The sequence below is a fragment of the Anastrepha obliqua genome, chromosome 2 (genome assembly GCF_027943255.1).
Source record: "Anastrepha obliqua isolate idAnaObli1 chromosome 2, idAnaObli1_1.0, whole genome shotgun sequence".
Taxonomy (NCBI): Eukaryota; Metazoa; Arthropoda; class Insecta; order Diptera; family Tephritidae; genus Anastrepha; species Anastrepha obliqua.
The window spans coordinates 7,691,353-7,979,710 of NC_072893.1; the positions used below are offsets into that span (position 1 = coordinate 7,691,353).

General features: G+C 37.8%; 10 protein-coding genes across 16 annotated transcripts; 5 read left to right on the top strand and 5 right to left on the bottom strand.

Annotated features, from left to right (window-relative positions):
* Nucleotides 1-383: 383 nt before the first annotated feature.
* LOC129238865 (uncharacterized) lies at nt 384-4,352 on the top strand. Its single transcript, XM_054874087.1, has 3 exons — nt 384-745; nt 807-1,347; nt 3,205-4,352. Exons 1-3 carry the CDS (start codon nt 420-422, stop codon nt 4,216-4,218), a joined length of 1,881 nt encoding a protein of 626 aa, XP_054730062.1. The 5' UTR covers nt 384-419; the 3' UTR covers nt 4,219-4,352.
* Nucleotides 4,353-10,269: 5,917 nt separating this feature from the next.
* On the bottom strand, nt 10,270-29,371 carry LOC129237000 (uncharacterized). The gene is made up of 6 exons (XM_054871348.1): nt 29,019-29,371; nt 28,363-28,891; nt 23,005-23,831; nt 11,910-12,221; nt 11,339-11,837; nt 10,270-11,283 (listed from the first exon to the last, which is right to left on the bottom strand). Exons 1-6 carry the CDS (start codon nt 29,369-29,371, stop codon nt 10,270-10,272), a joined length of 3,534 nt encoding a protein of 1,177 aa, XP_054727323.1.
* Nucleotides 29,372-38,312: 8,941 nt separating this feature from the next.
* On the bottom strand, nt 38,313-39,840 carry LOC129237220 (acetyl-CoA acetyltransferase, mitochondrial). The gene has a single exon (XM_054871793.1). The coding sequence runs from the start codon at nt 39,733-39,735 to the stop codon at nt 38,503-38,505; it is 1,233 nt and encodes a 410-aa protein (XP_054727768.1). The 5' UTR covers nt 39,736-39,840; the 3' UTR covers nt 38,313-38,502.
* A 1,257-nt stretch (nt 39,841-41,097) lies between these two features.
* LOC129237221 (26S proteasome regulatory subunit 10B) lies at nt 41,098-42,765 on the top strand. The gene is made up of 5 exons (XM_054871794.1): nt 41,098-41,331; nt 41,393-41,512; nt 41,575-42,295; nt 42,358-42,498; nt 42,565-42,765. The coding sequence occupies exons 1-5, from the start codon at nt 41,226-41,228 to the stop codon at nt 42,665-42,667; spliced, it is 1,191 nt and encodes a 396-aa protein (XP_054727769.1). The 5' UTR covers nt 41,098-41,225; the 3' UTR covers nt 42,668-42,765.
* Nucleotides 42,715-44,074, bottom strand: LOC129237222 (tRNA (guanine-N(7)-)-methyltransferase non-catalytic subunit wuho). The gene has a single exon (XM_054871795.1). It carries the CDS (start codon nt 43,957-43,959, stop codon nt 42,799-42,801), a length of 1,161 nt encoding a protein of 386 aa, XP_054727770.1. The 5' UTR covers nt 43,960-44,074; the 3' UTR covers nt 42,715-42,798.
* A 2,061-nt stretch (nt 44,075-46,135) lies between these two features.
* Nucleotides 46,136-46,957, top strand: LOC129237892 (UDP-N-acetylglucosamine transferase subunit ALG14 homolog). Its single transcript, XM_054872868.1, has one exon. It carries the CDS (start codon nt 46,215-46,217, stop codon nt 46,806-46,808), a length of 594 nt encoding a protein of 197 aa, XP_054728843.1. The 5' UTR covers nt 46,136-46,214; the 3' UTR covers nt 46,809-46,957.
* On the bottom strand, nt 46,791-49,809 carry LOC129237891 (DNA-dependent metalloprotease SPRTN). Of its 3 annotated transcripts, XM_054872866.1 has the most exons (7): nt 49,682-49,808; nt 49,534-49,619; nt 49,120-49,479; nt 48,946-49,065; nt 48,527-48,893; nt 47,953-48,468; nt 46,791-47,897 (listed from the first exon to the last, which is right to left on the bottom strand). In XM_054872866.1, the coding sequence occupies exons 2-7, from the start codon at nt 49,609-49,611 to the stop codon at nt 46,942-46,944; spliced, it is 2,397 nt and encodes a 798-aa protein (XP_054728841.1). In that variant the 5' UTR covers nt 49,612-49,619; nt 49,682-49,808; the 3' UTR covers nt 46,791-46,941. The 3 variants fall into 3 exon arrangements, with proteins under 3 accessions (XP_054728841.1, XP_054728840.1, XP_054728842.1); XM_054872865.1 differs by having other exon boundaries at nt 49,534-49,808; XM_054872867.1 differs by lacking the exon at nt 47,953-48,468 and having other exon boundaries at nt 49,534-49,809.
* Nucleotides 49,810-52,609: 2,800 nt separating this feature from the next.
* Nucleotides 52,610-55,802, top strand: LOC129237749 (arginine/serine-rich coiled-coil protein 2). Of its 4 annotated transcripts, none has more exons than XM_054872671.1 (4): nt 52,610-52,768; nt 53,007-53,147; nt 54,380-54,571; nt 54,632-55,802. In XM_054872671.1, the coding sequence occupies exons 1-4, from the start codon at nt 52,706-52,708 to the stop codon at nt 55,676-55,678; spliced, it is 1,443 nt and encodes a 480-aa protein (XP_054728646.1). In that variant the 5' UTR covers nt 52,610-52,705; the 3' UTR covers nt 55,679-55,802. The 4 variants fall into 4 exon arrangements, with proteins under 4 accessions (XP_054728646.1, XP_054728647.1, XP_054728648.1 ...); XM_054872672.1 differs by having other exon boundaries at nt 52,646-52,768; nt 52,990-53,147; XM_054872673.1 differs by lacking the exon at nt 52,610-52,768 and adding an exon at nt 53,824-54,104 and having other exon boundaries at nt 53,037-53,147; nt 54,353-54,571.
* Nucleotides 55,803-57,189: 1,387 nt separating this feature from the next.
* On the top strand, nt 57,190-175,873 carry LOC129237750 (thyroid receptor-interacting protein 11). Of its 2 annotated transcripts, XM_054872675.1 has the most exons (7): nt 57,190-57,542; nt 61,948-62,031; nt 158,647-161,972; nt 167,100-167,263; nt 168,435-168,638; nt 174,684-174,950; nt 175,026-175,873. In XM_054872675.1, exons 1-7 carry the CDS (start codon nt 57,339-57,341, stop codon nt 175,322-175,324), a joined length of 4,548 nt encoding a protein of 1,515 aa, XP_054728650.1. In that variant the 5' UTR covers nt 57,190-57,338; the 3' UTR covers nt 175,325-175,873. The 2 variants fall into 2 exon arrangements, with proteins under 2 accessions (XP_054728650.1, XP_054728651.1); XM_054872676.1 differs by lacking the exons at nt 57,190-57,542; nt 61,948-62,031 and adding an exon at nt 117,934-118,639.
* Nucleotides 175,874-186,968: 11,095 nt separating this feature from the next.
* Nucleotides 186,969-218,892, bottom strand: LOC129237003 (adenylate cyclase type 9). Its single transcript, XM_054871355.1, has 4 exons — nt 218,618-218,892; nt 190,383-191,531; nt 190,221-190,321; nt 186,969-190,162 (listed from the first exon to the last, which is right to left on the bottom strand). The coding sequence occupies exons 1-4, from the start codon at nt 218,863-218,865 to the stop codon at nt 186,969-186,971; spliced, it is 4,692 nt and encodes a 1,563-aa protein (XP_054727330.1). The 5' UTR covers nt 218,866-218,892.
* Between the last annotated feature and the right edge of the window lie 69,466 nt (nt 218,893-288,358).

Sequence of the window (288,358 nt, forward strand, 5' to 3'; positions counted from 1 at the left end):
GTGTAAAACAAATATGCAAATTGTAAACAAGTTCACGCCATTAAGAAATGACATCACTAAATACCTCACCGATGCCTATCTAAAATTATAGGCCCATCTATGTTATTTCGCACCAAATTTTCTATCTGATAAATCTTAATGCACCCCAAACAATTCATGCGCCATCATCATGAACATTCCGCCAACAATGTCATATGCAAAACGGTGGCCGTTAATGGAATCGGAACATCGTCAGCGTGCCGCCAATTAGGCTAACTAAGAGCATTTCGTGTTCAACTCGCTAACGGATGCGCCAGACATGCAAATGGCAAACGAAATATTAGCGGCCTAAGGCGGTAACGTGAATTGTGATTTAAATAGTTTGCACATGACATTGGTGCAAATCGGTTCGACTGCTCGGAAATTCTGCAATAGTTAGCATGGATATTATATTGGGTGACCTTGGAAGAGGTGGCATCGAGAAGACTGGAAACTATACGCTGGTGCTGGCCATCGCTTGGACCATTTTGAATGTTTACGGCGAATTTCCTTCGATGCCATTGGTTATTTCACAGTATGCCAGCAAAAGCCAGACTTACGTTCATCAAGCGGAACTAATCGATGCGCTAATGACGTACTTGGAACAACGACAATATCGTATCTACATCATGGAGCAGGAGAAATTGTTCGGCCACGAGGAGAGAAGTGAGTGGGGCGACTTTTGTGAGGCTGCAATTTGGTTCATCGACAGTTGGAACTCCTTTAAGTAAGTTGAAAGTGCGCTAGCTTGCACTCTCTCACATTTTACATTCACATACCAAATTTAGTACGCTGGCAACCGATTTGGAGGATCCGAAAAGCTCATACAAGCGCACAGGATGGTTTCTAATCATCTACACCGGCACCGAACGAGAACGCTTAGACACAGTCAAGAAAATATTTAGTCGTTTATTTGAAATTTTCGTTATAAATGTGAATGTCTTCTTGCTGATCGACACAACGCCATTTGTCTATACGTATTTTCCATTTTCACCCAAGAAATGCCATTCAGCTCAGCCGGAATTGCTGCTGTCCTTTCGAAATAGGAAAGCAAAACAGAAATTCAAGGATTACAGAAAGTTTTTTCCCTTTAAAGTGGGCAATCTCTATGGATGTGAATTGGCGGTAATAACGTGGCATCATCCACCTTTCATGATTCTGAAAGAAGATCCAGAAACCGGTCGGATCGTATCAATCGAGGGTATGGAGGGTATGTTAATTAGTATTTTGTCCGAGGTCATGAATTTTGCTATACGAATTGTGATTCCACAACCAAAAGAACGTGGCGCTGTTTACAGCAATGGTACATTAACGGGTGTGGCAAAAATGGTAAGTTTCACTTTTGTAAATTTTGTATACAAAGGGTCTTTCGAAGTGACGCCTAGATGTCAGTAGGGCATAATTTGAAGGAGGTACCCTTTTTCATGTCATCTTTGAGATTTGTCTAGTAGAGAATTGCACAATTTTACATGACAGAAAAACGCGTTAGAAGTATTGCAACTTATTATGAAAATGGTCGGTCTTTAAGAGCAACATATTGCAAAATATTAATTTTTTGGTTAATCGTTCGAATGAATCGAAAATTTAAAGGTTGGTGAAGAAACTGGTTCTGTCGACGGTAAGAAAAGGATTGGCAGACCCGATTGGGACCGCATGAAAAGTAAAGTCTAGGTGAATAAGCCAACAGCGATTCCAGAGCTGAAATACAACATCCGGACCGAGATTGATGAACTCAGTGCGATAATGAGAGAGCGAGTACTTGGAAATTTTAATTCTCGTTTAACAGCCTGTGCACGTGCTCTTGGTGGGCATTTAAATGATGTCGTTTTTCACATATTAGGTGTGCAACTAAGTTCCCGCTGTTTGTCTATAGATGCCGCCAGCAGTGTGTGCTAGTCGATTCTAACATAACCTAAACGTCATCAACCAAGCTTAGACATATGGTAAACAAACTACTTCGACACATTAGTGATTTTGTTTTGGTATCATATACTTTTGGTTTTGTGAAAATGTCTGATTTTGTGCCGAATAATCGTCATTTGCGGGAAGTGTAGATTTTCCTCTTTCATTCGAAGAAAAAAACGGCGGCTGAAGCGCATCGAGAGCTACAAAAATTTTATGGAGATGCTGCTTTAAGTGAAACAACGTGCCGAGATTGCTTCCGTCACTTCAAAGACGGTGATTTTAATGTTGACGACCGTCCGCGTGAAGGAAGGCCAAAAACCTTCGAAGACGCTGAATTGGAGGCAATGCGCAATGAGGATCCGTGTCAAACGCAAGGAGAGCCTTCTTCAGCATTATGAGTTACCCGCCAATACATTTCCAAGCGATTTCATGCTTTGGGAATGAAACAGAACTTGGGTTCCTTATGAGTTAACTCCAAGGCATGTTGAACGTCGTTTTTTCGCCTGGCAACAACTGCTCCCCGTCATCGTATCGTGACGGGTGATGAAAAATGGATTTATTACAGCAATCCAAAGAAAAAAGTCATGGGGACTACCCGGTCATGCTTCTACGTCGTCGCCTCCAAGTCGGACCAAGTAGGTGTTATTAATTATGAACTGTTAAAATCTAACGAAGCTATCACTGGGGACCGGTATTAACTTCAATTTATGCGATTGAGCCGAGCACTGCGCGAGAAGCGGCTGCAATACGCGGAGAGGCATGAAAAAGTGATTATACAGCATGAAAACGCTCAGCCTCACGTTGCCAAACCCGTTAAAACCTACCTGGACACACTGAAATGGGGAATCCTACTCCACCCGCCAGATATTACGCCGTCCGATATTGCGATTATCACCTGTTCCCATCGATGGCACATGGCTTGACCCGTGGATAGCCTCAAAAGATGAGCAGTTTTACCGCGACGGTATACGAGATCTACCAGAAAGATGGGAGAAAGTAGTTGCCAGCGATGGGCAATACTTCCAATGATTCACTTGTAACCATGTTTTCAGAATAAAGTTGTATTTTCATCAAAAAAAACAGCGAGAGCTTAGTTGCGCAGCTAATATAATTGTTAAGAGCCGTATTTTGAATAAAAAGAATGAAACCTGAAAGAGTCTAAATTTTGAATTTTTTTTTTATTTTACAACAACATCTAGGTGCCTCTTCTGAAAGACCCTTTTCAAATATTTTTTTAACATTTTTTTTATATTTTTTAATAATTTCAAAATTGCCACACAGATAGCCCAAGGTGACGGAAATATTACAATAATATTCAATATGTACGAGAAGAAACGCGCTCAGGTTATGGGTGCCTCATTTTCATATATGAGTTTTCCTTTGACGGTCGCTACACCGCATGGACGTCCACTTTCTCCGCTTCAACGCCTATTAAGACCTTTTAAGCACATAATTTGGTCGCTCATCGGTTCCAATATCATTCTAGCTGTGCTAATCATATACGCACTCAAACTGCTTGGTAGCAAGCAGATCGTTTCATTTGTCTTTGGCAAAACCAACCGAATTCCATTCAGCAACCTCTGGGCTTCGCTTTACGGTGGCGTCATCCATAATCGTTTGCCATATCGAAACTTTTCTCGCTACCTGCTGGGTCTGTGGCTACTGTGCACATTGGTTTTACGCTCCGCTTACACAGGTCAACTTTTCATCATACTCCAAGATGGCCGCGCCTTAACACCTCTGAAATCATTCCAAGAAATAGTGGATAAAAACTACATCATCTATACGGTGGATGTGCTAGCCGAGTTGCTAGACTCAACTATAGAAAATGCGATTCTTGGCTTCGTAGATGGCGGTAACAACTCCATGCCTCTGATATTGAAACGGATCGCACGGGGCTCCAAAGAAGTATTGACCATAATTGAGCCAGCCTTACATTACTATAACTACGAACAGACCACGGATGCTGAACGGGTGGCAATTTTGCCACAAAAGTTGATAATGACACCGCTCACCATGTACATGCGCAAGCATTCTTACCTCATCACACCGATTAACCTGCATCTTTACAATTTTTTGGATTTGGGCATAATAAATAAGTTTGAGAAACGGTATCGGCTGCCCAAGGAGGCCGAGGAATCGGACGATCCTGTTAGACTGTCGCTATTTCTGCTACTTGGCATTTTCAGTATATATCTGGCGCTAATGGGGCTGTGCACGTTGATTTTCCTCTTGGAGCTTTGGACAACCAGATCTCCTTTGACCAAGATGGTCATTGATTTTTTCAACTACTAGTAAAATTTGGAAGTATTTGGTAGTACGACGTGGTTGATTGACAAGAAAAAGTAATTATTTGCCTGTGACGAGATGATAGTCTTAAGAAAAGTAAACGCATTGTTCCTAGCTTTTTATCCATTGCAATAAAGTAAAGTCAGAAAAAAATAATGGAATTCATAGTACCAGTAAACTTCTGCTTAGATAGGGAAGTGGAGTATAGAATTTAGAACCGCTTGGGGCATTATCATAACGCCCAAATAAAATAATAGTTTTTATCAACCGCCTGACCTTCTGACAATAAATCGTGGTGTACATACGATTGTAATCCATAAAAACCGTGATGTATTGTATTCTTTTTTGACTGAGAAAGACGTAATTTTTTTGGTTTTGGTTCTTTCGGAGCTCTCCACTCACTCATCTGAGATCTGGATTACGTGTCGCACGCATAAGCCCACGTCTCGTCTACAGTAATGGTACCCTTGATGAATATTGGGTCGGATTCAGCCTTGGAAATAATGTCTTTGCTTGCTATCAACGTAATCTCTTTTTGCATGAAATTAAACTATTTTGAGACCAACGTCCAATTTTGTAGCAACACCTCAGAAACCCAAATTATTAACTATAATATCCTGAATGGATTCTTAAGCAATATTCAAATCCTCTGCAAGCTTTCGGATGATTTATTTGAGATTATTGAGCAATTTGTGTTCTCTTTATTGATATTTTCATCGTAAACGCGGGACTCACGAGCTCTTCTGAAACGTGTCACACGTAAATGAATGTTTTCTTTATGATATCATTACCGAAATGGTTTCCCAACATTTCTGAAGTTTCCATCCATTTTTAAAACTGTAAAAAATCGAAAACACGCAGCGGTAGATTTACTCGTAGACAATAGATCTTTGGGAGGAATGTTAATCACAGATGTGGCAACCTTTTTTTTTTCTTGTTCACTCCACTCGGGATCATAGGGCCTCGACAAGACTCAGTCTTGCGTTGGTTTTGTTAATCTATTATTATTTCTGACAGGGTAGGTGATTAGCTGGCCGTTACCAGTCCTAAAAAGTGGAAATGCCCACCTGTCGTTGCTTAGGAACAACGCCTTCTTACTGCTTAGAGCGCCATCTGTGTGTCACATTTTTCAGCATGAAGGATCGCACAGATGGTTGAGGGCTTCGCTAAATTTGGTGTGTCTGCGCTATTACCGCGGTTGTCCGCTTCCTCTTTCTGGCGCCACTGATGCAATGTGTAACTGTGTATTTTTCTTTGTTTTTTTTTCCTTGATTTAACAGCCACAATGCAAATAATGCGCAGACTATTGGGCGGGAGTAAGGATGGAAAGGATAAGGTTTTGGGGTTGAGCAATGAGATTTCTTTTAGAAACTGGGAAGGTTTCTAAATCTGGAAAAGTGCGAGGACCGTGACTTACGTGGGATTCGAACCCACAACCGCTGGGATGGCAGGCTAGTGAACTTGCGATAGACTATCGGGGTAACCTAGCAAAAAAAAATGGAACTCAAATCAGTTTACGTATAGCGGTTGTTCCGGGAACTTTTTGATCAAGGTGGTATATCCGAAATTCAATTTATAATATACAAACACTAGACATATTATTGACACTGCATAAATAAAATAAAATGAATACAAAATTTTTGTATACTTTTTTAAAAGCAACAATTTAAGTATAACAACAACGAAACTTGAATTTTGTATGCAATCTAAATTTCCGTTAGTTTGAAAAACAATATAAGTTAGAAGTGGTTATGAGCAATGGATTGAGAAAAAGAGAGAAGGTTGTGAAAATAAAATAAGAAGTGCGTTTATACGAATGTGTGGTACTGTGTGTATCAACCTTATTGTGAACACCAAGAGAAAATCAAAGGCACGATATTTCTGTTTAATGCAATTCGCTTAATGGTTTCAACGTGCCTGACTTAATTTATAATAACAGTGGTCGTATATCTAAAGATTGAGACTATTTACTAACTATACATTGGCGTTGCCATATTTCAACAATCCTGAAACAACAAATATCAATTCCCTATAATTGAAATCAAATTATAATTATATATTTGGAAAAATACAGGATATCGTATTGGAAAATCGTCGAGTGACTGAAAGGGGTTTAGTAGAAGCCCTAGCCAGCTCATTGCCCAGTAAGCAATAATGTATTTTGACTGACGTTTTAGGTGTCAGAAAGCTGTGTGCACAAACAAAAACACATCGAATGCGACTTTCTCAACAACATTTAGAGCGTATTCAAGAATGGAGTTTGTGCATCGATTCATCACTATAGATGAGACTTGGGTCTATCACCACGATCCTCAAACAAAACAGGAGGCTAAGGAGTGATATGAACCTGATGTGAACTCCGAAACGAGTTCGTGCCCAGAGATCGGCCAAGAAGTTGTTGCCAACAGTCTTTTGGGATCTCGTTTTTAGATTACTTGCAAACTGATGAAGCAATAAATTCTGAATATTATTGTAACCTCTTAGACCAGCCGAAAGAAGAAATGTATGAAAAAATACCCAGTTTGCAAAAGAAAAAAAGACAAATGCACGGAATCACAATAGCAGTTTGTCAATGGCTAAAATCCATGAATCAAAGTTCGAATTGTTGGAGCATCCACCAGCTTTAGCCCCTGGCAACTCATATTTGTTTCTAATCCAGACTATGAAGTCATCTACCATAAATGTTGTTGTTATTATTATTATTATTATTAGAAGGCCATTACCCACTGCGACCAGAGCTGATCTATTGTGAAAGGTCTATTTTTGTAACCCTAGAGTTTTAGGCTTTTTAACAATTTTAGCACAATTTTGGGTTTGTTGTTCCAAAGATTGCATGGAGATACTACGATACCACCAAGGTGATGAAGTCTCTATCTGCCCAACGCAGGACATTCACAAAGCACATGTTCTGAGCTTTCTATGTCCATTTCGCAAAAGCGGCAGACATTGGTCTCAGATAGACCAATATTATTTAGATGATATCTCAGGCTGCAGTTACATGTAAGATATCCTGTTAAAAGACGCAGATCTACTTTAGTAAGAGAAGCTTGTCAGATATTCCTTTGTTGGGACTTAGGAATAGTTTGGCTTGACGCTGACCGGCACAGTTTAGCCAGTGTGCAGCAAATTTTCTTTCTCCCATTTCCTAAGGAATTCATTAATGTGGCCTTTTGTGAGTCCACAGAAAGGCTCAGGACCAGTAAATTGCATATTTGCTCCTTGTTTTGCAAGGTCATCAGCCATTTCATTTCCCTCATGTCCTTCATGTCCCGGAATCCAGCCTAGTGCTACTATGTTGAGGTTTCCTAACGTGCTGAGAAGGTTTAGGCAATCATTTACCAATTTAGAAGTGATAGTTGTTGATAGAAGGGCTTTTAGAGCCGCTTGGCTATCTGAAAGTATGTAGATGTGAGTACCTCTCATTTTCCTGCTAAGGCATTCTCTCACACATATTTCAATGGCATGTATTTCTGCCTGGAATATTGTTGGGTAGAGTCCCATCGGAATCGATTTTTTGAATTTAGGCCCATTGATTCCTGCCCGTGTTCTACCATGTTCCGATTTGGACCCATCAGTAAACCATAGCTGAGAGCCAGGTCTGAAAGTGATAGAATTAGTTCTCCAGTCAGTGCGTTCATTAATTATAACTTGGAAGTTCCTGAAGAGTATTGCTTTGGGTGATAGTATATCATCCCTATGAAGAATGGGACTATGTAGGAAGTCTTCTAAGATCTTTAAATGTCCTTTCATATCCCCACTTTTAAGTTCAGATATACGTTTTAATCTTAAGGCACTCGAGCGAGCTTCCCTTTCAATCAAGATTGGAAGCGGTGGTATGTTTAGAAGCACGCCCAATGCATCCGTGGAACATGTTTTCATAGCCACTGTAATACCAACACATATCAGACGATGCAGTTTGTTTAATTCGTTTACTGCTTTTCTTTGCTTGACCTTAGGCCACCATGCTAAGGATGCATAAGTGACTATGGCTTTCACAACTATGGTGAATGTCCAAAAGGTCACTCTAGGGTTTAGTCCCCATGTCTTACCTGAAAGACTTTTGCAGGCAAAGAATGCCCTTGTGGCTTTTGAAGTAACTCTCTCAATTCCACGTAAGCGTTTTGTCAAGACTAACGCCAAGATAGTTCGCTTCTGTCGAGAGTTGAAGTGTTGTTCCATTAAAGGTCGGACATTTGAGATTTATGTTCCTTCTCCTAGTAAATGCTACAAGTGCTGTTTTGGATGGGTTAATGGAAAGCACTTTTACCACCATTTGTTTATTATTGTAAGGGCTTAGCGCATGCGATCCGAAATGGTTTCCTCATGCCAGCCTAACACATAAACTCCATGTTGTTGTTAATTTTATTATAGTAGAAATTGGTTATTTTGAATATACAGGGTGGCTGATGAATTTTGCTACATTAAGAAACTCAAATAACTTTTTTTTTAGTGTATGGAATTCATTTATTTTTTTTTTCAAGTTGAAGGTCATTAAATTTTATTAAATGTAGCTTAACTAGTTTTAAAAATAATTGCTCGTTGACACAAGTGCGGCATCTTAGTAAAAAGTTGTTCATTGCTGCTTTGAGAGTTGCGACAGGAATAGCCGTAATTGTTGCCCGAATGGATTGTTTTAGTTCATCCAAATTTGTTGGCTTTGTTTTATAAACTTCTTATTTACAAAAACCCCACAAGAAAAAGTCAGGTGCAGTAAGGTCAGGCGACCTGGGGGGCCAACGAAATTCGGAGTTTCTTGAAATCAGTTTATTGGGAAATTTTCGTCGCAACTCTGTCATAACAGTCTGGGCTATGTGAGACGTTGCCCCAACTTGTTGAAACCACACAGAGTTGAAAGGAATTCTCTTTCGGCATAGTTCTGGATAGAAAAATTCTTTCAGCATTTTCAAATAACGGTCTCCAGTAACCGTAACGGTGTGACCATTTTCTTCAAAAAAATAAGGCCCGACAATACAGCGTGAAGAAACCGCACACCACACTGTCACGCGAAGAGGATGCAATTCCGTCTCGTGGAGTATCTGTGGGTTAGAAGTACTCCATATTCGACAATTTTGCTTTTTCACATTGCCGTTTAAATCGAAATGGGCCTCATCAGACATGAAAAGGCAGTTTAATATGTTTTGGTCTTCTTCCACCATTTGCAGGATCTTCTGGCAAAATTCCAAGCGGATCAGCACGTCTGCTGCATTCAGTTTGTTAACCATTTGAATTTTGTAGGGAAATAAGTCTAAATCTTTGTGCATTATTGTTTGCAAAGACTGTCGGCTGACACCAAGTTGAGCAGATAAGCTTCTTGTTGAAACCCTTGGATTGCTTTGTATAGCTGCAGCTACAGCAGCGATCGTTTCCTCCGTCCGAACTGGTGGGTTTCGATGATAAGGCCTTCTTGCGACTGTTCCTTGCTCAGCAAAATTATTCACCAGTCTCATTATGGTCCATCTGCTCGGGGGATCGCCGCCAAACATCCGCCTGTACTCTCTCTGTACCAAAACTACGGACTCCAGTGCGTGATAGCGGCGGACTATCCAAATTCTTGTTTGCGTGTCCCAGTTATCCATTTTAATATTGTAAATTTTAAAGATCAATCTGCAAATTAAAACAAAAATGGAACAGATAACTTAAAAAGAAAAAAAGTTATTCAATTTTTTTTTTGGTAGCGGCTTTCATCAGCCACCCTGTATTTATATTTATTCACCAACAATTACAAACAGTAAATGAAACGAAGTACAGCAAAAATATCTTAAGCCTACAAGGGACGCTGAAGTTATCCCCCGATTTGCTAAACTACACTTTTTTATTAATAAAAATTCTTTACTTGGGATTAAATAATTTTTTTTTTTTGTTTGGTTAAGAAAAATATAGCCGCCAAGTGGCCAAAGTGTGATAACAGATTACTTCATCCAAGTGCAAAAATAAGCGAATTCTCCAATGTGGTAATGACTTTTGCACCACCTGTAGCCATTATATGCCAATATTTGTATTTGTATTTGTATTCATATTTGTCATACAGTTTACTGTGTATGTGTAAACTCTCATTCATTACATTCTGTTGATTTCTCTATTTTGCCACCATTTACAAACCATTTCAATGAGTAGGACGAAAACACCCAGCGCATTTCCGATTAACCACACATACCAGGCCCCATACAACTGTTGCAAAGTGACCACCGTTACTCGTTCTTCGAATTCGCTGCTCGAAGGCGTTCGCATATCAAGCAACATTCTACTCCATTTCTCCCACAAACCCACATTAGTGTACTGAAGTATGATGTGATTGAAGCGATTTAAAAGCATTGAGTTGCTCGCCATATAGAAGCTCAGCTGTTGCGTGAATACCCTTTCATCCACAACATGAATGTGTTTGGTGATGTTAAGATGGTACCGCTTAAAATAATCGAAATATTCGTATGGGGTCAATACAGCAATACGTTGTTGAGGTTGTCCGACCAACTGGAAACTCTCGAAGCGCGTCATATTCAAAATTTTTGCACGCGAGGAAATCACCGGCAAGTCATGTACGGTATCAAGTACACCCTCGGTCATCAGCAGCTGATAGTTCTGACGCAACAAATCGGCAATGGTATTTGGCGGTGGTGGTCCAATGTTGGATTTGATTAGATTGAACAGGAAAGCCTGGTAAGAGCTGCACAACAGCATCGTCAATATGAGCCAAAGCATTAGGATGTAGCGCGCAAAATTTCGGCTTGGCACTTGTTGTTGAGGCAGTGCCACACCCAAGCACACGCTGAACATATTAAATGCGGGCCTGTTGTTTTTGGCGCCAAATATGAAGCGTCTTGTAGCTATGCCCAATAAAGTGGCAGTCCGTTTGAGCAAAAATCCAACGATGTAGATGATTAATAGGAGGATCCAAATGTCACTCTTAAAGGGTAGAAATAACTTTTTAAAGGGCGAATAAGGCGCCAAATTCGAGTTGACAATGAAGTTAAAACTACTTAAGAAATAGGGAAAAGTAGGCGTGTACGGATCGCCTTTGGCAGTTGATTTGTAGGGGAATGCGCCAACTATGAAATCGGTTCCGTTTGAAAAGAGCTTGAAGAGTTTAAAATAGTAAAATATCCATTTACGTTGTGAAACATGCGCTTACCTCTCTGAAAACACTCCCCTCCTTGTCCAAAGTACGCGACGCATCCTTCTTGTCAAGCCAGCGAAATTCCAAAGAGAAATTCATCGTTACGGCCAAATATTCGATGAGCTTTCCTTCAATACCTCCTAGTAAGCCAGCGTCCGAACTGAGGTAAGGCATTTCCTTCCAGGTAGCACAAATCAGCGCACATCCATGTAAGTCCAACAGTTTATTGGGAAAGAAGTTCGTATGTCGCCAGCGTGAATTGGTGAAGCGATTCTGTATGGTTGGCGCCAAACCTTTGCAATGAAACCGATTGAAGGGATGAATGTTGTAGAGTAATGACAAATTCGAGAGCGCATACACCAATACATTGGCATCTATTATGCCCAGATACCAATTGAGTTCAAATATCTCGAAGAGTACATCGTAATAGTGAGCCGAGTCGAAGGTGTGCAAGACGATAAGAAAGTAGCCATTGGCGTGTAAGTGATACTTGGCAAATTCGGCGTATGTAGAACTAAATGAAATAAAAGTAGAAGCAATGAATGTTTCTTAAAATTTTTCTTTTTCCATTTTCGCCTACACCTACTTCAGCGATGCAGCTGAATCCACAAGCAACACATTATAGTGGCGTTCATCATCACCAGGTACCGGCTCACCCATGCCAATACGTACGGTGGTATCTTTGCCAAGCGCGCTCAGTACCTTCTCCATTATGTCGCCGAAAAGCAATTGTCGCTCTGGACGCTGCGCAAAGGCATACAAATTGAATGTATGGCGATGACGATATTTTATGAAGCTCGTCCAAACAATTTCCACAATAGCAGCGGAGAGATTTTCCGCAATCTCAACATAGCCCGGACCATCCTGAAAGCCTTTGCGCTCCACAAACATTGCATGGCTATAAATTAGCAAGCAAACAAATGTGGCTACAAACAAGCCCTTGTACGTACCCATTTAAAGCAGCTCTTAAGATTTGACCTGCGTGAAACCAAAGCCAGACTACGCAGTGTACTCCAAAATTCCTGGCATTCTATTGAATTTGTGGTGCTACATTTACTGTCTTTGGTTATCTTCCTATAATTTAGCTAATGGCTTTATTAATGTAACTTAAATGAAATCGTCATAAAACAAAATATATACATAGACCACAAATATCGAATGGATGGCAGCCATTGCTGTAAATTTTACGCTTAAATTAATATTAATACCTGTGATACCCTGCAGAGAAAATTTGCGTAAATGAAATAAATTTCTAATACGCTGCTATTCTTGTTTCGTCAATTAGATAGGAACCACTGCGCTACTCATGGCAACAGAGCATGGCACCGTCTAAATTTTTACAAAATTGGTTAGACTGTCTAATGAAGCGTCATCAGATTGGAGATACTTTTTCCAATAAGGTTTCTTTGACAGATCACGCGTGACTACTGTCAAACTAAATACATAATTTTTTCCAGTATTCATTGACATTTCGTCATGGAAAGACTTACGCCTCCAATAACGTTTTACAAATCGTAAAATTGTAATAGAAAAACCGACGCTGTGTGAAAAGTGTTCATCGCACGCTCAGGCTCAGGCAACTTATGGTGTACATGACCGTCCTTCCGAACGCGCTATTCGGAGTTACGGTTCACTGACCCCGACATACCTTTTCACATGCCCCTTAAAACCTACTCATCTAACACCTCTCTTCCTCTGGACCCAACCTGTCGAATATTTCCTGGACCTACCTTTAGATGAGCTATACAAAGACGACCGGTGATATACCCTACACTGGCAGCGCTTGCATTACTGCTACAACAACATCAACAACAACAACGCACTGTTCAGCAAACTATCAGCAAAATTGGGAATAATTTTACATTATCGGATGATACTCGACCGATTCGACTACGCACCACTCAAATGAAGAGAATATTTCGGCTGTAAATGAGAATCGATTTGGCGTCGATCTGAACAACTTGGTCTGTCAGATGGCACTACTTGGGCGATTTTACGCAAAGATCTTGGTTTGAAAGGGTATAAAATAAAGGGTGATTTTTTAAGAGCTATAGGTAAGTTTTTCAAAAAAAAAACACACTTAAAATTCAGAAAAATGCATGATTTTTTTATTTAAATCGATAGTACAGCCCATATAATTTAATGTTTAAAGATTATTTCATGCAAATGTTGACCGCGACTGCACTTCAAATGGTCCATCCGCTTAGTCCAATTTCGGCATACTCTTTCAATGTTTCGGCCGGTATCTCACATATAAATGCTTTAATGTTGCCTTCCAATGCGTTAACTTGCCTGAATAGACACGAGCTTTAACATAGCCCCACAAAAAATAATCTAAAGGCGTTATATCGCACGAACTGGGTGGTCAATTGACAGGTGCCGTACGTGAAATAAAATGTTCACCGAACTCACCTCTCAACAAGTCCATTGTTACGCGTGCTGTGTGGCATGTGGCACCGTCTTGCTGAAACCACATGTCATGCAAGTCAAGCTCTTGCATTTTGGGCAAAAAAAAGTAAAAAAAAGTTGGATATCATTTCACAGTAGCGCTCACCATTCACAGTTACGTTACGATTCGCAGCATCTTTGAAGAAGTACGATGGTCCAATGATACCTCCAGCCCATAAACCGCCCCAAATTGTGACCTTTTCTGGATACATTGGTAGCTCTTGCAATTCTTCTGGCTGATCTTCTCTCCAAAATCGACCATTATGGACCAAACTGAAGATGTTTGACAGTGAAATAAGACACGAAACGTGCGTCAGCTGTTTAAACCAACTGTTTAAAAAGGTAATTAATAGCTAAAAAATCACCCGTTACATATAAAATCTTCCAGAGCCTCATAATTGCATTCGTTGGGCACTTAAAAAACTCGCCGAAGATCTGCATAGTGGGTCCCGAAATTTGTTCAGCGATGAGGCCCATTTTTGGATTAATGGCTACGTCAATAAGCAAATATTTCATGAAAGACGAGGTTGGCGCCAATATAACAGTGAATGGGGAACGCTACCGCGATATGATAAACGACCAACAACTTTTTGATGCCGGAAATTGAAGCCTGTGATCTGAACAACATTTGATTCCAACAAGCCCGTGAAACAATGGATTTACTGCGTCGTCACTTCAAAAATAATAAAGGTTGCCCAATCAAATTGAGTTTTCATTATTTTATTTCAATTTAAAACCCGATACCTCGCGGTACTTACGCTATATTACGCTGTTGAAAGCGTGCCTTTCATCTTAGGTGGCAAGGAGGACTATACTTCTGGATTGAGTACTGCACTGTTGCGCTGCTCCTACAGTTTCGATTGCCCCTATTGTAGACTTTCCGCGTCTAAGGCCATGCCGTCTTGCTGATAGTCCTCCGGCATTATCTAAGGCTGCGGCCAGTCGAAACTTAATCAGCCTTTCAAGGAGCTTTCCTGCTGTACCGAGCATGCTTAAGGGCCGATATGATGATAGGAATTTCGGGTTGCCTTTCCCCTTGATTATTAGCACAAGCTGCTGCTTTTTGCAAATTTCCGGGAAACTTCCATTTCTTATACAGACGTTGGATATGTCTAGTAAGCCTTTTGGTCGCACTTTTGCGATCTCCTTGAGGAGTTCTGTTGGCACTCCATCTGGTCCTGGCGCTTTGTTGTTTTGGAGTTGGACCGCAGATTTTAAACAAATAAGTCTTCTTCTTCTTTATTTAGGGTAATATCCTGTTTTATACAACATTTGATTGGGTACTTTGAACACAAATAACACAAGAATAAAAATATATTAAACAAATTTCACTACTTTTAAAGTAATACCACAGATTAAAGTTCAGTCTTCCATAGAAGTGGACGTCCAGCTTGAAATTTTGAAATTTGAACAGGTCAAGCCAAGGAGCACCAAGAGATTTGGAGGCTCCTAAAACACTCAGGCTAAACAGCCCATGGAATTTAGAGCTCTGGAAAGAGGATAGATAGTCAAGGAGGGAAGGAGAAAAGTGTCAGAGAAAGAAATAGGAAAGAATAGAGACAGAGATAGAGATAGTTAGTCCTGTGAGAATTTTCCAGATTCTTTGGCAAATCTGTAAATAACCCCCAGTTTTAGAGAACGAATATTACTCATTCTCACGACATCGGAACCCAAAACAAAGATTGGTCAAGAATGTAAGAAGAATTTTAATTCTGCCGCAAGGCAGAACAGGGTTGTACTTACAAGTATACTCGTATGGGTTCCAGTACACTCTGTTGTTCAAGAAATGAAATTGCCGATGAATTGGCCAAACGTGGATCAGCGGTTCCCTCACAAGGGCCAGCGTCAATAATCGTAATCAGTTCCGCATGAATCATGAATTGGATCAGCGATTATGTATGCAATTTATATACAGAGCGATGATCCGGTCTAGAACGCTGCAGAAATACAAGGTGTTTTGTGACAAGTACCAACACAAAGCTGTCGAACTTTTTTCTAAAACTTGGAAGGAAAGACGTTCGGTTGATGGTCGGTATTATTACAGGACACTACCCATGGGGTCAGCATATGACCACCAGTGGAATCATTGAGAACCCGATGGGCCTGTCTGGCTTGGAGGAAGCGGATAGCACTGAGCACTTCCTCTGCTAGAGCAAGGCCACGAGTTTTACCGAATACGTATAGTCATAGAACATAGACGGTCCTTTGGCAGTCCTATTTCTTGAGATAACTCAGGGAGTAAAATTTAGAGCCAAGAAATAATGATTTCACTCACTGCTAAGGTTGTTGTACCGCCTTGCTGAAAATATGTAGAATTTTTTTTTCGCTGGAAGCCAACAAGTCGCGAATCATTTGTCGGCAGTGCTCACCTTTGAGCGTTCAGTTTTAGAGGGTTATACACAAATGATGGCTAGTAAATGTTTCGTGATTTATGGAATATTCAGAAGCAAAGCTTTCGGGGATTTTTCCCTTGCAATTTTGCTTATTCATATACTGATTAAGTAAGTCTCAAAGTAATGTGACTTTGTAGACGTTTTTCAGTGTAAGCCTTGCATGGTAAATTTTCAGAGCATATATTGAGGTAAAATTAAAAAAAACACGTATTTATTTGAATTGATATCTTTCTCAAATTTATATATTGCGAAATAGCGAAAATGGATTGGAGCAGTGGGTTGTTGACGCATCCTAAGTCATTGCCATTAAAATTTGATGTGATCCTAAAATGGAAAAAAAGGAACGGAAGCTAGTTATGATTCTATATTCATTAGAATTGACTTTGTCTGGTATTAGTAAATTTTCCCACAGGGTTTGCATAAATACTTATATTAGCGCGAACAGATTCGTACATTCGTACAGCAATGCGTCAATTAAATGTATTCTCTCTTAATAGTTTGAATTTTAGTCGATGAATTAACTGCTGATAATCTTAAAACATTTTCAGATCAATTGCTGCTATTCACCATACGAAAAAATTATAAGGCCAACTAAATTTCGTATATTTTTATTTTGTGTTTTTTCAAAAATTATTTATTTATTTATCAATACCTATTTTGTCCCCTTCGACCGAACATGGCGCGCTTTTTTCGGTTTGGTTCGTGCGGCAGCTTTCATTGAGATGATTGAGCTTTGGTTTCCACGTCATAACCATAAACCCACGATTCGTCACCAGTTAAGACCCTCTGGAGCGAATTTGGGTCGTCGCGGCCAGAGTTCAGATGCCAACATCTCATTAGCAAAGTTCATGCGATGCTGCTTTTGGTCGAAATTGAGCAGTTTTGGTACGAATTTCGAGGCGACCCGTCTCCAAATGTCTAAATCATTGAAAAAAATCGAATGGCACGAGCCAGTTGATATGTCTAGGTCCTCAGCAACCTCTCTAACAGTGATTCGACGATTGGCCAATACCATTTTCTTCACTTCATCAATTTTTTCATCTGTTGTGTAAAAAATTAAATTATTAGGACTAGTTTATAATTTAGAGCATAGTAATTTGTGTTTGATCCATCTTTGATTATAATTTTTTAAAGTCGTCGAGAGCTTTGATTTGATTCAACTTTTCATAATATTTTGATCAATTTTTTATCACCCGACAATAATCGCACTTCTAAGGGTTTTAGGGCTATCAAACTGTCTTACATATTTGAAAGTCGATCCAGGGAGTATTGCTCATACACTTTCGATTGTGTTTCCAAACTAATTTTGTAAGCATTGAGCAAAATATTTCTACAAATTCAATGACAATTGGGAAGTAGGTAGGTTGGTGGCTGTCGCAATAACACATTTCGACCTTTCGTAGGTCCATTGGGTCTATGGGTTCCTTTAATAAGCGAGCAAAGCTTTCAAACTCACATAAAAGGTGTCTGACTGTTTCCTGTTCTCCTGTATTAAGACAGCTTCTAGAGAAATCGAAGTACAGGAATCCTAACATTCTAGCGTGCCTGCCTATTAAACAATGACCAGTTAATACCCCTATCATTTTTCTCATAGCTTCTCTGTTAAATCTTAACGAGATTTTTGATCGACCGCTGTTCCATTTCGGCATTGTTTATCTGCTTAGTTCGCATGTTGTAAGATTTTGCCAAATTGTATTTACCATGTTGATGGTTTCCCTATCTATAAGTAATTTACAAGTGGCTTTAGGCATGAAATTGAAATTGAAATTTGAAAAGGTCGAGCCAAGGAGCAACAGGAGATTTGGTGGCTCCTAAAAGACTCAGGCTAAAAAGCCCATTGTATTTAAAGCTCTAGAAAGGGGATAGATAGTCAAGGAGGGAAGGAAAAAAGTATCAGAGAAAGAGATAGGAAAGAATAGAGAGAGAGACAGAAATAGTTAGTCCTGTGATAATTTTCCAGATTCTTTGGCAAATCTGTAAATATCCTCCAGTTTTAGAGAACGAATATTACTCATTCTCAAGATATCGGAACCGAAAACTCGTAGCCGTGCTCTAGTAAAGGCAGGACACTCACAGAGAAAGTGCTCAGTGCGGCTATAGGCATAGGTATCAGCGTCTTATCCACTTGGAGGTCAAGTGTTGTACCGGTTCGAGCAAGTTCATCTGCTATATTCCTGTGGCGTGGCACCCAAATAAGGTGCACTTTGTCGCACTTAGATACGTCATTTAGAAGTTTAAAACTGTTTTTGACGAGTGTGTTTTAGATTCTAGCGCTTTTATTGCCGCTTGACTGTCCGAGTATATGAAGACTTCATTTGTTGATAACACTCTCGTTTTTATTACCGTAAGTCCCTCTTTTGTAACAATAAGCCCGCTATCCCAATCCTCTTTGGAAGGAAATACTGTGACGAAGGATTTATTTAAGTTGGTATTCTTGGTCTTACAGAAATCCGTTGTACCAGGAATGCAGGGGAATTTTTCTAAAATTGAAGAGTGCCCTCTCTGGTTTGCTCTGAGTAGGCCGATTTCTCTTAATCTGAAAGCCACCTTGGCAGCTGTTTGCTTGCCGAATTGCTCTATTAGTAATAGGTTATGTATAATGTTTAGTGCCTCTGTGGACGTGGTCCTCAGGGCCCCGCAGATGCAAAGACTGGCCATTCTTTCTATATGTACCATGGTTTTTTTTGATATATATATAACTTATCTAAAGCCAGCCACCATACTAGTATATATATATATATATAATTGGCGCGTACACTTCTGTTATGTGTTTTGCCGAGCTCCTCCTCCTATTTGTGGTGTGCGTCTTGATGTTGTTCCACAAATGGAGGGACCTACAGTTTCAAGCCGACTCCGAACGGCAGATATTTTTATGAGGGGCTTTTTCATGGCAGAAATACACTCGGAGGTTTGCCATTGCCTCCCGAGGGGCGACCGCTATTAGAAAAATGTTTTCATTAATTTTGCTTTCACCGAGATTCGAACCAACGACCTCTCTGTGAATTCCGAATGGTAATCACGCACCAACCCATTCGGCTACGGCGGCCGCCCACCATACTAGTATACCATATGTTAAAATTTGTCTTACAATTGCTGTTTAAAGCCAATATACGATAGATGAGGAAAGACCCCAACTTAGTCCTATTAGCTGTTCACAAAAGTAGAGTGCGCATTCTCGCTCTTTTTACTCTATCTTCGACATTTGGTTTACCTCTACTGACTCTTTTCCTGGTCTTTGAGGCCTCGAGTATTGCGATCACAAATCTGCTCATGGGCATGTTTTTGATGAACTCAACCAGAGCCCCGGAGATCCCGAAATCAGTCAATGCCTTTATTACGGTATCCGATATGTTGTTAAACGCGCCCTCGATATCAAAGAAGGCTAATAGTGCGTATTCTTGATTATACATTGACTTCTTAATTTCTATTACAAGTGAGTTAATTGCCGTAGATTTCCCTTTACAGTACGCGTGTTGTGAGATACTAAGCTTGTTAGGGTTGATATTAGCCTTAATATATTCTTCTCTTATTCTTTCTAATGTTTTTAGCAAAAAAGAGGATACCCCATTGGCCTACTTTTACTTCTTTCCATACTGACGGAACACTTTTAAGCTTCAGAGCAGCCTTGAATATAGCCGTTAACCCCTCCATAATATTATATTAGTTGAGTGAATGTTGTATCCATCTGGACCCGGTGGTTTAAATGGTTTAAAGATGTTGCTGCCCAGGTTATCCTAGTTTCAGTAATTAAGGCTTTTATGTAGAACAACATAGAAATGATATCAATATTTTTCCGAATATATTGCTTAATGGGCAAGAGCAACCCTGCTGATTATACATATGTCAAACAGAGCTTTATTAAAGACAAAAATAAATAGCTAGACACTTTAACAGTTGGAATATTCTTAAATAGAACGGTAAAAGTTATTGAATTTTACCAACAAAAATTACTTCTGTTTTCACATTTAACTCGTTTTACAATAATATTTTTACTGGCAAGTAAAGGGCCTTTCAAAAGTGACGCCTAGATGTCAGTAGTGAATAATTCCTAGACGGCACCTTTTTTATGCCATCTTTGACATTTAGTAAGCCCACGATAGAACAACACGTTGAAATTATAGAAACTTTTTATGGTCAATTTTTAGAGCAACATATTGCAAAATTCGTGATATTTTTGATGGAAATAATCGCATGAATGAGTCAACAATTCAAGGGTGGGTGAAAAATATTCAAGAAACTGGTTCTGTTGAGGATAACAAAAGGACTGACGGCCGAAAACTAGACATTCTGTTGAGAATATTGCTGCCGTAGGACTAAGTGTTGCTGAACAACCTTCAACAACGATATCTCACCGTCCTCAACAATAATATATATTGACGCTTTCACCTTTTTGGGTGTTTGCCCGAGCTGCTCCTCCTATTCGTCGCATGCGTCTTGATTTTGTTCCACAAATAGAGGAACCTACAGTTTTAAGCCGACTCCGCATTGCAGATTTTTTTTATGAGGAAATTTTTTGATGACAGAAATACACTCAGAGGTTTGCCATTGCCTGCCGAAAAGCGACCGCTATTAGAAAAAACTTTTACTAAAACAATTAAGCATTCATAAATCGACTATTTGGCGAATTTTACCTTTGGACCTGCTAATGGAGGACTTTTAAATGATGTAATTTTTCACATAGGTAGCATATAGGCAGTTATTAAGGGTCATATTGTGAAACAAAAAAGTGCGTGTAGCGTAGTACACATAACAGAAGTGAAACTTTCAAGGCAGACAAAGAAAGAGGGAGAGACCCTAGAGATAATGAGGGAGAGAGAGAGAGAGCGAAAGAATATGTATCTAAATAAATCCACAACATTTGCAGAGAATACAAATAGACAAAATTTACAAAAAACAGAGACGGGTCGACCGGTGTAGGTAAACGCCAGACACAAACCGTGGCAACAACGCGCATTACTCCGAGCTTTTATCACCCGCACAAACGCAGCGATTCCAGGACCGCAGCAACGGCATAAATTACCACAAGGCAATACCAATAAATCTAACGCCGGAATGGATAGCACTTTATACAGGGTGACAAAAAATAAAATCACACAACTTTTTTTAATGAAAAAAATTTATCATTTATAGTAGCTCAAAACAAATTGTGAAATTTTAATATACAATGTTTGAGTAACATGCGAAGTGGCCACCTTTAACACGAATACACAAGCTCAGTCGCTTCAAAAAATGTTGGGCTATAGGCTGTAGTTCGTCTACCGTTATGCGATCCCACTCTCGACGCAACGCTTGCTTCAGGGACTCCAAAGTTTTGTGGCCTTTTGCACAGTCCCTTGCTTCCAAACTGAACCATACGCTGTAATCTAACGAATTCAGATCCGGTGAGTAGGGTGGCATACTTGGGATGAATTAGGGGTAATGGCTTTGCACCACTCTTGGGCTATTTTAGCTCTATGGGCTGGTGCCGAGTCCTGTTGAAACGTCCACTCATCGTCACCGAAGTGCTGCTGGGACCAGGGAAGAACAATTGCTTCTAATATGTTTTGACGGTAAACTTCTTTATTGATTTTGACTCTTTGGTCTACGAAAATCAGAGGAGTCTTGCCACTGGCGCAAATTCCACCCCCCATACCATGACAGATCGCGGATTCTGACGATGTTCAACAATGGTCGGATGTCCAGGGGCTTCTGTAGACAAATTTCTGTCATTTTGAGGGTTGTGAGCTTGTTCAACGGTAAACAGCTTCTCATCCGTAAAGACGATTTTTTCCCAGCCCGTACATTTTCGAGTCTTACTTTCTTGTTTTCATCCGGTAGCAGCTGGTATTTTTGTAGTTTATAAGGCTTAAGTCCAAGTTCTTTTTTTGCTATAAGGCGAACTGATTCACGATTGATGCCTGTCTCACGAGCACTTTTCCTCATCGAGGCCAAAGAATTTCGTTGAACTCTTTTTTTTTGTTAACAGTTCGTTTTTTTCTCTTCCAGGGCGGTCACCTTCATTATCAAGCTCCTTAAATCGTTTGACTGCACGAGAAACCAATGAACAAGCAATTCCAAGCTTCCGTGCTATCTCGCAGTTGCGTGCTCCTAGCTGACACAGGGCTATAATAGCTGAGCGACTACTTGACATAGTTACACAAAGTATTTAAAAAGAGTTGGAACAGGAAGTAGGCAGCAAAAATATATTTCCTACAAGTTTGCACCAACAAACAAGCGCCAAAAAGTAGGCAGTGTTATTTCTCACTAGAAATTAGCAACCACAAGGAAAAACTCAGGAAAAATAGCCTAAAGTGTATCTAAGATATATAACTACTATAAGGTATAGCTCTCTCTCCTTTTCCTCTACGTTATATCTTCTTTCTCTCTCGCGGAACGAAAATGCCGAAAACGTTGCATGGGCTTGAAATTTTACTCTCCATTCTCACTCGTCCATCGACGCCTAAGAAGTTTCACTCCAGAAAAAACGGTGAAACCTGAAGAAATTTAAATTTTAGCATATTTTATTTTAAAACAACATCCAGCCGCATCTTTTGACGGGTCCTTTATTGTACATGCATACATTAGTAAATATGTGCACCAGTAAATATTTGAAAGTTTGAAAACAATGAAACTTTTTTATCTCACTGCGATTTAAATTTTGTATATATGTAAGTGAGGATATCATCTTTATATTCCACCACATATTTATTTCGTGTCAAACACTCTGCCAAGAATACCAGAAATGAAATGCCCAACATGCACAATTGGACCTGGAATATTCCCCGCAGCTGAGTCAGTGTTAGAGGGTGCAATTGGCGCTCTTCTTTAAACTTTTTAATTTTTCCAATACACACCCGCCACCAATATTCGATAATTCCACTATCGCGCAATTTATTTAATACACCATTCACCGAACTCAACAGAAACGAATGTTTCGTGTAATGAATGGAAATGGCCTGCACGAAGACGTCATCAGCCAAAACATGAAAACGACCAAATTTCTCGTTCTTAGTTATGTAATAGTTCACAAAATCTTTTGGTGTGGCTGTTGCTAAATTTTGCTGCGGATTTTCTTCCAGTACATCAAAAACACCCGTGTCATCTAAATCAAGCACCAACAACTCGATTTCATGATTTCGTACAGCCTTGACTTCGGACAAAGTTTGTGCCGTGGACTGAGTCACCACCAACTTGTAACCGCGTGCCACCATTTGTTCCAGCGTCGACGGTGGGGCAATGGTCTTTTGAGTATTGAAAAAATCGTATAGCAGGGCCTCGTAGGATGAGCGTAAAATGAGTGTAAGCATTAGCCACATAACGAATATGTAACGCGCAAAATTGAAAGACGGTATAGGCATTGCTACTTGTTGTAGAAGTGCACTCGTCCAAACCAAAACCATACGTCTAACACTTGAAAAGCCGTACACAAAATGCAGGGCTTGTATGCGTAATCGAGCGAGTATGCAAGCCAAGAATATTGGCAGCAAATAGAAGAGAATTAAAGAGCACCAAACGTAGACGTCGAATGGATACGTGAGTATTAGATGTGAAGGCCAATGCTCGTGCTTCGAGAGCACAGTCAGCACTTGTGTGGTCTGGTGAAAGCTGATCGATTGGCTGAGTACAAGTGATCGATCCAGCGTGCGGCGAAAACTGCCCAAACTGATGTCGCCTGACTTCTCAGTCAACTGGAATGAAAGTGAACAAGTAGTGATTAATTTAACATAAATATTTCATTAGATGCCCATTAAAGTGCTTATGCTTAAGAGATATTTTGAGTGTCTGTTAATTTAAATAGATATACAATTTTTCGTTAATTTTAATAGATACTCGTATACAAATACATTTGCAAATACATTTACAAATACAAATACAAATTCTTGAAACTAAAGAGCCTATCTATGACATTAAAAGCAGTTAACGCTTAACTACAGTTAAATATTGCATCGAAATGCTCAATGGCTTCTCTCTTTCAGAAGGAAGTTAACTCCACTTTGCATGATCATGAGAAAGTTTTATGCTAGCAATGATTGATATATGGCAAATTTAAATTTTTACCAGTATACTTTCAGCGGCAGTCAAAGTCTAAACTACAAACAAAAGAGAGATCATCTGTTATGTATCTTTAGGATTAAACGATTTTTGGTGAAAATTTTTACTATCGATTAATTGTAACTTTATGAGGATGAAATAGCTTTAACAATTCTTTGACAATTTCTAACCATTTCCTTTTCATTTGAGTAAACCACCACATTCCGTTAAACATAGCTCAACTAATTGTACATACAGCAAATACACATAGGTATATTGCGAAAATCACTTAATGCTTGCTGTTTTAAATAGCGGTAAATATTTTTGTGACATATGTACAGTTCCTAGACCTTTACTCATTTTGTTTAGTGCCTTTTTATAATTTTGATCGTAAACACTTCGACATGGAGAGTCAGGCACCAAAAAAGCATTTAGGAGTACCGGTTGATATTAAAAAATTAATTGTAAAGTTAAATCTAGAAGGAAAGAGCTACGGTGAGATATCAGCAACTGTTGACAGACCACGTGCTACCATTCAATCCGTCGTAAAAACGTTTGAAAAGAATAGAACGTTTATCATGGCAAAAGGGAGAGGACGGAAAAAATTTTTTAATCAGTATACGGAGCGAATAATAGACCGAAGTGTTAAAGCTGACCCGAAAATTGGAGCACCTAAGATTGCAGCGAACCTTGAGGAAACTGGGGGACCAGCTGTGAACCCACAAACTATAAGAAACTTCCTGAAATCTAAAGGTTACAAGGGGTGCGTCTCACGTAGAAAGCCATTTATATCAACGAAGAATGCAAAAAAGCGATTGGAGTACGCGAAAACCTATGTTGATAAGCCAGATGACTTTTGGAACGATGTTATATTTATGGACGAGAGTAAATACAACATATTTGGGTCAGATGGAAGAAGATTTGTATGGAGGAAAGCGAATACTGCTCTCAGAAAGGAAAACCTCACTCCTACCGTCAAGCACGGTGTCGGAAATGTAATGGTTTGGAGCACAATGGCGGTTAGCGGTGTTGGAAATCTTGCATTTGTAGAAAGCACTATGGATAGATTTAAATATTTATCTATTCTAAAGGACAATTTAAAGCAGAGCGCTGAAAAACTTGGTCTCGGCTCGGATTTCAGGGTGGTGCAAAACAATGACCCGAAGCATAGTTCGGAAGTTATAAGAACTTACTTGCTTTACAATTGTAAATATGTGCTCCCACACCCGCCCCAGCCTCCAGACTTAAATTCGATTGAGCATTTGTGGGATATTTTGGAAAAAAAAATTAGAAAGTACACCATAAAAAACAAAGAGCAATTGAAGCAAATTATCGAAGAGGAGTGGCAAAATATTTCGCCTGATGAAACCAAGCAGCTGGTATGTTCCATGAAAAGTCGACTGAAGGGTGTAATTGAAACAAATGGATACCAAAGGTCTTATTGAAACCTATACATTTTAAGTAAACTTTAAATTTCATTTACTGTATGTACAATTTTTTATGTAAAATTTTGAAGATTGAAGAGAGTAAACATTTTCACCAAAAATCGTTTAATCCTAAAGGTATTATCACTTTCTTCCGAAAGTCAGTGTTGTATCTACAATTTTTTGATGCAGTGTATTATATTAACAAACAAGGTGGCGCAAAATAATCACCCTATTGGAGGATTCATATTTTTTGTAAATGGCGTCATACGTTAATCATATTTGACAGCTGCAGTACACAAACAAACAAGCAATGGAGCACGTAGAGGTCAAAATAAAGATTTCCATCTCTGAAAATATTTCTTTTTTTGTAAAAAAATTAAGGAACAAAAATCGATGATTAATATGCGCCACCTTGTATAAAAACAATTGGTTTTAATTCTGGACTACCGATGGTGCATTGTATTTACCCATCAGTCATGAATGTTTGGCGCATAGCCAATGTGACCAACCGTATTTCTTTCAATAGTACAGTTCTTTATTTTGTGTGGTTTTTGACTCGGGTTTTACTTTTTTAAACTATTAGGCGCGCAACTAAGTTCTCGCTGTTTTTTTTTGATGAAAATACAACTCTATTCTGAAAAAATGGTTACAAGTGAATTATTTTAAGTATTGCCCGTCGTTGGCTACTACTTTTTCTCATCTTTCTGGTATATCTCATATACCGTCGCGGTAAAACTGTTCATCTTTTTAGGATATCCTCGGATCAAGCTTTTTTTTATGTCTTCATATGAATGGAACTGCTGGTCAGACCAGATCATGTGCCATCGATCGGAACAGGTGATAATCGAACGGCGCAATATCTGGAGACTATGACGGTTGGGGTAGGATTTCCCATTTCAGTGTTTCCAGGTAGGTTTTAACGGGTTTGGCAACGTGAGGCCGACCGTTGTCATGCTGTAGAATCACTTTCTCATCCCTCTCCGCGTATTGCGACCGCTTCTCGCCAACTTGGTCACAGGCGAAAAAACGACGTTCAACATCCCTTGGTTTTAACTCATAAGGAACCCAAGTCCCCTGTTTCTGAATCATTCCCAAAGCATGCAATCGCTTGGAAATGGATTGGCGGGTAACTCGTAATACTGATGCAAGCTCTTCTTTTCACGGATCCTCATTGAGCAATGCCTCCAATTCAGCGTTTTCGAAGGTGTTTGGCCTTCCTTCCCGCGGACGGTCGTCAACATTAAAATCACCATCTTTGAAGCGTGGTTCTGCCGCTTGGCATCTCGGCACGTTGTTCCACTTAGAGCAGTATCTCCATAAACTTTTTGTAGTTCTCGATGCGCCTCAGCCGCCGTGCTTTTCGAATGAAAATCAACACTTCCCGCAAATGACGATTATTCGGCACAAAATCAGACATTTTCACAAAACCAAAAGTATAGGTATGATACCAAAACAAAATCACTAATGTGTCGAAGCAGTTTGTTTGCCATATGTCTAAGCTTGGTCTATGACGTTTAGGTTATGTTAAAATCGACTAGCACACACTGCTGGCGGCATCTATTGACAAACAGCGGAAACTTAGTTGCGCACCTAATATATACCCTATTTGCTTTCGAAGGCGTATAGTAAAAGCTTTTTTACGACGTTATGCGAAAGACTTGGAAATCGCCGTAGCCGCGTGGCTTGGTGCGCGAAGAACCTAGGAAGGGCATGAAGCATCAAATGATAGAACAAGTTTTTTCTCACAGCGGTCGCCCCTCGGCAGGCAATGGCCAACCTCCGAGTGTATTTCTACCATGAAAAAGCTGCTCATAAAAAACAATATGCGGTTCGGAGTCGCCTAAAACTGTGGATCCCTCCATTTATGGAATAACATCACGACGCATATAAAAAATTGGAAAGCAGGCAAACACCTAATAAAGGGCTGAAGCGCTCGAAAGGTTTTAAGGACCGCTATTCGAGGAAAATTGTTTAAATTATCCACAAGCTTAAATATTTAATCTGGCCTTGAACAGTTTTAGGTTGCAGCCCTCACTAAAGCATTGATGACTGAAACTTGATGTTCATCTAAACGAACTGTACACTGCGATTGACTTGAGAGGAATCTCGGAAACCAATAGAAGGTGGTCTCTGACTACTAACTGCAAGGTATCCAAAGCCCTCTGGCCAAAACTGAATCTTAAAAGGGCAAAATGTCTGCTTGGATTCAATAGATCCACTACCAGCGCCTTCACAGGTGTTATAACGAGTCACTGCGCTATTGGCACCTTAGCCGGTAGAATTGGTGAACCTCGTAATGACTTCTGCAGGAGTTGTTGGGATGAAAAAGAAATTGAGTCGGTACGGAGATATCGTCTAGCATTTCAAAGAAGTCATGCCAAATATCTTCGCGATTATTTTTTTGAAGGCCTGCGAAATTAGCAATATATCTCACTGGAGAGGCTAGTTGTCTTCTTAAAAAGATCTAAGTGTGTTAAGCAAACTTAGTTAGGGGATGGAAATCGTATACAGGGGTCACAATGTGCCTTAGGGCCAACGAGTGTCTTGCCTTAAATAAGCAACCTGACTAACCTAACCTAACTCAACCTACTGAAACTATGATAGATAACTTAGAGTAATTTTGAAAGAGCGTATTCGACAGCTGAACTCCGTTTTATAATTTGATTTCATGAAAATCTAATTTTTTTTTTCAAAGCGAATCCTACCATACACCTGCTGATAGCGAAAATTCTTGTCTTTATTCCACTTTTTCTTTACTCACAATTTTAATAGCACCCGTCAGCGTCCCGTTTTCCAGCACGAATCCACGCTGCTCATTATGTGGCGGTACAATGTAATCCAAAGAGAAGTTTAAATGAGCAGCCAAAATGTGCAAGATTTTCCCCTCCATGCCGCCAAATTGTAGCTCAGCATCACCATCCTTAGGCAACACTACATAAGGGGGCACATCCCACAAAACCGCCATCAACTTGCATCCATAAAAGTTTTCTGCTTTCTCAGGAAACAGTGCCGAAGATCTTAATTGGACGATCGATTCGTCACGATTTAATTGTTGCAGCAAAACGCTTTTGCAATGATGACGTGAAAATGGAAAATAGGTATAGAGCTCAATATTGGTGGAATTCACTTCCACGAGCACACCAACATTTATAATATAATAACGCCAGAAGTAGTCGAAAATCTGTTTCAATTCCGTTAGTAAATACGAACGACTGGAAATCGGTTGCAATACGATCAAATAATATTCACTGAAATCATTCTTCTGTGTGTGCCAACCGGGGTCGAGGAGGCTGCAAGTGTAAAAGGTACATATGTATGTGTGTAATTAGACTAAAAAATTACGCAACGTTCGCTTAAATAAATTTAAATCATCGTTTGAAAAACTATTCCAACGCTCTCTCAGTTGCGTTCACTTACAGCAATGCTTTATAGGAATCGATCATTAGTACATTGTAGAAATCGAAATTCTGGGGCTTTCCTCTATCCCCAATCACTTGTATTTCCACCGCCAACTCCGATGTCGAGGCCAGCACCGACGTCAATAAATCGCTAAAATAATGCGAAATTCCAACATCGCTTGTTCGCACTGTAACCGACAGCATATCAGTATTTTTACTGAAAAATTCCGCATTGAAATGTAAAATCGCTGTAGTCATAGGCGAGAGGCGTGCTGTATCCCAGGCAAGTATATGGGCTCCCTTCCCACCTTGCACTCGGCAACATAGTATCAGGCAGACGACCGCAAATATGGCCACTTTCACGCACCGCATCTCGATTACAAATAAAAAGGATTATTTGGTTTATGTAAAAATTACAAAATTAGACATAATACCGTTAGTTGAGTTGGACAGTATATCTACAATTAAAGTACAATTAAAAGTATTTAATTATCTTCATAGTGAAGTCATGTACGACGCCCATCATAAATGGGCAAGTGCAAACCGCTGATGGAGGCGTGTTCTAAGGCAGAAATTAATCATTTGCCGCACTAGCTTTGATTTTAAGTAACCGAGTCATAGAACACGTGGACATAAAACATCTAATGAAATACATTTTTGGCATAAAAGAGCTTCTCACATAAGCTGGCTGTCCTTCGGGGGTAGGTAAAATTACCCATCACTTTATTTGTGCAACAACAATTGGAACCCAGGATGTGTGCGTGAATTTATTATCTATTTGAAGTCAGTCATTGATTCAATAATGAAAGGTTTTGCATTCAAGCCGCTTTCTCGCTCCCACAAAAAAATCGGCTTCTTAATTGATCAAGAATGTTTCTCACTCTTCAGTTTTCAGTTATTATAAAGGGTGATTTTTTAAGAGCTATAGGAAAGTTTTTCAAAAAAACACACGTAAAATTCAGAAAAATGCATGAACTTTTTATTTAAATCGATAGTACAGTCCATATAATTTAATGTTTGAAGATTATTTCATGCAAATGTTGACCGCGACTGCGTTTCAAAAGGTCCATCCGCTTAGTCCAATTTTGGCATTAGTGGAGCGCCCGGGGGTTTTGACCTCGGATCTCATAGGGACTGAATGAACTGTCATGTAACCAACAGGATTTTCTTTTGTATGCTCTAAATTGTAACTTCTACCAATATTATATTGTGCAATTAATTTTTTCATTGCTTAAACAAAAAAATATGAAAAATTAATATATTGGAGCATAATATTTAGTTGGAAATAATTTTTTTTTAGTTCTACGTTAAATTTTACATAAATATTGTAGAAAAAGACAAACATCTTCCCTATGTTCCATTTTATTTGAAGGGTCGAGTAGTCAAACTTGAAGAGGGGAACGGCAGCTGCGGCGTAGTATGAATTTGTTCTGGCTGGTTCAGTTATAAGTGACACGTATTGAGTGAATGTTGTGAATACGTAATAGTGAAAATTTTGTGATTTTATTTAAAACTTCTAAAATTTTGCAAAAGTGTTTAGTTATCGGAGCAACTTGAAAACCTCGCATATTTCTGACGCAAGTTTCATAAAAGAAGTTCTTTCTACCATTTATGCAGAAAATACGATTGATCACATAACGTCAGAGCGTGCCTATGCTAGAGCAGTACGTACTCATACCTTTTTGCAGCAAGCTTTATCACAATTAATTTTTGAAGATCTTAAGGAGAATAATGCGGATTTTTTAAATGTATTGAATGACGAAGAAATATCGATGATTTTTGAAATGTTCAATTTCAATGAAATTACAGAAAACCAAGGATTTCAAATGCTGAGTAGAATTTTTGAAGATAAGTTAGTTGAGCTTGAAAATAAAAATAAAACATCAAAGCTATGGATTACGTATTTTCGAATGGTAACAATATTGAAAGACTTCATTGCTGCCGACCGTATGGGGGCTTGGAATTTACATCTACATAGTATTGAGCTGATGATTCCACTATTCCACGCATCAGGACATTTTCCCTATGCGAAGGCTGCACAAATTTATCTGCAAGATATGAAGGAATTACAGTATAAAATGGATCCAGCAGAGTTCGAAAAATATATTGTACAACAGGATATTTCACATCTAGGCGATCAGATATTTTTTTTCTGGTATTGCAAGTGATCAGACTATTGAGCAGACTTTAATGAAAGGAATGAGCGTCGAGGTGCCACTGAAAGTGTAGTTTATAAATGGATCAGAGGAGTTATTTATAGTAAAGATATTATTGAAACCATAGACAATTTTTGTAACATATCATTCAATAAAAGTCATCAACACAATGATTCTACACATGCTAGAATAGAAAGGGATGGTATCGATGTAAAAAGATTGGTAGACTTTTTCAAAGAACACAGTCCTTTTCCTGATACAGATACAATTATGTCAATTGCCACTGGAATTACCGGTGATAAAAGTATAAATAAATGTTACAATGCTTTTGAAGAAGGTTTAAAAGTTATGAAGAAAATCGAAGGGAAAAATGTACGCGAATTGAAGTTATTAAGGAAAGATAAAATAAATTCTCTATTGGCTAAAAATAAAAATTCATGACAATGTTATTCCCGTTGATCTATTGTTGCTGTTTCAAAGTATTTGTGTGTTGAAAAAAAACACACAAATTATGAACTGGCACCATATTCACTTGCTCTGTTTGAAGATGGCCAACTGCGAAAGACAAAAAAATCAACTTTCTACGAATTATTCCCAGAAATTCAGATTAATTTGAAAAGCCTAGAAAATGTTCATTATGTTATTGATGGAGGCATGTTGTTATATCGTTGCAATTGGCAATTAAATGAAACATTCAAATGATATGCGAACATTACGTAAGATATTTGAGGAATAATTATAATAACGCATACGTGGTATTTGATGGATATAAGAAGGACGGTATTAAATCTGCTGAAAGGAATCGTCGCGCACTAAAAAATATAAGTACAGATATTGAATTTGATGAAAATATGCCGTTAAAAATCGCTCAAGATAAATTTCTAACGAATAAAAAAAAAAAAATCTCGCCTAATCGAAATGTTAAGAATAAAATTAGCTGATAACAATATTTTTACATGCCAAGCGGAAAGTGATGCAGATAAATTAATTGTTTGATACAGCAATTAGTTTAGAATCTCAAAATATTGTTGTAATTTCTGAAGACATTGAGGCTTGGTTGTGTTAACGGCATTGACGCCTACTGATCGTGAAATATATTTTTTAAAACCATCCCGAGGCAAAGTTAACCAACAAATATTTTCATCAAAAAGTTTAGAAAAATCTCTACCAGCATGCAAAGAACATGTTCTATTTTTACATGCTTTCACGGGCTGTGATACTACTTCTGCGTTTTACAAAAATTAAGTTTATCAAAAATTTTGAGAAGCGGAATTATCTACATGACTCAGCAGCAGTATTTAAAAATGTACATGAAGAGGCAAATAATATATTTCAAGCTGGTATTACATGTATTTTGGGACTGTATGGTGCTTCGGCAAAAATGATAGATTTGAATACATTCAAGTTCAATTCTTTCGTCAAAGCAACTGCCAAAGACACAAGTGTTCTTTTATCTTCGTTACCTCCCACATCTGATGCAGCATTTGAACACTTAAAACGGGTTTACCTACAAATCCAGATGTAGTTAGGGAATGATTTAATCATCCAAAAAATTGGGGATGGAACTATTCCAATAATATCTGTCATCCAATATTTACGAATCAATTACCTGCTCCGGAAAATTTATTAAAAATGTTACTTTACAATTGCAAAAAAGGATGTGGAGCTGCATGCGGATGCCGAAAAAGTGGATTATACTGCAGTGTAGCATGCCTACAGTGCAACGACGACAGCTGTCTAAATATAGCGCCTATGATTAACATCAGTGAAATTGAAGATGATATTTCAAAAATGTAAATTTTTGAATAGACAAATTTTTTTGTTAATTAATTTTTTTCTTTTAAATAGTCATAATTTTTTAGATTTTAATAATTAATTCGATTTTACTTTTATGCTATAATAACAGAAAACCATTTTTTATTTTTTTTGTATGCTAATTATTTAAATTAACAAATAGTTTACATAATATTTTTTTTTTCAAACATTTAATTATCCATAATCTATTTATTTTTTCAGTTGCTTCCACTTCTGTTACAAAAAAAAAAAATTCTACAACGTTATTTGCTATAAACATAAGTTATTGCAATCATACATTTTTGCTATTTAAAAATCAAATGCACAACTTTTAAATAGGTAGAGATTATTATTTATGTTATTCGCAACACATTTTCGCAAAGATAATTTAATTTCATCTAGTCCCTAAGACATCCTAGGTTTTAATGTTTTTAACGCTCCAGACGCTCCACTAATACTCTTTCGAATGTTTGGGCTAGTATCTCATATATAAATGCTTTAATGTTGTTTTCCAATGCGTTAATTGAAGCAGGCTTGTCTGAATAGACATGAGCTTTAACATAGCCCCACAAAAAATAATCTAAAGGCGTTATATCGCACGAACTGGGTGGTCAATTGACAGGTCCCGAACGTGAAATAAAATGTTCACCGAACTCGCCTCTCAACAAGTCCATTGTTACGCGTGCTGTGTGGCATGTGGCACCGTCTTGCTGAAACCACATGTCATGCAAGTCAAGCTCTTGCATTTTGGGCAAAAAAAGTTGGATATCATTTCACGCTAGCGCTCACCATTCACAGTCACGTTACGATTCGCAGCATCTTTGGAGAAGTACGATGGTCCAATGATACCTCCAGCCCATAAACCACACCAAACTGTGACCTTTTCTGTATACATACATTGCTGTCCAACCCAACGAAGCACAACGATAAGGTGGCAAACATCTTCAACGGTTGTATTATATTATACTTACCCGAAGAGATGCGCGAGCTATTTTAGCCGACTTTTTACACTGCATTCTCCGGTCGACAGAACCAAGCGTCGTGCCAGCAGACGGCCTCACAAACTGACGAACGATAGAGCGCCACTTACTTTCTCCAGCGATGAGGTTCAGGGGGCCAACAATGGGGAACCCGCCAGCCAAGGGGAACTCTATCGTCCGATTGCTCTCCTTTCCGCAGTAGTGAAGACACTTGAAACCCTCCTACTCCCACTCTGGCCCCAGCCCCACATCAGCATGGTTTCCGACGAGTAAATAGCACCACCATTGCACTCACCGTCACCGCCTTGAAGAAGGCTTTCGACACAGTCGGCCATTCCACGCTACTAGATGGCATTTATCAGTCGACACTCCCGCCAGGGCTGAAGACGTGGTCCGCCAACTATTTGAGCGGTCGTCACTCATCAGTGATTTTTCATGACGTTACATCTAAACAGAGGAATATTAAGCAAGGTGTTCCGCAGGGTGGTGCCCTTTCAACCTTGCTGTTCAACTTCTTCATCTCGAAACTCCCCCAGCCACCAGAGGGAGTCTCCCTAGTCTCATACGCTGACGATAATGGCGTCGGGCAATGACATCGATGGCCTGTGCTCCAAAGTGCACAACTACCTCACCGACCTTTCTCGCTTTTTCACTGCGAGGAATCTTCAACTCTCCCCCACTAAGTCCACGGCGACCCTCTTTACCACCTGGACAAAGAAGGCCAAACTGCCCCTGAAGGTAAAAGTGGATGACACACCAATTCCGACGGTAAACAACCCTAAAATTTTAGGTGTAACCTTCGACAGTTTGCTCTCCTTCTCTGCGCACACAACCGCAATTTCTACTAAAATCCAAAATTGCAACAAGGTCCTCAAATGGCTTGACGGCAGCACTTGGGGCAAAAACAAAGATTTCCTGCTATCGACATTTAAGGCAATTGGCCGGCCGGTTCTAAACTATGTTCCGCCTGTCTGGTCGCCTGGAACCAGTGACCCGCAGTGGATAAAGCTCCACACATGCCAAAACACTGCCATTCGGACAGCGGCAGGTTGCCTCCTGATGTCCCCAATACAACACCTTCACAACGAGGCCAATATGCTGCCTGTTAAGGAACATAGCAAACTGCTCAGCAAGCAGTTCCTGTTAGGCTGCTACCGTAGGTTTCACCCTTGCAGACACCTGCTTGAGCCAGAGCCGCATCCCAGGCACGTCAGGAGACACCTACTACACTACGCCGACGAGATTCAGGACAAAACAAACCGACATCTACTGGACCAGACAGTGTTTAGACAGACATTAAACGACATTCGCCGGGAGACTGTTACCACCTTCATAAGCTCCCATCTAGAGAATGCCGTAATCGGAGTCTAACCACCACCCATTGCAGATGAAGAGCTCCCGCTCCCCGTGAGATCCGCATAACACTGGCACAATTACGTTCTGGATCTGGTAGCAGGTTACCCTCCTACTTATCCAAAATGGACCCCAACATACCTAACATATGTCCGGCATGTGAAGGCACCCCCCACGACACTAACCACCTTTTCACATGCCCTTTAAAACCCACTCACTAAAACCCCTCTAGACCCAACCTGTGGAAACAGCATGTTTCCTGGACATACCTTTAGATCCTGTGATATACTCTACACTGACGGGGCTTCTTTTACTGCTACTACAACAACAGCAACAACAATGCGAGCCCTCGCATATCGGCTCACACAAGAGACCATTCAAACGATCGAATTAATGATTCATCTCTTTACAGCCCCGATTTGACAGCTAATGGTTGCTTTTTGTTACGGAACATCAAAAGTACAATACGACGCCTCAAGCAGCTGTTAAGCAGCCTTTAAATAGCTTGTTTTGAAGGTATCCACTTCTAAGTGGCAAAAGTGCTTTGAAAATTGATTCAAGCGAATGCAGAAGTGTATTGACTTCCAATAAGAATATTTTGAAAAACAATAAAGCCATTTTCATTATTATTTTACTGTGTTTTTATTACTTGGCGCAAAATATAAAAGGCAACCCTCGTATATAGTAAATTAAACATTCTACTGGAATCTTTGTTTACTTCACACCACTTAATTGGAGTATTCCCACTTTTGTCAGCGCAAACCGAAAAGTTGCTTTTTACAAGAAACACATTAAATCTAGGAAACGGTTGCGTTTATTGGATAGTCGGTTCCTCGACAGTCGGTTCTACATCACCGCAATGACCCGAATTTATATCCGGCTAATGCACATCACTCCAGCAATCTTGCCCATATATGTATTAAGCTAAATACACACCAGGCAACCGTTGCAGCAACTCGGCCATGTTGAAGCAACCGTTGCCTCGTGTGTAGCTGTGTTGCCAAATGATTTTTGTGTTGCTGCAACCGTTGCCTGAAATATCAAATAAATTTGATTTTTGGGATAGGTTGCTAGGATGATACACACGAAGCAACGGTTGTGTGTATCATTGTTTACTGCTTTTAATCGTTCAGTTCGTTGAACACAAGCAAAGAAGAAGGTTCGTGCGGAGTAAAATAAAGTGAAAAAGGAACAAATGGCAATTGAAAATAATGAAAATTATGTTAATTTTATTAACGAATATAAAAATTTGAGAGAGCTGTGGGATATAAGTAGTGAAAAATATAAAAATAAAAATTTTAGAAAAAAAGCATACGAACAATTAAAAAATGAATACAATAAAATTGATAAAAATTTCAAGTCCGCAAAAGCGTTTCCTGTTGCAAGATACCGCAAAGTTATTGCCAGTCTAATTTCTGCTGATATTGCCTCTCTCATTATGGTATCTTGTTTTGTTATTTTGGCCTTTACGAAGTCCAACAATTTTCTAAACAGGGCTTCGTCCATCCTCATATAATTTTTATTGTCCGCTGGCTCATTTTCTTTCAGTTCTTTCAGCAGCCTCTCTTTCGAAAATTCGATTTTTTTAAAAGCCAATTTGTGGACCAGATTTTTTTTCTCTTCTTTTGTTGCATCTCTTCTTCCTTATTTTGGTACAAAAGTACGTCAATTATAATAAGAGAAGTAATTTTACGCATTTCGTCGATCATTTAAAAAATTTAATTTTACGTATCTTCCACTTGTACCTTTCCTGCACCACAGTTATACACAATACTGAGATTGAAGCAACGGTCGCAACGTGTTTCTTAAACAAAGGCAACACGTTGCTGCAACCGTTGCTTCAACGGTTGCCTGGTGTGTATCAGAGACCTGCATGGCTCACTGTTTTCTTGAGTTGTTCATACGCTAAATTTCTTGCTCACATTCAGTCAATTGAACCAAAATATTTGGTCAAGTGTAGTCAGCTCATGCAGGCGAACGCGTAGTTCAGCTCAGTCAACACGTATGATCTAATGTCTTCGGCTCAAATCTAATCATTGAACAAAAAGCAGCATTGAATGAAATTAGCATCGGCCTTTGCGTTCAAACGATCAAACTTGTTCAAAGAAGTAATTGTCATTATTGTAAATAGCACATGTTCGAGCAAACGAGCGTTGGCGTACAATGTACGCTGTAAATTGCGTTTCGTATTTGAAAGGATTAGTTGGTTTCAGCAATGTTTCCTTATTTACATTATTTTCTTTCGTGTTTTATTATAAGTTTTAAGAAAAAAAAAACAAATATGAAAATATAGTGTTTTTGCTTTAAAATTTTGCTTTTACTTTGCTATCGTTAGTTACAAGCAAAAACTCATGCGGGATCGTACGTGTTCAAACCGGCTCATTTGGCTCTATAGCCCTTTTATTCTTGCTCAAAAAAATGAATGTCTAGCCGAACGAGCAAATACCCGAAACGGCTGCTATGAAGACGATTGGTGATAACATCGGAGAGCTAAAACGCAGCACATGATTTGATTGAGCTGAAATAAACAATGACAATAACTTATTTGAGCAAGTTCGATCGTTTGAACGCAAAGGCCTGTTTTTTTGTTCAAGTGAAGCGTATGAATGTTTTACACTGAGCCGGTGCAGTTCTCTGGTGTGTATTTAGCTTTAGGAATGTTTATGCTACTACAACAACATTGCATACTTGCGTGCCTTGATTCGTATGTTTACATTTGCTCCTGATTTTCACGTGATGCTTGGACCAAACGCAACACACAAATACATGTAGGGTTTTACTTATACATATGTGATTGCTGTCACCTATAATAAATTCGCTTTGCTTGCGTGTATTCGTTTGTTGCTTTTATACCAGAGTAAAGTAGTCCCAAAAAATTATTCGGCCACCTCGCTTCAATGTTGTAGGTGACCAGATTAACGAAATCAGTCGCACTGGACTTTGTACTTTGTGATTTGTTTTTTTCCGTTGCTTTGTTATTTCAAAGAGCTGCTTCAGCATGACAAAGCAAAAAACATAAAAGAAAAGCTGTTCATTGCTCTGCAAAATTTTTATTTAGCATATTTTAAACAATCATGATAATTTTCTTCCAGAATATAACACATTTTATATATGTATTACAATATTAATAGCTTTTCACTTAAAACGAATTTTCATAAAAAATGTATAAAAAATAAATGCACACTTGGTTTTTCGAATTTTCGCCACTTGACGATTCCATTTACAATTTCTGCACAAGAATGGAGGACGCACCGCCACCACCGTTACATATAGAGGCACATCCAAATTCGCCGGGCTTCAGCGCATGTGACAAGTGTGTCACCAAACGAGCGCCAGACATACCAATTGGATGGCCTATAGACACAGCACCGCCATGTATGTTCACCTTAGCTGGGTCGACGTCCAATTTTTTTATATTGGCCAAAACTACCAGCGAGAAAGCTTCGTTGATTTCCCACATTGAAACATCTTGCTTGTTCACGCCAGCTCGCTTCAATAAAAGCGGCACTGCAAACGCGGGAGCAATAGGAAAATCAATTGGATCCGTTTCGGCATCCTGGAAGGCAACAATACGTGCAAGAGGTTTCAGGTTTAATCGCTGTGCCGCTTCAGCAGTCATCAGCACAGTGGCAGCACCACCGTCGTTTAAGGTGGAAGCATTGCCAGCTGTAACAGTACCATTCTCTCTCTGAAACACCGTAGCCAGTTGACCAAATTTATCGAAATTAACGCGCTTATACTCCTCGTCTTCGGATATAACTACCTCAGGTTTACGTTTCAATTGTATTTTTACCGGCGCTATTTCAGCATCAAAAGCCTTTTCAGTCCATGCTTGTGCTGAGCGCTTATACGATTGGATGGCAAAGTCATCTTGTTCCTGACGACTTATTCCCATTTTCTTGGCTGTATTTTCGGCACAGTTACCCATATGAAACTTGTTGTAAACATCAGTGAGACCATCAAAGACAATGCCGTCGATCAATTGAATGCCCCCATAGGGTGTGGGTCCACGTTTCATATAATATGGCACATTCGACATTGACTCCATACCACCTGCAACAACTATTTCTGCCTGTCCGAGCATCAGCGACTGTGCTCCCAGCATGACCGCCTTCATGCCAGAGGAGCACACTTTGTTCACTGTTGTGCAACACACGTTCTTCGGTAGGCCGGCGAAAATTGCAGCTTGACGTGCCGGTGCCTGACCTAAGCCCGCAGACACGACATTGCCCATAATCACCTCATCCACTTGTTCCTTACTGATCCCAGCTCGCTGTACTGCAGCCTCGACTGCTACTGCTCCCAGTTGCGTTGCTGACAAAGGCGCTAATTGACTTTGAAAACTTCCGATTGGTGTGCGGGCAGCGGAGACAATTACAACATCTTGTATTTTGGAACTGTATTTACGCGAGTAAACGCACAGTGATCGCGTAGCTCGTAGAAAACTAGCCATTTCAAATATGCAGTAATAAAATAATTTTCAATCGGAAACTGCCAATAAAGCACTACAACTTATCAACTAGGAAGAATGGACCTGTTGAAAACTTGTCAAATATTGCATAACAAATCAAAAGCAGGGTTGTTTATTGAGCCAAAATTTGTTATTGTTTCACCAACTGGTAAATTTATTATTATTATTTATTTATTTATGTCAAACAACTATGCATTATTTTTATAATGATTGGCCTTAAGAATAGTTTACATAATTAAATTATAGACGAAATGATTAACAATAAAATCAAAATTAAAATTATAGCTAGTATTAAAGAATTTGAAGTTGGAGAAGGTATTAAAAAAGGAAAGTAGGATAGAAATAGTAGTAGTAGGAGTAGGGATTAATTGGAGTAGATTGAATTAATGGGAAATCAAGATAACGGCAAAGATTATGTTTGAAGCGCAAGCTCTTTTTTATACGTATAAATTTTTGGTGTAAGTTATTCCAATGACGGGCAGAAAACACAAAATATTGACGTTCAGTCATCAAACAACTGTATTTTATCGGCAAGATTTTGATAACATAAGTCGATCTCTGCGATATTTGGGTTCCTGAGTATTTATGATCTTTTGGAGTAACACTAAACATATAAACTTAAATTCCTTTACATGAATTTCAAATACATATATTTAACAAGAAAAAGATCATTGAAGAAAGATATACAAGCACACATCCTGAAAATAAATATTTATTTATTTATTTATTTATTTGTATTTACTGCATATTGTAAAAATATTGTTTGGGAAAAAGAAATCAATTATTTCTGCGTAAAAATTATTGCTTAAATCGTTTAAAACTGGTTCATGGTCGATCTTTAGCTCCTGGTTCATGCCACGACTACTAACTGGCCAGTCAACTTCGATTATTTCTGTGATTTTATCGACATATTCGACATTTGCTTTAACATCAAAAATGTCCAAGCAGAATCGACAGAACCAAAATTGCATGTAATGAGCTATTACAGTATCGGCACCATAAATACAATTCACAATTTAAGCGGCCGGGCTTGCAATTTTGCCTTTATCAAAGAAAAACTGTAAAATATACCAAATTTACTCTTTGTTGACTTCCATTATTAACAAAAACAAATATTTTTTGTAAAATATCATAATTATTGACAACGAGCATAAACTTTAAATTGCTTGACGCACTTTACGATCACTACAGCCAACTACCGAATTCTACTAGAATAATAGAGTTCTTTTCCTCCCAACTAATATAATGAATAATATCACTAGCCGACTACATATGTGGCAACGCCATTCATTCTCCTTAAAATGTCTACTTTCATTACGCTTCCTATCTGTCAACTTTGTATGACGGTTGGTAAACAGCAAATGACATTTCGAAGCAGAATCATCTCCGGAAAATTGCAAATTCACGCATCTAAATTCAGAACTCATTAAATATTTTTAAAAACTAACTGAAAGCTTATATTTTTCTGCAAAATGACTTCGGGAGGAGTGCCAGCAGAAGGAGTTCGTGAGAAAGCACTAGTGGAATATAGGAAAAAGCTACTGGAGCATAAGGAGGTGGAGTCGCGTCTCAAAGAGAGTAAGTGCCCTTACGATTTTACATAAACATCCTACCTATACCAAAAATGTTATTTCCTTAGAACGCGAGGAAATCAAAGAGCTCACAAAACAGTATGACAAATCTGAAAATGATCTTAAGGCACTCCAAAGTGTAGGGCAGATTGTGGGTGAAGTTCTTAAGCAATTGACAGAAGATAAGTGTAAGTAGTGAGTGAGCCACCTTGTATGATCAGATTTATATACGTCGATTTTTATTTCCCAGTCATTGTAAAAGCTACAAATGGGCCACGCTATGTGGTAGGATGCCGTCGGCAGTTGGATAAAAGTAAATTGAAATCCGGAACCCGTGTCGCTCTCGATATGACCACACTTACTATTATGCGATATTTGCCACGTGAAGTCGATCCCCTAGTATATAATATGTCGCACGAGGATCCTGGTGAAGTAAAGTATTCCGCTATTGGTGGACTTTCTGAACAGATACGTGAATTGCGTGAGGTGATTGAACTGCCATTGCTCAATCCAGAACTGTTTCTGCGTGTAGGTATCACACCACCCAAAGGTTGTCTATTATACGGACCACCTGGTACTGGAAAAACTTTGTTGGCCAGAGCAGTAGCTTCGCAATTAGATGCAAATTTTTTGAAAGTGGTTTCATCTGCTATTGTTGATAAATATATTGGCGAAAGTGCCCGTCTTATTCGTGAGATGTTCAACTATGCACGCGATCATCAACCGTGCATTATTTTTATGGATGAAATTGACGCCATCGGTGGTCGCAGATTCTCAGAAGGCACATCGGCAGATCGTGAAATTCAACGTACGCTTATGGAGCTGCTAAATCAAATGGATGGTTTCGATTCACTAGGCCAAGTAAAAATGATTATGGCAACCAACCGCCCCGACACTTTGGATCCTGCTCTTTTGCGTCCAGGACGTTTAGATCGTAAAATTGAAATACCACTGCCTAATGAACAAGCGCGGTAAGCATTAAATGAGTCAGACAAGGGAGTTTAATTGTAATAACTTTTCATATATATCGCAGTATGGAAATCTTAAAGATTCATGCAGCGATAATTGCAAAGCATGGGGAAATCGACTACGAAGCTATTGTGAAATTGTCAGACAACTTTAACGGTGCTGATTTGAGAAATGTTTGCACAGAAGCTGGTCTCTTCGCTATCAGGTAAATGTATATTTTGATTAACATCTAAATTGTGGTTTAAATACTTTTATTTTTCTATAACCTTAGGGCTGATCGTGAGTACGTTATCCATGAGGACTTCATGAAAGCTGTGCGTAAGGTAGCTGACAACAAGAAATTGGAAAGCAAATTAGATTACAAACCAGTTTAGGCTGGACATCTTATTCGCAAGAAAAACTAAGAAAATTTTCTATAAAATTACTCAAGTAACAAAATAAACTTTATTTACGTATTGCCGATAGAAATTAATTTCGCATATTTCATTCACTGCTTTCGAAAATACTATTTTTGTTTTTCTTCGATTCGTCGTTTTTTGCGTTCTAAGTACTCGCTGACGTTGTCATAGCGCTTCTTGAACCATGCCGACACGTCTTCAGGCTTCCACACCTCCGTTTTGAACTGCTCTTCAACCATCTTGACCCAATTTTCTGGTACATCTGACGCCTTCTCCGACAATTTAGATATTTTCAAACTGAAGTGTTCGTCAATAATACCAGTAGCATAAAGACTTTCATTTACAAAACATATATTGCTAACAATCACTTCCGGAAACTGCAGTACCGCGCTTACCGAAATAACCCACTTGTCTGCATCGTTCTTTCTAAGCTCATAAACACCAATGCATTCGTCAGGCTGATATAGCAACACAGCCGCTTGGAACGTATTTTCTCCAGTCGAACGCAAGCAAATCCGTAAAGCAGGTGCAGGTAAGTCTATCTTTGCCACTTCTTGGCCACTAACGAAATTCCATATACGCAATGTTTTGTCCCCAGATACAGAAACTATGGTATCCGTGTCTAGTAGAGCAATCCCGGACACAAATTCTTTATGTCCCAAACAGTAGCCGTGTATATCATGTGTTTCAGGATAGTTCGTTACGCGTATTTTATCGTCTCTGTCGCAAGTGATAATATATTCGGCATTTGGAGTCCATAAAGCATCATAAACTATACTAAGGTGTCCGAGTAGAAGACTGGGTTCATCTTCCAAGTTCACACAATCATACTTGTAGCAATCGCCCGATTTGTCAGTCACCAACAATGCAGTGGAGTCATTGCTAAACGTAAGAGCGCTGGAAGCACGTGCCAGTGGACGAACTGAAATAAGTTTTGCGTATTCCGGGTGGCACTGATACAGAAGAACGGCCTTCTGACCTGCTGTGGTTACTGCGCACAGTCGTCTATCGGGTGAAAGTTGCACATGTAGTATGCTGGGCGTTTCAATATTCACTTCTTTTAGTTTCTTCGACGCTTTACATTGTTCGTTACTCCCACCAGCTTCTGCGGCTCCGTCGACGTCTTTGAGTGTTTTCAACCCACATGCTTTTAAGTCTTCAGGCAACTCGATCTCCTTAAATATTTGCAAATCATTTGGATTTACGAAGATAACTTTTCTATTTAACGCTATTATCAATTCTGGATCAGCATAAAAAAGCGTCGTCATTATTAGTAATAAATGCTTCTTGAATAAAATCACAGAATACTGCAAACAAAATTTCGCCACAATTCACAATCTATACAACGAGCAAGTCACAATGGTTTATTAGTCATCGTTCAAACAGCTGATTGCCATATTTACTTTGCTTAAAGATGCAACATCGCTCATGAAAACATCGAAATGTTCAACATCGATGTTTTGTCGAAGCTTTTATATAATTACTAGCAAACCCGGCCCGCTTCGCTGGGCAAAGACACGGCGGGTCCACGTTTTGGCATATATTTCGAGACCCTAGTCATCAATAGGTATGAATATTACCCCGTATTAAAGCACTTATCAACAGCTTTCATTTGATACCCATATTGTACATACACAACCAAAGGTTACCCGCGTCCACGTTTTGACCTATATCTCGAGACCCCAGTCACGGAGCGGCATGAAAAATACTCTTTACTAAAGCATTCACCAACAGCTTCCATTTGATACCCATATTGTACATACACAACCAAAGGTTACCCGCGTCCACGTTTTGACCTATATCTCGAGGCCCCAGTCACGGAGCGGCATGAAAAATACTCTGTACTAAAGCATTCACCAACAGCTTCCAGTTGATATCCATATTGTACAAACACATTCTAGGGTCCACGTTTTGGTCTCTATCTCGAGACCCTAGTCACGGAGCGGCATGAAAAATACTCTGAACTACAGCATCCACCAACAGCTTCCATTTGATACCCATATTGTACATACACATCCGAAGGTTACCCGGGTCCACGTTTTGACCTATATCTCGAGACCTTTTTTTTAATAAGAAGTATCCTATGTTACTTCTAACACCTCCAATAACATGTGTACAAAGTTTCATAATAATCGGTTAAGTAGTTTTGGCGTGAAAGCGTAACAAACAAACTTACATTCACATTTATAATATTAGTAGGGATTGGTAGTGTTAATTTTTGATATAATAATAACTAGAACACATATAACATGCATTCAATTTATTTTTTAAAGTTATAAAACAATGATTTATGTGTTTTTTATACTAGAATTCAAAAACAAAAGCATATGAAATTCCAAGCGTGCCACTGTTATTGACTCCTCTTATCACATACTATATGTATCAAGAACTCTCCTCTCACGTGTAAGTGAAATTAAAGACTTGGATGTAATATTTGATTCGAAGCTTACTTTTACTAGTCATATAAATTTAATTATTGCCAAATCTTACGCCATATTTGCTTTTGTTAGGCGTCATAGCTCCGACCTTTATACGCTGAAGCTTTTGTATAAGGCTTTGGATCCTATCCCTACATATGAAGCTCGATGCCCGTTCCAAGCTATTGTCTTTCTTGGATTCCTCAGTGGATTCATTACCCGTAACCGTGTTTTCAATGTTCAAAACGCAATGGTTTTTATAAATGAATACTTCAGTTTTGGCAGTCGAATCTCTGAAATGAAGCATCTTAATATAAATGGCGGATCGAGTGCGGTTGCCATTGCTAAAAACGAGCATTGTTCAAATTTATCGCATCGTTTTATAACCTGCTTTTCAATTTCGTCTTCAGGGCAATACTACTATCTAATTTTGGTGACAAGTTTGCCAGAATCTCTCGTTAACAGCGTACAAGTGGAATTACTTTACTTATCGAGCCAGAGTTTTGTCCGGATATTTCCGTAGTCTAACTTTCAAAAGGCTTCAAAATTTCCGCAGGCATCCCACTTCGCTAGATGTTATCATCGATGGAGAGCCTGATGGTTGCTATCATAATCGGACAAGGCCTATTGAGCATCTTAGGTAGCGCCATTAAAAACAGTTACTTAATTTTCCTCGACCTTGACAAGTCTGACATCAGCATCTTTTGCAATACACAAGAACCGAATAAAAAAAACAAAAGTCGGAGAAATCACATGTTTGGGAAATTCAGTGAATGGCTTGGTAATATTGTGATTTATGGAATTTACTTTTGTTTTTTTTTGTTTATACATGAACTCTTACGACACAGCAAATTCGGAAGGCGCAATCTATTTCTCTGTCCGTCTTGATAATCGGACTACGAAAGGCTAATGCAACCCTGAAAGCTATATTGTCAGGTGCTTCTGTGTACCAAAAACATTGATGCATCGATCATCAATAATCGAGTATCGATTTTTTTCGGGTCTCAACATCGATGTTACAAACATCCTGCATACCTACTTTGTTTACAACAGTTGGCATTTTGATCAAAGTGCATGCAATTTGACTACAAAAACAAGCTGTGAAAATGCCTCCGACAAAAAGCCGCAGCAACACCAAATATCCGGTATATATCGTACTAGGATCTGGTGGTCATACTGCCGAAATGTGTACTATAAATATGGCGCTTTTGGGTACTGACAAGGGCAAACGAATTTACGAACCTTTGCGGTATGTTATCGCCAATGATGATACAACCTCACGAAGCAGAATAACAAGCGCCATGCAAAGGGTCGGTGTGGCTCTGGACGATACTTCATTTATTTATGTGCCTCGTAGTCGCAAAGTGGGACAGAGCTACTTTAGTAGCGTGTTTACAACACTTTGGGCACTATTGTGGAGCTTCTGGTTAGTTTGGTGTGATCAACCAAAACTATTACTATGTAATGGTCCAGGAACCTGTTTGCCATTTTGTATCGCGGTTTATGCGTGGAAGAAACTTGGGCGCTTGTCGTGCAATACCAAAATCGTCTATGTGGAGAGTTGGTGTCGGGTGCGTACACTATCGCTTAGCGCTAAATTACTTCGACCGTTTCTTGACTTGCTAGTTGTCCAATGGCCGGCGTTGGCCGAAAGCTATAAAAACAGCAACAACGTTAAATACTTCGGAAAAATTATGTGAATAAATGCCTTTTATTTCATGAAGAAGCCAAAGATGTTGTAATATTAAGATACATTGTGATGAACTTAGACATACCAAGCATGGAAAACATTTTGTAATTTTTTATAAATAAATATACTTAAAATTTATAAAACTATGGCGAGAGGCAATCATCCAGATGATCGTTAATTGTGTTCTGTTCAACCTCTTGGCCACAATTAGGGCACTGAATGGTGCTTTTCAAAATATTTCTTTGCCGATATAACCTAGTATCCATATTTTCTGGGCTCACCTCTGCAGATGTTGAATTAGCATTAGGTTGAGTTGGCGAGGTGAGGTTTATATTACCATTACTACTAGAAAATTCTTCATCACTAGTCGATGTAAGGTTGATTAAATCCTGTTCAGAGTAGCCGGCTTTGCGTAGAATCTCTTTACGAGAGGGGCGTGATTTGTTGGTCGGTTTCACAGGTCGGGATATAGCCGATAGCTTTTTCAGCGCATGCTTAGGGGGAGCAACTTTAATTGCAATACCAGTACATCCGTCCATATGGTCGGCGAATACACAACGCTTCATTTTATCTTGACATATGGGACATGTAATGATATCATCCTCTGGCATGGAGAAATGACGAGACCCGGACGGTTTAACATCGTTCTCACGATTGAACTCCTTCAACATTGTGTCGTCGCTAAAGAACTCATCTATCACAGAAGTGTCGGCCAATTCTGCAGCCGCCGATATAGTCGGCAAATCATTACTGGCAACTAGTGAATTATCGTCATACTCGTCATCTATAAGAATGATATCCTCATCCAACAAATCTGCAGTATCTTCGAGAATTTCTTGCTTAATCGCTTTTTGACGTTCATCAGCGGTAAGCGGTGTGGATTGTTTCGATGGTCGTACTTCATTATCACTTTCCTCCACATCATTGTCATATTCATCGCTCTCATCATCGGAGAGTATGGCAATAGTCTCTGTAGGTGCCTCTCTTAACATTATCTCATCATCTAACACAAGCCAATCGTCAGTTTTCGGTTTAGTATCTTCAGGTATGTTATGTGGTTGTGCATCATCGGTCGAAAGGCGTCTCCGTTTCACATCACCTTAAATGTGCAAATTTATTTTAAATTATATATTGCAAAATTTTTATTCCCTCACCTTGTGGCGCTTCTGCATCGCTTTCAAGGCCACGCGCTTGTTTTTTATTATTAACTAATTTCGAGTCAGAATTTCCGTTATTGCTACTGTTATCAAAACGCTTTAGCCACAAGTCACGCAAATGATTACGATCCACATCTCGCCCAGGACTGTTTTTCGAGCTCATGCTCGAGTTACTAGTGGCACCTACTTGGCACCCACTACCACTGAAAGCAGCATTTGTCTTGTTCCCATTTATACGACCTCCTGCAGACCAACTATCACCGCCATTACTGTCATTTAAATTTGCGAAACCAAAAACGTTTCCTAAGTTACCACTTGCCGAAGTGCGTCTTGTAGGTGTACTAATCGAGTTATGGCTTGTTTTTGTATTGAACGGATCAGTTGATAGGCCTGGGTAGGAGGAGGGGGGAAATGCAGATGCAATGGATGGCTGGCGCTCATTTGGTTTTGCAAGAGGTGGTTTTGTTTTAGGATTCAGAAGAAGCGTACCACCCCCGTTGGTTTTGATGGGTCCTAAAAAAATGAAAGCTTTGCAGGCGCTCGAGAGGGAGTAAAATAATTTGAAACACACCTTTAATGCCGCCAAAGCCTGCCGAGCCACTACTAGAACTCCTCACATTATTTGCATCAGACAGCTTTGGTGTTGAGCTTATTTTTTTGTCCTTAGTAGGGAAAAATGTACGCAAATCCTTGCCGTTCGGAGGTTTTGTATCTTTTGTTGTGTTTCGCTTCTTAGGTTTGTCCGGACCTTTAATTTTCATGAAAGTACCACCACAAGATTCCTGATGTGTCGCCCACCATTGGTCATTAGGGCCGGGAGCTCGGTTGCACGTACGTTTTACATAGCCGAAAAAGGGTGCGCGGTTTGTGCAGCTCCCATTGCAGCGCCACCAGTGCTGTTTATATACGTCCACTTCATCTCGGAATGTGTGGTAAACCTGAGATACGCATACTTTAAGAAATGCTTAAGTAGTGGTTGCACATACTCACTGTTATGTTCGTACCGGCTACTTTATTGATAGCGTACATGATCTTTTTAAAGTTAGGTCCATGACCGCCGTTGCCTTCCCGAATATTCAATACAAAGCAGTATGCGTGTATCATCTCGTGCTGCAATTGGAACTTTTAAGTCTTACTTCCAATATACAGTTTTGCACAACAAACCAACATAGTTTCAACCAAGTCCTTGCGTGGTCTTAACTTGAGCAGTGGTTCGCTTAAGCGGATAGTTATATCCATTCCAAAGCGATTACGCCGCGAATAGCATATTCCAGCACAGCTATACATGCGTTTACTCCACTCCAAAGTTACGCACTTCAAACGGCTTTGAAAGAACTTATTATCAAAGGCGGCAAACAACGCGGTTATGTCCGGAGTGGGATCGAGGACTTCCCATTGCGGATGCACCAGGTTCTGTGTTCTGTTCAAGTAGTCTTCATCTTGGTTTGAGCTTGGATTGCTGCGTTTAATACGTAAAGGTTTCTTCGATGGTGGCGGCATGCTGAAGTTGACAATCTCAGGCTCCTAATAACATCAGTTAGTGTCGAAAACTTAAGGTGCCTAAAAAATGAAACTTACGCTGCTTTCGCTGTTTGTGCTACTATTCAAATCAGTGCTCGGCTCTGCGTTCCATTGCCTTTGCATTTCCAGCGCCATTAGAAAATCTGGATCATTTGCCATTTTTAATGTGTTTTTTGTTTCTTCCTAAAGTGTGTTCGTAACTCACTACATCACAGGCATCTGAAGAATTCCGACGCTAGCGAAAAAAATAATAGACGAACAGATTTTTCGCTTACTGCGCGGGGAAAATTATATTAAATCATTTACAACAAGAACCAGTGCTGCCATATTTAGCTTTTAATAGGCAGTTAGCTGCCGAGATCATTATAAGAGCTCAGTTAGTACAGATTTATTTACGGTACTTAGCTTAACTTTTTATTTTGTCCAACCTTTTATTATATATATAAAGCTTTGTTAGAGGACAACTTAAAGCGGTTGGTTCAATGCAGATTTGCTTTATCGGATCGCTTTGCTTTGTTCAGCTCTACTTTCTAAGCTTTAATAGGCAATGGTAACTTTGAACACTATCGGAATAATAAAAAAGAGAAACGAAACAACGCTTGAAATTGAAATGTCAAAAGCCCACAAACTGCTGCCAAATAGAATATTGCGTTACTCGTATCTTTGAAGCGCTTCAAGGAAATGGAGCAAAGCTTTCATTTGGGCAACTTTTAATAATTTCAGTGCATTTATATTCTTTTTTGACAGTTGTGAAGCAAATTAAGCGTGCATTGGAACTCCCCTCTAATATTGACGGCTTTAAATTTTGTACGCGAGCAGTCTAATTTGTTTTTCTTCATCGCCCGAAATTGGAAACATCCCAGAGTCGCAAGGCTCTTAAATAGAAAATTTACATTGAATTTAAAATCAAAGTTCTAACGATTTGGATTAATAATTGATTACGATCTTAGTAATGATGATGTATTATAAAAGACTAAGTAGTCTTACAGCTACAGCCTCACTTCTTAAAAAATAAATAAACTTAAAAAGAACGTTTCAGTATTGAGAATCTTCCGACTTTATGGACATAGTAGGGAACTATATAAAACTTGTGACGAATTCAGATTCCAGTTCACTGGGTTTACAATATCAATTCTAAAAATCCAGATTTGTTTTTGAAGTGAAAACTTCTTTAGAATCGTTGGGAGTGATTTGAGACTCGATGAAACGAAAAAGCGACACTCTTGGCTACGAATATTAGATATAAACGTAGCGACGAACTAAATAACTTTTAGGCCAGCGCCGACAGCATGGCGCGATACCCGAGAGGCTAGCAATGTGAGCTTCCGATCCAAAATCCTTGGTTCGAATCACAAGAAAAAAATTTTTTTTATACAGTTATTTTATTTTATTTTATGATATGTTTATGAGGAGATTTTTTTCATGGCAGAAATACACTCGGTGTTTTGCCATTGCCTGCTGAGGGGTGAGCGCTATTAGAAAAATAGTTTTCCTTAATTTTGGTGTTTTCACCGAGATTCGAACTGACGTTCTCTCTGTGAATTCTGAATAGTAGTCACGCACCAACCCATTCGGCTACGGCGTTTGTTTAATTTTACTGATGCAAAAATGAGGGAAAATATATGAATAAAGTTTGCTTACTGTTTACACATTTTCCAAAGGTGACGGAGAACCAAAAAAAAAGTCGATTTTCAAACAAATACGAGTGCATATGTGTAATTGTGTTAGAGTTTCGGTCACGCCCCAGCAAAACCTGCGTGCATATGTGTTTGTAACATTCAAAAAAATGTAATTGTGCTAGAGTTTCGGTCCCGCAGGTTTTGCTGGGGACGCTCATAATAGCAACCGCGTGTGTATTTTTATATTCGTAAATATTTTCATTTTTAAATATTTACCGCAATTATGCCGAAAAATAATGCAGAAAAGTGTCGTGAATATCGATAGAAAAAAAATCAATAAATAGCATCACGGAATTCATTCACGAAAATTTAATAAAGTATACACCAGAAGTATCGCGGATACTTAGAAAAGATTACAATAAAGTTCCAATGATTTTAAGTGGCGATTTTAACGTAAATTTTGCATTGGACACAGCGGTTCCTTTAATTGACGTTCTCAATACAACATTCAATTTAAAAATGTCTAACAATCGCACTGAATCGACAACACGATCAAAAACAACCATTGACGCGGTATTTCAAAGATATGTTGACAACATCGAAACCAAAGCATTTGTATCATATTTTAGCTATCATAAGCCACTCGTATCATTTGTTGAAATTGAAAACATTGAGGATGAATATGAATAAAATGAAGAAAATAAAATATGAACTTTATAGCAATATTATAATGAACCTATAATTATCCCACTCCTAATGCTGCTTTCGTCTTATTCTCTCTCAGTTTGTTTTACGGAAGGTTTCACTTCTATCGCGTCTAACCGTTAGACTGGTATTTTTTTTTTTAACTATTTAGGGTCTATTACGGCTCGTTGAAAGTTTTATTTCAAAAGTTTCAATATTTCATTTTGTCCAATGCAATACAGCTGACATACTAACATATAACACAGTTCAAATGGAATTCAAATTTTTTTTTCGGTAAATCGTGTGCTTTTGATCCTCTCATTCATTAAAGGAAAACCCGATCCTGCCAATCAGCTGATATAATGATAAATATATTTTCGTAACATCAAAAATTTTACAAGAACAAATTAAAATAAATAAATAACTGGCGCGTTCACTTCTGTTAGATGTTTGGCCGAGCTCCTCCTCCTATTTGTGGTGTGCGTCTTGATGTTGTTCCACAAATGGAGGGACCTACAGTTTCAAGCCAACTCCGAACGGCAGATATTTTTTATGAGGAGCTTTTTCATGGCAGAAATACACTCGGAGGTTTGCCATTGCCTGCTTTCACCGAGATTCGAACCAACGACCTCTCTGTGAATTCCGAATGGTAATCACGCACCAACCAATTCGGCTACGGCGGCCGCCAAGAACAAATTACACCACATAATTTAAGGAACAACTCTTAATTTCTTCACTAGCTCGGTGTGAAAACCCCTAATAGTATGATATCTGAAGTATACGGTATGGCAGCACTATAGTTCGGCAAGGTTAGACGAACAGTGCCAAATTATCGATTAAAGAGCTGTCAAGGGTTTCATTCTTTCACCTTATAAGCCAGGAAAATTGCGACCAAACTGTATTATTGCAAATAATTAATATTATTCATGGAAGGACTGGTTAATTACAGTAGCGAAGACGAACAAGAGGAGAGCATGGATCATACCACAGTAAGTTTATAATTGGTTATATGTGAAATTTGATATAGCGATGTAAATTAAATAGTGCGTATGAAAAAAAATGGCGACGATGAAAAATGTGTTGCCTATGTGTGTATACGTCCTTTTCACCATAAAGTTCTATGAAGGAAAAAAATTGTTCCTGATTATATCTGTTAATTAGCAATATTTTAAGTTTAAAGAAAATAACATAGTTTGCTGTTTATGACTAGTTGCCAAATTCCTTTAGGCTGAACGTGGAAGCGGCGGTCGCAGTCCTGGTCGACTAAGGCGTTCCTATGGCAAGGAAACAACCATGTTAGGTGAAGGCAGTAGTGGTGGGGTTAGACGAGTTACACCTACTGCCCGCAACATCAACTACAGGGATGAGGTAAATTTTGTTTATACTGTATATGTATGTATGTATATATAGCATAACCGTTTTTGTACCTTTTTGGGGTGCTTATGTGTATTTCTTATTAAATATGGATATTTGCCGACTTCTTCATACCTAATCTTACTGAGTCGGTTCATAGTAGGAATGTGGGTACATTTTTACCGGCGGGATTATTGTTAGTTCAAATTTAGATATTAATTATTCCCTGTTTAGTGCGAATATGATAGGAATTAACTGCATTATCTCATTGTTTTTTGTTATTTTTTGATGCAAATTTTACATCCAAAGTTGGTCTCCAAATCAGCGAAAGAAAAACATATTTACTTGTTTACGGGGTATATACAATTTAAGAATGTTTAACAGCAAAAGTAATTAAAGGATCGACACCTTTTAAACGCACATGCAAATGGAGAGAAACTATAAATTTTATTTTCTAAGTATATGTATATATGGATTAAGGCGTTTTAATTGACTTAAGTTCTGCAAAGTCACATGAAATATCCGCACATTATTCTTGTTCGATTGGGAAACAAATTGTAATCTGTTAAGTTTCGCTTGTTGGTTAGGCATTTCTATCATTATTTTTTGTAAATACATAGCTTTAATTTCATATTAAAATTTTTTAATTAACAAACTATCCACTTTTGTTATTGTTGTTATATATAAAAAGTCGAAAAGTTAAATCTGCATCTCTACGTGCGCACACCTACATAACTATAAATCAAGCCAGCAGCAACCCTGGTTTGGTTATGCGTCAAAAGCTAAAATAATGACCGGCGACCTGAATGGAGCGCACAAATAAAAAGTGTAACTTAAAAATTTTCCGCCAGAAAGAAAAATACCTTAACATTTTTTGTAGGAATGCGATAAAAAAATCGAAGGAGAATTTTTCTATGTGTGTTACCATTACATACTTAACTTTACTGTGTAGGAGTTGCGCTGTGAATGAACGTGAGTATATACAAATTAAAAACAAAAAAAGAAACAGTAATTAAATTTTGTTTGCAGGCTATTTAATTAACTGTAGAATACATTTTAAAGAAAAAATATACAAAAACAACATATCAAAGCATTTCGGTGGGCATGGCTAAAACGTAAAAGATGTCAAACGGGCATATATTTAGGCTTAGATGTTTATTAAAATTAGTTTTTGTAGACCTTTAAGAAGAGCTACTTGAAACGCACTATTAACAATACAGTGTTTTGTACTAACTTTTCTCTTTCAGGATTCCCAAAAGCAGAAGGCTTCCTATGGTAGTGTCAATAGATCTACATCATCTGCATATTACAGTCGCGACAACAAGCGTGATAATCGTGATACTAGGCGAGATAGTCGCGACATAGCGCGCGACCATCGAGAAGAGAGAGAGCCAAGAGACACTCGTTATACAAAAGAACACAACCGACACGAATACAAGGTACAATTTATATACAATACATACATATATAATAATATTGTTTGCTTCCTTAAATTTTAGGGCGAACGCCCACGTACAAGAGATTATCCAAATGAACATAAGCGAGAACGGGACAACTATGATAACCGACGACCTCCTCGCGAAGATGATCGCTATCGCACCTCTTCTTCATACAAAAATAGTCGCTATAGTGGCAGTGGACGTGATGAACGTGCACGTCATGATTCCTCCTCTTCAATTGCTACCTCTTCCTCTTTTCGTCCACATAATCATAATCGTTCATTTGATCATCGCCATTCAGAACATTTTGATCGCTCATCTGAACGTTCTAGTGGTCGTCATCGTCGTCGCAGTAATTCCCGCTCCCCATCACCGTCTTCAGCGCAACGTCATTGCCATAGCAAGCGATCAACGCATGATGAAAAATCGTATTCGCGTCATCGCACACGATCACGTTCCGCTACGCCAACTCGTGACTCGCGTGAGCGCGAACGCGAAGAAGTAGCTCTAAAGCAAGCACGTCTGTCAGCTCTCGAAATGGAACGCAAGATACAACCTGATAGGCGATCATCCCAAGATAAGGATATGCAAACTTCACAAGGCATCACACGTAGCACCGAAGCATTACTATCGCTGCCTCTCAGTGACACTGCGCCAAAACAGCCAAATGTGATTGCCGTGGCTCCAGTATCCACGTCGATAAATAATGGATGTGAACCAGCAGTAATTCAACTACCTAGTTACTATAATCCGAATGTTATAAATCCAAATAAATACGCCGAGCAAGTGCAAAAACGCAAGCTGCTTTGGGGAGCTAAAAAGTCTGAGGACACTGCGGCAAAATGGGGCAGCGCACAATTTTCACAAGATACCGACGGTAAAGTGGCATCGAAATTTATGCGTTTGATGGGTATTAAAGGCAGTGCTCCCGCAAAGGGCGAAGGACAGGAAGCTGAACCAAAAGCTATACCGACAGCGGCACCTGACGTAAAAACGCGGGAGGTAATGTTCACAAATATGGAACAGCAATATGAAGTGGCACGTCAGGCTACTCATACCATGCGTGGCGTTGGGCTAGGTTTCAGTTCACAAGCTCGACCGTTTTGAATGTGTAAAAGCACTACGGCTCATTTTTGTGTGTAATAATTCAAATGTATATGGAGAATTGAAATGTTGAATAAAATAATAAAGTACACTATGGTAGAAACTTAGTGTCAACTAAAATTCCTAATTTGGGAAAGTATTGCTTATCCTTGCTTTTTCCCCCGGGCCCGGAGTTTTCAGAGGGGCCATTCACAACTTTGAAAAAGAATATTAGGTACGCTACCTTTTATACTTTTTTAAAATTTAATTCTAAAACAAATTCCACATACCACTTTGTGTATCGACTTCCAATAATATATGTTTTTGCATTATTATTTAAATGGCGAGATGAAAATTCTCAATTTATTCTTATTTTTCTAGCATCCAACTGTAATCGTCTGCTCCGTTATTATGGCAGCTTCTTCTAACAGTACTCGTCTGTTCCGTTATTACGGCAGCTATTACTAACTGTACCCGTCTGCTCCGTTATTACGGCAGCTCCTTCCTAAACTTATGAATCTTCAAAACGCCGGGTAGGCGTGTACGCCATACCCGACTGTTGCTTCGTGGCTGTGCCCAATAATTATAAACTCAAATAAGTTTAAACGTTAAGCGCCTAGAAAAAAAATATAGCTGTTTTACATCAGGGTTGGTATAAATGTATCTAAGTACGAGGCTTGCTATTTATACTTCAGACCTAAAAAGAAAACAATTAACATTTGTGCATGGAAGCGGTTTTATTGTTTTTCAAAGCATTTTCCATGATAATCAATACACTTTTGCGTTTTTTGGATAAATTTTGCAAGCTCCCTGGCCAGTCTTGTTTCCAGGGCGTTTGCAAATTGTATGGTATCCAACGCGAACACACCTCTTTTATTACAAGGTGATCAAGGAAAATCTTATTGATGCTCACCATACTAATGCCCAAGGATGCCTTAATCAGTATATCTAGGTTGCTACAGTATATGACATGACAATCTTGCTCAATCATTTCGCGTACAAATCGATATTTTCTGGCAGAACTAGTGACTTCCTGGAATTGGTTGGTGAGCGAACAGCGACTACGAAAATATTTAGTGCACTCGTTTAAGTCGGTGCTAATACCGCGTAATGATTTTAGTTCAATGACATAATCTGGCCTAGTTAATCCACTTCGAAAATTGTGAAAAATAATCGCACGAAAAGTTGCCGAGATGATTTTTAACGCCACTGTAAACAACACTAATTTGGCTCATACATCCAAAAAGTTCAGTATGCATTTCTTGTAAACTATGTATGCCAAACTTTCCAAAGGAATTAACAGATACCGCCTGATAAGACTAGATGTGTCTAATGCCTGAAATGTAAATAGCAACCCTCGTAATGCATCTAAGACTTATCCACAAGTTATGAGTAATTTGCATTGAAAGTATTCGCCGTAGGTTATTTCTCGCGGTGTAGATTTGTTCACTGTTTTCATTGCAACGAATCGAACAGAGCATTTCAAAACTCAACGATCAGCTGTTTGTTGACAGTTCGCATACAACAATAAAGACAAAACATAAGAAAAAGATATTTTGCCAAGTTGTCAATGTAAAAACGCAAATAAATAAATTAACTATAAAAAATACACAAAAATAATATTGTTTAAATAGAGTAAATATTATAGTGTAACAATTGTGTAAGCGTTCAAGGAATTTCAAATATGTCTTGGCTCAACAGCAGTCTGAATACATTGAAAGGTCAACTAACCACTCTCGCTCAGGAGGTGCTTGCCGAGACAGCAGGTCCAGCAGATGAGGAATATCGAGGCCCGGAAATTGAAACACGTACAGCGGCTGAACTGCTTGCTGATACACAAACCGAAAATAAACAGTTAGACAAATTATGCAATGAAAAAGATAACGAAGTAAGTTCATGGGAGTAAAAGACGTTTGTGGAGATTTCCTATGCCCAAAATTAGAGCAAATTATATATTTGTTATGCCCCATAAACATACCATATGAAAAAAACTCAATCAAATTTAATTTTTTGCATCACACTGTTCTAGACGGTCGCTTTTAACGAATGGGCTTGTGCCTGACTACCATTTGTTTGGGCTCGGGCGCGAATGCTACACTAGGCTTGAAACATCAAGTGATAAAAACAATGTTTTTATGTTATTGTTGTTGTTGTATCAGTGTTTTTTTTCTAGTAGTGGTCGCTCCGCTACAGGCAATGGCAAACTTTCAAGTGTATTTCTGCTATGAAAAATCTCAAATTCAAAAAAATGTACAAAATTGTAGGTGTCTCCATTTGTGGGACAACAACAGAACGCATCCCGCAAATTGGAGAAAGAGCGCGGCCACACATCCATCCAGTTATATAGACATATGTATATGAAAATATATTATTTGTGGCTGGTCAGAATCTTTCATGCAATGTGCTCATCATTAGTATATACACATATACATATTTGGGATCATATTTAATGTAATCTCTCTTTTTTCAAATATTTCTTGAATTCGTGCTTAAATGCTGCTGGAGAAACAATCTTTCCACAGAGATTAGCGCTAGCCATTTCGCTACCGCAGACCCGACTGACGTAGAAAAGTCTTACATTGGCTGTTGCTGTAGGGGTCTCTGTTAATATGGTAGTCTCTGGCCCAGTAAAAATTAGCTACCTTCCAGCACAAATATTGTTTAAAATAATTTTTCTTATATATTTCATATTTCATATATTTCATATTTGAAAGTTAAAAGAATTACTGGCTGTCTGCACATCAGGCATACCCTCATGCAGGCAAGTACAAACATTAAAAGTGCTAGATGCTCCAGCCCAAAGCGCAGATATGAACCCAATTGAAAATGTATGGTCGTATTTGAAAAAGAAAATGGAAAAAGGGTGCCCTACAAACAAAAACACCGTGATACGGTGCAACAAAGAGAAATGGGAAAAGATTTCACAATATGACAAAAAAACTAATGTCATCAACGGGAGGTTACAATCGGCACAGATGCGGCGGATGCGCACACAAATATTAACATAAAAATAGTCATGTACATTTATAGTATTTGATGTTGTTGTTAGGTGTTAGGTTTGATGGGGCATGTGAAAAGGTGGTTGATGATAAGTGGTTCACTACACAGGGCTAGTTTACTGGGGCGGCAGCCCTTGGTCGGGAAAAACCCGAGTCATTCCGGTAACGTAGAACCGGCTGCCATGGGTTGACAATGTTGTTGTTGTGTTGTAGCAGCAAAAATAATTCTCATACATGTACGGGGAGTGCTGCTGACAGTCCTTGGCCGGATATATAGTAAATCGGGGTCTTTCCGGTAACGTAAAACCAACTGTCGGAACGCACTCCTCCTCCTATTTGTGATGTACGTCTTGATGTTGTTCCACAAATGGACCATATATTATAATATAATATTTGGATGCATGGGGGGTCATTTTTCCCAAAATAAATTTCCCAAAAAAATTTGTTCCCAAAATTTTTTTTCCCAAAAAAAAAATTTCCCAATATTTTTTTTCCCAAAAATATTTTTTCCCGCTTTATTGTTTTTTCCCGAATGCATGTTTTCCCAAAATAACTTTTTTCCAATAGATAGCTTTCCCGAACAAATACTACTGAAATTAATTTTTATTATTCTACTATTTGACATTTTTCGACGATTCCGACAATATGAGTGTATATAATAATCAAAAATCTTATACTTAAGTAATCGAAAAAGATTCGAAAAAGTTTTTCAATATACATTTTTCAATTCGGATAAAAAGACAAGGTAACGAATGTATCCAACTTCACTCATATAAACAAGTTTTTTCACGTCATTCTTTTCGTGTCAAAATTTCATGAGCCAAAATTTGCTGCCTAAAGTCAAAATTTCTAATTATGGCGGAATTAATTGAATGCAAAAAATCATTTCTTTTGCACATTAACGGATATTTGTACTACAAACACTCAGGTAGAATAGGAGAAACTGCGTATTGGAATTGCCGAAGAAAACCTGAGTGTAATGCTAGAGTGACAACATACGGAGGACCACACAATATCAGAGTTCTGAAGGGACTTGATGAATCGAAACACATCCTTCATGCACCAAATCCCGAAGAAGTCGAAAGATTCCAAGAGGTTGAAACATGAACAGAGAATATTTAACATTGTTTCGAAATATCACGAATATGTTGATAACAATGATATTGTCACATACTTGAAAACTCTAGGATACTATATTCGCATGTGATTGTATACATACAAATTCAGAAATAAACTGAAATCTTGTTTCAAATAATAAAAAATGTACTCGCCCATTCATTGCAAATGTATATGCGATATTTTACAGACGAACGATATTTTGGGAAAAATATTTTATGGGAAAATTTATTGGGAAATTTTTAATTTTGGAAAAATGGCATTGGGAAAATTATTTTTTGGGAAAAAAAAATTTGGGAAAAAATATTTTATGGGAAAATTTATTGGGAAATTTTTAGTTTGGGAAAAATGGCATTGGGAAAATTATTTTTTGGGAAAAAAAAATTTGGGAAAAAATTTTTTTGGGAAAGTGATTTTGGGAAAATTGTACCCCAATCATTTGGATGAGGTACTGTGATGAGTAGATGGCTTAAAGGACCATGAGGTCGAAGTGCCATTCTCATATCAAATATATATGTAGCGTATATATGACAATGTCTATAGCATGGCGTCAATAGTGCACCTAAAATATAAAGAAAAGAAAAAGGTTATGCTTTTTTGTACCCAAAGTACCCAGGAAATTGGCCATTTACAAATATCCTCCAAATTTATTAACTTCGTTCAACAAGTATATGTAGAGACAAGACCTATAATACAGACAGGAAGATTATTGAGATGATTTTGAAACGTCTGGAGTAAAGCAAGCGCGTCTGATGTCTCCTTTACATTTTGCGCTATATTTAAATGACTTGTATTAAGATTTGCGTAGTGGTTTGAAAGTTGGCGATTTAAATATAACACTGCTTCTTTTTGACAGATGAAATAAAAACACTTACCAAAATGATGAATAATTTAGAGGCTTACTGTGATAAATGGAATTTGGAGGTTAACCAGCCAAATTGGCAATAAAAGAAAAATGGTAATATGAACGAGAGAATATTATTATAACAGACACGTGCTGCTACCTGGGGGTGGTTCTTACATCCACAATGGTTTTCCAGAAACATCTAAAAGAAAGGGACAACACGGCAATGTAAAGTATTCTTAAGCTCCCAAGCTGTTCGCCTAATTATGCAAAATGTAAATTATATTCAAAAAACAATCTTTGCATATGAAGACCTGATGGTGCCAAGCCTTCCAACAAACATTTTTTTTAATGAAACACGTTTTCTGGGCTAAGATTTTATATCAAATAGGAGTGGCTTACAGTTTAAAATGGGACGAAATGGGGTTAAAAAAACAAGTGGGCAGAAAAAAGCGAAATATCTTTAAATTGTATTAACACTACTGGCAGGTAATATATTATTAGTTTGAAGCGGTTAATATAAAATCAGCCATTTAATCTATCCTAACTAACAGGCAAAAAATGTGGAATAGAGCATTAAACAGTACGGACAGAATATAATATATAAAGAACTCGACCATAGTGTAGGTCAAAGTTATTTTAAGGAGGACATAGAAAAATTTAAAAATTTCATGGATTTTTAAAGTCCGAAGTAATTGCATTCTGCTTAATGGCCTTTACAATAAAAACGACTCTTTATGTAACTCAAATGAGAAAGCAACAATATTAAAAAAAAATCCCGCTGTGTCTTCTTTGGAAAGACCGTCCTTAGTAATAGCCAATCAGAAAAATATCAAGCAAAATTATTTTTATTAATTTTCTATCTCAAACCGTTTTTGAACTTTGCATTTGGGTCATAGTTGAACAGCTTATGTGGATTATGAAGTCTAGAGTGTGCTATAAATAGTGGGAAATAGGAAAAACTAAGATTTTTTAGATTAAATTTAAGCAAATATTCGATTATTAGTGACGAATGAGAGTGGTGGCGCGGCCTGGGGTCTGTGGGAAGGGAGTTCCATCATAAAAACATGCCTATAACCTTCATTGGGTGAAAATATGAATATATACAAATTTTTACGTCATTTGGTGTTGTCGTTTCGTAGTGATGCGCGGATAACATACAGACATTCACCTTTATAGTATACAAGTTTTGTAAGTTTTTTGTGGAAAATAAATGAATCCATCTATGTAATATATCTACCTATATGGATATTTTTAATTGGTCAAATAACGTCCACATTTTTTTTTTTAATTCTGCACTGATAAAACTAAGTTTGAAATATTTCTAATTTCAGATCGCTTTGCTGCGCAAACAAATTAACGAGATGCAAACGAAAATCTTAGATAGTGGAGGTGGATCTGCAAGTACGTCGAAATCGGTAAGTTCATGCAAGAAAGAAAAATGGCAAGCAACCAATTAAGCTTAGGCCCAAGTATTTATAGTTTAGCCTGGATTTCTTGTATTTCAGTACTTTTTAAGTGCAGAGCTAATACATGGGCATGAAAACTCCCGGGCCTAACAAAGAAAACACTTTTTTTTTGTTCAAAGTTAACTTTATTAATAAACGTAATTTCCATCAAGAGCAACGGAATCACTGCAGCGCCGCTCTAACATTTCAATACCAGTTTTGCAGCACGATTTATCTTTTGCCTGAGAGTAGGCCTCATTTTCAGCGATAGCCTCTTTATTAGAGCAAAATCTCTTACCGGCGATCATTTTTTTAGCTCTGCGAACAACCAGTGATCGGTGGGAGATAAAACTGGTGAATACGGTGGATGTGGAAGCAATTCGAAGTTCAATTCATGTAGTTTTGCCATTGGTTGGATTTACTTATGACACGATGCGGTGTCTTGATGAAATAAAACTGTGAGCAAACGCGGCATCCACTTTGAACAGAACTTTCTCATAGTCAAATGCTCATGCAATATAAAGCCAAGACGTTCTTTTGATATCTTTACGATGTCAGCTAACTCACGCAACTTCACTTTTCGATCATTCAAAACGATTTTGTGAATATTTTTGATGTTTTCTGGTGTTACCGTCTCATTTGGACGTCCACGGTGTCAGTGTCAGTCAGCAAACCATCGCTTCCTTGTTGTTTCTCATTGCTTCACTTGAACAGTATTTTTCCCCATCAAAAAGCAGTGTAAAATTAAAACATGAAGTTTTTTTTGATCCATTGTTTTGTAAATAACAAAAGTAGTGTCGCTCTTAGCTCAATAACTCACGAACTAATGAATAGAATATCACGAAATTTTAACAGCTGTCTTTTTAAGTTTAGTACTAACTGAAAACCAGGTGAATGCAATAAAACTAGTGCCATCTATGTGTTATGCCTGGGACTTCTCAGTCCATGTCTTATATGGCTAACCATTTGCTCTTGAATTGGATTTAGTTTGTAATTGAACTCAATTTTATTGCACTCCTTAGGAGTGTTTTACGCCATTTCTTTTCCTACACACTTTACCAGGGCTGATGTAGCTATAATCATATTAATGTAGACATGAGCGCATGCTAGGCACGATTGCGCATACTTACATACGTACATATGTATATATTTTCATGCTACGCATATGTATGTGTGTGTGCATAACTATATTCCCCAACCAATATTTGAATAATGATATCTCTTTAAACAAAAAAAAAACAAAAAGGTTTAAAAAGAACGTCAAATAAATGAGATAAACCCAACACCGGCCGTGCACTAGTGGCATTGGCCGTTAACAGACCGATATTGTGGTGCTTCAAATGAGTATAATTCACTTTATCGCGCCTTAAATCAATACCAAATAAAGTGAAAATCCACACAGCGATAACATTTAGTGCTGCGCTCATCCTTAACCCCGTTGTTGGTACCAATTTCCTCGAAGCGTCAGGTAGTATCTGGTATTACACTGTGCATATATGGACATATTGTCTGTAAACACACGCGTGCACATGGCTAAGTAAAAAAAGCTGTATCCGTTTGACTAGATGTGGGATAAATTAACTGTCGCATATTATGTTTGCACATAATTACATATAAAATACATAGATCAATGTGCTTCCCTATGTGCATTTGTGCATTTGTGTGTATGCGTAAAAATTGTATATAATTTTATCTTTGCCAGTGAATAATTTTTAGTTGCCGATAAGCGGCACTATTCTTATTTCTATTTATATACAAAATACATACATATGTACATAAGCACTTACCATGCTTTCATATGCGCTCTTGTGGAAGTTCACACCTTTGTACATTTGAATGTCTGCATTTGTGAACTAATAAGCGCGCTTTATCTAATTCGCTCCGTTAAATAAAGAATAAATATGCCCTTTTATAACCTTTCTTAAAAAGTATGAGTGCAACACAGATATGTAACTACAAGGTGAAGTCCAAAATAAACAAGACTGAGCTGAAATAGAAACGACAGGAGCTTTGGTCTGGTAACTTCGAGTTTATTTATTCAAAATAGTCTCATTTGGCCTCGATACGCAGTTTTGCGCGATTGAAAAGCTTTTCGAAAAAATGTTTCAGGCCCGGAATGTCCTTCGGGATGTTGGTACAAGCCTTTTTGGATGGCCTCTACGCACGCAAAACGTTTTCCTTTCATGGCCAAATGCAATTTTCCGAATAGAATATTCACAGGGAGCCATACTAGGCTAATACGGTGAGTGATTGATGGTTAAAATGCGATTTCTAGTTAAAAAATCAGTCACAAGAGTAGAACGATGAGTTGGTGCATCATCAAGCAATAAGCGCCAGTTTCCTCCTTCGCGGTATTCAGGGCGAATTCGACGAGTGCGATGCAACAAACGCTTCAGAATGCCAAGATAGAAAATTGCATTGACGGTTGGGCCCGTTGGTATGAACTCCTTGTGGAAAATTCCATTGGAATCGTAAAAACAAATGAGCATCGACTTGATTTTTACTTCTCCAAATGCAATTTTTTGGATGGTGGCTCAAAGGCACTTTGACGCTTAGTTTCAGGTTCATGTTGGAAACACCACGTTTCATTACCAGTTACAATGTTGCGAAGAAAGTTCTCGTCTTTTCTCGCCTCTTTAATGAGGTCTTTCGAATGTTGAATTCTGAGCAATTTTTGGTCCTCAGTTAACTTGTGCGGACTGGAACGTGCACAGACCTTTCATAAGCCCAAATGATCAGTTAAAATGCGATGAATCGATGTGATGGAGATATTCAACTCCGATTCCTTGAACTTCAACAATGATTTCGATGAAGTTTTCGGTGATTACAGATTTTGGACTGCCCCTATGTTCATTGTCATTTATGTCCTCATAACTATCGCTGAAATGTGGAAACCACTCATGAACTCTGGCACAAGATAGACAATCATCGCCATAAACTTTTTTCATCACTTCAAAGGTTTCGGTAAACGTTTTATCGATGTTAAAACGAAATTCGATTTTAGCTTTTTATTCGAAACTCATTTTTGTATCGATGACACAAACATACTGACACTTTAGATGCAATAACTTCGCTTCCACTCAACCGAATGTCACAAAGCTTTCACTGGAAGTCAGCTAGGGATGTAACTTCCAACGCATTAAAAAGATGGCGCCATCAAAAACATTTTTATGACGCCAGTCTTGTTTATTTTGGACTTCACCTTGTACATACACTCGGCAGAGAAAGTCTCCGTACATGCTGCTGTCTTATTTCCTTTCATCCAAAAAAAACGTATCTTTACCAAATTTCAGAGAAAAATCAAATTCTATGCTTCATTGCTAGTCTCTTGCACAATGGAAATCTGGCACCATTTTTATCGACAAATTTACAACAAAAACTAATTTCGCAACGTAGAAAAAGTCTGCGTACATGTTGTAAATCGGGTATTCACTATTCATAAAATAGTGTAAAAGTGCCGCAAAGTTATATTCGTACTTGTTTTCGTAAAATCAACAATTTAAAATGGGTTTTATGCTATAATATTATTATTTATTTTCAAATTTAAAATATGCAATGCCGGCTAAAGCAAAAGAAATAAGCCCGTCTGAAAGGGAAATTATGGTTAAACTTTTCAGAGAAGGAAAAACATATCGTGAAATCGGTCTGATTGTTGGAAGAACACATTTTTCCGTAGAAAAAGTAATGAAAACGCGCAGACATTTTGCAAAGGGTCCAGCAGAGTTACCGACTATCAGCATCCAAAGTTTTGAAAAGGTCATCTCCACTGACACAATTTGCTAAATTTTAAAGAAAGCAGACGCGCGCAAAAAAGCGCATTGCTTTCGCAAGCCGGCATGTAAACAAGCCTTGAGAGTTTTAGGAGAATGTTATTTTCTCCGATGAGAGTGAGTTTTGCGTCTTTGGAATCAAAGGGATAGTTAACTTTGGCACGAAGTTGGACGGAAGGATTGGTGGGGGAGTATTCTGTAAGGCGCTCCCCATCAAGCTCAAATTCAGGCTTCCGGACCACTGTAGTATTTTTCAAGCGGAGGTAGCCGAAATTAAGGAAGCAGTGGATGGGTTGCTTACTTCGGTAATTGCCGTTAAGGAAGTAAATATTTACTCCGATAGCCAAACGGCAATTAGGGCCTTGGGCTCGATGTTTGTGCATTCGAGATTGGTCGCGGAATGTCTGGCTTCTCTCTCGATTGCATCTGAATACTTCTATATCAGGCTCATTTGGGTTCCCGGTCACAGTGGCATAGAGCGAAATTGCTGGGCGGATGAGCTGGCTATACAGTGAACTTTGGAGACCGTTTCGTCGCAAAATGAGAGGATTGGGGTTCCCTTAAGAACCTGTGGTCTGCTCCTGGGAAGATGGGCCTCGAGTCAACTCAGCGAGCGCTGGGCTAGTGCGCAAACGTGCAAGGTCGCGAGATCCTTCTGGCCACGGGTAGATCGGGGACGCTTGAGGGATTTCCTAAGGTTAACAAAGCCCCAGCTCTTGAGTTTGGTGGGTATCCTTATCGGACATTGCCCGTTAGGTGTCCATGCGGTGAGACTTGGGTTTGCCTCAAGTCCGTTGTGCAGAAGCTGTCTTGAGGACGCTGTGGAATCACCTCAACACCTTCTTCGTAGCTGCCCTGCTCTCGTCTGGCAAAGATTTCGACATCTGGGCTCTCACTTTTTCGCTACGCCTGCGGATATAGCGGGTTCAAATATCACACACTTGGTGAAATTCATTAGTAACTTGATGCGGCTAATTACGAACGTAAATCAGCCACCGTCGGCGTCGTCGTAAGTGCGTGGCCATCATACTCTAATACCAAGGCTCCTTGCTTTCTTCTTTCTGCTTTCCCATGTATGGTATCACAACGGACGAATTTTGAATATTTGTCCAAGTGGGCCCCAAGCTAGGGCAGCCATTTAACCTAACCTAACCTAACCTAGCTTTGATTACTCTATAACGTTCCTCATCAGCTGCGATTACCACCACAATTACCAGATTTGAATCCTATAGACAACATATGAGATTTCTTCTTATTCTTAGTTCACAGTCCTTGGTGAACCATTGCTTCCTTCAAAGCGTCTTGCCATCGATCTCGATTTACAGCCACTTCCCTCCACCATTGCACGCGCATTTTCCTGAGATCAGCTTCGACATCTTCTAGCCACCTTTTCCTCGGGCGTCCCCTCTTTCTTTATGGGATTAATAAAGGGATTTACTGGTACAAAAAATCCGCCAGCGCACAATTACCTCAATGGCTATGCTCAAGGAAGTGCTGCGCGAGGAATGGGCTGAAATCTCTTCGACGGAAACCTCTAAGCTTTTCAATTCCATGCCAAAACCCCTAGCGGAATTTCGAAGCGACTTATTACATTTTTTTGCAAAAAAATTTGGAAGAAAAATAATTTTGCTTAACGCATACTTTTTCTAATGGATTTTGAAGCCGAATGCATGTTTTTTTTGTTTATCTGTTATTGATGGAGAATTTATCTTCTTCTTCTTCTCTTTTCATAAAACTGAAAGCTAAATATCCTTGAATGAATTTAAAATAAATTGGATTTTATAAAAATTATACAAAAGCCTTTTTTCAATGAATTATTTTTGTTGATTCCTTGTACGCAGACTTTTTCTACCGAGTGTAGCTATTCATACATTTGCCCTTATATTTATGAAATCTAGCATAAAGCCATTCTTTTTTGTTTTTCCGGTTTGCGCTTGTGTAGGTGGGCACCCTTGATAATTATTTTTTGCACAACTGTACTAATAACAGTAGCAGCTTTCTGGAAAGTTGTTAAGGCCAAGCTTCTGCACCGATTTGCAGTGTGCCTTCACGTTGTTGCGCAAATGAGCGGGTCTACAACGGACTTCTGATTTCAAAGGTCTGTCTTTTACCTGTTTTATGTCCACAGCGCAGAGCGGGCCCAAGACTTACCGTCTGTATGTCTTTCATAAATTGCACAACTCTGCTTCTTCTATAATTTGTTATTACGAGCTGGAAATGTTATTTAGAAATTTATAGTTAAATTTATGTCACTTCCTGTACACCATTTTTTCTTACCTACAAATATGTATAAGTATAACTACATACATACACTAAATTTAGATTAAAATCAGGTTAACACGTCTGCAATTTAATTAGCATTAAATACAGACATGGGCAACTAAACGGAAACCTAGTCGGATTTTGATGCTCGTTAAATTTTTGGATTTATATTTTCCAAAGCTAACGTTAGGCAAAATAAAATATTTGAGTAAATATCTACTGGGTTGTTTAATAAGTTTTGCGATTCGACAAAAAAACTCAGTTTTATGGTGTGAAGTACACTTCATTATTCAGTATAGTCTCCCAAACATAAAAACTTAGCAAAATACATGACAATAAGCAACTCGGACATTTAATTTATTACGTTTGGTTCTTTCTATGCACTGTTCTACCGAGAGCAAATTAGTTGTGGGATTCCCCGTTTTAAAGTGCCAAACAATCGCAATAATGCCAGATGTCCCACTTCTTTTTTGACACCAATTTTGCGAACTTTTTATAACAAGAAGCTAATAGATTTGTAAATTATTATTACTATTCTTAAAATCCTATTTGAATCCCAATAGAAAAATATAAAAATATTTAACTTGCATTATTTACAAAAATTTTGAATATGAAGCTGCCTGCTATGTATGTCTGAGTTTTTTGTTGAGTCACTGTACGCTTCCGCAGCTGTTATGACCTCATAATTTAATGGAAAACGTTTTCCCCGTATGCATTTTTTTAGGTCTGGAGACAGATGGAAGCCGCTAGGGGCCAAATCCTTAACAACTCGAACTTTAATTCGCGGATTAGAAACTGCTCTTGTGACACGGTCCATAGTCCTGATGACAATGAATTTTTTTCTTTTGTAAAATCGGTCTTTTTTAACGATTTTTTTTCTTCAACTGGTCTAAAAGGTTACAATAATATTCAGAATTTATTTGTTTACCAGTTTGCAAATAATCCACAAACAAAATTCCTTTCGCATCCCAAAAACCTGATGCTAACACCTTCTTGGCCGATTTTGGGACACGAACTCGTTTCAGGCTCACATCATTCTTTAGCTTCTTGTCTTGATTCAGGATCATGGTGATGAAACAAAGTCTCATCCATAGTGATGAATCGACGCACAAAATCCACTTTATCCTTTCGAAAAGGTTCAAAATGTTGCGGCAAACAGCTTTTTGAGACGCAATACTTCAGTCAAAGTATTGTTGACACGGTCCAATGAGATACCCAGGGCTTCTACTAAATCTCTTTCAGTCACTCGACGACTTTCCAATACGATATCTTGTATTTTTTTCTACGATTTCTGGTGTTACTGCTGTTTTTGAACTCCTTGACGGGAATCGTCTTCAAGGCTTGTACGACCAGGTTTAAATTCAGCAACCCATCTTTTTACTCTACTAATTGATGGCGAAAAGTTCTTACATACTTTCCACATTCGTTCATAAATTTCCTTTGCTTTTAAACCTTCCAAAAATAAATCACTGCGAGTCACACGAGTTAACACACATTTTGCAGTTTTAGGTACTTTTTTCCTAACACACTATATTTTTCTTGGTGTAGATTCTATGAAAATTATATTTATCTCCAATGATTGCTAACAGTCTAGGATTTCCAAGAAATACTTCGTCAACTCCCGACTTTAGAAAAACTTAACACAACTATATTTATTTATTTATGACCTAAAATACTCAACGCCAAAACTAATATTGAAATATGTGATAACCCTCGAGCGATGCCGTAAGAGACTCTAAACAAAGAACGATTAGACGTGACAAAAGAAGAACTGAAAAAAGCAATCTTGTAAAATTTTTGCTGAAACAAAGGACAATTTTATTTGATTCGAAACTAAAATTAACAGTTACCGGCACTTTATATGTATGCTCGTGAAATTCAACAAAAATCACAGATATGTGCACTCGGTAGGTAATGTGTTAATTCCATCTTTTGAACGAGATGAATTTTTAAGCTTACTGAAAGAAGAAGAAATAAAGCTCGTAGGTGAAAACCTTATATGTAAGTTTATGCTAAAAAATACCAAATTTTTCCATAAAAATATCGAATAATAGCACGCAGTGTTTCAAAAGCGCCAAATATAATATAAAAGCCAAACGCTCATATAGGTTAAGGGGTTATATACCTTGTGGTCCGGTGAAATTAGCGAAAGTTGGGTTTTTTTTTAAAGATATGTAGCAATAATTTTATTGTATAAAAGTTTTTATTATTGGATATTACAATGTTTAAAGAAAAAAAAAGGCTTTGTTTGTGTAAAAATATTTAAAAATGGCGGAGTTATGGCGTTTTCCCTCAAGACCCTTTTTTTGGAAGAGGCTTGCGGTGGACGCGATTCAAGTCCACCAAGTCAACTGAAATCAAAAAATCGAAAAGATTTCATTAGTATAGGGTTATATCTTCTTAGTGAACGATCAATATATTAAATATTTTGATTTTTGTGAAAATAGGAACATGTTTTTAAAAAACTCCACTTCTACAGTCCTAAAATTGGCATTAAAAAATTCATATCTGCAAAATAAAAATTTATACATAAAAAGTTGATCGTTCACTAAGAGGCGACATCAATTACGAACAATTTAAAAAAAAAATTATAAAAATCGGTTGAATACTTTTTTTGCAATCGCGTCCACCGCAAAAGCATTTTTGGAAAAACACGTTTTTGAGATAATCGCGTTTAAAGTTTCAAGCGCCGCATGAGGCCGTACGCCCAGGACGTGACGACGCACAATTTAAAACGCTGTAACTTTCGATCTATTGCTCAGATCTCTATGAAATTTTTGGAAAATGTTCTCAAGGGATTGTACTTTACGATAAAGAAATAAAATTTATTTTGATTTTTTTGAAAAACACAAGGTATATAACCCCTTAAGTTTGTTAGAGAGGCAGAAGAATGGTTGGAGTACTAAAGTTGGCAAATAAGAGACACCTTTTACAGTGCCGTACTTCCCTACAGACTTATGCAACATATTTAACGCAGACTTCCCCAGGCCTCAATCTATAATAATAAATAAAGAAATCGAGGATCTGTTTTTAAAGAGAACAGCCTCTTTGTAAATTTTCATTCATCGTTGCTAATAGCACGACATCAGTTTTATGCGGCCTCCGAAAGCCACATGGGTTTTCATGAGGATATTTTCTAGGGCAGAAGAATCTTCGGAGTATAGCCTGTGTCTGCCGAGTGGCGAGTACTGCTTTTTCTAAACATTTCGCACCTAACATTTTGAGAATCTTCTGGTGTTTTATACTCAGAGTGGGAACAGCCTGTTTCCTGGCCCTACCGTTAAATCAGATAGACGATGATGATGGATGATTTCACTGTGCTTGGCCGGGGTTTTGGGCTGCTAAAATAACAGCAACCGGTTCTGCTCTCGTTTCTCTGAGAATCGGTTCCACGCTCCCAGAACGTGCCGCATTTAAAAACGGTCAAGAACTCAAACACACTCATTTGAGTAAAAATCACACACAAATGTATAGGAAATGCTTTATGCTGTTACAACAACAACAAAATCATGTTTTGGGCTATGTGAGATCATTATTGTTCAGCTAAGTTCATCTAACGTAAAAGGATCGGGAAAATGTTTGGTTACATATTCTATATTTCACAACTACAGGGTGGCTGATGAAAGCCGCTACCAAAAAAAAATTGAATAACTTTTTTTCTTTTTAAGTTATCTGTTCCATTTTTGTTTTAATTTGCAGATTGATCTTTAAAATTTATTAAAATGGATACATGGGACACGCAAACAAGAATTTGGATAGTCCGCCGCTATCACGCACTGGAGTCCGTAGTTTTGGTACAGAGAGAGTACAGGCGGATGTTTGGCGGCGATCCCCCGAGCAGATGGACCATAATGAGACTGGTGAATAATTTTGCTGAGCAAGGAACAGTCGCAAGAAGGCCTTATCATCGAAACCCACCAGTTCGGACGGAGGAAACGATCGCTGCTGTAGCTGCAGCTATACAAAGCAATCCAAGGGTTTCAACAAGAAGCTTATCTGCTCAACTTGGTATCAGCCGACAGTCTTTGCAAACAATAATGCACAAACATTTAGACTTATTTCCCTACAAAATTCAAATGGTTAACAAACTGAATGCAGCAGACTTGTCGATTCGCTTGGAATTTTGCCAGAAGATCCTGCAAATGGTGGAAGAAGACCAAAACATGTTAAACTGCCTTTTCATGTCTGATGAGGCCCATTTCGATTTAAACGGCAATGTGAACAAACAAAATTGTCGAATATGGAGTAGTTCTAACCCACAGATACTCCACGAGACGGAATTGCATCCTCTTCGCGTGACAGTGTGGGGTGCGGTTTCTTCACGCTGTATTGTCGGGCCTTTTTGAAGAAAATGGTCACACCGTTACGGTTACTGGAGACCGTTATTTGAAAATGCTGAAAGAATTTTTCTATCCAGAACTACGCCGAAAGAGAATTCCTTTCCACTCTGTGTGGTTTCAACAAGATGGGGCAACGTCTCACATAGCCCAGACTGTTATGACAGAGTTGCGACGAAAATTTCCCAATAAACTGATTTCAAGAAACTCCGAATTTCGTTAGCCCCCAGGTCGCCTGACCTTACTACACCTGACTTTTTCTTGTGGGGTTTATGTAAACAAGAAGTTTATAAAACAAAGCCAACAAATTTGGATGAACTAAAACAATCCATTCGGGCAACAATTGCGGCTATTCCTGTCGCAACTCTCAAAGCAGCAATGAACAACTTTTTACTAAGAAGCCGCACTTGTGTCAACGAGCATGGGGGGCATTTAAATTCAATTATTTTTAAAACTAGTTAAGCTACATTTAATAAAATTTAATGACCTTCAACTTAAAAAAAAAAATAAATGAATTCCATACACTAAAAAAAAGTTATTTGAGTTTCTTAATGTAGCAAAATTCATCAGCCACCCTGTATGTTTTTTGTTGGAATTGTTTGAAACCCGCGAATATGTTTTCGTTTAGCTCATGTATTGATACTCGTAAAATGTGCAGTCCATGCGGGATTTATTTCACAATTTCATAATTATCAAACTCATCACTCGCATAAGCGAGCAGATAAATGCCATTTTGCGACTTATCCAATTAAATTATAACAACCTAATATGCACATTTATAACGGGTGTTTTTATTGAGATATTAAACTTTCTTCAAATATATACGCGCCGAATGGGTAGATCCGAGTCCTCCACCAATTGATCAGGGTGGTGAGAAGTGAAAGTCAAGGAAGATAGATACCTGGTGAAAAATAAATTTTTGAGGGGAGCTTTGGATTCTACGTCATTCGTTTTGTGTTTCACATAATTTAGCTTTAGCTTAGTGAAACAGAAAACGACGTCGGCATATCTGTCAAATTCGCTCAGAGCCGAATAACGGTCTGCAAGGTAGTACACTTCTAAAAATCTTTTCACCATGCGTGAAAGTGGTGATGTAATAATTACCCAAGGATGATCTGGTAAACCTAGGTTTGCTCTTTAACTATGGTGAAAAAGAAAATTGTGAGGGGAACTTTGGCTGCCCCGCTACTTTTAGATTCGGCAGCCGAACCCTGCACGATTATTTCACATGTATTCACACACTCGTCCAATCAGTCGTTGTTCAGACGGCAATGAAGTGTCATTGGTTGATTTTTTTCGTATATCACCAACACAATCTCAGTTGTTTTGTAAACAGCTGATTCTGTCAAATTCGCTGAGAGCCGAATAACGGTCTGCTAAATAGCACACCTATAAATATCTTTTCACCATGATATATATATACATATATATTGTATATACATACTTACTTTTTTTTCTTATTCACTTCGATCGGCATCATAGAACCTTGACAAGAGGTTCTGGTTCTGGGTTGTTGGTTTTTCGCCATCCTATGTGATCTGCTAGTTCGGGCAACATCGACCTTCTCCAAGTATTTTTTGGTCGATAACGACCTTGCTCCCTTACGGGTTCCAGTCCAGTGCCATTCTCTTGATGGTTTTCTAAACGTGTGACCTATCGCTGGAGCGTACTTCTTTTTTTTCTTTAACCGAGCTTCTCCTGCAATTTACAGTGTTCGATGTTAATGCTATCCTTCTAAGGGAAGACCTGTAGTTTTACGTGTATATCGTCTCTGAAGGGGAGAATCAACCGCTATTAGAAAACACTTTTTTATATTTTATATTTCATATCTATACTTGGAACCACCGAATGGATTTCAAGGACAAACTAGGCAACTACCGCGACGGCACACAAATATCAATGAATTGGCAAATATTTTGGCTTTTTGACGCACCTATGGGTGACTTTCAGGTCGGGAATTATAGCCGATTTGCCACGTAGGCTGTATATAAACACCACCCGTAAAAAGCATTTCGAAAGACTCATATCGATACAAAGTGGTCAAATAACCAACTTATTTCTTGAGCTGATTCGGTCACTAAAATTTTACGAATGTTATTCGTCTTGCAGCAATAACTTCACCACTAACGATCTATCTTCTCCTTTTTGTTTGGCGCGATAGCCGCTTAAGTGATTTTGACCGTGTTGTTTTTCATGCTAACCGGCACCAGTTGGACACACAAAGTGCAGCCAAGTCCTTCTCCAATGGACCGAGGTCTAATACTCACCCGCAGAATTTTTCTCTCAAACACTCCAAGGGACGCTCGTCTAAGCTTCTGCTGATCCCAGACAGAGATCAATGGTTAAGTTCAGAGAACCTATTAACGGGATATCAGCACACTTTCTACACCGACGGCTCCAAAACCAGTGATGGTAGCTGATCTGAATGGTACTTAGACGAAGACACTAAGTACTCCTATGCCACCGGGCAGATGGCCACGGTATTCTTTACGGAAGTCGACTTCTTGAACTTGGAATACTGGATAATTGAGAAAAAGTGGCGGGGTAGCAGTATTGGAATTTGTAGTAACAGTCAACCTACACTGAAAGCCCTTGGTAACCCACGCTGCTCTTCGAAGTTAGTCTTATTTGGGTGCCTGGACATTGTGGTATTACAGGGAACGAGTTGGCTGATAAACTGGCTAATGAAGGCTCTGTAAGTAAGCCACTAGGACCTGAACCCTTTGTAGGTGTCAATTCCGCATCGATTCAACTATGGATTGACGACTTCAAGAGATCTACCCATTGAGGACGTTGGCCTCGGTTGAACTCGCGATCTTTCTCCTAAAACTCAGCAGAAAGGGCCTAAGAGTACTGGTGGGTGTAATCACGGGTCAGCAACGTCCTTGTGGCTCGATATGCCTATCTTGTCTTGAGTATGACGACACTGCAGAGCATTTTTGCTATAGCTGTTCGGCGTTTTCCAGAATCAGACTTAGGATATTGGGTTGCGACATACTGAATATGGATAAAGTTCATACTTTTCCTCTTCCGGATCTTTTAAGATTTATCAATGAGTCCAAGAGATTTGTGGAAGAGTGACTTCAAACTAATTTTTCCGTCTTACCACCCACATTTCATCTTTCCTATCTCTATTATTTCTACTGAAATCTATCCGGATGTAGTACAATGGTCTTCTGACTTACTTGGACTTGTTGAACCCCCCACAAATCTAATCTAACCTAAGCTTTTGCCGTGCAATCGGATGGCCATGGTATATATTTGATCCTTTTATTCCTATGTGGAAAAGAGCGCATTGCTGGCGTACGCCTTTTTCAGCTTGGATACTTTCGTTGACCATCTGCTCGTGAATACCTACGTATAAAACGTGAAATAATGGTAGATAAAACTGTTTTTTAAATAATATTGGTCATCTCTTAAGACCCACCGAGTCAATTTTTGCTTTGAAAAAGTTTACCATAAGAACTATTCACCGTTCGAGGGACGCATTAGCTCTCCATTTGTAGGAGAACATACACACGTGCACACCACAAGCTGATAGAAGATCTAATCAAAAATTCTATATATATAAAGAAGAAGAAAAAAACACCCTTTTACAAATAAATGTAATTTGTGCGATTCTTTCACAGTTCGGTTGTCATCATTAAAATTGATTTGCCTATCGATGACCCTCTCCCGACAGCCCCACACACTAATATCGATCCAATACATTTATCTCCTTATCACTTCACATTTAAGGGTAACATATTTTCAAATGAAATCAGCACCACCGAACCAAACGATTCATCCCTCCTATTGCATAGGGTGAGCGCCTGAAAGCGCGCTAGTATCTTTCGGTCGGCTGCTTATCTTGTCTCATTTTGTATGCAAAACATATCCTCTGGCAGCTCCAACAGTTGCCGCTCCATCGCAGATCGTTATCAGGTCGATAATGTATATGTATAGTGATCCCATCACATTTTGCCTACATACGAGTATATCCACACATCTGCCAGCCACCCCTTTCGAAGCGTGTGCGGAGAATATATTTTGGCAGCAGTTGCCTGGGCATGGAAAAGTGAATTGGCTGCTATATATTTAGGTTAATTTGATATGTATGTACTTTTACGAAGATTAGGCGCTTGAGGACGTGCTGTGGGTATAAAAGGTGAACCACCTGCTGGATTTCCCTTCATTGCAGTAATTTATTCAGTGCGCTGTTGCATGAGCTGTTGTCACTCCGCTGCGCCATACCACAATAAAATAACAAGTAATATTCAGCTAAGCAAACCAGGCGTGTACCCGCATAAAGTGCAAATTTTCTTTACGGCTGCATTCGACGACAACTTTTAAATGGCTGTACTTAATCGGTTTTTTCTCATTTTCCGCGTTTTTCCTTTTAACCAGTACGGGCATTTTCGTCGGCCTAAAGTATGTAATTTGCATTTTAAATATCGTTAATTTTTTTTTAAATTGCATTTACGTCATTGGTCACATGACATTTTTTTTTGTAGTAAATTTATGTTGTAGTCGTGTTTTTTTGTGAGTGAAAAATTCGTGGTTTTGCAGTGTTTGGAACTACGATATTGGCCGAAAGGTAAGTGCATATAAATTTCTCTAGAAAAAGTACTACTGAACTTTTCTACTACTCTGTGCAAATATGTTTTTAAGAAAGTGTGTGATTTTTAGTATTTTATTTACAATCTGAGAGTTTCTATGTAGGATAAAAAAAAAAATTTATTTACGTTATTTTCAATTATATATGTATATCTTAGCTCAACATTTAATATAATCGTTGATTTTGAATGCTCGCCAGCACCCTAAATTTTCCACCTCCAAACTTTTCAATAGTCGATAAAATATCTGCATTATAGTGCGAACTGATTTGCCTTCCACAGAATTGGAAAATATCAGTCTCTACATAAAGTGATTGGGTATTAAGCCGCCGTAGTCGAATGGCTTGGTGCGTGACTACCATTCGGAACTGCCCAGGTTCGAACCTCCGTGCATGATAGAAAAAGTGTTTTCTTACAGCGGCCGCCCGTCGGCAGGCCTTGGGGATTTGTATTTCTGCTATCCAAAAGCTCCTCATAAAAACCCATCTGCCGTTTGGAGTCGGCTAAGTAAAAGTAAAGGACCTACCGATTGAACAGAAGAGGTGTTGTGTTCCATCAGGCCAAGACACGTCTGTAGTGACTAGATAAAAAATCCGGACGTTTTGTTGGGAAGTTTTAATGCATTCACCATATAGTTCGGACCTGGCACCAAGCGATTACCATCTTTTTCTCTCATTACAAAACGTCCTGAGTGATAAGAAATTGGCATCAAGAGAAAATTGTAAAACCGACTACCAGAGTTTTTCGCCAATCGTATCATAAAATCGATTACTAGAGTTTTTTAATACCAACACTTCTATGAGAGAGGGGCATTATGAATCTACCTTTAAAATGGTAACAAATTATACAACAAAATGATGCATATTTGACCCAAATCGGACAACCCGAAACATCTTAAATAAAGTTCTGAATTTTACGCAAAAGTAATGGATTTCTTTTTCCTCAACACATATTAGACCACAACGAACAGTGGAACGCCGCCTTATTAGCTGGGGCCAAATATAGTAATTGTGGTCCGATTTCACTGAAACTTAGTACATGCCTTACTTTCACTTAGGAGGGGGGAAATATGAAGTACGATAAAGGTCTCTGTACTGCCACGCCTACCTCTCTTGGGGGTTAAATTTTATCTGATGGATCTGAGGATGATTGCAAGATATACCCTGTTTTCTGTTAAACTGTATACCAAATTTTTACGAGCGATTGATTTTGCGTTTCTCAAATGCAACTTTACAACTGACTACCCCTGCGAATATACTAGGCCTTGATATTAAAAATCTAATGAGCTTCATTAGCTGTAAAAAAGGCCAGCTGCACATAGTGCAGCATATTTGAAGTGAAACCTCTTAATTTCTGGGTTAAATTTAAATATTTTAATGAGGATTGAAATGTTTTTTAATAAAATTACATACAATAATAGTGGATAATATTATTATTCATTTATTTCTGAAATTTGTACATTAGTCGGTGCTTCAATAGCCTGTACATTTTGTATTGATGGTACAATAGCAGCAGTGGATACAATCGGTTTGTGGTAACTGAAATGTGATATTTGTATATAATATGTTCTTGACTCGATTGTATCGATATAGCGAGAAAATACGGCAACTATCGTTGTTCCTGATTTTGTTGTTGAAATATAGCGGTCATTACTCATTTGTACATTCAGTTGATGTTCTAAAAATTCTATTAATTTCATGGAAGTGTCCGATACAAAATTTACAATCCCTCTCTTTGTTGTATAAATTGAACGATTTGTTGATCAAGAGTTTCCAAACAATTCATCGACAGTCTTCGAAATTCTGCTTGCAATTATGTCATTGTTGCTGATGGTCTCCGGCCATGGTAGAATCTTAAATCATCATTGCGTGTAATTATAAATAGTCCATAAATGGAAGTGCGACATACGCTAGCGATTGTGACTGTTTTTTATCGTATTCATAGACTATTTCAGAATATATGTATACCGCCCTGAGATTTGTGTATGGTACTGGCACATGCACAAACTACAGGAAAATGTGTACGTTTTGCATTAATACTCGTAGTTTTATTGTGATTTAATGGTATTGTAGCTGATCGTCTAGCTATCGGTACTGCTGTTTTACTAATATTGTTAGCTATCATACCTAAGTGCACTGCATTTTTTTCGAAGTTTTTGTCCTGTTTTCGGACTATCAGGAAAGTCAAGCCATACAAAACTCACTTCTCCCGCATTGTCATAATCTATATGCACTAGTTTACCGATCGGGCGCAACGCGAGCCATGTGGGATCGCTACAGAGAGCAGAAAAAGGAAGAGAGACGTATTATCCGACAGAAAAAACGAGAGGCCGAAATACGTGAGTGCGAGGAGCTTGAGATGCTGGCCAAAAGGAACAACGCCCGAAAATTCTACCAGAAAGTTCGGCGGCTTACAGAAGGTTTTCAGACCAACGCGTTTTCCTGTAAGAACAAAGACGGCGATCTGGTGACTGACGTACAGAGCAATCTTAAATTATGGAGGGAACACTTCTCGAACCTGTTAAACAGTGACAGCTGCGCATGTCACAGAGAATGTGAAGATCCCGATACCCCAATCGTTGACGACGGAATTGTCGTTCCGTTACCCGACCATGACGAGGTGAGAATAGCAATATCACGGCTAAAGAACAACAAAGCCGCGGGCGCCGACGGACTGCCGGCTGAGATATTCAAACATGGCGGCGAGGAGCTGGTAAGGTGCATGCATCAGCTCCTATACAAAATATGGTCGGATGAAAGCATGCCTGCCGATTGGAATTTAAGTGTGCTCTGCCCAATTCATAAGAAGGGCGATCCTGCAATTTGTGCCAATTACCGCGGGATTAGTCTTCTAAATATCGCCTATAAGGTTCTAGCGAGCGTATTGTGTGAAAGGCTGAAGCCCACCGTCAACCAACTGATTGGACCTTATCAGTGTGGCTTCAGACCTGGAAAGTCTACCATCGACCAAATATTCACAATACGCCAAATCTTGGAAAAGACCCATGAAAGGAGAATCGACACACACCATCTTTTCGTCGACTTTAAAGCTGCATTCGACAGTACGGAAAGGAGTTACCTGTATGCCGCTATGTCTGAATTTGGTATCCCCGCAAAACTAATACGGCTATATAAGATGACGTTGCTCAACACCAGCAACGCCGTTAGAATTGGGAGGGACCTCTCCGAGCCGTTTGATGCCAGACGAGGTTTCAGACAGGGTGGCTCGCTGTCGTGTGACTTCTTTAACCTGATGTTGGAGAGCATCGTACGAGCCGCAGAACTTAATCGCTCAGGCACAATATTTTATAAGAGCGTACAATTGTTGGCGTATGCCGATGATATCGATATCATCGGCCTTAACAACCGCGCTGTTAGTTCTGCCTTCTCCAAACTGGATAAAGAGGCAAAGCGAATGGGTTTGGTGGTGAACGAGGATAAAACGAACAGTCGGCGCACTCGCGTATCGGCACCCACGTCACTGTAGACAGTTATAATTTCGAAGTTGTAAAAGACTTCGTTTATTTAGGAACCAGCATTAACACCGATAACAATGTCAGCCTTGAAATCCAACGTAAAATCTCTCTTGCCAACAAGTGCTATTTTGGACTAAGTAGGCAACTGACCAATAAAGTCCTTTCTCGACGAACAAAACTAACACTCTACAAGACTCTCATCATGCCCGTCCTAACGTATGGCGCAGAAGCTTCGAGAGAAAGATTCTGCGTAAGATTTTGGGAACTTTGCACGTTGGCAACGGCGAATATCGCAGACGATGGAACGATGAGCTGTATGAGCTTTACGACGACATAGACATAGCGCAGCGAATAAAGATCCAGCGGCTTCGTTGGCTGGGTCATGTCGTTCGAATGGATAGAAACGCTCCGGCTTTGAAAGTATTCGATGCGGTACCAGCTGGTGGTAGCAGAGGAAGAGGAAGGCCTCGGCCAAAATCGCGTAAGCGGTTATAGCGCCAATTAAGAAGAAGAACTCGTGTGTCGCGGCCTTGAAATTATACTCTGACGCGCGTAAAGAAGTTTCACTTCAAAAACTTTAATCGACTTCATACTTTTTGTTTTTTTTTTCAGACACAAAATTGTAGGCTCTTCTCGAAGTATTTAATCATTTCATTTATAGGCGAAGTTTAAGTAACCATCTTAAGAAAAACTCAATAAAATATTAAGTTTAGATGCTGCCCTTATACAGTCTACATGCTGGGGCTTTAGAGCTCTCACTAATGAAACTAAACTATTTGCTGATGAGATGCTTCCATAGGAATCACTTCCCTCTGCTAGAAATTGAGCAAAATATACTTTAACGATTCCTCTTTATGCTTAATGGCAAAGTCCAGCGCCTGTGTCACTCCTGAACCCGACTGATTAAAGATACGAAAAATATGAACAAAGTAGGAATTTTTTGGTTTGTAAACTTCTGGAAATGATTTCTATTCTGAATTTGTTCTAGTTGCCTCACGAAATCGTGCATGAAACACCATTAGATTGATCTCAAGACCGTCAATATGAAAGTCAAATAAATAAACCAAGTTATCCGAATTTTGTCACAGAAAGTTTCTCACCTTTACCAAAGTTTTAAGCTTTAATTTACTACCTACGCCCAATGCCGATCTCCGCTCGGTATCAATAGTAGTACTTCAATTTTTTTCCGACATTTGGAAACCATTTTCACCACGTCCCAAGATCCACTCGACTGCAACATTTCAAGTGTTGGAATAATAAATGCTAAAAGTAATAATTCCATATGTACCTACCCGATTAAATATTTGAATGAATTCTATTTGCATGAATTATGTTACTTTTTTCGAATTTGTATTTTAAATAAACTTTAATTGTTCAATTTTGACGCGACGCAGTGATTAGCCAAAATTGCATGAACGCAAGGTGAATTGGTCAGCTACTCGACTGCTGAGTCAATAAGTCGACCAGTGGTAAAGATGGATGAGAGTGTGTGTATGCACACACATACTTATGCATATGTGTATAGTATATTTATCTATACATATATGCACATACCCTACCGGAAATCCTTCTGTGGAGGTGAATATGGTAGCCGTCAGTGCCTGACCGCGGAGAGCGCATTTTGCCACAATTTCGAACTCCATAACAGCAACGAAAGTGACTGATAATCTGATACGATTCTAAGCGACTACGGGATTCTAGGATTTAATCCGCAAAGCTGATTTAAAAATGGGTATGGCGCGAGATCTTGCAACTTCTCACAGCTGCTCTCAGTGAAGGAAACTTATAGACTTCCAGACTATTGTTGTGTTTTTCTAGCCAAGATCTATGCAATTGCCTTGTCAGTGAAGGTATTGAACAAAATTTACCTCTTTCCTGCAATGCTGGCTTTCGTTGTAGACAGTAAAGTTGCGTTCAAGGGACTAACGTCGATAATGACAAACTTGAAATGCCTTTAAGAATGTGAATCTGTGCTGGGTCTCAAAACATACCGGTAATTTGGGAACCTAGCAAGAAGACGCGTGCGCTGGCCATAAGTTTGGGAACTCGATTAATCGAGCACAGATATTCCAAGTTCGCCTGCTGTTCCTGTATTCACGAGTTGAAAGAAAAGCTAAAACATCTATCAAAAGCAGCTGGACTATTCGACGAATAAAAAACAGAAAACTACGGAGTGAATTGAATTGAATTTTCAAAAATGAGCAAATGGCTCCTTATGGCAATACTAACGACGGACGATTGAACATGAGGCAGTAAGTGATGAATATGAAGATGATACAGAATCTGTGCAAAACTTCCCATGGGAACGCTCTCCAGTTTAAAAAAACACACTTCTCATCTCTGGCGACTTTTTCGAAGATCTGGACAGCTTACGCGAAGTCGTGTTGTAAAACCTCGATGTGTACGCCAAAAGAAGGGAATGAATATTTGGGATTGGAATATTTGGGCACAGGCAAGATTGAGTAAATCTTCTCACGATGGAGTTTCGAATGGTTGAAATACCGCTCTGGCGTTCCTCAAGCAACATTAAAACGCTGTTTTTATACCATTATCAGACCTCCAATAGGCAGATAGGTACAGCCAGCCAGAGCTGTTGACGTAATCGAGATTGATGGGATTTCGGTTAGTGCACTGTCTCAGGATATAGAAGAAAATGGCACCCAGCGATCTTAACCGTCTAGCTGTCAAACCCGGAAATTTACAGAAGAAGTGCTGAACAGTCTTCTTCTCTAAAAGGTCCCCACAGCTTCTGGAATGGGGGTTAAATGGTAAAACTTTTCCGCGGGTGTGTCAATCGTCCAATGACCGGTAAACATAGTTACGAGTTTAAAAATTAAATGACGTGGAGTCCCCAAAACTTTCTGCGTCCTGCGTCTATTATACTGGGGCCGCAGGGTTTTCGAAATAGCACAAGAAGAAATGGATTTTCATCTTTACTGCGCTTTATTGAACAAAATAAAATAAGTTGTGCAGTTTCCTTTTAACAACAGTCAGGCGGATGCCGATGACCGGGTAGGAAGTCTCTGAGACCAATTCAGTCCGTTTTCTAGCATGCTTATCAGCAATTTATTTCCCTTAACGTTTCCACGTCGTGGAACCCACATTAGAAAAATGTTACCTGCAGGCCCAATAGATTGGATCTCCTCCTTACAGGAGTTGACTAGTTTGGATCTGTACCTTGGCGTCGTCAAAGTCTTAATCGCGGCTTGATAATCGGAAAAATGTTAATATCTCCCTCGCCTTTGCATGCCGGCAAGTTCGCAAAGACTTCTGCCTAAAAAAAACTAGTGGTATTCGGAAATTTTAAGAAAATAGACAAATTGGCTGATTTAGAGAAAATACCTTTTCCGGCTCCATCTGGGAGCCGCCAGTGGAGACAGTGGCTTCGGTGCACCTGTCCCCTCGTTCCGATCCTACCAACTTGGAAAGATTGCACTGGCACGACTTTCAAACGCCAGTCTGCGGATAGCCGAATGGGTTGGTGCGTTACTACCATTCGGAGTATGCGGGTTCGAATCTCCGTGCATACCAAATGAAGAAAAAGTTTTTTTCTAATAGCGGTCGCCCTCAGTAAGCAATGGCAAACCTCCGAGTGTATTTCTGCGATAAAAAAGCTCCACATAAAAATATCTGCCGTTCGGTGTCGACTAGATCTCTTCATTTGTGAAACAACAAAAAGGCGCACACCACAAATAGTAGGGGGAGCTCGTCGGCCAAACACCTAACCGAAGTGTACGCGCCAATTATTTACTTATTTAGTTGTGAACCGAAATTTTTTTAATTTTCCAACCGGGTACGAACTGCGTGGCTGTGTGTGTCTCTGTTCATGTATGATGTGCGATCGTGGCGTTGATAATAACCGTTTGATGATCAGTTAAGCATGCAACGCTGGGGCAGCAACTACACGAGTAAGCATCCGCAAACGGCTAACTAAGTACGCGAGACTCACAAATACAACAGCTAAGCAAATTCATTGCGCATACATTTAAATGCACTAACATTAGAATCAATGAAGCAGCGTTGCAGCCGCCGGTGAGCAACGTACTTGGCCACATAAGTGGATACCTGCGCTTACGTGTAGCCGTGAACTAAATTCGAGTTGGCAATGTAGCGACACTAAGTGACAACTGCGGCCAAAGTCGCTACCACCAATCACTCACTATAACAAAAACAACAAACTCAACAGTTAAGCACAACAGCGCATTGTTGATGAGCACAAGAACAACAACTACAACTGGGCAGATTAAACGTGATCGATACACACATGCCGGAAGTACGCCACGATAGCAGAGCCGAACGAATGTCGATTTTCAGTTAGTATTTGGAATTAGCGACAAAGAAACTGAACCAGAAAGGGAAAACAACATTTAATAAGCGCAAAAAGCGTGTAGTATCAACCACCAAAAAAAAGGAAACAAATTATTAAACAAAGTTGTATAAAAATAATTCTAAAAATGTTATTAGCTGAATATCGAAGCGTGGAAGCGCCGCACATTTGGCTGCTACTGTTTGGCAATATTTAATTAGATTTCAAAATTATGGAATACTCATTCCTTTTGCAACAAAGTAGTGCTACAATCGATCACTCGTGTTTAATTGAGAATGCAATCAGATTACATTCTAATGAAACCATAAACATACACACATACATACACACGTACATATGTAGATACATGTAGAATTAAAAAAAGTTTGGCGATCTTTGCTTCACACGAAAGTGCTCGTGTCGGCTGAATTTCTCACTTTTAGCGGTTAAACGCATGCCGAGTCTCGCAGCCACGGCGACTGACGACCGCCGTCGAGTGTGTGAACGCACCATTAAATAAATAAATAGAGTTAAAAACACTTTTATATGCACACTCATGGACATGCATTAGCGATTATCAAAAATCGAAACACTAACAATTACGTGTAATTTAGATTGACAAAAATTGTACGAGTAACTGCGAGGCATTTGGATTTCCCAGCGCTTTATAATTTTACTTAATTAACCTACTTTTCATAGCTGACAGTGAGCCAGTGGGATGTAAACTTATGGTGGGACACAGGACTTAAATAGCTACTGTTAAATAGGCAGTCGGCATCTGCCAACAAAACGAAATTTAATTATATATAACAGATAGGCTGAAAAGCCCCGGTCGTAACAGAGAAAACACGTTTTTTTTTGTTCAAAGTTAACTTTATTCATAAATGTAATTTCCATAAAGAACAACGCAATCATTCCAGCGCCGCTCCAACATTTCAATATACGAGTATTTTTTGTAGAACACATTATCTTTTGCCTCAAAATAGGCATCTGTTTCAGCGATAACCTCTTTATTCGAGCGAAATTTCTTACCGGCGATCATTTTTTTTGGGCCTGCGAACAACCAGTAGTCGCTGGGAGCCAAATCTGGCGAAAGCAGTGGATATGGGAAAAATTCGAAGTTCAATTCATATAGTTCTGTCATTAGGTTAGGTTGGTATGGTTGCCCAGGGAGTGAGCACACGAAGGAAGATTCGTCCTTTGTGATACCATTGTGAAGGAGGTGAGGTGAAAGGGAAAGACCGATGGGATGCAGGGAGAGGGCGGGGAGAGGTGGTGATGGGATGGTTAGGAGCGTGCGGATTACGAACGATGACTATGTTTGTGCTGCTGATGAAATTCATCAGATTTTTAATGTCAGCGCCAGCTATATCAGCAGGCATGGCAAAGAAATAAGAGCCAAGATGCCTTGATCTTAGCCCCGCCAGAGCAGGCCAGCTAAGGAGAAGGTGTTGAGATGATTCCACCTTATCCTCCATACATCCAGCGCAAAAAGGACTCGAGGTGATTCCAAGTCTCACAGCATGCATTCCTCGCGCATTGTGTCCTGTGAGAGAACCCACTAGATTGGAGAGCTGATATTTTGTCAGCCTCAAAAGCTCGCCCGAGCGCCTCCGGTGGCCAGAAGGATTTCGCGACCTTACACGTTTGTGTATTTGCTCAGCACTCGCTGAGTTGGTGCGATGCCCATCTTTCCAGGAGCAGACCGCAGGTAGTCAGGGGGATCCCAATTCTCTCACTTCGCGGGGAAATCACCTCACATGTCCCTTGTCTGGCCAGCTCATTCGCCTCACAGTTTCCCACAGATGAGGCTGATAACAAAGAATTCGGACGCAGTCGAAAGTGAGGTCAAGCATTCCTTGACCATAGTTTTACCATTGTTTGGATTGACTTGTGACACGCTGCGTTGTCTTGATGAAACAAAACTGTGAGCAAACGCGGCATCCACTTTGAACAGAGCTTTCTCATAGTCAAATGCTCCTCAAATATAAAATCGAGGCGTTATTTTGATATCTTTACGATGTCAGCCAACTCACGCAACTTCACTTTTCGATCATTCAAAACGATTTTGTGAATATTTTTGATGTTTTCTGGTGCTACCGCCTCATTTGGACGTTCCCTGCGTTGTGTATCATCGGTGTTCGGTGTCTCTACGACCACGTTTGAAGTCAGAAAACCATCGTTTTATAGTGGTTTCTGATACAGCGGAGTCCTCATAACACTTTTCAAGCCATTGCTTCACTTGAACAGCATTTTTTCCCATCAAAGAGCAGTGTAAAATTAAAACATGAAGTTTTTTTTTATCCATTGTTTTGAGAATAACAAAAGTAGCGTCACTCCTAGCAAAATAACTCACGAACTAATGAATAGAATATCACGAAATTTTAACAGCTGTCTTTTTAAGTTTAGTACTAACTGAAAACGCGGTGAATGCAATAAAACTAGTGCCATCTATGTATTAGGCCTGGGACTTTTAAGTGCATGTGTTATGTAATAAGCCCTTACACACTTTATTTGGTGTGTGGTCGAACTGTTTCTCCTTTTTCTATAATTTGGTGCTTCATCTATGGAGATTCGAACCTGCGCGCTTCTGAATGGTACTCATGCACCAAACTATTCGGTGTAAATGTAAAATCTGATTTCTTGGCTTGTGTGGGCGCTGAATACGGTTTTTCTGGCTGCAACCGGGTTTAGCGTTCCCTTCTACGGCACTCGATGCCACAGTACTCTGCGTACCTGCCAATCACATTTACTTTTGTCTTGAGGAGGATAGCATAGCGGACTACTTGCCGTGAGGGTTCTCACCTTCGCTGTGATCGCTGGATCGTTGTAAACTTTTGTTTTTAAATACGAACGCCTAAGCTCTTGAACACGCAACTCTCTGCTCTGTTTTATTTTACTCTGTATATATATATGGTAAGTCCATATGTATACATTAGCTCTTATATCTTTTAATGGATATTTGGTTGAACCTTTTCCAACAAACGAATGGACCTACAGTTTAACGCTACCTCCGAACGGTAGATCATTTTTTTATGAGGAGCTTTTTCATGGCAAAAATACACCCGGCGATTGATCATTGCCTGCCTAGGGACGACCGCTATTAGATAACATTTTTCCTATCATTTGGTGTTTCATGTCCGAAGATTCGAACCCGGGTACTACTGAATGATAGTCATGCACGCACCAACTCATTCGACTACTGCGGCTGCTTGTTTCTGAATTTCTTCTTTTTTATTAGAGCGATAACCGATTACGCGATTTTGACCGAGTTAAACAAAAAGCGCCAGCCGGAGCCTAGATCTCCATATCAAGAAGATGGCAACCATGAGTCCATTTAGGTTAAATGAAGCCGGTCACTGGAAAGAAAAAACGTATGGCCATGCCAGTCTATTATTGCCGCAAACTCAGTTCACCTCGGGAAGGACTGATTGCAGCGTCCCAAAGGTGACGCTCAATAGGAATTTCGCCATTGTAGGAAACGAAAAAGCGGACGAAGTGGCTAGAGGGGGATCTACTATGAATAAGATTCTTGCAGAATCGGTATTTCCACCGCTGGGTGCAATCAAAAATGCAATATTCTCAAAATATCTACGAATCGCGGATTGCAGATGGGGGTATCAGACAGATCAGGCCCACCTACAACCACAAACAAACGTCAACATTAACAAATATGAAATGAAAGGATGCTTGCGACTCACGGCAGTGATAATTGGGGTCTGGTCCATAGGAGAGCAGGCAACCAAAGTGGATATCGCTTACAATTTATAGTGTCATATTTGTAATCAACCGGAGAAAAAGAAAACTATTTACAAGATTTTTTGACTAGAAATCGCATTTTAACCATCAACCAATCACCGTATTCGCCTGATATGGCCATCCAAAAGGATTGTACCGACATCCTAAAGGTCTTTCCGGTCAATGAAATGACCTGAAACACTATTTTGAAAAGCTTTTAGATTGTGCAGTGTATCGAGGCCAGAGAGGCCTATTTTAAACAAATAAATTCGAAGTTATCAGAACAAACTCCTGTCGTTTCTATTTTAGCTCAGTCTTGTTTATTTTGGACTTCACCTTGTATCCTCCACTTTCTCTGTGAATGCCCTCCCCTAAAGAAGACTTGGATGTTAACCCTTGACAAACTGCTCTTTAAGAATCTGAAAGAGCTGGCTGTGTAGACGCAAACAATCTTATGAGATTTCTCAATCGCACAGACTCGATATAGTCGTGAAGAAATAATCGTATAATTTGTTGGAAGTGAGAATGTGACAACAAAATGGTGCGGAAGCACTCACTGGATTCTTGGTAGGTAGGTGAAATGGTTGAAGTGCCAGTCTGGCACTTCTCAAGTAGCACTGAAGCGCCGTTTTGATACCATTATGAGTCCTCCAACAGGCAGATATCTACAGCTAGCCAGAGCTGTTGATATAATGGAGAAGATTGACGGGATTTAAGTTGGCGCACTGCCCCAGGTTGTCGAAGAAATGAGCACTCAGTGACCTTAACCGTCTAGCTCCCAAACCCGGACATTTACAGAGAAAGTGCTCAGCAGACTCCTTCTCTGAAAGTTCCCCACAGCTTCTGCAATGGGGGTTAAATAATAACCCTAGCTGTTCCGCGTGTGTGCCGATCGCCCAGTGACCAGTAAATACAGCTACGAGTTTGGAAATTGAATGGCGAGGAGACCACATGACTTTCTGAGTCCTTCGTATATTGTATTGAGGTCAAAGGGTTTTCGAAATAGCACATGAAGAAATGGAGCTCCATCTTTTCTGCGCTTTCCTGAGAAATAATTTGTGCAGTTCCCCTTTAACAACTGTCAGAGGGATGCCGATGACCGGGTAGGAGGTCTCAGACCAATTCAGTCGCCTTACTAGCAAGCTCATCAGCAATTTCATTTCCCTCTATGTTCCTGTGCCCTGGAATCCAGATCAGAGAAATGCTACCTGCACTGGATTCTTGGTGAATCATCACCTAAACATACCAGCCAAGCTCTAAAGTGCATTATGGCTTTGATTTGGCTCTGTTGCATTGAAGCTTTCTAATAAAAGCGTTGTTGCTTTTACATATTTTTTTCACCATTTAGGGAATTTTGTTTGTTCACTATTTGGAGTACACCATGTAAAAATTTCGCTGTTCACTATATCGAGGTGTTCACTATATCCAGACACGACTGTATATCACAAAAACGTTCGGTGGCTCTATAAGTAGCACATAATAGAGTTTATATTTGTTTTTGTATAATATCTGCGTGGACTCTTCTGCACGCACCTACACATGAGCCGCACTGAGCAACCTTGTGCCTATTTTCCTAAGCACTAACAAAAAAAGCCCTTTCTTCTCATTTTTTACAAACTGAGCAGCCATACGCAATTAGCAAATTTGGTTTAGACTTTTTTCAAAGCCCAACTTCGCACCACGTTTTGCTTACTCACACATGCACAAGCATCTATGCATCTCTTTTCTACTCCTAGCCAACTACTCCGCATCCCTCAGCAACCGAACGTGCCGACACCGCTGCGTACACTCTCAATGACAATGAATGAAAATGGTTGGAAAATCATTTTAAGCGTTTTGAACATGCGCTCAGGCTTTCAGCAGGTGGTTTTTGTTTTTTTCGCAATTTTTGCATGCGATGCATTGCATTCTTGTCGCACACCCATAATTATCTTTTTGCAAGTTTCTAGAAAATATCAGTCGCAGAGGCAACAACCGAGTCAGCAACAATGCATTTATTAACAACAAAAAAAAAACAAAAAAAAAAATAATAACAAAGAAAAATTATAGCAAAACAGCAGCTGTTTAGTAAAGTTGTTTTGTTGTTTTTGTTATTATTGTCAAATTACCGGCACAATTGCATTGCAATGGCAAATAGGAAAATCACATTTTCACAATAATTACAAATGTGGAAATCGAAATTGAAACGAAACAATAAACAATTTTGCAAAAGCAAGAACAAAACGAAAGAAAAAAGCAAAAGCGCAAAAGCTAAAAACTGAATACTAAAAAATTATTTAAAATTGTTTATAATCGCATTTCCAGCATGCCTAAATCGCATGCGCGCACACACTTGCAAATCAAATGCATATGTAGGTATGTTTATAAGTACCTGTGTGTATGTGTAATACGTGGCTTTGTGCATGAGTAGATGTCGCCAGCAGTGCATTTCCGCTTTCGATGCGGGTGCTTCGAGGTGAACGCTTGCACGTATCAGCCGGCAATCGCTTTGCTTGATCGCATGTGTAAAACATTTTTTGTGTTTTCTGTTTCGTTCTCAGTGCCATTTTTCACTTTTCGCTACTACACACACGCATACACACACATCATACTGACACAATTTCCATGTGACCTTCAAGAGCAATTACGCAAATTATACTAACATTTTTTGTGTTGCAGTTCTCAAACTCCCAGCTTTATTTTATTGGTTTTGTCGCGTTACCAACCAACTCCAAAATATGTCTTGTAGAAACTATAAACGGAATTGTTATATGTACGAGTAGTGCGTGTGACTGCTTTGAAATGAAAGCGTCTTGGCAGGTTTGGACAACCATCACTGGCAACGTGAAGGCGAGCGAAGTACGAATGCTCTAAAGTTTTTATTGTTGCTCTGCTAATTGTACTTTTCACTAAAAAATTTTGGCTTAAAAACAGATAACGAACGAGGCGAGACACTTTTTGACCGAAGTCACTTCTTCAAGAGCACAACAAATGTCAATAATTTAAAAAAAAAAAAAATTAAATTTTATATAACATTGATTCCCGTTCATATTTGAAAATAATAAAGGAGTGGCACCCCATTTTCAAAAACTCTTTAAAAATCGTTCATTATTTTTCAATGATTTCGGCCTCATTAGAGCGAGTAAACCTTCTGATTATTGCGAATTACTCATTCAAAAGGCTGGCTCTGTAAGTAGCCCGCCCTGCTAACCTAGTTATGGAACTTTTTGTGGAGAATATCGCTTGCTGAAATAAATGCGCCATCTTGCAGAAACTTAAACAATGCTGAAACAATTCAGCGCGCTCTCCAAAAAAAAAAAATGGCCAGCTTCTAGTCTTTGTTCTCTCATTGGTTGCTCTCAATTGATTATAGCGATGTTGAGATCTTTATTTTCGAAGGAAAATGTCACATTCACACTCTTAGTCAGCTCAAAAGTCCCAAGAGAGTGAACAGATCGTGGAATTTATCTCAGGCTGGTGCGGCTAATGTTGGGTTGCTGAGATGTGCGGCGAGTTTATGTGAGTGATTTCTGTATGAAGTGAACCAAGTATTTTGCACTTTATCGTCAATTCTTTTAAAAATTGTGTTTTTTTGTGGGCTTGAGTATAATAAGAAGTAAATTGAAAAAAATTTTTACAAAAATTTAATACTTTTGCGATTTATTTAATATTCAAAATTCTGGTAGACACTTTTTTGAAGTGAAATATTTAAAAGTGATAATTTTGAAGAAAAAAAAAGATAAAAACTTTTCAAATTGAAAATTTAAAATTTAATTTAAAATTTAATTTTAATTTTTTAATTTAAAAAAATTTTATCAATAATTGTTTAGCAGTTTTTGAAAAACAACCCGTAGACTTATTTCTTATAATTTTTTAGCTTTTTTAAAATTAATTTTTTAAAATTAAAAATTTGTATCAATAATTGTTTACCAGTTTTTGAAAAACACCCCACTAGATTTCTTTCTTATTATTTTTTAGTTTTTTTAGTGAATTCTGAATTCGTCATTTGAAAAAAAAAAATGTTATGTCTTTTTGTTCCAAATTTTTTGGAGTGAAATATCTTCGATTCTTTTTGGTTTTTATACAAAAACTTGTTTTAGTATAAAATATACCTAAAAAGTCATTTGAGAAAAATTTTAATTAATTTAAAAATGTTGTAATAATTTTTTTGTTAAACATTTTTGGTAAAAATTTTGTTGTTGTAATTTTTGAACAGCACTCCCTGCGTATTTTTTTACATTACCTTTCAGCTTAGAGTAATCTCTGTAAATTTGAATTTGACGGTGTTGCACATTTTCTGCATATTTCGTGAATTCGTCATTTTAGAAAAAAAGAATGCTTTTTTGTTGAAAATTTTTTGAAGTGAAATATCTTCGGCTCTTTTTGAAATTTTTACAAAAATTTTGTTAGCATAAAATATACTTAACACAAAAAAAACATTTGAGAAAAAATAATTTTTTAAGTTCAAAAATTTTGGATATGTTTATTTTTGTAATTTTTGAAAAACATTCAATTCATTTAAAAAAAATTGTTAAAAAATTTGTAACAAAAAGTGTTTTGAAATTATTTTTTAACATTTTTACAAAAAATATAAAATATACTTAAAAAAATTATTTGAGAAAATATTTATAAATTACTAGCATTTCCCAGTGGGCTTCGCACCACCATACATAAAGTGTTTTTTTATACCGCAAGAAATTTTTCATATTAAGTTTTCTTTATAGAACTCGTAAAATGTTTAAATGTTTGAATTAGTTGATTTTTTTCATTCAACATACTTTCTAAAGATGTCACAATAGCCTTTTCTTTACTTTTTTAAAATTTGATTGTGGTGGTCACCTATATACAGGTAAGGTGAAAGAGCCGATAAAAACTTGTAATTAAACTTTGATTCTTTAATTTCCATTTCAATTTTTTACGCTAAATAAATGATGCTAAAATAAATAAAGTTAAAAATGTTTTTCCAGTTCCTTGAATGCTCCAGTTTTTATTATATTTTCGTCCAAAATTAATATTAACATAATACACTTACAACCACAACAGTACAACAGAAACGCTCATAAGCGGCTGTGTATTTGTTGTTGTTTTTCTCATACAGGCATTTTGTATGAGAGGAAACCATTACTCACATAAAATGTCATAACTCAGGAACGGCTGCACCGATTTCAATCAAACTTCACACAAACCACCTCCTCAAAGATAGAAAAGAACTCTAAAATTTTTGTGTCAATCGGTTCGGCGGTTCTTGAGTTATAAGATTACCAAGGAAATGTAACTTCTTTTTATATATATAGATTTGAGAAAATATAATTTTTTTAGTTCAAAATTTTTGGGAAAAATTTATTTGTTGTAATTTTTTGGAAAAGACTCCGTGCATATTTTACTGTAAGAGCAGCTAATGAAAGATGGCGTAATGGAACCCACAACAGAGTTGCTCGACAATTTGTGGCCTAATCTCATTGCTAAACGCACAGAATCTCCGCTAAGCCAAAATAAGCGCAGTTTTAGCTCACTGAGTTTAGTTAGAACGGGACACTGCCTAATGGGCAGGCACACCCACAGGATGGGTGATTGATGGAACAAGTGTGTGAATATGTGTGGAATGATCATGCAGAATTCGGTTACCGAATCCCCAAGTGACGTTGCAGCCGAATTTCCCCTCACAATTTTCTTTTTCACTATATTTAAAGAGCCTTGTAAATCTATCATCCAAGACGGATTTATTACAGGTGATGGCATCCGCATACAAGTAAGAACATGTATTTTGTTTTTGCTTTTTGAATTCCATCACATCAAAGTCGCCTTGCTATCATCCTTGGCCTGATGCTATGGTGAAAAACGAAATTGAGCGAGTAACTTCGGTTGTCACGTTAGCGGGTACTCGGCAGCAGAATTCTATCCGCTCATTTCACATTCATTCGTTCACTCGTCCAATCAGTCGTTGTTGAGGCCATAGATAACTAGATGTGAAACTCTTTAATTTTGAGAGAGAGCGCGCCCATGAACTTGTTTCACAACTTGGCAGCACTCACACATTATGGGATTTTGAACAGCTGATAGGCGAAATGGCAGACTGCCAGAAGAAACGCGCCAAAAATAATAGACGAAAACAGTTCGTTTTTGCTTAATGGAGAAATGATGTGTTGAAATGTTTATAATTATTTGTCTTAAAATTAATTCAATTGAAATGTAATAATTTGAATTTAAGTGAGTTTGTAGAATCCAAAGCTCGTTATATCCTTTTCGACTTCTACTTTTAATTAGTCTTATGTACATAATGTAGTTTTATTGAAAACTGTGTGTTGGTTTATGTAAGTTTGTATATACGTAAATATTCTATGGTTGAAAAGCGTAGGTAAGGGAACTGAGTTTCTGTTTGAGATATTTTACAAAAATTAAAGGTAATCTGCTTTAACTTATTCTGTTCGTTGTTTGAGAATTTTTTTTTGTTACCCAATTTCTGTGTTATACTAAAAAATCGCAACAAGTCATGTTTTTAATTATAACGTATGTTTTTCGCGTTCATTACTTTATTATTATTAAATTAATTACTTTTGTATTTCAGTTTTAAATAATTTCATTTACATATAAATTTTTAAATTTTTTGCCTATTTATGTACATATTTCATACGGATTATGCTTATTTTTAGTATATGTAGGTGTTTACGATTGATATAAGGCTATTGGGCAACCGCACACTAAATACTAACCTCAATGGTGGTGTGCAAACTAAAAATTCCAGACCTTTGGTTCAAAAATACCCAATTCATGTTTCTACCGGTGTGGCAATATTGGAAAATGTTATAAAAAATGCACATTTTTCAGCGCTCTCACGAGAAAAAGAGTTTCACATCTAGTCATCCATGGTTGAGGCGGCAACGAAGCAATTAAGGTGGGAGTTGTGTTGATTTTTTGTTTCGTATATCACCAACACAATCTCAGCCTTTTACAAACAAACAGATTCATAACTCCTGCTACGTCAGCCCATCAGCTGATTATGTGAAATTTTCTGAGAGCCAGTTAACGGTTTGATATTGGCCACACCTGTACAAATCTTTTCACCATTGTCTGGGCCTGTGTGCAACGCCAGCAAACTCTGTGGTGAAAACACTTGTTTCTATGGTGTGAAAGTGCTCGTTTTGATGTGCGAATATCTGTAGTTTTCCCACCACTCAAAAATGTTCACTTTGAGGCTGTTAAATTTTATTTACCGCATGAATGTCAAAAATATCAAATTTTACTCTTATTGCGGACTCCTGAAGTCTTATTTCACAAAATATTTTTTTTCATACAGCATAGTTTGAATTTTCGTGTTTCTACTGTTCATTTTAAAGACAATGTGAAAAGTGTTGGATATTTTATATTTAAAAAAAAACATGTATCATTCTGCTATTTATTCATAAAAAAGGCTGTGTAAACAATTTCTCCACATTGCACTGGCAAAACGCAAACACTGGAAAAAATGTAAAAAGGAAAAATACTGCTGCTTCTGAATAAAAAAGAAAATGTACAAGTGTGAACCTGTTTGCTATAAAAACACAGAAAACAACAGAAGCTATAGCAGTGGCGCTTTTATTGACAATTCCAAATCCAATATCACCACCACCAATGCAAATGATTCCGAGCAATGGCCCCAATTAAGTTAAAAGCTAAACAAAAGTGACAGATACAATACTTGAATGGCGGCATACATAACACCTACACACATAACTGCATACATACATCTTTGTAAATATTCCATATATTTAGTAGAAATAAGTGAGGAAACCACAGCGGAAAATTAAATGCTGGCAAGGCATTTCAAATGTTCGGTAATGCTTGAAATGCATTCTTTAATACCAATTTGAGTTTATTTTCGTGCAAAGGTGTCGTATTCTTATATACATACATACGTACTTTACTTGCATATGTATGTATGTGTGCATGTATGTTGATTTTGGCTTGACTTGCCACGCTTCCGGTGGAGGAAGTGTAGGTTGTTATTTGCTGTCTGGCTTTTGGTTGCATCTGCTTTAGTGTTCGTGTTGGGAAATAATATTTCACAAGAAATTCTACATTTAGTCTTTTGTTTGCACTTTCATTTCGAAGTTAACCCTTTCGACCCGAGCGGAACAAATGTGCACCTGTACCGCGTTAAACAGCCGGACAACTTAAAGTCAGCAGTGGCGCAGTCTAACAGTATAGCGCATGGTAACCCTGAATGTAGCTGAAAGTTTATGTATCTGGTGAAAGTTTAACAGTTGAGCTTTGTTACTCTTGCCAAGAAATGAAAGCTCTTTGCTTCAGCATTACATTTTACCGTGGAAGGTGCGATAAGAAGACGATGCACTCGATGAGCGGAATTTCAAATAAAAACAGTTTCAACAAATTTCTGACCACAAACTGTAGTCCAATGGATTTAGATCTGCACTTCCAGATGGCTAAGGAACCCAGGAATATTATTTCTTAGCCTCTGCTGGATGGTTTTTGCTTTATAGGCTGTAGCGGAATCTTGCTGGAAGATCCAACGCTCTCCTTTAAAGAGATTATGGCTCAACTGCTTTGCCATACCTTCTAAAACATTCTCCTGGTACACTTTTGCTCCGGTCCTAACCTCTTTTTCGCAAAAATGAAGAGCTGTAACCCCTTTACAAGACACTCCCCACTAAATCATTACGGGGGCTGGATGATGGGCACGCTCAACCCTTGGAACAACATTTGTTGCGTCTTTAGAAGTTTTAGCATAGATTTTGACGTTTTGCTTATCAAATGTGAAAATTTTCTCATCTGTGAAAAGAATATTTTCATGACCGTTGATCTGTTACATCTGTCGAATCTAATTTTCTTTAAGCGCGTTGTCAAAAGATGACCCGTTGAGCGACGCAAGGCTTTTATGTGAAGATCGTCTCTAATTAGTCTTGAAATGCATTTGTTCGATATATTCATTTTCCTGGACATGATTTTCTGCTTTCTTAGATGATTTCTGCAAATTCTTTTTCGAATGGCTTTTGTGAGTGCGCTGGTTCGAACCCCGCGAGGACGACCATTTCTTTTTCTAACTGTCACTTCAGACGTTTGATCTTCCGCACGATCAAACATTCTCGAAATATTAAGTTTTTTCAGCAATTCGTAAATCCCACTTGCACTTTTACCCCACTTTTGTAACACAATCACAGCAATGCGATTTTCCTTAGCTTCCCACTACATTATTAAAAAGCGAGGTTTGCCACGAAACTGAGTATAATTTATAATTTTATTTATGAACTTTTTTCGGCGAATGTGTTCTCGCCGTATGCATTGTAAAATGTGTCACAGAATTTATGACAATACTAAGGATATGCACTACTGGCACAACCCTCCCTCTCACCAAGGCTCCCAAAACACAATTTCCTCAATTCTTTCATGAGAAATGTTATATATTACTTGAAAATAGTTATCCTTAAGAGGGCGAAATGCTCATTCAGTGACGAAAGGGTTAAAGCAGTTATAAACGAAATTTGTGCTTCACTTTTGGCCGGAAGTTATGGTGGAGTTCGAGGTGCAAAATACGTATTTACTTTCATGTATACGGGTTACTTTTATATTTTCAATTTGCAGGGTGTCCCATTAAGATCGCCTATTTTAAAATGTGGAATGAAAGTAGTATTTATGTGAAAAGTTCTGTTACCTTTATTCGAATAAAGGCTATTGACTTAAAGGTTGTGAATGAATGCATGAATGAATGAATAAATTAATGACTGAATGAATGAATGAAAGTATGAATGAATGAATGAATAAATAAATAAGAATGATAAATCCCGTACTTCGATCTGATGGTCTTTTGTGCCCTCTACTCATCACAGTAGCTTATCCAAACGCAGCTCTCTCAATAAATCTAAAATGAAACTGGGTTGCGCTGAATATATATGTGTTTCTTTCTGTCGGATCCGATCGAGATATCTAATTCTTCTTCTCGCAATAGCATCATTTTCAAGAGGAAGGTGTGGTGAAGTTTTCGGGTATTGTTCACAGAAATTACAGGAGTCGGTGGATCATATCTCAAGCCTGAGCAGATAGCTGCGTTCGTGTCCGTGAGTATTCTCAGTTTGTCCTTAGGACGGGGTATGAGTTGCCTGAAGCTCTTTTGATTATACGCCAGCAGTCAGGACTTCGCCAGGCATAGTTTGGTGACAGCTTACGTCTCTTAGCCTTAGCTCTTCTCTACTAATCTAAATCTTGATGGCGTATATTCCCGTAGCAAGGAAGCACTCGGGCCCTATTAATAAGCAGGCTGCAACATCTCTAGTCAATACATCCGCTACAGCATTCACAGGTATACCCCTATGTCTTCGGTCCCATATGAGCCGGATGCGATTGTTCATTCCGAGCAAATTCAGTTTTGCACTCGTTAAAAGTTCATTCACTCTTAAAGGAATTCTTGTTGTACATTTGCATATCTGTTTTTTTTTTTGGTTGTATTCTCCATCGCAGTAAACCAGCGCTATAACATAGTGAGCAATCATAAAATTGTCATGTTTTTTGTTTGTCAGCACTTTTATACAGATGTATAGTATACAGGGGACCTCGGAAAATAGATAGAGAAGTAAGCTAAGTCCCTGAGCAGTTTATTTGGCTAAGAGGAAAATATTTGTTTTTCAACACAATTTTCTTTTGGCGAGCACTTTAAAAATATCCCTTTCCTTCAAGGATGACCACCTTTTTTCATGCAAATTTTTTATCACCGATCCATTTTTTCATGAGGACAGGAAGTAGTAGCAGAATACTAAATCTGGTGAATGTGCAAAATGAAGGAGCAATTCGTAACATTTTGTTGTTGTTCTTGATTGAGTGGCTGTGTTTCCTGTACTGGCAGACATTTAGTTAATGATTGATGCCATTCTAAACCAAAATTTTCTGTTATTTAGGGAGTTGAATCTCCAAGAGTCGTATTTTCTATAGCCACTTCATTGTGTATGAAAGAGAAGAGGAGACCTGAATTCCAAGCCTGAATTTTTTTTCGATGTTGTTGAAGAATGGTTGGTCAAAAACTCGTAATCTTGCTCTTGATAAATCCGGACATTTGCAAAGATAGCGAACAGAAGTTCCCTCCTTTCCTATTTCTCTACAACTGCGCCATATACGAATATTGTTTTGTGGTATCTTTAATCTGGTCGTGCGCTCCTTTACCTTTGAGTCACGTGATGTTGCGACGTCTCTACCCCAGTAGTTATTTGGCATTTGATCCGTTATACATATTTAGTCAGGTACATGTAGGTAATTGCTCCCATCGTCTACATGCCATGCTGTGATAATGAAATCATAATTCCACCTTAATCTGGCTGAAGGAAACTTCTACTGGTTCCGCCGCTTCGGCCGAGCATAAGGAGGATCAGCCATCTCGCTATTCTCGACATTCCTGTGGCTTGAAACCCATACTAAAGTTATATGGAGCCATTGGCTGAGCGAGTTGAGTTCCACTAAACACGGCGTTACATCTTTAGAAGTCAAATTATTTGAGACTACTGCCTTTGAAGCAGCCTGCCTATTCGTGAGTATACGAGTAACTATCTTGGCTCCTTTTGGCTCCAGCTTGCATGATGACGGAGATGGTTTTGCAGGCTTCCCTGATTGCTAACAATTCTGTCCGGAATGCCCTAGCTTTGTATGAAAGGCGTATTGATTTAGTTAGTTGCAGGAATTCGGAGTGGAAAACTGCTGCGGCGCCGCAATCCATCTTGGACCCAACATAAAAGCTCGTCAACCCAAAGGAAGATTCGTAACATAGTCCAAATTTTTCCATTGAGTCTTTAACGATTACTTTTTCTTAGTTAATTGGCGTTAGTTTTGCTTTAAAGTGGTATCCAACAACCAACAGCTTTGCATAATACGCGCCGGTGATCGTTTTACGCCCTTCAAGACAATCGGTGTGATTCATACGTGAAATTGGCGCTTATATCAACAAATTGCCCCCATGAATTTATCAGGCACATCAAAATTGGCCTCTTACGACTTGCTTTCATTCCTACATGCCTACTCTTCCAACTGTATCTTGGTATCTGGTATTTCGTGAGAGATCCAAATTTCGTTCGTGTTTATGAAATGACACTCCAACTCGTTCGGCTTACAGCAGAAGGTCGTAAATCTCCTTTGAAACTGTCAAATTGGTTGTCGATAGTGGGCAATGAGTATTTATTCATGATGCCGATAGTTTCTTCATATTCAAATATTAAATCAAAACTAAAATTTTTGCTCCACGTCAATCATCTTGCATTCTATCGTAAACCTATCGATCATTGATGCTGTGGTTATTTGAATTGGGCGACCAATTGTGCTGGTACGTCTGCTTCGAAATTGAGGGAGCCTGTGTTGAATGATTCCAAGCAAAGCTGAAGTGTTCCATACAACTTTTTAAGCATTTGTTTGATGATAGAAATAGAAATTTTTCATATTTACAAAAAATGCTTCCTTTTTTCGTTTGTTTCAAGTCTAAATCATAACTACAGCTTTGACAGACCAATTAGAACTAATATGAGCTTAAATTATTACAGAAAATTATTAAATAAATTAACTTAAAATAACAAGATTTTGACATTTATATAGGGTGATCAATCATAAGGTGCTTTTTTCAATAGTTAAAAAAAAAAACAAAAATGTAGATTATGTTCAAAACCTTTATTTATCATTTGAAAGGACATTCTTTGACATTTACTTTTTGAATATGACTTCATTCAAATGTTGGCCGCAACTACGCTTAAGGTGGTCCATTCTGAAGGTCCAATTTTCAATCATTCGACTGGTATGTCGTGAATAACACGCGTAATGTTGGCTTCCAGAGCTTCAATCGTAGCTGGTTTATCAGCATAGACCTTGGACTTCACGAATCCCCAAAGAAAAAAGTCCAAAGGTGTGATATCACAAGATCTTGGTGGCCAACTCACAGGTCCTAAACGTGAAATCAGCTGCTCTCCGAAATGACTTCTCAATAAAGTCATTGTTTCACGAGCTGTATGGCACAGAACGCTGATTTTCATAATACAGTTGAACAATTTGTAGCCGTTGTTGCGGTGTGAGTCTTTCCATGATGAAATGCCAAACGCTGTTCAACAAATCCACGATGACAGTTTGCCACAACTCGCGCGCGATCTGTAAAAAAAACGCAAATGAAAAAAACTCCTCTTAATTGATCACCCTATAAAATTCATTCTTTGAAACCGAAAAGTCAAGCGGAATAGAACTTGAGAGTTCATTGAATTCTCTGCGAGCGCGAACAATAACATTATAAGCATTGCGTAGAGATGTACAGTACCTGACCATTGAATTATGACCGATGATAAAAATTACATATTATGGCTTTGAGAGCGAATAAAAAGCAAACGGGTTTAAAGCATTTAAAAAACTTTACATATTTGTTTTTATTAAAAGCTTCTTGACATTTTGACCCCTGGAAGCACACAATCTTTAGAATATCGTTCTCCGGCTCTTCTGCGAACAAAATTTGCTGTTTCTGTGACCGCTTCCAATCGGCATTCATCGCTGAAGATGATTTGTAAGAAGAAAAACACAACCACAAAAAAGTGTGAATATTCACATCTTCTTACTATTGCTATTTGATAAAGGAGAACTTGCTTACTTAACTTACTTTTTTCCAATATTCCGAGCCGAAGTCTCTGTGAAGTTGTGCACACAGTTTCCGCCGATTTTGCATACAGGGTGTCAGTTTTGGCCTTTTTTGCTGGTCGTCTACAAAAAAGTCCATTTTCGTATAGGCGTCGTCGTAACGTTCTTTCCGAAATATTTACTCCAGGTTCCTGAACCTCTCTTAAAATCATCCGACTTGAAGCATTTCTATTCCAGAGAATTTTTTGGACGATTTTGCGATCCTGCCTGGTTGAGGTGATGCGTTCTCGGCGACAATTTTGGCGATTGTTTGAAGTTACCGCTAAAATGTTGTTGGTATTTTTCAACTTTTTGGCAACATTTACCACAGACGCCTTGGATATTCCAACGGTTCTTGCTATGTCTGCATAGCTCTGGTTTTTGGCTTTGAACACGTAACAAATTCATAAGATATGTATATTTTGTACTTACTGTTGTTATATTTTAGATATATGAATATTCACTATTCAATTCATTTACTTTTCAGACGATCTCAATTAGTTTTTTTATGCTCCTCACACAAGATCGAATTAATTCGCACTGGCACTTGCACACTTAACTTTTCACTTATAAGCAAAAAACTGATCCTTTTCTAATCGTCACAGGCCAATGACCGGAAACTCTTAAAAACATCTAAGAACAGGTTAAAAACCCCTTAATACCCTTCTTTATTTGGAAAAGCCCAAATAAAATTGATAATTTTACCTGATATTTGAAGTTTTCAGAAAAAATGCCATCGGTCATAATTCAATGGCCAGGTATATGAAAGTGAATTCTCCGTAATAGAGATGAACAATCATTTTCTCCTTTAATTACACTAAAAACAAACAACAGTGAGAAAGCAGACCTAGAATTTGGGAAGTTTGGCTGTAACAACAAACCTATTGGACAGATCATAAAAGAGACCAGACAGCAAATATGCCTCTGCGCAAGCAAAATGTTGTATTTGAGTTGGCAGTACCCTCTCTTTTCTATTTCTCAGGGACTTATTAATTGACACTTGTAGTAATACGCAAACAACGAATGCTTATTTCGTCATACAGAATAAGGTCGTAAATAAAATGAACGGGAATGACTTAAAATCATCCACACTGTAATGCATTCAACCAAAATTCAATTTCTCTTTCATACGTCAGAAATATTTATATACATACAAGAAAGAGAAAAAAAAATTGAAAATCGGGAAAAATCTGAAATATGTCCGAATTTGTTACCATTTGTTTTAGTTATGATAACAATTTTGCAATCTGAATTCAGAAATGCATACGAGAAAGAGAAAAAAGTTTAAAAAATTCAGCAAAGATCCCAAAATTGCTCGAGTTTATTACCATTTGTTTTCGTTATGATAACCATTTTGTTAAAATGAATTAGCTCTTCTAAGCACATTTCACGTTGGTTAAAAATATTATATGAAAAGTATGTTCACATGAACGGATTTACTAGCTTCACAATCCGTGGTGGACCATAGCTGCATCAACAATTTTTTTCCGCTTTATTCTATCCATGGCTTCATCTCGCCAGTTGTGTACGTTCATGTCCCTATCCTTGCTTTATACTATAACTTTTTTTATATAGTAACTTTCATTCATTTCGGTATTATTTGTTAACTTCAATAACAACCAAGAACAATAGCACAATTGATGACTTGACAAAACCCAGCGCTGACTATATTTCCCTTCTCACACACACAATACCTGTATAGTAATATTTCATGAGTGTATATGTGAGCACAAATATTTTGCAGCCACATATTCATATTTATTTTAGATTTGCAAATTAGAACGTCATTCACATGTTTGTTTGCTCGTTTTTTGATAATTTTTTAATTTTATTTATTTATTTTTTATTTTTATTTTTTTTACTTTTATTTTTTTATTGTTTTGTAGGGAAGGTGAATGCTTCTAAAATTACATCCAAATATGCACATACTGACATGCATACAGGCAATAAATAAACGAATATCCATACAAATGCATGAAACCAACTTTTTTTGTTGCTAAAAATTTTGTGCAAGATGAAATTCGTTCATTTTTCATTGTATTCTTCGCTGACTAAGCTTCAAGCACGGCTTAGCTTCGAGCTCAATCGCACTCTACTGTTAGAATTCATCTTTTTTGCTCGTCTGTTTTTCAATTTCTCCGCAAAAGCTCGTAATGACTCTGACGTGTGAATGTGATTATAAGCGCCCATGTTGTTGTTTTGTGTAGCTTTTCGTTGATAGTTAAAATGATACAAAAATGAATTCGTGAATAAATAATTCCAATAATTACATTAATATCTACATATATAAGTAATGCTGTTAGTTTTTTAAGTGTAAAAATGTGAATAATGGTGACCATTACTTCTTAGAACTAATATTTTTTATTCTCTTCATAAACGGCATTTCCTCGTGTTTCTCTTCAACGAGATTTCCCCTACCGATGACTTGAAAGTTCAATCTCTGAGGTTGGTTTTCGTAATGACTCAGTTGTTTTACAGCCAGAACTCAATAAGCTTTATAATTAATATCAAAAATGTTTTTTAAGCTGCCCAAATCACTTATTACATCGCACCATTTATCTAATACTACTCTCGAATCAAGGGACGAGATTTAGGACTTAAAAAAACAGTAAATAAATAATTGGCGTGTGCACTTCTGTTAGTTGTTTGGCTGATCTTCTCTTCCTATTAGTGGGGAACGCCTTGATGTTGTTTCACAAATGGAGGGACCTACAATTTTAAGGCGTTTCTGAACGGTAAATGGTTTTTCATGGCAGAAAAACACTCGGAGATTTGCCGAAAGGCGACCGCTATTAGAAAAAACTTTGTCTACCCTTTTGCTGTTTCATGCATGGAGATTCTAGCCTATGCACTTCCGAAAAGTAGTCAAGCACCATAACATTCGGCTACGGCGCCCGCCTAAGGACTTAGGGGTGTTTTTTGAATGCAACGCCAAATTTTACTTTACATACATACATAAATTATACCGATTGGAGAGAGTGCAGAAAATATTTCTATATTTGCATTGCTTTCTTTAATTTTTTCTGAACCGATTCCATCTTATAATTCTCGTTGTCAATTTATTGGCTTCTTCTTCTTCTTGATTGGTGCGATAACCGCTTACGCGATTTTGGCCGAGTTCAACAAAGCGCGCCAGTCGTTTCTTTTCTGTGCTAATCGGCGCCAATTGGACACAAGTCCTTATGCTCTTTCCGACACAGAGGAGGCTTTCTTTTTCCTCTGCTTCCACCAGCTGGTACCACATCAAATGCTTTCAGAGCCGGAGCGTTTGTATCCATTTGTACGGCATGACCCAGCCAACCTATCCGCTGGATCTACATATATTCGCTCCGCTATGTTCTTGTCGTTGTAAAGCTCATATATGTAGCTCATTGTTTAATCTCCTGCGATACTCGCCGTCGCCAACGTGCAAAGGTCTAAAAATCTTCCGCAGAATTTTTCTCTCAAACACTCCAAGTGATGCCTCATCGGATGTTGCCATCGTCATCGATAAGACGGGCATGATGAGAGCCTTGTAGAGTGTTAGTATTCTTCGTCAAGAGAGGACTTTACTACTCAATTGCCTATTTAGTCCAAAGTAGCGCTTGTTGGCAAGAGAGATTCTCCGTTGGAGAATCAAGGCCGACAACTCCGAAGAATGGTAATAAGAAAATTAGTGGAATTATACCTACATATCTATATAAAATACACATATACATTATCATTAAGCTTTGCAAACTCCAAAAGCCCCTCCAAAACTTCCATTCCACTCCACACAGATTCACCGCACAACCAATCGGAATTTGAAGGCAACAAAAAACAAATAAAAGCTCGGTAGGAGAAATTTGAAATTATTTTACACCTCTGATTTTTTTCTCAGTTCATATTTATGCACTCTTTAATGCCAACGGTATATGCATGTATGCATGTATATTTGTATATTTACTTCTCTATTACACTTTTCGGAGTCATGAGAAAGTCTACTGTGCCAAATACATAAATAAGCGTAGACATAACGCACAATTGTTCAAATAAACGAAGACTTGATTAGGCTGTCAAATATTTACATTAAACAGAGCAGGAAGCCAGTCCAAAAGTCGATTGATCCGCTCGCTGCACTGGAAAAGGTGCTGAGAAAACCGAAAGACACGTTTGCCTGCGGAACAGTTACGAAGCGGATCATTTACAGAATTGTAGATTAGTGCTTGCATACTTATAGGTTTGTAGGTATGTGTGTATAAAATATGAGTTGGCATTGGAGATACAATGTATGTAGAAAAATGAGCACAAACTCACATACACACAATCCTTACATATGTGCATACATATATGCATGTGCGAGATATGCTAACGAACTGCAATCATAATAAATATTTAATTTCTTCAGCATGAACGTAGGGACATTTGTTTTTTTTTTTTGGTATTTGCACACGTTCGATCAATATACAAGCATGGAAATGTTTATATATGCATGTATGCTGATACTTACCCTGCCGGGCTTCAAATGAAGTAATGAAAGAAGTTTGTAGTCATCTACAGTTTTTTTCTATGAGTAACCAGTCCGGTTAGGACTAGTTTTGAACTAGTTAAAAATATTATACATATATATGTACAAAATTCCGCATTGGGTTTTGAATAACTCTTTTACAAAATCAAAAAAAAAAAAAAATTTTTTTTTGCTAGATATGTATGCAATTTTTATTATGACCTTCACGCGCTTCTTCTTTTTCTTGATGGCCGAGCTTAACAAATCGCGCCAGTCGTTTCTTTCTCGTACTAACCATCGCCAGTTGGAGACTAAGAGAAGTCAAGTCCTTCTCCACCTGTTTTTTTTTAGTCAGGAGGTGTAAATCAAAATTTCATCAAAGGTGCCGTCGCACCAGTTGTTGTTGTTGTTGTAGCAGTTGGTACCGTCGCATCAGTGGTATGTGGCGCATGCTCCCACTAACACTATAACATTCCTCCTCTTCGGCTGAACCCCCTGGAACCGCGTTAACATTTCTTCAATGTGGAGCCGCGTTTATTTCTATTGGCACAACAGGTTCCTGTGTCCAGGCTCCGCTCCTGTGGGCGTATGCAGACATCTTCTGCACTCTCGATTGTATTCGAGCAACTCGGGCAAAAAGGGCTGTCGGCCAGCTGTAAGCGATGTAGGTATTCCAGAAAGCAACCGTGTCTGGTTAGTATCTGAGTTAGGTAGTAGTCAATATCACCATGCTTCCTATTCACCCACCCTTCAAGATTTGATATGAGTTTGTAAGTCCACCGGGCTTTGGTTGATCTTCTTTGCCATTCGGTCATCGATCGCGTTCTTTCTACCGCCTTTTCTGCTACGGAAAGTTTCAGCTTTAGGACCCCTTCGTACCTTCTCCACCTGATCTTTCTAATGCAGAGGAGGCCTTCCTCTTCCTCTGCTGGTACCGCATCGAATACTTTCCGAGCCGGATCGTTTGGAGCTGCCTAGTTCAGAAGTGTCAAATACGATCGAAGTACGACACCATTATCAAAAATTATAAATCTACGGATAGGGTGATTAATTTTGCGCCACTTTGTACATTACATATGGATCCTCATTCCACTGCCAAAGGTTGGGATCATATTTGGATATCCATACCGTCATTCTCTTTGCAGTTCTAATGCAGCGGAGCGCAACAAGAAGTTTTTATGTCTGGGCTGGGAAAACATCCAGAGTAGTTGTTGGGGGGGAAACAACTCAATAGACGTCAATTTCGAATTCACTCGAAAGACACCAGTTCGTAAGCAGACATTTCTCGACTGGGAACTCGCATACATACAAACATATTTGAATGGAGTCGCAAGCAATGTGGTAATGACCATTGGAGAAGTGCAAGACCGGCGGTAGAATCCAGCCACCCATCGGCGCACTGAATAAATATCAAACACTGAGATACAAATTAAAGTCCAAAGTTAGACATTATTTAACCGTTGGAAAGGCAAAATCTCGCATACAAACACACACACACGCACATGGTTCATAAATATACAATATGCTCATATAATACATACATACATACCATACATACATATGCGTACATATGTATATGTGGAGCTGAAATGGGCTCCAGTTTCATGCCAGCCATAGTAAATATGTATGCCTTTTCGTATATATGTATTGTATGTGTGCATGTGTGCATGTATGCATGTATGCATCAGTTGGCACTCAAATAGGCAATATGAGGAAGTAAACAAAAACAATACACAAGGGCCCCTACGAACACAGGCGCATCCACAAGTGTAAAGTTTGAACGTCACGATGCTGCAACAAAATCATTTAACACTTTGTCGCTAAAAAGCCAAGCGACTGAATGACTGAACGAGAAAGAAAGAAATAGCAAAAAGCAAAAAAATACATATTTACCAAAAAATAATTGAAAATGTAGAATCTCGAATGTTGAAACTCTTTAAAATTTGCATGAAATCGAGCCGCAGAAGTGGAGCATTCAGTCGCCAACTGCAGGCTGTGTTGGAAACTCACGAGGTATTGATTCGGTTTAGAATTTATTCAAATGGTTGATGAAATAAAAAAAAACAAAAACAAAAACAACTATTAAAACCCTTGGTGGTCCAAAGTAGAAGTGTGAAAATTATCTTCGTATTTAAGCAAATATTTGAGATTAAAAAAAAACGCATTTGAGGTAATTTAGAAAGTTGTAAAATGTACAGGAAATTCAAATTAAAATTTATAACTAACGATAGTTGGTAATATTTTTAATATTAGCCAATATTTTTAGGTTGAATTCGTTTTTAAGTTGAATTAAGTTGAATTCACTGTTGGAAAAAACTCGACTTTCCGTTGGGTTTTGGTTTATAACGAGGCTAGTCAAGGTTTTTCTAAGTCTAACTGTACTACAACTACGATTCCAATTACCGTTTATTTTTATAGTGACCACCGTAAACCAGTCTAGGCATTTCTGCATTACATGCAGGTAGAAGATCCGTTGTTCGATTCCTGCTGCAGCCACTAAATATCAAAAGGTTTCTTCTACCAACGGTCGCTTCGCGGCAGGTAATGGAAAACCTTCGCATGCATTTTTGCCATTCAGTTAAATCTTCCTACTCTTTCACAATTTGGGAGAGACCTTCGACATAAATAGCTTTCAAAATAGCTTCAAAAATTTCGAGTATTACTAGGTTGTTCTATAAGATAGGTAGGGGTAGTATGCCCAACCTCAATTTTTTGTTTGTTATTGGTTAAGGGAGTAAGTTTCCGTCCTTTCTTAGCCAAAGTTACGAATTATTTAAACAATCAAATAATACAGGATATTGTGTGAAGTATGCGCCATTGTAAGCTACAACTTTACTCCATCTTTCGGGCAGCATACGGATTCCTCTGACGAAAAATTCGAGTTCTTTCTTCTTGATCCATTCATTGAGCCAGTTTGCGAAGCTCTCGTAAGAAGTAAACTGCTCTCCAATAAAGGCTGACTGCATTGATTGGTGGTTCACCTGGAAGGCTCCAACTTTTTCATCGCTTAGAGTTATCATAATACATAGATCCATTTTTCATTGCCAGTGACGATGCCATACAGAAAACCTTTTCTATTCTGCCGTTCAAGAAGCATCTCACACGTCACCAAATGTCTCTCGATATCCCTCTCCTTCAATTGATGTGGCACTCAGTTACTTGCTTTCTGGAACATTCCCATCGCATGCAAACGTTAACCGACGGTTGATCTGTCAACATTCAACTCTTGAGACATATAATCAAGGGCACGGCATGCATCTTCATCCAATAATTGTTGTAGTTGAGTATCTTCGAATTTTTTCGGTGCCCTTTCGCGATCTTTATCACTCACATCGAAATTACAACTTTAGAAGCGTCGAAACCACTCTTTACACGCTGTTTTTGATGAAGCGTGATTACCGTAAATATTGACCAATATTTGACACGTTTCAGCTGCGCTTTTCTTGGAAAGGTAATAATGAAGCATGACTTGCCGCAAATGCTGTTTTTTTCGGGATGAACATAGACATTTTTGACGTCAGATAAAAAAGTACCTTTACGCTTCAAACGAATATCAACTACAGCGATTGTGGCCTCACAGATATATCTTAAAATCGCCAGTATATTACTAGAGCGAACACAAAAAAAAAATCAGCAGCGACACCTCTTTTACGAGGACGGGAACTTATACCCAATATGTTAAAACACTTCCCATATGAAGGTATGTCAAGTTTCATTTCAATCAGACAATTCATTTTTTATTTAAAACCCATTTAGTATCGACGTGTCACAGTATTTTCTACAATGGAAAAAATCAAGTGTCGGGCAGTGATTGAATTTTAATTTTTGGAAGGTTTAAAAGCAGAGGAAATTTATGAACGAATGTGGAAAGTGTATAAGGACATTTCGCCATCAATTAGTAGAGTAGAAAGATGGGTTGCTGAATTTCAACCTGGTCGTACAAGTCTTGAAGACGATCCATGTCAAGGCCGTCAAAAAACAGCAGTAACACCAGAAATCGTAGAAAAAAATACAAGATATCGTATTGGAAAGTCGTCGAGTAACTCAAAGAGATTTAGTAGAAGTCGTAGGCATCTGAAGTATTACGTTTCAGAAAGCTGTGTGCATAATGGGTGCCGCTTTCCCTAATAATGGAATAAAATCACATTCGAATGCCACTTCCTCAGCAATATTTTGAGCATTTACAAAAGGATAAAGGAGATTTTGCGCGTCGATTCATCACTATGGATGAGACTTGGGTCCATCACCATGATCCTAAATCAAAACAGGAGGCTAAAGAGTGGTGTGAACCTGGCCTTTCGGCTCCGAAACGAGTTCGTGTTCAGAAATCGGCCAAGAAGGCATCGGTTTTTTGGGATGTACAAATAATTTTTTTTTGGGAAGCGAAAGGAATTTGTTTATGGATTACTTACAAACTCGTAAACCAATAAATTCTGAATATTATTGTAACCTTTTAGATAGAAAAAATTCGTGAAAAAAGACACAGTTTGCAAAGGAACAAAATTATTTTTCATCAGCACAATGACCCGCGCCACAATAACATTTTAACTATGGCTAAAATGTATGAATTAAAGTTCGAGTTGTTGGTGCATCCATCGTATTAACCAGATTTGGCTCCTAGTGGCTTCCATCTGTTTCCTGACTTGAAAAAATTCATGCGCGTAAAGCGTTTTTCATCAAATGATGAGCTCATAACAGCTGTGGAGGCGTATTTTGCAGCCCTTCCAGATTCCCACTTCAGGTATGGAATGCAGTAATGGAACAAGTGTATTGATGTTCAGGGAGACTATACTGATAAAAAAAAATTTATTCGAAACCATAAAATTGTGATTTTCTTATCGAACGGCAGAACTAATTTAACAACCTAGAATAGCACGCTAAAAAAACTTGCAAAAAACTACTAGTATCAATACTTCGCAGTACTAAATGTAGTGCCTCACGCTTGGAAAAACATTTAAAAGTACTGAAATTTTACTTTAAAAATTAGTACGCGATTGTTAAAAGTCAGTCCATCTGCAGAGAATGAGAATTTATTCTGATTTTGGACTTGAACCATCATTGGCATCTTGTGTTTGGAAATGCTATCAAAAAGGCAATTTCGGTACTTCTTCTTAATTGGCGCGATGGCCTCTTACACGATTTTGGCCGAGTTTAACAAAGCGCGCCAGTCATTTCTTTCTCGTGCTAAACGGCGCCAGTTGGGCACATCAAGTGAAGCCAAGTCCTTCTCCACCTGATCTTTCCAACGCAGAGGAGGCCTTACTCTTCCTCTGCTACCACCAGCTGGTACCGCATCGAATACTTTCAAAGCCGGAGCGTTTGTATCCATTCGGACGGCATGACCCAGTCAACGAAGCCGGTGGATCTTTATTCGCTGCGCTATGTCTATGACGTCGTAAAGCTCATACAACTCATCGTTCCATTGCATCGGATATTCGCCGTTGCCAACGTGCAAAGGTCCAAAAATCTTACACAGAATCTTTCTCTCAAACACTCCAAGTGTCGCTTCATCTGATGTTGTCATCGTCCAAACTTCTGGGCCATACGTTAGGACGGGCATGATGAGAGTCTTGTACAGTGTTCGTTTTGTTTGCCGAGAGAGGACTTTACTACTCATTTTCCTACTTAGTCCAAAGTAGCACTTGGTGGTAAGAGAGATTCTACGTTGGATTTCCAGGCTGACATTGTTATCGGTGTTAATGCTGGTTCATAGATAAACGAAGTCTCTTACAACCTTGAAATCATAACTATCGAAAGGGACGTGGGTGCCGATACGCGAGTGCGCCGACTGTTTGTTTGATGACTGGAGCTTTTGTCCTCGTTCACCGCCAAACCCATTCGTTTTGCTTCTTTATCCCGTTTGGAAAGGGCAGAACTAACAGCGCGGTTATTAAAGCCCACTAAGGCTCACTAAAAAGATTTTTTTTCCTTGTTCACTCCTTTCAGGAGCAACATCGACCTTCTCCAAGTGTTTTTTGGTCGACCGCGACCTTTGCTCCCTTGTGGGTACCAGTCCGGTGCCATTCCGCTAGCCAGCGGAAAATCGTCAAAATTTTCTATTTCGCCTGATATTCAAAAAATTGAGTTACTGTTATTTTATTAGAAATTCGTAGTAATGAACTAGCAAATCGAATTAAAGGCTTCTAAAAAAGTTTCTCCACGCTTTTGAGCTAGGTGAGCTCCATTAGCACTTCGGTCGGAATGGCGTTCAGAGTTGAATGCTTCACTACGCAAGTTAATCACTCGTCCTTTTATCTGTTATTTAAACAAAAGCACATTCACCCAGAAGTGCACAAAAACCAAAAAAACAAGAACAATCAAAGGTGTGTTGCGGTGTTTTCGAAGATTTTGAATTATTATGTTGGCCGCTGAGTGACGATCATAATTTTACTGATAACGAGAAAGCATTTAAAAGACACACACTTTTTATGGCATTTCAACGCGTTTCTTGGTTTTGCCGCTAAGGAAATATATCACACATGCAAACACAAATAAACCCATACAACACACACACACACACACTCATGCCTATGTACACATTGTTGTAAGCACGACCCCATACCAACAAACTCGATGTGCTACCCGCATAGAGATCCAGCAACGTTGCAGTCAAAAGGTGCGCGCTGTATGTGAACATTTGTGTTTGCGTGTGTGTTTTTAACACACACACATACTTTACTAAGTGGTGACGTGTATTGTTGCCTTTCGCGCTCAACGTTATGTGCACCTGAGCCGGCTGGGGCTCCCAAGCATAGACACTAACAAACGGCCTATTGAGGCGCGTTGGCCAACTGCCGACGATCAGAGTAGTGTAGGCAAACAAATGAGCGAAATAGGCAAACAAACTGGGAGAGAGTAAACACCAATTGTATGCGTGTGTGTGAGTGGAGAGTGAGTGTTTTGCTTTGAAGTCGTGTTTTTTCTGTTTTCTAATAAAAAGAGGAAAAAAAAATTAAAAATAAATAATAAAAGGAAATTAAATAGTTAACCTTTTTATATGTAGCTGTTGTAGTTTTTGTTGTGTACAAGTGAAAATAAATCGAGTGTATTGTTATTGCTGCAGCGCTGGATATAGCACTCTTGAAGGTAGATTTGGCTATAATTCTTTGCGATGTTGCCACTTTTTGCCTAGAGCGTTGAATTAGAATTACGAACGAGAGAGCAGAAATGTGTTTTTTGGTAGGCTTTTTTCTGAGGCATGGATTTCTTCTGTACACTTCCATTTCGTAGCAGCCGTACCCCATTAGCTTCAGAAAAGAGCTTTTAAATTTAGTGAAAATTCCGCTACTTTCGCTTGGAAGATGAATTAGATTTTGCTGGATTTTCCGTACCATTTAGTTATTAAGAAAGAAAAAAACGCGACGTTTGTAGATTTTGTATTCAGAACTTTTAATGCCATCTTTAATTGTTCGCATTTTCAAATTATACTCTCAATCCACTTACTGTGATACATTTTAATCTCCTGCCAACAAGTGCTACTGTGAACTAAGTAGGCTGATGGAGTAGTAAAGCTCTCTCTCGACAACAAAACGATCCTCTACAAGGCTCTCCTTATGCCCGTCCTAACGTATGGTGCTGAAGCTTGGACGATGGCAATATCCGATGAGGCGATAGCGCAAAGAGCTGTATGAGCTTTACGACAACATAGACATAGCGCAGCGATTAAAGTTCCCGCAGCTTCGTTGGCTGGGTCATGACGTCTGAATGGATGCAAACGCTTCGGCTCTGAAAGTGCCGCTCAATGCGGTGCCAGCTGGTGGTAGCAGAGGTAGACGAAGAGCTCATCTGCGTTCGAAAGATGAGGTGAAAAAAGATTTGCCTTCACTTGGTGTGTCGCACTGGCGCCGGTTATCACGAGAAAGAAAAGACTGGCGCGCTCTGTTAAACTCGGCCTTATGAGAACGGGTAGATCGGGTGCGTTTGAAGGAACTTTTACGGCTAACAAAGCTGCAGCTTTCGAACTTGTTAGGTATCCTTACCGGACATTGTCCCCTAGGCATCCATGCGGTGCGGCTTGGGTTTGCTTCAAGTCATTTCTGTAGAAGAGAACGAGGTGGAATCATCTCAGCACCTTCTTCTCAGCTGCCCTGATCTCGTCTGGCAAAGACTTAGACATCTAGTCGCTCACTTTTTCACTACTCTTGCGGATATTGTGGGTTAAAATATCACATATCCGCTGAATTTCATTAGTTGCTTGAAGCGGTTAATACGAACCTAAATCGCCACTGTTGGTCCTCATCCTCTATTGCAAAGTCCCTTGCTCCTTTACTTCCTCCTGTATGATTCCTTCCCTTTTCCTGAATTGCAGGTTTTGTGAGACTATCCACGAATATTTGACAGTTCACACAATGTCAATGCCGTCAATAAATTGATTAAATCTTATCGGCGTAGAATGACCGCTCTGAGCAGTTTGATGCCAAAAGAGGTTTCAAACAGAGTGACTCCCTATTGTGAGATCTCTTTAATCTGTTCCTGGAACGCCCTTACTTCTGCCTTTTTCGAACTAATCAAAGGAGTAGAGCGAAAGAGTTCGAAGCAGAATGAGGGCAAGACGAGGATCTGCTGACAACAAACAATGAGTAAGGGCACTCGCATCCGGGTAGTGGGAACCGGCAATAACTCTATTATTAATATCAGCCTAGAAATCCAAGGAAGAAACTCGCTTCTCAACAAGTGTTGCTTTGAACTGAACTGCGAAAAATATGTGAATGTGTATTTTGCGCATTGGCTTTGAAAAAAAATAGTGTAGTGTAGTGACAACTCTAATACTCGTAGTTACGCTATGTTTTAGGAATGGATACACATTCCCCAGTCCTGAAAGTACTCGATATTCAGAAGCAGAAAAAAGCGCCTCTGTGTTGGAAAAGCCACGTCGCGGGAAACTTAGCTTCACATTGGATTTCTAATTGACGCAACACGCGCTTTGTTGAATCTGACTACTGCAACAATCAAGAGGAAGTACTTAATGACTGATTGGAACTTGTATGCGGCTCCTGGACTTTAATATTTGTTAAGAAGGAGCGAAGCATGGTATTGGTATTCCAGTTCGGGGTGGACCATTGCCTCCTCTACAATTCGCACTCACTCTTCTCGACAGCCCGCTTTCGTTCTATGTTTTGAGATGCTCATCTTTTGTAAACTGTCTTCTACGTCTTGCAATCAACGTTGCCTTGGCCTCTCCTTCTTGCTCCTTCAGGATTTGCTTCAAACATTTTCTTGGTCGCTTTTTTACTGCGCATTCTTAGGAGGTGTTCATATAGTACCACTGTAATCTTTGTGACTCGTCCCACATTGAGTCCGTGGTTATACCTTATACGGTATGTACCGCCTTCTACTCGTATAGGGCCGCATATTTTTCTAAGAAGGAACGGAAGAGTCGGCGCGAATATAAGAACAAATTGAGTTGTACCGAATATCTAATGTCGCGCCATGGGGCAGAGCGCAGTGAAGTTTCTTTGTAACCTCTAAAGACCTAAGAAGTGTATGTTTATGCATCATGGGTGCCATGAGTACAACATCTGGTGATGCCCTAAATGCTATGCTTAATTTGCTCCCCCTGGATCTTAAGATACAACAGGAAGCAATAAAAGCAATGTGTACACTCCATAAATATGGTTTCTGGCACGAAGATGGAATTTCGGAACACAGAGAAATCTTTAAGATGCTCTCTGAGCAGTATCCACTGTTTTTGGCACCTAAAGATGACCTGATACTCACAGTTTCATTTGGAAGGAAATTTCATGTCAGATTTCCATTGCGAGAGCAAAGGAGCAATCCAGAATGCATGCAGGGGGGTTTGACGGATATTTTCTTTACCGATGGGTCTAAGAATGAGAAAGGGTCTGGAGCCGTATGGTACTTAAACGATAGTAATAAGTATCACTATGCTATGGGGGAAACGGCAACTGTTTTCCAAACGGAAGTTTTTGCCATCTTGAAAGTAGCCGAATGGATAATCGAGAGGAGATGGAGCGGGAAACAGATAGGAGTTTTCAGTGACAGTCAGGCTGCACTGAAGGCCCTGGAGAACGCGAAGCAAACCTCAAAGATTGTTCAAGAATGTAAGAAGAAGCTTAATTTTGTCGCAAGACAAAACAGGCCAGGACACTCCGGTGTTCAAGGAAACGTAATTGCCGATGAATTGGCCAACCGTGGATCAGCGGTTCCTCCACAAAGGCCAGATCCAATAATCGCGGATCAGCGATTATGTATGCAATTTACATAAAGGGCGATGGTCCGGTCTAGAACGCTGCAGAACTGCAAAGTGTATTGTGACAAGTCCGAACAGAAAACTAACAAATTTACTACTAAAACTTGGAAGGAAAGACGTTCGGTTGATGGTCGGTATTATTACAGGACACTACCCATGGGGTCAGCATATGACCACCATTGGATTCATTGAGGACCCAATGTGCCTGTCGTGCTTGGAAGAGGCAATGAGCACTCTCTCTGTGAGTGTCCTGCCTTTGCTAGAGCACGGCTACGAATTTTGGGTTCCGATGTCGTGAGAATGAGTAAAAAAACTGGAGGATATTTACAGATTTACCAAAGAATCTAGAAAATTCTCACAGGACTAACTATCTCTATCTCTGTCTCTATTCTTTTCTATCTCTTTCTCTCATACTTTTCTCATTCCCTCCTTGCCTACCTACCCTCGTTCCAGAGCTTTAAATAAAATGGGCTTTTTAGCCTGAGAGTTTTAGGGGCCACCAAATCTCCTGGTGCTCCTTGGCTCACCTTTTCAAATTTCAATTTATTTCAACCTATAAACGAAATCTTTGCGAGGCTGGTTCTAGAAAGTGGGGGGTTTCTGGCCAAAGACACCCACTATCTTGCCATCCACTCGATATCAATTCTACGACTTTGTGCCCAGAAATGCAAGATCCTATAGTTTTCAAACTTGTCTAGGGATTTCGCCTTACCAATCCATTCTAATCTCTCTTCTATCAAATGTATCAGCTTCAGTGGAGCATGGAAGCTTGCCCCATGTAGATTTTGTTGTTTTACTACACAAAAATAACAACAATTTTTCAACAGCAACTGTTACTAATAGCAAAAACAAAGCAATAGCTCACAGCACAAACATACAAAAACAACTGCAAGTGTGTTCGTGTATCGATGCGATCGCCAGTTGACGACGTTTATGAACGTTATGATGTCGCATTGCCGAACGCTGATGGCGGCGAGGGCGATGGTGTGTAGACGTCGCCGTTGCCGTCGCCGTCGCTGTTGCCATCGCTGTTGTTGTTGCTGCGCCAGTTATCGGCGGTGGCGGTTGGTGGCTGGCGACTAGCGTGTTGGGTTCACAATGTGACACGGCGTTACTCCCCTGCCATTCGTAGATCAGTTGCGGTGCCGATCGCACGGCTCATTTGGCGACTCGAACTTGTAACTGAATAAAATAAGTTATTTTTGCTTTTCTCTTTATTGTTGTTGTAAATTGTGTGCAGTATTTGAGAAGCGTTAAGGCGTGTTTAAGCTGACTGAAAATTGCATTGGGGCAAATTGTTTGCGCGGTCGCACAGCGAGCCATCGTCTCGACCGCTGATCACATTGCAAAGTACAACGCGCGAAAATGGTTTCAAATACGAAAAATAAAACGCAGAACATTAGCGCAAAACATTAAGTTAATATAAAAGTAAACTGCACAACTTAAAGTTTTTAATTACAAAGAAAATATAGCAGAAGTTGTGCGACTTTTATGCATCACCGAGGAGGAGGCGAGGCGGATATTGCTGTTGTTGGCTGCAAAACGAGTGTTAAGTGCATTGTCGTGGCTTCTTGACGCCCAGCAAGCTGAGACGCCATCACAACTTTCGACAGTTGCTGAATTCACAGTAATTTTTGCTGAAGCAACACACAAAAAAAAAACAATTAAAAAGAAATAATAAAGTGAAAATGAAAATGAGCGAAAAGAACTTGTGCACATTGGACTGCAAAAAGTTGACTAAGCGCCTGAAGTTCCCGCCTGAACCGCGCTTTCACACGCCGGCCGGTCGACCGTCGCTTGTGCATCGTGCAACTTGCACACTGAAAGGTGTTTATTTTTTTATTTATAATTCATCCATTTTCTATTACTTTAGTTTTATAAGTTTTATTCCTGGAAATGCATAAAAAATACGTGGAAAGCGAACTTTTACTATTACGTAAGAGCCATACGTTTTGTTGGAAACAACACAAAAGTAGAAGGTAACTGGCTTGAAATATTTGAAATCGGCTAAAATAACCTCAAAATTGTCTAACGCGCACAATACAAAAGCAAATAGCCACTTTGAAGTGATTAGCCGAAGAAGCAAAGTTTGAATGCTGCGCTTTTGCTCTCTGATCTGACACTTTTAATTTCATTTGAATTTTTTTTTTTGTTTTATTAATCAACTAATGTACCAGATTCTATATTTACTTGCACGGCTGTATGGGCGTGAGTGTGTGTGTGATGATGATGATGCGAATAATTCGTATGCAAGTGCACAAATGTGAGCGTCTGTATGTAATTACTAATTTTTACAAATGTATTCTTATTTTGTTAAAAAAAGTTATCCAACCAGTTCGCGTATTTCAAGCATTCAGCGTCAAATTTACTTATAAATATGTATTAGAGAAAGCAATTTAATGAAAAAGTTGCATACTCGAAAAGGTGCTAGACAAGTATCCAATGACGTTCTAAATTCAGAACGTCTTGTGCGCTATTGCGTTTAAAAAAATAATTTAGAATTTGAAAAAAAAAATCATCTTTTTTAGATAGAATTGCTGGTGAGGTTATCCAAGATTATTTAACAGTTCGCACAGTGCCAATGTCGTTAATAAACTGATTAAATCTTTTCGGCGTAGAAGGACCGCTCTGAGCAGTTTGATGCTAAATGAGGTTTGTGAGACTTCTTTAAACTGATCCTTCGAAAAGCTAAAGAAGTAAAGAGAAAGGGTTCGAGGGCGAACAAGCGCAAAATGAGGAACTCCTGTCATCAAATAATCAGTGGGAACCGGCAATAACTTCATTGTTATTATCAGCCTTGCAATCCAAGGACTGGCACTCGTCTTTACATTTATTAAATTTTTTTTAATTTGTGAAATTTTACAACGTCTGCAGTAGTTGGGCTTAAAAGTTGTCTATAGAATCAGAATCCAAGTCCCTTGCAAAGAAACATTTCTCTTATCTGGGTTCCAATTCATAGGAACATAGAGGGAAATGAAATTCCTGACGAGCTTGCCAGGAAAAATGTCCTCAGAACCGGTTTCAGTTGTTCCTATCTCAGTCATCGCTGTCACCTTGACCGTTGTTGAGGTGAACTGCACAATTTCTTACTGAAAAAAAAGCGCAAGACAGGTGGAGTTCTATCTTTTCTAAGGAAGAGATCAAACGTCTCGTATGTGCAAGAAACACTACTCTTATCTGGGCCCCAGGGTGTAGGAATATAGAGAGAAATGAAATTGACTATGAACTCGATCCCACAGAGTCGGTTTCAGTTATCCCCGTCCGAGCCATCGGTGCCTTCTTGATCGTTGTTAAAAAGGAAACTGAAGAATTTCTTATTGAAAAAAAGCGCAAGACTGGTGGAGTTCTATCTCTTCTAAGGAAGAGAGAGCATAGAGAGAAATGAAATTGCCGATGAACTCTCCAGGAAGGGATCGACAGAGTCGGTTTTAGTCGTCCCAATTCGAGCCATCAGTATCTTCTTGATCGTTGTTAAAAAGGAAACTGAAGAATTTCTTATTGAAAAAAAGCGCAAGACAGGTGGAGTTCTATCTTTTCTAAGGAAGAGAGAGCATAGAGAGAAATGAAATTGTCGATGAACTCGCCAGGAAGGGATCGACAGAGTCGGTTTTAGTCGTCCCCATCCGAGTCATTAGTATCTTCTTGATCGTTGTTAAAAGACCTTAGTACGACAGAAGTAGGACGCTTAAAGTGCTGGGCATTCCACGCCATTCAATTTCGAAACTCATAACGGTGGTCACCGGTTACTGGGTGTTCGAAACTCATGCGGAGAAGTTTGGACTTCCGTACAACCCCTATTTCAGAAGCTGTGTGGGTCCGGCAGGAATAGAGACTGTTGAACGCTTTCTTTGCAGATGTCCAGGTCTGACGGTTAGGCGCTTGGGGTTGCTTAGTGTCTCTTTGGGGATAGTCTGATGCAGTTCTCCAGCCTAGATCATCTTTCTCTCCTCCGCTACATTAGCATCAGTGGATGGCTGTATATGGTTTTTCTTCCTTTAAGTTTTTGAAAATTTTCGCAGGAAGTGGTATTTTGGTATAAAAACGGCACTCTAGTGCTACTTGTAGTATAGCCCTGGGACTCGTGCCATCTAACCTACCTATTTACGTAGCAAGTCCCTTTGCAGTAAATTCTCTAAAGATTTGGACTAGCATTGAAAATGCTGGAGCGCTTCTACTGCCGCCGGAATATTAGGAATACCAGTCGTATGAATCAAATAAATAAAATAATGGTTCCAGTACACGTAGCTGTTTCACGTTTGAGTCCACAAGTGTTGAAACTATCGTCCGATTTTTTATTTAGAAAGAAACAGAACCTGAGGCCGTAATTTCGTTACTAAAGATAAGTTTCTGGTTATGAAACCATCTGGTTTTGAGACCATCTGATGTCTATTGAAAGAATTACAAGAAATCAGATGGTCTCAAAACCAGATGGTTTCATAACCAGCTTAGAAATCAGATGGTCTTAGTAGTAATTCTTTCTAGAAAGAATAAACTTCATTACAGACTTTTTTTTTGTTTATTATGTGATTAATACTCATTTGCTTCTCAATCTGACTTGTTAAATTTTTTCAGTCCGATTTCATTACTTTGATGTCGAAAAGAAAGAAAGCGGAACGCAACTACTCACTTGAAAATTTTTGCATATTTTGGCTTTATTTTTGAATGGAATAGCGGCGGCTGTCGTAGCCGAATGGGTTGGTGCACGACTACCATTCGGGAGTGCGTAGATTCAAATCTCCGCTTGCATGAAATATCAAATGAACGAAAACAGTTTCTCCTAATAGCGGTTGCCTCTCGCCAATGGCAATGGCAAATCTCCGAGTGTATTTTTGCCATGAAAAGCTCCTCATAAAAAACAATTTGCCGTTCGGAGTCGGTTCAAAACTGTAGGTCCCTCTACTTGCGGAATAACAGCAAGACGCACGCCGCAAATAGGAGGAGAAGCTCAGCCAAAGACCTCACAGAAATGTGTTTTTTCCTTATTCACTATTCTCGGAAGCATAGGGCCTCGACAAGACTCAGTCTGCGTTGGTTTCGTTAATCTATTGTGATTTCTGGCAGGGTAGGTGATTAGCCTGCGCTACAAAAATGTACGCGCTAATTACAATATTATTTTTTTTAATACAATTTCTAAAACCTGCGCTGTATTTCATTCACTCCAAAACCTGCATTTTTGCTTGCTGGATTAGCTCATAAGTTTGAAATAATTTTTGTTTTTTTTCGTTTAATGGAATGAGTTGAAGGTCTTTAAGAATCTGCGTGGCGTAGCGGTTAGTAACCCAGTGTGAGTGCATTTTTTGTCGTTAAAGTTTACTCTAATTCTGATGAGGGTTCTGTCTGAGATTTCTGAATAAAACTCACGTTTTTCATATGCGAGATAGTAAAACTTAACCATCAGTCACTCCTGGTTGATCTAAAGGACTTCTATTTTCGGAATTATTTCCACATGTCCTAGACAATTTTGCCTGTTGTTGACATTTTTCCAACTTTGAAAATAATTTACTGTTAATTTTCTATAAAAAATTACAGCGAGGTTAGAGTTTTTTCAAGGAATCTACATATTAAAGGTGGTGTTGGTAAATCAGCTGATTTGTGTTTTTTCTCTCGCCGTGTCCATGAGGCTGTCAGCTCAGAATGAAAGAAAGTGAATTCAGTATTTGCTTTCTAGTTTCCCACTACCTTGCTTTGACAATCAAACGTACCGAACATTGTTGTTGAATGCTCCTCGGGTTTTTTCGAATGCAACGCGAAGCTAACTGATATACATATAATACCTTAACTGCTACCCTTACCCTTCATAAAAATCTCAAAAGTCTCAAAATCTTAAATCGGTCAAAAAAGAGCGAAGTTATCAATTTTTGAGTGCAGCAACTACCGAAAAATAAATAAAGTTTTATGGGATATATGGAAAATTTGAAACATGTTTTTATGTTGTACTTGAACAGAGCCACAGAGTTTTTTACAGACCATTTAGAGCTAATATGAGCTTAAATTATTACAGATAATTATTAAATAAATTAACTTAAAAAAAAAGAGTTTAGAAATTTATGAAATTCATTCTTTGAAACCGAAAAATCAAGCGGAATAGAACTTGAGATCTCATTGAATTCTCTTAGAGCGTGGGCAATAGCAGCATTACGCGCATGATTCGTGTTAAGGAGTAGCGGTGGTCTAGAGCTCCAAATTTTGGATATTTTCAGTAATTTTTTCTTACAATATGAAAAACGATATTTAAATTTTTTAGATTTTTTTTAACTTCTTTTATATACAAAAATGAAAAAATTTTTTTTTTTATTTTAATAATTTAATTTAACTCTCTCGAAATATTGGATTCGGATGGGGTTGGACGGACCGCTCTCTACCTAGTTAATGGGCTGTAGAAGCTATAATATTGCGAATTTCCGCATGAAAATTTCACAGTATATTCTTAAAATACTATACTTTTGAAATATCGAAAAAACAAAATATCGAATTCTTCAAATTTCTTGACCACCGGGCTCCCTTGAGAAATTTTAATTGACATGGGTAAGCATACAGAACTTGTAGGAATGTGAAAGTGAATTCCCCGTAATAGAGATGAACAATCAATTTCTCCTTTAATTACTCTAAAAACAGAAGACAGTGAGAGTACAGACCGTCTACTCTCTAGAGACTGTAAGTTAATTAAAATCAAACGGGATTATAGGAAGGGAGTTGATGTGCGAATTTTAACGACCTGAGAGCGTATTAAAGGAACATCTGCTGTTCAATTCTCTGATTGCGAATCGGTGGCAAGACCTCCAGATAAATATATATTATATAATATAATGACTCTAATCTAGAACGAGCAAATGAAGTAAAAAGTAATTTGTGAGTGTAGAGGTCCGAGAACATCGAGTTATTACGCCGAGCTATTTGGTTGGGCTAACGCGATTATAAAATCATTGTTGGCTTTGTCGCAGGATTTATCTAGAGCTAGCTTTTAGAGGCAGTGCTTTGCGTAAAATGTACCTGGAAAACGGAAATTCTGCATTCCATTATGCACGTGAATGTCCAGACTTTTTTCGCTTATATGGTGGAGTGGTACTTAGGGATTTTAACCCCTTAGCCTACACGATATCTACCAATTGCGCGAGCTATAATACGCAAGAAATTCGTTCGCGCGCCGTGCCATTCAACTGTTCAGCCGTGTACCCGAACTGGCGCAAAGTGTATACTTTTCGTAACATATATATTTCAATGCAACGAAAGGAATTGTGAATTTGTATTTTTAAGATGTCTAGGAAGTAATCATAATCAATTGATCACAAAGTCTTTACCACGAGTCAGACTCGTTGTTTTCGCTTATGGCACAAATTCTTTACCACGAGTCAGACTCGTGGCTATAGGCTAAAGGGTTAAGGGGGATTTAAAGGGGATGTAAACAGCCATATTTTCCCTGATTTTCATTAAAATTATTTAAAATGAAGAAGTCAATATATATTTTTCCCAATTGGAATACAGTTTATTTTTGCATTAAAATAATATAAAAATAACAAATAATTCGCGGAATAAAATGCTTAAAAAAATTGAATTTTGGGGCGAATTTTCCTACTATTTTTGCTTCGAAAAAAATATTTTTTCGAAAAATGTTCGAAAACTTGAAACACATAGAAAGTAATATCATAAAAAAAGATGTGTACAAAATTTCAGGCAGATCGGTCAATAACTTTTCAAATTATCGGTTACGCCAATTCGAAAAATAGAGTTTTGAGAAAAACGCGTCTAAAGTTTGAGTACATGAAAATTCAACCTCTCCCAGCGTTCGAACGCAAAGAATAGAGTCATCACGATTGACGATCTATGATATAAGAAATACTTAAATTTACGGTACAAAAATTCATTGACATATTCTTAAAGGATTATATTAACATTTTATGAAAAAAATTTTTTTTTTCGAAATTTTACAGGTGTCTGTCCCCTTATTCGATCCGGTAGCTCTACTAAAGCGGAGTTCCATAGACTTTGGGCAACCTAATTGCTTGAGTACATATCGGCATTGGTGGAAGGCCCCTAGATTTCGTTGAAAACTGTACTCCATCTATTAAAAATAGAAGTTCTGACTTTCTTTTCAATTTTTTTTTACAATAATTTGGCCTCTGGTGTATCCAAGTCATGTTCATTAAAAGTGGTGGCACTAGAGCAACAACAATGTTTGGTACGTTTGATTGTCATGGCAAAGTATTAGAAAATTAGAAAAGATAAAATGAATTCGCCTTGTTTCCTTCTGTGCTGAGAGCCACATGGATACGGCGAAAGAAAAAAAAAACAAATCAGCTGATTTACCTATACCACCTTTAATATTATACATTCGCCTTGGGTGCATCGTATAAGCTTGTAAATGCTCATTGAAATAAGATACTTATAAATTTTTATTGAAAAAAAAATATTTATTTTTTTATTTTTCTTTAACCTTTGCTTGTGTCATAATTCTTTCTTCATCAAGTTTTTGTGCGCCAACCCACACATGCATTTGAATAGCCAGCGCTTCTTGGCAACATTTGCAAAGTCGCCTGCCGCCTGGCCCCTTTCGTTCACCGCTCGCCGCTCAGAGTTGTCTAATCAAACTTGTTTCCGATCAACGCTTTCATTCTATTAAATAAATCTAATTAAATAAATATATAACTGGAAATAATTTTTAATAATTTAACTAACACATAAACCAATTACAATATTATACATCTTCAGTATTTATGTATGAATGTAAGAAAAATGTTCAATATTTCTTTTATTGCTCAGCTAATAAATAATAATTTTCTCGCTATAACTCAGTGGATTTTCTAAGTTAGCAACTAAAGATTTGTGCAAGTCGTCGCTGGTTTTCTTGTTTTGTAATTATGTAAATGCCAGCTAAACAGGTGTACAAATTGCGCTGACTTGCATGTCTTTACGCCTAATTAGAAGATTTATCTACACATGCATACATACATACATAAGCATGCACACATGCACATATACATGCGAGTATGTCATATTTCGTGAATAAATGTAGAAAAACAATTTTCAGTAAAGTAAAAATTACCACAATCAGCACTGACTTAACGAAGCTTTTCCAAGTGGGGAAAGCACCAATTGCATGTGGCTGCTAGGAAGGGCGCTCAAAATGGGCGGCACTAAAAGTATGTGTAGGTATGCATTTAGTTTTTATTACAAAGAAATATATTTATTATGCGTCGGAAAAAATAAAAAAAAAACCGGCTAGTGTGAGGTTCCAATGAAATAAATCAATTGAGTAATAGTTTAAGTATAAAAAATATGCATATTTAGGGGCTCAGTATTAAATATAACAGGGTATGGTAATAAGTAAGTGCAAATACGAGTGTTGCATGATTGGCGTTATAAATTTAGCCGCACGGCGTATGACGTTTAGTATATATATAATATGTACGTATGCTCATGGTTAAAGTTAAATATAGTACTAGCAAATGTGTTTTGCGTCTGGGCATTTGAGCTCTGCAGAGAATTGCATGAGTACCGAACTGGTGTGCTTCTAATGAATTTGGAACCTTAACAGGTAACTGGTGAGTGTTACACGTATACGTCCTGGGAAGTGTTAATTGTTCTACGCTGCATGCGTTTTTTGACAGCTCGTACCTAGTTGTAAAATAGATAGTTGGGTACTAGTACTACTGAAATTTGAACCAATACTAGTCGACCTTGCAATTGGTGAATTTTAAAGCGTTTTTTGGCAGTGTGAAACTAGTTGTAAAAAGAGTACTAGTTGCGAACTAGTACTCGTACTAGTGAAATTTGAGCCATGACTAGTCCACCTTGCTATTGGTGAACTTTAAACTGTGATGTCCTAGCAAGTGTCAATGGTTTCACCCTTCATTTGTTTTTGGACAGTTTGAAAGTAGTTGTAAAATTGATAGTTGAGCACTAGTACTCGTACTAGTGAAATTTCAACCGTGGCCAGGCCACCTTGCAATCGGTGAACTTTAACCTGTGATGTCCTAGAAAGTGTCAATTGTGTCACCCTGCATCCATTCTTTGACAATTCGAAACTAGTTTTAAAATTGATAGTTGCGAACTAGTACTAGCACTAGTGAAATTTGAACCATGGCTAACCACGTTGTATTTGGTGAATTTTCAATTGTATTGTCATAGAAAGTGTCAATAGTTTCACACTTCATTCGCTTTACTGACAGTTCGAAACTAGTTGGGAACTAGTTCATACTGCTTATAGTTGAAGTCGAACCATGACTCGAACACGTCCCAACTGCCTGTGCTGCATCCGTTTTTGACAGTTTGGAACTAGTTGTAAAATTGATAGTTGAGATCTAGTACTAGCACTAGAGAAATTTGAACCATTACTAGTCCAACTTGCAATTGGTGAACTTTAAACTGTGATGTTCTAGAAAGTATCAATAGTTTCACACTGCATTACTAGTCCTACTTGAAATTTGTGAAATTTTCGCGGAAATTTTTTGGAAAGTGTAAGTTGCTGCTGAGAATTTTTATGATTGTCACTCCTTTTTCGTTAGCTCCCAGTCAGTATCGAATTCAACTATCTTTCCCTGCTACTGCTGTTGCACAACGTAATGGCGTATCATTCAAGATATTCTAAATAGTTTCGCTTCTTTCATTTTTTTTTTATAAAGAGATAATAATTATCTGCGGCCGCAGTAGCTGAATGGGTTGGTGCGTGACTACCATTCGGAAGTGCACAGGCTCGCAATCCCGGGCACGAAATACCAATTGGTAGTAAAGGTCTTTTTCTAGTAGCGGTCGCCCGCCCCTCGGCAGTCAATGGCAAACTTCCGAATGTATTTCTGCCATGAAAAAGCTCCCCATAAAAAATCATCTGTCGCGCGGAGGCGGCGTAAAATTGTAGGTCTCTCCATTTGTGAAGCAACATCAAGACGCACACCACAAAGAGGAGGAGCAGCTTGGCCAAACACTCAACAAAGGGTGTAGGTGCCAAATATATATCTACATAGTATAAGAAGATTAGATAGATTTTATATGATATCCAATGGTATCACAAGTGGCCTCTAACTGGCCGAGGTGCGTCGAAGAACATCTACTTCAGGTTACCTTACCTAATACCCAACGAAGTACAAACAAAAATTCCATCATTCTCTTGCGAAAATGGCTCTGTCGCCGCCGCAAACTTTGAAATCGACTCTCGATAAACATTTTAATGGGCGGGCGGATTTCTCGTAAAGTGTAAGGGCTGGAACAATGAACAAAAGTTTGTATAAACTATTGTTGATGCTTTTGGAACCACAGAAGTGTTCAATAAATTTGGTAGAAATGTGCTGCTCTGAAAAATTCAATTTTATACCAAAAAATTTGGTATTAAATTGTTTATAAAAAATACAATAATAAATAATTAACATACAAAAAATTATAAAAAATATATTCAACAATAAAGCAGCAAGGCACTTCCAAATAAATTATAATAGCAAAGCTACTTTCCAAGTTCTAAATCGCTTCACGCACGAGTATCTAAGTAATCCCTCCGCTCAGTTTGGAAAAATGGAATCAATTTTTTTTTTACTATTTTCTCTGCAGGGAAAAATCAACTCATCAGCTCGTATAAATACATATCCATGCATATCCACACATGCATACATACAAAGTCAATTTAGAAACATTCGTGAAGTTGCTGGTTAATTTGGTTGCTTTTGCTGATTTCGCACATTTGTTCTTCATGAAAAAGCCTGCCGTATTTCTAATACTCACCGTATTTCTATTTCCCCTTATCGCTAATGGGTTTTGTTTTTTATCTGTATCTGTCTTTTAATAGACATTTTGTTTTCGTTTTTTATGGCAGAGAAAGCCAGATACTCTTTCAGCGATTACTCTAAAAGGCTTATTAATTTTTGCAAATTTTTTTCGTTAACGCTCGCCATACATATTTTCGATGTTTTTACAAATATTGCTATTCATTTTTTATTTAGATGCCAGATGCTATCCTCGGCTTTAAGCGCAATATTTTCTAAGGCTAAATAATTTCATAATAATTGCGCTGTTCATAAAATTTCCCACATCCTTTATTGCCTCATCGTTAGTCTCATTCGTAGGCTGCCATGAACTACAGAAAATTGGTATTCGCAAAATTTGTGCAAATAATTTTTTTTTTACAAAAATAATATATAATAATTCAGGAATGTTTGAGAGTCATAGCTTATTCTCAAAATTGGTTTCGAAGTTGAGTTTTAAAGGATATTGAGTTTTTATAGGTTATCGACCTCAGCGCCATCTTATGGGCGAAATTTAGTTTGTTAAATTTCGTGAATTTCGACAAAGCATAGAAACTGTTTGTTAACGTTGTTAAAGAGTGCAATGGTCGAAAATGAATTTTGAAGAAAAAGCTGCGATTGATTTTTGTAATATACTAAACTGGGCAAATCTTTTACCGAAAAGTTCTAAATGCCTCAAAAGCACATGGCGATTATTATTTATGCCTCAAAAGCGATGCCAGTCGCGAAGAGAAATGGCGAATACTAAATTGAAAAATCAAAAAAAAATTAAAAAAAAAAAAAATTTAAATAAAAAAAAATTTAAATAAAAAAAATTAAAACAAAACAAAGTTATAAAAAAAATTAAAAAAAAAACATTAAAATAAAACAAAAAAAAATTTAAATAAAAAAAAAATTAAAAGAAAGAATTAAAATAAAACAAAACAAAATTAAAAAAAAAAAAATTTAAATAAAAAAAAATTAAAATAAAAAAAAAAAAATTTAAATTAAAAAAAAATTAGAAAGGATAAAATTAAAAAAAAAAATTAAAAAGAAAAAGTTCAAAAAACAAAAAAAAAAAACAAAAAAAAAAAATAATAAAAAAATTAAAAGCAAAAATTAAACAGAAATTAAAAACAAATAGAAAAATAATTAAAAAAAAGTTAACAACAAAATTTTAAAACAATAATTAAAAAATAAAAATAAAAAAAAATAAATAAATTAAAAATAAAAAAAAAATTAAATAAAAAAATGTAAGTAAAATAAAAAAAATTTAAATAAAAAATAGAAATAAAAAAAATCATTGAAAGGAAATTAGGTATTTCTAAGAAAACTGTGATAGACTTCTTCTTCCGACACACGCGCTCCCGATTGTTAGTCACGCACCAACCCATCCGGCTACCGCGCTCGCCCGTCGTTCCTAGGTGGAGCACATGGCATCAACAAACAGATTATAATTTGATTTATTTGAAGCTAGAAATTTTATTTGTCTCCACGAATAGCCTGCTTTCCGCGCTTCTGCATTCACCTGTCGCCTCCAGCTCTTGTAATGCCGTTCAGGAGTTTATGCATTGTATGGCCGATCCATTTCCATTTGCGACGTCGTACTTCGAGGAGGATGGGTGTTTGTTTAGTAATAGTAGTTGTATATAAATTTATTTTCCTGTCGTTTTTACCTGGCCACCTTTAGACACTTTTGGTTCATCCTCCTGACAACGGATCAGTGATAATCTCGCTCAGTTCAAGCGGAACTTTCTCCACCCATATTCCATCAGACTCAAATTTAGATTATCCGAGCACTGTGAGTTCCAAGCAGAGGTGGACGCTGATTGTCTACTCACTTGCGTAATAATATGTTAAGAAAGTAAATCTTTATTACGATAGCCAAGTGGCAATTAGGGGCCTGGGCTCAATTATGGTGCACTCGTAACTGGTCAGGGAATGCCTGGCTTCACTTTCGATTGCATCCGAATTTTTTGACACAAGGCTAATCTGGGTACCTGGTCATAGTCATATTGCGGGAAACTGCGAAGCGGATGAGCTGGTTAGACAAGGCACGTGTGAGACAGTGTCCCTACGAAAGAGAAGAATCGGGATCCCATGACAATCTGCGCTCTACTCCTGGAAGGATGGGCTTCGCGTCAATTCAGCAAATGCAGAGTTTCTGCGCAAACGTGAAAAGTCGCGAAAGCTTTCTGGCCACGTGTGGATCGGAGGCGTTCGAGGGATATTCTAAGGATGACGAAACCTTAGTTCTCAAAATTCGTGGGTGCCGTCACGAGGCACTATCCGCGAGGTATGCGTGCCGTGAGACTTGGAATTACTTCGACTGTTTTTTGCGTCAGCTGTGTGGAGGATGAGGAGAATCATCTCAGCACCTGCTCCTTAGCTGCCCAGCTTTCGCGGGACTAAGATTCTAGCATTTTGGTTCTCACATCTTTGCTATGACTGCTGATATAGTAGGCTTTGATATAAAAGATCTGATGAACTTTATCAGCAGCATAAAGTGGTTAAGATAACCGCAAATTAGTCACCGCTCGTAATCCATAAATACTCAAGCTCCTCTTTCTTCCCCACCCTCTTTTCTCTCTCTTTTCGTGCGATCGTTTTTCTTCATCTCTTCTTTCCTTGAAATGGTATCACCAAGGGGGGAACTAAACTTCTTCGTCCAAGTGGGCCCACTTTCTGGACCGCCATTATCACCTAACCTAATCTATTAAGTCACCCTATATATGGCGTGGGCACTGGTTGTTCGTACTTTTAAAGAGTTCGTTGTTATTTGGAAGCGAGGTTGTACATAAATGCGCTTCTTCCTTCAGCGCATTGCACGTAAGCGTTCGCCATTTTTAAGCCTACGAACACGCATCGAATCTACTTTTTTGTGTGATACTGTACTTGTACCCAACTACAAATACTTGCATAGTTCGAATGTACAGCATTTGGTATAGAGTTTTTCTCTTTATCTACCCCTGTCTTTTTGTGAAATTACATAGATAAGATTTCGTTTGACTGTTACTTTTGCGATAAGATAAGTTTTATTTTTACTCATTTCATATTTTTGTCAAAATGGCGCATGAGCATGTAGCGTTGATAGCTTTTTATGTGTATGGGAGTGTTCATATGTATACTATGTACTTACTTATATCTCACAGGTATGTATGTATGCGTGTGGTGCATGCATGTTCGTGAGTATTTCCAGGTATGCAGTGCCATTTTTTTTATTAATTAAATATCTACTCATAGGCTGCTTTGGTGTGCCATTATGGCAATAGTTGTTAATGCTGTTGTTGTTGTTGTTTGTTGCTGAATGAGTCAAGTGATTACCGTTTTGAGCCCTCTAAGTCGAGTCGAGTCGGCCATTTTGAAGATAACATTTTGACTGATTCATGCACACAACTGCTAATGCTTTCACATGTCGTGCATGTACGTGCATATGTATGTATATGTATGTATGTATATGTATATGTATATGTATATGTATATGTATATGTATATGTATATGTATATGTATATGCATATGTACTCATATATGTATATGCTCAAGTATGGTGAGATTTGGTGGGTTGAATAACATTTTCATTTAAATTTAACACCACTTGATGGGAACTTTTTATTAACTAAACTTTTTTATTGAAGCACACATACACATGCGCGTTTGTTATATTCTTAAGTAGATATATGCATACCCATATTCACATATATGCATATATATATGTATATAAGTACATGACACATTCATAGATATGTTTGCACTTGTATTCCCTTTGCCGTTCACTCCCATACGACACTCGTGAGAACTTCATCAAATATAGTTTAATATATTATTTCCTGTGTTCCCTTCTCTACTTGTTGACTTCTACTTTCAAGTATCACTTTCGTCTTGAATTCGCTTATCTGATTTCATATAAAAATTGCAAGTGTTTGCCTTCTAAACTATTACACTTGGCACTATCATTTTCACGATAAGCGAACAATTCACCTGTAAAAGTTGATTGGTATTTTACTGATTTATGATGGTGGATTTTTATAGGTAAGACAATTTTATTAAAGAAATGCCATTCAAAAAGCATCGAAACAATCACTGGCCATTCACTGAAGATATGAAGATATAGCTGATAATAAATATTGTGTAGTTTTAATTTAAAGAATTGAGTTATTCAATCAATGGGTGTTTTATGGTATTTCTACGCTCTCATTTGCGTACATTGAAGTTTAGTCATGGAGAGTTACATAGACATACAACACATAAATATTGAGAAATTCACCAGCAAAATAGTAGCAGGCTAGAAACTTTTAGCGACAAAATTTGCGTACCTTGTACCCTACTAGTAATAGATAGTAAAAGTAATAAGTTATGCAAATGACTCAATACTTAGTTTTGCCGTCTTTTGCGTTAATTACAGCCAAAAGGCGGCGTGGCATACTGTAAACTAATCTCTTAAGAAGCTCTTCAGGTATTTTATTCCAGGTCTCTTGCAGTTTCTGAAAAAATTCTGCTCTCTTTGAGCGGCAACTTGATCGATCGATTTTTTCGTCTAAATATTGCCATAAGTGCTCGATAGGATTTAAGTTGGGGATTTGAGCGGGCCATTCTAAAAGCTCTATTGAGTTTTGTCTAGAGTATTCCTTTGCTACGCGACTGGTATGTTTGGGGTCATTGTCTTGTTGATAGATGAAATTGTGTCCAAGACCCATTCTTCGTGCCAAGGGCTCTAGGAATGTGCTTAGCATATTGACGTAGGACTCCCCAGTCATTTTTCCTTCAATATGTACCAGATCTGATATACCGCTATAGGAAAAACAGCCCCATATAAGCACACTTCCCCCGCCAAACTTAATTGTGCTTTGCACGCACTTTGACTGGAGCCTCTCATTACTTTTTCGCCACACTTTTTCTCTTCTTTTTGTATTTTTAAACTCAAACTTAGAGCTGATGGCCTCTGCAGCCAATGCTCAAACATAATTTTAGTACTGGTAATCATACCAGTCACTAAATAATAATAATAATAATAATAATAATAAACTCAAACTTACTCTCATCGCTCCATATAACCCTCTCCCAGAAACTCAATGGCATATTGAAGTACTTTTTGGCAAATGCTAGTCGCGCTTTCATGCTTTTATTGCTGGTGAAAGGTTTCCTGATCTTGTAATGACTAGAAAACCGCTCTTCCCGAATTCTCCGCTGAATTGTTCGCTCGCTTATATTAATTTGAGGACTTTCTTCAATAAACCGTGCCGAAGTTGTCGGGTCTTTCTTAATTTCCCTTACTATTTGCGTGTCATCGCGAGAATTGATTACCCTTGGCCGACCTGTTCTTGGGGCGCTCGCAAAGCCGCCATTTTTTTCAAACTTTATAACTCTCTGGATTGTTGACTTGCATCTATTATATTTTTTAGCAATTTTGCCATACCCCATTCCATTTTTGTGGTCCTGAACAATTAGTTTCTTAAATCAATGCTTATTTCCTTCGACTTAGGCATTACAATATGCTAAAAGTATATTTGTTGTAAAATACAAGGTAAAATAAACGCCAAAAGATTATTTCCATTACAAGGAGGACAACACACGCGGATATTTTAGTGGTATTGCACGCTTTTGTCGAATCCGAAAAGTAACCGAGACGCAATTAGTGAAATTTGTTCTGCCATATGAAAAGATAACGGCACATTTTTAACGGTGCTGGTTTGCTAGCTCACACTTAGAAAAATAATGTGTGCAATCTTAAATTCGAGGAGCAGCTTACGGACTTATTTCCATAACAAATATTTCTTCAAGGGGTATTCATAGTTATGTCGGCCACTGTATTTCCCACCAGCTTCCACGTTGTTTCCTTTGCTGCTCAAAGTGCAATCAGGTTAAAGGAGGTTGACCTCTGGAGGCAATCGCTCAAGCGGCATGGTAGCAGTTTTGTGCAGCTAACATCGTATTTCTCTGAACTTTGTACAGATCCCTCTCTCTACAAACTGGAATTTGAGGCAAAAAAGAGTAAACTCTTTGAGAAGATGAATTCGCCTAACTCTCTCGGAATGCGTAAATGTATTTCGCTCAGACCTCAGTCAAGCTTAGTCGAGTCTGTTATACCGTTATAAAGTTGTGAAGTAGATCATGTAGCATTCGTAACATAACTTTAGAAATTTCCCCTTCCTCAACATAAAACTTCAGAGCACCATGTCTCCAAAGCTCTTATTTCTTAACACGTTACCTACTTCGCATAAATGCCATAGTCAATAATTGAGTTTGTGTTATTGTTGAGAGAGACGACTGCCGACTAGCGCGGTGTATGTAGCTGCATGCATGTATGTATATGTATAGCAAGTAGGGGAACTAAAAACGTGTCTCAATATTGGAGTTGTATATTTGTCATAGTCGGCAGTATAGTTACAGTTTTTTTCTGGAGCATTTAGGAGGGGTAAAGCAAGTATTCTTAAGAGGCGTCTTCTTACTCCTATGACCTAAAATGAAAATAAAATAAAAATGCAATTTTATAATTTTACAATATTCCAAAGAATTTTTAATAACTTTTTAGCAAAACTGCAGGCATAACGATTACATTAGCTTTCTTTCTCCTTCCTGAGAAGGATTGCAACTTCCAGTATGCTGGTTTGTAACGAGGGGAATATCTGTACTGAGGTTGTTACCTCTGTCTTCACTGACGGCTCCTAGTTGGAATCGGAAGCCGAAGTAGCGGTTTTCTCTAGATCATCCAATTTATCTATTCTGAATAGTGCTAATGTTTTTCACCCAGAAGCGCTTTGCAGGCATGCAGAATGCTTAGGGAACGCGGGAGCGAGGGAGATAACATATTAACATTTTTTCCGATAGTCAAGCTGCGATCAAGGCACTGACGACGCCATGGTGTAAATCTAAATTGGTCAACTTCTGTAAGGAGGACATCATATCTCTTAGATCTGATCTGGATTGCAAGACATAGGAATATAGAGAGAAATGAAATTGCTGACGAGCTTGCCAGGAGAGAGACTGAATCTGCTACACAGACATCGGCATCGCCTTGACTGTTGCACAACTTATTTCTCAGAAAAGCGAATAACAGATGGAGCTCCATTTCTTCACATTTCTTCTGTGCAATTTCGAAAGCCCTTTGGCCCCAGTACAATAGACGCAGAATGCATAAAGTCTTGTGGGCTCCACGCCATTCAATTTCCAAACTTGTAGCTGTACTCACCGGTCATTGGACGATTAGCACTCATGCAGAAAAGCTGGGTTTACCATTTAATCCACTTTGCTCAAGCTGTGGGGAACTCACAGAGAAGGAGGCTATTGAGAATTTTCCCTGTAAATGCCCAGATTTGGCAGTTAGACGATTAAGGTCACTGGGTGTTCCTTTCCCGACAGCCTGTGGCAATGCTCCAACTTAAATCCCAACAACTTTCTCCATTACATCAACAGTTCTGGTTGGCTGTAGTTAAGTATCTCTCTCTCTCTATGTTAAGACTCTGTTAGACATTTCAAGAGTGTTGAGATGTTCATTGATAGGTGTGCTAATCGGTTAGGAAAATCATTTACCTCATCAGCCCTAGTTTCTATAAACTATGGAATTATGTAATTCAGCTTGAGTTTTAGTGTAAGCCGTCTCATGTACGAATTCTCCCTTTACTTGATGCGAATACATCTCCATAATTAGTTATTTAGCGAAAATACTTTTACCTAAATTAGAAACTATAAATACCCAAGCCGTTTTGAATTGTAAATAATTTATTTGCATACCCTCAAATCCTTACTCATTCTTGCTCGTTGTGCGCTCTGCCACAATATAATTTTTTCGTTTTTTGTTTATCATTTTATGCCTTTGATTATCGCTAAGCTTATCTGATATTTACAAACGTCTTGACATTATTTTATTAAGCACAAACATACATCCTTTATGAATGCCGCCGGTATTTTATATTGTCTTGTTTGACGCCACGCCGCGCCGCACCTTTCTTTCAACCCAGGCCAACTAAAATAGCAACAAGCACACCCACCGGTATCGTCGACAGCATCGATTGCATCATTTTCCATAACTTTTATTTTTCTCTGACCAATAATCGCGCTGTCCCTTCTTTGTTTGTGATCGTTTGTGCTGATAATCTTATCAACGTTGCAACAAGCAGGTCCACTGAAGAATCTGTACATACGCAACCATAGTTATTTGTGGGTAAGCACATACACATGCACACCTGTCTACAAATACAACGAACTATTGCAATTTTTATTTTATTAATATAATGCAGAGTCGCCTCAATGAGGTGGTCAATACCGTCCCGTCATCGCCTTTTGCTCATTGCAACAAATTGCTTAAATGTGTCTGCATGTGGACTGTTGTGGCAGGTGCACAATTGAAGTGGCATTAAATGTGCATTTATAGGTGATTGGTCGAGTGAGGTGCGGTAGATCGCAAGACTTGCATATCCAAATGTCTTATGCTTAGTTTGGCAAGAGAGTTGAAGGCGGAAACATTTTGTTTTCATTGTAACTCAAATTGTTAATCTTAATATCAAAATAAGTAGTTGTAATGCAAAAAAAATTGCAGTTTTGTTGTGTAATTAACTTTTCTTAACCCATCATAAATTTATTTTCTTGGCAATGACCCAAAAATCGCACCGCGATGCTGCCTGCTTCTGACGGTCGCACAATTAAACCTCTTTTTTAAATTCTGACAACTTAATTGTCCAGTGTTGTTGCTATCTGGAGAAACTATATCAGCGCTGTCACTTTGCATTTGAAATGTATATCGCAATTAGTTACGCTATACAACAAAATACAACTTTTATTAGGTGCGCAATTAAGTTCTCGCTGTTTTTTGATGAAAATACAACTTTTTCTGAAAAAATGGTTACAACTGAATCATTGGAAGTATTACCCATCGCTGGCTACTACTTTTTCCTATCTTTCTGGTAGATCTCGTATACCGTCGCGGTAAAACTGTTCATCTTTTCTGGCTATCCACGACTTAAGTCATTTTTTGATGTCTTCATATGAATGGAAGTGCTGGTCAGCTAGACCATGTACCATCGATCGGAACAGGTGATAATCGGACGTCGCAATATCTGGAAAATATGTCAGTGTTTCCAGGTAAGTTTTAACGGGTTTGGCAACGTGAGACCGAGCGTTGTCATGCTGTAGAATCACTTTTTCATGCCTCTCCGCGCATTGCGGCCGCTTCTCGCGCAGAGCTCAGCGCAATCGCATCTATTGAAGTCGATACCGATCCCCAGTGATGGCTTCGCTTGGTTTTAACAGTTCACAATAAATAACATCAACTTGGTCCCACCAAATACATAGCATAACCTTCGCAGCGTGAATATTCGGCCGAGGCGGCGACGTAGAAGTATGACCGTCATGGGGACGACGTTCTTTTCTTTAGATTGGGGACGGCTTTCTTTTCACGATGCGATGAAGAAAACCATGACCTTTGTGCCGCTGGAGCAGTTGTTCACAGGCGAAAAAACGACGTTCAACATCCCTTGGTTTTAACTCATAAGGAACCTTAGTGCCCTGTTTCTGAATCATTCCCAAAGCATGCAAGCGCTTGGAAATGGATTCGCTGGTAACTCCTAATACTGAAGCAAGCTCTACTTGTGTTTGGCACGGATCCTCATTGAGCAATGCCTCCAATTCAGCGTCAGCGTCTTCGAAGGTTTTTGGCCTTCCTTCACGCGAATGGCGTCAACATTAAAATCACCGTCTTTGAAGCGGCGGAACCAATCTCGGCACGCTATTCCACTTAAAGCAGCATCTCCATAAACTTTTTGTAGTTCTCGATGCGCTGCAGCCGCCGTGCTTTTCGAATGAAAGAGCAAAAAGGAAAGAAAGGAGAAAATCAACACTTCTCGCAAATGACGATTATTCGGCACAAAATGAGACATTTTCCCAAAACCAAAAGTATTTGATACCAAAACAAAATCACTAATGTGCCGAAGCAGTTTGTTTACCATACGTCTAAGCTTGGTTTATGACGTTTAGGTTATGTTAAAATCGACTAGCACACACTGCTGGCGGCATCTTGTGATAAACAGCGGGAACTTAGTTGCGTACCTAATATAGTAACCCATCTAACCCCTAATTATTAAACTTACTCCTTCTCAAAATGGGAATCAGGGGATTTGTCAGGATCACAAGATCCTTAGACCTGAGGTATGAAATGTGTCACACAATTTGATGTGGAATACTGCGAGGAAGTTTGTTTTTCAATATATTAATTCATTCTCGTATAAGTTTCAATGGCCTGATCGACGATCACAAACCGTTACCGCATTGAGGCCGACTGCAACAAGACTCGGCGTCTCTGCGCGTCTTCTCCAATTGGTTACACCAAGCGGTGATGTGACAGTTTGACGTGGCCAAAAAATCACGTAGATTTTTAACAATTTTTTGCTGATGGGGTTGGGTGATTTCTTCCATATAAAACAATGTCTTATGGGGAAAATGCACAATGCCGCCAGAAAGCGAAAAAATTGTCAAAAATCAACGCGATTTTTCAGCTATTTGAAATATGCACTTTATGCACTTAAAAATTCGATTATACTTATAAAGTGCGGAATTTTGATGGGAAATTGTCGAGTTTTTTGGTAACTTTTGCAAAGTTTAAAATTTGGATTTATGTGGTTTTTTAGAGGAAATGTATTAAATTTTCATATAAGAATTATTGAAATTAAATAAGAGACAAATTTATTTATTTATTATTAAAGCCAAGCATACAACCAATTACATAAAGGGATTAACAGTAAAATTAAAATTAAAATTAAAATTACTGATAGGTAGATAGATGGAGAAAAGTATTAAAAAAGGAAAGTAAGGTAAAAATAATAATAGTAGGAGCAGGGATTAATTGGAAGAGATTTAAATAATGTGGAACCATTTGAGTACATTCAGTAATTTTCGCCAAGGTAGCGAAGCAATTTATTTTTGAAACACGAGCTTTCTTTTATACGTTTAATTTTGTAAGGTAAGGTATTCCAAAGACGGACAGAGAACACAAAGTATTGATCTTCGGTCATCAAACAAGGGTATTTCATCGGGACTAAGTTTAACGAATGGCAGGACATTGAAAACATAAGTCGATCTTTGAGGTATCTGGGTTCCTGAGTGTTTATGATCTTCTGGAGTAAAACTAAACATTTAAACCTAAGCAAGTCGTAAAAGGATACGGAAGCAATCTTTTTCGCAAAAACAGAAATATGGTCATAACGTTTTTTACAGTACACGTATCTTGAAATGTTATACGAGTACAAAACATTAAGCTAACTACGACACTCACTATCACAAGGAGTATATAACTCATAACAATACGTTGGTAACAAATACGTTTTAGCTAGTAGCAGTCGAATGTTTACTGGTGTAAAATGACCGTAAAGATGTGGTTGCTCCATGTCAAAGTTTTATTAAATGTAACATTTTTAACATTGTCCACATATTTAATCACAGCGTCATTTAGTTTGACTTCTGTATAGCCATCGAGCTTGATATATTTTTTGTAAATAACGATGCATTGGGACTTATCAGGATTAAGAATTAACTGTTGTTAGAAGCCCACTTGCTTGTGAGGCTCAAGTCAGAATTCATATTGGTTATGCAAATATCAACACGGCTAATAGGACAACTAACATATGATTGAACGTCATCGCATATGGTGCATGGGCATCACTATATTTAATCACACTGAACAAATCGTTAATGTACAATACAAATAAATAAAAGAGGGCCAAGGATAGAGCCTTGAGGTACACCTCTGGTTACAGGTAGAAAGTTTGATATGGTATTATCACCATATACTGCTTGTAATCGGTCACTAAGATACGTTTCTATAAGAGTCAAAGCTGACGTTGAAAAGCTTAGTAAGTTTTTAAGCTTCAAGATTAACAGTTTATGGTCTACGGAGTCAAATGCCTTGGAATGGTCAAGTAGAGTTAGAAAAGTCACATGCTTTTTGTCAATGTTGAGCCTTATGTCATCAGACACTTTTAGGAGTGCTGTGAAGCAGCTCCTACTACATCTAAACCCCGACTGCAATGTGTTCACCAAGGCGTTGTTATTCAGAAACGTGTTTATTTGGAGATGCATAATACGCTCAAGAACTTTAGATAAGAATGGTAATATTGCATTCGGGCGGCGGTAAACAGCAAATTTTTTTTCTTTCTTACGGCTTACTGATACATATCCGTAGAATGCAAGCTTTGCGCAAATTAAAATTGCATACACACATGCATATATGTATGTACTATATATGCGTGTATGAATATATTTGTGCATGTATACGTATGTGTATGTGTATTTGTGATAATATCTGCCGATAAAATCATTTATTGCACCAGGTAGTTGGTATTTAATTTGTTGACTTTAAATTTGAAAATCACTACAAGAAACTTAGTTAATTGCCGCGATAAACACACCAGCATAGTCGCACTCACACATACACAGCCATGCATAAGTACGTGCGCGCTTGAACTCATTTATGGCAGTACATAATTTGGCGCCAAACTCTTTAGCGCTCAACCCGCTTGTTTGCACGCATATTCACACATACATGCGAAAGCTTGTCAGGGAATTGAGGACGAGGAGGATTGAAGTTTGTGAAAAAGTGAGGTTTTCGAAGTAAGTGGCTGTAATAAATATCATATTTTCCAATGGCAAAAATTTTGCAAATACAATTTTTTTTATCGAATAAGAAAGGTAAGTTGGTAGGTGAAAAGGTTGCAGTAACAGTCTGGTACTCCTCAAGTATCACTAAAGCTCCTTTTTGATACCATTATGAGACCTACAACAGGCAGACATCTACAGCCAACCAGAGGTGTTGTTGCAATAGATGATGGGATTTAGGTTGGTGCACTGCCCAGGCTGTCAAAAGAAGGAGCATCCAGTGCCCATAATCGTCTAGCTGGCAAACCCGGACATTTACAGATAAATTGTTCAACAGTTCCCTTCTCTGAAAGCTCCCCATAACTGCTGGGATGGGGGTTAAATGGTAAACCTAGCTCTTCTGCGTCAGTGCCGATCGTCCAATGACCGGTAAATACTGCTACGAGTTTTGAAAATAAATTGATTGGCGAAGAGCCTCCAGAACTATCTGCGTCCTGTGTCTATTGTACTGAAGCCAATGGGTTTTCGAAATAACACTCGCTGAGAAATAATTTGTGCAATTCCCCTTTAACAACAGTTAAGGGGATGCTGATGTCTGGGTGGGAGACCTCTGAGACCAATTCAGTCGACCTCTTTCTGGCAAGCTCATCAGCAATTTCATTTCCTTCTATGTTTCTATTTCCTGGAAACCAGATCAGAGAAATGTTACCTGCACACAAAAGAGATTTGATATTCTTACAAGAGTTAACCAGTTTGGATCTGCACTATGGCGTCGTCAGATGTTTGAACGCGGCTTGACTATCGGAAAAGATGTTAATATCTCTTTTGCTCCCAAGTTCCATAAGCATTTTGCATGCCTACAGGATCGCAAAGACTTGTGCCATAAAAACAATAGCAGTATTCGGAAATAGATAAATTATCTGATTTAGAGAAAACCCTTGCACCGACTCCAGATTCCATCTTGGAACCGTCATTGAAGACTGAGGTTACTGGCTTGCTACAGATTTTCCCCTCATTCCAATGCTGCCTACTTGGAAATATTTCCCTGACACGACACTCAAACTCAAGAATAAGAAAGGGGAACGCCGAGATATTTTATTTTGAATATTTATTTATGATATTGACTGGCAGATTCAAATTTTACATATTATACATTAGATGGGACTTCTTTCCAAGACTCTTGTTTACCTTTCATAAATCTCTTAAATTGGTTGGTTTCCAATCGACAACATTTTTTTGATGTAGGTTCACAAGTTTTCTATGCAATTGAGGTCGGTAGTCTGAGCAGGCCAACAGATAACCTCAACCCCGTAGGTCCTAAACCATTCTTTTGCAGACTTATGGTCTGTTCGGGATCATTATCTTACTGGGGATCATTATCCCATTTCAGTGGCATGTTTTATATGTCATACAGCATAATCACCTCTAATATAGGGCGCGGGTCGATTTTGGCGCCCTGTGGCAGCCATTTTGTTTTGGTGACATCTGTCAAATCTTTTGTTTATTATTCAGTTGTTTATGCCGAATCATCATGGCAAGTTACACGATTGAACAGCACGTTCAAATGATACAACTTTATTATCAAAATGAGTGTTCATTAACGCAAACGTTGCGCGCATTGCGCCCATTTTTCTGTAGACGTGGTGGCCCTTCCAATTTCTTATGGTCCATATTGAACCATATGGACCTAGACGACATGTGGTTCCAGCAGGACGGCGCTACGTGCCACACAGCAAACGCCATTTTATTCTATTTCAACATCTACCCGCCCTTATTGAAAAACCCTTTATTTTCACATGTACCCTTGGATACATGATGCCTTCCATAAAATAAATTTGGCCTATTCCGCCTTTTCCGCTTATTCCATATGAAAAGTATCCTCATACCAGGACTTTAAGCGTCAATCGGGGCACATATACACCGATTCTCATTCAATATTAAAGGCCACGAATCACCTATGCACTGATGAGTGGATGGACACATGGGAATTTAGGCGATTAGAGTGTAAACCAGACAGCCCTTATAACACCGAACTGCCCGTTTTCGAGTTCAAGAACAAAATATTTCGGCAACGCGGTACCACCTGGTGGGAGCAAAGAAAGAGGAAAGCGGCCTCTGCGTTGAAAAGATCAGGTGGAGAAGGACTTGGCTTGACTTTGTGTGCCCAACCGGCGTTGGTTAGCGCGAAAAAGAAACGAGGATGTGGCAACAAAATGGTGCGGCAGCGCTAGTTGGATTCTGGATGAACCACCAATCTAACCAATCAACCAACCTGGCGGTGAACATCACAAGTCCTTGCAGATTCATCTAAAATCAATCGGATAAGAGAAGTTAGTTTTATTAATAGATATTCTTGTACCTGATCGAAACTTTTTTTTTCAAAATTAACAATATGGCGGCCTCAGGAAATATTTTTCAGATTTTCTAGAAGAAAACCGACAAAAAAATGGAAATTTTTGAAAAAAAAAAAAATCCTTCGATCAGGCACGAGTTCTTTATGTTTTTCAAATGCAGTATAAATTTTATTAAAATCTACCATGCCCGATCGCCCTTTGTTAATTGTTGAATAGCTCGGAAAAATATTTGTCGAATTCACTTCAAATTTTCACATAAGATTTTAAGATATTATACTTTAAGAAAATGAAAAAAAAAAAAAATTTTTTTTTGAACATTTTGACTACCCCTTTATAAAATTATGCAAATTCCAACAAGATTTCATTTCTTTCGCATAAATTAATCACCACTCCACCAAAAATGTTTAAGCAAACCAAATAACCTTAAACATTTTATTTTTTTTTTGATAAATGTTTTGTATTTTTTTCTAATATGCTTTTTTTATTAAAATTATTAAGGCTTATATTCTCAAAGCTCATATACACATCCATATGTTTCGTGAAAGCCTGAGTTTATTATAGTATCTAAGCTTCGTGATATTGAATTATATTTGCAAATATTTCCCTGGTATGTTCTCGATCTAACAGGCGTAGATTAAATTTGATATTTTACGCTTTCAACCCTACCGCGACATTATTTGCTTTAGAGCAAGTGTTTTTAAATAAATAAGTAAAGAGCATTGAATACACATAGAATATTTATGTATTGTGTTTGACTGTTTTTCAGACAGTTTATGCAGCTGTTTTAATTCTTTTAATTCCATGAGTGACTTAGCGCTTTTAGACACATTTTTTAGTCACATTTCTCCACACGCACCAATACGAATATGAAACGAAAGCTGTTTATGTATGTCAACTGGAAGTATTAGTAGGCTTTAAATAGAACTCCTCTGAAACCATACTCGTATGCGGTGAGTACAAACGTTAGCGGCGGTATCGATAGATTTAGCAGTGGGGTAGATAAATGACAATCGAGAGAAGTAGACAAGCGAATAATCATAAAATTAGGTCTCTATTTCAAATTCCTCATTATAAGCCCAATTTCGGTAAATATTCAGCAAAAATATTTGAAAAATAATAAAAGGCTACCTGATGCTAGTGGTAATACTGAAAACTTAGTAGTTCAAAGTCATCGGTATCCAAGTTGGTAATGTCATTGGTTAGGTTGGTTCAAGCCACATATTGTTGTTCTTTGGGTTGGCTCAGATTAGCTGAAATACAATGTTGTGGCTATCAACGCAACAGGCAAGTTATATGAAGCTGCTGAAGAAGGTTAAAATAACTGAGTTTTTATGCATTCCCGGCACTTTAAGGGCTTAAAGGAGGTAACTGTGCACCTTAACACACGCGCCGTATCAAAAACTACATCCGAGAAGTCAGTCGGCCATCAAATCAATGGAGGCAGTTGTAAAGGATGGTTAAGTTTCAAGGGCCGGTGTTGATTTTGAATAAAATACCATTTTTATAAGAAATTATTGTCATTTTTATTTGTTATGATAATATTGGTATGGCTCAATTACGTATGGAACAAAATATTGGCCAAATGGCCTCCGCGACCTCGGCGGCACACCTCCATGCGATGGTCCAAATTTTCGATGATGCTGAGGCAAAATTGAAATTCTATGCCGTTAATGTGCCGAATTATCTCATCCTTTAACTCTTGAATTGTTGCTGGCTTATCGACGTACACCTTTTCTTTCAAATAACCTTAAAGAAAGAAGTCCAACGGTGTCAAATCACATGACCTTGCCAGCCAATTGACATCACCGCGATGTGAGATTATTCGGCCATCAAATTTTTCGTGCAAAAGAGCCATTGTTTCGTTAGCTGTGTGACAAGTGGCACTGCCCTGTTGAAACCACATATCGTCCACATCCATATCTTCCCATTCGGGCCATAAAAAGTTCGTTATCATCTCACCATAGCGAACACTATTCACAGTCTGCCTGACCGGCCTTATTTTGGAAAAAATACGGCCCAATGATGCCGCCGGCACCAAACAGTCAATCTTTGTGGGTGCATTGGTTTTTTAGCAATCACTCTTGGATTATCATTCGCCCAAATGCGGCAATTCTGCTTATTGACGAATCCACTGAGGGGAAAATGTGCCTCATCACTGAAGATGATTTTCTTCGAACGCCCGCATTTTGCATTTTGATTTGAACGCCTGTTTTCATTATAAGCCTGAATAACTTTAACGCGTTGCTCGATTGTGTATCTTTCCATGGTTTAAATTGAGTTAGTCTGAAATTGAATTGAAATGTCAAATGAAATGCAGAAAAAACTTGACGTTTAGGTGTGGTTTACATTCAACATCAGCCCTTAAAATTTAACCACCCTTACTAAGATCAAAGGTTGCTCAGCAAAGCCTGTCAGCTATAAAAGATATTAGCACTGTCTTCAAGGTAAGTCTTATATGGGTTCTGGGACATAGAGATATTGAAGGAAATTGCAGGGCAGATGAGCTAGCCAGAAAGGGTACTAATCTTCTACTTCTTGAAAAGAGAAGCAATATTGGAATCCCTATGGCAACTTGTTAATTAAGGATACCAAATAATATTCGCCAAGAGGTCGTAGGTCAAAACTGTGCCTGAGCGATTTAGCTCTGCGGCTCGCACGATCTTTTCCAGCAACAGGTTAAAGAACTTGCACGACAGCGAGTTTCGTTTGGTATCAAACGGATCGCAGAGGTCCTTCGCAATTCTGACGGCGTTGCTGCTATTGAGCAGCGTCATTTTGCATAGCCGTATTAGTTTTGTGGTGATACCAAATTCAGACATTGCGGCATATATCCAACTCCGTTTTGTACTGTCGAATGCAGCTTTGAAGTTGACGTAAAGATGGTGTGTGCCGATTCTACCTTCATGGGTTTTTTCCAAGACATCACGTATTGGGAATGAATAACGATTACTGGCAGAAAATGCTGTATTGTGCTGCAGCGGCTTATTCGCGCTTTTCCACCATTTGCTGTTGTCTTGCAAATGAAAGGACCTACCGTTTTTTGGCACCTCCTATCGGCAAATGGTTTCTATGAGAAGCTTTTTCATTTGTAAAATGTTTGAAGAATTTCCATTTTTTTTTGCAATTGGTTACAATGTTCCATAACCACAATTGACTTCGAACCCGATCCTATCGAACGTTAGCCGCACACAAACCCACTCGGCTACGGGCAAACTTAAAAAATGGGAACTGAAATGCCTAGCTTTCCGCAAGCGCGACTGTTTAGAACAGTCTTCAATACAATTACTGCACAATGAGCTCGGAATTATGGTGTGCCTAACCGCTTGAATTTCCATCGGATAGTAACGAGAGGTGCAGCTTCCTCGAATGCATCCAATCCACACATGACCAGTAAGAGCACGCAACCTTTGCTGTGCGAGTTTTTGCCCAGTGCTTGCTGAGTTGATACAAGGCCTATTTGCCGGCGGGTTTTCAGGTGAATTCCCCTCTCGGTTTTCTGCACTAAGAAGCCAACTAAATGGTGGAATAGCACTCTGAGCATCGATAGTTTCAGATTACAAATTTGAATCAATGATTTGCTTAAGAAATTATTGCAAGGATTTCGCAGACCACAACTGGATTGAGGGATAAATCATTTAAACTGTATTTTTCCACTAATTCCGTGATTCGTGCCATACCCTCCACTTCATCGATCTTTAATTTTTGTACGTTTCAAATGTCACACTTAATCTACGTTTATCTATGCCAGTTGGAATTGGAAAAAATTAGAAACTGCAGTCATGAGCTGCTCACTATTACTTTAATTTTTTACGACCAAACGCTTAAATTTGCTGTCAAAGTAAGCTTTTGGTTTTGTTGCTAACGCGAACAATGAAATATTAATATGTAAAATATATCTATATATTATGCATAAAAGTATATAAGTACTGATTTACATATATATTAACTCTTTATTGGAGGAATAGCGACAGGCGCGAAAATGCAATTTGGTGAGGAATGTTTAGGAACAAAGGAAATATCTCGAATGTAACAAAACCACCTACAAAAATAAAATGAAAGAACATCGATGACATAGCTTACACACACACACACTAAAATGTATTCGAAAGTTAAGAATTGCCTTCTATAAATTAGTTATTTGTGTTCATGGCGACTGCAGTGAATGCATTGACTCAGAACTCCATATCGCTTTGTGAATCCAGCGGTAAGGTGTTGGCTTTGTGTGGGTGTGTGTGTCTGTGTACCTATGCCATATTTTGTGTAATTAGGCGTGGAATTTCACCACCTTTTTCGCTAGCGAACTAATTTCAATTAACGTTTTGTGAGTTTATGCACATATTGTTTGTTTTTTTAGTTTTTCTAGTTTTTTTATGGAATATAAAATCGCATAACAGTGTTCTACGTTCCTCTTATCGCTGTCGCAAAGCAATAACTATGTGTATGTGTATGTGTATGTATGTGTGTACATATGTAAATGTGGCTATGAACACATACAGATGAACTCATTTCTATGACGCTACTCTGCGTCTTTGCTTTGCTGAGCTGTTACTGCTTTTACATTTGTATGTGTGTACTCGTATGCATGTGTGTGCGTGTGTGTGTAAATAAGTTCGTGACTTCGTAAATTTAGTCACCGCATCTACCGCAAATATTTATTTACAGCAAATTCAATTTTTTTTTCGAACATAAATTTTCGACTTTATTGCCAAACGACCGAACGACTGTAAAATAGCAAATTTAAAATCGGAAAAACTAAAATATTGAGTCAAGACTTTTAATGACAAGTTGTGAGTAGTTGAAGAGGGCTGTTGCACTGTTTGCAAAGGAATATGCCAGAATTTTTAATATAGTGAATATAAATATTATAGTAATCCATAAATATGTCACGTGCACCAGGTGTACACCCAACAAAACAAAAAATCTTAAAAAAACTACAATATTTAAAAATAAAAATTAAAAAAGTATTAAAAGAAATATTGAAAAAAAAAATTAAAATAAAATATTATAAAAAAATATTTCAAAAATGTTAAAAAAATAAAAAAAAAATATTGGAAACAAAATATTAAAAAAAAATTTAAAAACAAATATAAAAACAAATATTACAAAAATATAAAAAAAATATTAAAAAAATACAATATATAAAAAAGAAATATTAAAAAAAATGTTTAAAAACAATATAAAAAATATATATTAAAAAAACATTAAACAAAAATATTAAAAAAAAATATTAAAAAAAAAACATATTAAAAAAATATATTAAAAAAAATATCAAAAAAAATATATAATATTAAACATTTTTTTTTTAAATATTAACAAAATATATAAAAAAGAAATATTAAAAAATTTTGCTAATTAAAATTGTCCAAATGCTTTTTCCTACCAAATTATTTAAAATCTAAAGATTGTTAAAATAATTTTATTGTAGTTTGGGGAAACAGAATCCATTATTTTCTCGGTAGATGGTTTGATTCAAAAGGAAGCTCAATGTTTGGGTGTCTGGGGATGAGAAATTGGTCACATACGACAATATTATGCGAAAACGTTCGGGTCCAAAGCGTGAAAAAGCAGCTCAAAAGGTCGCCAAACGAGGACTAACGGCCAGGAAGGTTCTACTGTGTATTTGGTGGGACTTGAAAGGCATAATTGGAAGAGGAATCAGTTGCTTCCATATGGCCAAACACTAAATTCAGATCTGTACTGTCAATAACTGGACTCAACTTTGAGGTCAGCGATTGGCCAACAGTAGGGGTGTTGTGTTCCATGAGGACAACGAAAGGCCACACACGCCAAAAACTCCAGTATTTTGGTTGGGAAGTTTTAATACATCCACCACATACCTCCGGACCGGGCACCAGGCGATTACCAACTTTTTCTCTCATTGCAAAATTTCTTGAGTGATAAGAATTTAGTATCAAGAGAAGATTGTGAAAATCTTTAACTTTCTTTGATTCGGAAGAGTATGTTTTGGCTGAAAATTCAGGTAATAGCAATCTTGAATACCAAATTACAATTTACGTAAAGTCATACCGGAAAATTTCATGAGTTCAAGGATCTTATTTCACATTCTGTCGAAAATATTCTCTGAGAATTGTGCTATGAAAGGGCAAGGTCACAGACGAAAGCCGCAAGATCTCAGCCAGCTGATATTGGCCCCTCCTAAATAAATAGCTGGTTTTCAGCTTTAACGCTAGAAACTAAAATTATTCTTATTGCTGGAAAAATTAAACAAGTAGAGGCGAAAACAAACAAGTAGACCGCTTTAAATAGATTTGCTTCCGAGCGTTAAAATAAATTTTGTTCGAATAAAAGCGGCTTGAATAGGTTGCTAAATAATCGCTCAGGGCCATATTTATTTAATTTAATACAAGTAGTTATTTGCTAACTAAATAAATGGTTCGCTAACAAACCAACAAGCCTGCCGTGTGCTGTACACACCTACACATAGTTACGTAGCTTCCAGACACATTTAGTGGGTAAACTTCTGTTTGCCAAAGGAAACTAGTAGGTATTTCCGTATCGTTGTTTAACGCATACATACATATACATATATACACTTGACTACACACATATGCACATACATATACATATATCAACAGCTGTTTTAGCTGTACGCATGAAGAGGTGATAGAAATTCCTCTATTTCTGTTCTTTCTACGGAACAACGCAAACTGAAATGCATTCTTGAGAGTAAAACCATCTAATTATTGCTTTCATATATTTAAAACAATACTAAAATAATAATTTCACAATAGCAACTACAACACAAAGTTAACAAAAGCTATTGGGAAAGCCCTTGACTAGGTTGGGCTCAGCGCTTGCTGGCGCGTGGTTGTTGCAACCGCGCTGACCATTTCAATTTCATTACTTCACCTGCAATTAGAGTTGACCCAGTTGCAATGTCTACAAAAGTGCACGCATGCGCCTATTTAACTACATACATACGTACACACATACACATATACAGTATGCCATTGTACGGGGCAGGCAAAGCCAGCGGTAAACATAACTTGATCGCATAATTAGCTGAACTCGCCCAAATGCGGTTTGACTTCTCTGCAACTATTTGTTATAGCTGCATTTGGTACTACACCATCGCTAAATGTAGGCTCATCTGCGGTTCACTTAATGTTTGCTAAGCATTCAATTTATGCAAAACAAATTCATCTTCTTTAACTACCCAAAAGTCAACGAAAATAACCATAAAGCAGTCGAATGCTGCTGCACGTCAGCGTCGTCATTTGTGCTGAATTATGGTTTGGAAAAAATGTGCAACCCAATAAGTCATAGCGACGAAAGGAAGTGAAGGAGGGAATTCAGAGTTGTAGGCTTTTAGCCATCCGAAGGCTTTTTAGGCTTAAGTTTGAGTTTTCGTTTTTCGCAAAATTATAGAAAAAGTTTTTTCTAATTGCAATCGCAAACCTTTGAGCGTGTTTCTGCCATGAAAAGCTTCTCATATCAACCATTTGCCGTTCGGAATCGGCTTAAGCCTGTAGGCCCCTCCATTTGTGGAACAACATCAAGACGCACGCCACAAATATGAGGATGAGCTCGGCCAAACATCCAACAAAAGGGTACGCGCCAATTATTTACTTTTGGTTTTTTGTTTTTTTTTTTGTAGTTGTCGCTTACCCAAAGAAAATAGTTAAATGAATTATTATAATTATTGTTATTGACAGTTTATTTATGATACAAAATAAATTCTATAGATAAATTAAAAGATTAGATTGGTCTTCAGCCACACGGGTCATAGAAAAGGTCGTATGTCTAGTATATGAGATTCCCTACAAAGTTCGGTGCGAATTTTCATGCAGCCTAGGCATTATTTTTATGTTTGTTAATGAATTTTTTTGAACCAACTATTTTAACCCTTTGCAATTTTTTCTTGGTCAAGTTTCATCAGCTTAGAACTTATCGAGTTTTGTCAATGACAAACAGATTCAACTGCATTTCTCAGGCCTCTTCTAAATTCAACTTTACTCGAGAGATGTTAAAATAAGTTATAGGCTGAGAGCGCAGTCATTTTATACAGGTTAGATGCATCAAGCTTGACCGTCAGTGCGTGGTGGAGGACATAAGCATAACCCAGAACCTACTGTATACTGCGATTCACTTGACCGGAATCACGGAAACCAATAGAAGGTGGTCTCTGACTATTAATTGCAGGGTCTGCAAACTGATCTGACCAAAACTGAATCTTATAATGACAAAATGTCTGCCTGGATTCGACAGATTTAACAGCGCCCTCACACGTGTTATAACGGTTCACTGCACTATTGGCACCCTAGCCAGTAGAATGGGTGTACTTCACAATGGCTTCTGCAAGAGTTATGAATATGAAGAAGGAATTGAGTCGGTACAACACCACCCGTGCGAAATATCTGGACGATTATTTCTTTGAAGACCTGGGAAATTTGGGACTAGTTGTCTTCGTAAAAACATCTAAGTGGTTTAAGCAACTTAGAGGCTGGAAATCAAATGCAGCTATCACAATGTGCTTTAGGATTACCGAGTGTAATCTACCTAACCTAGATGCATCAAATTTCCCAACCTAGCTTCTCCTGCGTCGTCAGAGGCGTACTCAAGTGGGCTAGCATTGTCATGACTCAATTGCTTACTTCAATCCCACAACGCCATCTTTACTGCAGTTTGAGAAGACGCAGCAAGTTTCGTTTACCATCTGTTTACGTATTATGTCCGTATGTGCGCTATTTTCCATCACGAAGAAACATTCACTTGAAAAATCTCGAGATTTCATTAGTAAAGTTTCAGCAGAGTTTCGCAGACAAATCCGATCCATTCAATTTTTTAAAGCGCCACACCCATATTGAGCACCTTTTTGCAGCCTGGTTTTATAAAATGTGTAAAAACAGCTTGTGGATCCTTGGTTTCCTGGCATTTTCATAATTTTATACATACAAATACGAGCGTCGCTTAAAAAGTCCGTGCAGAGTCAGAGAAATGGCGCTACCTTCGGTTATCGAGGTTATGTTTAGTTAGTAGCATCTCTTGGAAGCGTACACACCAAATTTCAGCAAGATCGAGCTGTTTCTTTGTGTTTGGCATTCGTTTCAAGCGAGGAAGAGGAGTGATTTTCCTTTTCCATCACGACAATGAACCAGCGCACGTCTCAGTAGGGTTCCAACTCCCTTTACATCTCCTCTATTCTCCAGACTTGACTCCCTTGGATCTCTTGGCCTACTATTTGTTACTTAATTTGAAGAAATGGCTGGCGGGAAAAAGTTTTTATTCAAAAGAGGAGGAGATTGCAGAAACGAAGGGCTATTTCTCAGACTTCGATCAATCCGGTTATTCAGAAGTTATCAACCAACTAGAACAGCATTGGGCGAAGTGTATGAGCCTAAAATGAGACTATCTCTCTCTCTCCCTCTCTCTCTATCTCTCTCTCGTTCTCTCTCTCTCTCTCTCTCTTTTCTTGCCTATCTTTGCCTTGCCCCTATTTGGGGTCGACCTTCCTTGTCCTTGCGCCAGCTTCCTCTGTCCTGCGTCGTTACATCATCGAGGTATTGTTCTCTTATGTCCCTTTGTATCGTATTTAGCCAGGTCGATTGTGCACTTCCTCTAGTTCTCGTTGGCTCAGTTATATGCATGGGGAGTTTGATGATTTGGTCTTCGTCTCTTCGCATTACGCCTCCGTACCATCTTATCCTGCCTTCTCTCATTTTCTTCTCGTGCCTTTACTCGTATATTTTTCACTTTATCCACGCGCGTTATTCCTATTGCTCAGCGATATATTTTCATTTCCGCCGCTGGCATCTTCTGGTTGTGCTTAGATTGCCCAAAATGCCGACCCGTACAGCTTTACTGGTGACTATGTCGAAACGTAAAAAAGGTTTAACCCAAATAATTAAGTAGCTTTTCTTTTTGATGGACTTTTCAAATGACCATCCTTTGCTGAAATTTTATGTCAAATTCTGAAATTTTTTTTCTCGTGATTTCATTCATTTTTCCAGTGCTTGAAATCCATTTTTCAGAGCGTTCAATACTTGTTCAAATTCCTTTTATGTATCCAAGTCTATAATATTATATTTTTGCTGGAATGCACTTATAACATACTTTTTGAGGATCAGAGCTACTCCCAGGTAAGTTTTGATGCTCTTATCTGTTTGATGCTGGTTACCTGTTTTTTCATGATATGCCAAAGATTATCGATAAAGTTGAGCTCAGTATTATTGCCCGACCAGACCAATATGAAAGTTTCCGTTTCTTGCAAATAAAATTTTACCTGACAAAACAAAAAAAAAATTAATATTTCATTTTGATACAATGATAACAAGCAGAAGCGCCTTGAAAAATTGGCATTTTCATGATTAAATACGCACAAATACGAAGGTCATTTGAAAAGTTCGTGCAAGGTCAGAGCGATGACACTTCTAGCGCAAATCGCGGTCATGTTTAATTAGTATCATCTCTTGGGAAACACACACCAAGTTTCAGCGATTTGTGAAAAGCGCGTTCCACTTAAAATTATTAAATTTACCTCAAATACCTGTTAATTACTTAACAGTACTCACTGTGCCCTCTGTTATTGCCTTCTGTCATAGCAGCATGTCAAAAACCTGCCTCCATCCGTTAACCTATCAGTAGTCATCGTGGTCGATGCCATTTAGTGATAGTTCCAAGAAACGAGGTTCGGAGAATGTGAAAGAGGTGATATGTAGCTGAGTTGATTCCAACTAAAAGATCCAGCTAACCAAAGCCAGCAAAGCGTTCCCAGAATATTGTGCTACGTCCCAGCTTAACCATTCTCCGAACTTACGTTTCCTCGGTAGTGCTCAGCGGTTTTTATTCTCACGTATGCTGGTTTTTTTTATTACCTGTTGCTATAGAAAATGGGAATTTTAACTCGTTCTCGAAACTGACTTGCTGCTAAGCAGTTTGAGTCTAATTTGTGTGTGCTTTGTGATTTTTTCGCATTCTCGGAGTGGATTGATTTTTGCTGGTTCATCGAGATTTTAAAGCAGCATCGTGGAGTCTTTTCATTTTCTATGAATCCTTTTTTAATGCCCTCAGCGATTTGAAATTATCCTGTGAGCTGGCGAGCTCGATTATTCGATCCAGCCTTAAATATCAGTTTGAGGAAAAATAAATCCATTATTTTTGCGTAAAATTTTTGCGCTCCTAAGTGCTTAATTTTAATTATTTAGTATTGCGAGGAATCGAACCAGCTCCTTAGGAGAGAACATTCCTTCATTCTCTAGTAGGTACGAGCCCTTCTGACGATGATCGAGAAGATTCTGTGCTTTCTGTGGCCTAATGTTTCACAGTTGTTGATTAAGTGTTCCATGGACTCCTCTTTATCACCCGCATAAACTAGTGCTAGATAGTCCTATTGTATTGAAGTGTTTACTCCAGGCAAAGTAATCTGTAAGTGCTCCACAGAGTAATCTGATACCCTTTTTGTATAGGGCTAGAGCAGAGTTTGCTCGGTTGGTATTAAAGTTCAGCAACTTTTTGGAGTGATTAAGACCGTTTATGGCGTTCCAGTATTCCTTGCTTTTTATGTTAGTCCATTTTTGGCTTCCTGTTTTAGTTTCTTTTTGTTCAAGCCGAAAAATGTGGTTGGTCCAATAAATGGCTTTGCCGCCCCTTTTTTGGCATAAAAGTCTGCCTTCTCGTTTCTTTCGTGTCCCTCATGTCCTGGTGCCCAAATCAGGGCAATCTGATTAAGATTCGCCAGTTTGATGAATGCATTGTTACACTCTATAAGCGTTTTTGAATTGAACGTTAAGCTATTTAAGGCTTTGAAGACTGATTGACCATCCGAAAGTATTTTAATTTTTACTTTTTCGATCCCTCTTTTGGATACGATTTTCCACTGTTTCCATAATGGCGAAAAGCTCCGAATTGAAAAATTTAAAATGTACTCAGTGTTAAAGATTTGTTTGCTCTAGGCCCCACTATTCCTGCTACTACCCCCTGGAGCGTTTTGGATCCATCTGTATACCATATTTGCGAGTCATCATGTAGCCATGTTGGACTAGTGTTCCACCTTTCTCTAGGCGGGAAGATAATATGATAATGAAAATATAATAATAACTAAGTTCTTTTCTTTACGATTTATTTTAGTAGAATAACTGCGCTTGGTTTTTTCCTGTTTCTTATACCTGCTGATGGAATTGCGCGTGCCGACCACCTTCCTTTTCATTTTTTTCCCAATTTTTCCTACTAAATTAATTAAAGCTTAAGGCGCATATCAGCTATAGGTCTTACCTAGGCTCTAATTTTAAAATTTTTATACATAAATTAAAAAAAAAAATCAAATAAATCCGTATTTAATAAATCTGCCCTTTAGTCCTCTCACTTTGGTTTATTGGGTCCCCATGCGGGTATAACGCACGAATACTTGTACACATGCAAATAAAATTTACACAACTATGTTAGCTGGTTAGTAGTTAATAGAGGAGGTGAAATTATTCTGCACAATGGCGTATGACGAACCAAATTGCAATGCTTTCGGCTGTTGCTGTGTGACTCTGCCTGTGTCCAGTGCTACTGGGCTAACTTAACTTGTTGCCCGTTTTGCTATTGTGGTCGCCGCCTTTGCTGGTGTGCTCTCCAATTGTCGTCAATGCCTTTGCATTTTGTATTGTCGCTTGAGTGATTTTGAAAATAGCGGAACGACTGAATGGAAACGCAGGCACGCACGCACGCACGCTCGCAGACACTCGAAACAAGCTCAAGTATGCAATTTATTTAAATACGCACGCTTACAGACATAATCATTTAGCTAAGCATTTATGAGAATAAGAAAATAAATGGAGAAGGTGATGCTGCATTGGCAAGTGTTTTGCGTGAAAAGTTGCATGCAGGCGCATAGCCGCCCGTCATTTGTAGTGGAACTTCAATTTAGATGTGGCTTAAGAAAAGGCGTTAAGATTAAATTAGCGAGTAGCGGAATGTGTTCATTAATATTTATTACCTAAGTGGCACCTTTGTGTTGACTTTAATGAGTCGGATGACATTTTATGCAGCCTTATTTCTATGCGTTTGCGCCGACTGAAAATTTAAATGTGACTATGAAACTTCATTTCAACTCATTTATAATATTAAATCTGTGGCTACAGAAGCTTACAAATTAGAGGTACAATATAAAGAAAATGTTTTTTAAATAAAACTTAAAAGTAGTCGTATATTTCATTTTCAATTCGATTGATTTAGTCCATGACATGAGGAGGTATACAATTTTAAATAAAAGTAATGTAAATGTTAATAACATCACCAATAACAGAGCAAAATAAACTAACAGTACAGAGCGCCAATGGAAGATTTAAAAGTAAACCTCGTACATGGTAAATCAATATTTTTTTCTTTTTTTTGAGATTTTATTGTACTCCAAAAGTGCTCTGGTTGTAGGTGGAATATGAAATGTCATTCTGTACGCTCACGTAAAGTAGTTTGTTCGAGTTTAAGGGGTTACATGGGTTTCGTCGGATAAAAAAGGCCTATTTTCAATTTTTTTTTTCTAAGTAAAAAATTACTTATTTAATTCAAACTTTTTTCTGTCTTATAGATACATATTTAAAGAATAATTTCTGAAATTTCCAAAAAAAAAAAATTAAAACTCCTCCATTGTGACGTCATTTCCGGTGACCCCTCGAAAAAAAGGTGCGTCCGCGTAGTCAGCATAACTCCTGACAGGCTCATCAAAAATAAAAAAAAACAAAAATAAGTGCTTTAGTTAAGACCATAAACTCGTGCTTGAACGAAGGAAAGAAAAAAAGTAAAAATTGGAATTTTGGCAGACATTTTTGCAAAAAAAAATGAAAATTTCAGTCAAATTTGCTTGACATTTTGTTTTTGTTTAAATAGTTGTAATTGAAAAAAAAAACAAAATCTTTCGTTCAAGCACGAGTAAATTGTATTTCGAACACCTATGTAAAATTTCATCAAGACCGGTTGAGTAGTTTTCGAGAAAATGTGACAACCGACTTTGAAAACACGGTTCCGAGAAAAACGCGTTTAAAGTTTTGAGTAACAATAAAAGTGGCTTGGAGCGCACACCTTCCAAAGGCTGTATCTCCGAATTTATTATTCGAATCGACTTGAAAATTTAGGATAATATTCCTGAGATGTTGTAGAAATTAATAAGCAAAAAAAAAAAATCGTTTTTGAACCAACGAAACCCATGTAACCCCTTAAGGCAGGAATTGTCACTTGCGAAGCGAATGAAAATATAGGCGAATTTAACAGCCGCGAATTGTGGTATGAGAATCTCCAGCGAATTCACCACAAAATGGCGAATGAGCGTCGAAAATGAATTTCCTGTATTGCCACTCGCGAAAATACTACATTCGCTTCGCCATTACTGTCAAAATTTGCCTACTGCTTATTCTATTCGCATTGGAAAGATGTATATAAAAAATATAAATAAATATGGTGGATAAAGAAGAATGATAAAAACAAGGTTACGCCCATCAGAGAGTACGTGACGTCGCCCTAACATGGTTTTGCAGTAATGCCAGCTTTTTGCTCTTGGCAATAAATACGGTGCTTTTTTATACTCAAAATGCGAAAATTTTTGAGTTTTGTGTTTGTTTCTTTTTTTATTGTAGTCTGATGCTACAAAAATTCCAAGTTAAGAAAAAAATTTGTATAATTAAAAAAAAAATTAAAAAAACCCACTCTGAGAAGATTTTTGTGCTGCTGAAAATTTGTTGATTCTTATAAAATTTGACGTTTTGAAAGTGTAAATCTAATTTTTCGCTCCTTTTGAGGTTACCCGAGAATATTAGATCTGCTTCTCTCTACCCCTCTTAACATTTAAAACCTTTTTATAAGTTTTAAAAAGCATTTTGAATTTACTGAATACGAATTAAAGGTACAGAGGTTTAATTATAGCAAAAAACCACAAAAGACCCGGGTAATACTTAGAAGCCATAACGACCTCTTTGAAAAGGAAGTATCTTATCTTCTTGCATAACCTCAAATACAACAAAAAAGTATTTTCCGGCCCTCTATGGTGTATACTAAAGCATTAGAACTAAATAACTTGCCTTAGAAGTCGCGATTTGGCTTTTTGAGAGAAAAGTTAGGATATTTCAATGGCATACACAATTATGAACTATACCTTTACAAGACCCTATATCAGCTATCCCTACCTTCAGCCAAACTCTTCATTAAATTTTCATCTACAATAAATTTTTACTAATTTGTAATCATTTTGCCTCTTTCTAGCCTACAAAGGATGACACAAATGCAGCCACTCCGTTGGAAGACAGCTGGTGCTGGGAACCAGAAAATGTCAAATCTGACAATGATCACTCCTCGCAATCATCGAGTAGCGGCACTGGCAACGAAATGGTCAACATTACTCTGGAGGAGGTGCCACTGGGCAGCAGCGCACGCACTTCATCCAAAAAACGAGTACCACGTGCTTCCAATGAGCATAACGTGGCACTCGAAAAGCGGAATCAGCAATTGGAGGAGGAGAATAAGCAGTTGAATTTGGCGCTCGAAGAGTTGGACAATCAACACAATCTGGCTATGCAGAATGTGCTTGAACTCAAAACCGATCTACAGCAGAAACTCACAGCTGTTACCAACAGTTATGAGGCCTTGAAGAAGGAGCACGCCGACAAATTCATAAACAGTGAATTGGCAACGGCCACAATGCAGAAGCAATTAGAGAGTCTAGCGAAACAACAAGAAGTGTTTGAATCAGAGAAACAGGTGCTGCAAACTCTGGTTACTAATTATGAAGCTGAGATCAAGAAGTCCACTGAGGATATGGCCGATTTGCAAGCATTGCTCGATAAAAAGACGCAAGATAATGTGGAACTTATTGAAAAGGTGAAGGCTGCCGGGCATTTGACAGACAAAGCTGAGGCAGAAATGGCTCAACTTCAACTGCGTGTGGAACAATTAATGAAGGAACTGGAAGATGCAAAACAAATCAAGGAGAAAAAGACATCAGAGTCGTCGACCAGTTCAACTGGCAAGCAAAGCGAAGACGAGTTCATTGTGGTGCGTGAAGGTGACGCCAATTCTTCGGGCCCCGCCACGCCGCCGACAAAGGAAGAGCTAAAGGACAAAATTGTGCAATTGGAAAATCGAGTCTCGGAATTGACATTGGAAAATGGCAGCTTTGCATTGAAATTGCAAGACTGTGAAATGGAAAAGGAACTGGCGTTGACGGTGCTGCGTGAAAATATGCAGGAACTACAGACCCGTTGTGAGGAAACCGATGGCGCTTTGCAAGCTGCGAAAGAACAATTAGAAGAACAACAAGAAAAACTGGAAGCTTTGAAAGAAAAGGCGGCCGAAGCTGTCATCGCACAGCAACAGCTAAAGGCGCTGACTGAAGAGAAAGTAAAGATCGAGACGGAGATTACCAACATGAAGGAGAGTTTGCAGAATGCTTTAGAGCTTGAGAAGCGATTGTTGTTGTCTGAGAGTGAGAAAGAAAGTCTGCAGATTGAGTTACAGGGTCTACGTGCCACACAAGAGCGCGTCACCGAGCTGGAGAGCAAAGTGCAAAACTTGATGGTTGAGAATCAACAGTTGCACCTAACTGCAGATGTTGAAGCAGAATCTGATAACTACAGCGCTGAGTTAGCGGAACGTCTTAAGTCGCTGAATGACGAAAACGAAAGTCTACGTGCTGAAGTACTTTCGATGGCGCAAGCGAAATTCCGAGAAGCCATTGCTGAGGAAAAGCAAGAGGTCACCGATTTGGATGCTGATGATGATGAGCCATTAACGGTGGACAAAATAAGAGAGTTACTCAGCTCACACATAAAATCCAAGCTGACGAACGAAATGGAAGAGGCTTGTCGAGCAGTGCAGGAGCGCGTCACCAGAACTGTCAATGCAATGGAACGGAATATATCTCGTATGTCTGAGGAAATACTCGATTTACAAGACAATAAAATGGTTTGGGATCATGAGAAAAAGACGCTTGAGGCCGACATCTCCCAGTACATTCTACAGTGCGACGAATTAATGAAAAATAACGAGATATTACTGAACGAGCTGGAGAACTACAAACGCAACAAACTTGAAACGATTCACGAACACAACGAAGAAAGTCTTATGCAGCTGGAAGCACAGCTGGAGGAGTCTAGTAAGTTGAACCAGTCTTTGGAGCAAGAATATGATGAATTAAATAAAAGCAAGGATGAACTCGAACTAGAGAAACAAGCGCTGACCGAAGAGTTACGCGCCATCCAACTGCGTTTCAGTGAGCTGCAAACAGCCGAAAACGATCTCAAGTTGCAGGTCGAGGCATTAGAGTTAGAAAAAGGAAATTTGCTGTTTGAGCTAAATGAGCAAAAGTCCATCAATTGTAAGCAAACAGACGATGATGTAGCGCTAAAGAGCGCTGAAGAAAAGCATCAAAACTTAGAAGGTCAATTGGTGCGATTGAGCAAAGATCACGCAGATTTGGTAGCAGCCATGCAGACGCAAAAATCAGCACTGCAGGATGCCATTAAGAAACGAGAGGAAGCAGAGAAAAAGTTATCGGAGCAAGAGATGCTTGTGATGCGCATGCGGCAAGATGCAAAGCAGCTGGAAGAGGAACGCGATCGGAGCGGTGACGTTCAAAAGCAACTCGATGAACTGGCCACACTTAATCAGCAGTTGAATCAGGAAGTATTGGCCAAAGATATAGTAGTGGAGAGCCATAAGAAAAAAATACTAGAAACGAGTGATTATTTAGCTAAAATACTCGAGCAGTTTAAAGAGTCCGAGCAAATAATAGCAGAGAAGGAAAGCGCATTGAATGAGATGCGTAGCCTGCTAGCAGAGAAAGAGAAAGAAAATGATGAGTTGCAAGAAAAGCTACAACAACAAACAGTTAATGTCGAACACTTGTCGCAGCTGAAACAGGAGAAAGAAGCACTCATAGCCGAATTTGAAGAGTTAAAGCGGAAATACGAAGCGCACAGCGTCGAGCTAAAGACATTGCAAGAATCGGCGGTAACATCTACCAGTACCGATGCGTCAGCAATTACACGAATTGCACAGCTTGAAGCAGAACTCTTGGCTACAGCTGATTTGCAAAAAACTGTCGAAACATTGAACTACGAGAAGAGCGAAATGATTAAGGCGCTGCAACAGAAACATGCGGAAAACATGCAATACTACACAGAAATTCAACGTCTGCAGCCACTTGTACAACAACTGCAAGTTCAACAACAAGAAAAACCATGCGATAGATGCCCAACGCTAGACAGCACGCTAAGCGAGTTACGTAAGGAGCTGGAGAAGCAGCAAGACCAAATAAAATTCCTCAAAGAAAAGTCCGATATACTCACGACGAACTTACTGACGGAGCAGACAAACCAGCGGCTGATACAGCAGGAGAAGGCGGAAGTGGAAGAGCAAAATGCGGCTATACGTAAGGATTTAGAGCGACTGCGAGAACATTTGCTAGAAGTTGAAGATATGCATACGCAGGAGACGGTGGAAATGCAGCGAGAGTTGGAGGAGACCAAAGCAAAAATGATAGCACTGCAGGATGATGTGGCGAAATCAAGCAACGCCTACACATCGGCGAGGTGAGTTCAAAATAGGAACAGCTTTAGGAGCTTGTTATACATATAAATTAGCTGTTGTTATAATGGTTCGGCAAAATACTCGTACCCTGAAAGGGTGTACGCTCCAATTATATATATTGGGTTGGGGAGTAAGTTCGTAGCGTTTTTACCGAAGACTTTTATTGAAACAAAAAACAATAATTATATCAATGAGTTACTCAATTATATTTTCGTCGTTGCTGTTGACAACGACCAATTTGTTGCCGCCAATAATCGCCTGGTCCGGTGTCAAAAAAGTGGTTGAGCGAGTTTTGAAGCACCTCTTTGTTATCGAAAGTAAGGCCCTTCATATGGTTTGACAGGGATCGGAAAAGATGGTGGATGCTGAAGGACCTCCTACTCGACCTCTTGTAGTGCGGCTTTGACGATTTGTGTAACATGGGGCCTGGCGTTGTCGTGAAGGAGTATAGTTTGACCATGTCGATCAGGTCATTTCAGTCGAATAGTCTCATTCACGCGGTGTAGCTGGGCGATCTAGAGCCCCTTGTTGACCGTGACATTATTTTCGAGCATTTTCCAGTGCACTATGCCCTCCCAGTCCCACCAAACACAAATCAAGAACTTCTTTGGGCTTGACTCTCGGCTTTGGCGTATCTCCTGAAGCCACCCAGTCCTTTCTTTGCTTCATATTGATGTATAGGCACCATTTCTCATCTCCCGTGACGGTTCGGTACAAAAAGCGCTGTTTATGATCGCGTGTTGCTCGTTCGAAGGCGACTTTCTTCGTAATTTTCCTTGAGCTCGTGAGGCACACATACTCTAAATTTTTTGGCAAATCCCATTTAATCTAGGCGGTTCAGAATCGTTTTATGATCGCAGTTCATTTTTAAACCGGTTTCCGGTTTGGCGGCCGTTCTGCTTCAAAAGTGATTTGAGACGTTCTTCACTGAATTCGGAACGGTCATCGACGTCAAAGTCACAATTTTAAACTTTCCAAACCATTTTCATGCTGGAAACCTTCTCTATTCACGTCGTAATTGTCCCGGTCTGCTTCGGCAGCTTTTTGACCTCGATGAAAGGCAAAGAAGAGCAGTTGTCGAAAATGTTGATTTTTGCCTCCTGGGTATTCCATTTTTAAGCCTCATCATGCACTCTGCTTTGAGTTGATCTGTTCTGTTAGATGACCAGCTCAGTTCATAGAATACTTTCACTATTATAAACACGTTTGCAGATCTTCCTTGCTTTGATTTCGCTGCGACTGGGTACCCAGAATGTTTTTAAGATCTGTCGATAGATCGTCAAGGTTGTTGTTAATTTGACTGGGCGACGGTTCTAGACAATTCTATGGCTTGAAAAGAGAGAGATATAATATTAAGCTACTTGTCTCCGATGACCCGATTTGTCTGGGCGACGATTCTACGGATTGAAGTGACAGAGAATATTAGCCGACCAGTCTCCGATGACCAAAATAGTGACACTGAGGATAAAGACGATAGCAAACTGGTTGGGTTAAAAGCAAAAGTAACATTTTGGCCTAAATTAGTGCCATTAAGGGTCAGAATTCGCATGATAGGATTCAAAGCATCCTTGACTTGTAGAGTTTAAACGTTGCTGTCCGCGCATCTTAAAAATTCTTGAAGTAACTCAAAAATAACGAAAGAATACTTGCCTTTAGAGCGAGATGAGGACTGTTAGGAAATTATTAGGTATTTTCGTAATCGATATCTTAATACAATGATTTGTGATGGAATGCCGAGGCAACAGTCGAGAAAAACAACCGCCTAAGGTTTTTGGCGCTTGCTTGATTTCATTTGATTAAAACCAAAAATATTAAATTGGGGATGAATTCGTTTGTTTTTAACTGGTTTTGCTAATCTTTCAGTGCTTGAAAACAGCGCCAATATTGCCATAGGAATGCAATTAAGGATAAAAAATAATATTTTCCAGGAAGCCAATAAGTCATGGGGAGAAGAAAATACTTGTGTTACAATCAGGCTAATTTGGCCGCAAATATATAAGAAGAGATTAGGAAAATTGCTCAACCTCCAAGAGAGAACATTTCGAGGGTCATGGATTTTGCCACCGATCATTGGCTGTTAGGTAGGCACTCTTCTAGGCTAGGAATATATTCGCATAAATATTGCAGAAGTTGTTGAGAGGAGGAAGAAAAAGAAACAGCTAGGCACTTCCTCTGTAATTGTCTAGCCTTAGCTGGGAGTAAAGCAAGATTGTTAGGAAAGCACCATTTTGACTCTCTTACGGAACTAACCGATGTTGGGATAAAACGTATCCTACGTTTCATAAGAGAGTCTAACTGTTCCATGAAAAAAATGAACCGTAAGGTTCCTGTATTACACAGTGCTACCACAACAGATCTACATCGTCTATATGAGTTGGCTACTCTAAACCGACTGCCACAAAAACCTAATCTAACCAAAGAACTAAAACTCCGAGGTTAGAGAACAAAAAAAAGGAGCTAAATCAAGTTACAAAAATCGTAATCTGGCCACACTGATTACCAATTCGACTGAAATTGAAATTTTAAAAGGTCGAGCCAAGTAGCACCACAAGATTTGGTGGCTCCTAAAACACTCAGGCTAATCAGCCCATGGAATTTAGAGCTCTGGAACGAGGGTAGATAGTCAAGGAGGGAAGGAGTAAAGTATTAGAGAAAGAGATAGGAAAGAAAAGAGACAGAGATAGAGAGTTAGTCCTGTGAGTATTTCCGAGATTCTTTGGCAAATCTGTACATATCCTCCAGTTTTAGAGAACGAATATTACTCATTCTCACGCCATTGAAACCCAAAACTCGTAGCGGTACTCTAGCAAAGGCAGGACACTCACAGAGAAAGTGCTCAGTGCTATCCGCCTCCTCTAAGCAAGACAAGCACATCGGGTCCTCAATGATTCCAATGGTGGTCATATGCTGACCCCATGGGTAGTGTCCTGTAATAATATCGATCATCAACCGAACGTCTTTCCTTCCAAGTTCTAGTAGAAAGTTTAACAGTTTTCTGTTCGGACTTGTCACAAAACAGTTTGTAGTTCTGCAGCGTTCTAGACCAGATCATAGCTCTTTATGTAAATAGCATGCATAATCACTGCTCCAATTCATGATTCCTGCTGAACTGAGTCCAATTATTGCCTCTGGTCACTGTGGAGGAACCGCTGATCCACGTTTGGCCAATTTCGTTTGTTTGAACACCGGAGTGCCTTGGATCCCATATAAGTACAAGTGTGTTTTGTCTTGCAACAGAATTAAGCTTCTTCTTACATTCATGAACAATCTTTGAGGTTTGCTTCGCGTTCTCCAGGGCCTTCAGTGCAGCCTGACTGTCACTAAAGACTCCAATCTGTTTCGCGCTCCATCTCCTCTCGATTATCCATTCGGCTACTTTCAGGATGGCAAAAACTTCTGTTTGGAAAACAGTTGCCATTCCTTCCATAGTGTAATGATACCTATTACTTTCGTTTAAGTACCATCCGGCTCCAGACTCTATTTCATTCTTGGACCCATGGGTAAAGAAAATATCCATCAAACCTCCCTGATTGCATTCTGGATTACTCCATTGCTCTCGCAATGGAAATCTGAGATGAAATTTCCTTCCAAATGAAACTGTGGTCGTCTTTAGGTGCCAAAAACAGTGGATACTGCTCAGATAGCATCTCAAAGAGTTCTCTGTGTCCCGAAGTTCCGTCTGCGGAACCATATTTATGGACTAGTGTGATGTCACGAAAATCAGCTGATATTGTCAATTTCGCTGAGAGCAACGTTACGGGACTACGATAGGTGCCACCTTATTATTCTACCATTATTTCATTACACCACCTCACTTCGCCATCGTGGCTTTTGCTGTTAAACGTAAAACGAAGCCGACTATAGCGTTTCAACAAATTTGTTTGCCTGTTTTGTAATCTGCGCATTAACAGGAAGTTGGAAAGATGACTTTAAATACTTACATGCATTTGTGAGAAAAATTCTAAAAAACCCCCTTACTTTTTAAATTGAGTTATATTCATAAAATTTATTTCACAGATAAGTCACAAATTGAGTTTAGATAAAAAAGTAATGAAAAATATTTTAAAAGAAGTAAAATTCGCTGTGCATAGAAAACGTGCCTTCTTTGAAAGTTGTTACTTTTTTCTCTATGTACCGACATTTACTAGCATATTTTATGCTATATACTCAAATGTATACCGACACATAGAAATATGTGTGTATGTATGCACAAATAGGTACACGACTACCATTCCGCCGTACCGTTGGCGTTGGTTGGTTGTCGACGCAGTAAGCATTAAAAATAGAAAACGCCTTGAAAGTATAGTGAAATTATCACCTAATTACGGGGCAAACAATATGTTCTGAGCACCGGCAAGCACAGCGGGGGTGTGCATGTGAGCACTGTGCTAAGACGGAGACAAAGCGAGCCAGTCGAACTGCAGGCATACACGCACACACACACGCATACACGAAGCTTTCTGCATATGTGTTTACACTGGTGGCAGCCTGACATTACCTACGTTTCGTCATCGCACCTCTGCCGCTGGCTGTTGGCTGTTGGCCGTTTTCTGTTTGTTTTTCTTTATAGTCTACACTTTTCTGTACGCTCCAGTATTGCACCGACGCGCACAGCAACAAGGCAGCACAAACATCAGCAGTCGCAGTCATAGGTAGAAGTAACCTGCTATCGCTTTTAAGCCTTTCGTTAAGCTTCGTCACGACTCACGGCAATTGGTGTGCCAAGCGATAACGTGTCACATAGCGTTGGAAATTAGTTGAATTCGATATTGCGATGGCATAGGCAAGATAGCAAGAGGGCAGGTGTGTGAGTGCGGTATTTTAGTGCGATCGACGGGTGCTATCGCTGCTGCTGTTGCGCTATTGGTGCTCCTGTTTCTGCCAATGCAGCCAATGCGCATTTGCAACGCTACAACAAAATTAGAACATTCGCGCAGTGCAGGCTCAATAAGGCGGGCGCGTGTATGTAGCTAGCTGGTGGCTAGGCTAACGCTGCTACGCTTCAAATGCAATGCATTAGTTTCGTGTTGGTAATAAAACAAATTTTTATATTGTATATGTACCCATGGCTGTTGCAATTTCTGGGAAAATCAATTTTAATAAATGCGAATTTTTTCGATTTTTCACAGTATACGCGCCAATCAACATGCCGAGACGTTGCAGGCTCAGTATGCGCTCGTGCTGCAGCAACGCGACGAGTTAGTTAACAAGCTGAGCTTGGCCGAGGATCGAGAATCGAAGAATCAGGCGGCGTTGTGTAATTTACAGTGTGCGCTCGAGCAGTTCCAAAATGGTGAGTTGGCAAGTCGTCCGCATGGGCAATGCAAGTATGGAGAGAAAATAGAATATAAATATTTAGTTAAAATAAAGGGTGATCAATTTAGAGGCATCGGATGTGTTTTGTGTAAAATTATTCATGACATTTATTTATTAAAGATAATTCTGCAACTAGGTCGTAATTCGGCCATCCGTAAACATCAAGTTTGAATGACTTGCTGGAGGACTTCGGTCGGTATCTCATGAAAAACTTTAGTAATGTTGGCTTCTAATGTCTCAATCGAAGCTGGTTTATACACAAATCCATTAGACTTTACATACCTCCACAAATAAAAGTCCAAAGGTGTGATATCACATGATCTTGGTGGCCAATCTGGTCTGACTGGTCCGAGACGAGAGATAAATTTGCTTACTGAAACGACGACGCAGTAAATCCATTGCCTCACGGGCTGTAAGGTTGGAGATCACGGGATTCAATTTCCGGCATCAAAAAGTTGTTTATCATGGCGCGATAGCGTTCGTCATTACATTTCCGCCAGCCTCGTCTTTGCAGAAATATGAGCCGCTAATTCATCCAGCTCATAGGCCGCACCAATCGGTTGTTTTCAATGGATGTAATGGCTGCTCTTGAATGGCTTCGTATTGCTCTTCAGCTCAAATATGGCAATTTTGTTTATTCACGTAGCCGTTAAGCCTAAAATGGGTCTCATCGCTGAACAAAATTCGGCTTCCAAAATGCGGATCTTCGGCGAGTTTTTTACGAGCTTAACGACTGAAATTATGACGCTCTGGAAGATCGCCGGCTTCAGACCTGGACTAGCTCTATTTTATATGCTTCCAAGCCAATAGCCTTGCGTAAAATCGCTCAAGTTGTACCATAAGATAAACCAAGTTGTTGAGATTGGCGTCGAATCGATTTTTCCGTATCTTCGGCAAAACTCTCATATACAGCCGCAATACTCTCTCACTTCGGACTGTACGTGGTCTAATCGATCGAGTGTCATCCAATAACGTAAAAATATTCTCAATGAATACTGAAAAAATTATGTATTTAGTTTAACAGTAGTCAAAAACCCCTATTGGGAAAAAGTACCTCCAATCTGATCACCCTTTACATACACCTATTTTGTAAAAGCTTTTGAAAATTTTATGAAATGTGCCTGTAATACTTTTCCTTTTGCCAACAGACAAACAAAACGACATCAAAGCCGCCACGCATAGCATACGCAAGGAGCTGCAACAGGAGCAGGCGAAGCAAACGCAGTTGCAAGCGGAGATTGGCGCATTGCAGCAGCAGCTGGCTGAGGCGAAGCAGGGTTTGTGTGCAGCAGCACGTCTCTCCGATCAGTTGGAGGCGTGCCAGCGTACGATAGCCATGTTGCGTGAAGAAGGTGAATATCGCTTACGTTTACGTTTACGTTTTCTGTAAATAAACTGGCAAACGAAAAAAATGAAAAGGGGCGAAATATTGTTTACTAACACTTGGCTAAAAAATAATAATTTACATAAAATATAATAGCGCCAGCTATATTTAAAAAGAAAATATTTATTAATTGCAATATATGGCCGCAAATTGTTGTTACTAACCCACCACTACCCCATCTCAATGAACCACGTCAGCCATAAGGGAAATCTTCAATAACAGCACGCAAACAGGCATTTGGCATTAATGACCCGAGTAACCAATTTGTTAATAATAACTGCATTGATGAGTCAAAAGAGATAAAAAAAGAGAAATTAAAAAAAAGAAATTAAAAAAAGAAGAAATTAAAAAAGAAGAAATTAAAAAAAAGAGAAATTAAAAAAAAAATGTTAAATTAATATTTTGTTGCAATGTTTCCCTTAAGCCACGCTGATTGATTCTTAAAGGTAAATATCAGCTGGTAATTCTGGGATTTTTCCAATTTTCAAACACTCGGAATTTCAGTTGGTATACACTTTTACGAATTCTATGTAGACACCGCAAAGCAAGAAAACTAAAAAAAAAAAACGAATTAATAAATGATAAATATTGTATATGTAATTATCATGCGCATCATCTATCTGCACCAACACCACCACATTAACAAAAAAGTAAAAAAAAAATAAAATCACAAACTAAATCGTAAACCTTTATAAACAGCAAAGACACAATCATTATTCACAGCCACATTGCCACGATCGTCAATAATTCCATAATCTCTCATAATAATATGACTAGCGGCTGCTTCCACGCGCTCTCCACCTCATCAAAGAATAACAAAACGCGCATATGCGCGCTTAGCGCCTCCGAATGTATGGTGAATTAAAAGTTGTACTAGCAGAATTTTCGGTTGATGGATTGCAAACAGCTAAATGATTGAATTAGATAGCTTTTCGTATGCATAAATATTGTTTGTTTTTTTCTCTCCTAACACACACTTTATTATGCATACATACATACTAACATTTTTATAACCAATTTACAAAGTGTAGATTTAATTTTAAAACATAATCACCACATAAATACAAAAACAAAAAAACCTCCTTTAGTATTAATTTATTCATCTACCAAAAAGGCATAAATAAGAGTACTTTTGTGAGCATAAAATATTTCAAAGAAAGATGTGCACTTACAAAAAAATTTACTTGATCTAAATATTGTCTGTGAATTTATCTTATAAGTTAGAAATTAATGCAATTTCAAATTCATTTATTATATTTTTTATAATTTTATAATATTATAATTTTTATTATTATATAATTGCTGTACTCTTGTACTTTTATCGGCAGTTTTTAGAGCGATTTTTCGTAGTAGCGACATACTAAAATACCACCGCAATAGCAGTAGTAAACTTATCGCTGCACTCTCGCCTTGTCGATTCATAATAAATATCATGGCATATTTTCACCAGCCAAATACAATTTTTGGTTTTGACAATGTAGAGCAAGAACATAGAGTTTCAAGAGTTTCACTCTCTTCTAGTTCATTGCAAAATCTGCAGCTGTCATTGTTTGCAATTCCCATCTTGTATGCGTGTGCCACAAACAAAAAAAAAAAAACAAAAAAAAAACAAAAAAAAAAAAAACTTAAAAATAAATAAAAAAATGCACAACCTAGCAGATAGCACTTAAAATACAATACTTCAATTTATCAAAGACTTAAAAGGTATAAGTATGTAAATTGTAATTTTGTAATTTCGACGCACAATCCCGTTTGCAGCTTAAAAAGTAATGCACACAAGATGTCGATTTACTTAAAATTTTTCCTTTGTGACATTTTCTATAACTTTGTTATCAATCCGCCTCTAAAGTTTTTCGAAATTATGAAAAAACTATAACCTATGTATTTCTTAACTAACATAAAATCCATACAATCTCTGTCGGCATACTCTGTTAGCTTTCTCTTCTCATAAACATGTTAGCAAAATTATCATACAATGCTCACTAGCATTAACATTCGTCTGTTATGTTAACTTCAAATGCTTGCAGTTTTCCATAGCCAAGCGCTTTTAGGTAATATATTTACTAATTATTTATTTTTATTTTATTTTATAAAAGTTTACATAACGATACAATTATTATATAAATTTACAAACTAACGCAGCACTAGCATACGTAATAGATACATTCTATTTCTTAGCATAAAATCCATGCAAGCTTTCCCAGCATACTCTGTTACTTTTCTCTCTCTTATTTGCATACATGTGAGTAAGGTTAACGTAGAGTGTTAAGTAACATTAACAGTCGTCTGCTATGTTAATATCGAATGTTCTTAGTTTTTCATACTCAAGCGCTTGTAGGCAATTTAGTGATAGCAGCAAACGTATGTATGTACATATAAAATAAGTTTTGGCTAACTTTTGATTTTGCAGACATTTTATATGCGTAATTGATACCAGTATCTACATAGTAAAATAGTGATTTTCGTGAATTAAAAATGCATAGCGACTACTCAGTTTCTGGTGCCTTTCGTATATGAAGGGAAAATCCCGGGCTATGCAAAGCTGCTGTAGCGCTTGCTTTTGAATTTTCTACCTCACTGAGTGTTCAACTGAGATTTTGAATTTGGCAATTAATTTTGGTGTTAAGTATTTAGATTTGAAATGGCCAAAAGCAGCAGTGTAACCCAAACAGATTTTTCGACTATTTTAGAGTCTTATGTTAATTTATTATTTAGTTGCACTGCTAGCGCTGCGTTTGTTTCAGTTTACCTAATAATTTATTATTATGTAAGCTTTTTAAAATAAAATAAAATAAAATAAAATAAAATAAAATAAAATAAAATAAAATAAAATAAAATAAAATAAAATAAAATAAAATAAAATAAAATAAAATAAAATAAAATAAAATAAAATAAAATAAAATAAAATAAAATAAAATAAAATAAAATAAAATAAAATAATATAAAATAAAATAAAATAAAATAAAATAAAATAAAATAAAATAAAATAAAATAAAATAAAATAAAATAAAATAAAATAAAATAAAATAAAATAAAATAAAATAAAATAAAATAAAATAAAATAAAATAAAATAAAATAAAATAAAATAAAATAAAATAAAATAAAATAAAATAAAATAAAATAAAATAAAATAAAATAAAATAAAATAAAATAAAATAAAATAAAATAAAATAAAATAAAATAAAATAAAATAAAATAAAATAAAATAAAATAAAATAAAATAAAATAAAATAAAATAAAATAAAATAAAATAAAATAAAATAAAATAAAATAAAATTAAATTAAATTAAATAAAAGAAAATAAAATAAAATAAAATAAAATAAAATAAAATAAAATAAAATAAAACTAAATTTAAAAAAAATAAGAAAAAATTAAAAAAAAATCAAATATTTAGTTGCACTATTTTAGGTTAGGTTAGGTTAGCCAGATTGCTTGTCTAAGACGCTCGTGTCCCTCATGCCTTTTGCGATACCTGCATTTGATTTATTTCCCTTAAGTAAATCGCTTAAACCACTTAGATCTTTTTAAGAAGGTCCCTCTAATAAGATATTTTGCAAATTTCCCAGGTTTTCAAAGAAATAATCGCTAAGACATTTGGCACAGTGTTTAAAAATTAACATAAAAAAATTTTGCACTCAATTATGGTTACAAAATCGCATATTCTCTAAATATTTCTGTAACACTTCAAGCCATAACTTACAAAATATTGTTGAAAATATGAATTTCTTTGTTTTAAATATTTTAATTAACACTAGATTTACCATCCATTGAAATATATCTATTTCTACCAAAACCATCAAAATGACTGGTGTATAAGAAAAATTGCTTATTGTGACTTCCAGTCTTTATCCACTCTATTTTTAGTACTCATAATTTTTAGTACATCACGTGGGTACTTTTATTTCTTAATAAGGTTTTTATAAATTATTTATAATTTTTAGTACTCATTATTTTTAGTACATCATTATTTTTAGTACACATTATTTTTGGTACTCATTATTTTTAGTACATTATATTGGTACTCTTGTTTCTTAATAAGATTTTTATAAATTATTTATAATTTTTAGTACTAATTATTTTTAGTACATCACATTGGTACTTTTATTTGTTCATAAGATTTATATAAATTATTCATAATTTTTAGTACTCATTATTTTTAGTACATCAAATTGGAAATTTTATTTCTTCATAAGATTTTTATAAATTATTCATTATTTTTAGTACTCACTATTTTTAGTACTTATTTTTTTAGTACTCATCATTTTTAGTACATCACGTTGGTACTTTTATTTCTTAATAAGGGTTTTATAAATTATTTATATAATAATTTTTAGTACTAATTATTTTTAGTACATCACATTGGTACTTTTATTTGTTCATAAGATTTATATAAATTATTCATAATTTTTAGTACTCACTATTTTTAGTACTCATTATTTTTAGTACATCAAATTGGAAATTTTATTTCTTCATAAGATTTATATAAATTATTCATCACTTTTCGTTTATGCACACTTTGGTACTCTAAATTCTTCGTACCTAAAATTTTCTTTGTTAATTTGTTGATTATTGTTTTAAATATGTAGCCCAACGCTGGCTTTTTTTATTTTTTTTGCAGTTTAGCCTACTAAGTCTAATTCGCTATTTTTTTTCGAATTTATATTTTTATTGTTATTTTTCTCGTATTTAGGCTTTTATTTTTATGCATTTTTTTTCGTATTTAGGTTCTTATTTTTCTTCGAATTTTTATTGTTATTTTCATTTATTAATATTTTTTTCGAATTTATATTGTTATTGTTATTTTTTTCGTATTTAGACTTTTATTCTTATGCATTTTTTTTCGTATTTAGATTCTTATTTTTCTTCGAATTTTTATTGTTATTTTCATTTATTAATATTTTTTTCGAATTTATATTGTTATTGTTATTTTTTTCGTATTTAGACTTTTATTCTTATGCATTTTTTTTCGTATTTAGATTCTTATTTTTCTTCGAATTTTTATTGTTATTTTCGTTTACTTATATTTTTTTTTTCGAATTTAGAATTTTATTCTTATTTATTTATATTTTCTTCGAATTTAGATTGTAATTATTATTTACTTTTTTTCTTGCGTCCCACGTGTCCGATGCAAAATTGGTTAATCTCAATTTGTAACTGTGAGCGATATCGATATGCTGAACTCACGTTGCATCTGGAGATTGCCCGAGGTTGTATCCGTTTCTACATTCTTGTTTTTGTTATACTTGTTGTTTTTGTTGTTATTGCTATACTGATTAATTTAAATATAATTTGAATTGATTTTAGTTGACTTTATTTAATTTGCTTTAATCTTGTAAGAAAAATGTATTTGCATAAAAATTGGCGGCGTTGCCATGCATTCTCTTTGCTCTACCAGCTAATTCAAACACTACTAGAAAAATATGTACAAAATAAAGTGTAAACTTGTAAATTATGTTAGTTACCTAAATTCAAAGCCTGCTGCCTGCGCTAAAAAACACTACTCCATTAATCAACTAAGTATAAGTTAATTGAATAGAGTCATTATTTCCCAAACCATTAAAATGCTCGCTCCACTCGCATCGAATGCTCGTGCCCTGGCTCCTTAAACCGGCTATAACTGCGTGCGTCTGGTTGAGTATTACATCAGGTACTGGTGTGCAAGTGCATTCTCATTCTACCAGTACTTATGTCATACTGTCCCGGACGCCACGCCCAAATCTGCATGCACAATAACAACGTTGGGGGGGGAAATATTAAAAAACAAAAGCAAAAAAGAAAAAAAAACAGAAAACTTAACAAGTGTTTAATGCCTGCAAAGCAAAGTGTTTGAAAAATTAACTCACTAAATGCATAATTTGTAATTTCAATTTAATGAATGGTTATAAATATTTATCATACATTTTTAGTGTTATAAACTACATACTTTACTGACTGCTTTTTTATTTCAAACTTTTTACCATTTTCCAACACTTCCACTAATACCACTTACGTCTCATGCATTTTTCCTTTAGTCGAATCGTTGAAGCAGGAAAATGCGCTACTCTCCGCCAAACTGAATGCCAGCGAATCTAGTCAGTCGGACAAAATTGAGAAGAGCCTCATCAAGAGTCTGTTGATCGGCTATGTGGTGAGCAGCAATCCGAATGATAAGAGCCAAGTGCTGCGCATGATTTCTTCCGTGTTGGATTTCACACAAAGCGAGTCGGACAAGGTTGGCCTCAACAAGCAACAGTCAAGCTGGCTTGGCGCCATATTGGGTGGCAGTCCGGCTGCGCAAGGTAGTAATCAATAGACGCGCAGCGAATTTAAACTTTTCTACATTAATTATGTTCATGGTTTTCTTTCCTTTTCAGGTGTGCACTCCAAAGACAATTTAGTGCAGGCTTTCGTGCAATTTCTCGAACAGGAATCCCAGCCCAATTCGGATGCCAGTAATATGCCCAACTTGCTAAATATCACACAGCAGAATATTCCGCCAACGGGCACACCCAACCAGCCGGCGCGTCGCATATCCACGTCCAGCAATAGCAGCTCGACAGCGACGGCTGTGAATGCTTCAGCGCCCATACCCATTCAGCCAATGATGTTGAATGAGTTTGCACCGACGCGCAATTCCAGCTCAATACTGAAGGATATTCTAAGCGATTCTTGATTATTGTAAATTCGCTTTTTGTATTCCACGCTGTAGTTACCTTTATTCTACTCTACTTATACAATATTTTATGTGCATATTACGCTTGCACGCGAATGATATTTTTGTTTTTATAAATAATAAGTTTATATACGTCTGTACATCTGTACATCTATGGTATGCTGTTGCATCCACGTGTTTACTGTTGTCTCCGTCAACGTGCGACTTGTACGTCAGGTCCTGGTCTGGTTTTAATTTATTTCGTTTTTTGTCGAGTTTTTCTCTTTGATTAAAATATTTTGTTTTAAATGTAAATATATCTACACAAAATACGTGCATTTTTTCATGTGTCCTAACGCACTATTTGTGCTCTGCATTGTGATTGGAAGGCGTCTTTTTATGTCGGCAAAAAAAAAAGTCTAATGCAAAAAACTGCAATTCAATAGAGTGTAAAAGTTATTGTATTGTATCAAAGCGTATTTGAAAATAGTACACGAATAATATAAACCATATATTTAAGCACCCTTTAAAGTAAATAAATCAAATGATATTTTAAAATACAAAAAATTAGCACAGTTATGGTTTTAATGCGTGTTCGAAAGCTCATTTAATGCGCGAAGTGCTTCTTTCGAGGCGTTACTTTTCTTAGCATTTCCGGTATAATTTTTTCTTATATCCTTTTTCACTCCGCTCGGGAGCATAGGACCTTGACAAGGCGATTCCATCGTACACGGTTTTGGACTGCGATGTCGGACTGTGATGGCGTCACCTTCCCGTGTGATGCCGGCATCTGCTAGCTCGCGCAACATCTGGGCGACCGGAGACTTTGCTCTCTTTCGGGTTGCAGTCCAGTACCATTTTTGCGATGCTATGCGGTGATTTTCTAAGCAGCATAATTTGCTATTGTTATGAAGGGTGATTTTTTAGCTATTATCTTTTTAAACAGTTGGTTTAAACAGCGGACGCACGTTTGGTGTTTTGTTTCACTGTCAAACATCTTCAATTTGGTCTATAATTTAACCATGAATCGTCTTACAAACGAACAACGCTTGCAAATCATTGAATTTTATTATAAAAATGCGTGTTCTGTTAAGAAAGTTTAAAGTCGAAAAATTTTGTTCAGCGACGAAGCTCATTTTTGGATCAATGGGTACGTAAATAAGCAGAATTGTCGATTTTGGAGTGAAGATCAGCCAGAAGAATTGCTGGAGCTACCAATGTATCCGAAAAAGGTCACAGTTTGGTGCGGTTTATGGGCTGGAGGTATCATTGGACCGTTGAAATTCTTCAAAGATGCTGCCAATCGTAACGTAACTGTGAATGGTGAGCGCTACCGTGGAATGATATCCAACTTTTTTTTTCCCCAAAATAGATACAAGAGCTTGACTTGCATGACATGTGGTTTCAGCACGACGGTGCCACATGCCACACAGCACGCGTAACAATGGACTTGTTGAGAGGCGAGTTCGGTGAACATTTTATTTCACGTTCGGGACAATTGGCCACACAGATCGTGCGATTTAACGCCTTAAGATTATTTTTTGTGGGGCTATGTTAATTCTCATTCAGCTATTCAGACAAGCCTGCTTCAATTAACGCATTGGAAGCCAACATTAAAGCAATTATATGTGAGTTTTTTTGAAAAACTTTCCTATAGCTCTTAAAAAGTTACCCTTTATTATATTTCGGAGATCAAGTGCATTAAGGTTTAATAATTTTGTTCACATTACGGTTGATTGTCAAATAAAAGGCGTCCTTTGCCACTAAAACCCTAATTTCGTGCAATAGCATCAATTCGTCACTGGACTATCCACCGTGTCTAATCTCGCCATTTCTAGTGAATATTGTATTAGAACCTTCTCAGCAGGCCAGAGTCTCTCATCACATTTTACTACAGGGTCCGGTACCCGAAGTGTAACCAACTTCAGACCGCTCGCGCAGCTGATGCACGGGCATCAGATGTCTTTTAGTTGGCTAAATAACAGCCCAGAGTATTGTTTACAAGCGATCGGAAGCAATTTGCCGAGAGTAAAGAAAAAAAGAAATCAGTAGAGGATTTCAAACGTAATAATGTGATTGCATTATATTTGGCTGGAAAATCACAACCAGCGATTGTTTGTGAGCTCCAGTACCTTAAAGCAAATAAAGTTTTTATTTATCGCACCATTGCTCGTTACAATGATACTGGGAGCATCGCGAAACGTCATGGAGGTGGTCACCAAAAGAGTGCTACGTCAAGTGAAATGGTATAAAAAGTGAAAAGCGACTTGAGCGAAATCCCCAACGAAGTGCCAATCAAATGGCGAAAGAACTGAAAATAACTGACCGTAGCATCCGCCGCATACTGAAAAATAATCTCAAAGTTAAGCCTTACAAGATCCAAAAGGCGCATAATCACACACAAAAGCAGCAACAAGTCAGACTTGAGAGAGCGAAGGAGTTGCTGTGCTTGGCCGAAAGTGGTCAATTTCCGAACATTGTGTTTTCTGACGAGAAAATTTTTGCAATTGAGCAATTCGTAAACTCCCAAAACGACAGTGTTTATTTGACTGACCTTTCATACGGGAATTCGAGTCATCGATAGGCCACCAGGAGCTAGCACCCGCCACAGGTAATGGTTTGGGCAGCTGCAACCGCGGATGGGCGTTCTCCAATTGTTTTCATCGAGCCTGGCGTCAAAGTAAATGCAAAATACTATCGGGAAAGCTTTGAAGCCGTGGGCAGACAAGCATTTTGGTGGCAAACCATGGAGGTTTCAACAGGACTTGGTACCGCCTCACAAAGCTCAAGTGAAGCAAGAATGGCTAAAAAACAACGTTCCGAACTTCATAACGTTCACACAATGGCTCTCAAATTCACTACACGCGAATCCGATGGCTTACTCTCTTTTTGGGTCATTTTGGAGAGCAAGGTCCGAACTAAAAGATTCCCCAGTCTCGAGGCGTTGAAAAAAGACATTGTCCGCGAGTGCACGAAAATACCTGCAAGTCACATTCGGACTGGGACTGGACTGCCTCAAGGCCACAGTCAAGGCAAAAGGTGGCCATATCGAGCAAAAGTAATCTGATTCTTAATTTTGTATTGTTTTCACACATTTTTTACTTTGAATGGAATAAAACTAATTTTCCACAACCTAAATTTATGACCTTTTAAATTGGTTACACTTCGAGTGCCAGGCTATCTAGAAAATAAGTAAACGACGTTTATTGAGGTTTCAAAAAATTATGGGAGCAATACGCATCCGAAATTCGATATACATTTTATAATAAGTAAGTAGGACAAAGCGTTTACAGACACACGCTTTCTGTTATATGAATGCATAATTAATAATACCTAACAAACATTTTATTAGAATTATGCCTACAAACTTGTTTTCTTTGCCGGCATCCTTTTCATTTAGTTTTTACTTTGGCGTTTTTCTTTACACGCTCAAAAATAATTGTCTATTACACAGAAAACACGGGGTTGTAGGTATGTCAAAATTATGGCTATTATTCAAGAAAGAAATTTTGTATGGATAAACTCGCTTTTTAATTACGGATTGGGAGTTAAGCACGAAAAAGTAGATAATCGAATTATATGTGAGCGCGTGAATTATATGAAGTCGTGCCAAAATAGGTTCTTTCGGATTATATCGTCACCAGCGCCACCTAGTTGCATCACAAATTAAACATCGACATTGCAGCATAGGGCCTCAACAAAACATTTCCACCTAACCCTATTTTTAGTAGCAATTTTATTTCATTTCACGATTTCCCGCATTCATCGATTTCTTCTTGCACGATCTCTTACATGTAGTCTGCGGTCTGTAGTCAGCGGTCTGGAGCTGGATGGTACTTAAACGAAGAGAAGAAGAAGAAGCTTAATTCTGTAGCAAACAGAACAGGGGTTCCAGGACACTCCGGTGTTCAAGGAAACGAAATTGCCTATGAATTGGCGAACCGTGGATTAGCGGTTCCCCCACAAGGGCCGGAGCCAATAATCGGAATCAGTTCCGCAGGAATCATGAACGCTGGTCTAAAACGATCCGGTCTAAAACGCTGCAGAACTACAAAGTGTGTTGTGACAAGTCCGAACAGACTTTCAGACTGTCAAACTTTTTACTAAAACTTGGAAGGAAAGACGCTCGGTTGATGGTTGATATTATTACAGGACACAACCCATGGGGTCAGCATATGACCACCATTGTCTCTGTCTCTATTCTTTCCTATCTTTTTCTCTCATACTTTTCTCCTTTCTTCCTTCACTGTTTACCCCCATCCCAGAACTCTAAATACAGATTTGAAATGGCAGATTTCCGTATCATCTTTTGGCAGTGTGTGGTCTAGCCACCTCTATTTTCGTAATTTGACAGAGTTGGCCATTGGTTTCAAGTTGCGCCTTTTATATAAATCATTGGTGACGTTTGGTCTTGGCGTTATATAGATTCTGTCAAAAAAGTACCAGGAATTGTTCAATAAAACGCAAAATAATTGTTTAATCATAAAAATTTCTTTGTCGCCTTCAAAATATACTCCATTCGAAGCAATACAAATATGCCAACGATTAGTCCAGTCCTCAAGCACTTTTTAAACGAGTTTGAAGAGATCTTCTTCAGCTCCTTGATTTTTCCTTCCACAAATTGGACCGTTTCCTACGCATATTCTTTCTCAAACGTCGCCTATTGAATGGTTTGCATGTCAAACTCATATACCCACGTCTCATCACTTGTTATGATACGCTGATGCGCTGGATAAACGTTGGGTGCGTATTCATTTGCTCAAGCATACCTTCAGCCACCTACTTTCGATAAATTATTTGAAATAAATTCAACTCCCTTGGAACGAGTCAAGTAGCCACTCGTATCAGGCCTAATTGATGGTGTAACCTGTTGCGAATTGATTCGTGGGACACGCTAAGGTCACGAGTTATTTCTCTCAAACTTAAATTATGGTTTTCCAGCATCATTTCCTTGACTTTCTCGACGTTTTCTTCCGTTGAAGACTTTGATGGGCGACCAAATCGGGGTAAATCTTCCACGACTTCTCTCCACGAAATCCCGTTCAAAACACAAAATTTAAGACAAATTCTTTGTTCGATATTTTTATCCACAGAGCATTATCATAGAGCACACCTGCGGTTGACTGATATAATTAAATGCCAAAAACAAGCTAATTGACAGATGGCGCTCAAACTCTGCGACACTTTAGAAGACAGTTGTACCAACATTCCACAAAAAAGAATTTAGACATATGTGCAACTCGCGCTTTTTAAGTGAACAGTTCCATATATTTTTTGGACTGAATGTTAATAATTTGTTCAAAGTTTTTCGAGTCTCAAATCGAGCTCGTCATGTTTTTTTTACGCGCAGCGCAGCTTTGCATCGATTGCAATACCCAAGTGCTTGGCTTCATTGACGTACGGGATTGTCTATTCATCCTTAAATATTCTATATTTTCAGAAGCTGTTTGCTGTTTGTGGGCTGATTTGCTCTTCTTTTGCTTCTTTTGGCGCATATCATCCGAAAACGTTGCAGTTACATACTGGTTTGCTGCTGGCCTTGTGATTAGAGGAGATACAGCAGAAGTCCCAAGAGCAAAAGGAAATTTATGGAGACCCTATAAGAATTGCCTAAATCTAGGCGTTGCAGTGCCACTCTCATACACAAACATAGATCATAAGGCAGATTTGCTTTCAACTACTTTTGCTTTCCAAGAGCCCACCTTTTACTTACCTTTTTCAAATGATTAACCAACTTGGTTTTGATTTTTAGTTAAAAGAAAACTCCATTGCTTGACATTTAGACACAATATTTCAGTTATTTGATGTATTTCTTTTTTTATGCTTCGTGTATCTTTTATCAATTTCGTCAAATTAGTTTCTTTCTTCGCTAACAGTTTTGCTTAAAAATATGTAAATACATAAATAGGAGGTACTTGAAATAAACCAAATAATTTGGCAAAAATAATTCAGCAACTAGGATCAACTTAATTCATATATATAAATGTAAGTATGTACAAATTTTTCCTACGATATTAGAAGCTAAGTTAATTAAATGTTAAATATTGAAAAGAGTCTGGGCAATCGCAAAGGCATCGAAGTATGACAAGAGAAGGACTCTGTACTATTTAGTATGTGAGTTTCTATGTACTATAGTAGAAATAAGAAATAATTTACAAGAGACTGTAAGTGTTTAAATACAAAAACATAGAATAGTTTCGGCCAAACACATACAGGGTGTAACAATTTGCCTTCCTGCATAGGCGATAAAACTAACAAATATCAAGTTTCATATTAGACCCACCTCGTAAGGGTTAATAAAATATCATACAATACAAATATCAATGGCTTGCGTTTAATGATATCATTTTATAGTTTAATTAATAAACAATTTGTAGGTGGATGGGGAGTAACATCTAAAATAGTTTCTAACCTTTCGTCAATTTCAACATTCTTCACATAAATCTCTTATTCAGCGTTCAACATTTTCATATATATTTATATAGATCTGTATTTCTTATGTTTAGCAAATATAATATATATTTATGTGTGTACATATATACAAGAAACTAACATCGGCTATACATATATTCAGCTATGGTTAATACATACATAAATAATGATCATTTTCCATTTCATTTGCGCTAAGAAATAGTTAACTTTTAGAATCTGTCGATAAAATCTAGTTAAAATAGATGTCATCTGCAGGTATTCCATTGATGTGCTTTCTGTTGTATAGGCATAAGAAAAATTTACAAACTTTGAAAAAAAAATTAAATTATAAAAACATTTCTCTTTTTGCTTATATTTGCCTTGTTGTGGCAAGTTCGTTTCTTTCATTCATCTGCGACAAGTTTTCGTTTTTTTAATTTTTGTTTATAATTATAAAAATATACATTAAGTTTAGCTAAAAGGAATTTCTAAGTTTATTCTAATTGTGTGTATAAATATTTGAATATTTTTTTAATTGAAATATCATTGTGAAATACTAGACACTTGCACTAACGCATTTTTGTGCTAAATATTATTTGTTTTGTAAAATTTATAGAACTTAAATTATAGTTAAGAAATGTACAAAAATGATTTCTTCGCTGCTCGTACAAATATAAAAAACTCTTTTTGGCTTTTTAGTAAAAAATAAGTTTTTATGAAAGCATATTTTTGTTTCGTCCCAGTTTGTGGTTCAGATTGGCTAGTGGGTGCTTTGTTGGAAGAGTTGTCGGGTACTTCTACATTTGTATGCATATTAAATATACTTTAAGAGATGCGTTCGCTATGATTTTTCTAAATATTGTTTTTGTTTATGGATTTAACTTCTTCTGTGACGATTCTTCGGAAAGTTACTGTGCCGCACTTGAACTTTTAATTTAAATATGGCGATATTAGAAATTATGAAAAAATGCAAAATTGAAAAAAATACAACGAAAGCAACCATTATTAACAAACAAAAAAATTAAAAGAATTAAAAAAAATTAAAAAAAAATTAAAAAAAAAACGAAAAAAATAACAAACAAAAAATAAAAAAAACTAAAAAAAAATTAAAAGCAAAAAAATTTTTAAAACTAAATTACAAAACAAACGACCAAATTAAGGACGAACAAAAAACAATTAAAATTAATAATTAAGAAAATATTCGCAAATGCGAAATTGAAAAAAACAAATTACAACGAAAGAAACCATGTTAACAAAAAAAAAAAATTAAAAAAAAAAACAATTAAAAAAAGCCAAAATTAACAAAAACAAAAATTATTAAGGAAAAAAACAAAAATTAACAAAAAAAAAAAACAGAAATTAACAAAAAAACAGAGATTTGCCAAATACAAAAAGAAAACTGAAAATGAACAAACAAAGATTTACAAAAACCAAACAAAAACGAGAAAAAAAATAATAAAAAAAACAAAAACTACAAAAAAAAAACAAAAAAAAGGACAAAAATTAGAAAAAATAAAAAAAAACGAAAATTAACAAAAAAAAAAGGAAATACGAAAAATGAGAAATAACTAAAAGAAAAATAAAAATGAACAAACAGAAAAATAAAATTAACAGAAAAATAACAAAAAAACCAAAAGGGAAAACAAAAATTAACAAAAAAAAAGTTTGCAAAAAAAATTCTAAAAAAAAATGTATTAAAATATACAACCAAAATTAAAAAAAAAAATTTACGAAAAACTAGAATCACGAAAAGAAAAAGGAAAACAATTACCAAAACAAACGAAACGAAAAACAAAAAGAAACCAAAAATTAAAAAAATGTATAAAAAATCTAAATAAAAAACAGAAATTTAATAAAAAAATAGTCAAACTTAACTCACAAAACAAAAAAAAAAAAAACAAAAAGTAAAACTCATAAAAAACAAAAAAATTTAAACAAACACAAGGCCAAACAAAAATAACAAAAACAAAAAAATAGTTTAACGAAAAACAAACAAAAATTTGAAAAAATAAATATTAACAAAAAAACAAAAATGAAAAATATTAAGACAAAAAAAGGAAAAATTGCCAAGCAAATTAGCAAAAAACAAAAATTTTCCAAAATAAAATGTCCACAAAAAAAAAATTAACAAAAAAACAATTTAACAAAAAACAAAACCAAAAATTTGGAAAAAATAAATATTAGCAAAAAAACCAAAATGAACAAAAAAAATGAGGACGAAAAAACAAAAAAGTAAAAGTTGACAAAAAAATTTGCAAAAATTAACAAAAAAAAAAACAAAAAAATTTGGGAAAATAAATGTTAACAAAAAACAGAAATACAAAACAAAAATTAAGACGAAAAAACCAAAAAAGTAAAAGTTGGCAAACAATTAGCAAAAAACAAATATTAACAAAAAAACAATCTTCACAAAAGACAGTAAACAAAATTTAATAAAGCAAAAAAAAAATAAAGAAAAATTAACAAAAAAGTATTTGCAAAAAAACCAAAAACAAAAAGAAAATTTGATATACGAAAAAAAATTAAAAAAAAAAACAAAGAGAAAAATAAAAGTTAACAACATAAAAGGAAATTTACTAAAAAACTTTGTTTTTGTTACATAAAAAACCAAAATATTAACAAAAACAAAATGAAATGAACAAAAAAGGAAAACAAAGAAAATAAAAGTTGCCAAACAAATTAACAAAAAGCAAAAATTTACACAAAAAAAAAAATGTTCACAAAAAGAAAAGGTAAATAAAATTTAATAAAACAAAAAAAAACCAAATTAAGAAAAACTAACAAAAAAAAAATATTTGCACAAAAACTAAAAAACAAACAAAATTTAACAAACGAAAAAAAAATTAACAAGAAAAACTAAAAGAAAAATAAAAATTAACAACATAAAAGGAAATTTACTAAAAAACTTTGTTTCTGTGACATAAAAAACCAAATAAATAAGAAAAAAAAACAAAAAAATCTAAATTTTGCAAAAAAAAAAAAACGAAAACCAAAAATTAAGGAAAAAAGTTAAAAAAAAAATTGCAATAAAATAAAAAAAAAATAATAATTTACAAAAAAAACAAAACCAAAATTAGCAAAAAAAAGTCTCAAAACAAAAAAAAAATCTCTTAAAACACAAATAATAATTAAAAATAAAAATTGTAAAAGCAAAAATGAAATTCTTGAACTCTAGTGTAGTAGTAATTAGTGGAATATTTTAGAGTTTACGTAATCCAAATTGCATAGCGCGGACTCGTAATTTTACTTTTAATATAGCGATACGCATATTTCGTAAAAACAAAATTTAAAAAAATTTAACAATAATAACAACCGTAATTATTTTAAAGAATAATTAAAAATAATAAAAGAAATTATAAAAAAAGCAACCAAAATAAAAAAAGGGGGGAAAAAATTTACAAAATTAAAATCAACCAAAATCAACAAACAAATTTGGAAAAAAAATTTACAACAAAAAAATTAAGGAAAAACAATTGACCAAAAAATAATTAAACATAAAAATTGTAAAACCAACTTCTTGAACTCTAGCATAATAGTAATTAGTATAATATTTTAGACTTTGTGTAATCCAAATTGCAGAATGCGTCCTAAAAATGTCTCTCGATTAAAGGCCACGGTAGAAATTTGAAAAAAAATCATATTTTTGCTTCAACGATACTGTAATACGTTACAATGTCACAAGCGAAGGATTAAGCTGAGAAATATGTTTCAAAACTACTATTTTGAATTTTGGCGCAGGCTTCGTACCGAAAACTTTTAAAAGCGCTTTTCTTCTCGAAACTGTATCTTTCGAGCTCACAACATCATGAGCGACTGACTTGAAATTTTAACTGTGCATCAAAAATTACGCTCTGCATGGAAGTAAGGTTGTGGGTTTTGCGATAAATTACATACAAAAAGTTACAAAAAAAAATAATTTACAAAAAATTACAATAAAATAAAAAAAATTGCAATAAAATAAAAAAAAAATAATTTACAAAAAAAAAAATGCATAGCTTTTTTTAGAAACAAGGATCTGCTAATTTTTTTTCAATTTTTCACTGCTTTCGCTTAATCTTCAAAAAAAAAAAAAACAAATCAGGCATCGAAGAAAAGCTGCACAGTGTTATTTTTCTTCTACATGGGTTTAAAGTAAACAATGAATAAAATTCACAATATTTAGAATAAAGTTTCCTTTGTCAGAATTTTGATTTATTTCATTTTCTAATTTTTTCCGCTACTACAGTGGCCCCGCTCTTTAATCATTTTTCTGCAAAGTCCCTCTCATAAGCGAATATAGGTACATATTTTGGAAACTAAAGCGTTTGATCTCATTTCAAATTATAGTCTTTAAGGCTCTCGTGGATTAAAATTCCTGATATTTTCAATAATTTTAAATTTCGACAATATTAAATTTTTATTTTTTTTAGTATTTTAATTTTTTATATTTTGTAATTTTCCATATTTTTTGTTAGATTTGTATTAAATGTTACGCTAAGACATCGAAAGCCACATTGATAGGAGTACATTTGACGAGAGCGCACTAAAGGTATACACATATGGACTTGTATATTATATGCATGTAGTTGTATGCTGACATTTTTAGTATGTCTGTATGTAAGCAATGTCCTGTTAACAATTTCCCGCTTTGTTTCATTTGCTTGCACTGTGCGCCTGATTGCGTAGGGCCTTAAAAAACGTCAATACCAATAAGGCCAATCGTCTCCAAGCGCACTCAACCAGCTACCGAAATTTTCGTATATGTATGAGTATAATACATACACATGTACATACCGCAACAAAAACAATATTTGCCTTTTACATGTTCAGCTTAGCTTAGTTGGTCTGTTTGCACACCATTTAACCCACCACGGTTTGCTAGGCTATACCCACCTTTCCCCACAATATCACAATTTAGTTGCCTATTCAAACTGCAGATACAATGACTTCAAAATATCTAAATTTACTCTAACCATAAATGCAATTTTGAAACCTTTCAAGGCTGTAGACCAGCAGATCCACGCACTATTCATACAATCCTCGCAGTCGCTCGCAAATCTCGTATCCTTTTACTTTTTATGTTTGCTTTCCCACTCCTCCTTTGGCAGGCTTCCTTCGGGCACTTCCAGTTGCTGCAACCTATAATTCTAAGCCTCTACACGTTGCCCCTGACTATTGGACGTTGCCAAATAATCATTCGACATCACAGCACTTGATTTCCATCCACAAAAAACTGTTATTTTCCCATTCACAGCTCACTGCGTGCGGTGTGGTTTTAGGTGTCCTCTTTATTCGTCGACAGTTCATTCGCTTCGCGCCCAGTCACTTCGCCGTTTGCCGCTTTCAGCATTTTGTTCGGTTCCGCTAATATCTCTTCTTCACTGTCTAATTTGTCCACTACTTTCTCTTCTTCTGTCTTCTGTTCAGCCTCTCCTTTGCGCATTGTGTATAGGTACACCTCCATGTGGTCCTTGCCTTTCACGTAAACGCTGCCACGCCGTTCAAACTCGTACTTATCCTCGAGGAAGGGCAGACAGTCCTTGCCTACCTGTATGCGATTTGGCATACCTGTGGAGTCCATGCGCGATGCCACATTTACCGCATCGCCCCAGATGTCGTAATGCAGTTTGCTAGTGCCGATCACGCCGGCAGTCACGTCGCCGATATTCAGCCCAATGCGCAGTATCAAGTTGAACTCAAGCAAGTCCTTGTTGAAAGCGTCCACCACCTCTTGCATGGCTATCGCGAATTCCATTAAAGCGTGTATGTGCTCGTTCTTGTCGCCACGATGTGAGGGGTCTAGACCGCTGGCTGCCATGAAAGTTGAACCGATTGTTTTGATCTTCTCTACACAGCGGAATTCGGGTTGGGAGAGCAGCTCATCGAAATCGCCTATTAGTTCGTTCAAAACGCGCAAGTATTCCTTGCCACCGAGATAACTTTCGTCGTACATTTCGTTGAAGTTAACTATGGAAGCGAAGATGATCGCCACATCGTGATGATTTTCAGAGTATTTGGCGGTATTCTTCAGATGCTCGGCCACATGTTTTGGTATTATGTTGTGCAGCAACATATCTGCTTGATTTTTCATGTTCTGCACGCGTATTTTATCCTGATTGGCCACAGCATTGCCGTAGAAGGTTAGGCGGTAGCCGATCTCGAACTCGCGGTTTAAAAACCAAACCAACACTAGTATAAGCAGTAGATCTAGATAAATCTCCACATGATAGTCTTGAAACCACTTGATCTCCTCGATGAGATAATTTCCACCCTCGGCGCCAGGGTAAAGTAAACGCGTGGCATTTGCGTGTTGTGCCACTGCCGCTGCTTCGGCTGCATCTGTTCGATTCGAATAGACTGTTAACTGACTTACGGCAATGCCTACGAAACACATGGCCGCCATTAGTGCCAAAGTATTGCGCACCCAACAGTTGAGCTGCGTGAAGTTGCAAAAATGCACAATGCAGACGAAGATTAGGAAGCCGTAGTGATACTCGAAAGCTTCGAGCAAGTTGAGATCGAGCAGCAGGAAGTTCGCAATGATCAATATTACCGGCATTGCCATGAGTATAGCTAGGCAAATATGCCAGGGATACCAGCTGGATATGGCTTCGAATATGCGGTCCGCGCACGATTCCGTATCGTTGACCTTCGTGCGCGCCTGTGTATTGTGGCGCCGGCACATTTGCCGCGTGAAAAGGAATAATGCGAAAATTTGTATGGCTGTAAAGACTGTGAAGAGTGAGACCCACAGGCGAAAGCTGGGTGTAACGGTGTTTGGAGTCATAAGGAAGAGTGATATAGAAATGCACAAGTATACTGCGATGCCGACGAAAATGTCGATGTATGTATTGTAGCGTGGCGTTGCCAATGTAGGAGGTCCTTCAGTCTCATTCTCGTTGCCAAAGCGATGAGCTTTGGAGCGAAAGTCGCGCTCCATTTGCCTGGATTTAAAGTACAAACTGAAGCGCTTGAGCGGCGGCTTGACCAGGTAGCTCCGTTGCGATTTAGCGTTGTCACGAACACAGCGTATCAACTGAAGGTCGGACTGTTTGCGCAATTGTTGCAGACAGGCCGCCAGCGGATCAGTTACTTGCGGTGTGGGCTGCGGTATCGGTGGGAGTGCCACGTGGGGCAACATTGTGGCATCACCTATGTTCGAAATGCTAGACGTCGAACTGGTGAAGTAGCCGGAAACACGATGTTGACTTATGGCGGTTTGATTGAGCGCGTAGATTTGATGTTGTATTGAAGAGCGGCGCGAATTGCTCTTAATGCCTGAATCTTTGCGCGAGGTAGCCGACGGACAAATACTAAGACCATCTGGCCAAATACTTGAATTGCGTGAGTGCGCAGCCTGATGATTGCCGGTCACTGTGAGTGTGGAAGATAAGGGTACTTCGCTATGGATTAGTGGCTGCGCAGCGGGCGCGTCTTTACTTTTATTGGCCGTGGCAGAAGTTAGAGTGGAAGCGCGTGGACGTGGCAACGGCGAAGTCTCTGATTTTCCACTGCGTCCGCATTGCGAACGGTAGCTACCGGAGCGGCCGAAGGGTGAGATATCGCTGCGCGACTGACTGATGTACGAACGAATGTCGATGATGTCGTCAAACATCGAGTACTGACCTGGTGAGCAGCAACTACCATCAGGCGATCGTACGTAATTGTGTGAGATACCCGTAGAGGTGGCGGCATGGTGCAGCATTGGTTTTTGCGGGATTTCGAGTGTGTGTGACACTAATGGTAGCTTGGATGACTCAATCACCACAGGTAGCTGGTGATAGCCATTCGGTTCAATGAAAGCAACAGTCTCATCCGTGCCGGCCGCCACAGATTTAGAGCTCGGCACACTACTGCCAATATCAGCATTTGACGATTTGTCTGTATGCTTAACAATATCCTCGATTTTTTTGAAAAAGCGTGGCACTTTGCAAACTTTCAATTTGATTTTCGTGCGTCCATTTTCTTCCGCTGAATGAGCCTTTTCTACACTGCCATTTGTGCCATTAACTCCATTACAGCGGCCATCATCCGCTTTGTCCGGGTCATCTGTGGAGTCCAGGCTGCCGGGCAGACTCTTTGTCGTTATAATGATCTTTGGTCTTTCGCGCACCACCACCACTGGTGGCACGCTCATTGGATCGGCATGAATTATGCCTCGTTCGATATCGCGCTCGCGGCTCTGTGACTTCTTGCGCAGCTTCATGCTGAGCGAGGTGAGACGCGGACGCATCGAAAGTATGGGCGAGGGGTTGAGTGAAGAAGATAATTGCCCGACAGGCGAAGCAGGCGGCACATTCGGATGAATGACCGAAATATTTGTCGTGCTCAGCGAAAGTGGCGTAGATTGGCCAGGTATGCCCGGCAGCTGCAGGTGGCTACCCTCATAGTTGGTTGGTATGCTAGGACTGAGACTGTTGGCGCGCGATACATCTTTCCGTCGTCCAACGACAAAATAAGTGCGATGACCTGTAGTAAAGAATGTATGAGTTGGACTGAAATATTCAAGCGGTTGAGTAGAAATTACCAAAAACTTCTTCGCCCTCCTCGAGTAGATAAGCGTCGCCCAGAAATTTGGATGTTTCCTCGGAGATGTGCACCTGCTCAGGTTTACCAGTGGACTCCATTCTGTAAAGAAAATAATGCGTTAAAGTTTTCTAAACGCGGTTCTTGATTTGCATCTGCTTACTTATTTGCCAAGGATACGTCGTTGCTCCAGACGTCAAACTTTACACGCCTAGTGCCTACGATGCCGCACAATACGGTACCGGTATGCACGCCGACACGCATTTTAACCCCCTCATGACGCTGTGCATCAAAGCAACGCATCGCATCGATCATACCCAGACCCATTTCGACGCAGCAGATTGCATGATCCGCACGGGGTTCCGGACAGCCAGACACGCAATAATAGCAATCACCCAACGTGGAGATTTTCTCGCAGCCACTCAGCGTACAGAGATCATCGAAACGCTCGAACAGGTCGTTGAGTATCTCTACCAGTTGCTCGGCCGTTTTCGTAGAGGACATTTTGGTAAAACCCACAATATCAGCAAACAAAATGCTCACGTTGTCCATGCTGTGCATATGGAAGGGACGAAATAAAGATTTCAGGTCATTGGAAGTGCGCGGTCTCACATAGTGGGAATCTGGATCGATTACGCCATCTTTGGTATCAATACCGCCTGCTCCGCTCTCATTCAACAACATGTCGGCGACTTTTGGTGGCATCACTGAATGTATCATTTTTTCCTTAAGTTGTTTCTCCATCTCCAGCTGACGACGAACAAGCAGATTCTGTCCCACCTTCATAAACATGCCGCGCATGCGTACCATATTCATGACCAACACATGAACGCCCACTAAATGAACGCAAATGTGCAGTAAAATGCGCAACAGCATAATCTTATTATTACTCTCATTCGCGGTGCCATGAGTGGCACTGTCGCCCATCACTATGTGTGAGGCGACCTCAAAGAGAGCGGAGTAGGCGACGGCTATGAAGGCACTCATCCATAGCGGCATTGGGAGGGCCGTATATATGAGTAGCACGATCGATAGACAAATAGAGAAGTGGCCGAGCGGACTGAAAGCGCGGCCGGTACAGATGAGAAAGGCCAAGGAGGAGGCGCACAACACAACAGCCGTGAGCGCGGACGTAAATGTACGATAGGCACGATACATGTCCCAGTGCGTGAAACACATGGCGGTGATTGTGATGAGTGAAAGCATTGAGAAGGAGCTGGAAATTGGACGCCAATAATTCTCCGAGCCGCCATCGATCAGGAAGTACAGGAACCAGGAGAGGGAGCAGAGTAAAATGTAGTAGAGCGCAAATCTGTAAAAAAGTGAAAGTGAACATTTTAAGGTTAGATTAGGTGCAAGAAATTTTACATGATTCAAGAAGTTGAAAGCAGCAGTGGTAAAGTATAGTCAAGAAAAACAAAAAGAAAAAATCGTAATAAGAAAACGGTCGGTTGCCTGAGAATATTTATAACTAAATTCAGGCTTCACACTTAGAATACAAAACACACACACATTGCATCAGTAGCGCCAGTAAGAAGAAGCGGTAATAGCGCAGACACACCAAATGTAGCGAAGAATGGCAGACAAATGTGAAACACAGATGGCGCTACAAGCAGTAAGAAGGCGTTGTTCCTAAGCAACCACAGGTGGGCATTTCCACCACTTAGGACTGGTAGGGGCAGGCTAATCGCCTACCCTGTCAGAAATCAAAATAGATTAACGAAATCAACGCAAGACTGGGTCTTGTCAACGCCCTATGCTCCCGAGAGGAGTGAACGAGGAAAAAAAAATACTTAGATATCTTTTATTTTGTTTTGCCGGGAATGACGCCCGTGAGCAGGAAGCCCTCATAAGTGCTGCTATATCGGCATTGCAGATTGCACGACTTGTAGCCTCACAGCTACACCTACGTACTAAACATCTCTCCACAATCTACCACTCTTCCCGCGAAACTGCCAAAAAGGTATTATCTCAAGGGGCTGGTTAGCTCATTGGTCGCCAGTTATTACGTCTACGAAGCGCAGCGCGCCTTAAGGGGGGAGCCTGATTTAGAGGCTTCAAAAAATCTATTTATTTTTTCTTTGCACAAATGTCTTCCCAAACTATCCAAGAATGTGTCCTCAAAATTTCAGAAGCAAATTCAAAATATTTTCGCAGTTACAGAAGAAATTGTGAGCAAGCATCGAGCAGGTATACGAGCGGATTTTTTATATACAAAAACTTTCACGCGCGATTTCTCTGTTTTTTGTTTTTACGATTTTTCCTAATTGGCGAGAAAGATAGGGAAAAAAGTCCTGTCGAAACGAGATAACATTGATTGTATTCGGAATTAAATTCTCTTCTATTTGAACCTAAAAAACCTTAAGAAAGTTATGCGTAACCCACTTTTTAAACAATCTAAAGTGAACTTGTTTTTCCAAAAAAGTTAATTTTTTTTTTAATTAGCGAAAAATTGTTGAATTTCTTACTTTTTGTTTAATTTTCTTGGTTTAACTAGAAGCTATACTATACTAAAATAAAAAATTGTTTGGGTTTTTGGTTTCAAATGAAAATTGCGACTTGCACCTTTCCCGCCGCACGACACATGCACACTCGAGGCGCCTCGGCAAAATGCTTGTACCAGGCATAATATGACATATATATTACTTTAATGAAAAAATTTGAGAAGACTGTTGAAATATATAGCAATAACATCTGAAAGTTTCGTTTCAATCGAATATTTCTTTTCTTCCCAAAAAAATCCACGAAAAAATCGATTTTTTGAAGCCTCTAAAGCAGGCTCCGCCCTTAAATCATTATGAATATGTTTTGCATGCGCGTAGATTTGCTTCCAGTTATTACCCGATTTTTGCATAAAATCTATAATATTTTCTTCGTTAAATAAGATACCGATTTTGGAAGCATAGCGTGGGCATTGGAACATGACGTGATTAGCGTCTTCTTCGCTTTCCGTGCAGATTGGCAGTTTGGGGAACTGTCATAGCCTAAATCTAGGGAGGTATTTTCAAAAAAGAAACTGCCCTGAAAGGAATTGGGTTAGGGGGAAGTTTATTTCTCCATGGCTCCTTTCGAAGCACGTCGTAAGAGTGGACATTAGCCCATGCCTCCATCTATCTTTCGGTGATCTGTTCCCCGGTCTTGTGTGCGGTGGAACGACACCTTTCTTCTTCTGCAATATTTTTACGCCTATCTCTACCGTCGTGTTCGGATAGCCTTATATAAACTCTCTGCCTTTATTTCGCCAAAATGTCTACGGGGTCTATACCTGCAATAACGAAGGAAGCGTCGTTCGAAATCGTATGGAAGCCACAGATGGTCTGCAAAGCGCTTAGCCGATTGAGGGCTATCAGTTTTTTCGTGTAGCTATTTATGTTCAGTGCATCAGCCCAAATCGGTGTGGCATACAAAAGAACCGAGCTGACTACCCGGCTATACAGTATCCTCATGCTGTGACTAGGGATGTTGTTGGGCTTTATTCGCAACAGCAGGACTGTACACTTGATGTGTTTGGTGCGTTTCGAAACTTATACGACTGCCAATCATCATTCCTAGGTATTTAATAGCTGGTTTTGGGCTAATAGTTACAGTCCAGTTGACCTGCTCTAGTCGGGCCAAGGTTTAAATATCTGGGCTCTCACTTTTTCGCTACACCAGCGGATATTGCGGACTTAAATATCACAGATACGGTGAAATTCATTAGCAGCTTGAAGCGGTTAACAGAAACGTAAATCGCCACTCGTTGGTCGTCATCCTCAAATCCTCTAATCCAAGTCCTAGATTCTGTCTGGTTCTTCCGCCTTTCCTGTTCACCTCCTCTCCCCCTGTATGGTATCACAACAAACAAATTATAACTTTTTTCCAAGTGGAACTCTCGCAAGGGCAGCCATTTAACCTAACCTTACCTACAGTCCGAGCATTTACATTCATAGTTTCTACTATCTTTCTGCTGCTTATTAAGACTACATCGGCCTTATGCTCAGCTAATTCCTGCTTCATAGACCACAACCAAGCCTTCATCCTGTTTACTGATTCGCTGGCGATGCACTAAATTTTGTGGATATGTTTTGCCACCATTACCTCCGCGATGTCATCCGCGAATCCAGTGGCTTTAGTTATAGGGGACATATTCAGTCTTAGAACCCCGTCGTACATTAAGTTCCATTGCAGTGGGCCCAATACTCATTCTTGAGGAACTCCTACTGACACGATATACTCCTCAATGGCTTTATTGCTTCTAATCTCAGTTTACGGCCTTGAAATAGCTCCCAATTATTCTGATAATATAACTAGGCGACCCTATTTTTGCGAGGGGTTCTAGTAAACGCTGCCAGCGAGCTGTATTAAAAGCATTTCTAACGTCCAGAGTTACCACAGCGCAGTATTTTTTTCCCCGCCGCACCATCCCTTGCCTTCAATGGCTTCTGTTGTTAAATCTACCACGCATTTGATAGCATCCACTGTTGAGCGGGGTTTACTGAAGCCAAACTTGTTTAGGAATGAACGCGAATAGTAAATACGAATTTCTTCTGTTGAAATCATTGGTTGCATATACGTGGATGCACAATCGGCGGCAACCGACCTTTTAAATCAAATGTTCTTGATTGCTGTGGACGGCCATCATAGTACCATTTTATAGACATCATTAAAAAATTGGCTTTGTGTATGTTCATTAATTTATACGTACGTGGTAAGTGTGTGTGTGTGCTCCTCCAATCGGCCAACTGTCATTTATAATTGTCGTCGCAAAGTCGACCAGCAAAAGATTGCACACAAAAGGAGTTAAGAATGAGTGGAGGTGAATGGTGAAATGCACCAAACATTTTATAAATATTTATTATCTAAGGATACCAGTAAAAGTTTAGGTGAGAATGAATGCGTCGAATTGGCGACTCATTTATTCCAGACTTAATGAATATTCCGTGTCACGTAATTAAAGTTAATTTGATGCGGATGCGAAACAAAAAGTGAGTGCAAGAACTCTGCGACGGGAGACACTTACTTGTACACGTAGATGCACTCGTAAAAGTACAAATAAATGTTTTGAGTTGTTGGTAGAATTATGCTTAAGGATGCCATGAAAGTTAATTTTGCAATTGCATTTGATAGTAATTGCCGGCTTTGAGACATGAATTTAGCATTTGACAAGTATTGATTTTACGTAGTAGGCGAGCTATGCCAGTTATGCCAGCTGGTAGGGTTCCGAAAATGGCGTATTTACTAAAAAAATGGAGAAATTCACTATTTAGATAGGGAACACGCAAATGAGAGTTTCCTTTATCAGCGGATTGACATCAAAAACTTCGCAAGCTCTGGGAAGCTTTCTTAAATCACATACATTTAAAAAATAAAATTAAAAAAATAAAATTAGACGCGATAGAAGTGAAACCTTCCGTAAAACAAACTGAGAGAGAATGAGACGAAAGCAGCATTAGGAGCGGGATAATTATAGGTTCATTATAATATTGCTATAAAGTTCATATTTTATTTTCTTCATTTTATTATTATTCATCATCAATGTTTTCAATTTCTACAAATGATACGAGTGGCTTATGATAGCTAAAATATGATACAAATGCTTTGGTTTCGATGTTGTCAACATATCTTTGAAATACCGCGTCAATTGTTGTTTTTGATCGTGTTGTCGATTCAGTGCGATTCTTACACATTTTTAAATTGAATGTTGTATTGAGAAAGTCAATTAAAGGAACCGCTGTGTCCAATGCAAAATTTACGTTAAAATCGCCACTTAAAATCATTGGAGCTTTATCGTAATCTTTTCTAAGTATCCGCGATACTTCTGGTGAATACTTTATTAAATTTTCGTGAATGAATTCCGTGATGCTATTTATTGATTGATTCGGTGAAATACAAATTGCCACAATTAAAACTGTTTTTCCATTGCTCAATCTGGTTTCGCATGCACATAATTCTCCTACTTTAGAGAGCTGAACAAACAGTGATTCTAGTTGCTGTGCATTCAGATCTATCTGTGGAGTTACAATACGAGCACCGTCATTTTGATTGTGGTATATTGCAACACCGCCGGCAATTGCGGTAAATATTTAAAAATGAAAATATTTACGAATATAAAAATACGGACGCAATACAGCACACGCGGTTGCTATTATGAGCGTCGTAACGCGTATATCACACAGACGTACTAACATACACTCAAACATTCGTAGGACGCTTGGTCTAAGCAAGTATTAGGTGGTGTAGTATAGGTATACATAATGCCTTCTCGCTCACCGTGGCTCCGTAATACACAGGCGCGCACACATACGTACTAGCATACATACAAACATACATACGTATGACGCTTGAACTAAACACCAAAGCAAGTAATAGGCAGTGTAGTATACTTACTACAATACTCACTATACTAGCGTGGCTCAGCAGTACGCAGCCACACACATACACGTATATCAACATATAACGCTTCGTAGTGTCGCTTTTTCGTTTCATCGAGTCTCAAATCACTCCCAACGATTCTAAAGAAGTTTTCACTTCAATAAATAAATAATTAGCACGTACACTTCGGTTAAGTGTTTGGCCGAGCTCCTACTCCTCTTTGTGGCGTACGTCTTGATGTTAATACACAAATGGAGGGACCTACATACAGTTGTATGCTGACTCCGAACGGCAGATATTTTTGTATGAGAAGTTGTCGAATGGTAGTCACGCACCTACCCATTCGGCTACGACGGCCGCATATTTTTGGGCTTACATACCATAATCCAGTTATAGTGACTCTTACAATATTCGCATTGATTTTCATAATACATTTTTTTGTATTTTTTTTTGTAAATTTTTTGTAAAAATATATTTTATTGTATAACAAAAAACTTATAAATCAAAGTTCCAAAATTTTTAAAAGTTCATAAAAATTTAACAAACTTCAAAAAATTGCCATGAAAATTTTAACTTTTACCACTAAATGAATATCTTAGGCCATAACAACCAGGCACGTATCCCTTGTCTGCAAAGGAGTAACTGAAAAGATCATCAACCTCATAAAAGAATTATACACAGATGTCACTCGATTTGAGAACATCCTGAGCGGTGGAATTCAAGAGCAGACAGGAGGAAGATAGGGATGCGTGCTATCCCCGCCCCCGTTCAACCTGGTACTGGACCTAGTAATGCGTCAAGCATCAGTGGTTTACAAATATATATCCTGGAATCTGGGCGACTATTTCCGCTAAAGGTAGCGCTGTGTTTGGCCTTTTGAATAAAGTGTGGAGATCATCACATATATCCAGGCGCACGAAATTCAAGATCTTTGAATCTAATGTAAAATCTGCTGTTCTGTATGGGTGTAAGACATGGAACACAATAATGCGAGATATAAAAGCATTCCAGGTATTTATAAATCCCAGTCTTGGCAAAATTGTGCTCGTTTTCTGGCCTGATACCATCAATAACATCGACATCTGGGCATTAACGAAGCAGATACCCGTTTATCTTGAAATCCGACGGCGAAGGTGGAAAAGGGTCTGTTACACATTGCGAAAGCCACATGGAGATATTACAAAAGCAGTCTTAGACTGAAATCTGCAAGGTAGTCGCAGATGTGGTAGACCATCTAACACGTGGAAGCGACTAGTGGAAGCAGAAGCCAGTCAAGAGTACCCATTACATCCATTGAAAACAACTGTTTGGTGCAGTAAATGGGCTGGAGGAATCATTAGCCCATTACAGCCCATAAAACGGATGAAAGCGAGCATTACTCCCAAAGTAGCCTGAATGTGTAACCAGATATGAGTTCTTGATCATCTTGGCAATGGTCGGCCACATGTTCCGCAACCAGTTAAAACTTACTTGGAAGATAGCTGATGGGAAACCTTAAGCCACATGTGGTATATTCTAAATTTTACTCTTTCTGACTATTACTTGCTTCGATGAATGCAGTATGCCTTGTTCAGATTGTGGTCTACTTTACTTGAAAATTGGATCGACACGATTTTGGCCTCAAAAGATGAGATGAATTCATGCGCTCTCTCAAAGATGGAGAAAACTTTAGCTTCCGAAGGAAAATACTTTGATCAAAATATGTGTTATGCACCTTGTACATCGCACTTTCATTAGTATTTTGGTATTCACCATGTTTCGTGTTCTTTATTCTTCGAGAGCTTTACTCTACAGGCTTTCAAATAAGTTCACTTATCCTGAGTAGCTGCTCTATCATTCTCCTCAGCAGAAGCCCCAGCAAAGCTTATTTAAATGTATGCGATTTTCTAAGTCCTGCCTTAGACCTTTCCCATGTATACTCATCTGCATCTTATTCCCCCCGATTGTAGGGATCTTTGACGCTTTTGAACATAACGCGCTTTTTTTGTTACCAACTGTTCTTGAGGCTGAGTATAGACTGAGCAGCCTGCGAATGTTGGCTTTGCAAGTGAAATTATCAGTTGTATGCAGGACGGTCGCGTAGAAAAATGGGTTAGTGCGTGACTGCCATTCAGTAGTACAAAGGCACGAAACCCATTGAGGGCATTAAACATCAAATGATAGACAAAGCTTTTCTAATAGCGGTCGCCCTCCTCATAAAAAATGTCTGCCGTTCGGAGTCCGCTTATTGTAGGTCACTCCACTTGTGGAACTACATCAAGATGCATGCTAGGAGGACGAGCTTGGCCAAACACCAGAAGCGTACGCGCTAACTATTATTTTTTTTATAAATCATTTTTTTATAACACTTCAACTCCAGATATCGCTAATAAAGTGCATGCGAACTGACCGCCAACGATGAGAACTCTTTTGACCTCTGCTTGTGGTTGCTAAATCCAAATTTCTTGGCCTTCATACTGCATTTACTTCAATTATAACCGACACACCATTTCCTCATGACGTTTATTATGTTACTTGGTCGCCCTCCATTGGGTAGATCATTTCCAATTTAACTAATTGCCACACCCCCCATTATCGCTAACAAAAATAGCATTACACTGGTAGTAAAGTATTTACATACATACATACATACTTATACATGTATGTGTGCGTATGCGCGAATTAAGAGGATAATTAGATTTTCGGGTCATTGCAGCTCAGAAAACAGCAAATAAAAGTTGGGTGTGAGAATGCGAGCGTGCTAGGCGAGCGCCGAAGGACTAACCAACCAAATTATATATAAATTAGTTGAAATGGAGTTTTGTTGTCGTGCTGAGCTCACAATATTATTGCGTTGAAAGAGCGCAAATGGACAAGGGATTTATATAAAATAAATGTTATGGGCATTTGTTTATTTGCTTTCTTTGCGCTTTATTCTTTCGCTTTTTCAGCGCTCGTTATTTGTTCACATCGACGCTAAATGATTGTACAATATGTCATTGCCGTGACAGCTATGATTGGATCGCATAGCAGGTACCACATTTATAACCAAAACATGCGTACATACGTACATATATACATATATGTACATATATATGCATATGTGTATGTGAAAGAACGAACATGGCACGTGTGCGATGTGAGCTGATGAGGCTGTCGGCACACTGTCAGCTATGACTCCTTAACCTTTTTTTGCCGGTGAATGATAAGTGAATTGTGATTATTTGTACAAATTAAGCAATTCAAAAAAAAAAAAAAACAAAATAAAAAAAAATGAAGAAAAAAGAGGCGACCGAAAATGATGTTTGACTTAAAGCGTTAATTTAGATTGAATTGCCACAATTCGTGTTTTAATTCACCTTGATCAAAACTTCCCTTGGCAAAATATGATCATTATATGACTATATGAAGAATACTGAGCCCGTTTCAATGTTATTATTTAAAATAAATATTTTACATACTCGTAGACATAGACATTCGAGGCTTGCACTTCGACCTGATGGTCTTTTGTGAATTTGAGGCCTTACTATGCGAGATACTGCTCAAAATTAAGGGGTCCTAGTGGTCTACAACTGCACATTTTTTTTACAATAGAAAAATGAAAAACGATATTTTAGGCCTTTTATTTAACTTCTTTTACACACAAAAATGAAATTTAAATTTTTATTTTAAATAGATAAGTGAGGTACAGGAGCACGCGGACGCGGACCACTCTCTACCTAGTTAATGGGCTGTAGAAGCTATAATATTGAGAGTTTCCGCATGAAAATTTCACAGTATATTCTTAAAATACTATACTTTCGAAATATCGAAAAACAGAAAAATCGATTTTTTGAATTTCTAGACCACCGGGTCGCCTTAAAAAAAACAAACAGAGTTGTGGCTTTGTATTACTTCCATTTGCAAGAAAAGTACGGCAGCACCAAGGGAAGTGGTAGAAAACCCAAACTTGGCGCTAGAGATACTCGGGAAATCAAATGTTTAGCTATAAATGAATCAAACAGCCCTGCTGGTATTAAACAAACTGTTAATTTAATAAATAATAAAGTTACTACCCGTCGTGTGCAACAAATTTTGCAAGCCAATTCTAGTCTAGAACATGAAAAACGAGTGTCTAAACCTAAGTTAAGGGGTTAGGGTAGTCAGAATTCTCAAAAAAAAAAAATTGGATTTTTTGCCTTGCACTTTCTTAAAGTATAATATCTTAAAAATATTATGTGAAAATTTGAATTAAGTCCGACAAATACTTTTCGAGTTATTTAACAATTAACAAGGGGTGCTCGGGCGCTCCGGAGCAGATAGCAAAAATTTAAATGCGTTTTTCTCAAAACTATGTTTTTTGAACTGGTGATCACTGTAATTTAAGAACTGCGTGGCAGATTTATAAAAATAAAATAAAATTTATACTGCTTTTGAAAGACATAAAAAACTCATGCCTGATCGAAGAATTTTTTTCTTGTGAAAAATTTCGATTTTTTTAAACAGTTAATTGTAGGTTTTTTTTCGAAACTATTGTTAATTTTGAAAAAAAGCTTTGATCAGGCACAAGATTATCTATTAATACAACTAATTTCTCTTGTCCGATTGATTTTAGAAGAATCTCCAGGTCGGATTGACATTTGCAGAAAAGTACCAGTTTTGGGAAAATGAATGGGAAAGAATAATTTTTTCTGATGAAATAAAAGTCAATCTGGGCGGATCGGAACCACGAAATGTATTGGCATGATAAATGGAAGAAAAAAAAGAGAGAATGGCTAGTAATTTTGGAGGCAGTTCTGTCATGGTTTGGTGCTGTTGTTTATTAAAACAAAAATATTTATATATTTTAAATAAATAAATATAAATTTTAAATTTAGAAATAACTTAATTGAATAACATACGACATTGACTCTAAGCTCATTTTCTGGTAAACTAAGCACAATTTCAATTTTATTACAACATTTAAATACCCAGAGAGTTAACAAATATCTGGAGAATATGGCAGGTGGGGTAGGATTTCCCATTTCAGTGTTTCCAGGTAGGTTTTAACGGGTTTGACGACGTGAGGCCGAGCGTTGTCATGCCGTAGAATCACTTTTTCATGCCTCTCCGCGTATTGCGGCCGCTTCTTGCGCAGTCCTCGGCTCAATCGCATCAATTGAAGTCGATACCGATCCCCAGTGATGGTTTCGCATGGTTTTAGCAGTTCATAATAAATAACACCAGCTTGGTCCCACCAAATACATAGCATAACCTTCGCAGAGTAAATATTCGGTCGAGGCGACGACGTAGAAGCATGACCGGGCAGTCCCCACGACCTTCTTTTCTTTGGATTGAATGATAATGAAACCATTTTTCGTCACCCGTCACGATGCGATGAAGAAAATCCTTCATTTTTTGCCGCTGGAGCTACTTAGTTGCGCACCTAATATTTCTCATGATTCAAAAAATATTTACCCAAGTATCTGCAAGTATATCTGATTCTTTTGAATATTGCACATTTTCCCAGAAAATAAGTTAATTTTTCTGTCTCATTCAAATCGCTAAAATTGCAGCTTAGAGTTTTATGTCTGCCAAGGTATTAAGATGTGATCTTAATCAAAATTTTCGCTGAAATAGGCTTTATCAATACAATGGACGAGGTCCTTAAATATAGGAAAACATTTTAACGCCCTTTCCCACATTTTCGTTTTATTTGTTTTGCTTAGATTTTCATATTATTTTCCAAATTATACTGTTTTCTATAGAAATTTTCCAAGTATTTCTTTTTCCAATATAATTTCAGCCTTTTTACGAGATAGTTTGTCATACTCGTAAACGTCTAATTATTTCATATCCACAACATTGAATAGTGTGATGTAGTACTTACTACATTTTTTGATGATAATTTCGATGAGGCGTGGCTTTTCCAGAGTGACAACGCAGCCTTTTAAGAGTTTTTGACAGTGAAAAAAATATCAATTTTAGAATGGCCTGCCTGCAGCCCTGAGCTTAAAATGTATGTGCATACTTTCTCAATAGGTCTTCAAAAAGGGAAGTCAGTTTGATAGCACTAAAACATTCATAAGTGGGATTAATGTAGAATTGTAAAAAATTGATCAAAATATTATGCAGTTTGGGGGAAACTAAATTATTTTCTCGGCAGATGGCTGTAGTGATCGATATCTCGTAAAGTATCGACCAATCAATTTAAAGTTAATGCTCATTGTTAAGGTGGCTTTGCACCCTAGAAAATGCTTTTGATGTTTTTTGTTTGTTTTATTCAGTTGTCCAAACCTGGTTGTTTAAATTGTGAATGGTGTGAAAGATGCCGATACTGTAGCAGTTAAATACGTGCAATTTAGCTTATCGTCGATTCCGTTCAGGCATTTAAAGAAAATCTCGATAATGTAGAAAATTTTGATAAAATCACAGAAATAATCGAAGTTGACCCGCATATTAGTAGTCGTGGCAATGCCCAGAAACTAAAGATAGACGGTTTCAAGCCATTTGCGCAAAAATTTAACGCTAAAGTAATGGATTTCTTTTCTTCCCCAAACTAACATTATGAAATAACTTTATCAAATCGATGCCTCGGCGACTTCAACAAGTTATAGTCAAGTAAGGATCCAACACAAATTACTTAGCTCTAAGTTATACACCAACTCTAAGAGTTCTATTTGTTTATTTCAAATATAATGGCTTTGGTTTTATGCTTTTTTCGTTCAATGGATTTTACTTTCCTTAATAATTAAATATATTAATTTAAGTCTAGTGAAATGTGAGCTTATTTCTGGTTACTTGTAAAAATATTATAAATAAAAGTTTAAATACCAAAAACATTAATTGTAAGCCCTAAACTGATCATTAAAGTATACGAAATTTAGTTGGTCTTATAATTTTGTATGGTGAATAAGAAAAAAACCAATACTTTTTTAACCGTTTTTGAAGATCTAAATCTTGTCGATATCAAATTTTCTATCACATCTATTCAAGAACACTTTGCTAATTTTAGAAACTACTTTTGAATATTGAACATAAAAATTGGAAATTAGGCCTCCAAATAAAAGCAGCACATTTCAACTTATACATATTTATATTACATATATAATTGGCGCTTACACCCTTTTTGGGTGTTTGGCCGAGCTCGTCCTTCGATTTGCGGCGCGTGTCTTGATGTTGTTCCACTAATAGAGGGTCTTACCGTTTTAAGCCGACTCCGAACTGCAAATAGTTTTTTATGATAAGCTTTTTCAAAAGAGAAAAGTACTGAGGTTTGCCATTCCGCGCAGAGGCGCAACTGCCATTCCATAGAAAAAACTTCTTCATTCATTTTGGTTTTTCATGCACGAAGACTTTGCACTCATGCACCAACTCATTCGGCTAAGGCTGCCGCCTTCACTTCAGCTTCAACTTAAAAATAACAAGTGTTCCAGAATACAGTTTGAGAGTATAAGGATTCGAACATTTTAAGCTATTTCAACACACAAGATCTAAAACTGATTATGGTTTACTTATTACACAGAACTTTCATTAAAGAAACCACAGAAGTTTCTTAAGAAACTTAATGAAAATTGGATATGAAATTTCGCAGCATCTTTGGCATTGCCCAGACCAGGAGATACGTCCGATTACCTCCTTTAAATAAGTTTCGAAAAAAGTAACCCCAGTGCTTTCAAAATTTCAGAGATACTATTGCATCCTTTGAAGAATTTGTACACCTCTTGAAATATTTATTTACCAATAAATCAAATAAATTCTTCAAAAATGATACACTGTTCAAGCAAAGCAGGTCATCAACATCTAACTTTTTTAACATTTTCCTTAAATGCCTGTCGGCTTTGCTTTTGATCAGTGGGAATAGTCGAAATTGACTAGTGCCCAACAATTAAGAACTTTAGCTTGAACTAACGAAGCAACGACACGCAATATTTCACAAGTGATTCCGCCATATATTACAGAAAAATATACAACTATAATACAAGTATTCATATATATATTTGCATATACATATGTATTAACGTGTGCTTTTATGGCTCATGCGCAGGTGAGCAATAAATATTAAACGTTTCCCTTGTAAGGAGACAACAAAATGATATGGGAAAAGTTAGTAATGCGGGTATCATTAATAAAAACGCACACTAATGCATGTGGGAGTGTGAAGGATGACATTTAATTGGCGTTTAAGTTGTAACTTTAACTAGGTTAGACATAAGTTCGGAAGGCTGGGCTGGAGAATGAAGCTGACACAAATCAATTGCGTTAAAGTAATAAAGAAGCGCAAAGGAATGAGGAAAAACAGATATTTTTCCTTTACACTGAAAGATAATTTAAAAACTGCATGAGAAAAATTTAAGCGCAGAAAAAATAATGCATAGCGGCCATTCAGTGAGCAGGCAGGTGGCTGGCTCACTACGTACTTATCCCAACGACTATGTTGCGTATACGCAGTGTCGTACATCAGCGTACATGCTCCGGTTTTTTGCTCAGTAACAGCTACCAATTTGTTTTAATATTATGATTGGAGTTGCTTACTTATATGAACTCACACGTAAAGGATAACGCACTCACTGTGCCTGCTTTATTATTCTATTTTGCTTTGGACACTTACTGCCCTAGCGTAAATTGCCCTAAATATGCGATGACTGCAGGAAAGGTCAGTCATCTTCATTATTGCTTTACAAATGCGAATAACTTTTTAGCTTAAGCACAACGGAAGCACATATACAGATACACGTATTTTCACACATACAAGTACATACATTTACACAATGGGCCCGTTGTGTTGCCAGCATAGTCAGGTATATAAGAGTTTGTGCTTGGGGGCGTTCTGTTCATTTCACCTGTGCATTGTACTCGTATTTCATACATATTTTAAATGTAGTTAATGCTGTTGAACCTCATGGAAATAAAGACTCAAAGGGCAAGCCCTATTCTCGACACATACACATGTGCTTAGTAGTATTTGTTGTACAATGCAAAAGAAACAAATTTAACTGCAATCAATCTTTGGCGCTAACTAGTAAAGAAGCACATAAATTCTAATGAAGCCGCAGTTTATATACATATGTGTACATATGTTAGTCATAGGTATAGTTTAAGGGGTTACACAGGTTTGAAAATTGTATTTAATTTTTTTTTGTTATGAATGAAATGCTTTTATTGACAATTTTGGTGTCTTCGGTAACTAATACTAAAATTTGTTGACAGTATTTGCGTAGAACATTTTAGTCCTCAAATATGTCACTTACGGTCAAATGGAACTGTAAAAAGAGAAGCTAGGCAGTCTTATTACACTTTTTACACGGAATATGATGAAACTTGGAAATTTTAATTCACTGTAAAGAAGTTTATGCTCACCGATCCAGATGCGGTTTGGGTATGATGACCTGCTGATCAGAGACTATGCGTTCGGGAGTGTACAATAATTTACATATCTGGGTATCAAAATATCAGTCAATACGGATACATCATTGACAATAAATGATAGAATTTTAGCAACAAATAAGTCTTACTTTTCTAATTTGAAGCTGTTTAAGTATATATTATTACCTTGCGGCCAAAACTTAAGAATATAAAAAAAAACTTGATACGCCCCGTGCTTACCTATGGGTGCAACATATTGCCGCTAAAAGCTAGTGACATTTAATGGTATTTGAAAAAAAAAAATGTTGCAAAACATTTATGAACCTGTGACCTATCGAATTAGATATAATCTTAAGTTAGAACTATTAGCAAAAAGCCAAACTATGATAAGATTTATGAAATCTTAGAGGATAAGATGGCTCGGACACGTGTTTAGAATTCCCCAACTCGAAAGACAGTTGAATTACACCCTGTTGGAGGCCGAAGAAGAGGTGCAACATATGTTAGATATTATATTAAAAATATAAATGCCATGAAATTATCTACCAGATAATAATACAAAAATTATTCCAACAATATTCCTGTTTTGTATCATCGTTTTAAGTTCTCATGCTCTTTAAAAAAGGACAATACTTTTTGTTACGCAAATTGTATAGAAGAGGGGTTGCCCCATCTAATTTTGATTCCTTCTCTTTTTAGCGAATTATGCAACATTTTTTATAAATTTTGTGAAATGCATAAAAGTTGAACTTTCCTTGAAAACGCTTTCACATCCTAATGAAAAGCCCACACCGTTACAACAGCTAAGAATTCGGAATATTAGCGAGTTCATAAAGTCTACTTGTATTTAGCGCACTTTAATACATAAAAATCACTTTAATACACTGCTGCCCTGTAGGAACATCCACCAGCATCATCAGCATACAAGCAACTTCTGGGTATCACAACTCAAAAGGCAGTTGAATTACGCCCTGTTGGAGGTCGAAGAAGAGGACGCCCCAGAAAGAGATGGCTCGCAGACGTCGAAGATGACCTTGCAAAGCTAAGCTGAACGTGCGGCGGTGGAGGGAAGTAGCCTTAGATAGAGACGGGTGGCGAAGGGTTGCGAATGAAGCAATGGTTCACCAAGGACAGTGATGCTAAGAAGAAGAAGAACTTCTGAGTTTCACATGGCATCATATTACATCCTCATCAATTCCGCGCTGCATTCTTTTATCTACAACACAATTCGGAAACAGTACTAAATTCAACGATAAGATGATGGCATATGAATTTATTTTGTCTTGATGCTGGGCCAAGGAAGGCCCAAGGATGGAGTTCGATAAGTGTCGGGATCTGAAAATTTTCAGCTACGGAAAAATAATTATAAACTGAGTAAAAAATCAGACATATCCAATCAGCAATCGTTTATTGGGAGTGGAATATCCTTCTCTTGATGATAAAAGGAGAGTCTGACTGTTCGAAAAAGCTGGAATGAGAGTTAAAATGTTGGCATACAGATTGAAATGGTTTATTATATTGGCAACGTGTTTGACATGGTTTGAAAGAAGAAGCCTAAAGTGCCTTGATACTCGAGAGGGAATATTGAGTTTAACTTCCACCAGAGGAAGTGGACTAAGAATCACCCCTATGAGTAGTTTAATCCAAAATATTATTCCTAGCATTTTTTTACGACTATCAAGAGTGGGGAGATTGATGAGCTTAAGACGACTATTGTGAGGAAGCAGAGCACAACATACAGTGAGTGCTATCGAAGAACTCTTAAAGTAAAACTTAAAAACTTGTTTAATGGATTCTAGCCTGAAATTTGAAAAAGGCGAAGCAAGAAGCACCGACTGATTGGTAACTCCGAAAACAATCAGGCTAAAAGTGTCAAAGCACTGCAAAATAAAATAGTGGATAGTCAAGGAGGAAAGGAGAAAAAGAGAGAGGACAGATTAGAGACAGGGATAGCTAATTCTGTGAGAATTTTCCTGATTCTTAGGCAAATCTGTAGATATCCTCCAGTTTTGGAGAAAATATTACCCATTCTCACGAAATCGAAACCCAAAACTCGTAGCCGAGCTCTAGCAAAGGCAGGACACTCACAGAGAAAATGCTCAGTGCTATCCGGTTTCTCTAAGCAAGACAGGTAAATCGGGTCCACAATGATTCTAATGGTGGTCATATGCTGACCCCATGGGTTGTGTCTTATAAGAATATAGACCATTAACTGAATGTTTTTTCTTCCAATTTGTAGAAAAAAGTTCGACAGTTTTCTGTTCGCGCTTGTCACAAAATAATTTGCAGCTCTGCAACGTTATAGACCGGACCAACGCTCTTTATGTAGATTGCCTACATAATCGCTCTTCCAACTCATGATTCCTGTAGAACTGATTTCGATTATTGGCTCTGGTCCCTGCGGGGTAACCGCCGATCCACTGTTGGCCAATTCATCTGCGATTTCATGTCCTTGAGCACCGCGCTGTCCTGGAACCCATGTAAGTATAAGTTAATTCCGCCTTGCAACATAATTAAGCTTCTTCTTATATTCTTGAACAATCTTTGAGGTTTGTTTTGCGTTGTCCAGGACCTTCAGGACAGAAAGAGTGTCAATAAAGACTACTTAGCGCATTATTAATTCGCTTTTTTGCTCTGGTCTCAATAGCTGATTAGATAGAATATTGACGCACTATTCACAAGTTGCTAAGAACTCCCAATTGGGCGCCAAAAAAATTTACTTGAAATATGAGTAGCGAAATTATTCAAAGTCGTAATAGTTGTGAATCGAAAATTTTTTCAGGTTTCTCGTTTTTCTTGCAGGGTACTAATTTAGTGCTCCGTTGTAGGTATGTCTGCATGTTGAAGCATTAAAATCACGTAAACGCCCCGGCATACTTGTGCACTTAACGTGATAAATGGTGTAATTAATGTTGTGCCATGAAACGTAGGCAGGAAGGCACGCTTATTGATTTCCTTTCAACATGTTTAAAACACTTCCTGGCGTTGAAGCCTTTAGATTAATTTGTTAAGCAACTGGAAAAGGTAGGAAGAACTGCCGCCTGAGATTAAGATGGCTTAAAAATATAGTTAGTGGTGCATGTAATCTTGAAAGTTTTGCGCTAAGCTGGTATTTCTACTGCTATGGCGGATGGTAGTAGTTCTGTCGGCTTGTATGTCTATAATTTATATGAATAAATAAATGAAATTTGGTACACGTAATGCACCTCACCTGACTTAGATCCGATATGAGTATTCTGAGGTCGCTTGAAAATCACGCCTACTTTTTATATTTTAGAACTAAATCTTCTTATGCCCATCCGATGGCGCAAGTTGTAACTCTCAAAGACTATGAGTTTGTTTGATTCTAAAAATCAACAGCCAGCATAAATTAAATTTTACTTAAACCTGCGTGGGTATACAAAGTTCTGCCCGGACACAATTTATCCATTTATCCCTTTCTGATTAGAGTTTGTTTATGTTTTCCTTCTTTTTTTGTAATTTGGCCACAGTTTCCAAGCATTTGTATATCTAAGCCACCTATTTTTAATCGTGAAACTATAATTGATGCTAAACCAATAACCGCTGTTGTGGCTGCCGCTGTTATGTTCATGGCGCGCCACTCATTTACTGTTGTCACAGCGCCTTTATATGTTGCTGCTATGTAATTGTAAAGCTTGACAATGAGTTTAATTTGCTGAGTTAATGAGCGTGAATTTCGAAAATAACGTGTTTTCGGTTCTATTCCCATTGAAAGCGAAAGCCATTTTGCGCTCCCAGCTGCTGCTACTAAAAGCAAATAATTACAACACATAATTAAGTATATTTATGAAGTTGTAGTTGGCCTGGTAATATTGCACTCAGATGGCTGTGTGATAGTAGTAGAGCTCTTGTGTGTTTTTCGGATAAATAATAACGAAATAAAAATAAACTTAAATGTGGAAAACTAAAATGTAAAATTTAACTAATGAGAACAAATATTATTTTTGGGTAGGCATAAAAAAAAAAGAAACTAGTTTCTAATTTTTATTAACACACTCGTGGACGCTATATATAACAGTCAAAGTCTAAAGCCACTCATTAACTATCTACATATGTTTTATATTCGTAAGTTTTTGGAATAATCATACGCTGCTGTAGCTCAACTTTTTTTTTTAAAGCTTGAAATTAATTTTTGCTTCAAAATTTGCTCTACTTCTAATTAAAATTTACAAACAGCGTGGCTATTCTTCTCTTTTTTTCTGAATAAATGGAGGAATCCTGCGAATAGATTGACATTTTATATTATCAACACAAAATAGATCAGGCAAAAATTTAAGGGGGCATTCTGGTCTAGAAATTTGAAAAAATCGATTGGTCTTTTTTTTTGCATATTTTCAAAGTTTAGACCTTCAAAAATATGCCCTTCAAAGGATTTTTCAAAATTCGAATTATTTGCGGAGAAACAGCGGATTTTGCGACGTGGCGTCTAAACCGGCCTAGTGGAACGAATCCCACAATGAACGGCAGACTTGAGGACTCGTTTTTTCCAGAGAATCTTTTGTATCCCACAGAACTGTTATTTATTATATACATATATATATAAGGTTGTCAAAAAAGTCTTGCGGTATTTCCGCAAGATTGTCTTTGCAAGCGCGTAGTTCTGGTTGTATTCGTCGCATCGGTTCACGCTAGAGCTTTTTGGAAAGCTCTTTTCACGTGCTAACACGTGTTTGATTAATTGCTCTTTGCTTTTAGTCGTTCGTGGGTTATAGCGTCGCAAACATGGAGCAAAATAAAGAGAAAATACGGCATATTTTACAGTACTACTACGATAAAGGCAAAAATGCATCTCATGCTGCCAATAAAATTTGTGCAGTTTATGGACCCGATACAGTTTCCATTTCCACCGCACAGCGATGGTTTCAACGTTTTCGTTCTGGTGCAGAGGTGATCGAAGATGCGCCAAGGTCCGGAAGGCCTGTCGTCGAAAATTGCGATAAACTCGCTGAACTGATCGAAAGAGACCGGCATAGTAGCAGCCGTAGCATCGGCCAAGAGCTGGGCATGACTCATCAAACCGTTATAAGCCATTTGAAGAAGCTTGGATTTAAAAAGAAGCTCGATGTATGGGTGCCACACGACTTGACGCAAAAAAACATTTTTGCCCGTATGGATGCATGCGAATCGCTTCTGAATCGCAACAAAATCGACCCGTTTTTGAAGCGGATGGTGACTGGCGATGAAAAGTGGGCCACTTACGACAACGTGAAGCGCAAACGGTCGTGGTCGAAAAGCGGTGAAGCTGCCCAGACGGTGGCCAAGCCTGGATTGACGGCCAGGAAGGTTCTTCTGTGTGTTTGGTGGGATTGGCAGGGAATCATCCACTATGAGCTGCTCCCCTATGGCCAAACGCTCAATACGGACCTGTACTGCCAACAACTGGACCGCTTGAATGCAGCACTCATGCAGAAGAGGCCATCTTTGATCAACAGAGGCCGAATTGTCTTCCATCAGGACAACGCCAGGCCACACACATCTTTGGTGACGCGCCAGAAGCTCCGGAAGCTCGGATGGGAGGTTCTTTTGCATCCACCGTATAGTCCGGAACTCGCACCAAGTGATTACCACCTATTTCTGTCCATGGCGAATGAGCTTGGTAGTCGGAAGTTGTCCTCAAGAGAGTCCTGTGAAAATTGGCTCTCCGAGTTTTTTGACAATAGGGAAGCGAGCTTTTATAAGAGGGGCATTATGAAGTTGGCATCTCGTTGGGAACTCGTCATCGAACAAAACGGCGCATATTTGACTTAAATCGCATTATTATAACCAATTTTATGAACAATTGAAAATTCAATAAAAATACCGCAAGACTTTTTTGACAACCTTATATATACTTTATACTTATATGTGGGCAAAAAGTAAGGTGAATTTATTTGTCCAAGTTCGCGGGATTAAAATTTCGCTCTAGTTATTTTTTTCATGAGTTGCCAGTACTGTTAATAACATCTGGGACAACTTTCATGTGAATGTCATTATCAGTAATATATTTACGCTTGTGTTTACCAAACGACCAAGAGTGCATTTTTCGATTTTTACAATCTCTGATTTGATTGAGCAGAGAAGTGCCATCAAATTTTGTTTGCGGAATGAAATTTGGGCTGCGGAAACGTTTAGCATGTTGCAGAAGGCATTTGGGGATTCGACCATGTCGCAGAAAAATGTTTACGTGGCACAAAGACTTCAAAGAGGGTCGAGAACGTGTTGATGACTTGGAGCGCTCCGGACGACCATCGATGTCAACAGATGACCAACACGTCAATAAAGTGAAGGAGTTAGTGCTCAAAAATCGTAGGTTGACTGTTAAAGACCTTACTGATATGATCGGAATATCAGAAGGATCTGTGAAAACCATTTTTAAAGACCATTTGGCCTACGAAAAGTCAAATCTCGTTTGGTACCGAAAACTCTCAATTTCTTGGAAAAAAGTCGTCACGTTGATGTGTGTGAAACAATGCTTTCAGACTATCAGGACATTACGGGAGATGAGACGTGGATTTATGCTTACAACCCTGAAACAACCGACCAATCAAGCGAATATCGTGCTAAAGGCCAGACCGAAAAGAGCACGTCAAAGTCGTTCAAAAATAAAGGTCATGATGACAGTTTTTTTTCGATTTTCGTGGTTTTTGCATCACGATAATGCCCCGTCTCACACTGCACTCGTTCTTCGTGACCATTTCGCCAAAAATTCCACGCACATCGTTTCGCAACCACCGTATTCGCCTGATTTGGCTCCGTGTGACTTCTGGCTATTCCCAAAACTCAAGAGACCACTCCGGGGAACGCGTTTCGAGTCGATTGAGGAGATAAAAGCTGAATCAAAGTAGGTGCTTATGGCTGTACCGGAAATGGACTATTTGGCATGTTTCGGGGATTGGAAAAATCGTTGGCATAAGTGTATTTCATCGAGAGGGGATTATTTTGAAGGGGATGAAATTGATTTACAAGAATAAATAAAGATTTTTCATTTTACAACCAAATTCCCCTTACTTTTTGCCCGCAGTATATACCTGGAAATATTTCGCCGATTAATCCCGAGTGAGTAGTAAATATTATGATCTAAGTTATTCTATCTCTTTGTTGCTCAAACTTCAAACGCGATTTTCTCAAAACTACTTTTTTTGCGATGGCCGTCATGCTATCTCAAGTTCTACTTCACCGATCGCTTTGAAGTTTGATAAGAATTTTTTATTATACATCTGTCTATCGCGCCTGTTTCGGATTTTGAAAAATTTAAGTTTGAAGTATTTGTAAAAAATTTGAAAAGGTAAAAAGAGGGTAAAAAATTTTTTTTCAGGTTGACGCCATTTTGTGAATTTTTTTTCTTTGATTTCGTGTAATTCGATAGCGACATCCTAACTAATGAAGAATTTTTTTAATTTGTTTCGTTTAGGTCACTACAAGGGTTGGAATCATGTCAACCATGGAGCACCGTTTTTTATGTAGCCCCCACTCCGCCGGTCTGTAATTCTACGTTTTTTTATTTTTTTTATTAATTTTTTTATACTTTTCCAATATTAATAAAAACCATGGAAAAATGGGTAGTAAAAATGTTTCCATTTTTTTTATCTTAGTTTTACAAATACCTAAAATTAAGGCGTTTAGACCAGAATACCCCCCTTAATTAAGACCTATGCAGCAAAAGCGAATATTTTTGAAGACTCTACTAATTGTAAAATTTTTTGCCATTGCCATTCTGCTTCTTCTTATATCAATATCATCGGCATGCGCCAACAATTGAACGCTCTTATAAAAAAGTGTGCCTGAGCGATTAAGTTCCGCGGCTCCCACGATCTTTTCCAGCATCAGGTTAAGAAAGTCACGTGACAGGAAGTCACCATTGCCATTAGTCACTCTAAGCTCGTCCCATGTTACTGAGCTACAATCGCTTATCAAGCGCGGCTTTATAAGTGCTGTTGGAGATGCTACGCAACGGGTATTCATTAACATACAAATCTGCAAAGATTTCAACATTAAGTGCGTGACTACTGTTCCCGATGAAGCCACAACGACAGCTTATTTGCCTTGGGATTATAATTGTGCCAAAACGAATTTATTGAGACAGTTTTTCCTATCCCCCCAAGTCTGTGTAAAAACACAATTTTTCCCACATTGTTAAAGATTATCTGACAGTCGTCTTGAAATACTGAACTCTGTACTTCTTTTAAATTTTTGATGCCGTTATGCGAGGTTTCTACAACTTCTGATGAATTTACTGCATATCTGCCGCTTCTTCGCCTCTACTGATAAGTTCGTCCTCTATGTACTTATTGCGTTGGCAAACGTTTTGAGGAAGAGTCTTTCCTCATACAGAATTTACCAGATTTTGAGCAACCACGAAATAATGGGGCGTTAACTAACAACAAAACGTTATTTCAGTGCTTGTGACCATCCAAGGCCGCTCCGCAATATACCCTATGATCAAAAAGTACCAGGAGTGTGATGTTGACTGTTTTCTTCGATTGCCAAGGCGTAGTGCGCCATGAGTACCTTCCATCGGGCCAGACAATCAATAAAGAATATTATTTATCCGTTTTAAAGCGTTTGAGAAATGTACGTCGTAAACGGCCGGAAATGTGAGCAAACAATTCTTGGATTTTGCTTCCTGATAACGCGCCATCGCACCGAGCCCAAATTGTGCTGGATTATTTGACCAAACACCAAGTAAATACCATCGTGCAAGCACCGTATTCACCTGATATGGCCCCGGGCGATTTCTTTTTGCTCCCAAGCTGAAGTTACCACTTCGTGGAAGGAGATTTCAGTCGATAGAGGAGATCAAAGAGAATGCGACGAAGGAGCTGAAGGCCATTCCTTCGTGGGCCTACCAGGGGTGCATGGAGAACTGGGTTAAACGTTGGCACATGTGTGTTGCTTCAGACGGGTCATATTTTGAAGGAGATAAAATAAATTTGCTTGAAATTTAACTTTGTTTTGTTTTATTTAAACATTCCCGGTGCTTTCTGATCATAGGGTATGAGCACATTCAGAATTTGAACTAACCCATAACTACAAGGTGGCGCAAAATTAATCATCCAATTATGTTTTTGAGTAAACAAAATATTTTGAGTAATGGAATTCTTTTTCTTTACTTTTATGCACTTCATTGCTTGTCTGTTTGTATACTGCAGCTGTCTACTTCACAAGTGTTAGATATGACTGATGTACGGTGTCATTTGCAAAAATTGTAAATCTTCCCATAGAGTGATTAATTTTGCGCCATTTTGTATACATACCTTTTTCAACCAAAAAAATGAGTTCAACCAGAGATCTTGGTTTTAAATTTTGTAAGAAGAAATATTTTTTTGTTCTCTTATTTTTCGAATTTGAACTAAATTTTACAACCAAATACGATTTTTCGAAGCATATCGATCTGAGCGCCATCTAATAGGCCAATTTTATGAAAAAATATTTATTAACGGCGACCGCCATTTCTGGATTGCTTTGTATGAGACTACTATTCGGTAGAGCCCGGGCTCGAAATCCACTGCGAGAATTAAGCGTAGAAAGCAAGAGATGATGACAGACATTTTTTTTAATAGCGGCCGTCTCTCGGAAGACATGGGCAAACCTCCGTCTGAATTTCTGCCATGAAAAAGCATTTCATAAAAAATCATTCGCCGTTCAGAGGTGGTTTAAAACTGTGGGCTAACACATTTGTACATGAACATCAAGATGCACAACACAAAATGGAAGAGCAGCTCGGCCGAATACCTAGCGCTACCTACAACATAATTATTCCTGAACAAGAAGTGGAATATAGGCAGTTAGGTGTAATTGTTGAAGTACCAAACTGGCACTCCCAAAGTAGCACTAAAGCACCGTTTTGATACCATTTTGAGACCCCCAACGGGCAGATATCTACAGCAAGCCAGAGTTGTTGATGTAATGGAGAAGATTGATGGGATGGGGTTGGTGCACTGCCCCAGACTTTCATTGAATGGCGTGGAGTCCCAAGAACTATTTGCGTCCTGCATCTATTGTACTGGGGCCCAAGGGTTTTCGAAACCCGAAAAACGAAGAAATGAACGTTGTGAAATTCCCCTTTAATAATGGTCACGGAGATACCGATGCCTGGGTTAGAGATCTCTGAGACCAATTCAGTCGACCCCTTACGGGCAAGTTCATCAGCAATTTCACCTCCTATATCCTGGAACCCAGATCAGATCCAAGAGATTTGATATCCTCCCAAGTAGGCCAGTTTGGCTCTGCACCATGGCACCATGGAAATAGATAAATTGGCTAGAGAGAACCCTTGCTCCGGCTCCCGATTCCATCTTGGAGACGTCAGACGTGAAGACAGAGGTACTAGTATCGGTACAGATTTCCCACCCGTTCGAATCCTGCCTACTTGGAAAGATTGCCTTGGCATGACCGTCGAACTCTTATGACTTCCTTCTTCGAAATTTTCCTTTTTCCAAACTTTTTAGAATTGGAATTATTTTGCACTACCTTCAACATTAACCAATATTTTTTAACAACGAAAAGATTAAAAGCATTCATGTTATCTGGTCATATAAAATCGGTTCTTTTGTATGACGGTGAGACCTGGTTCATGACAGTCTTGCTCGCAAATTAGCTGCAAGTTCTTGTCAACAAACACTTAAGACGTTTATTGCGGATTTGGTGGCCCAGAACAATCAACAATAGAGATCTTTGGGGGAATTGTAAGCAGTTACCCATCTAGACGGAAATTTAACAGAAGAAGTGTAGTTGGATTTGCCATACTCTTCGAAAGGCTCCCACAGAAATATGCGGATAAGTAGTCGATTGGACTTTTTGGACCTTTGCACGTTGGCAACGGCGAATATCGCAGGCGATGGAACGATGAGCTGTATGAGCTTTACGACGACATAGACATAGAGCAGCGAATAAAGATCCAGCGGCTAAGTTGGCTGGGTCATGTCGCCCGAATGGATACAAATGCTTCGGCTCTGAAAGTATTCGATACGGTACCAGCTGGTGGTAGCAGAAGAAGAGGAAGGCTTCCTTTGCGTTGAAAAGATCAGGATGGCAAGGACTTGACTTCACTTGGTGTGTCCAACTGGCGCCGGTTAGCACGAGAAAGAAACGACTGGCGTGCTTTGTTAAACTCGGCCTAAATCGCGTAAGCGGTTATCGCGCCAATTGAGAAGAAGAAGTACTCGATTGGAACTCGCAAGGCAGTAAGAAAAAAGGACGCCCTAGGTGCACTTGGAAGAGAGCTCTCATAAAAGAACGTGAGGCTGCAGGGAAATCTTTCAAAGAAGACAAAGTCATCGCAAAAGATCGTGATCGTTGGAAGCGTTTTGTAGAGTCCCTATGTCCAGTTAGGGTAGACAGAAATTAAGAGAGATGTTATACTGGTTGGAAAAGTTGATGAAGAGTGGATCGGGTTGGCCTTGAATGCCATAGTACTCAATTTATTAACGGTAAATTTATAATATAGGAATTACTTTTACAAAGGCTAACTTTTAATCAGATTTTGAATATTACAGATAATCATACTATTACAGATACTTTAGTAATAAGTATCACTATGCTATGGGGGAAATGGTAACTGTTTTCCAAACAGAAGTTTATGCCATCCTGGAAGTAGCCGAAGGGATGATCGAGAGGGGATGGAGCAGGAAACAGATTGGAGTTTTCAGTGACAATCAGGCTGCACTGCGGGCCTAGGAGAACGCGAAGCAGACCTCAAAGATTGTTCAAGAATGTAAGAAGAAGCTTAATTCTGTCGCAAGGCAGAACAGGCTTGTACCTATATGGGTTCCAGGACACCCCGGTGTTCAAGAAAACAAAATCGCCCACGAATTGGCCGACCGTGGATCAGCGGTGCCCCCACAGGGGCCAGAGCCAATAATCGGAATCAGTTCGGCAGGAATTATGAATTAGATCCGCGATTATGTACGCAATTTACATAAAGAACGATGGTGCGGTCTAGAACGCTGCAGAGTTGCCCAGTGTTTTGTGACAAGTCCGAACAGAAAACTAACAAATTTTCTACTAAAACTTAGAAGAAAAGACATTCGATTGATGGTCTGTATTATTACAAGACACTACCCATGGGGTCAGCATATGACCACCATTAGAATCACTTTTTCTGTGAGTGTCCTGCCTTTGCTAGAGCACGGATACGAGTTTTGGGTTCCGATGTCATGAGAATGAATGCCAAGGAATCTGGAAAGTTCTTACAGGACTAACTATCTCTATCTCTGTCTCTATTTTTTCCTATCTCTTTCTCTGATACTTTCCTCCTTCGCTCCTTGACTATCAACCCTCTTTCCAGAGCTTTAAATACTGGTGTTCCATTTCAAATTTCAAAACAGATAAACAACAAAAACCCCCTGCCCACTTTTTCAACTCTATAACATTTTACTGTTGGGGAACCTGTCTTGTTAGCTGCTTTCTCTTTAATGTTGGTATTGTTAGTTACTGAAATTTTAGGTTGAAAATGAAAAAATAGAAAAAAAAAAACACAACCGAAATTGCCCGTTCAATGTTGGTTTAAGTTTCTTTACAAAGGCAAATAAATATGTAAATACATACGAAACCACTCACAAAACCAATTTACCCAATGCAGTCACACACGCATTCAAAATTTTACTTGTTGAAGCAATCGCTTTCATGTTGACACTCACTCAACCACTCAACCACTCATTCACCTATACACCCTCACACTCAACTATTCTGTAAGCCAACAGTCACTATGCCAAATTATTCCGGCAGCAAGTTTTGCTCACTCACCTGTATCTCATGCGTATGTGCGGAAACACGCTGGTCTGAAATTGTCCCTCCAGCACAGCTGAATCGAATTTCGGATCCAGCCATGATTTGGATGCAGCGCGTTCGAACGCCACCGGCAACATGACGCTGCAGCAGGAATGCCGACGCCCTGTTTGACTTAGGTAGGTTTGTATGTGTGGCGCTAACGCGATTTGTATATCGTCGGTGGAATTGCTGCGACTGTCGTTGACTAGAACGCCGGGAGGCATGGCGGTGAAACTGACCGATTGACGACGTGACTGCAAAGAGAGAGAGAAAGGCGAGTTAGAAAGTGAACAAATTTCCTAAATGCTGGTTTACAAAACAATAAAATGGAAAATAATACAGGTATTTACAAGTGCACTTCAGTTGAAAAGCATCAAATTGAAAGCGCCACTAAAAGGAATCGAACAAAAAGTAGTTAAAATTCAAATTGTGCCATTGTGGCACTGCTGTGGCAGTAGGACAGTAGCGGCGGAATTGTAGTCCTAAATTACGAAACATTGTTTAGCGACATTCATTTACGGTTCTAACTTTGCTACGAAACTTTAATTAAACTTAATTGTGCAGCGTAGTGGAATTGCGATTGCTTTGAATTTGCTGAATGCGCCTGAATGCCATGGTGATTATCCTGGCGGGCGTCTCCTCAAGCGCCAGCAGGTTGCAAAACCGCACTCGCTCACCTATGTGGACAGGTGTGTATGTGTGTTGACTAATTGTGTTAGACTGTATGGAACCACATAAATGCGGACAAGTGTTGGTTGACTTTACTTGAATTGCACGCAATGGGAGCAAAAACTTACTTTGGGCGCTTTTGTGCTACATTAGAAATTAATTGGAAGACCAATCAATTTGGACCGAAGAGCAGAGGTGGTAGTAAGTTAAATTTTATTTGTAAGAATATATTTAAAAGTATTTGCGCATAAATACATTTGTGTGCTTTGAGTCTCAGGTTTTCGGATTGAATTCAACTTTCTTAATTTCATTTTAACTCCACTTAGTTTATAAGGGGCACGTCTTTCGGTAATGTCCGATACTAAGACTAAGCCTATCATGACGCATGATGAGAATTTATTGAAATTAAGATTATTACAAATAAAATACATCCAATGTATTTTTCAAGATCTACCCCTCTCTTATTAATTTTTTAACCGAGAAATATATGTAATCTGCCTTAACTACCACAAGGGGTCATTTGACCCATGCAAAAATTCTGCATCTTGATTTGTATTTCTTGTGATACAAAAAGGCTGTATTGGATATTTTTGCTATGGCGTGATATATTTCGCTGCATTGTGCTGTATTTGTTGTTGGTTGATGGATGAATAGTCAATTTCATTCTACGCCAAGCGAGTATTACAGTAAATAATTTCAAGTTATAGTCGCAGTTTGCGAATCAAAAATTCTTATTTCATCACTTTACTAAATAATTCTTATCCCAAAAATGTCTAAACATTCAAGATATTGGAAGTCATTGGAAATTATAAATAACTTATATGAAGAATGTACGAAATTTAAAGAGAAGCTATCTGAAGGTGAAGTGAATACCATAGAACACTACGGACGAATGTGAGTCCGCAGGTAAAGAAAGTGAAGACGAGAATATTTAGAACGCACAAGGAGGAAAAAAGAGAGAAAAATCGTTATCGAGTACAAAAAGTGAAAGTGATGTGGAAGACCGATGTACTGAAATTGCGGCTGATGCTACAATTTGACAAGACATTGAACAAGGCTCAACAGCTGGTTGAGCTCCGATTTATAATATTTTTAGGGAGAAGGGCAAAGTAAGAACTGCATTTTTTTGATTATTCACTAACGATTGTATAATGCAGTACACAAGAAAATTCACAGAAAATGAAACCTTTCGAGTATTGGGAACTCAATGGAATCTTGGATGGTTGGTTGGTTAGAGTGGTGATTCACTCAGAATCCAGTTAGCGCTTCCACATCCTCGTTACCAACTTGTTTAAAAGTTATTTACAGCAAGACTATATCCAGTCTGTGCGGTTTAGTAACCTTATCAGGTGGTTGATATCTAATCCAGACAGTTATTCCACACACTCGAACAGCGGTTGGCCCAGGGCTAACATTCTGTCCTTGCATAGGGCAGGGCATTCACAGAGAAAATGGAAGATTGTTTCCTTTTTCTCCGTTTGTTTGCAACTATGACAGTGTATGCTGTAAGGAATGCCCATTTTGGCTGCTTGTTCTTCGATAGACCAAAAGCCAGTTATGACTGCCATTAGTGTACAGGCGTCCCGTCGTTTTATGCTTATTAATGCCGAGGATTGCTTGAGGTTGTAGGTGGGCCATAATGTGCTGATAATTTTGCATTTCGTCTGGTCTCTCCATTTACAACCTGCGAGTCGAAGGTATTTTAGGGATATTGCATTCTTGACTGCACCTAATGGTGTGAATACCGGTACTGCAACAACGTTATTCATGGCAGATCCCCCACCTGATCGGAATCTTACTCCGGCAAAGTTAAACGCATGTGATGACTTATCCAATAGTTAAGAATGATGAAACTCCAATCCGAATTATATGAATTATATTTTTGGTGCCTGAGATCACAACTTTCTTTAAATACAGGGTAGGCCATTTAAAGCGGGCCCATCTGGCAACCCTATAACTTTTGACAGGAACGTCAGATCGACTAATGACATAGCGCGTTGGAAGCGTCAGTCCAAGACAATTTTTACCATGGAGCAGTACACTCCAAAAGAACGCGCTGAAATAATTCAGCTTTACATCCAAAATAACTTCTCAATTGTGAAAACTCAACGTGCGTTTAAAAAAAAAAATAAAGTTAAAAGTGCGCCATCCAAAAGCACTTTACAGCGTTTATACGCAAAATTTATTAACCACGGTAGTCTCAGCAATACCAGCCACGCATCCAGACAACGTACACGACGTTCTGCTGAAAATATCGAGGCTGTACGAGCCAGTGTTGAGGAGGCTCCGCGAACATCGAGTTATCGTCGTTCTCAGGAATTAGGCATCGCCAGGACAACACTCAGGCGCATAATTCGCATCGATTTGAAAATGTTTCCGTACAAAATTCAAATGGCACAAAAATTAAACCCGGCTGATTACCCGAAACGGCTTGATTATGCCAAATGGGCCGTCGAAACCGTTCGAAATGAACCCGACTTTTGGCAAAAAATCATCATGTCAGACGAGGCTCATTTTCAGTTGAATGGAGGCGTAAACAAGAAAAATTGTCGCTTCTACGCTGCCGAAAATCCTCAATTAGTTGAAGAACAGCCTCTCTTCGATCAAAAAGTGACTGTGTGGTGCGGTGTTTGTGCGGGAATGGTCATCGGACCGTTCTTTTTCGAAAATGAAAATGGAGCCTCTGTCACCATCAATGGAGAGCGTTATCGTGCCATGATACGCGATTTTGTTATGCCAATCATCGAAGAAAATGACATGGAAGGCTACTGGTTCCAACAGGACGGGGCTACATGCCACACTTCACGCGCTACAATCGATTTTTTGAAGCCATTGTTCCCTGGAAGGTTGATTTCGAAAAAATGGTGATTTTCCGTGGCCACCGAGATCACCAGATTTGACGCCACCGGACTTTTATTTGTGGGGTTATCTGAAATCCAAGGTATACATCAACAAGCCAAGGACTCTAACTCAACTTAAAAACAATATCCGACGCGAAATCGCCGCCATACCGGCCGAAATATTGGCCAAAACGATGGAAAACGCCGAAAAAAGGACACATTTGGCCATCAAGGCCAGAGGCAAACATTTGAAGGATATCATTTTCAAAAACTAGCTGGAACAAATCTCCTTGAATCAAAATAAATGATTTTTCATATCAACACAAAAAAAAATGTTTTTTTCAATGTTTTTTTTCAGAAACAAATGGGCCCGCTTTAAATGGCCTACCCTGTATTAAAAATGCTTTCATGTTTCTTTTTCAAAATCACGTAATATAGTTTACTAGAAACCCAATAAAGTTTCTCTGGAGAAATCTTGCAATTCCTTCAAGAATTTAAGGATCTTGGCGTTATCTTTGACATTCAATTTTCATTCATCAGTCATATCAATTTTGTCGGCATAATAGCACTGGCTTTTACGCTTTACCTCTTTTGTTCGACCGCACCTGGAGTATGTTTGAATAATCTGGCGTCCTTTCCGCCAGTTTCACGTTGATAGGATAGAGCACGTGCAGAAGGTGTTTCTCAAGTTTGCCTTACGTTCATTGGGTTTCTCGGAACCTACACCTTTGTATATGGAAGGTTTAGCGCTGCTTAATTTGAAATCGCTCGACAAGAGAAGGTCAATATTATCTTCAACTTTTATTTTTTGAATTATACAAGGAGTTTTTGACTGTCAGTCCCTTTTAGAAGGAATAAATTTTAATGTTTCGCGGAGTTATCTTCATGCTTCGTTGCCTTTCTACGCAGATAATACTGGAATGCATTTTGCTCATAATGCACCTATTGGAAGGGCTCTTTGAATTGTTATTTGAAAAAAATATTTTTTTTCATGTTTGGTACATGATTGGTGTAATTGATATATTTTTTGATAGGCACAGTAATATAAATAACATTTTTAAGACGGGTCATATGACCCATTTTGAAAGGAAATTGAATACATGAAATATCATTAGGTTTAGTGTTAATACCAATGTATCATCAGCGAATGTAGCAATCATCCTGTTTCTTGTAGTTGTAGCGATGATTTATTGTTTCTGGAGCGAGTTGGAACGATTTATGCGTCTTATGTTCCGATACATAGAACATTGATAGAATGCAATAAAATTTCAGAGTCTTTGGCTTTTGAATTTTCATTTTCTAAGCAAACTCTTAAATTGTCACTTAATCAATTATATGTGCCATTTTCCAAGATTAATATTTAGATTTATTGGAGGTTTGCACTACGACCGCATAGTCTTTTCTGCCCTCTACCCATCACAGTACCGCATCCAGACCCGGTTCCCTTATTAAACTCATGATCGAGCTGGCTTGGATTGAGCACATGCGCCTTTCGTCCAACTGCAGTTGGACGAGATGACTGAACCTTCTCCGCCCTAAGGCGCTGTATTCAAGAACAAGGCGCATTGGTGTCTCCTGAGATTGGTCGCAGAAACGACAAAAATCAGTGGACCATATCCAGATCATGTGCAGATGATTGCGCAGTCTGCAGTGATTTGTAAGAATTCGCGTGATCATTCTCAGTTGGTCCATGGGGAGAGTTGTGAGTTTTAAAACTATTTTGGTTGTACCTCCCAGTAAGGATTTTGCCTGGCGTAGCCCTTTAGTTTGGTGTCAGCTAGCCTCCCTTAGCTTTAGCTCTTCACTCCTAAGCTTCTCCTTGATGGTGTGTTGTCCCGTAGCAAGGAAAGGCTCGGGCCCTGTTAATGACGAGGCCGCAGTCTTTTTTGCTAATGCGTTCGCTATTTCTTTCCCACGTATACACCTTTTTCCTGGGACCCAAACTAGCTGGATGAGTGAGGATCGGTGAGACCTTAATCTCACAGGCTGACAAAGCCTTGAGTGCCGCCTGGCTGTCATTCAAAATGACAATTTGGTCATTCCGGAAGTTCCTGTCTAAGTTAATCTCTGCACATAGGCATAGATGGCATACACCTCCGCTTGAAAGATGATTGGAAAACTACCCATCGGCACAGAACTCTTGGTTATGGGGCTGTATATTTTAACAGCTATGCTTTTACCGTCTTCGAGCCATTTGTGTTCCAGTGCAGCGTAAACTTCTAGAGTTTCCTTTCAAATGCAATGCAGTTTTATAGGTGTGGAAACATTGTAATTGACATAAATATTTTTGGAGGTTCCCGGAATTTCAGGGTTTCCTCGTTTATTACAGAATATAAAGTCCTTTTCTTTTTGTTGGCGCGATAACCGGTTACGCAATTTTAGCTGAGTTTACCAGTTGTTTTTTCTCGTCTTAACGGGCGCCCGTTGTATACACCAAGTGAAGCGAAGTCCCTTTCTACCTGATATTTCCAGCGCAGAGAAGGCCTTCCTCTTAAATTTTTGTTTCAACTAACCACGCCGACTATCAGCATGAAATCCAACACTGTAGCCCTTCTATTAAATGAAAAATAAACTAAAGCAATGAAAAAAAAAATACTAGCTCTACGAAAAGTCAGCCTTGTCTTATAAAGTATATTTATATATTTTTTATATCATCTATTTTTGTGCCTTGAAAACTAAAAACTATGGCCACTTCCATCTGGCTTTTACACCTAAACCACACTTGAGTGGCTACCACTTCTTCTCTTAAGCACTGTAAACTTGGCAGCCATTGATGAGCGAAAAATGCTGCCACATGCCAGTGGCTATTTTTTTATAGTCGCTCTTTAGCACGCGGCACACTTAAGAGCTTCCTTCCTTCCTTTTTGCCTTCCTTCCTTCGCCATCAAGAAGGCAGAAGAAGTGAAAAAAATGTGCCATTAAATTCACTTTCATTCGAGCTGGCTGAGCTAACCGTTATCCCACATACATACATATATTTATATTCTTTGTTTCTACTTTCGGCGACCTTGCATCAGAAGCGCTTTAATAGTTAAAGGGACTATGCTTTGTGAGTTTTTATGCTTACGACAATACATTCACATTGCAGGTAAACTCATATATTTTGCATTTTATTCCCCTTTTTTGTTCTGCTTGCATACTTTCTTTCGCTTTCTTGGCATCTTTGAGCTTGTCGCTTCCAGATCCTTACACGACTATACACACTACTGTAAGCATTCAAAGCACTTTCCATCCAGCAGCGTTCATTGTTAGTGAGTGCCGCTGTCGTTGCACTTACATATTTTGTCCTACTGCCCTACCCTTTTTACACTTTTAATGGCGGTAATTAATTTTCATATACAACAGTGCCTTGAATACTGTCCGTGGCTTCATTTAGGTATATCACTTAGATGTGTGTACATGTAAGTGTGTGTGTGTGTGCGTTTATGGGCATGTGCGCATTCCTTTGCATATTGTCGACTACAGCCGGAGTGAATTGTTGGATTAGCGAACAAGAATTTAATTAAAATTGTAATAGATATGTATTGCTTTTATACATATATTAAACGATTGTGTGATTGCATGCAGTTTGTGCTAATGTCGGTGGCGTATGAGTGACTTTTTCTTGCTTGGTGTAGAAATGAGTCTTCAGTACCTACACAACTAGGCGGGAAATGCCTGCATAGGCGGACACAGGAAGGGCTGTTTAGATTTGCGCAGGCTATGATGAAGTTATGTTAGTGCGTTACTCTATCAGCACAACTCGAATTCGTAATTTTTGCTGGGCAAGCACTAAGTCGCTGCGTTCTAATATAAAATTGAAATTATTAACCTATGCAGGTTGGGAATCTATCTGAAACCAGTCAATCTGCATACAAATTAATATACAAAATTATTAAAATTTTTATTACAAAATACTATTTGTTGATCTAAAAGCAAATAATAGTTAAAAAAAAAAACAAAGTGTTTGCCAAAAGTCCACAGAAAAGCGTGGCATCAATCTTCTTTTTGCAAATATTCGTTGGGAGAGAAGAAATTTATTGTTTTTGCATACAATTTTTACGCAAATGGTTTAAAACTGTTTTATAGTCGGTCTTAAGCTACTGGAAGATGCTACGACTGCTAAAATGCCGGACGACACTCGACTATTCGTGCGGTTACCTATATTGAAATTTTCGACATTTTCCAGAAACACCACTCACACAATTTCACATTTTACAATTTTCTTATCAAAGAAAAACCGAATTTTGTTTTTGTTGACTTCCATTGTTAACTCGCTGTAACTCACAACTGAATAGAATGAACAAAAAATTTTAATTAAATTTTAAATTTAAATTTACATTTTTTTTATAAAATAATGCATTTTCGTCAGTTTTTGCCCCCTATTTTCCTAAACAGGAAGGATTAGGTGAATGAGCAGGACAATTTATTGCACAAGCAAATGCATTTGAACTGGTTTTTGTTTTGTGTGTTATTTTTTTGTGTTTCATTTTGTTTGCTGAATGTCAAATTATTTTATTGGGTATGGGAATAAGTTTCCTCCCTCGTAAAGGTTTCGCTGGTGATATCATTTTTTTGTTTTATACTGGTGATTTGAAGGTGTATATATGAGGTCTCGATCGCTGTTGGCACTCGTTTAAAACGTAGAGATCCTTTTTAACAGAAGTTAAACATTTCTAAGTTCGTCCCGAAAAAACAGCATTTGCGGGAAGTCATGGTTTATTTTTACCTTTTAATGAAAAGTACAGATGAAACGAGTCGTATATAGTCCCACTCTATCAAATACAACTTGTAAAAAGTGGTTTCGACACTTCTAAAGTGGCAATTTCGTCATGAGTGATAAAGATCGCGAAGGGGCACCGAAAAAATTCGAGGGCCCTAAACTACAACAATTATTGGATGAAGACGCATGTTGAATCCTTGATGATATGTCTAAAGAGTTGGATGTTGACAGATCAACCGTCGGTAAACGTTTGCACGCGATGGGAATGGTCCAGAAAGCAGGTAATTGGGTGCCATATTAATTGAAGGAGAGGGATATTGAGAGCCGTTTGGTGACGTGTGAGATGCTTCTTGAACGGCAGAAAAGAAAAGGTTCTCTGCATCGCATCGTCACTGGCGTTGAAAAAGGGATCTATTATGAAAACCCAAACGACGAAAATGTTGAAGCGTAGGTTATGTTGTGCATCTGGTGGGATAAGAAGGGTGCCATCTATTATGAACTCTTTCAACCAATGGAAGCTATCACTGGCGATTTGATCGAGCTCTCAAAAATAACGGCCGGAAAGGGACGGTAGACCATGACAACAACAGGCCACACGTGGCTAAATCGGTCCAGAAATATTTAGAGGGACTGAATCGAGTAATCTTGTTCCACCCGCCGTTTTCCCCAAACATTTCACCCTCGTATAACCATCTGTTCCGATCAATGCAGTTAGCCCATATTGGAGAGCGGTTCACTTCTTACGTGAGCTTTGCAAACTGGCTCAATGAATGGATGAAGTCAAAAGAACACGGATTTTTCGTCAGAGGAATCCGTATGCTGCCTGAAAGAAGGAGTAAAGTTGTAGCTTGCAATGGCACGTACTTTACATAATATCCTGTATTATTTAATTGTTTAAATAATTCGTAACTTTGGCTAAGAAAGGACGGAAACTTATTCCCGTACTGAATAGTTCAAATTAAATAATTTGTCTGGTTAATTTTTTTATTATTATTTTTTAATAACTCTTTAAGAAAATCGAATTCCTTAACCAGTTTCTTTATACAAAGTGTTTTATTTTCACTAACCTCTGTAAATGGGTGTCCAAGTGTTTTCATTATTCAAAAATAGGAAAATTGTTAGAACAGGTCAAGAGTTCTGATCATTATTTTGCTTTATTTCGATGAAGAAATTATAGCGATTCAGATCAAATGTGTGCCGTTTTTTCCAACAACTTTTGTTTATTTTCAAATAAACTACGGAAGAAGAAATTCTCGTTAAATTTTCTTAAGCTTTGTTTGAGGCCAGTTTTGTACCAAAAAAAAAAAAAAATTTTTAATGCCTGTAAAGCTAATAATTGCTTGATTTTAACTATATGGGAAATTTGTATCCGGACTCTCAGAGTTTCTGGTGCATCGGTAAAGATATTTGCTGTCAGACGTTGTCTTGATGGAAGACAACACCTTTCTCGTTCACCATTATGGCAGCTTCTGAAAGAGCGCCTGCTTCCAAATATCGGCAACGATGCGGCATTCTGCTTACTTCGGCTGATTTCTTCTTGAGGACGATTAAAACGCAAAGTAGTAGCCGACTTTATTGAGAGCGAGCAGCGATTATATGGTAAAATAATTTCTTAAAACAAGTTAAATAATCAAATGAAAATTGCTTATTAGTATCCTTTTATATACAGTCTGTGTGTATAAGAAAAAGAACCGCGATTATTCATGAAGCATAAAAGATATATTTTTAAATTTTTTTTACGTGAAAGTATGTACAAAACTACGAGTGTTCATCGTTGTCGAGTATAGCCTGGCATCTACTTCACACTTTGAACCAGCTTTTCTGTGTAGCTCGTAGCTAAATCATGGACTGGCCTTCCGACAAGATGCCTTTTCATAGTCCCCTACACATTTTCAATTGGGTTGCCGTCAGGAGACTGGGAAAACCAGTCCAGTACTGTGACGCCATTTTTCTGAGAGTAGTGGTTTTGAAGATGTGGGACAGTACGATGTCTTCGTCTCCTTCAGTCTTCGTTCGATGGTGTTGATACTCACATATATTCTCTTTTTAGCAAAAACTAATCGTGCTTGTCCTCACTCACTTCAAGCCGCACTCGGAAAAGTCATCAACATGTCTGTATTAATTTGAATGCATGCATAAAAATACCGCCTCAAAATGCTTCGCTTACTTCTCACTCATTCGTGGTTGGTTGCGTTTACGGGAAAGTTTCGAACGATACTAACCTGATTTAGCACTGGCGTCGTAGTTCTTGAGTGGGACTATTGCGGAGCAAAAAGCAGAGCAAAATATATCTTGAAGTTACAAGAAAAAAAGCGGTTCTTTTCTTCTGACACAGACTGTAAGTAGTATAAAATTATGAAAAGAGCATTGAAATAAGTAAAGGGTCTTTCAAAAGTGGTACCCAGATGTCAGTAGTGAATAATTCCAAGACGGTAACTTTTTTTATGCCATCTCTTACATTTGACAGATGCGCAATTTAATCAATGGATACTTACATGAAAAATAATGCGTTAAAATTATTGAGACTTATTCTGAAAATTGTCGATTTTTAGGAACAACATATCGCAAAATTCGTGAGTTTCATCTGAATCATCTGAATGAAACGTCAATTCAAGGATTGGTGAACAAATTTAAGTAACTGGTTCTTTCTAGTATAGAAAAGTAACTGGCAGATCAAAAACTGGGCGCTCTGATGGGAATATTTCAGCTGTAGCGCAAAGTGTTGCTGAACAACCTTCAACACCGATAACTCGACGTTCTCAACAATTTGGCATTCATGAATCGGCTGTTTAGCAAATTTGACTTGTAGAGGTGCTCATGATTGCCATTTAAATGATGCCATTTTCAGGTAAATTATTGAGAGACGTATTCTGAGGAAAAGTAGATAATCAAACCTGAAAGAATCTAAATTTTCGTATGTTTTATTTCATTACTTTTCAGCCAACCTGTGGTTTAGGCAATATGTATACAAATTAAAGTATTAGAAGATTCTAAATTATTAAGATTTTGCAACGACCGTTTATTGACTCCTTAATGGATTTTATTTTCCAGCTGAAAAGATCAAATCGCAGCGAATAGCATTGCGTGACAACACAAACAGCTCCGTTTCATGTTTTTCAAAGAATAATACCCTATTTTTATAGTGCAAAATACCTCGTCTTTTATTTTACTTAAATTTTCTAATGATAAAATGAAGTTTATTTCCCGCATGAATCAACTATGAATCACAAAATGCAGCCCAGCATCAGCCATGGAATTCGTGACTATTGCGGCGTCATTAGCCTTAGCAGTGTGTATTTTATACTAAACACACAAACATTACATACCTCCGATTGTTAAGAGGAGCGCTGAAGGTATTTCTACAAAACTCTTGCCGCACGTGCGGCAGGGTCAACGCATGCAATGTTAGTTCAAAACGCAAATGGCGCATTATGCTCAGCTTGATTACAACCACACACATCTTCGCCAGCTATCTGGGTATGTTAGTGTATGCAATATGATACGGTTTCAGAATTTATACTACAGGTACTCCTACTGATACTGAAATTTCTCTGTATTGCTTTTGTTATCTTGCCAATCCTTTGTGTTGTCCAATACGCTAGCGTTCAAGATCTGTATTGTTTGTTGGGCGGTAACTCATCTATTTTGGTTTATTGAGATTTTGTTTTGAATCAGTAAATAAGGACGCGGCAGAGGTAGGCGGCGATGAGAGTAGCGAAATCTTGTTACAGTAATACTGATTTATGCTGTAAAGAACTGGGCTGTGAGGTTTTTAGAAGAGATGACATTTTTTGAGGAATTTTAACTAATTTTGGCTTACAGCATCTTTTTAGTCTAGAATTTCAAAAAAATCAATTTTTTTCATGTTATGATAGTTTATACTTTCAAAAATATACTTGCAAATTCTTATATTGAAATTCGTTGTAGTTTAGACGTTACAGTCCTTTAAAACGAAACGGGTTTGGAGTACGACGCCCAGGTATAAGCGCATTAACCGTGTTTTTCTCGAAACTATTTTTTCCGAGTTGGCGTTGGTAATTTCTCAAAAAGTACTAAATGGATTGATTTGAATTTTTAATTTATTATTGTGTAGATTTATGGCTCTCGCGAGTAGCAGAATACTAATTTTATAATGAATTTTTCCCTTTTCTTTAAGAGCGAGAACGTGAAAAAAATTGTTGCTTTTTTGTTTTTCCAAGAAACAGATAAAATATTAAAAAAAAAAAATTGTTTTTTTGTAAATCCGCTACTCACCATAGCGACATATCTCCTGATAAATAATGGACCAATTTTTTTTTCAGACGGACCTGAGCAGCCCAATCAGTTACGCGAGTGGCATGTGTTACGCCAGGGGAAGCAATTTTTTTATTATTGTCATTAAAAAAAATATTTTTTTTTGTACATAAAGAATTGATCTAATGATTTTCAATTGATACCGATTGTTTTTCTTCAATTTTCAACGCCTTCAATTTTCACGTCTCTAGACCAGAAAGTTGCCTTAATGCTTGAACGAAGATAAACTTCAGCTATAATATGTAAAACTAGAGCTCATTAAGGAGTTAGGGGTAGTCAGAATTAAAAAAAAATGGATTTTTTGTTTTGCATTCTCTTAAAGTATAATATCTTAAAAATATTATGTGAAAATTTGAAGCGAATCCGACAAATACTTTTCGAGTTGTTCAACAATTGACAAAGGGCGCTTGGGCGCTCCGTAGAGTTCGAGAGGAAGTAGCAAAACTTTAAATGCGTTTTTCTCAAAACTATGTTTTTTGAACTGGAGATCATTGTAACTTAAAAACTGCTTGGTAGATTTATAAAATTAAAATAAAATTTATACTGCTTTTGGAAGACATAAAAAACTCGTGCCTGATCAAAGGATTTTTTTTTTAAATTTCGATTTTTTAACAATTAATTTTTTTAACAATTAGTTGTCAGTTTTTTTCTCGAAAATCTGAAAAATATTTCCTAAGGCCGTCATATTGTTAATTGTGAAAAAGGCTTCGATCAGGCACAACATCATCTATTAATAAAACTAATTTTGAACATTTTGAGATCATTAACAAAGAGTAAAACTTACAGTGGTGAAAACAGACCGAAATGTCATTAGGAAAAAGCGAAAATAAAATCGAACCTAGAACACTCCTCGGTGGGACATCTAAACAAGGCTAAGGGGGCTAAACAAGTGTAGGATTTAGTGTTTTTTAGAGGTTAGTGCTTCTAAAAGAGAGGAAACTCTTGAACACCTTCTACATTCTTGCCCTGCATTAGCTAGAATCCAAATGAAATGTTTAGGAGCTCTACAATGTGAGAGGTTAGAATGTCTCTCGGGGTTGCAGCTTCAGAACTTACTTAGATTCGCAAAAGACGCAGGCCCATTACAAGAAGCCTACTACAAGGAAACGTAAGGTTCAAGCTCCATCCAGTACCACTATGAGATGGCTTTCAGGCAGCCAGGTCAACCTAACCTAACCTAATGTTTTCACTTTGTACAAACGATTTTCTTTCGGAAGGATAAGATCTCAACCATAACATGGAAGTTGAAAGAAATCCCAAGCATTCAAGTTTCCGCGATAAGAAGTTGTATATAACAGTGTGAGAGGCTTTTGAAAAGTCTGTGTATTATAGTACGTGGCGACTTGACAACTATTCATAAATGCAGAGCTACAGTATTGAGAAAATATCACGAGATTGGCAACTGTGTTTTAAACAGAAAATATTTTAAGTTATGAGAAATGCTGCGTATAAATGCGAAGTAGTTAAAGTAAATATAAATGAACAGCAATAAAAAAGCACGTCAAATGATAATTATAAATATCTAAGAATTGAAGAAAGATGTGTTCTAGAAGCTCTAAAGATACATATTTTATACATACGAAAGGTTTTATCTGCACCTCCTCATTTCGCAAAATATTCTAATCTTATCACACTTATCTGCGTGTATTTTTATAATATACGCTCACGTCTTCTTAACTTTTTAACACATCCTCTACTAAAATTAGCCATGAGATTGTAAAGCTTTTTTAGCGTCAGTGTAGGAAATCTAAATCAAACAACGGCCAACTCTCAAACAGAAAATGTCGTAAAGTCAAAAATCCGCTTCAATCCAGAAATAGTTAGATGGAATATTTGTGTATGTGTGAGAAGAAAAATTTAATAAAAAGGTATGTATTGTAATGGATATCATACACAAGTTTTAGTACCACCGCTTCTGCCTTTCCAGCCATTTACATATACGAAGGGTGCCTTTTATATGTTGGGATTAGAGAACAAAAACAAATTTTAATCATCGAAAATCACTTTATTGTTTTTCAAAATATTCTCCATGAAGATCTATACACCTTTGCATGCGTTTGAACCAATTGTCGAAGCACTTTTGCCACTCTGAATGAGGTACCTCCAAAACATGCATTCTGAATGCCGCAACCGCTTCTTCAGGTCTCGAAAAACGTTGACCCCTCAGTTTGTTTTATTCGTACGGGAATAAAAAGAAGTCATTCGGTGCCAAGTCAGGACTATACGGCAGATGACACATTAATTCGATGATTTGGGTGCTAAAAAATGCAGTTGTTTGAGCCGATGTGTGAGAGCTCGCATTGTCCTGGTGAAGAGTGATCCGTTTTTGGCGATTGGTTTTCCTAATTTCTTGGAAGACAACTGGCAAACAAATGGTTGTGTACCACTCAGAATTTACTGTTCTGCGTTGTTCTAGTGGTATGGTTGCGACATGTCCAGTTTTTCCGAAAAAACAGGCGACCATTTGCTCGGAAATGCTTCGCGCGCGAACAACTTTTGTTGGATTTGGCTCATCTTGAAACACCCATACAGTCGACTGCTGTTTACTTTCGGACTCATACGCGTAAATCCATGATTCACGATGTCATAGACGTGTTTCGAAGCCCCGCGATCGTATTTTTTGAGCATTTCCTTCAACCAATCGATACGAGCCTTTTTTTGAGCGATTGACAAATTGTCATTGACGATTGACGATTGTCAAATTTTTATGCAATATTGAATGTATGCTGGTCCCAGTAATGCCTAAGATTGTCTCAATCTCACGATAGGTCACATGACGATCTTGCAATATCAGTTCGCGCACAGCATCAATGGTTTTCGGAACAAGAACTGATTTTGGACGACCTTCACGAAATTCGTCTTGGAGTGAATTACGACTACGATTGAATTCGCAATACCATCGATAAACACTGGTCCTTGATGGAGCTTCATCGCCAAAAAATGAATTAAGTTCATCCATGCAATGTTGCTGAGTTAATCCACGTCGAAAGTTGTAAAAAATAATCGCACGAAAATGTTCACGATTTAATTCAATTTTTGGACCGAGATGAATCTTTTAAGTTACTGTAAACAACACAAATAGCGCTGGTAATAGGTCTATGAATAAGTTCGTGCGGTTTTTTTCGAAATTTGAATTTCGGATCATTCCCATGGCTTTTAAACGTTTGGAAATGGTTGATTGATCAACTCCCAAAGTTTTTGCAACCTCTTCTTGCGTTTGAGCCGGATCTTGATCGAGCAATTCCTCCAATTCGGTATCCATGAACTTTGGCGGCGCGGCCAAAATCACCACTTTTAAAGCGTGCAAACCACTTCTGGCACGTTCGCTCAGCTAGAGCATGCTCACCATAAACTTCCACCAAGATACGATGACTTTCGGCTGCTTTTTTCTTCATATTAAAGAATTCCCCGCAAAAACACATTATTTGGCACGAAATTCGACATTTTCAAGTGTGGTAAAAATATTGTTGTTTACGCTTCAAATAAAAAACTTATACTGACGTTTGTGCCTTACGACAGTAGCTCTCCAATGAATGTTTGGAAATGTGGATCGATGGAATAATAATCAAGTTACGCCATCTGTTGTAATTATTTCAAAACGTTCTGAGTACGTAAAAGCCAAAAAATGTCAAACTTTGCGATACAGTTGTCAGTTGCCAGATTGCAGCTCCAGGGTTGCTAAATCCCGAAATATAAAAGGCACCCCTCGTAAGTATACATTAGTTTGGGTAAAAAGAAATTCATTATTTTTGCTCCTGGGCGATGCTACGACTACTAATTTGCCGGTCAACTTCGATTGTTTCTGTGATTTTATTGACATTTCTTTTAACATCAAAAATGCCTGCACGGAATCGACGAAAACAAAAGTGAACGGAGTTTCTATTGCAGCATCGACACCAGAAACATTATTCACAATTTCAGCAGCCTGGCTTGCATTTTGGCTTTTACAAAGAAAAATTGTAAAATGTACCGAATTTTCTCTTCGTTGACTTCCATTGTTGAAGCCCTGTAACTCACAACTCAATGAAGCACACAAAAAACAGCAAACTTTTTTTTTTTTGTGTGAAATGTCACCTTGACAACGAGCATAAACTTTAAATTGTTTGATCGATATGGATACTTTACGAGATGTCGATCACTACCGTCATACAGACCATACAGATTTTATCTTCAAGAATTTTAGCAAACTTCACGGCGCTCCATGGCAGTCATTGGATCTACTTGTACTGTTTTTGTTTTTGAGATTAATGCATTCCTCCTCTTTGGCCGCCGCAGCCGAAAGGGTTGTGGGTTGGTGTGTGACTACCATTTGGAAATGCACGGGTTTGAAACGCCGGCAAGAAACTTTAATTGATAGAAAAGGGGTTGTCTAATAGCGGTGACCCCCGGTTGGCAATAGCAAATCTGCGATACCAAATAGCAAACCTCTGCCATGAAAAAGCTCCTTATTAAAAAGCTTAAAACTCTCGGTCTCGCCATTTGTGGAAAAACATCAAGACGCACACCACTAATAGAAGGAGAAGTTCGGCCAAACACCCATATTAGATTAGATTAGATTTCTGGTGGGTTGGACAAGTTCAAGCACTCAGTCCGGAGACCATTGTACTACACCCGGATAGATTTCAGTAGAATGAGAGATAGGAAAGATAAAACGTGGGTGATAAGACGGAAAAACTAGTTTGAGGACACTCTTCCACAAATCTCTTGGATTCATTGATGAATCTTAAGAGATCCGGAAAAGGAAGCGTATGAACTTTATCTATACTCAGTATATCGCAACTGATTCTGGAAAACGCCGGACAGCTACAGAGAAAATGGTCTGCAGTGTCGTCATCCTCAAGATAAGATAGGCATATCGAGCCATAAAGACGTTGCTGACTCGTGATTACACCCACCAGTACTCTTAGGCCCTTTCTGCTGAGTTTCAGCGTGGTTCTTTCACAAAGCACTTGGCTACTCTGCACGCGTTCAACCCAGACCAACGTCCTCTATGGGTAGACCTCAAGAAGTCGTCAATCCATAGTTGAATCGATGCAGAATTGACACCTAGAAATGGTTCAGGGCCTAGTGGCATACTTGCAGCGCCTTCATTAGCCAGTTTATCACCCAACTCGTTCCCTGTAATACCACAATGTTCAGGCATCCAAATAAGACTAACTTTGTTGTGTTTTGCAACATTGTTCAGTTTTGTCTTACATTCACCGACTAATTTCGAAGAACAGTGTGGGTTAGCAAAGGCTTGCAGAGCAGCTTGATTGTCACTACAAATTTTCCAATAGTGCTACCCCACCACTTTTTCTCTCTTTTTTTCTGGAAGAGGATTGCGGACGAAGCTAAAGCTCACTCTGAGCTGTAATCGCTACACGATGGTGATGATGATGATGAACTCTATAGTTCGTTCTAAGAGTTCGAATATGTATCTTTGGTTTGGAATTCAATTTATGCATCTCATTCAAATAGAATTGAAAGGGCAAAACGAAATTTTATTCGGTTTCTGTGAACCACTACCACCCTAAGGTGCTCGGTGCATGCTAATAAACTTGTGGTTCCTTGCCAATAGACGTACTCTTCACTCTTTAATGTTTGTGTTTAATGTTAATTGCGGTTCTGTCTTTATCTGTGAAGTTCGCGAACAGATTGGCTTCAATGTTCCTCACAAAACTTTACGATTTTATTATTCAGTCAAATCAAACCTAGGTTCGAGTCTCGGTAAAGCACAAAATATAATATTAAGATAAACATTACAATATTTTAATAGTGGTCGCCCTTCGGCAGGCAATGGCAAACCTCCGAGTCTATTTCGGCCGTGAAAAAGCTCCTCATAAAAAATATCTGCCGTTCGGAGTCGGCTTGAAACGGTAGGTCCTCCCATTTGTGGAACAACATCAAAACACCACAAATAGGAGGAGGAGCTCGGCCAAACACCTAAAAAGGGTGTACGCGCCAATTATATATAATATATATTAGGCCGGGTCGATTTAAAAATCGCTCATTGCTCTGTGAAAATCGTATTCTAGGGATCAAAATAAGAAACTTTGCCGAAGGAGCCATGCCTCTAAAACGAATTCTGATGTCCCCAATTTGGGTCGAACGAAAAATCCCACTTTGGCCCATTTAGAGTGCTCCAATCAGGTTCAAATGTATGACCGACCCCGACTAACTTTGGACGTCCGATCCACCCATGCCAGTGGCACACCCCCTGGAATTCCTCTGGGTTCAAAATATCACCATTTTTGGCCTTCGGCAAAGTTTCTTATTTTGATCCCTAGAATATGATTTTCACAGAGCAATGGGCGATTGTTTTGCATCTCCACAAATCAACCCGGCCTAATATATATATATATATATGTATATATATATATATACGAGTATAAGGTTCTTTTAATCATAGAATATTTAAAATTAAAAAAGAAATGCTTCATTTAATCTTATTTTTACTGAATTTCTCTGCTCGATTCTTATATCTTTGTTAGCTTTAATTCCCGCTGTTTTTTTTTAATTTTGTTCGGCATTTAATTGCCTCTGCTTGTTGCAAAAGACACTGCGAGTTGTCATCAAAGTCAATAAAACAGATTCATTTACACCCTCCCTCTTTAGCTCGATTGTAAGCTCGAATGTCATGCAAAACTAATTACACGCACCCTCTGACAGTTCAAAGCCAACTTGAGCAACCTCACCCTAGTCAGTAGGTGGAATGAATGAAAAATCGTTCAGAGCACAAATCAAATCACAGCAAACGCAAACAAAAAACAAGAAAAAAACAGATACAGAACGAAGGGAATGCAAGAAAAATTGAGATATCTAATTAAGTCAATTTGCAACTTGTTGCACTGCTACAAACTGTTGCAAGCGCGCTTTCTTTTGCCATCCTATCCACTTTCACATGCCACGATGCATTTTTCCCTCTGATTTGTGTTTTGCCCACACTCTAATTTGCTAGCAGTGCATTCGCTTCAAATGACACCAATTAGCGATTTTGCATTCGCGCTGGTTAGTATGCGCAACGGTACATACTTCGTACACTCGCACAATCAAATTTATGGAGCTTATGTTGACAGACAGGCGAGTATATGTATTTGCTGCTACTTGAACGCATGCGAGCGATTGAGAAGCGCATAGTAGTTGTGTGTGTGCACATACGTTTGCCCCTTGCACGTGCATTTGCCCCCTTTATTGCGTGCATGCAGATGCTGTTACAAGATATTTTGGAAGAGGCAAGGTGGGTGACATTTTAGAGCAACAGTTGCTGTTTTACATAAATATTTACGGCATTGGTTGGCAAGGAGGGAGGAAGCTTGTGTTGAACAATTTTGATATTTAGGAGCGTGTAAGCTTAGCATTGGGACAATACATGACTTTTATGTTCGTACTTGTGCATGTATGCACCTATGCATGCACATTAGGGTGGAGTAGATAAATTGAAGCTTCGATTTATTCAATATTAGATACGAAAATGTTATTTGGCTAAATCTATTAAACACTGAAAATTTTGGAGGTATTTAATGCATATAAAAAAACCATAAAATATGTGCTTACTTTTCATAAATTTTTCATGCATTTCTAGAAAAAATTTTTGTGAAAAAAAGCAATTGGGGTGAGATTTGATTTATTTAGAAAAATGCTATTGGAAAAAAGACTTTATAACAAAAAAAGGTAATTTGATTTGTTTGACGCAAAAAAAAAACGTAGTTCTACTTAATGAAATTACCAACTACGTCAGCCATCTGACTTTTGCTGATACCATGACATCAGGGGCCACCGTAGCCGAATGGGTTGGTGCGTGATTACCATTCGGAAGTGCACAGGTTTGAAACCCCGTGCACGCGACATCATTTGGTAGACATTTTTTTGTCCTTCCTCGGCAGACAATTACGAACTTCCTGAAAAAGCCTCTCATAAGAAAAGGCATCTGCCGTTCAGATGGAGCCTAAATCTCTAGGTTACTCTAATTGAGGAAAACATCAAGACGCATCGAAATATATGTAGTTACTGGATATAAAATTGAAATTAATTTTGTTTCAATTGCTTTCAGTTTAATTGAAGTCCAATTCTTTTAAAATAATGAAAAATATTGCGTTGGCAACTATTGCGTTGGTTATTGCGGATTTCACTCACAGATGGCTTCAGTTAAATTTTTAGGTTTGCAGACGTAGTACAAATGTAAAACACAGTTGAAGTTGATGACGTCCTAATCAAAGCAACAATCGATTGAGATCATCACAGTACAACACGTGAGATTGCAGAGAAGCTTCATGTATCACAAACATATATTGAAAACAAGTGCGCAAAAATATCGCGATATAAAACGATTTGCTTTCCGTTACGAGCATTCGCTGCTGCCCTAATGATGACCCTCGCACCTAAACTGAATGTGCCGATTCTTCGATGCGACGTGGCCCAGCCCACTACCATTTGCAGCAACATTTGCAGTTTTTCTTGTGGCTGTTGTGATTACAACTTGTTGTCTCCTTCTACACAATATTGATTTCAGCTCAATTTTCTATAAACTCCCACAACTGAGCTTGGATTCCTGCAGCCGAACGTTGTTACCGTAGGTGGCTCATTCTGTGGCATACCGAACCAAAGCCAACAACTAGTGCTCAGGTCTATTGCATTTGGTGTGCATTCTGTGGCACAAATTGATGGCTCTGATAGAGTTACCTCACATTAATCACACTTCCACTCATTACTCAAAACTGGCAAAAGGTCAATTAACACAACTGAGTGACAATATTCGTTTATGCTCTCGTGTACTTCTAACACACGACTAGAAGTTTTTTGTTTTTACTTTCACTTTGATGCTTGGCACAATTAAATTCCACACTGAGCTGTTTGTGGTGTTGCTAACACTGCGCAACATGTTGCTGTGCATATTTGAGATATGTTGGTATTATATTTCAATTTCGTAACAGTTTTTATCTTTGTAGCAAATTTCTAAGCAAATATTTTCACTTATCTACTTTTTGCAAGCTTAAGTAATTTTTGTGGATTTTTTATTTAATCCTTTTATAAATAATTTACCACCAAGAAGCTAAGATTTCATACTTTCTTCGTTTAGTGTCAGAAGAAGATTTATGTGCTTTGCACATTTTTAGACATGACGTACGATAGAACTGGTTTGGAGCGAGATAATTTTCAGTTTGGTATTTCTATTGTGTATAAAACATGTCGAGTCATAGTGACAATGCGTGATGTGGTAATTAAGGCCCGTTCATTTAGTATAGTTATAGTACGGAAACTGGCAACACTGCACTTTTAGTTTCAGTACAACACAAAAATGCGATCTTCAGATGCCTATTCTCTTTGAAAAAAAGAAGCAATTTGCTCTTTTATTGCCTGTCGAAATCTTAGCTTTTAAGTGTCATTTCAAGAAACAAAAAAAAAAAAATTATAATAGGTGGCATCACCAACTAAAAATATTTTTTAATACAACTTTTGTTTGATACTTATATCTTTATATTGGTATATAATTGAATATATGATAAATTTCTATTTAAAATAAAAATTAGGTGGCAACACCATCAAAAAATAATATAAGTAATATTTATGTCAACTTATATTGTTGAATTAGGTGGCAACACTCAGCTAAACACAAACTGTTCACGCTACATAGGCTTTCTAATGGTCTACAAAATTTTAACCCTCCGTTGGACACCTTTTTCAAAACTTTCAATTGGGCGCCCAGATCTGGTCTTTTTTCGTCCTTTCCAAGGATCTTTTTAAAAAAGTTATATCCACAAATCAATAGAAAATGCAATTTTAGGAAGCTACCTGGAGGCTCAAGTCGTTAGCTATATTATAAATTTGATCCATTCACGTTCAAAATCGAATCAGTCTGACCAGGCCAAAAGTCTCTCAATCTCCCTACTTACTGCAGTATATTTTAAGCTGAAATCTATGGCGCAACAAAAGCTCTGGAATTTACTCCTCTGAATACTCGAAAAAATATTTTCATTGATAGCCAAGCGGCTATGAAAGCAATTATGGCTTCTTGCACTAACTCGGAATGTATTTAACAGTGCAGATCCGAAATGGATGAACTCTCCGGAAAAGGGCAGCTTACTGGGTTAGTGAATACCAGGACCCTAAAGAATAGAAAGAAATGAGAGAGCAGCTGAGCTCGTTAAGGCAAATATTCGCTTGCCGAGATTGAGCAGGCCAGACATATGTATATCCTTTCTAAAAACAGAACTGAATGAATTTTTACGTGGCTTGGTTGCTCTTAAACAGATGTTCAGGAGCTATCTTATGCTGAAGAATAGTCCCGGCCACTCCCAAGCGAATGACAATGAGTGACTTTTGCCACTTGCGTGGGCTTCTCCTAAATGCGGGTACATAAAGTGAGGTTCGAGCCGAGTTTATTTTATTGGGGTTTGATATTTTCGTGTACAGCTGTTGGACAGTTTGCCACCTTTGATGGTAATTCAAATAAAGACGTTCGAAATATTTTTTTTTAGTCTATTAAAAAACGAGTGTCGAAATTTACATGGAACTCTAACTTATGGATTTAAAATTTACAAACCCTTTAAAATTACTAAGATATTGTGGTTTTCTTAATTGAATTTCGAAAATTTTGGAAAAAAGTCGCGAGACTTTGAAAAAAGCGTTTCGGGAAAAACGAAATTTTAATTTTATGAGCACTTACGGAAAGCTGCAAGGTATACCCTATGATCTGAAAGTACCAAAAATGTTTATATAAAATAAAACTGAGTTAAATTTCAGGCAAATTTATTTTATCTCCTTCAAAATATGACCCGTCTGAAGCAACACACATTAGCCAACGTTTAACCCAATCCTCCATGCACCTCTGGTAGGCCGACGAAGGGATGGCCTTCAGCTCCTTCGTCGCATTCTCTTTGATCTCCTCGATCGACTGAAATCTCCTTCCACGAAGTGGTAACTGCAACTTGGGAAACAAAGAGAAATCGCCCGGAGCCATATCAGGTGAATACGGTGCTTGCACGATGGTATTTACTTGGTGCTTGGTCAAATAATCCTGCACAATTTGGGCTCAGGTCGATGGCGCGTTATCATCACGCAAAATCCAAGAATTGTTTGCCCACATTTCCGGCCAGCCAGGCAGACACTAATGATTCGTTGGCGCTAAAAAGTGGCAGTTGTGTGTCTACTACAGTCCTACCAATATAAGAAAAAAAATATTGGCCTGTTCCCACGTGCGCGGTTCGTTTAAATTAAATATTGCCGGTACTTTCTGATCATAGGGTATAGCTATATTGAAAGCTTTTAAAAGAAATTTGTGCACAACCGAATCAGGGGAATATCATTTTAAATTTCTCTCTGGTCCAAAAAAATCGTTTTTCCCAAAACCCTAGAGTGCTGCTGTCCGTTAAACCACAAATCCTTTCTGGATTAATACAAACGTACGAACAAGTACGATTATATATTTTTCAATTACAAATTTTCAAAATCTCAAAGCAAAACACCGAAGTCTACAAAAAGTTCACACAAAATCTTAATCTTAAAATCTTAAAAAATACAACATTTCGCTAAAAATTTCCACAAATGAATACTGACATTTACAATACATTTAAAATTGATTAAATGCACCTAAGAAATCAAGGTCAATACTTAGACAAATATACCCGCACATACAGGGTGGGCCATATAGCGTTTGCTTTTTGAGCCACCTATTTTTTTGAGAATGGTAACACAAATGATATATCAAATGTGTTCATAATTTACTTAAAGGTTTGACATTTACGAAATAGGACGTTATACGCTTGAACAAAATTGGGAAATATTGAAAACCTATTTCCAAAGTGGTGAGTCTTCTACTCAAACTGTGAGAAATTTCAAAAAAAAATTCCAAAAAAAAGATTTGTCAACAAGACAGTTTGTGGATCAATTTGTTAATCGTGTTCGTGAAAGTGGATCGTTAATGGATAAAACAACACAGTGCATACACCCGAAAACATTGCTGCTGTAGCCGAAAATGTTCGTGAACATCCAACAACCTCCACTCGTCATCGTTCTCAAGAATTGAACATTTCACGCACTTCTTTGAGGAGAACTTTGCATAAAGACCTCGGTATGAAGCCTTACAAAGTTCAATTGGTGCAAGAACTGAAGCCTAATGACCATCCAATGCGTTTTCGGTTCGGTCAATGGGCAGAAATCGTTTGACCGAAGATGAGCATTTTTACCGAAAAATCATCTCTTCTGATAAAGCCTCGGATCTGTGATTTAAGCCCGTTGGACTATTTTTTGTGGGGAGCCGTTAAGGAGAAATGCTATGCGAACCATCCAGAGACGATTGATGCTTTAAAACACGAAATCGAAATTGTGCCTAAAAATTGGGTTGATCGAATGGCCTACTGTAAAGCCAGTCATGGCAGTCATTTGAACGATATTATTTTTCATTCATAAATGACTATGTTCAATCTTCAAAATAAAAAAAAAGTTTGAAAAAATATTGATTAGTTTTTTTTTATAGCCGATTCAAAAAGAAAATTTTACATGGCCCACCCTATATATACACATACACACATACATATGCACCGTAAATAACTATGTACCTTTGAGTGAGCTAAAATAGGCGTGCAAGCAATTTCGTCAATGAGAGATTATCATTTAAATTAGAAAATAAAGTAAACTCGGCAAAAAAAATATACAAATGCTGATTTTTCACTGGCTACCGTAAGAAAATTTGAATATTTTGTAGCAGATTTAATACCACATCAGATGTATGCACTTATATACAGGTATGTATGTATGTATTGTATGTATACAAATTTGCACTTAAACTAAATATAAAGCAAAGCGCGAATGCTAAATCAATTTATTAAATCGTTATTTTCACTAATGTTTGATTACAAAGCTTTGTAGTCAAGTCGCACCTAATTTTTTTGTTTTCATATTCTGTTTTTGATATGGAATTCCGTTTTGCTTGTTTAATCGTAAGCACTCTGCGTATATTTGTATGAGCATACTGATTCATGTGTGTGTGTGTGTACTTGTAAAATATTTTTAAATGAGTAGTAGAAAAACTTTAAAATATTTATTTTCCCTTGTCATCGCATAGGACTGATATCAGCTGTTTTCTTTCTATTTCCTTTACTCTGAATCTAAATCATTAATTTGCTTTGTTTTGCTGGCCCTTGTTGTTGTCCACGGTGAATTTGCTGCGGCTTATGAGTACGCGGCGCATAACAAAACAACTTGACACCATTTCTTTCATAGCGATTTTGCTTGCTGCTTTAACAAAGGAAATTATGCTACAGCTGACCCGACAAGCAGCACCAAATATGTCCACCTTTTCAAAAGAAAAAATATAGCATGAAAAGAAAGAAAGGATGGAGCCCCTTGCTGGGTGGAAGCGGCCGATGGGAAGACTCAGCAGTCGTTTCCACGACAGTCGGTTCTACGTTACCGGAACGACCCGAATTTATATTCGGCCAAGGATTGTCACTTCAGCAGCATTTCATTCCCCATATATGTATGCTACAACAACAACAACAAAAACAACAACAAGATTCTACAGTAGCTTCAATGTAGATACTCAATGATATGAAAACAATTTCCGGCGCCGAGAATGATTTCTCAGAATATTTAAGTAACTCGCCAGAGCACTTATTTGCTAAATCTATACTAAAATAATTATGAAGGAGAGACGCATTAGTTCTGAAAATATTATTAAAAAAAAAAAAAAAATTATGGATGAGTTTGAGAGTATAGCATAAATAAAGAGACAATTTGTAGAAACTTTATTTGTCTGTTTCAACACGCTAGTCTCCGGGATAGCCAAGCCGAACTGGACGAGAGTTTCACTGATAAACAAAGCCGTTTATATGCCATGTTTTTTTCATTTTTGAGCCGTTTATATGCCATACTTTACTCTAAAACTATTAGTTAGGGGAAAAAGAAGTTCTCGTAAAGCATCGATCAAACAATTTGAATGTGAACGCGTGAAAATAAAGGGATTTTCATGAATTTTTTTTTATAAGTAGGGATGATTATTTGAGGATCGGACAGATTATAATTTTTTTAACATATATTCAACTATACTGACACACATTTTTATTAAAAAATATTAAAAATTACAACTGTTATTGATAATAATGCAACGACGTCATAAAAAACTGATGCACCCTGGTGGCCACGATATAGCAGTGAAAAATCATCTGAAAACAAAAAACCAAAATAATTCTTAATCTATACATCAATGGCTATCGTCGTACTTGGCGATTGTTTTTTTAATTTTTTTTGAGAAAATGGTGTAGATTTGAAAAATGACTTTGTGTTTTTACCTTTTTTTTTTGTTTTCGCAAGGTCTGAAAAAATTGTATTGTAATTTTTGGCTATGTACGACTGTAACCAATACATGTAATATACAAAAATTAAAATTGGTTAATAAGTCTTCGAGAAATCGAGGCCACCCTGTTCAAAAAAGTCGTTTTGAGAAAAACGCGTTTAAAGTTTTCATTGGCCCTTATAACTCACTACCTGAACTTATTGTATTGGGTATTATCATCATCTTTTGGTTCTACAGCTCTTTGTGAGCTTTGGCCTGCTGCACGTGGGACCTCCATTCGTCTCGAACGCTCGCGACTTTTTTCCAGTTCGTTATCCTAAGTTTCTTGATGTCGTCCTCTAGTTCGTCGGTGATCTTTGATTGCTTCAAAAATTCTTCTGAGTACTTTTCGTTCGAAGGCTTGCAGTTTTGTTTTATTTGCTTCAATTAGCGTCCCCGATTCAGCTGCATAGCATAATACTGGTCTAACGATGGTTTTATACAGTGTAAATTTGCATTGTCTTTTTAGTAGTTTTGATTTGAAGAGTTTCGTTAACGACGCATTCGATCTGTTCGCTGCTAGAATTCTCTCATTGATGGTGAGGCTCATTGAATTGTCTCTACTCAGTTCTACTTTAAGAAAATGCAAAAAAAATCGATTTTTTTCAAAAATCACAGTGGTGTTCCCCCTTAAAGTTAATGCTCGTTGACAAGGTGACATTTCACGCTAAAAAAATTATTTTGCTGTGTTTTGTTTGTTCCATTTAGTTGGAACTCAACAAAGTTCTCAACTCAATACAAAGTTGATCTCAAACATAAATGCTTACTGGGTGATGTACCAGGTGTTTTTTTAGCGGCATGCAAATTATCGATATTGATAACTGTGGTTTGACAGCTAAGAAGGACAAACTGTGTTGACGTTTCTGTTCAGTAAAGTTTACGGATAGCTTGAAGTTGGACGGAAGAGTTGGAAGGGGAGTATTCTGCGAGGAGCTCCTCCCTCATCAAGCTCAAATTTACGCTTTCGGACCACTGTAGTATTTTCTAAGCGGAGGTAGCCGCAATTAAAGAAAACAGTCGATTGGTTGCTCACTTCGGTAATTACTGTAAGGCATGTAAATATTTATTGCGACAGCTAAGCGGGAATTAGGGCCTTGAGCTCGTTGTTTATGCATTCGAAATAAGTCTGGGAATGCCTTGATTTCATTCAAATAGGTACTTCGATATTCGGCTCATTTGGGCTCCCGGTCACAGCATAGATGGAAACTGCTGGGCTGATCAGCTGGCTAGACAGAGGACCCTGGAGACGGTTTCATCGCGAAATGAGAGGATTAAGCTTCCCTTGTAAATCTGTGGTCTGCTCCTGGAAAAATGGGCTTCGCGTCAACTCAGCGAGCACTGGGCTAGTGTATAAACGTGCGAAGTCGCGATATTCTTCTAGCCACGGGTAAATCGAAGGCGCTCAAGAGAACTTCTTAGGCTAACAAAGTCGTAGCTCTTGAATTTGGTGGGTATCCTTACCGAACATTGTCCGTTAGGGGTCCATGGGGTGAGACTTGGGATGGCCTCAAGTGTGTACTGCAGAAACTGTCTGGAGGGCAAGGCAGGATCATCTCAGCATCTTCTTCTTAGCTGCCCTGCTGTCGCCGGTCAACGATTTAGAAATTTGGGCTCTCACTTTTTCGCTACACTCGCGGTTATTGCGGGTTTAAATATCACGCATTTGGTGAAGTTCATCAGTAGCTTGAATCGGCTAATTACGAACGTAAATTAGCCACCGTCGGTCGTCGTCGAAAGTGCATGGTGGTCATCTTCTAATCCCAAGGCGCCTTCTTGCCTTCCTTCTGCTGTTCTTTGGATGGTATCAAATGGACGAATTTTTAATATTTGTCCAAGTGGGTCCCTCGCAAGGGCAGCCATTTATCCTAACCTTACCTAAAGGTTGGCAAATCATCATTAATCGTTTAACGGCAGAGCAGCGCTTACAAATTGTGGGAATTTACTTAAAATAAATAAATAAATAAATCTGTTTGCGAAGTTCATGGAGCGAAGTATTGAAGAAGGCGCCGAAATATCGATTCGTTAGCGTTCTCAACTTATTTACTTTTAGTCTACGACTACGTAGAAAATTTCACGCAAGGACGTTGGCTTACGTGCCTTTAAAATACAGCTCGTGCAAGAATTCAATCGAACTGACCACCGCTTCCGTCGGTTTTTTGCTGATTGGGCGCATTTAGATTTATTATTCGAATTTATTGGAAAAATTGGTCAAAAAGTGGACTCGAATGAAAGATGTAACTCGTAGTCACAGCAGACACATGCCGGATATCAAGTTAAAAAAAAAAAAAATAAATGCCATGAAATTATCTACCAGATTACACTGGCCATATACAGCAGTGGTAAGGCCTATCATGACATATGGTGTGTCAGTTTGGTGGCCAACGCTTGAAAAATGAACAACAGTCAAACGCTTAGAAAGTATTCAAAGGGGTGCTAGTCTCTGCATAAGAGGGGTATTAAAGACTACACCCACGGCAGCGATGAATGTCATGCTGCACTTATTACCGGTTGAAACCTACAGGAAATAGCTGGCGCTGAAATCGGCACTTAGATTACGAGAATCTTCTTATCTAGCCACTGAATACCCCTTCTTACATCAAACAACAGACTTTTGTACCTTAGTATAGCTGCAAGTAAACACATCCTTTAGCAGAACTTTCCTAACGAGAGAAGAATGTGACAATGGGGTAATGGACAACAGAAGTGGAATCAATATCTATACTGATCGCTCCAAGCTAAGGCGGAGACTCTGAGGAAAGGGGTGCCAACATTTTATTCCGGCCATCGGTTCACTGTGGTGTATTTCAAGCAAATTCTGGTTATCAGGTAAGACCTGTTAGCCCTAAACAAAAGTATTTTCATCACAAGAGCAATAAATTTCTATTCAGATAGCCAATCGGCCCTGAAAGCGTTACAATTGATACTTATAGACAAACACAGTATCAGTGTTGCCATTGGACTCAGTCCCTGAGCTGTGCAACAAGCAGGATGACGTGGCCAGAATGGAACATGGGCCGCAAAAACCGACTATTGAAACTGAAGAGGAAGGACATGAGAAATCTTCTCGGGGTTCTAACAGGGCACTGTCTGATTGGCAGGCATGCCAGTAGATTCGCAGTACCCTATAACAACTATTGCAGATGCTGTAACGACATTGAAGAAGGAGGGACTATAGAACACCTACGCGGGTGCATGGCTCTGGATAGAAGAAGGTTCAATATTCTAGGAAAAGGTTCCTTGAATAACTTGGCAGAAGTAGCCAATTTAAAAATAACAAGCCTTTTTAGATATATAAAAGCCACAGGTTGGTTCAATGAGGACAATGTGGAGTGAGCAGAGAGGACAGCCCTGGTGGTATCGCGATGAACTTATAGCAGGCCTAGGTGTGCCAATTGACAACCATTATGCCTACCTACCTCTCTATATACCAGATTCTAATAAAAAAAATGCATTCTAAAAGGTTTGCCTGTATCTTTTGATAGAGACGTCAGATCGCTTAATGACATCCCACGTTGAAAGCGTCAGTACAAGCAGATTTTTACCATGGAACAGTACACGCCACGCGAGCGCTCCCAAATTGTTGAAATTTACATTCAACAAAAGAAGTCAATTGTGAAAACTCAACGTGCGTATAAAAAATTTAATAATGTGAAAAGTGTGCCTTCTAAGAGCACCATTAATCGTTTGTACCGTTTGTACGAAAGGTTTTCGACTGGTGATGCTCATACTAATCCAAAGAGGCCAAATCAAAACCGACCAAGGCGATCGGATGAGAATATTGCTCTTGTATGGGCCAGTGTTGATACGTCGCCAAGGACTTCCCAAAATCACCGTTCTCAGCAGTTGGGCATTGCTCGGACCACTTTCCAACGAATTATCCGCACTGATTTGCATTTATTCCCATATAAGATTCAATTGACGCAAATATTGTTGCCTGCGGACAAGCTTCGTCGATTGGAATGGGCCCAAAAAACACATGGGTCCGTCGAATATGGGCAACCCAGTACTATTATTGTAAGTTTTGAAGGTCTAAAAAAAACACCCACTGCAAATAACAAATAACATTATAATATCAAAATAGAGTTATTCTAATACTAGAATTCTAAAAATATAATAATCAAGAACGTTACACATTTCGATTGCTCATAGGCAACAATAAAAAAAAAAAAAAAAAAAAAAAAAAAGCAAAAACAAAAGAAAAATCTAGATCGCTAAATGTGTCGGCGCACTTATCAAAATTCAAATAAAAACAGATGCTGTGTATTGTTTACATGACGCAGTCCGCTTTGGGGCAGCAACAATTCGGAATGCCACACTACATGCACACACACATACGCATAAGTGATTAACATAGGCCACCGCACATCTCACAGCAGTAAAGCAGCCACCCAGCGACTTCTGCGACGAGCAGACTCCCAATATTCCAGTGCCTATAGCTTAGACTTCCTTCCAACGCAATGTGCGGCACATAAACAAATATGGAAAATAAATAAAATTTGTTGCTTATTAAATACGCGCGTGTGCGCCTGAGACAAAATAGCATCTAATGGAGATATAATCGCTTACGTCGAGTTATTAAGCACAAAAAAAAAATAATAGTAAAACTAAAATAAGCTTGGCCAACTTACCAGCTCATGGCGCAGAGTGACAGCAACGAATGATTAGGCGACATTTTTAATGTTTCAACATTCAAATGTAAAAACTGAAAGACACTAAAAAACGATTAAGTTTAGGCTTTTAGCCGACAATGCCACGCGTGGGGTAGAATCTTTTCCTTTATTTATGCTTTGTTAAGTGCTGGTCTTTTTATAAAAATTAGTTTATTAAACACTTGAAAAATAAAAACACAAATATTTACACAAACTCTGCACTTTTTTCAATTTTCAATTGCTACTCCCACTTGTTCACGATTTCACGCTTCTTAATGCTTTTTAACGCTTCTGCATTCACTTATCCACACTTTTCACATTAATACATTGGTTAGCAATTATTTCTAACAAGTCTATTTCATATTTTTGATTATGAGCGATTAGCGATCGTTGTTGAAAAATATTTAAAAATATATATTTATGTATCAATGTAAGCGACAACTTTGCATTAGCAAGCACACACGTATGTATGCGTAATTGTGCTTATGTGTGTGTTGTTGTGTGCTCTACACTTCACTTCGCTGTTTGTTAAGGAAATATGTAACAACAACCCGTCGTCCGTCCAACAGCTCAGCCAACCAAACGGCCGAGTTAACGCGACAAAACTGATTTGAATTTGTATTTTGCAAATTTTCTCAGGCCATATCGGCGACGCTCCAGCCAGAGAGTGTGTTCTGACGACATTACATATCTCTATACATACATATGGGTGTATTGATGTCTCGAATGTGCGCCTAATAAGGCGAGTAAAAGTCAACAAAAATGGAAAAAATGAAAAGTACGTAAGAACAACTAACTAAGTAGGAATAAAACAAAACGGACGAGAGGCATTGCAGTTGCATTTGTTTCATTCGGAAATTACCCTTTTTATAGGAAAATTGATATTATGAAAAATTAAATTTGTATGTTGAAAGTTTGGTAGTTGTTCAGAAATGGGTTGAAGAGACGTATTTAGAGCTTTTTTTCCTATAAAGATTTTTTTTTATTTTCTAATAAATATTAAGTTGAACTATTTGGTCGAATGTGTTTTGCAGATTTGAAAAGAGTTTATTTACATACATAACGGGTGATTTTTTAAACAGTTGGTTTAAACAGCTGACGCACGTTTCGTGTTTTGTTTCACTGTCAAACATCTTCAGTTTGGTCTATGATTTAATCATGAATCGTCTTACAAACGCACAACGCCTGCACATCATTGAATTTTATTATAAAAATGCGTGTTCTGTTAAGAAAGATTATCGCGCGCTTCTTCCATTTTATGGTTAGTTTAATCGACCCACTGAAGCGGATATTCGAGCTATTGTGACTAAATTTAGAACCAAATTTACATTATTGGACATCAAACTACCAACACGCTTACGTAGAGTGCGAACTGAAGAAAATATCGCAGCTGTATCGGCCAGTGTTAAAGATGACCATCAATTACCGATTCGTCGCGAAAGGATGTAGGTGTGAAACCTTTCAAAATACAGCTGGTGCAAGAATTGAAGCCAAACGACCTACCGCAACGCAGAATTTTTGATGAATGAGCTCCTGGAAAGTTGGCTCAAGATTCACTTTTTTATCGAAAAATTGTGTTCAGTGACGAAGCTCATTTTTGGATCAATGGGTACGTATTATTATTATTAGAAGGCCATTACGCACTGCGACCAGAGCTGATCTATTGTGAAAGGCATATTTTTGTAACCCTAGAGTTTTAGGCTTTTTAAAAATTTTAGCACAATTTTGGGTTTGTTGTTCCAAAGATTGCATGGAGATACTACGATACCACCAAGGTGGTGAAGTCTTTGTCTGCCCAACGCAGGACATTCACAAAGCACATGTTCTGAGCTTTCTATGTCCATTTCGCAAAAGCGGCAGACATTGGTCTCGGATAGACCAATATTATTTAGATGGTACCTCAGGCTGCAGTGACCTGTAATGTATCCGGTTAAAACACGCAGATCTACTCTGTTTAGTGAGAGAAGTTTGTCAGATATTCCTTTGTTGGGACTTAGGAATAGTTTGGCTTGACGCTGACCGGCACAGTTTAGCCAGTGTGCGGCAAGTTTTCTTTTTTCCCATTTCCTAAGGAATTCATTAATGTGGCCTTTTGTCAGTCCACAGAAAGGCTCAGGACCAGTAAGTTGCATATTTGCTCCTTGTTTTGCAAGGTCTTCAGCCATTTCATTTTCTTCATGTCCCGGAATCCAGCTTAGTGTTACTATGTTGAGGTTTCCTAACGTATTGAGAAGGTTGAGGCAATCATTTACCAATTTGGAGGTGATAGTTGTTGATAGAAGGGCTTTTAGAGCCGCTTGACTATCTGAAAGTATGTAGATGTGAGTACCTCTCATTTTCCTGCTAAGCCATTCTCTCACACATATTTCAATGGCATGTATTTCTGCCTGGAATATTGTTGGGTAGGATCCCATCGGAATCGATTTTTTGAATTTAGGCCCATTGATTCTTGCCCCTGTTCTACCATTTTCCAATTTGGACCCATCAGTAAACCATAGCTGCGAGCCAGATTTGAAAATGATACAGTTAGTTCTCCAGTCTGTGCGTTCTATAATTAATGAAGTTCCTGAAGAGTATTGGTTTGGGTGATAGTATATCATCCCTATGAAGAATGGGACTATGTAGGAAGTCTTCCAAGATCTTTAAATGTCCTGGGTATGGGTACGTAAATAAACAGAATTGTCGATTTTGGAGTGAAGATCAGCTAGAATTGCAAGAGCTACCAATGTATCCAGAAAAGGTCACAGTTTGGTGCGGTTTATGCGCTGGAGGTATCATTGGACCGTACTTCTTCAAAGATGCTGCGAATCGTAACGTAACTGTGAATGGTGAGCGCTACCGTGAAATGATATCCAATGATTTTGCCCAAAATGCAAGAGCTTGACTTGCATGGCATGTGGTTTCAGCAAGACGGTGCCACATGCTACACAGCACGCGTAACAATGGACTTATGGGGCTATGTTAAATCTCATTCAGCTATTCAGACAATTAACGCATTGGAAGACAACATTAAAGCATTTATATGAGATACTGGCCGAAACATTGGAAAGAGTATGCCAAAATTGGTATACCATCCGCTTAGTGGACCATTTGAAGCGCAGTCGCGGTCAACATTTGCTTGAAATAATCTTCAAACATTAAATTATATGGATTGTGCTATCGATTTAAAAAAAAATTGCATGCAGTTTTCTGAATTTTACGTGTGTTTTTTTTTTAAATTTCCTATAGCTCTTAAGAAATCACCTTTTACATACAGCCATGGTCATATAAATAGCACATTTAGTCTTTGAAAGCAAAGAGTTAAATATGTTTTTAAATAAGTACACAGGCCAACAACCAAAAAACTTTTTCGATAATTTTAACTAATTACTTTGTAATTTGGTGTCTTGATTACGAAAAAAATTATTAAAAAGTTATATCACCCATCAATTTTTCACATTTTAAAATTAAGTAAAAATAAAGTTTATGTACCAAAATGTATCGGATATATTTCACAGTCCTGCGAGGTACAGTTTCTAAAATGGCTATGGGTGTTTCTTGAAGGTTTTTTATGCTGAAAACGAATATGACCTTGAAAATGCTCCAGCACGTCAGGATTTTTGGCAATTTGAGGTTAAATAGTCAAAAAATGCAGATTTTGGGCATTTTTAAATTTTTTTTTTGAGCAAGGTAAAGTTTTTTTTTAATTTTCCACAACGGCATCGCAAAGTTCTAGTCTTCAGCTTTAAAACCCATTTTTAAAAATATTTTTGCGATTAATGTAATATAAAAAAAGCTATACTATTTTGAATTCGCCCTTTACAGGGGGGTTAGAGAGTTAGAAAGGTTGAATTTGCATATCTAAAAGTCTCCCCAAACCATGATGCTGCCGCCGCCGGGTTTAAGCGTCTTTTTTGTGAATCTAGGATTTAGCGTTTGATTTTTTGGACGATGTATAATAGTTTTTCCATCTGGTCCCATCCTATTTATTTTAGTTTCGTCGGTCGAAAAGTACGTTTTTCCAAAACTGAATAGATTTGTCTTTGTGGGCTTTTGCAAAAGCAAGTCGGTGTTTGATATGTCTTTTTGAGAGGGGTGGTTTTTTTTGCTCATGCGGCCAAACAGCTGGGCTTCGTTGAGTCGCCTTCATACAAGCTTTCTGGACATCTGGTCTATTGGTTTATTTCAAGCATTATTTGCCGTGCCGACTTAAAAGGATCTGCTTTGCTCTTGCGTATTATAGCTCTATCTACATGAACATCAGTTTTTCGCGGCTTTGGTTTTCTTTCCGTTTTTTTGCTTAGATAGGATGAATCTTTCTTAACTAAATTAAGAGCTCTATAAACCATTTTCCGAGAGCACATCATCATTTCAGCTATTTCTATATTAGCTTATTCCGTTTGGACTCCACGTCCCATTTTTAGTAATTACTTTAAAATTTTATTTAAGATACAAAATGTATACTTCAAAACAACCTAGGCTTAATCAACATTTTAACCTTTAATGTATGGGGATGAAGCAGATCTCTTCTTCCGCTGGTCCTCGTGAGACATATGGCATCTATAATAGGTATGGTGAGTCTTTTTTCAGGGGTTTTCAGACTACTCCACAGGCTTTGACAAACTTAGTCAAGATCGATATTCAGTTCGACAACGAGTAGGTTAGGCTAGGTTATACTGGCTAGCCGAAGCCACGCAGATACTATTATCATATCAGACACCAGAGCAGAGTCCTTTTTTTATTCTTTTTTGAGAAAATATGCATGACTCAAGATACACATACTGCTCGCGAATTTTAGGAGTCACTCAAGCTTCAGTTCAGGACTGGATTCTAGTCCTCAAAATCTGAGTGCACCCAGGTAGCACAGCCTAGTTCTCGAGAGAACCGGACAGTAGCATAGAAGATGCTCCAGGGTTTCTCCTGTACCCGGCTCATTACATTTCCTGCAAGCATCGGTAAGAGTTAGATTAAGCTTGTAAACATGCGCTGCAACTAGGCAGGGCCCTGTTGGTACACTGACTAAAGTTCTACAGTTCCCGCTATCGAACGATATAAATGATTTAGTATATCTGTTACCATATGCGTGTTTACATATGATCTTGGAAACTTTGCAATTGGCTAGACTAAACCACCTGTCTTTCGCCTTTCTTAACATGCGTTCCTCTAGCTCTTTTTTAATTGTGCGTTTGGGTTTGAGTACCTGACTTGTTTGATCCGCTTAAAGTCTTTAAGTATCGTGCCCTTGTTTAGCTATTCCATCCATTAATTTCCCTCTATGCATTCTTGGCTCTTGGCTTTTGGATGATAGACATAACCGGAAAATTTCAAAATAATCGGAAAATTTTCACATAAACGGAGACCTGAACAAGTAAGACTGCCACATTTGGGGTACTGAAGATCTAAAGGTCATTTAAGAAAACACTATGCATCCACAATGAGTTACTGCCTGGTCGTTCCCGCAACAGTTGGTTGTATGTTACTGGAACGACCCGGATTTATATCCGTCCAAGAACTTTCACTCCAGCAGATCAAGAACTGTCACTCCTCGTACATGCATGGCAAATGTTTATGCCACTACCACAACAACAACAACAAAGCTAGTCATCTGACAGAGTCATTAGTCTATACTTCTTTGAGAATTATGTCAGCAATGCTGTTACGCTGAACAGTTATTGACATATGGTCTCAATAGGACCGTACTGCTTGCCACAGAGCGCATGAAGTAAGTACCCTGTTGCGAACGAAGTTTTCAGAACTCATACCTCACGAGACAACTAGATCACATGGCTGGTGAGATCTGGCGATTTGCCACCATTGAACTACTTTCTCTGGGACTGCGAGACAAGTATGATTTATGTCGCTACGCTGGAGATGATTCCAGAGCTGACAAGTGAGTTCATACGTGTTATAAATGATATACAGCCCCACCTATGCCAAAAAGTCATCGAAAATTTTGATATGCATATCCTGTGTTACCAAAGGAGTTGTGGTGGGAATTTATACGTAGACTAAAAAACATAATGAAAAAACGTAAATTATTTCAAAAAATTATGTTATGTTTTATTTAAAAACGATTTATGAATCTGCGATCTGATCGAATCAGAATATAAAATCAAGATCCATAGATAAATAGGGGACACAAATTTCTTCGAGCAACCTTCCCTGTGTAAATTGGGACATACAACACAAAAGCAAATTTTTTCCACACATTTTACAATTTACGATAAGAGTGAATATATTCTCGGCGGTTATACTTTTTATATCTCTGTGCATTTATGCAATGGGGCATATTAAAAAAATTTTTATGACTGTAGCCTAATGGGTGATGCGTGACTACCATTCGGGAGTACATATGTTCGAATCTCCGTGTATGAAACAACAAAATGATAGAAACAGTTTGTTTTAATTGCCTCTCGACAGGCAATGGCAAACCTCCGAGTGAGTTTCTGCCATGAAAAATATCTGCCGTCCGGAATCGGCCTGAAACTGTAGGTCTCTGCATTTGTGGAACAAAATCAAGATGCATGCCCTAAATAGGAAGAGAAACTCGGCAGTTAAAGAAAATCATTGACAGCTTCCTGCTTGTCGAAGCCAGTTGTGCGTTATCGCTTTCGAAAATAAAGGTAAAAAAGAGTAAATTCGATATATTCTTCGGTACCACTATAAGCATTACAACCGTGGTGAAAAATTAGAGTAGGCGGCTGAAAAAATGTGTGCTGTTTATGAGCCGAGTTGAGTATGGAAAATAGTAGTAAAGAGGTAGTTAAAACAATTCCGTAGCGGCAAGATACGTGCCACGTTCTTGTAGGCACGGTAAGACGTAGTAAGGAAAGTAAGTAAGTAGACGGGGTAAGAAAATCGTTGAGTCGCCCAGAAAGTGAGGGTAAATCAGGCAACCAGGTTTGGAACTATTTGCTTAAAACTGGTCTCGAGAAGAAGCTTGATGTATGTCTGATAAATAACCTTTTGGACTGAGTTGACGGCTGCGGCTCTTTTGTGCCATTTTTGATGTGGATGGGAACTGGTGATGGGTTACTTTTGTTATTAACATTGCAACTAAGTCATACTTGCTTAAACTAATGTGCGTTGAGTTTTCTCTAGCAAATAATTGAATGGGTGTTGTGGAGAATTCCAGAAAAGTTGTTTACTGCAGGATATTATAGGGCTTCTTTTGTTTAAGCCTTGCCTTTCAATTGCTTAGGTTAGACAGTACCGCAGCCGCTTCGCTGCAGATATGCTGTCGGAGCCTACCCATGGCTGACTTAGCATACTTTTTGTTTTGTAGCGGCGACTGATTCGAAAATACCAGCTGAGAAAGGATGGGGATAGAAAACGCAGCGATTTGACTCAAACGATTTCCAAGCCCGTATTAATGGCCAAAAAGGATGCCAACATTGGTGTGTGTGATGGGATCGGAAGGAAATACTCCGCAAAGTGTTGATACCATCGAGCTCAACACATAATCAGTTATCTCTGATCATCACTGATTGTTCAAAGGTGAGGTTACCGGTAATAATAGCTTTTAATATTCTTCATAAATCAAGTGGAAAATAGTCAGTTTTTTATTAATTTATAACATATATATTATATTCTTTTCTTTCAAATATTCAAAGGAAATCAACATTTTTTTCTTGTTATCAATTAATTTTTTGCGTTCTGTTCAATAACATTAAACAATTTTTATACATACAACTAAGATACTCTGCGAAGCATGCTTTAAAAGCACCCAGTGGTGCAACCATTCTTCAGTGTTTGTTTTTTAGTACATGAGAACTACTGGTGATTTCCTTTTCAAGCTGTTAAAGAAAATGGGATTGGTGTAATTTCTGTAACCAAGGGTTTCATTGAGTGATGAGGCATAATTTTTGATTTCCTCAGCTATTGTGGGAACTTTGAGATCACGATGAATTTGAGCATTTGCGATCATTCTGAGAGTTTTCAATTGAAATCTGTGGAGTATTTCGATGTTTAGATTAGCTGCGGTGCCACAGAGTCGTATGCCATATGCCAATAGTAGAGCTGAGAACAGTGAGAGCTAGATTTGTGGGGGGTTGGAGACCATTGTGCTACACCAGGATAGAATTTAGTAGAAAGAAAAGAGGTAGGAAAGATAAAATGTGGGTGGTAAGAAGGAAAAATTAGTTTAAGGTCACTCTTCCACAAATCTTTTGAATTCATTGACAAAACTTGGTGAGAGCGCTCGCCTGATACACTTGGAATCTGTTCCTCAATTTGGTCTGGGTGATTACGCAAGGAATTTGCTTCAAAAGCCATTGGCGTTGGCAATGACTTCCTTTGAATTATTTCAAGCAGTTAATTCACTATCATCGTAAACGTACGCCCGTACGCCCTTATCAGCTGACACGATGACACAACGATTTACAATACTACAGAACGGAATGGTGGTGAGAATTCATTTACATGGGGCTCTCATTAGCTTCTTCGTGCCAGTTGATACGGACATACGTTAACGTTGGTGAGTGATAGCATCATTATTCGGCTCTGAGCGAGTTAGAGAGAACCAGCTGATGAACTGATGTCACTTGGGATGTATTTACAAAAAAACTGAGATTGTGTTGGTGATATACTATGAAAAAATCAACCAACCTGATTGGACGAGTGTGTGAATATGTGTGAAATGATCGTGTAGAAGTCGGCTGCCGAATCTGTAAGTGACGTGGCGGCCAAAGTTGCTCTATCATCTGTGGCTGAAAGCAAGTATTCATAAAGTAGCTGAAGCATCAGTGGACAGTAGTAGAGAAATGTTGCATGACAAGTGAATTTAAAGTTAGATTAGTTCCCTACAGGACCACTTTCGCGTGCATGTTGAGTCAAAAATGTTTTAAATAATTAAAGAATTAAGCATTTTTTTGCAATAATGTTTTAAAATTTTTTGCATTTGATTGCATTTTCGTGATTGAATGGCAGTTCGTGGAAAAAAATGCCTAGGCATTCATCAATATACCAAATTACGATATGAACCGCCCGCTAATGGATGCCAACATCCGACAGCAATTTTATATGATGAGGGTACGTTTAGTTTCGACTATAGTGCGCCTATCTATGTATGTACATATGTATGTTCACATTTTCGCTATTGGATGAGATTGCATTTTTTACAAATCATTCAAAAATATGTATGTATGTCTGTATATTACATAAAGCTGAGTTTAGTGAGCTCATAGGTGTAACAATCGTATGGATAACCTCCACATTTTCTAGGCACACAACGAAAAGCACGTAAGATATATTTGTAATGATATTTAATATTCTTGTTGTTGTTGCGAGTAAAAATATAGCATTTGTTAATTTCTATTTGCTTTTTTATTACTTCATACTCAACACGGCAGGCAACTAATATTATTTTTGCTATAATTGTTTGATTAAATGAGCAAGCAACTCGTAACAACTACAAAAAGCCAAGCAACAGCTGATGATGAAGCAGCAAACGAAAAACAAAAACACAAACAACAAAGCAGCAGAGTAAACGCAAGAATAAAAATTACACAAACAATTATAAAAAAATAATATAAACAAATAGATAAGATGAGGCAAGTAGAGTAGAGCAGTTCAAACAAAGCCTCAGCAGGGAGAGTGGAGAGTGGAAGAAAAGAAAGAGAGATCGAGTGTACGGAAGAGAAAAGGAGAGTAGGTAGGTGTGCATGTGTGCAAGGTGGCAATAGAAAGCACATACGGGAACACTTCTAACCAACAGCCGCCGGGTAGACTTCCTCGAAAGCGCAACCTTCGAAAGGTGGTCTATAGCGACCGCAGCCAAGTACAATAATTGATGGAATTTTTTCGCATTACTATTCGACTATTCCCGCTTGAAAGTGTCACCTAACGCTGTGGACTTTGCATGTGTGTATGTAGGCATGCATATTTGTGTGTATGTATGTATGTATGTACCTGTTTGTATAAAATGTAAACATTGTATTGAGCCATAGAAATATGCAGTAGTGTTGGCAAGCGTCGGACGACCCTTAAGGCCTTGACGAAGGCCAAGCAGCTAAATAGTAGATATCAAATGCGGCAAAATATGAAATTCTAGCCGTCTATACATTGGGTAATCCAGCTTGTCAATAACTGTGCATAATTGTGTACGTATGTATGTGCGAATAAACATATACTAAGTTGAGTGTATGTACATATATGCGCAAGTATTCGCATGTTTGCTATGCCAATCTAATCCCATTAATAATTGCATTCTTCAATTAGAATGCAATAGCAATTGTGAAGGAAATTTAAGTATGCATCGAATTTTTCTCCATTTGCTTAGGAAACTGGAAAATTTCTTTGGTCACTTAAGTAGGCAAATAATAGATGAAGATGAATGCTTTATTATTATTTTACAAAAATGTGTGTAGAAGTGTGCAAGTATCTGTGTGTTAGGAATGTTAAGCATTTATTTTTATCTGTTTAAGAATTTTGCTTGCCCATCAATGTATGTGTGTATGTACATATGTATGTATGTATGCACATATGCCAGCCCATTGTACTGAATTGAGAATTAGATTTGTGGCTTCAAATATGCCCTTATGAAAGGCAGGAATATTGATATAATTAATGGAATTGAAAAAAAAACTTGTCGATTGTATTTACTTGTCGCTTTCGTAAAACTAATTGTATTATAAATGAAAAATTACTACACGTATTTAAAGTGTTTGTTGTCATTTTAACTGGCCCATATTATTCTTCAAAATGTGTTCGGCAAAGTTTGTGAGTTAAGGTGGGAGCCTGGTTTATAAGGTCAAAAAAATCAATTTTTTTGTTTCGTTTTAAGTAATATATTTCAGAATATTCACACAAAGTTACAGAGCCTAATTCTCAATATTTCCGTAGATACAAAGCCAAAGGTAGGCGAGCGTAGTTACGCTGTGACCGGACAGCTGTAGTACAAACTTTATCTTCTTTTCTAGACTTTTCATTTTTATGATTTCTTTGAATTGGCGTACATGAATGAAAAAAAACTAATGAACCTTCTGATATGAATCATAGCCCTTCAGTATTAAATTCTCTTCTATTTGAACTAATAAAATAGATTAAAAAAATTTTTCAAGATTTTTATACCAAGTTGAAGTGAATTTTCTTTTTTATAGAAAGGCATTTTTTTCTTTAAAACCTCCAAAAAGTTGAAATTTTGGAATTTCCCTCAGTTTTCTTAGTTCATCTAGAATAAAAAATCATGATAATTAGAAATCCATTTGAATTTTTTGCTTTAGATAATAATTACGAGCTGTATCTTGTACGCCAGTTGGAGACTCCTGCGTTGCAGCGCTCTACTAATTTCTATGTTAAACATTTTTTTCAACTTATTTTAACCAGTAGAAAAATTTTTTATACTTTTTAAATGTTCATTAAAAGATAGAAAAAACTTTGCAGTGCTAAATTAATTTTTTCCTTAAAAAAAAAATCGCAAAGAGATGCAATTTTTAGACCTCATAAACCCTCCCTTAAGGGGACAGATACCTGTAAAATTTCGAAAAAAAATTTTTTTTTCATTAAAATGTTAATATAATCCATTAAGAATATGTTAAGAACGGAAATTTAAGTATTTCTTATATTATAGATTGTCAACCGTGACGACTCTATTCTTTTTGTTCGAGCGCTGGCAGAGGTATAGTTACGTTGCCGACTTTAGACGCGTTTTTCTCAAAACTATATTTTTCGAATTGGCGTACACGATAACTCGAAAAATTATTGACCGATCTCCCTGAAATTTTGCACACATCTTGTTTTCGAAGCAAAAACAGTAGGAAAATTCGCCCCAAAATTCATTTTTTTCTTTGAAGCATTTTATTCCGCGTATTTTTTCCCCCATTTTTTTTTAACTCATATAGAAATTATGACATTAATAAACTTTTTTATGGGTTTTTGTATTCAGGTCACTGACGACGATGTTACAATGCCCGCCGATTGAGAAGCCCCGCTGCGACCTTCCTGGAAGAATTGAGTGTACATGCGCCATTTTAAATGATTAAAATAGGAAAAAAAAATTTTATATTATTTTAATGTATAAATAAACTGTATGCCAATTTTGAAAAAAATATATTCACTTCTTCATTTTAAATAATTTTAATGAAAATCAGGGAAAATATGGCCGTTTGCAGGTATCTGTCCCCTTAAAGTGAGTTTGTGCGCAAAAAGCAAGAAAATGGTCTTAGTTGCAAAATGCCAAAGCCAAAACTTTATATTGCCAAAAAAGAGCGCTAACTTATGTGTTAAAAAATTATATTTAATCGATTGAAGCGATTTCTTGTATTCCCAATACGCTTTTTTTTAAGGAGGTTACTGCTTCCCCTGTCAGTGAAGCAGCGAATTTATTTGCCGATTTCTTTTCATCTGATAAAGATATTCAGGAAGAGCATTTGGCAGCCATTCACCAAAATTTCTCGAGGAAATTATCGTCTACAGTTGACTTCGGCACACTTGACCTTTCAGATGATGATGACATTGAGGGATTGATAAAGATTAATAAAGATTCTTCTCAATCGGATGTTGACGGTCTTTCTGTAACATTGCTTAAAAATTATCGCTCTATGGTGCTACCTCTTAAACTAATTTTTAATAAATCCTTAGCTGAAGAAATACTTATTCATGATTAGAAGCTGACTTCAGGGGTTACATACAGTTAGAATTTTCAAAAAATCGATTTGTTTTCTTAATGTACATATGTATATTTAAGAATACCCACAGAAAATTTAATATCGTTCAGGTGAATACTGTCGAAGTTACACGCAAATTTGATAAATTTCACACTTTAAACACGTTTTTCTCAAAATGCTGCTTTCACAGTCGGTGACCAACAGTACTCGAAAACGACTAAACCGATTAGTCTCAAATTTTAACACGCGCTTTTTAGATATATTTTTTAGTAATTAATTGAAGATTTTTTCTCACCGATAAATATTTTTTTTAACAATTTAAGGCCGAAATTTTGGTCAAAAATCATTTTTTTTTCGAAACCGCCATTTTGTCAAAAAAATTTATTTTGCTTATTTCTTCGTTTAATTACGAGTTTTAACATTACTTAAACGAAATCTGTTTGGTTTTTTTAATTTCAGAGGATCCAGTTCGGAGATATAGTAGTCGCCGAAAAACGTATGTTTTGAGAGGAGCTCCCGGAGATCAGCTGTAGCTCCTTTCCAAATAAATATTTTTACTAATATTAAGTTTTAAAAACAGGAAAATTCTGAAAAATTCGCTTTTTTTGGGCCATCTAACTCTAACTAAACTTTTTGAATGTTTTGTCAAAGACAAGTTATATTTTAGCGTTAAACGTCTGATTAGTCCAATACACCATGGTTTTGTAGTTGCAAGATCTAAGTTATGTAACTTAGGAGTCTTTTCTGAAGATTGCTACGCAGGCTTCTAAAATGGATACCAAATTGACGCGATATACACGGACTTCTCTAAAGCCTGAGATAAAATCTCCCATATTATTTTGGTAATTAAATTGGCATGTCTCGGGTTTCATTCGACTTTCCTTGATTGGATTCGATCCTATTTAATAAAGAGGTGCTGCACTGTAGTTATCGATGGGGTTTTTCGGTGGTTATTCCCACCTCTGGTGTTAGTCAGGGCAATATTTTAGTACCTTTGTTATATGTTTGTGTTTTTTCTTTGCTAATTTTCTTCTCTGCGGCCTCGGTGTCTAGTGTAAGGTTGTGGGTTCAAATCCCACGTAAAGCACGATACTCGCACTTTTCCAAATTTACCTACTTTCCCTGTTTCTGAAACAAAAAAATCTCATTCCTAAAATTTTTTTCTTCTTTATGCTGATGATCTAAAATTTTATGCTGAAATAAGAAATTCTAGTGATTCAGCTGCCCTACAGTCTGTGCTGAATAATTTATTTCCCTGGTGCCTTGTGGGTTGTCTATTTCTTAATATTGAATAATGTCATAAAATCACAATTTATAAGCTTCAAAACTCCCTTAATACCTCTTGAAATATTTATTATAATTTTTTTTCATTTTTATTTATTCAATTTTTTTTTATTATTGAATGCGTTTCGCACTACATCCACTCAATTACTCAGCCCCGAAACCTTCAACGAATCTCGCTGTCAATTGATTAGTCTTTTCTCTTAAGTGACAGAGGTACTTTTCAGGCAGTATCCTTTACCTGCGATCTCGTTAAGGCGAAAATGACTGCCCAGTTCTGCTAAAAAGCATACAGTTTAGTGTTTCTTGCAGAAATTTTCGTCGTTTAAAAAGTTTTCGCGTTGGCTTTAATGGCAACTTATATAGTGCTAGTGTTTGACTTTAATTATCTGTCAACCTTTTTGGTTGTGGACCTTTCTGGGGCCAAACAGGTATTTCAAATTCAAGTAAAAAATTACTTTCTATGTAACAAAGCAAAATAATATTTCGTACGTATTTGCTATTTTAGTTTTGTAATTAATAATATTTTTAGCAATTTAATGGTTTCTTGGGTTAATAAGTAAATATATATTTCCTCCCCCGTGGTTTCTAGGTAGAACATAGGGCCCCAGTTGCATTGCATTGTAGTTTTGAATTAACATCTTAAATGTCTGTTCTGGATTTTGTTAGACATTAATGAATAAATAAATAAACATATCAATAAATATGAAAGTTTATTTGTATTAATATACACTGACGGAGAAAATACTGGCACAGCGTAGATACGAGGGTATATTTAGCATAGCACATGAATTTATTTATTTTAACAAATTACATTTTTTTTGTAATACAAACGCGCGCGTGAAAAGGGGGAAAAGAATAGCGAAACTACCACTGCTGAAAACAAAAAATATTTCAAGTCCCAGTTCTGATGGAAAATTACTTTCAGAAATTGGAAAAAGTGTAGATGAAAGCTCCTATACTGTGAGAAGTGTAAAGCAAAATTTTAAAGGCAAACAAAAATTGGGGAACCGCAAGAGTTCGAGTCGACCAAGCAAATTGACGGAAAAACTAGAACACCACGTAAGGTTTGGGTTTCGTTGGTTCAAAAAATCGATTTATTTTTTCTACAACATCTCAGGAATATTATCCTAAATTTTCAAGTCGATCCGAATAATAAATTCGGAGATACAGCCTTTGGAAGGTGTGCGCTCCAAGCCATTTTCATTGTTACTCAAAACTTTAAACGCGTTATTCTCCGAACTGTGTTTTCAAAGTCGGATGTCAAATGTTCTCGAAAACTACTCAACCGATCTTGATGAAGTTTTACACAGGTGTTTGAAATACAATTTACTCGTGCTTGAACGAAAGATTTTGTTTTTTTTTCAATTACAACTATTTAAAAAAAAACAAAATGTCAAGCAAATTTGACCGAAATTTTCATTTTTTTGGAAAAATGTCTGCCAAAATTCCAATTTTTACTTTTTATTTCTTTCCTTCGTTCAAGCACGAGTTTATGGTCTTAACTAAAGCACTTATTTTTGTTTTCTCATTTTTGATGAGTCTGTCAGGAGTTATGCTGATAACGCGGACGCACCTTTTTTCGAGGGGTCACCGGAAATGACGTCACAATGGAGGAGTTTTAATTTTTTTTTTTTGAAAATTTCAGAAATTATTCTATAATATGTATCTATAAGACAGGAAAAAGTTTGAATTAAATAAATAATTTTTTACATAGAAAAAAAAAATTGAAAATAGGCCTTTTTTTACCCGACGAAATCCATTTAACCCCTTAATAAAGATTGTAAAAAATCAACAAAAACTTCTTCATCTGAAATCGCACCCGAGCTTAAGAAAACATTTCGTAGCGAGGTGACCCCCAGAACAGTGTAAAAATAATTTGAGAAGAACTGGATATAGCAGAAGAGCTCCGAAGAAGAAACCATACATAGGTGAAATAAATCAGCAAAAAAAATTATTAAATATTTTTGGTATGCGTCTTGATGTTGTGCCACAAATGGATGAACCTACTTTTAAGCTGACTCCGAATGGCAGATGGGTTTTATGAGAAGCTTTTTCATGGTAGAAATGCAACCGGACGTTTGTCATTGCCTGCCGTGGCATAGAGTTATCTATGGAATAGATGAGTCTATGCAAAATTCTCTCATTTTGTGCGAGAACGCGCCCAAGAACTAGCTTCAACACTTGGCAGCACTGCCAATCCCTGGGCCGATGAACAGCTGACAGACGAAATGACGGGTCGCCAGAAATAAGGCACCAAAAATAACTGATGAAAACAATTCGTTTTTTTGTTAATGGAAAAATGTCACGATTTAAAATGAATTCAATTGAAACGTAATAATTCGAATTAAATTTGAATTAAAGTTGGTTTTTAGAATTTTTCAAAGCTTTTTATATCCTATTCGTCTTCTACTTTTAATTCATCTCGCGTGCATACATGCGTTATGGTGTTTCTTATGATATGTAAAAGTGCATTCGAGTATATACTCTCCTTTCACTTTGTTACAGAAGCTACACCTATACATACGCACATACGTATATAAGGCATTAAAATTTTTTCCACTTCAGTTATTTATTTTGTATTTAATGTAGAATTTCAGATAAAATAGTTTAAATAGTATAGATTCTGAGTCATTGAATGACTATATTTTTTGCAGATAATGAATTCTCTGAAATGCTCGCTAAGTTTTTATCAATACGGACGCTGTTTCGAAAATTGTTTGTTCCGTATTTTATCGATGGTCTCTTGCCAAGGTTCAAACAGATTAGGAATCTATTCGTGAGTACTTTGTCACGTGTCCATACTCTGTTAGCATACAAAGCAAATACGTTTAACAAAGAATTGGGGAAGAATTGCGCATCGACTGGGGTAGTTGAGTGGCGAGACATTTGCAATTTAATGGTGCAAAGCTTTGTATTCTCTGATATTTTATTTATTTATTTGTTTATCAAATACACAACCAAAAGTTATTTTACTTTTCTTAATAATAACATAGAGGAAGTACACATAAAGTTAATGTGTTTAGAGTTAGCAGAGAGTCTCAGTGGGATATGAGAAAATGAGGAATGTAAGTACGTATTAGCAACTATTGGCAAGAAAGTAATGTAACAGTCCCCTTCTATTTCTGATTATTTTGATTTTTTTGCCAGGAGGTTCCAAAGATGGACCGCGAAGACAAAGAACTGACGTTCTGTTACTAGGCAACCAATAAATCAAGCTTAGACATATGGTAAATAAACTGCTTCGACACATTAGTGATTTTTTTGGTTTTGTGAAATATCTGATTTTGTGCCGAATAATCGTCATTTGCAGGAAGTGTTGATTTTTCTCTTTCATTCGAGGTACAAAAAATTTATGGAGATGCTGCTTTAAGTGAAACAACGTGCAGAGATTGGTTCCGCCGCTTCAAATACGGTGATTTTAATGTTGACGACCGTCCGCGAGAAGGAAGTCCAAAAACCTTTGAAGACGCTGAAGTGGAGGCATTGCTCAATGAGGATCCGTGTCAAACGCAAGAATAGCTTGCTTCAGTATTAGGAGTTACCCGCCAATCCACTTCCAAGCGGTTGCATGATTGAGAGGGAATGATTCAGAAACAGGGGACTTGGTTTCCTTATGAGTTAAAAGCCTATGAACAACTGCTCTAGCGGCAGAAAAAGAAGGGGCTTCTTCATCGCATCGTGACGGGTAATGAAAAGTGGATTCATTATGCAATACGCGGAGAGGCATGAAAAAGTGATTCTACAGCATGACAAAACTCGGCCTCACGTTGCCAAGCCCGTTAAAACCTACCTGGAAACACTGAAATGGGAAATCCTACCCCACCCGCCATATTCTCCAGATATTGCGCCGCCCGATTATCACCTGTTTCGATCGATGGCACATAGTCTAGCTGACCAGCAGTTCCATTCATAAGAATACATAAAAAAATGGACATCAAATCGATCCGTGGATAGCCTCAAAGGATGAACAGTTTCACCACGACGGTATACGTATACGAGATCTACCAGAAAGATGAGAAAAAGTAGTAGCCAGCGATGGTCAATACTTTCAATGATTCACTCCATGATGGATTGCAAGTGCAACAAAGCGAAGCCTCACAGACAGAGATACAAGAAGACGAGCCTGTAGCATGAAAGCTGGCTACAAATGCACTGGATCCAGATGGGGGTGAATAGAATTCTAAATAACCAATGGATGCTTTATGGATGCCGTTCTGGGCCCTTCTGAAATAATTTAGAAAGTAGCCCCGTGAAAGGTGTCTCCCCAGAAGGAGTGGCCACACCGTTCAACTCGGTAGATGACAGTTGTTATAAGTGCGAGGGCATTTTGAAATCGGCGTATAACAACGAATTTAATTTTTTTACACTTTTAAAAAAGGTGTAATGGTTGTAAATTTCCATCCATTTAAGAAAGTGCTCATAGATAAAGGTTTGTTAAAAACAATCTGAGGAGCAATTGCTCCCGCTGGAAAACTCTTAAGCAAAATAGCTGAAAGACCGTCAACATCTGTATGTGACGAAGGTTTGAGAGGAAGCAATGCATTGAAAATGTCATCACATGAGATGTGCAAATTGCCCAAATTTAGAGAGGATGAAAGGTCAGGAGACGCCTTATCAGCCGAGACGTAATTTGACATAAAAAAGTCTGCAAATAAGTTGGCTGTATCGGCAAAAATATCATCCAACATCATCGAAGCAGATGTACTCGAACTCGACATTTTAGATTTGACGAAATTCCAAAATGACTTCGGATTAGCTTTGAATTTATTTTGAAGATTTGTTTAGTTAATACTTGATTTGGAAACAACAAAAAATTCACTTTTGAGTTAAGAAGGCATTTCAGTAGTAAAATTCTCCCTCAATGAATAAAAACTACACTTTTTAAGCTTTAGATGATGCTTCTTCCATTTCGATATAGACACAGTGCAGCGCATGAAGATCAGCGGCGCCGTAGGTTAGATTACGTTTTGCGCGTGGACACAAAGGCTTCACCTCTGAAAATATGGCAAAACAAGACAAGCTCTCCACCTGTATTGAAAAGATTAAGTAGTGAATGGTTTCGCTACACTTGGCGTATCTAATTGGCGGCGTTTAGCAAGAGGAACAAAGTGCAGGCGCCTAGGCGAATACCGAGCCAATCAAGAAAATGCATGAAGAAATAATTCAAACATAGAAAGAGAAGAGATCTCATTTTCATTTCATTTTGCTCGTTTTATGATTAGTCACGTTGACTTTCAAAATAGCTGATTTTTTGACCTTGAAGTTTTTGCACAAAGCGCGATGAAATTCGGAGCCTAACAAAAAAAAAAAAAAAACAACGGGAACAAAAACATTAGAAATGTGAAAACAAAGGCGACAAAGGCGTTAAAAACAGCTTATCAAGTTGTAAAAATCAAGTGTGTGTAAATAAATGACAGCAAAGTAAAGCCAAATGCTGAAACCACTAAGATTTATTAAAATCTCAGCTGACTTATGATAAGATAATAAAATATTTTCAAATACCAACGCAGACAAATACAAAAAGCGGTGGAGAAAACCTATGAATGAAGCGCTATTTGAGAAAAACTTAAAGCGGAGAAATTGAGAAACTAAAGAGAGTAACACTCTCCACTTTACTCTTCACTCCACTCTACAGCTACATAGCGCATTGATAAGAAAATATGATAAGCAAAGGCGAGTATTGTGATTTGCTTAGTGCAAAATATTATACTTGGGCGAGTGAACACATGCATACATCCATATGTATGTGTTTACCTATGTGTATGTGTGTAAAACAATAATTGATAGGCAACTATGAAATGATTTTAAAATTAATTGTAGGAAAGCGCGATTTGTGGGCGAGTTAAAGTGCTTTGCTGCCAAGTGTTGAAATTAATTGTAATTTAATTCTCTTTCAATCGAAAGAAAGAAAAAACACACACACACACTTGTTTGGATTGTATAAAGTTTGTTTTTATTTGTTGCTTAGCACTGTGGGAAACTTTTTGTGCTCGCATGGACTTTGCTGTCGGCTGGCTATTAACACCGATGCCTATCATCCACACTCTCCTCCTTCGTCTTTTGCTCTTCTTTTATGAATAAGTGAAAAGTGCAAATTACAACAAATGTAAAAGTAAAAACGGTGGGTAGCTTTAAATTGGATTATAGTAAATTTAATATGGATTAAAGTATGGATTCACTTTAAATCGGACGGAAATATGAAGACTGACGCCAATCAGTAAGCGGAAATTGGGCGATTAATGCAGTTGATGCTCAAAAACGTAGATTTGACTATTTCTCTGTATTAATGAATATCAGGCGAAACTCATAAACGCTAATTAAATCAAATATTTAGATTAAGTCTACGAAAGTTCTTTGCTAGGAATGGTGCCTGAATGTGTGACTGTGAGTTGTAGGGTGTTGAATAAAGAGAAAGAAAAAATAAATAAATAAATAAATAAAAAATAAATAAATAAATGTAGCACTCACCTTTGCAGGTTTATTTAAGGGGGCCCTATTTACAGGTGGTCTAGAAATTTAAAAAAACCGATTTTTTGTTTTTTGGATACTTCGAAAGTATAGTATCTTAACAATATTCTGTGAAATTCTCATGCGGAAATTCCTAATATTATAGTTTTTACAGCCCATTAACTAGGTAGAGAGCGGCCCGCAAGCTTCTTTACCTCAAACTTTAAACTCATTGATTTCAAAAGAATTTTTTCGGCCTGGTGTTGTCAAAAAAAAAAAAGTATTCAGTATATTCTGAAATCGTAATATGTTGTTCACAACATCAATGGCTATCGCCCGTGCTAGAATCATATTATTATTTGAATTATTTCGTTTTAGTTTTGATTAAAAAACTGAAAAAAGCCCGATTTTTAGAGTGTAAACTCAAAACCTCGGCATTTTATCAAATTTTCCCTTTTTTCTTACTCTAGTAACGGGACGTAGCTACAGTCATTCTGATTAATAAGTTTGTTGGATTTCTGTGTTTAAGTTAAATAAAGGGTGATTTTTTAAGAGCTATAGGAAAGTTTAAAAAAAAACACACGTAAAATTCAGGAACATGCATGAAACTTTTATTTAAATCGATAGTACAGTCCATATAATTTAATGTTTGAAGATTATTTCATGCAAATGTTGACCGCGACTGCGCTTCAAATGGTCCATCGGCTTAGTCCAATTTTGGCATACTCTTTCTAATGTCTCGGCCGGTATCTCACATTTAAATGCTTTAATGTTGTCTTCCAATGCGTTAATTGAAGAAGGCTTGTCTGAATAGACATGAGCTTTAACATAGACCCACAAAAAATAGTCTAAAGGCGCTATATCGCACGATCTGGGTGGCCAATTGACAGGTCCCGAACGTGAAATAAAATGTTCACCGAACTCACCTCTCAACAAGTCCATTATTACGCGTGCTGTGTGGCATGTGGCACCGTCTTGCTGAAACCACATGTCATGCAAGTCAAGCTCTTGCATTTTGGGCAAAAAAAGTTGGATATCATTTCACGGTAGCGCTCAGTTACAGTTACGTTACGATTCGCAGCATCTTTGAAGAAGTAGGGTCCAATGGCTGATCTTCACTCCAAAATCGACAATTCTGCTTATTTACGTACCCATTGATCCAAAAATGAGCTTCGTCGCTGAACACAATTTTTCGATATAAAAGTGGATTTTAAACTTTCTTAACAGAACACGCATTTTTATAATAAAATTCAATGATTTGCAAGCGTTGTTCGTTTGTAAGACGATTCATGGTTAAATTAAAGAATAAACTGAAGATGTTTGACAGTGAAACAAAACACGAAACGTGAGTCAGCTGTTTAAACCAACTGTTTAAAAAGATAATAGCTAAAAAATCACCCTTTAGAAGAGCCAAAATGGAGAACACCGTCCAGCTTCAAGTTTTCGAGAGGTTCAACTTCCGCGCCATTTTTAAAATTATCAAAATTTAAACATTTTTTTTCTTTTATTTTTGTAAGTAAAAGAAGTTAAATGAAAAGCTTAAAAAATTTATATATCGTTTTTACTTTTTTACAATAAAAAAAAAACCGAGGCCTTTTAAGATGAAATTTAAAATAAAATAAATTTAAATAGAAAAGACGCAGACTAGGAAAATTCCCATTTACGTTGTTTTTTATGTCAGTACGTAGGAAATCGGTACCTCCTTGTAAAGCTTTATGATTCCCAGTTTCTTTTTTCCCCCTTACGAGGTGTGTCTATTACATACAAATACTAATGTTGCTGAGGCCTTCCATGTTAAGACATTGTCGTTAAATATACTCGAAATTAGTTTATTTGTAGGCTTGAGTATAATGAGAAGTAAATTGAAATTTTTTTAAAACTAATTTATTATTTATACATATGGAAATTTTGGTGTGAAGTATTTTAAATCGAAATATCTTAGGTTTCCTTAGGTTAGTTTAGGTTAGCAAATTTGCTTGCCTAAGACAAGACACTCGGTGGCCCTAAGGCTCATTGTGATACCAGGCTCATGTGTGTGACCACCTCCTATTGGGTTCCGCGATTGCGCTCAAGTCAATTGCAGGTTTTAGTTTGTTTAGAGGAATGCTTATGTCCTCTACTACCTGCTGAAGGTCAAGCTTAGAGTCTTTCCTTGCACACTCATCCGCTCTTTCATTTCCCTCCACTTCAGAATGGCCGGGGAACCAACAAAGTGTGGTGTTGCGTTGTTGGATAAGCGACAGCAACCTCCTGCATACTTAAACACATCTTGAGTTGATGCGCGCTGAGAATAGTGCCTTGATCGCTGCTTGATTATCAATAAGAATGGTAAGGTTTGCCGGAGGTAAGTTCTTTAGTCTTATCGGTTTTGTTGCTTTGTCTATAGCATAGATTTCAGCTTGCTGTAAGGTAGCAATATCCCTAAATTGCTCCGAATAAACTTCCGGTCCAGTGACATTGTCTATCTTTGAGCTGTCAGTATAAATATGGTGACTGTTGTTGTTGTATCATCTAATTTAACTTTGGTCTGCCAATCCTCCTGTCTTTCTTCGGTTTGATTTGCAGCAATATCCAGAATGCAATTGAGCTCAAGTTACGCGGATCTCACGAGGCAATGGAGGGTTTCATCTGCGATGGATTGGACTCCGATAACAGCAATCGTGGGTCGGGAGTTTAGGAAGGAGGTAAGATACTTCCGACATTATAGTAACAAGACATGGAGAAAGAATGGGGTGCAAAAACGAGGAGAGTAGGAAGAATGTTAAATATTGCCATTGTTACGGGTATGACTAAACTTAAGTCATCTTCCAAAAATATTTCTTTTTATGCGCAGTAGACTCAGACTTTTTATCAACCGATCCCAAGAAACTGAATGTTTTTTGACGTGATAACGTCTTATAATTCGATGTAGCCAGCTGCACGCATCAAAAAATGCGTCGTTACCTTGCCTGAACTGAAAGCGAGAGCGCGGAACAAACGACAAAGAGCACAATCGGCCCCCGCGTTCGGCAACTTTCGACATCTGGCTCTCTCCCACTTGAGTGAGCATATATATGTATGTATATGCGCATTTGTATATAAATTCACATATTTGTATTTTCATATGCCTTCTTCCTATGTGCATTGTAATGAACCATTTCTCTGTTGAGGATAGGACGATGATAGGAAAAGTAGGAAATGAAAGGCAAATCGATGATGGTGCCTCTTAGTGTTCTTGACTTATTACCGTCTGATGCACAATCGAAATTGAACATATCTTTCATGAATTTGATAAATGTTTCGTCATTTTTCACGATTGTGTAAATGTAACTTGACCTATTCCATTGCGATTCCATTTACCTCCTCCTCTATATCCATACCAAATATCTATCAAACAAATAAAATAAAATTTTCTTTTGAAAAATGCAACCATTCCATCAGTATTTTCTTATGACGTTGTCACGTTAAACTATCGTCAGTAAACCGACTTTACAGACAACCTCTTTTATTTAGTTTTGTTTTTAAATTTACAACTGTTTCACCAAAAAAAATTTATAAAAAATGAGAAACAAATGGTCCCTTGGGATCAGCTTACAAGCACAAACGACAAAAAGTTAATTTATTTATTTAAAAGTTACAAAACAACCCAAATGCATGTTCAATTTTATAGCCTTTTGAAAAAATACATAACTCAGAAATACTTTCCTTTCAGAAATTATCGATGCAGTTGAATGCAAATTATTGCGAAATTAATGCGCTGCCACAATTCAGTCTCCTTCGTATGAGAAAATATAACTCTGAATGTAGGAAGGATAAGTGACACGATAGGCTTAAAATATAATTTTCACAACTAAAAATATCCAACACGCGCATCCCCTAAAAATAAATGATTTCCACTAAGGAGTCAATGGATAAGCGTAAACATAAATTTTTATTGTGCTTTCGATGTCACCAGAATAAACTCGAGAAAAAATTTAGAAGCGAAAATTGTTACAAAACATTTTTTTAACTTTCATATAAATTTGTTTATGACGACCTATGCTCCAAATATGTGTTAAAGGCACCTATTGAGTATTCAGCATACCAATTCAGCACAAACACCGAATATTTTGGGGCCCCACATATATTTTCGCCTCATAAAAAATTCTAAATTTATTCAACATCAAACATATATAAATGTTTTTAAATGACTACCAGCATTGACTGAGAGCATTTCTGCCACCAAGAAGTTTCTCATAAATCCGTAGGTGGCTCCAGCTGTTGAATAACATCAAACCACATACCACAAATTGGCAGAGCATCGCCCAAACAACTAACAGAGGATGCTATTTTAAGCCATTCGCCCCAAATAAATTGTAGGAGTTCTCAGTTTTCTTCGTAATATTATTTCTTGACCATAACTTACAATTTTTAGCTCAGTGCGGAGGTGCGAATCTGCCTGCTGGTCTGAAATTTGAGTGTATCAAAAATTATTATTTACATTTTCCCTCTCACAAATTATCTCTCCCATACATTTGAGTAATTCAAGTAGTCAGCCACAAAATGGCCCTCACCCTCACTTCCTTGTTATTATTATTATTAGAAAATACATATAAATACTTTGAGCTCATATTTCCCAGGAAAGATATTTATTTTTGGGGATTAAAGAAGTTATTTTTGGTAAGTTGAACCATTACGCTTACTCCAATTTCTCTCTTTCTCTCTCTCTGTCTCTTTGTTTATAATTTATTGTTGACTTACACCCACAAACCTTTATTTAAACAAACGCTGAGTTCCTGCTAAGCGAGGCATTTCAGTTATAGCATTTCTAAAAATACTTTACATGCAGATGAGGCATTATAATTATTCAGTAAATTAGCCAAAAAAGGCAGCAGGAGAATAAAGGGAGTAAATGAATACTGCAAAGGTTGGCAACAAAAATAAGAAAAGGAAATAAGAATCCGCATGTCTACGGAACATCAAAAAATATTCAAATACTATGAACTTAACCAATAAAGTTTATTTATTGTACTGCGTTGCCCATATTCGACGGACCCATCTGGTGACCCTGTATCTTTTGACAGAGACGTCAGATCGCTTAATGACATACCGCGTTGGAAGCGTCAGTCCAAGCAGTTGTCACAAATGTTTTTTCATACCTTTTTTGAGAATTTTTGGTACAAAACGGCAGATAATGAAACAAATGATTAGTTTGAAGTCTTCGTAATATATTCCGTTGCTTCTTAAGAATCCTTCTAAACTTAAAGAATCCTTCACACGCTTGCGCATTTTCTCCATATAACGAATCCTCCACTTTTTTATATGAACGAAAATACACAACACCGTCAGCAAAAAAATTGTGAAAAATCAGCGGGATTTTTGAGCTAACTCCAGCTTTCGCTTTATTTTAACAAAATGCAATGGGCTCTTGAACAGCATACTGCATTTTTTTTTCTAAAAATTCTGAAAAGAAAAATTAAAAAGTTTCAGTTTATGATTTTTTCCTCGAAATGGGCAGATTTTTTTCCTCAATTTTGCTTGGTATGGTTTTGGTAGGGGAATGAACTGTATCTTCGTAAAAAATGTTACTCAAATTAAATAAAAAACAATACATCTCGAACGGCATTCGCTTCAATACGAGTTTGTCCATAGCTGCCACAGTATCAGCTGTGGAAATGAAAAATAAAAAACTCAGCCAGCCATAAAAATCAGCCATAGACTACACTAGAATTAAGCAAAAACTTTTTGTAATTTTTGTTTGATTTTTTAACATGAAAATAAGAAAAATAATGACCGAACCATTGTGATTCTATTGACCCACAAGTGAGCTTGGCAGGGTGAGAGAGACTGCAGGTAGACTAAATTGATGTTGCCTATCATGTCCGACCTACTGTCGCAAATCCTCCTATCATTAAACAGAAGGGACTGCAGACAGGTGGTTGGACTGATGACGGGTCACTTTCAGTGGGCGAAGCACATGGAAAAGGTAGGCATGTCAGACAGCGCACTCTGCCCAGCTTGTGAAGAGGAGGATGAGACGGCGGACCACTTCCTGTGCGCCTCTCTATTGGTTAACTTTATTGATAAATTCGTGGAATTTAATTGGCACATCTCGCACAACGACCGCAGGAGACGAATATGTTGGTGCGTGATTACCATTCGATAATGCCCGAGTTCGAAACCTGAGGCATGAAATGGTTCAAAAGTGTTATTAGCGTCCTCATCTCGGCAGGTAATGGCAAACCTCTGAGAGCATTTTTATTGAAAAAGCTTCTCCCAAAAATCATCCGCCGTTCGGAAGTGGCATTAAGCTTTAGATGCCTCCATTTGTTGGAAACCATCGGGATACACACCATAAATGGGAGGAGGTGATGAAGTAAAGAGCGTAAGAGCCAATTATTAACAGAATCTCGAAGAGCGCGAGTTTGAAGTAAATGCAAAAATTGCGAGAATGCTTTTAATGAAAAGGTGGTCCGTTGAAGAAAGACTAATTGAGCCAAAAAGTGCACATTCGAAAGCGTAACAAATTTGCTTAAATTTTTAAGAAATTTTGATAATTTTTTTTTAATTTTTAAAAGCTTTGTAATTTGATGTATACTTTTTTAGTTAGAATATGAACATCACTTTTATATAAATTAGATGTACGATTTTCACTGTCACTCACTGTATGACAAAACAGCTATTATACTGAAGTCCAACCGCCTTTCAATAAAACAGCATACAATTCGTTGGATATCCCTAAGAGCATTGCCACTTTTGTAACAACATCGACACTGCCACTAAGCGGAGAGTTAATTAAAAGCTTACAGTAAAATAAATTTTTATTAGAATTGGGGAACTTTTATGCAACCGCGGACTGAGGTAAGTTAAAAAGTCGCTTAATATTAATTAAATTATCAACAGCATCCACTTTACAGGTCATGCATTAGAAAATCATGGAGAAAAACGAAAAAAAATTGTAAAAATTAATTTTGACAACTTTTTGCATTAAAAGTAATTGTTGACTAACCAAAAATAAACTTTGAAATGCCTTTCTATGTTTTTTACAGCCAGTGCGGGGTATCGCACCACGGCCTTTGACTGAATGCGGTTGCAAACTGCGAATGGGAAAATGTGAACTGGTATGGCATTTCGTCCTGAAAGTGCAAAACTTCGCACTCAACACTCAAGCAGCAGCTAAACTACAAAATATTTTCGCACTCTATCTCCCTGTTCTCGATTGCATTGAAGCGCTTGCTTTGATCAACTGTCAACGAGTAGCAAAGCGTTTAACGTTTAACGCCAACTGACCCTTTTGACTGCCACTTCGTTGAATTGTTCAAACTGATTCTGACCTTGTGCCACACATTGACGTATGCTTTTCTGGCCCTTTGCACCATCGCATATGGGAAAAATTGCCAAACTAAACTCGCAGCGAGCGCCTAAAAGGATATCAAAAACAAAAAAACTTTAAGCTTAAACTTGGCGCTGCATTGCCTTCGCTTGCTGTTGTTCCTCGTCACGCTGTTGCTGGCAGGATGACAGCATTTTGACGAAATGGAGCAACATCAAAAAGGCATCAGTAACAGCTGCTTGTGAACAGGACAGCTGTCACTTGTGGCGGGCGTACAGCGAAAAATGCTAACGACACAGCTCCATTGTGGGCGAACTAACAAAAATAAACAAACCGAAAATAAATTTAATTTTTAAATAACAATTTTAATTTGTTATTAATATGCAGAATGCCCGTAAAGGTGGTAAACGTGACACTATGTACTGCAGCGCATAAGCACGTTCCGGCCACAACAAAGTGAGGCAAGCGTGCACCGTGTCGTATGATGAATGTGTGCATATGTAGGGTGAGGCAACAGCTGATGCCATTAATTAAAAACAAAGCAAAATAAAAAAAACAAAAACGAAATATATTACCTTTGTTAAAATGCTGTTGTTTTTCATGTCTTTTAAATACTGCTTACTTTGCGCATTTATTTTTAATGAAAATTCCAGCCGCTGGTCAACGTACGCGCGGGCGCTATTTCAGTCTACCAGCCGACAGCTTTGCAAAGTCATTATTGGAGGTTGGATCGCGGTGTGTCTGTTATTTCGGACACTTTTTTTTCTTGTTTTGATGTTCGTTGGTTTTTGTGTTAACACAGCCACATTTTAAGTAGGTTGCCTGTTGGTTTGTTGGCTTTTTGCTGCCCGTCTGTGGCCTCAGCAGATTCCTCGAAAGTCCCTTATCGTTTTTTGTTGATTTCAATGAGGTGAATTTTACACCTGCACTTTGGTTTTAATGGCGGATGTGGCTTCTTTTTAATTAAGAGCGCAATCTTTTAAGGGCCTGCAAACAAGTTTTCGGGTGTGCGATTTCGGTTTGAAAAGTCAAAAGTGAAGCGCAGAAGCAAATGTTTTTTTTTTTTGTAAATTGTTTAGGATGAAAGAAGTTATGCGGCTTTGAAATAATACATTTTGCTGATTATTAATATTATATTTAGACTTAGCTTAATGGTCATGTTAAAGTTATTAAGGTATTTTCAAATTTTAATTGAAATTTTCAAAGCAATGTATTGTGAGTAACTAAAGAGTAAAGCGCTGAGAGTGGAGAGTTTTTGTTTTGATCTGGACAAAGTTTAATGTTTCTTAAGAAAATAAAATTATTTATTTAAAATTTAATTAACCTTCAACTTAAGAGATGAAAACTTTTAACGTTTATGTAGGGTATAAATTTGGCACCATTTTCTTGCTTATAATTAAATAAAGGATTTCGTGTTATTATGGCTAGATATTTAAATATATCAGTGCAAATTATTTCCTTTCAAAGAAGTCGGAAAGAAAAATTTAAAACTTTTTGCATTTCTCTGAAAAATTGGTAGTTTATTTAAGCAGCCTTTTTTAAACAAACAGAAAAGACATTGAAAAATTTATTACCTCGTCACACAGAGCGTTCTAAACGGGGAAAAATCAAGCATTTTCTTCTCCTAAATATAGACATATTTGCTATTGTTAGAAAGGAAATTGATCCATTACAAATGCTATTGTCCATACAAAACAGTATCTGAAGCAGCGGCTTTAGTTATCAGCGGAATCATCCCTATAGATATTCTAGCACAAGAGCGCAAACGGAGATGGGAGCAAAAATCACAGGAATCTCAATACCACGTTTCTCCGATATTAGAATTCAAACGCTCACACTCTGGTAGGCAAGATGGAGCTCTGAACGGTACGGCAAATGGACAGTGAGACTAATACCCGATATAAACATGTGGGTAGAAAGAAAGCACGGTGAGGTTAACTATTACCTCACACAGTTTTTGTCCGGACACGGGTCCTTTCGCAAGTATTTGTGGCAAACTGCATATATGGAAATACTGAGTATGACGATGCGGAGCAAACCTTCTTCAAATACGAGAGGTGTAACATAGAGAGAACAGGTCGGCAACGAGCTATTGATGTATTTACACCTGAAGAAATTATCATTTTCTTGATGGTAGACGAAGACAAATGGAATGCCATCGCAAACTTCGTGGAGGATATTATCCGAAAAAAGAAGCGTGAAATAGAAAGTTATGCTGAAGAGCATTGAGCATAGGTTTCTCAAAACAGGCGACCCTGGACGCAGGGTAAGTTAGTACGTGTGCCTCTTAGGACGCCGGAAGCAGTCCCAGAGTGGAGGGAAAAATCCAAGAGAAGAGGAGAGATATTTTTAGTGGAATCACTATACACGTAATGTAACCGTCGCTAGTTACTATATGGTGCGAAGTCATTTTTAACTCAACCTCACCAGCAAAAAACAAAAAAAAAGTGCGTGTAGAGTAGTACACATAATAGAGGTGAAACTTTCAAAGCAGACAAAGAAAGTGGGAGAGACCCGAGAGCGAATGAGAGAGAGAGAGAAATAATATATATCTAAATAAATTCACAACATTTGCAGAGAATACAAATAAACAAAATTTACAAAAAAACGAAGAAGGGTCGACCGGTCTAGGTAAACGCCGGACACAAACCGTGGCAATAACGCGCACTTCTCCGAGCGTTTATCACCCGCACAAACGCAGCAATTCCAGGCCGCAGCAACGACACAAATTACCGCAAGGAAATAGCTATAAATCCGACGCCGAAATGGATAGCACTTTATAGTACGCACAAGCACTAGCCAGGAAACGGAAATAAGCGCCGAAAAGTAGGCACCAAAAAAAAAAGACGCCAAAAAATTGGTACCAAGGAAATATAACGCCAAAATGTAGACATCAAAAATATATTTCCTACAAGTGTGCACCAACAAACAAGCGCCAAAAAGTAGACAGTGTTATTTCTTACTAGAAATTAGCAACCACAAGGAAAAATAGCCCAAAGTGTATCTAAGATATATACATATAAGGTATGGCCCTCTCTCTCCTTTACCTCTACGTTATATCTTTTTTCTCTCTCGCGGAACGAAAATTCCCAAAACGTTGCATGGCCTCGAAATTTTACTTTCCATTCTCGCTCGTCCATTGACGCCTAAGAAGTTTCACTTCAAAAAGGTATAAAAGTATTAATACCCAGCAAAAGCGCCCTTGAAGTTGACACATTTCCTAACAAATATTTTAATACAGAGCCTCACCAAAGTTAGCAAATTTATGCGGAAAAAATTGTCAAAAATGCAACTTATGAGTTTCTACGTTACATTTGACATTTTTCTATTAAAAAATTCAAAAAAATAGCTTCTAAAAAAGTTTGAGTTCTGTAGTTTCGGCTCGCCATTTCTAAATACAAATATTTTATTTTATTTATTTTTTATCTTTAAAAGCTTAAATAACAATAGAATTGCTAAATAAACAAAAAGATAACGCAGCGCTAGCAACGGAGGCTTTCAGCTAAATACAAATATATTTTGTTGAAAATATAGTTAAATTACTCTAAAAATTAAAGGAGTGAATCAAAAATTCATGCGGAATCATGTTTTTTTATTTCATAAATCGAAAGAATGGTCTTTTATTAAAAAAAAAAATATACATTTTTTTATACTATGCGAAATAATCTGTTTTCAATAATGGTATATCGGCCGCTGTATCTGAATGGGTTGGTGCGTGACTGCCATTCACAAGTGCCAGGGCTCGAATATTCGGGTATGAAACTCTAAATGATAGTAACTGTTTTTCCTAATAGCGGTCGCTCCTCAGCTTCCTACCTTCGACGGTATTTCTGTCATGAAAAAACTACTCAGAAAAAAGATCTGCCATTTGGAGGCGGCATAAAACAAAAGGCCCGTCCATACTTCGATATTGGAACAAAACATAAAAAAAAGAAAAGATGGTAAAATCAAACAAATTCTGAAAAAGAATCTGTAGTACCCGATGAAATTCCAGCTGAATTATATAAACTTGTATATGAGGCAAAATAGGAATTATGGCTCAAATATTTAATAAAATCTACCATTATTGTGGAGATCCGTTGTCTGAAAAATCCAGAGCTAAGAAATACTATGATTATCCGCTCCTTAGTTTAATGAGTCGGCTTGAAAACATTTCTTAAGATCCTTCTCAACCATTTTTTTACAAAATGTGAACAACGAAGAACGTGCAAAATTTTGTTCGGCCTTTAAATCCTTGTATAAAACTGTAAAGATGTCCAGAGAGGCATTTTCATATGCTTCATTCACTATGAAATGGCTTTCGATAAGATACTGAAAAAAGAAATAAAGTGCATTCCTACTTATATTGGGGCCAAACTGCGAACTTGAGACTACAAAATGATGTGACGAGTGATCTAAGTACAGGGTGGGCCATATGGCGGTTGCTTTTTGAACTACCCTTTTTTTTTGAGAATGGTAACATAAATGACATGTCAAATGTGTTCATAATTTACTTACGCTATACGCTTGAACAAAATTGGGAAATATTGAAAACCTATTTCCAAAGTGGTGAGCCTTCTTCTTCTTCCGCGGTTAAAGTAAATGGCGAGTGTTACCGTGACATGCTCAACGAGTTTTTATTTCCAAAAATTGAAGAGTATGACATGGACGACATTTGGTTTCAACAGGACGGTGCAACTTGTCACACTGCCAAAGTTACACTCGAACTTTTGGCTACCGTTTTTGAATTCCGATATCCATTGGCCGTCTCGGAGCTGTGATTTAAGCCTGTTGGACTATTTTTTGTGGGGAGCCGTTAAGGACAAATGCTATGCGAACCATCCAGAGACGATTGATGCTTTAAAACACGAAATCGAAGTTGTCATTCATGAAATTCGAGCCCAAACAATCGAAAATGTGCTTAAAAATTGGGTTCATCGAATGGCCTACTGTAAAGCTAATCGTGGCAGGCATTTGAACGATATTATTTTTCATTCATAAATGACAATGTTTAATCTTCAAAATGAAAAAAAAAGTTTGAAAAAATATTGATTCGTTTTTTTATAGCCGATTCAAAAAGCAAATTTTACATGGCCAACTTATACCAACACCCAAAAAAGCAAATTCATGGTTGTTTCAAGAAACTCTCAACAAATCACCAATTCAAACACTTCAATGTATTCGATTGATGTATATGACAATCCGATCCAAAGAGTATCGCGATTCAAGTACCCAGGACGTTGGATTGATTTATTATTTAATATTATTATTGATTGGCTGTTTGTGCATTGTGATCTGAAGAGACTACATGGCTGCACAATAGAGTCCACTCAAACAGTTTTAGGCTGTTAATAAATCCTCAAACTGCTGTAGGCTTGATTTCTACCAGGAGGTGTGGATCTATAGCCCCATTTTACAGGTAACTTAGTCAGCGCCGTGGCACTGCAGAGCAGCCGCATAGAACGCGTTCTGCTGTTTCTTGCGCCTCTTTGCAGAGTCTACAGGAATCGTTTTCTATAGCACCTAACCTTTTCATGTGATAATTAAGCTTACAGTGCCCTGTTAGTGGTTCAGTGTAAAGTCTTATGTTCTCTCTGCTTAGGTTAAAAATTGCTTCTGCTTTTATGTGTTCTGGATCTATGAGTCTTTTCGATTGCCGCAAGCCCGATTGGGCTTTCCAGTTTAATTAAATAAGCCTTGTTGTTTCTGCTCACGCAGAAAGGCACTTTATTTATATATTTTTTTCTATACGTAATTGAGCCATACCAATATTATCATAATAAAGAGAAATTACAATAATTTCCTAAAAAAATTGTATTTTATTCAAAATCAAAACCGGCCCTTGAAACTTAACCACGCTTTAGTTCTAAGACGTGGAACTCTGCTAAAGTGTCTGCAATTTCATTCCCTTCGTTGAATTGAAGTAGCGAGGGAGACTTTCTTCGATTAAAGAAAAACTTTTTACAATAAAAGCTTGAAGATGAAATTATGTTTTCGGCACCTTAAATGTAATGTCTGGTCTGTTTTGTTATGCCGTGTGGAGGCATGGACACTAAAGGTTACGAGTATGAAAAAATTAGATGCGTTTGAGATGTGATGCTATCGGCGGACGATGAAAATATCGTGAACAGATAAAGTTAGGAACAAAGAAGTCTTAACGAAACTTAGAAAGCACACTTTCTCACCTTCTTTGAAGCTATTAAGTTGCTATCAAGCACAGATGAGTAAAACTGTACAAGAGTGCACCGTGAAGCTCAGGTAACACTGCCGCTATCCTCGGTTGCTTCATTTCTCCTAAGGTGCAGCAAATGGTCAGCCGCCTATGCATTGTCTAATCTAGGAAAACTCAGATGAACAGTCTCATTGTGATGCTTTAAGGCTATTCTGGTTTTTCTAAACTCAATCTTGAGTAGACCACTTGCGACTACCTTTACTCACCTTTCGTAAAGAAGAAGAGTAAATTTTTTGCAATGAATATAAACATAAATAGAAATAAAAATGTAGAAAAAAAAACAAAAAACAATGATAACATCACGCATTCAATTAATCAACAAAATTACTCCATTATCTTCTTGCATTCAAATCTACTCAGTTGCGCGCTTTAATCCATTCTAGCAAATTCGCATGCCCTGCAGCAGCCGACATTTATAGAGAAACAATCGGAATGCCTTTGTGTGTAAAATACATTTTGCTGACAAAGAAAAGCGCTATCAGCTCAATAGAGCTGACTCTAAGTCTGAAAGCACATACACACACACACACACACATGCGAAAGTGCCATGAATTCATTGACTTGGAGCCTGAGGCAAGACTACATGAATTAGTGGGGATGTAAGAAGGCAGACGAACCTCCAGCAATCTTGACAGTGGAATTAAAAAAATAAGTATATAATTGTATTTGTAAACATATACTCCGATGCATATAACTGTAACTGTATGTATACATTCGAACACATACTTATTTTATGCATAGAAACAATATGCATCGTAAGCTACAATAAATTGCATTGCAGCCCAGTAACAGCTTATGACAATAAGGCTAAGCGTTGAATAATCAAGCACAGTTAGCCAGCATAGAAACTGCATTGGCACTCATGCGACACGGGCATCCCATTAAAGGCCGATTGTCGAAGCTTTACGAGTGCAGCGTCGCAATGTCACTGCCAAGTATGAGGATGGCATGCAGGGCCAGTAAATGGAAAGATGAAATTAAATCGATATTAAATTTTACATATAGAAAGATGTGCACGTGTCTGCGAGGAAAATTTGTGCAATACTACTTTTTGCAGTATTAAAAAGATTCGAGAGATGCTGGTTTATGAGAGTTGCTTGGTAATGCTTTTGAGATAAACAAGTCAAAATGGATATTTATAATTGAAAATGGGATTTATTATATTTATTATTATTAATATTAGTATTATGAGCATCCCTGAACAAATTTATGAGGAGCTCGGCCAAACATCTAGCCGAAGTGTACGCGCCAATTATTTAAATAATTTATTTTTTTTATAATGAAAGGGAATTTAACACTGCTAAATGAAATATCTTTTGAGCCCAAAAAAGGGGTTTACTATTTTTCAATATATTTTCCCGCAATCGCTGTATTTAAAGGGTGGCCCATGTAAAATTTGCTTTTTGAATCGGCTATAAAAAAAAAAAACTAATCAATATTTTTTCAAACTTTTTTTTTTTATTTTGAAGATTGAACATTGTGATTTATGAATGAAAAATAATATCGCTCAAATGACTTCCACGACTGGCTTTACAGTAGGCCATTCGATCAATCCAATTTTTAAGCACATTTTCGATTTTTTGGGCTCCAATTTCATGAATGGCAACTTCGATTTCGTGTTTTAAAGCATCAATCGTCGCTGGATGGTTCGCTAAGCATTTGTCCTTAACGGCTTCCCACAAAAAAATAGCCCAACGGCGCTTAAATCACAGCTGCGAGGCGGCCAATTGCTATCGGAATTTCGGCTGATTATTCGGTTTTCAAAAACGGTAGCCAAAAGTTCGAGTGTAACTTTGGCAGTGTGACAAGTTGCACCGTCCTGTTGAAACCAAATGTCGTCCATGTCATCCTCTTCAATTTTTGGAAACAAAAACTCGTTGAGCATGTCACGGTAACGCTCCCATTTACTGTAACCGCGGCTTCTCGCTCATTTTCGAAAAAAAAATGGCCCGATGATGCCGCCAAACCAAAAACCGCACCAAACAGTGACTCGTTGTGGATGCATTTGCTTCTCTACAGTAACGTGTGGATTTTCTGAGCTCCAAATCCGACAATTTTGCTTATTGACGTAGCTACCGATGTGAAAATTAGAAAAGAAGAAGAAGACTCACCACTTTGGAAATAGGTTTTCAATATTTCCCAATTTTGTTCAAGCGTATAGCGTCCCATTTCGTAAATGTCAAAACTTTAAGTAAATTATGAAAAAAGCAAACGCTATATGGCCCACCCTGTATAAGAAGAGATAATGAGGTGGTTTAGACGCAATTCATGTTTTGTGAAAAGCATTTCCCAAAGAGACAGGGAGAAAAATTGGATAGACCCGACGCGATCGGTAACATTGCATACCTCATTATAAAAAAGTTGGGATTGACGGAAGTGGTTTCCAATGAGCCCACCTTCCCATGGATGGATAAAGTGTCCAGAGGAGGCTTAGGAAAGCACAATACCGGCATGAAAAAGGAGGAGGATCTCGGCCAAACACCTAACAGAATTGTAAGTGCCAATTATTTATTTATAATTCACAAAATAAAATCTTGGGTTAAGTGAAATAATTTCTTAGACTTGTCAATTTTCGCTACTAACTACTATTTGTACCGTTATTTACATTCAAATATTAATTAAAATTTGTTTTTTAAACCGTTCGCAGTTTGTTTCCATTTAAGTAATTATATTAAGAAAATACTTATTTGCTACAATTTTTACCAAAAATGATTTAATATTTTCCACATTATTCACCTTCTTAAATACAACCTTCTGCAAGGGAGTGTCAAAAATCGAATGTCACTAGTTACCAAACCTTTAATAATTGATTCATGAAATTTTTTCATAAAAATATACTTCTTACTGCAATAAAAATCCGTGTGCCTTTATTGGTGTTTATTATTTTATTTAACAAGCCACGAATCCGCAACAAATTTAATCGACACCAATTTCAAGCATTTAAAAATCACCAGCAGCAAGTAACGAGAGTATTGGTTTTCATACCAGTCAGCAGCAGACAATGTGTTGGACATGGCGTCTGCACAGGAGCCTGGAGCATAGCCATAGCCACAAGGAACAATTCATATTCACTTTGGCTGTGTCTTTGACCTCGCCCTTCTCGTAGCCTTTGTATTTTCGTGTTAAGTTAGTGCCTCTTTGTCTACTGATGATGTGATTTTTGCGAAACAAGCAAAAAAAAAAAAACAAAAAAAAAACACAATACTCTAATAAAACCACTTATGGCCATTTGCCATGGAAGGCAATGATCTCATATATCTTCCAAAATAACAAACGCTTACCCAAAAGCAGTTGGTAAGGGGGATGTAAGTAAAAATCTTAAGTATCAGGGCTTACTTGTTCCTCATTGTCTTGCTAGCATTTTACAACGTAGCATTTTCTCGCTTTTCGCGGGCTATTATTTCCCACACTTTTCACTCGCTCGCTCCCTTTTCTTCCCTTGTGTGATATGCCGTAAAAGCTCGCTTACTTATTCATTCTTGTTTTGTTTGAGTTTTTTTCGCTTGTAGGCTGTTATTATTCTTTCTTTTGTAAGTTCCTTATATTGGGCTTTTTTGAGCCGGCACAAAAACCAGCCTTAGAGGCGATAGAGGTTGAGAAATTTGTAGGTTCATTTCCTACTTCTTCAATGTGAAGCATGAAAAAGAGAGGAAAGAGATTACACCTCGGTAATCAATCGCCAATAAAATACATTTTTGCCATTTCTGCCAGTTTTTTGCAGCTTGCTTCCCATTATACAACTAAAAGAAATAAAGAAAGGAAAATTTGGTTCGTGCCTGCCCTGGTTGGGAGCAGCGTAAACTTACATTATTTTCGGCTGAATTAGAAAATCCTTTGTTTTCTTTTATTTTGTTTTTAATTTTCATAAGATCATAATAATTTTACGCTACATTTCAAGCACTTTCAAGGTATGCAATTTTTTTGGGAAGGCACGCAAAAATGCCACTTTTGATATATACAAATACTTGTATGTATGAATAAATATCCGTCATACTCAATGCCGAATTCTCTAGGAAAAGTGCAGTTCATAAATACTCGTAATTAACTGGCCGAGTCAATTTTGAAGATGACGAAGGTAAACTAGATTTGATTAGTTGTAAATGAATTGAATATTGCCAAATTAAGCACGAGGGTCGTTTGAAAAGTTCGTGCAAAGTCAGAAAGATGGCATTACTGGCAGATATCGCGCTTATGTTTAGTTAGTTTCAAGTTTCACTAAGATCGGCCTTTTTTTTTTTGTTTGGTAGTCGCTTGAATCGAGGAAGTCTATAAATTTTCTTTTCCATCCAATTAGTGATTCCAATGAGTGGCGAGGAATTACTAAACTTACTTCTCGACGCTTATTCTCCGAAGAATTCAATATTTAGTAGCAGCAGGTTGGGAAGTACATCAATCTCTCTTCGGAACCCGGACTGGATGCTGGATAAGCGCCGCTT

Coding starts and splice junctions, on each gene's coding strand:
- LOC129238865 (XM_054874087.1), top strand. CDS start 420: ATGGATATTATATTGGGTGACCTTGGAAGAGGTGGCATCGAGAAGACT. Junction 746..806: donor GACAGTTGGAACTCCTTTAA/GTAAGTTGAAAG, acceptor TACCAAATTTAG/TACGCTGGCAACCGATTTGG. Junction 1,348..3,204: donor TAACGGGTGTGGCAAAAATG/GTAAGTTTCACT, acceptor ATTGCCACACAG/ATAGCCCAAGGTGACGGAAA.
- LOC129237000 (XM_054871348.1), bottom strand. CDS start 29,371: ATGCGGTGCGTGAAAGTGGCCATATTTGCGGTCGTCTGCCTGATACTA. Junction 23,832..28,362: donor TGACGGGTGCTATTAAAATT/GTGAGTAAAGAA, acceptor CTTTCATTCCAG/TTGACTGAGAAGTCAGGCGA. Junction 12,222..23,004: donor AGTGGAATTATCGAATATTG/GTGGCGGGTGTG, acceptor GCTAATTTATAG/CCATGCAATGTTTGTGGAGC.
- LOC129237220 (XM_054871793.1), bottom strand. CDS start 39,735: ATGGCTAGTTTTCTACGAGCTACGCGATCACTGTGCGTTTACTCGCGT.
- LOC129237221 (XM_054871794.1), top strand. CDS start 41,226: ATGACTTCGGGAGGAGTGCCAGCAGAAGGAGTTCGTGAGAAAGCACTA. Junction 41,332..41,392: donor GGAGTCGCGTCTCAAAGAGA/GTAAGTGCCCTT, acceptor TTATTTCCTTAG/AACGCGAGGAAATCAAAGAG. Junction 42,499..42,564: donor GCTGGTCTCTTCGCTATCAG/GTAAATGTATAT, acceptor CTATAACCTTAG/GGCTGATCGTGAGTACGTTA.
- LOC129237222 (XM_054871795.1), bottom strand. CDS start 43,959: ATGACGACGCTTTTTTATGCTGATCCAGAATTGATAATAGCGTTAAAT.
- LOC129237892 (XM_054872868.1), top strand. CDS start 46,215: ATGCCTCCGACAAAAAGCCGCAGCAACACCAAATATCCGGTATATATC.
- LOC129237891 (XM_054872865.1), bottom strand. CDS start 49,635: ATGGCAAATGATCCAGATTTTCTAATGGCGCTGGAAATGCAAAGGCAA. Junction 49,480..49,533: donor GCACAAACAGCGAAAGCAGC/GTAAGTTTCATT, acceptor TGATGTTATTAG/GAGCCTGAGATTGTCAACTT. Junction 47,898..47,952: donor CGATGCAGAAGCGCCACAAG/GTGAGGGAATAA, acceptor TGCACATTTAAG/GTGATGTGAAACGGAGACGC.
- LOC129237749 (XM_054872671.1), top strand. CDS start 52,706: ATGGAAGGACTGGTTAATTACAGTAGCGAAGACGAACAAGAGGAGAGC. Junction 52,769..53,006: donor AGAGCATGGATCATACCACA/GTAAGTTTATAA, acceptor AAATTCCTTTAG/GCTGAACGTGGAAGCGGCGG. Junction 54,572..54,631: donor ACAACCGACACGAATACAAG/GTACAATTTATA, acceptor CTTAAATTTTAG/GGCGAACGCCCACGTACAAG.
- LOC129237750 (XM_054872675.1), top strand. CDS start 57,339: ATGTCTTGGCTCAACAGCAGTCTGAATACATTGAAAGGTCAACTAACC. Junction 161,973..167,099: donor AACGCCTACACATCGGCGAG/GTGAGTTCAAAA, acceptor GATTTTTCACAG/TATACGCGCCAATCAACATG. Junction 167,264..168,434: donor GCTCGAGCAGTTCCAAAATG/GTGAGTTGGCAA, acceptor TTTTGCCAACAG/ACAAACAAAACGACATCAAA.
- LOC129237003 (XM_054871355.1), bottom strand. CDS start 218,865: ATGCCTCCCGGCGTTCTAGTCAACGACAGTCGCAGCAATTCCACCGAC. Junction 191,532..218,617: donor CACATACGCATGAGATACAG/GTGAGTGAGCAA, acceptor ACTTTTTTACAG/ATTTGCGCTCTACTACATTT. Junction 190,163..190,220: donor GGAGGGCGAAGAAGTTTTTG/GTAATTTCTACT, acceptor TCTTTACTACAG/GTCATCGCACTTATTTTGTC.